At 34.4% G+C, this 276667-nt stretch overlaps 3 protein-coding genes across 6 annotated transcripts; 2 read left to right on the top strand and 1 right to left on the bottom strand.

Moving 5' to 3' along the window:
* Positions 1–1162: 1162 nt before the first annotated feature.
* Positions 1163–6457, top strand: LOC135835091 (speckle-type POZ protein-like). The gene is made up of 2 exons (XM_065349180.1): positions 1163–1294; positions 4747–6457. Exon 2 carries the CDS (start codon positions 4834–4836, stop codon positions 5974–5976), a length of 1143 nt encoding a protein of 380 aa, XP_065205252.1. The 5' UTR covers positions 1163–1294; positions 4747–4833; the 3' UTR covers positions 5977–6457.
* A 2932-nt stretch (positions 6458–9389) lies between these two features.
* LOC135835090 (uncharacterized) lies at positions 9390–30625 on the bottom strand. Of its 2 annotated transcripts, XM_065349178.1 has the most exons (8): positions 30305–30625; positions 29929–30136; positions 28346–28717; positions 24097–24251; positions 22993–23167; positions 22085–22251; positions 14145–14300; positions 9390–9842 (listed from the first exon to the last, which is right to left on the bottom strand). In XM_065349178.1, the coding sequence occupies exons 1-8, from the start codon at positions 30524–30526 to the stop codon at positions 9552–9554; spliced, it is 1746 nt and encodes a 581-aa protein (XP_065205250.1). In that variant the 5' UTR covers positions 30527–30625; the 3' UTR covers positions 9390–9551. The 2 variants fall into 2 exon arrangements, with proteins under 2 accessions (XP_065205250.1, XP_065205251.1); XM_065349179.1 differs by lacking the exon at positions 29929–30136 and having other exon boundaries at positions 30305–30437.
* Positions 30626–54342: 23717 nt separating this feature from the next.
* On the top strand, positions 54343–210646 carry eag (ether a go-go). Of its 3 annotated transcripts, none has more exons than XM_065349177.1 (14): positions 54343–54662; positions 136307–136399; positions 136480–137004; positions 146024–146124; positions 178309–178441; positions 179114–179245; positions 185093–185202; positions 190241–190636; positions 191477–191645; positions 201728–201982; positions 202089–202288; positions 202797–203049; positions 203159–203358; positions 208033–210646. In XM_065349177.1, exons 3-14 carry the CDS (start codon positions 136926–136928, stop codon positions 209173–209175), a joined length of 3171 nt encoding a protein of 1056 aa, XP_065205249.1. In that variant the 5' UTR covers positions 54343–54662; positions 136307–136399; positions 136480–136925; the 3' UTR covers positions 209176–210646. The 3 variants fall into 3 exon arrangements, with proteins under 3 accessions (XP_065205249.1, XP_065205248.1, XP_065205247.1); XM_065349176.1 differs by having other exon boundaries at positions 185090–185202; XM_065349175.1 differs by having other exon boundaries at positions 185075–185202.
* Positions 210647–276667: the final 66021 nt, after the last annotated feature.

Here is a 276667-nt window from a genome sequence, read left to right as displayed (position 1 = left end):
TTTTTATAGCTCTTTAATACCTAAACTAAGCATTATTTTTTACTTTTATTCCTTATTTTTTTATCCACTTACCTACATTGGTAATTACCTATATATATTAGATATTATGTAACATTGCATCTTGTGGACTCAAATTTCAGGTTCAATTTTTTTAATTTTTATTTTTGTATCCTACGTTTATGTATAAGTACCTATTTGTGTCTCATTCTCATCTATAATTTTTTCTTATCGGAAGTATTATATCCTTCCTTCTGAACGCCGAACATTGGATTAAGTATGAATTCATCATAATTTCGTATCCGTTTCATTTTCATTAGCTAGGTATGCTAAGTACATAGATGCTACTTTTACTTTTATGTGATTTTTTAAAATAAAAAATACAGTTTGTTTTTATACTTACCTTCGTTTTCAAGTACCTAAATATTTTACTATCGATTTGGTAAATATGCATTGCAGTAATTTTTCAACTTTTTAAACTCCGAACGGGGCCGAAACTGTTCTAAGGAAATCCTGAACTGGTATTATCTCCGATTAGAGCATAGGCATTGCGAATTTGAGACTAGATTAAAACAGCATTGATTTTTTTCATTTTTATCTGGAATTCATAAATTGGTCAAAAATTCAGTTTTGAACTGACACTCCTGCAACTTTGCGATAAGCTCTTAAAACAGTCGAGAGGATGCCAAATAAATTAGAAATTTCCGAAGAAATTTGAAACCTCGATGCAGGTAGGCTCCAAAAAGATCAAATTGAGATTGTTTTCACTTTTCAAGGTGATCGTGTTGATAATATCTTGCCGAAAAAATCGCTACCTTGTTACAAAAGTACCTCCTTTGAAAATTTTATTTTTTTCACTTTTTCTAAAATTAACATCATATATGTACTTACCTACGTCATATCTACGTTGTGTTGAAAAAACACGTGTGAGATGATAAAAAAAGGCACGCATCCTTTGCATTTCCACCATTCGATGTTCTGCAGCTCTCTCGTCCGTCTGCATATTCTTGGAACCTTTCAATTGTTTCCCAAGGCCTGTATTCTTCTTTCAATTGACTATACACTTGTCACAATGGCTCGAGTATAATATGTCTCTGTGATGCGACTGGTGACATGTTGGCGAATATCTGCCTTCTATATCTATCCCACTCCTTATTATCATGTGGTTTGTTAGTTTTTAAGGTACAAGGTACAGTTCTCTCCAGTTGTTAACGTAAGTCGGTTGTGTTGAATTGTGGAAATATTTTTCATTTGGTGCTCAGTTATAAAATTACAGTCCGTTTTATCGAAGAATAAGGTAAACACCATTATCATTAGTACCTACCTATTAGGTAAATAAGATTTTTCAACATTAAAAGGTACCTACCATTTCGAGTCTCAGAAATGAATCTTATTAGATTACTGACCGCTTTGAACATGGATAGATTTTATTCCTCCTTATTTTTAAAAATCTGCTAACAAAATCAACTTATACTTAGTTTCTTACTGTATTCTGGAAATGCTGAGAATTTTTTTTAGATCGCAAAATGGTTTGTTGCACATATTATTAGAGCGGATCTTTACAAAAATAATGATCAAATGTTGGAAATTGATTTAACGAGACAAAGTTTGATAATTTGTATTAAGAATGCGAGCGCTTTCAACAAAACAAAATGCAGTCGTTTTGATTTTTCCTTTCAAACGTATAAATTACTCATGAGTAGTAAGCTTTTACATTTCCGAAGGGAAATTCAGATGAAGAATAAAAAAAAATAAACTATAAGTACATATATTTATCTACATATTAAGTATTATCAAGTATAGTATTTTTTTCAATTTCCCAAAATTTCAATGCTGAAAATGAACAACTAAATAGTATTTAAGTAAGATTAATTACTTAGGTACCTACCTAATTATCGTATAATAAATTATGAAGTTGATGAAATTTTATACAACTTTTGTAATCTTCAACCTCAAATTGCAGAATGAAATGTTTTCAAAATGAAAAACACTCACCAGATCTTACTACTAGGTGGGTCATTCCACGTCAATTGGACCAAGAAGTGGTAGGTGGGTTCGGCGATTTTTTTGAAATTTTTCCTGTGGAAAGACCTTTTGAAGGGATGACCAATGGCGCAAATCGCAGCCCTCTAGCTCATTTTTAACGGCAGCCAGGGGGTGTCAAAGTTTTCAGTGAACCTAAAATATCATCCATTTCAGTAGTGGATTGCTCGATAACCGCGATACCTACAAAAATGGAACTTTTTCCCATAGTTAGAGGTTTTGAAAGGCTTTTTGGTGATATCATAAAAATCAGTGTTGCCACTTTTTTTCGTATAAAAAATTAGCTCAAAAAGTTTCAAAACGTAATTTCCATATCGTTCCGACCCTCAAAAATTCTGAAAAAAATATATTATGGACAACTGTTCATGCTGAACAACATATTAAAAAATTGGGATGGTAACTTGTAACAAAGTCGATTTAAAAAAATTTAAATTTTGCGAAAAAATGCGATTTTTTTATTTAAAACATGAAAAAAAGTTTTGATTGGTAAAGTTGACCCATTTGATCCCTATTTTTACGTAGGTATCTGTTGAGAAAGTTGAAAAAACCCCTTCACTCGGTGAAATTAACTCATCACAAAAAAATCAAAATTCAAAAAAATTCAAAAAAAAAGCAAATTTCATTTTTTTTGCTGTGAGTGAGATTTTTATCAACTTTTTCATGAAATACGTCAGAAAGTGGTCAAAATAAGACAACTGAATAAATTTAAGCTTTTTTTGATGTTTGAAATTGAAAATTGAATTTTTTCAAATTTTGATTTTTTTTGTCATGAGTTCATTTTATTGAGTGAAAGGGGTTTTTTCAACTTTTTCAACAGATACGTGAAAATAGGGGTCAAATGGGTCAACTTTACCAATCAAAACTTTTTTTCATGTTTTAAATAAAAAAATCGCATTTTTTCGCAAAATTTAAATTTTTTTAAATCGACTTTGTTACAAGTTACCATCCCAATTTTTTAGTATGTTGTACAGCATGAATAGTTGTCCATAATATATTTTTTTCAGAATTTTTGAGAGTCGGAACGATATGAAAATTACGTTTTGAAACTTTTTGAGCTAATTTTTTGTACGAAAAAAAGTGGCAACACTGATTTTTATGATATCACCAAAAAGTCTTTTAAAACCTCTAACTATGGGAAAAAGTTCCATTTTTGTAGGTATCGCAGTTATCGAGTAATCCACTGCTGAAATGGATGATATTTTGGGTTCACTGAAAACTTTGACACCCCCTGGCTGCCGTTAAAAATGAGCTAGAGGGCTGCGATTTGCGCCATTGGTCATCCCTTCGGAAGGTCTTTCCACAGGAGTAATGTCAAAAAAATCGCCGAACTCCTCTACCACTTCTTGGTCCAATTGACGTGGAATGACCCGGGTATAACTAGGTATTTTATTTCAAATTTATTGTACGAGACATTTTTTTTGCAAGCTGTCGAAGTTGTCAAGAAAGAAAATTAAACACCGTGTTTTGAGACATTAAATTCTCTGTTTGTGAGTTGAGTCCTAAAAAAAGCTGACGAGTTTGAATTTCACTCCAAATTCTGATCAATTTTGGTCTTTCGTTGCGGTTTGTACATTTAATAATTTAAAGAAATCCTCGTTTAAGTATCAAACTTTTTTCTGCTAGTAGGTATAGTTAACAACCTTTTTTTCAGTGCAACCTTTTGCATGAAGCAATCCTCCAGAGGCTTCCACCTCCGAGTTGAATAGAAACCATGATTTTTGAAAAGCATGGTCTGGTCTAAAACCTCCATGACCGAAATTTCAACTGCCGAAATTAGTTTTTCTATTTTAAGCGAATTTTTGAAAATTCAAAAATGGCGCGACCATGAGTCTTAAAACTATTTGATCTCTCCAGAATTTGAAACCCCAAACGATGCAGAAACTGATTTGGGCAGTTAAAAATCGAGTTTTGGCTTATTCGCGACCTACTTAAATAGTTTATGTTTGAATTGATTTGATTTCCTCGCGGATACCTCGAGGGTGTTTTTTGAACAGCATTTTCCATTTAGGTAGTTGTTCGCCTAGAAATCGATGCAAATGTGAATTAATTTGTTGAATGAGTCGCTCAATCAATTTCTACGTTTTTTGAAAAAATTTTAAAATCCCAGAGAAATTAAAAATTGCGCTAAAGGATTGTATGGCTTAATATGCTATATGATTAAGCTTTTAGAGAGTGGTTATTAGACGTGATTCATTTACGCAGCTCAAAAATTTTCTCATAAAACAGAAAATTTTTGATTTTCATTTTGAACTTTTCTCCTTAAGTATAACTTGAAACTATTCGTCAAAAATTTTTCCTCCAGGAGTCCGCCCGAACCTGGAAATCGGCCCATTTTTAGCTTTCTCAACCAATTTTTCAAGTCTTCTGGAGAAATTTTAAAATTCAGGATAAATAAAAATCGGTTCAGGACAAATCTTGTCAATCATTTTTATCGCGAATAGATACGTTCATTGTTCTAAAGAATAAACATAAATTGTTGAAAATGGTCAACTTTAAACTTTGAAAAATTCGTTTGAAGTTGAAAAATCAATTTGGGCAGCTGAAATTTCGGTTAGGGAAGTTTCATGCTGAAAATGCCATTTTCAAAAATCGCCGTCCCAATCGAATCAGAGACAAACAACTCGAGAGGTTCCTTGTTAGGCATTCATATGACAAAAATCGTCAACTTATGAATTTACTTACCTATGTGATTAATTTTTATTTCAGTTTATAAAACGTTGACACGAAAGGGAAGCGAAACAACTGCAGCAGGCAAGTACTCTCAACCTCCATAAACTGTGTTTGCTTCGGTCTATGTACCTAACTGAAACGATCAACATGTCATCGTGTCAATCCAGCCTTTCAACCTGTGCGCCCTTAGAAGAATGCTGGTGCAGTACAGTTCAATTTCATGAAACGGAGTATACTTGGAAAATAGATGATTTTAATGTTCAGCTGCAAAAAGGTGAAATTATTAAATCTCCCTTATTTTATGCTGCTTCAAATGATAATTTTAAATGGTATTTAGCACTTTATCCTGAACGCAAGAATCGTAACAAAGATACTATTGGTTTATTTTTATTTCTGAGCAGTACTAGTACTCGCAAAAGAGCATTTGCAAAATATGAGGTTTCAATTTTAATTAACGATAGTCGCCTACAGAATAATTTTACCAAGGATTCTGCGTTTTACGAATTCAACAACGACTCGGCGAAATCTGCAAATGGAGATGGTCGAGGCTGGGCTAATTTTCTCAATAAAGATGAAACTTCCGAGAATGAATTTTTACAAAATGACTCGTTAACGATTTCATTCCAGTTGGCGTTCTTTGAAATTGACTTTGAAAGTATACGAGATATTTTTCGTCGATGTAGTAGCGCTACTGCTCATTTCAATCATCTTTCAAAAAATTTTGTATCGTCGTTTGAGAATCATGATTTCACAGATTTCACCATTTCAGTGCAAGGCAAAGATTATCCAGTTCATAAGATTATTTTAGCTTCTGCTAGCGATTACTTCGCTAAAATGTTCAAAACTGGTATGAAAGAGAGTGCAGAAAATCGTGTAGAAATTACTGACGTAGATGAGGCTGTGATGGGTGAAGTATTGAGATTCGTTTACTCAGGTAAATGCGAAAACACGAGTACGGATAATTTAGCCTACGACTTAATAGCTGCTGCTGACAAGTATGATTTAGATCATCTGAAAAAAATTTGCGAAGATTCAGTTTGTAAATCTCTATCAGTAGATAATGCGTTGAATATTTTGTTATTGGCTGATCGGTATAATGCGAATAAATTGAAATCAAAGGCGATTGACTTCATCATTGATAAATATCCAGCAATCATGAATTCGACGACTTGGGACGAGATTACGTTGAAGCATCCTAAATTAGTGGGTGAAATGTTTAAGCTATCTTGTTCTCGTTTGTTCAAGAATAGGTCTACTTCCGGTTAGATATAGGTAACTGATACCTGTACCTGCTGGCTGCTTCTGTTCAGTGTCAGTTCCGATTAGGTTAATACTTACTTACTTATTTTTAGTTTTTTTTTATAGCTGTTTTAAATACCTAATCTAAGCATTATTTTTTACATTTATTCCTTGATTTTTTATTTTTTATTTATATTTATTTATTTACATAGGTACCTGTAATATTGCATTCCGTAGACTTAAAATTCAGTTTCAATTCAAGTTTTTTTTTAATTTTTGTATATTTTGTACCCATTTATAACTTTTTCTTATCAGAAGGATTTTATCCTCCCATTTGAATGTCGAACATTGGATTAAGTATGAATTCATCATTAATTTCGAATTCATTTCACTTTCATTAGCTATGGTACTTTTACTTTCAATTTCATATTATTGTTTATAAAAAATAAGTTACAGTTTGTTTTTAAATGTACTTACCTTCGTTTTCAAGTAAATATTTTACTATCGATTTAGTATGCACGTTATTTTTGACCTCGTAATCCACTGGAAACAGTTTTGAATTGTTTGGAGCAGTTCTGAAGCCTCCAGCCGATTTTTTAAATTTGAAATTTGCAAAAAATGTTCGTCAATGAAGTTATACAGGGTGTTAAATAAATCGTGGGAAATAATTTCACAATACATATGCAACTCGAGTAGACGAACAAAAAACGTTAGGTATTATGATAAGTTGCCTATCTTGTAAAATGAAGGCGCTACGTGCTCCGCAAAACTAGAAATTTACTAATTTTGAAAGTTCATCAAAAATAAGAAAACGTTTGAATCATTTAAGTGATGCCCCTAACCCATAGTATTCGAGTGGACGAACAAAACAGTTACTATGACCAATTGCCTATCTTCAAAATTGAAGGGGCAAACCTGATTAAAAATTTCCAAATTTCGAGTGCCCCAAATTTGAATTTTGAAATTGTGCTGGCCCCTTCAATTTTGAAGATAGGCAATTGGTCATAATAACTTTTTTTGTTCATCCACTCAAGTACTATTGGTTAGGGGCATCATTTAAATAATAAAAACATTTTTTTTACTGTCTGCAAATTGATGAAATTACCCCATTTTTGGACTAAAATTTACCAATTTTGAAAAATTCATCAAAAATAAGAAGATGTTTGAATCATTCAACCGATGTCTCTAACCCATAGTACTCGAGTGGGCGAACAAAAAATGCTATTATGACCAATTGCCTATCTTCAAAATTGAAGGGGCAAACACAATTTACCTAGAAATTTAAATTTGGGACACTAAAAATTTGGAAATTTTGAATCAAGTTTGCCCCTTCAATTTTGAAGATAGGCAATTGGTCATATTAACTTGTCTGTTCGTCCACTCGAGTACTATGGGTTAGAGACATCGGTTGAATGATTCAAACATCTTCTTATTTTTGAGGAATTTTTCAAATTCGTAAATTTACAGTTTTGTGGAGCACGTAGCGCCTTCATTTTACAAGATAGGCAACTTATCATAATAACGTTTTTTGTTCGATTACTCGAGTTGCATCTATTGCGAAATTATTGCCCACGATTCATTTAATATCCTGTATAAAAAGCTAAAAATTTACCTTATACCCTGATTTCATTATGCTGAATAGATTGGAGGTGACTTTAAGACGTTGGGAAGCCTCCAAACACATTTAGGAACTTCCAGATTTTCTAAAACTGTCGTGTAGTCGGGGAGCCCGCTTAAGGATCAATTTCACCCCCTGCCAATCCTCCGGGAAAACTTTTTTCTTAAAGGGGGAGTCCTAAGGAACATTTCTAGCCCTTGTCCTGAAAAAAAAAAGGTGGCCCTACTTACAAAATGGTGGCCATTTTGATTGACCGGTCAGCCGAAATCGCAGATTTTGCGTTCCAACAAAGGATTTGCACGAAAATTTTCAAACTGTACAAAGGTACTCGTAGATTGAAAGAGCAGGCAAGAATTCATTAACTGTCAGAATTTCAAGTGCTGAAGTGCCTTTTTCGATTTTTGGTCAATTTTCAAAAATCGAATTTTGTCCAAAAATCTGGGAAAAAATCAAAATCTTACCAAATTGACCTGGAAAGCTGAAATTTGGGATATACCGCATTTTGGACCTGTCAAATCGATTGGGAACAGTTTCAAATCGTTTTGAGCAGTTCTGGAGCCACCAGTAGATTTTTGAAACTTGAAATTTCCCAAAAATATCATCAAATGGAGTTGGAAAGACGAAATTTATTCTACAAACTAATTTCAATGCGCTAAGAAGTCGACTACAGGTGAATTCCAAGTTATTTCGGAGCCTCCAGCAATTTTTTGGAGATTACTGGAGCCTCCAGCAGATTTTTGAAACTTGAAATTTTCACAATACATGTATTTTCGTCAAATGGAGTTAGCAAGCCGAACTTTACTCTGCAAACTAATTTCAATACAATATGAAGTGGACTGCATGGTGCTTTCAAGTGGTTTTGAAGCTCGCAGCTACTTTTTGGAAATTTCAATTTTCCTAAAAGCGCCATGAAACCTTTCAAAAAGTCACTAGAGGCTCTCTAAAATGACTTTAACCCACCTGAAGTCGTCTTCAGAGGTTTGGAGGAAATTTCAAGTTTCAAAAATTTACTGGAGGCTCCAGTAATTTTCAAAAAGTTGCTGGAGGCTCCAAAACGGCTTGAAATTCACTTGCAGTCGACTTCTTAGCGTATTGAAATTAGTTTGCAGAATGAATGTCGGCTTTTCAACTCCATTTTGGTGAGATTTTGTGGCAATTTCTAGTTTTGAAAACCTGCTGAAGGCTTCAGAACTGCTCAAAGCGGTTTGAAACAGTTTCCAATCGATTTGGCATGTCGAAAATAGGGTATATCCCAAATTTCAGCTTTCTAGGTCAATTTGGTGAAATTTTGATTTTTCCCCACGTACATTTTTGGCCAATTCTTCCCCCCTCCCTCCCCAGAATAGTAAAAACCGTTTAAATACGCGATTGATGATTGTCAGTGACTTACTTGATCTATTACACTCCATTTTTCCGAAGTTGGTTTCTGTCAATTCGAAACCATCTATTTTTTTAGTGATTTCATAATTGAAAAGTTTAAAAACGAACTAAAAGAGATGGTATCAAATCGACTGATGAATAATTAACTTTGTGCATCTTTTAGATAGGTTCAAATCTATGAATAATAACAATAAAAAAACTAGGTGGGTATTCGCCTCCCATTTTTTAAACTTTTTGCACGAACGTCTTAATTCAAGTGTTACATAAAATGCGATAATTTGCATAAAAAAATTCGCCGAAAAGAGATAAACAAGAGTGAGAAAAAAAAACCGAGTGATAATGCTACATAATTTCATAAATCGAGGGAAACAATTTAGTAAGAGTTTTTCACGCTTACACGCAGACACACAGAAAGAAAAAGATAAATGCAAAATAATGTATATACAAGGCGATAATAAACTTTATATTAAAAACACGCGGAAAGAAAAATAATAATACACGCGAAAAAAAGAGGAGAAGAAAAGAAGCCATAAACAAACGCCATAAAACGACTTAATGGTGAAAAATATACGCGTATTTGAAAAATCGCACATAGCGAGCGCCTTCAGACTCGCGTCAAATTACCATAATTCTCCTTCAAAATTCGTCTTAAAATTTTACCAGACGGATTTCGCGGTATCGATTCAACAAATACTACGTCGGCTAGTTGTTTGTACGGGGCGACTTTGGTTGCAACGAAAGTTTTTAAATCGCTTTCGCTAAATTCTCGCAGCTTTTTTGGTACGACAAATGCTATGGGTTTTTCGCCGCATCTTTTATCTGGTACACCGATAACGCCGACGTCGTTCACTCCGTTATGACTTTTAAGTATCGATTCTAGTTCCGCCGGAGGGACCTGAAAATAATGGATTGTAATAGCCTCTCATATGATATCGATTAACATGCTGGGTACCGAAATAGAATTTTTTTCCCAGTGCAAAATGCATCGTGTTGTCCGATTTCTCTGTTTAAGGGTTAGATAATTCTAAAATCATTTTTGCGAAGTTGAGTTTTATTGCAAGGTTTCACCTTCGAATCTACGAGTACGTAAATGGGCCCTATGAAGCAGGTACGATGAAGTTTATGCACGACTAGTTGTTGTCGTCGCTACTGTTGCTGCTATTTTTTTAATCGAAAATATCAATTCAATGTCAGTATGGTAATTATGAACATGGTAATGCATGTAATGAAAAACTCTGCCAAAATATTTGCTTATATAATAACGATGGATTGAAAAGTCAATATCAATGTTGATGGCAATTCATATCGATACCTATAAGAGGAGCTACCCAGACAACATTTTGTCAAGAGAAAAGTTGAAAAAGTAGGTAGGTGCTTCAGACGATCATTTTCAACATGAGTGATGAGATGATGCACGTATACATATATCTATATTTTTTGGGCCGCAACTTTTCAAAAAAAATAGGCAGGTAAGTAGGTAGTTAGGTACCTTATCGTATAGAAAACCTTTTTTTTTCTCAGGTCTAAAATGAACCTCAAAACGCGACGATAAAAATAAAAGATTGTCAGAGTTACACAGACGCTTGATCACTTTTTTTTTGTTGGTATTTTTGCAGATTTTCGAAAAATTTGAACCCTCTTTCGTCATTTTTGTAGTCATTTTGAAAACTTTAGGCCCAAAAATAGGTATATTATTTCGAATGCGTAAACTCAAAATCGTTCTCAGGACGTTTTCCAGAGTTGTAACTGCCCAATCACATTTTTTAACTATACATGGACAATTTTTCAAAAATTTGGGACCCAAAAATACTCACCCTTTTGGATGTGCAGACTTAAAATTGCGCCTAAACCTCAGAAAACTTTACTTGTGACTTGAAATTTCGATTCCCAGAACTATATGTAACTGCCCAATCGCATTTTTGGACCATTTGTGGGCAATTTTTCAAAAATTTGGGGCCCAAAAAATACTCTTTTGAATGTGCAGACTTGAAATTGCGCCCAAACCTCAGAAAACTTTACTTGTGACTTAAAATTTCGACTCCCAGAACTGTATGTAGCTGCCCAATCGCATTTTTGGACCATTTGAGGACAATTTTTCAAAAACTTGGGGCCCAAAAAATACTCTTTTGAATGAGCAGATTCAAAATTGCGCCCAAACCTAAAAAAACTTGACTTGTGACTAAAAATAACAATTCGTAGAATTGTAGCTGCTCAATTGCATTTTTTAATCCAAATTTTTGCAAAAAATTGGGCTATTAGCGGTAGGCCAGTTTCAGCATGATGGTGATTTTTACATTTTATGACCTGGAATCTGTTATAATCTATCAAATGAGTTCAAACTTGGGGAATAGGGTTCTTTTGGAAGCCAGAGTTGACCCCTGCAGTTGGGAGGGTCAAAGTTGGAAATTACAGAAAGGTCATTTTTTTTGAGATTAATAATTTGGCCCCAAACTAATGAAAAGGGTCTCAATTGATGCCATTGGTAAGAACATCCATTGTAAACAACATATCCAAATTTCAGATTCCTAGGTCATCCCCACCCCATTTAAGATGGAAAAACCTGATTTTGACCCTATTTTTGACCCCACCCTACTCTTAAAATTGACCTAAGGAGCTCCAATGTCCAGCATACAATGGGACGGTGCCATTTGAGTGCCTTTGACAGGTTTCAATCTTCCAACCCCATTTGACTCCTTTCCAGAGACTCCAGAGTCAAAAAAGTGGATTTTTTTTGGCTATTTTACAAGTTTTTCGACGTGTAGGAAAACCCACAACCCCCTCCCAAATTGACCTAGAGGGTTAAAATTTTCACAGTACATTGGGAGGATGTACCCGAAGTATCTTCTGCAGGTTTCAACCTTGCAACCTCATTTGACCCTTCTCCCTCCAGAGTGAGCTACCTATTTTCAAGTTTTTTTCAAGATTTTTAGAACACCTTGTAGCTCCTCCAAAATGACTTAGAGGGTCCAAAGTTTCACAGTACATCGGGAGAATGTACCCGAAGTGCTTTTAGCAGGTTTCAACCTTCCAAACCCACTTGACTTCTTTCCAGAGTCAAAAAAAATGGATTTTCAGCCAAATTTTTAGCCAAATTGTAAAGAATGGGGCTATTTGAGGTAGGCCAGACATTTATTAAAATTTGGCGCACTAAAAATACCCTAATATGGACCTTATGACTTGTTGACGCTTGGTACAGTACATAGATACCTATATACTAGAAATCACTGATTTACACTTTCAAGCACATGCTTCGGTCTTTCCAGGCCATTGACCAGTCTTTTGAGGGGTCGCAAGGTCATTGATTCATCTGTCAAGCTTTCTATAAGGTCGTTTGTCTGTTTTTTTTTTGGTCGCTCTCGGTCGTCTGTCCTCCTGTTTGGCCTCTCAAGGTCGTTTTTTTTAATTTCCGGAGCCAGCATCGCCTTCAAATCATGAGCAATAAAATTAATTTTTGGAGTTTGTACGGTCTCAAAACTAATTGAAAATAGAAACAATTCGTGGAGCCAGCATGGTCTCCAAATTATGAAATTTTAAGTTGCATTTCGAAGCTTTAGGAAGCCTGGCAAGCGGACAAACGACCTTGAGAAGCCAGACAGACTGGTCAATGACCTCAAAAGACCACACAGGCAGACAGATGACCTTGGAAAGTCGGACAGTGTGGTTAATGGCCTCAAAAGGCAAGGCAGACAGACAAACGACCTTGAGAAATCAGACAGACAGGTCAATTACCTTAAGATACTAGACAGACAGACAGACAGACAGACCGACAGAGAGCAAAACGACCTTGGGAAGCCAAGAAGACAGTTCAATGACCTTAATTCACCAGACAGGCAGACAGATGACCTGGAGAGGGCAAACAGACGGGTCAATGACCTCAAAAGGCCAGAAAGGCAGACAAACGACCTTGAGAAATCAGATACACAGGTCAATGACCTTAAAACACTAGACAGACAGAGAGAGATACGACTTTGGGAAGCCAGGCAGACGGTTCAATGACCTTAAGTGACTAGACAGGCAGACAGATGACCTGGAGAGGGCAAACAGACGGGTCAATGATCTTAAAATGCTAGACAGGCACACAGACGACCTTGGAAAGGCAGACAGTGTGGTTAATGACCTTAAGAGGCAAGGCAGACAGTCAACCGACCTTGGGAAGCCAGACAGACGGTTCAATAACCTTAAGTGACTAGACAGGCAGACAGATGACCTGGAGAGGGCAAACAGACGGGTCAATGATCTTAAAATGCCAGACAGGCACACAGATGACCTTGGAAAGGCAGACAGTGTGGTTAATGACCTTAAGAGGCAAGGCAGACAGTCAACCGACCTTGGGAAGCCAGACAGACGGTTCAATAACCTTAAGTGACTAGACAGGCAGACAGATGACCGGGAGAGGGCAAACATACGGGTCAATGACCTTAAGTGACTAGACAGGCAGACAGATGATCTGGAGAGGGCAAATAGACGGGTCAATGACCTTAAAAGATGAGAAAAGTAGACAGATGACCTTCTAAAAAGTTAAATAATTCATGCTGCCCTCCTTTCACTTCTTAAATTTACCGAAAAAAAATAGAATTAAAAAAAAATTATCGTCATTCAGAAGTTGCTTATCGTGTATTTATCTCTATGAATTGCCTGAAAATTGCTAACAATTAAAAATCAATATAGCTGTTCCATTAAAAAAAATTTCAAAATAAGTTTTGTTTGGTTAGATGATTTCTGTGTTTCCAAAAATTTTTAGAAAACAGTGGTTAGATGAAATTATAATTTTTTTTGGCCCACGTTGTACAATTATGTATTTATTAGTTACGGTACTTATAAAGTTGTAATTAGTGTACCATACTCCTTTTTAATTCGTTAATAATTACTTTGGGCGCCATTACAAAATTTAAAAAAAATATATATATCATACAGACGGACAGACAGACAGACAAACCATTATATCCATGCTCAAACCTAAATAAGATAATGGATTAAATTAACCTCAATATCAAGATTTTGATAAGTTCCTAGTTAAGTCTTTCATTGCCCGATGCTAATTCATCTTGAAAATTCCAAATTATCTTTAAATTTCGAGTGCAGGTGTTGACGACAACACCTACACAGTCGAATTTCATCTACTTCTACCTATTATTTGAGCAAAACCTTCACGTGAGCGCAATAACGTAATGGAGAAAAATCGCACAAATTCACTTACTTGAAAACCTTTTACTTTTATCAACTCTTTCATTCGATCGACGTAGAAAAATCTGCCATCATCGTCGTAATAGCCGATATCACCTGTGTGGAAAAACTGGTCTTGATCGATAGCTTCTTCGGTAGCTTTCGCGTTGTTCAAATAACCTTTCATTACCTGTTTGAAAAACGATATAGCGTGTTAGTTTCGTATAATGAAAAAATTTGTTTTTTTTCTCCTTCTCACTCTCAGTCTCAGACCATCGCGTATAATACATAAATAAATTTGTGAGCAAAGAAAAAAATTATCTGCACATTGCAAAAAATTTCGAGTTATTTGGAAACTTGTCAACATTATATCGGAATACGTATATTTTGAAATCTAAACTAGGTTGCTTTGTTTTTGCTTGAAAACAATTATTTTGGCGTCACAATGTACTATGCTTGGAACGTGAGCAATTATAAAGAACATTAATGAATAGTTGAACCGATATAATGGCGGAATTTTCGACTTAACTGATAAGGTATTGCTGTTTTTTCCCCCTCGACTTTATATTTTCATGTCAAGAACATAATGCTTTATTCTTATTCTAAAAATACAATCTCGAGTTTGGTTAAAATTTCGTAAAAATTATTTGTCGGCAATATTCTTTTGTAAGAATAAAAGAACGCATTACCGAGACGGAAATGTTAACGATGTAGAAAAAAACACCACCGCTGCGTCGAGCATGAAAAACTTATAAAAAGTTATTCTCGCTTAGCTAAATCGACGAAAAATTTTTTTTTATACGTTGGATATTTGTTTATCTGGTCATTTGGGTCGGTTTTCATCTTAATCGGGAAGACAATGTTATAACAAAAGTTGCAGCTAGAAGGGGCGTACCCTTGAGATATATTTCTCGTTTTCGAGCGAATTTCGTTTACTCTGTCACACGAGTTCCAAATTCAATGAGAAATTGCCATCTAGCGGAGAAATTCCTGCGATACTGGGAGGCTTCTCGGGCTTTTTTTTTTCTCATCCAAGACGAAATTTATCTTGATTTGAAAAACATTTTGACCAAGGTAAATCGACAAAACTCGTCCTACATCGTCGAGTTTACACGAGAAAATGATTTCTGACCGAAGTACATGCTAGTCTGACTATATGTGCTACACGAGCACGAGCACATGTACCGTACCGAAAACTTGTTCATTTTTCTAACATTTGTATAAGTTGTCAAATAAATCAAAATTTTGCCAACGCGTGTTGAATTGAAAATAAAACGCGAAACGGCTACTTGAAAAGCCATTATTTTAGCTCGAAAAATTTTTATTAAAAATCGATACCTACGAATGTATTTAGACTGAATAAACCGCGTCTATGGAAATTGGAATTCAGACAATGGTAAAATTTACAAATTAAAGGGTATTTCGAAAAAAAAAGAAAAAAAAAACTTCGCAACTTGATGCTTATATTGTGGCGTTTTCAGCCAAATTTTCCAAAGATACTTTTTCAATAAGGAAAGACTTGGAGGATTTTAATGCATAAGATAAGTATCTTTCGCGTTTCCCAGTTATTTTTCAATTGAAAAGATAAATAATAGGTTGGTCGAAAAAATACTTTTGTGGAGAAGCAGACAGGAGGAAAGTTAGAAATGAACTTGAAAGTTGAAACCATTAAGAAGGATGCTTGACCGGCCATTAACTCTTATTCAAAACTTCAACTTTACAGGATATCTACGTCACGTGGTTTGTAAGCCCATTACGATACACAAGTACGAAATAGAGTAGAAAATGTGAACTAGAATGAGCAACATTTTTTAAAAACGTGGTATGATAGGTAGAGGTAAGTACCTAAATTTGTGTCATTTTCGATTTTCTTTTATTCTAGAAATTTCATCTCTTTTCAATTTAAATGTAGGTACCTCGCTTACCAAAATATTTAAAACAAAACTGATTAGTGATAAGCATTAAGAATCTCTTGAATACCAACCAATCAAACATTTTAATTAAAAAAATCGAAATCTGAATCTAGAAAGTACATGTTACAATCACATTTTCAAGTGGTACGAGTTTTCAAAGTTGAAAAAATATTGAAATAAACCGAAAAGTTTTTTACTACAGCAAATAAAATACAATAGAAATTTTTGGGAAAACATTCTACACATACCTAACTATAAGAGGATAGGATGAAACACAAAGGGTTAATTTTTTCTTGAAAATTTTTAGTTTAATTTGAATAATAAAAATTGACCAAAAAACTTGCATGAGATACCTACATACTTAGACTTACCTACATGATAACTTGGGTACTGGAAATTTCAAATTTTTTGCAAACGAGCCAAGCAAAGTAGTTCAATGAGCTTTGTGGTTTTTATTTTTGAAAAAAAAAAAAAAAAAAAAAAAAATAGTAGGAACTTCTCAAAATATTATCTTGATATCTTGAATAATATTCCAATCCAATGCAGAAATAATTAGTAGAATACATTAATTTTTATTAAAAAAATTTGATCGGAGTAAATTTTCACTCATGATTTTTTTTTTTTTTTTTTTAAATAAGACTCATAAGTATTCAGTATAGTGGAGTGGCAAATAATGAAAAAAAACCGCATTTGATGAAAGAAGCGTGAATTTTGGTGTGATGAATTGTTGAACCAAAATGAAGTTTTTAAAACCTGGAGCCACTCGAGCTCCCCCCTCCCTCGAGGGGAGTGGGGCTTACAATTTTGAAAATTTTCCTGTGGATAGAGTTTTAATCAGAAATCCAATATTATGGTGTCTGCTGTTAGATATTGATCAGCACTTTCTATTTTCACCATTGAAACCATTGTTCCCCCTCTCCCCCTTGCGTGGGTCTCAGCCCCCTAAATTGTGGATCTGGAAGACGTTGAGACCCGGAAATGTAATTTTGTGAAAATATACCTAATAAAGTGTACAAATAATTTTGGTGGTTCATTTTTTGGTTCCCTTCCCCCTCTGTCCCCTGTGGCACCTCGAAACTTGAAAAACGCGCAAAACTGCCACTTTAATGCCAAAACATGGTGGAAACGGTGAGCTAAATGCTAATTCTTCTTGAAACTGGTAAGAAATATTTATTGAAAGCAGTACGTAACGTGAAAAATGATGACTCCTCCCTTTACACGCCCCATCAACCCCTACTTGTAAAAAAAATATACTGGACAAAATTCCATCAGAATTGAAATATTAAGCCAGTTACTGTTCAATATTGATCTATATGTTCCGCTAAAAGTGTCGGTATCATCGCATACCTCCTACCTCCTCATGGGGGCAGACCCCTAAAACGTGGAGTCGATGAAAAACCCGCTTATGGAACTGAAATTCTGCAAATATGTACTTCTCTGGTCATGGGAATATATTTAATGGTCCATTTCATCGATTAAATTCCTCACCCTGCCCCACCCCTCCCCCTTTATATACCATTATCCAAAATTTGATCAAAAAGTAACCCCTCCTGCTTTGTAGCGCGCTCCATAGGAAGGGTACAGAAGTCGTTTTACACTCAATGGATAGAGAATTTCATTAGCTTTCCAACGGTATGCTTGTGATCAATGTGAGATGAAGGCAGGGGCGACCATTTGTCAAAAATTCAACGATTGCTTCTTGCTTGAACCAAACGCCCAAAGCTTCATTCACTTTAGGCATTATAAAGTGGCAGTTTTGCGCGTTTTTCAAGTTTTGAGGTGCCACAGGGGGCAGAGGGGGAAGGGAACCAAAAAATGAACCACCAAAATTATTTGTACACTTTACTTTGGTATATTTTCACAAAATCACATTTCCGAATCTCAACGTCTTCCAGATCCACAATTTAGGGGGCTGAGCCCCACGCAAGGGGGATAAGAGGGACGATGGTTTCAATGGTGAAAATAGAAAGTGCTGATCAACATCTAACAGCAGACACCATAATATTGGATTTCTGATTAAAACTCTATCCACAGGAAAATTTTCAAAATTGTAAGCCCCACCCCCTCGAGGGAGGGGGGAGCTCGAGTGGCTCCAGGTCTTGAAAACTTCGTTTTGGTTCACCAATTCATCACACCAAAATTCACGCTTCTTTCATCAAATGCAGTTTTCTCCTGTATTTCAGCTGTTTGCCATTCCACTAGTACATTATTAGGTTTGCTCCCTTAGGCTTCTTTTCAAATCTTGAAAAAATAGGGGTCTTACTGGCTGTTGAAAAGACTTGAAATCAATGAGTAAAAAATTGCGGATCTCCAACCCATAGGATGGCAATAAATTCATGACCTCAAAACTCTTAAAAATACGTTACATGATTTTAAACTTAAAAAAAAATTAAAAATCATATTTGAATTACAAATGAATGAACCTGAGCTCTTCTGATCTCAGAAAAATGAAAAAAAATCTTTAATATATAGAGAATCGACAGTTCTGTGTTTCTCAGAGGGAAGCGAAGTCATCCTGGCGGTGCTGCAGGGCTGGAGTACCACAGGGAGGCAACTTATCGCCCTATTTATACTTATTATACACAGCTGATGTTCCAGTCACTGAAGGCACTGTTCTGGCGATGTATGCAGATGATAAGGCAGTGCTAGCAGTAAGCAGAGACTACAACTCAGCCATTAATACCCTACAGGCCGCTGTAGATAGGATTATAGGCTGGATGACCACATGGAAAATAATGGCTAATGCTGAAAAGTCTGTGCATGTGGATTTTGCATTGCGCAGCCATGGCTATACTCCAATTATAATCGGAAATAGAGCCATCCCTCATGCAGAGTCAACCAAATACTTGGGCATGCATTTGGACCCGCGCCTCAATTGGAGCAGGCACATCAATGCAAAGAAGGCACAAATAAAAGAGAAAATGCGTAGCCTCTACTGGCTGATTGGCCCTCAGTCAGTGCTGAGCACTGATTCAAAAAGGCACCTGGCCATAATAAAGCCAATATGGATTTATGGGATCGCACTTTGGGGTTGTGCAAGCAAATCCAATGTAGCAATCATCCAAAGGTGCCAAAATGTAATACTTCGAAAAATGGTGAATGCTTATCGCTACGAGAAGAATGACGCCCTGCACCGCGACCTCCAGATTGAAACAATCGAGTCAGAGATTTGAAGATACGCCATGAGGCACGAGGATAGGCTGTCAAGGCACTCGAACCCAACTGCCATCGAGCTGCTGGATAATTCTGAAGATATCCGAAGATTGAAAAGGTTCAGACCCTCGGATCTGCCAATACGCAGGCTGTGAATAAATAGAAGGAAAAATACCAGACTTGCTGAGGGATATCGCATCAGTGGACGCGAATCCTCGTACCTAGTGAACTGATTGTGAATGGCGCAAATAGATGCCGCTCTGCTGGCAGTTGTTGTGTAAATTTAAAATGAAAAAAAAAAAAAAAAAAAAAAAATGTTAAAAACTACACTTCTTGATAATTTGTTGAATTTCTATAATTTTTTTTTACATTTTCGAAACAACCAAACATGACAAGTTTTTTGAGTTTTCAGACCTTCTCAATTTTATGAAGTTTAAAAAGTAAATTTTTTTTTTTTTTTTTTTAAATAATCAAGTCGGTATTATTTATTTATTTTTTGAATGAACGGGGGAGGGTAAGGAGATTGAAAAGCTAGCAAGAAGAATTCAGAGTCATAAATTATTGATGATGATTGGGAAGTACTAAAGAATTCAAAAGACTATTCAAACCCCCCCCCCTCCTCAAAAAAAATGAAAAAAATTGAAAATTGTTCAAACTTTAAGCTCTTGCTAGGAAGGATAAACATTGACCTAAAAGTGTGAAAGTTTTCCTACTTCTTATTGAGGTCATTTGGCAATAATTTTTATTATGCTTCATTAAATTTCTAAAAAAAAAATTGAAAAACCGCCCACTCTAGAAGACAGTCCACCGAAAGTAACGTCGAGAAAATGTAAAAAAAAATACACTTATGTAATTTCATGAAATGGAACACAGTTTAGTCTTTGTAATCCAGTGAGACTATCACATTTTCAGGGTCTCTAAAAATTTTCATTTTATATCGAACGTTCAACTTTTTTCAAAACTTTCAAGTTCGTAAAATGTGTGGCACTTGAGAGCAACATTAGAAAAAGGAAAACAATTGTGAATCTTACATAATAATTGTAAAAAAAAAATTCCAAAATTGACAGCACCATCACTTGATAAAAATAGCAGAAAAATTTATAACAAACGTAAAAAAAATTGTTTCCCTACGTTCTTATAGCGATGTTCACGACGATATAAAATTTAGTAAATAATATCAGAAAATGACCGAAGGGTATCACTTCATTTTAAAAGGGTGTGATTTAATACCACGACAAAAAAGGGCGTCAGCACGACAAGCATAGGCACTTTCACGCCAGAAAAATCATTACCACGACTCAATTGGAAATTCCCGACAATAAAGAGCTTACCCCGACATAAAAGGTACTCCAACCACAAAATAATGTATCAAACGACGAATTAAAAAATTCACGACATTTTATTACTTTCAACTACTATATAAGGCAATGCACGACAAAATTTTTCTATCAAAAACAGGCATTTCACCGACAGAAATTAATTTTTGAAAAATATAAAAATTACATTGAAAAATATACAAAGAAACGAAGTACCTATTAGAAAAATTTCTGTTCAGTGTTTATAAAAGTAAAGCTTTCGTTGACTTCGTTGGGTGACCCCTCTCCTCTTTTGACCTAAGGGGATAATTTCGCAACTGCCATATAAGGCCATGCACGACAAAGTCTTTCTGTCAAAAAGATATATTTACCGACATGAATAATTAAAAAATATTAAAATGATACCAAAAAAAACCGAAGTAGGTATGTAGAAAATTGCTGTTTATAGAAGTAATGTTTTATGGATTTTGATGGGCGACCCCTCTTCCTCTTTTGACCTCAGGGACGAAGCGAAAGGGGGCTAAGGGATGACAGTAAGCACCCCTCCGGTTCCTCAAAAGTAGGAAAAACTTGGGAAATTGTAAGAAATTCCAGAAAGTTTGGAAAATACAAAAATTCCAACAATATTTTAGTTTCAGTTTTCAAAAATTCAAATTTTTTACTATCATGTATTAAATTATCGTTCATTTGCCGACAAAATCACCGATCTTATCCTCAAAATTCTCATTTTTTTCCTAAGCTTTCGTCCTCGCTTCGCTTAGGCCAGTTTGGCTCTCTTTTACTAAGTTACAATTTCACTCAAATTTTTTTGAAAAAAACCCTCTGTTGATTATTTGTCAAAATGTGTACAAAATTATAACTGTAAAGTCGTTAATTTAACCATAATCGAACTGATAATGTTCTGTCGTGTATGAAATTATTTTGGCGTGAATACTGCTTATTCCGTTTTTAAATTGTAGTCGTTCAAAAATACTTTTTTGTCGGGCTTCATCTGGCGTGAAACCTCATCATTGTTTGTCGTTCATTCATATTTTATGAACGAAAAAATGCTTGTCGTGATGACGCCCTATTTCGTCGTGCAAAAAATATTTCCCCATTTTAAAATATTGTTTACAACATTTTTCTCCTTCGAGTACACTCAAAATTTTTAAATTCCAATTTCCAAAAATTTACTCCTCTTTCATTTGAAATTTTTTCACACTCGGCTCTCTCGAAAATTGCCCAGGCACTTCTATACAAGCTCGTCCACTGGAAAATGGTCTAGTCACAATTTCAAAAACCTTTCACGTTTATTTTAGCAATCGACAGAAAATTCGACTAAAGAAATAATAACAATCGACGTAATACTAAAAGAAACAAAGTGAAAATTTCCCGTTTTATTTCACCAGCATTTTGGACTCGCCGCGACTCGTTTAAAATAGAATTCGAAAGATATTCGTCCAAATCGTAAAAAGCACCAGGGTTGAATTGTTTTTCAATATTATGGTCGAAGTGGTTTTTTTTTCACAGTTCGAGCGTCTCTTATCCGGTATTACAAATTCGATATAAATAATTTATAAATATAATTTGCTAAATTGAAACAATATCCTTACTTGAGGACCTTTAACGCAAATTTCTCCTCGTTGATAGGAACTTAATATCGATCCATTCGGACTGACGATTTTAATAGCTGTGTTGGCTATTGGTTTACCAACGCTGCAATATGGATCGTTATCCAGAGACATGCATACGCAAGGTGATGTTTCTGTCAAACCGTAGGCTGCAAATTAAACACAGATTTGTTATAATTTCAACAATCTAATAATGATTGAGTAATCCGAAATGTTTATCGTATGTATTTTCTATCTCTAGAGAACTATTCAGCATTAGATTCAGTTTTAGAGGGTTTGAAATATTTACAAAATAATGCTATTCGAATCAGTTGCATCAAACATTCATGTTCCGGAGTTGTATAATTTGCATACAGATGCACTGGCAGGCAAATATACGAAAAATGACTCGATTCGAGCCACAAAATATAGGCAAATATTCAACTCGCAATGATGAGAAAATTGCATAGTAGGAAATTATTTATAAATTGCATAGGTACGTATAGATGAATCGAAGGCATCTAAAAATTAATACATACAGTAAATCGACTCGAAGATTTTTTTTTTCAATAAAGAATGTCCGCATCTGCGACGTTCTCTCGACGCCAGGGTGAAATATGAAATCAAATTCTATCTCATTTTCCACACGAATTACATTGTACAATAAATTTAAAATGATTGAAAAACTTGGAAATGAAATGGAATCCGAATATGGCGCATGGTTCGTGCTTTAACAGCGAGAAAAAGCAAATAATTTATGAACCAAAAGTATCGCGTCATTCAGAACGATGACGTAAAACGTCTACTAAGGTCGAGAATTTTCCACTGTAGATTGTCGTTCGTAGGTACCTACCTATTTTTTGCCTTCTGCGAAAAATTTGCATTTCTACGTCAACTGTTCAAATGCTTACCGTGTCTGACTTTCATTTTATTGCCACCGGTTCGAACCAATTTCTCCATTTCTCCAACTGGTGTGTTGCCTCCGGCGAAAAATGAGATTTTCACTGTGTTCAGATGTTGAGCTCCTACCGAAGGATGAGATGTTAAGAAGAAAGCCAAGGTGGGTACGAGGTAAAGGATGGTCGGCTGGAATGAAAAACACGTATGTATTACGAACCACTGATAGCTTTTGAGTAGAATGTTGTATTGTTATTAAATAGCAACACGACTGCAATGAGATTATAATCTTTTTACACATGAATATATATATGTATTATAGGGCTGCTGTTATGATTAATAGTCGCGTATGAATTCGGTGGCGCAGCCGGATGATTGTTCGACGGAGCTGAGGTGGTTTTGTATTCGGCATAAATCTGCCTGCCGTGTACACGCGGATGACTGCCAGAAGCGTTTCATTGAAGCATTATATGATTATTGTTAGACGTAAAATTATAATTATTCCGACACCGGCAGAATTTTGATTTCCGTTTTTCTTGCCATCTTGTACACGTATTATAACCGATGTTAAGAAGGGAAGCTTACAAGAGTATAATATTTATATACCTAAATACATTTACGAGATTATACGACATTATCTCGAGTATTTCTGCGACATTTCGAGATAAATTGAATTTCATCCTAGACACGACGAGATAGAATGAGAGAAAAAGTCAACTTTTCGTACTCACACACAGATATCGTATATATAAAGACCACTTACACGCCTTATATCATTACATGATTTAATTATTGATTTTTTTCCTCTCGAGAGAAAAAATTAAACTGCTGATGTTCTACGTAGGTACGAGTATTTTACTTTGTTGAACATTGACATAGGGTACCTATACAGCAGCATAGCTAAAGCTATAGCTGCTACATCTGTAGCAGCTCGATGAACGAGACGCTAGTTAATAAAATACCTTTTAAAGTCAGCTTGATATTATCACGAAGTACAGCATGACGATAAAGTTTGTTTCGTTTAAAAATACTTCATTTATGATGGCTTTTATTGTTGTGGTAACCATCAAGTTTTACAACACAGCACATGTTCTTTTAGCAGTAAAACAATACGATACCTTATCGTCGTGTAGCACATCGAGGTACTTTGCTGGATCGAATTTGCGCAATGTGATGATCTTTCCGCCGTGTAAGAATGACTGCAGCATTATTGACATTATTCCGAAAATGTGAAAGAATGGGATTACAGCTGGGATTACTTCTTGGTAGGTATCTGTGCATGAGATATGATGGATGGGTTACTTTTATTATGTAATTACTTATCTATGGTATATCTAGTTTGTATGTCAGTGTATGAATTATAAGAACCTACAAATTATCAAACCATGAATGCAGCTAACCAGATCTGATTAGATTCGGGAAACGTTTACATCTGATCAGATCTGATCAATTAGGTTTGATCACGACGACCTATTCAGTTCTGGTCAGATCCACTGATCTAATCAAGTCTGAAGATACACGTATCAAATCCGATCAAAGAACTTTGATCTAACCAAATCTGGTTAGATTGGTCTGGTCGAATTTGATCCATGGACTGTTCAGATTCGATCAAATATGTATAATCAAATCCAATCATTTTTTGCTAGTTTGGAAAATGGCTTAGTTCACATTTTCTCCTTAATTGAATCAAGTAGATACATAATTCATATTTTCAAAATTTGGATTCAAAGGCTACCTAAAAAATTGGAGCTGGGATTGAATTGACCCATTTACCTTTTCCCTACGGGATAAGATGTCTCACAACCAGAAAAATAATTACTGCTTCAAATATTTAAAAAAATAAAATATTACGTTTTCAAATTGAGAAGTCATCATTTTTACTTATAGCAAGCCACGTATTTTTTTAATCATGTAAGTACATACATACGAAAAATCTTGGATGGATAGATTTTTTTTTGGGGTCTCATTTTCTAAACAAGACAAATTTCCGACGTGAAATTATTCTGGGTCATGAATTTTTAGGTGAAAGCTCCGTGGTAATTCTTCAATAATCTTATCTTTTCATATTATTGTTCACGAATTTTGGATGGGTAATTTACCCATTTATCTTTTAACTTATTTTTTAATACGAAGACCTGTTGCCCACTTATTACCAAGACAAATTAAACCAGATCCGCCAATTTTGTTCCAAAATTTTTTACTATTCTTTCTCAATAATTTCTTAAAATAATTGCCATATTTTCCAAATTTGAGGCAATAATTTTGAAGAATTTAGAACCAATAATTTGTTCGTGATTTTCGGGGTTTTTGAAAAAATGTTTCAGGTGTGACTTATCAAAATGGCAGGCATCGTAGCGGGTCACTATTAAAGTGACTTAGTCACTTTTTTCACGAAAAGTCACTTTTGGTTACTTTTTTTATTAAAAAGTCACTATTGGTCACTTTTCTTCCAAAAAAAGTCACTTTTTTGAATTTTTTTTTCGTTTTTTAAACAAAAAAAATCGTTTTTCATCCAAATTATCTTTTTTTTTACTCATTTTCAAAGGATTTTATGCGAATTTTCTTTATTAAACAATTTCAGAATTTTAAAACACAAATTTTTACTTTTCGAAACATCAATTTTCGAAAGCTTTTGCCCTCGCTTCGCTCGGGCTTGTTTTCTTTTCTTTTTCGAAATAAAGATGGAAATTTATTTATTTTTAAATCAAGTTCTAAAACCAAAAAATAAACTTCTCACAAAAGAACATCGTTTTTATGTCTCTCAAAATACAAATTTTCAAGAGCTTTCGCGCTCGATTAGGCCTGTCTTTTTTCATTTTCAAAATTAACTTCTTTCAAAAAAACATCATTCAAATTCTAAAAATTGAAAAATAAAAAAATGAACTACCTAAATAGTCTTGTTCTCACATTTTAAAAAAAGATGGATTTTCCGGTGATGGGGCCAAGCGGGAGAATAAAGTAATAGGTTTTAGGTGAGATATTAAACGTTTTTTTGCTTTTGTTTTTCGATTTTTTGCTCTCCTGAACGCTGGAATTTAAAAAAAATTGGTCACTTTTTTGGTCACTTTTTTCACTGATAAAAGTCACTAAAGTCACTTTTTTTTAGAAAAATTTGGCTACGATGCCTAAAATGGGTTAAAACTTCGTGAGAAATGTAAATATTTCAAGAAAAATGATTTTCGAGCAGTTATGGAGAATATTCAGGTTTTGAGCCCAAATAAATTTGGTCATGGTTTTTGAAATTTTCGAAGAAGAGCCAGGCAACTTTATCAAAACGGATCAAAATTTCACGAGAATTTGAATATTTGACAAAAATGATTTTTGATTGATTTTGAAGCATTTTGAGCTCAAAATTGGGTCATAATTTTGAAACTTTTGAAAAAGCTACCACGTGACCAATAAAAACGAGTTAAACTTCTGCAAAAATTCAAATATTTTGAAAAATTTTTTTGAAAAGCAACTTTGAAGAATTTTGTTTTGTATTTTTCAAAAAAATTCTAATATTTTTAAACATCAGATCTTGAACAACTTAGATCAAGTCTTCTTCCATTCAAGATTTTTTTACATGCGTTTCTTAATGAACTTGTGAAATAATCGCCATGATTTCCGATCAAATCGTTTGGGATTAGAAGACCAACAAAATTTATACTCTTTTGTCTTTAAAGTAGTGTGTTGAAATTATGGCAGCAATTTTGAAGAATTTTGAGCCAAAAACTGGGTCATGATTTTCATAATTTTTGAAAAAAAAATGCAACACAACCTATAAACGTAGGCAAAACTTCGTGAAAAATTTAAATATTTCAACGGTATAATGATTTTTGAGCCATTCTGAAGAATTTTTAAATTTTGAGCACAAAATTCGCTCACAATTTGTGAGAGTAATGTTTTGACAAAAATGATTTCAGATTGATTTTAAAGAATTTCAAGCCCAAAATTGGGTCATGATTTTGAAAATTTTTGAAAAAGGTGCCATGCGATCTAATAAAGTTGATTATTTTGTGAGGAAATCAATTAAGTAATAACTCATGTTGATTGAAATGTTTTTTATTTTTTTTTTAATATTTAGAAATTTTAATGATTTCAGGCCCAAAATGAAGTCATATCAAAACATGGACTAAAATTTTGACACAACATCAAAAATGTTTATGAACTTGGGCTTTTTTGAGCATTTTGAAGGATGTAAAGCTCAAAATTTAGCCTGTTTTTAGATATAATAATGACAAATAATTATTCTAACTGCAATTTTTCAAATAAGTAAGTATATGCAAAATAAGTTTTTGATTTTCTTGAAAAAATGTTAACCCATTTTGGCAGGTTGCAAGATATTTTTTCGAAGAATTTCGAGAATTCTACATCCAATTTTGAGTCCAATTTTAGGCTCAAAATTCTTCAATAATGTCCAAAAAAATGTTCTCAAAAAATTTGAATTTCTCGTGAATTTTTATCCTACTTTGACAAATTGCATGTCATCTTTTTCAAAATTCCAGAAAATCATAACCTGAATTTTAAGCTCAAAATTGCTCTAAAATCCTCAAAAAAAATTTCGGAGCAGGTATTTGAATTTCTCTCGAAATTTTAACCCATTTTGTGGGGTTGCATGATACCTTTTCAAATACCTATTCCAAGAAAGATACCCAATCCAATTGGATTAAAAATTCTTCAAAACTTTTCATACCTACTTCCATCAAAATATTTAAATTTTTAGTTTAAAAAATATGCACGCATGAACTTTGGGATAGGTTTCTTTTTGCAAAAAACGAAAAGAAAGTTTCGAAAAACATGATTAAAAACAATCAGACTGAAGCAATTCCGAAAAAATAAATTATGTACCAACGTAAGTAAGTACATAATTTTATATCTGAATAAGATATGTAGTCAGAACTCGTGAAAAATATCGTTTTTGAGCATATTTTGATTCAAAAAGTCATAGATACATAGGTATGTAAGTCTTGAAATAAAAATCAAAAAATTTGCCATGCTGTTCAAAGAAATAAACGAATAAAATCACAATAATAAAATCACAAATATAACTAACAATGCCTCAAATTTTCCAAAGTCAATTTTCAAATTGTAGGTACATATTTTGTGTCTCAAATTTTTGCAAAAATCTAAAAACTATTTTTAAAATAGATACAAGTTGTCTTTTACGTACTATTTTCAAAATTGAATATTATGGAAATTTAACACAGCTATTATCGATAATTCCTTAACCTTATTTATCTCAGACCCTCCAGGAGAACCCAGGGAAGATGGCTTCTTTTGCCCTCTCTCTCTCTCTCTACAGCATTGGCATCTATTTTGACCCAACTTCTTCCTACTTACATGAAACCGTGCTCCTATTTGATATTCAGAATGCAAAATTTTTACCTGAAGCTTCTTCGAGATAATTCACACCATCAGCGCTAACCTGATGCAAATTATTCACGAGATTCGAATGCGTCAGCTGAACTCCTTTAGAAAATCCAGTCGTTCCACTGCTATAGGGTAGAATAGCTACGTCATCTTTGCACACTTCAACTTCAGGTACACTGACATTGTCATACGTCTCGTTGATCATTTCATCGAAATTAATTTCACATGTTGATTGAGGTTCATCTTTGATGGTAATTAAGGTTAATTCGTAAGGTTTATTGGTTCTAGCCTCGATAAGTTTTCTCGCTTCGGTAACTTTGCTCGAAAGTGAAGCCAAAGTAATGACCGCTTTAGTTTGAGAATTTTCCAACTGACGGGAAATTTCCTCTGTAAAAATAATACATAGAAAATTATTATTGGGTTTGTAAATTCGCGACGTTGTTGGTCGTTCAACGCTTTAAATCATAAAATGATAAAAAAAATTAAAAATGTAAGCACATTAAGAAAAACACTCGAAAAAAATTATTTTTAATCAATCGATTATTATTTAACAGAAGTGTAAACACTCGAAAAAAGAAATTAAATAACACCTATCATTTTTAGATAATATTATTTTTAATTTAATAACTAAGATAGAAAAAAAAATTCTTTATCAATCGTTTGCACAATAGATTTGAAAAAAAGATCACTGAAAATAATTCTATTCTGAGAAAATTCTCTTTTCACGTGATCACGTTTGATAAACGCGAAGGTCAATTGGACGAAAATGGGGCAATTTTGGCTGCCTAACGAATATATAACAAGGAATAGAGTGTTGTTAGATAGAGCTGTCTACCCACGTGTATAAATTTACCTACCTATAAAGAAATAAACTCGAAACGGTAATACCCTTTAATCTAACGAATTACGTATGGTTGAGTTGTTTCGAATTTTATCAAAAAAACGTGTAAAAAATTTTTTTTGTGTACACGACTGTGTAACTATAAAGTAAACACGTTTTTACAAATTTACAAAATGGGTATATGCAGATATGGAGGTGTACTCGTACTTGTACGTTACGTATAAAGCTATACACACTTTTTAGAAACGTTTTAAAAGTAAATTTTACATTCACAGACGAGAAGCTTAATAGAATACGCGAGCTTTTTTGTGCATAAAAAATGATACCAACGGATGTAAAAATTCCACCATGTTCACGTTTTCGACATTACCTCTTCTTATGTTTTTAAATCTTGAAAGATTGATCGCAACTACGATGAAATAAACGTGAACCTAGCTGATGGTAGGAAATTTTTCATAATAAGGCTTAAAAACTCCTACTTATATATGGTACTCGGTCCAGTGGTCGTTGGTCGCGTTGAATTATCCGCGTAATTTTATAGTTCCTTTTTGTTGGCCTTTTTTTTCTCTCTTTCTGTCTCTCTCTCTCTGCATGTCCCTCAAAGGGTATAGAATGCGCGGAATTATTTTGGTCTGCGAAAATTTCTCGTCGACGAAATTTGCATAAAAGGTTTTTCATTTTAGCGGCAATATTGATCTGGGTGAAATTTATATTTTTTACTTATATATTTTTTATGCTCGACGTTGAGTTAGCATACCTGCAGTAAAATTCGGATTGAAAGTAGTCACTATTAAACCAGCTTCAGCCGATCCCAATAAAACGATCGGGTATTCGGGCATATTTGGTAGAATTACCGATACAACTTGGCCTTTTTGAAAATTGTTTTTTCGTAATGATATCGAGAACCGGCGGCATAATTTACGTAATCTGTTGTACGTGTAGCTTTTCCCAGTTTCCGCGCAAATCTACAATACGAGGCATATAAATAAAAATACATTCGAATATATATGATTGATTTTGTTACTCTCTCGTACATATATACCTACTCGATGGAATATGACATCTTGGTAGGTTAGGTATAGGTACATATGTATACGAATGAGAGGTAAATTTTAATATAAGAATTTACTCACGATAGCTGTTCGATTCCCCCATCTGTGCACATCTTTCCATATAAACTCGCTAATAGTCGTATCAGGAAAGGTTAACGATGGAAAAGGAGATTCGACGACCACATTCGAAAGATATCTTCTGGTTGAAGTTGATAAACGCGGAAATTCGATATCACGAGATGAGAAACTTGTACGCAAAGCGAGCTTGTTAATTGCGAAAAAGTGACGCGATCTGCACGACATTATTGACTCACACACTGAGAGGCAAATTCAGTTTGCAAAATTAACCTATAACGTCGAGCCGAGAACATAACACTGTAAGCGAATAACGATAAACGCGTGTATCGTATGCATGCTTTTAATTATAATCTCTGATAACGTGTTTAACGTCGTAATGGCAGTGATAAGGCTCGAATTATTTTTTATTTTTACCTTAATATTATAGAAAATTAGCTTACGTTATCGTATGTTGATTCAACGATAATGAAACAAGTTTCCGAGTATTTTACATATATATTAATTGTCGCGCAAGAGAATAACCTGATCGTAAAAGATGCGCCATTTTAACGCGAAAAGTAGGTATATTTTTGAAATGGAAAATTTTACGTCTAATATCACTTAGGTAGACATAGTGAAACAATCGCCACACTTGTAACCTTCGAACCGACTACAATTGGATTCGAAATTTTCCATATTAGCTTTCCTTATGCGTACAAGTACCTTCGAATTGTAAGATGGGTAATTCTACTTACACGAAAATGTCAACCAGAATTTCATAAAGTTTTTGAAACATGCGGAAAATGCAGACAGAGAAAATATAAAAGACGTGAGCCAAGTTGCCAGCCTTTGTTATGGTATGAAATTTCCATACTGCAGACGTCAGACAGCTAGTCAACCTTTAATACGTCAACGTAAAAATACGTACGCCAAACGTCTTCGAATGAACTGTCGTTTGAATTCGTATGCATGTATGTATCCTATACATAAGTATCTATAAAATGGAAATAAAATTGATACGTATCTACGAAACGATAAGTATACATATAAGAAGTATAGATATAAATAAATGATACTTTTGGAACATTCGAATCGATAAAATTTTTAAATAGAATCGCTTTAATAAGTAAAAGTTCATTAAGGTTATTGTTGCACTTATCGGTCGCGTGTTTATTATGATACACATGCGGATTTCCTGGTTTGAGGGTTGGGTTGTGTTGTGGCTTTTTTTGCTGTTTCTAAAGTTATTACCTAATAAATGCACAGACGCGATCGTCTCAGATGGTCGATTTTACTAAATCGTTCATCTGTCTTTGTGATCTTGCCAAAATCGTATTGTTTGATTCATCTGAGAACTTGAATTCGTCACGTTTGTAAGCGAGAAATTTAGATATTTATAGATTTTCCGAATTGTCAAAAGTTGTAAAAAGAGTACTCTCCAAGGTAATGGATATTGAGAGGATTTTGTATCGAAATTATCAATGATGTGATTGATGGTCGACGATACTTAGGTTAGGTTAGGTTGGGTTATCTTCGATTATTGAATTCACATTATGAGTTGAAATTTTGAGAACCTCTCAACTCCAAAGAAAATGTTGAACAGCTTGACGTTAAAAACCATTCATTTCATTTCTTGAAGTTGAGCTCACAAGCAGGATCGTCGAGGGCCAATCCTGGCCCGGAGCGAATTGTAATTTGGTCCCATTTCTAGGGAATAAATTATATAGACATTTTTTGAGAGGGGGAGGGGAGAGGGGATTCGACTAAAAATTTCCCAACTCATATTGATAGAGTTAAGTTGTTAATAACTGGGTAATAGAGAAATTATTTCAATCATTCTGATAGGGGGAAAGGATATTCCTAGTGCCAGATAGGTTGTTTTAGTCGGAGAGCTGGGAAGTTACTCAAAATCACTCTATGCACAAAAATGTCAAATCAAACTATAGGTCAATCAATATTTTAATCATGTCAATAAGGTATGATTTATTATTATTTGATTTAACATGAAAATACACGTTAAAGGGGACTAAAAATATAAAATAATCTAATCATTTTGTATTATAAATAAGGGCACTAGCTTATACTATACAACTCGTGTTAATGAATTAAGCTATAACAATCATTCGATGTATTCAGATATCATTATTTTAATCGAAGGTGATGAATAAAAGGTAATTCACACAGATATAATTTGATCCCTATTTAAATAATATTTGTGAACAAAGGGCTTATGCTCAAGTATCCACGACTATTTACATCAATCAGATGGAGCAATGATTAATTTAATTAGGGTGACAAGGATATTCACCACTTACCCATACCTACTGTCCATATTTTCTGTCTCCTTTGCGGGTGTCCCTAATAATAAACACAACAATAGAAATGTAATACACGAAGCTCCTTTTTGATGAGAAGCATTATCGATGCTGCAGAAGATCGATTAAAATGCCCCAATGTACCAAGATGATTAAAACATTAATAAATATCACGTTATAAATATGAATTCACCATTGTAATAGTGGGCCAATCAGGGAAGAGGGGAAGAGGGGGACCTCTCCTGCTTATACATCTGTGTAATCTTACTCATATTTGACAAAGTACCGACTAGCTTGAGATATCAATGCTAAGTGAAAATCCTTTCTTACAGCTTACAGCAAGCACCGCGATGGTACATAGCTTGCCATAAAAAAGGGTCAATAGTTCCCACGTTACCTATACTTCCAGTACATACAGGGTGCCCAGAAATATTGAGCACCCCCAAGAAAGTTTTTCATTAATTAGTAATAAACCTCTCATCATCATCATCAAAAATATAGGTTGGCAACGTAAAATAGATGCATATGATTGGTGGAATGTTATCTCTCCAGTCCAACAACCAATCATGTGCTAGCATTATTATCATTCACTGTGACCAACCAAAGTATTTTAGTAGAAAACTTTTTTAGGGGTGCTCGATATTTCTGGGCACCCTGTATAATAAAAGTTCTACCCTATTGACAAAATTATGTTGAAAAGCATGCATAAGAGTGTGTGATTTTAGACTGGTGTAAAAGCGTGCATTATCGCGTTAAAAATGTACATTTTCACATGCTAAACAGAATCAATCTATCAACCAAGTATTTTCTAAAATGCACCAGTGAGTAAAAATTTTTCTAATTGTAAGTCCAAAAATTGATAACATTTATGCAAAAATAACCTCTAACCTATTAAGCTGTGAGGTGGCCAAGTGAGTTAAGCGGCTGCAAATCGCAGGAACCAGGGATTAATCCACACACTCGCCAGAAATTTTTAATTTTTTTTTCAACTTTTTTGAAAAAATTATCTACCTATTAGAATGTCTTAAAATTCACAATTAATCGGTAGATAGTAAATTTTTCTGCTAAAATTTCCGCACTTTTTGTACATACTTTTGGTTTACTTTTTGAAAAAGTCCAAATTCACGCATGCGTGTGATATCGTCACCCTAATACGTAAAATATCTAACTCAATTTTTGTAAATTGTTCAGGAAATGCGAAAAAAAAGCATTATCAACTATTGATGGGTGTTACATCCTTATATATTAAAAGATGTTTGAAGGAAAACCTTGATAGAGTCCGCCAGCCTTTTCTACTGAACCAATTTCAACAAATTTTTTTTCAAAACGTTCCTTTCGACGTGTAGATATGTCATCAAGAAAAAAAAATCGAAAATTTTGAAATTAAGGGCCGAAAAAATTGAAAAAACACGTTTTCTATTGTGTTCAAACAATAGAATTTCGAGTAGAAACCTTGATAGAGTTCGCCAGCCTTTTCTATCGAACCGATTTCGACAATTTTTTTTTTCAAACGTTCCTTTTGACGTGTAGATATGTCATCAAGAAAAAAAATCGGAATTTCTCAAATTAAGGGTCGAAAAAATTGAAAAAACACTTTCTCTATTGTGTAGAAATGCACATATTACAATGCACACGGACAACAATACACTCAAAACAACAATACACTCAGAACGTTGCTATGTGGGCGTGTTTACAGCGTAGGGGTGTTGAGGAGGGAATGATGTTGTTGTGGGCATAGATCGCAAGCGCTAATGACCTAACAAAAAACACATCGCAAGCGCAAATCGATTTACACATCGCAAGCGCAAATGCATTAAAAAAATGCATCCCAAGCGCAACAAAGAATGTCGCGAAGGGTAAAACGGTTTTTCATAAACAGTGGTTCCCAAAATAGGTTGCCTATAAAAATGAAAAGAAATCGACGAAACTAATAAGCATGTAAGATTGTATAAGTAAATTTGATATCACAGAGAAATCACATGGAAAGTTATTAAATAGATAAGGATAAACATAACTACATAGTACAGTCGGTAAAGCACTTTATGGGGGCAAACCCAAACAAAATTGCTAACAAACCTAAACAACATATCTGGACCCATCCCCGATCCACCTGGTGCGTCTTTGCACGGTGGATTTTAGCCCCTCGAAACACGTTTTTCGCCATTTTCTCCCCGGCATTGCATTTTAGCGAAAAATATGTAGGTAGACAAAAGAATCTATGTAAAATTTCCGATATAATGATGTATCAACTTTTTTTGTGTCTACAGGGGGGTGGAACTACAGTCATTCAAAAAAAAGGGGTTTTCTGAAAAATACATACAGATACAGCCTATAGGCGCATGAGAGGGGAGAAATGGCCCTCGAGAGCATTTGGGTTGATATTAGCATAGAAGGTGGGTACCACAGATAGAGAAACTTCCGCATTTATGGAAAGTTTCAGTACTCAAACTATGAGCTTGGAGGCATTTCTTTTGGAACACCCCTTGTATATGTACAGGGTGCCCAGAAATATCGAGCACCCCTAAGAAAGTTTTTCATTAAAAAATTAAAAATATAGGTTGGCAACGTGAAATAGATGCATATGATTGGTGGAATGTTATCTCTCCAGTCCAACAACCAATCGTGTGCTATCATTATATTATCATTCACTGTGACCAACCAAAGTATTTTAGTGGAAAACTTTTTTAGGGGTGCTCGATATTTCTGGGCACCCTGTACTTGTAATTTGTATTACATACCTACATAAGCTACGTTACTGACCAACAGTTTGAAACCCCCTACGTAAAGCAAACCGGGAAAGTGTATTGATAGTGGCGTTCTTTGTTGCGCTTGGGATGCATTTTTTTAATGCATTTGCGCTAATGATGTACAAATCGATTTGCGCTTGAGATGTGTTTTTTTTCATTCAATGTGCGCTTGGGATGTATGCCCATTGTTGTGTTGCGAGTTACATTCATTGCTATAGTTAGTATTTTATTTTTTCAAAACTGGAATATTGTGGTGTCTGTTCAAATAATAAGGAGAGGAAGTTCTACACTTGAGATCATTTTTGGGTTAGGATTTTATTTCAACAGCACAAATTTAAATGTTTAGTGGAACATTGTTTGTAAAAAAGTTGATGTGAAGATGGAGAAGGGTTCAGTACAGTGTAGCCAGAATTTTCTCAAAGAGAGAGCAAAACCAGATTTTTGGGTATGAAAAATCGAAATTAGAGGTAATGTAATGGAAACCCTTCGTAATGTATGATAATTTGTATGGAAATGAAGGTGCAATTACTGCTCAAGTGAATTGAGAGCGAAAATTTGTTGAAAAAAATGGGTCGAAAAAACGGTTCATTATTGCGTGCATTTTTTCTAATTTTCACTCTTGGGGGGGGGGGGTCGCTCAAGTCACGTCCCTCCCTTAGCTAAGCCACCACTGGTAGGGTTTCTATACTTGGGATACAAATTTGACTATCCTACCTCAGATTTTCATTTAATAGGATTGAATTACTCCAGCATATGTACTCACTACTTACCTATTCATTTTATGCCATCATTTTACAAGAATTTCAAACATTTTTTTACCCAATTTTACATATGTAGAATTTCAGAAATTTTACTCCTAAAAAATTATGATAATTATCAAGTCAGTAAGTATACCAGAGTAATTCAACACCCCAAGTAGGTATAAATCTGAAGTGAATAGATGTAAGTTTTTTGAGAAAAAAAAATATCGTTAATTCATTGTATAGAAATTGATAAAAATATTGTTCAAACTTGAATTTTTTTAAACATTGTACTTCAGAACCAGAGTAGAATTTGCTATTGACACATTTCAACTGATTTGCATTTAGGAGCAAGGGCATGAGTTGAGTTGTCAAAAAAGCGAGCCCCGAAGGGGCGAGAGGCCTGAGCGAAGCGAGGGCCAGGGCGAGCAGCACGAGCGAAGCGAGTGCGCGAGCTGGGGGTCGAGGTCGCGGAGCGACCTAGGGGGCAAAGCCCCCTAGTAGTTAAGGTTATTTATTATAGTAAAAAAAAAAAATTTTTCACTTGACACCTTTTAAGCCACTTTGAGTGGAGTTAGATAGTTTTCTCGAATTCAAACGTGGATGGTACACCAATGAATTCACCTGAAGTAACTTTCAACATCGGAAGTTCCATACGAAGTGTTCACCTTTCAAATGGTGTTCATAACTCATTTTCATGTAACGTAAAAATGAAACAGTTTCACGTAGCTAAATAAACAGTGCGTTATCCTTTAGTGGAGTTAGATAATTTTCCTGACTTTGAACGCGAATTGTACACCAATGAATTCGCCTAAAGTAGTTTTTAAGGTCGGAAGTTCCATATGAAGTGTTCACCATTCAGATGGTGTTCATAACTCATTTTTGAGAAAAAATGGAGCTAGATACTTTACGTATTAGGGTGACGATATGCAAAAAAGCATGCATTTCAGCATGTTGTACACACAATTTTTGTCATTTGGGTATTTATAACCACCAAGGTGGTTAAGGTATATCTCACTATATCAATATGACTTATAAAAATATTCATTACTTAGGTACTTATCTGTTTTGGATTTTTGGGGCCCCAAATGTGATTTCTTTATTCTAAAACAAAAAAAAAAAAAAAAACTGACCTGAGCAAAGCAAGGAGAAAAGCTTTGAAAATTTGATTTCGAGTGGCCTAAAAACTACGTTTTTTTATGCAAGGAGTTTATTTTTTGGATTTTAAAATTTCAGAATTTGAAAATTTTTTTTTAGGATGTTAATTTTGAAAAAGAAAAGAGAACAGGCTCAAGGGAGGACCAAAAGCATTTGAATATTTGTTGGAAAGAGAATGGTTTTAAAACTTCCAATAAAAATTTCAACTACCTAAATTGATTTTTAAAATTGTTGGAAAATTTTTGGAAATTCCAAAATAATATGCATCTTGTATTTAGTAAAAATATTCAAAATCTTTTCAAAATCAATTAGGTACAGTATAAGTAATCAACTTTCCTGAACCAAATTTCACCATTTTCAGTCATTCTGGAGTCTCCTTGTGCAATTTCCAATTACTCCAAAATTTGAAAATATCTTCAAATGGTGTGAAAATCAATTTGAGCACCAGGATTTATCAAGATTTTAACCAATTTCCAGGTGGACACCTGGAATGTTTTTTTTTTGTGACTAACGAGTTAACAGTGATAAGGAAAATGAATTCAAACAATATCAAACATTATTTTTCTATTCTCAAGGAAAATTTTAAAATTAGCATGAATGGCTGTATCTTGTCTGAAATCGCCTTCCCCCTCCATTATAAATATCATTATTTCGATATATTCTGAAGCCTCTATCTTACTATTTTGTCGCAAAAATCAATTTTTTTTGTCATTACGAGATTATAGAGTTGAGACTGAGAATTGATAAGATTTTACTAATTTGGCTTGGATAATCACTTAGGGCAAATTTGAATTTCATTTTTTTGGTCAAAATTGATTGAACTCAACCACTGATTTCTTGATGACTCGCCTTATTCACAAATCTCCAAATTCTAATAAAAAATGAGTGATGACTGAATGTCTGAGCTATTTTTTTGGTCATCATTGTTCTAAAAAAATATTCCCATAATCATTTTACTATAAGCCTTCGCAAAAAATTTCAATACCTAGGTAATCCAAAATCGGTCAGTTTCCATCAGGAATAAAAAGCCTCGAGAGAAAGAACATTTCATGTTTTGCCAGCCAGCGAGATACAAATAATTCAAGAATAAAATTACTACTATTCTCAATTACCTACTTTCAATTCCAAACCATCAATTTTCATTTCACCTCGCAAAAAAAATTCTCCAAAAACTCGTATTTCGCGCAACAAATTACGTAGGTAGGTAGGTAGGTAGGTACCTAAGTGAAAAATAGTATTTTTTTTCAAGGGTAATTTTAATTACTATAAACGATAATACTAACACTTTTATGCTATGGGTAGTTTTTTCCTCCAACAAAATGTTTCATTTTGTTCGCCTAAATACGTAAATAAATTTGTAAAAGCCGTTGAAAGAATAAAGGGAAATCTGTGTAAATTGGGGATTTCTCGAGGGTGCGAAAAAAAGCCGTCGTCGAAACGTAAAGATATCGCATAATGACAATTAAAAAAAAGAGAAGTTAAAAGGGGGAGAAAAACTGGAAACAAAAATTCATTTCGATGCAATTTGTACCTTTTGAATTTTTTATTCGCCGTGACGTATATTTAATGGAAGAGTTTGTAAATTTATATTCCCTTTAGTCTCGTTTTACTTTCGATATCCTTGCTTCGTTAAAATTAAGTTACATAATTAAAATTTCTATTAAATCGTAATTAAAACGGATTGCCAATATTACACGAAAACCAACATCGCAGAGTTAACATATTTGTGCCCAAAATAGTACGATGATACCAACCCTGGCTACATTATGTGCAAAAATTTATCAACTTGTAGTATTTCGCAATCTCAGCACAAAAAAAATACGTGTTACAGCCACACGAAAAGTAAATGAATACCGCAGTCGACATCGTGTCGTAGAGAAAATCTCCTGCTGGTGTTTTCGCCCGCCTTAAATAAATGATAACAACAACAAAAAAAGTTAACAATATATTTGTATTTTATTTTCGCTCTCTTCTCTCGCTAAAAACGTTGTAACTTTGTTTTAAAAAATGACTGCATCGTGGAGTGGAATATTTTTTCCGCATTTAGAAAAATATAATAAATAAAATTTATTAAATCAAGCTTTAATTATAAACGGGCAAAGTTTTATCTTCTTAGCGCACCGCAATAGTGTAAAAAACCCCTAAAACAATTACAGCGTGTATTTTTTTAAATCTGAAATTCCCTGGGTAAAAAATTTTTCAATCCGCTTAGTCTAAATTTATTACCAACATTTTGTAAGATTATCAATAAAGTCACGGCGTGGTGGTTTTTTTTGTCGTGTGTGTAAGAGGAAAACGAGGTATAAAAAATTTACAAAATTTAACATTCACACGCTATTTGGTTTAAAATCGATTTTAAGCCAATTTCCATGACCCGACTAATTCTAAATACTTTATTATAACCACCATAACGTAAACCGAGACCGACCGAGATTCGACATTATGCATTTCTTTCAACATATTAATCTCAAACAATCGAGTAGTTACCTACCTATTTTCGTTCGATTAGGTATCGCGTTCCTATATCATCTGGGTTATGGCGTGAGAAACACGTGTTAATAATCTCGCGTTGCGTTTCTGGTTTTATTTAAATCGCGTGTAATAATCAAAATACAGATGGATTTTTTTCTTACCCCTATAGCTATAGTCTTCCGGGTGATTATCGGGGTTGAAAACAATTTTATAACTTATTCGGAATACAGTTTGTTGAAAAAAAATATGAGCTTTTCGAGTTCTTTTTTCCCTATACAGGTTCCTTCACCTGTATTGAAAAACTTTTCACCTTTCTTACTTGACGTTGGTTCATCGTATTGGAATATTTTCTAAATGAAAACTGTGTGGTGAAAAAACACGAATATTTTTAGTTTATGTGAACATTTCGATGACTGAGTATTTTTTTTTAGAAAACAATCGCATTTTGACTTTTTTGGAGCCTCTAGCAAACTGGTCCCAATTAACTCAGCTCGACAAAAAACCCAACCAAGCCCAAAAAAACTTACAAAGGAATTTTCACGAGTGTGCAACAACCAATTTAACCCGATTTTTTTTCAAAAATAAGAGGACCCCTAAAATACTCCACCACAAACTTTCCCAAAAATAGTCGAAAAACACGATTGGGCAGCTACTACAACTTTATGGGAATCATTTCTTTTGGCCACAAATTGAGTTTTATGGAGTTTGGGCACGATTTCGAGTCTGTGCATTAGACAAAAGGGTATTTTTTGAGCCCAAAGTTTAAAAAAAAATGATCTAAAAATGCAATTAAGTAGCTGCAATGTTGGAAATTGTCTTTTCTAGCCACAAGTTGAGTTTCATGAAGTAATTTGAGCTCGATTTTGAGTCTGCGCATTCAAAAGATTATTTTTTAAATTCATTTTCAAAAAAAATGTACAAAAATACCTAGTCAAAAATGTGATCGGGCAGCTACAACTTTGGGATTGTCTGAAACTCAACTTTTGATATTTGGGGCCCCCAAAAAATACCTCATGGACCAATGAGGTTTGATGTATCCTGGTAATTGCTACTTTATCTGTTACCTCAACATGCCATATACTGCTACTAGGCTAGAGGCATGGGTCATTTTAAACTCCTACATTCGTGAAAGAAGGTTGGATTTTTGGAGAAAGGAGAGTAAGATTGAAGGGTTTTGAGCTATTTCAGGTTGAGTTTTAGGAAGGTTTAGTGACTTTCTTGAATTAATATGATCTTGACAGGTGAGTAAGATGTGGGAGATAGTGTGTCGGAGTTTATATGTATTTTAGAGCATATTGGAGGGGATCCTTTTTTGAACAGATGAGAGTGGGTGAGGAGGATATGGTCTGTATATACATGGCATAAGGCAACGGCGTGCTTCCTGGGCAAATCTTGAATGTTGGTGGGTTGGTGGTGTGACTTTGGCTGGAAATTAACCGCGAACATATGTATATGGCTTCCATCATATCAGACACAGGGGCAGGTGTTTCTGGTACAGGTGAAATCCTGAGTGACTGCTTTGCTGCCAGGCCTCCTGTTTCATTTCCCAAAATTCCCAAGTGGGCTGGAATCCAGGCTATGGTAACATCCATGACATATTAGAGAGATGAGATTTTTGAGGCAATTGGATGTTGCTTAGATTTAGATCTTAGTTGAGAGATGGAATTTAGTGAATCTGTGATGATCACAACTTTGTTGAGTCTGCTCTCAATTGCCATGTTAAGAGATTCAAGTAATGATGTATCAAAAGAGAGAATATTTTTCTTAGTTTTTGTTGGGTTTTCTAGATAGAATAGGGGAAGAGGAGCTGAATGGAGTTTAGAATGGAAGAGGCTTTATGGAGACATTATTTTAGGTACAGTAAAAGCTTGTTATAACACTTTTGGTTATAACACTGATTTCCTCTGGTCCCTAGACAACCCCATTTAAACCAATGTAAAATTGATTGCGATATAACGCTCATGAGCAATTATAAATGTCATTTTAACGCTCTAAAATTCCAGAGGAATCACATTTCGATGGCTTGGTTTGAAAAACACATAAGTCCAGGTTTTTCAAAAATGTGTCATTCTGTAGGTAAAGGGCCCATTTGGTCGCTTCTATTTATTGAGATAATCATGTTTTTATTGAAAAAGTTGAGAGAATCGATAATCAAGGCTTTGATGGATTTCGATGTAGACCATATTATCAGATTATCGCATGTTAAATTATCAAGGCCGCAGGTGCGCCCCAATCGGAGAAAAATGGAACTAAAGTTTTTCTAAGAAGAGCCCATTTGGTCGATTTTGCTTTTTTCGCGGTAAATTTGCTTCCAAAAAAATACCCTCCGAATTATACTGCACCTAGTCGCCAGTGGCAACATGTATACCACTCAAAAACACGATTCTGCTATCTGCCACAGTAGCTGCGTGGCATGTGTTATGGATTGGGGAACTGGAGATGTGGGTTCAAATCGCACCTCTGGAAGAAATTTTTGAATTTTTTTTTTTACGATTTTTATTTTTACAAGTTGAATTTTGACAGAAAATGTAATTTAATCATTTTGATCTGCTTTTGAACAGAGTAATGAATTTTTATGCAGAATTTTGATCAATTAAATCATTGTTTTTCAGGCTTAAAATGTTCTTAAACATGAAAAGATTGAGTAAAAAAAAATCGCTATTGCAGGTGGGTAGTAATACTTATTTGACATCAGAAACAATAATCTTCAATTTTAGGTATAAAGATTTTGGGATTATATGAAATTTCAGCTTCTTTCAGAAAAAAAACTTTGAAGGCGATTTTCTCAAAAGTTGAGGTTTTCAAATTTTTAGTTCTGGATTTTTTTTGGGAGGTTTTTTTTGCACTTTTTGGGCTTCTATCCAGCTCATACGATTGCTCCGGAGGTCTACTTCACCCCCCCCCCACCCATAACTCAATATCGACCAAATGGGCCCTTTACCTGCGGAATGACACAAATGCTTATTGGTTTTGTTCTGAAAGTGGAAAAATTCTTCGGAACAAAATAATGTTCTCTTAAATGGATGGGCCAATTTTTTTGAAATTTTTGTACATAGATGTGGTCTAACGTGAGGCATGGAATGCCGTAATTATAATTGCAATTACTCAATTAGCTTCTTGAGTAATTGCAATTAATTACAAAAATTTGTACCAAAAAAAGAATAAAAAGGGGAAAAGGGCCATATCAAAAGCGAAGCCAACAAAAGCGAAGCCGACGTCAGATAAATTTCGAAATTTATGTAACACCACAGGGGTTCTAAAATCTTTTCTACTGTTCAATTTTCGAATTTATTTTTTAAAATTGAACAATGGAAAAGATTTTATCAGAAGCTAAGCCGACCCGTGTGGTGTTATATTTATCAAAAGCAAAACCAACATCAGTTTTAAAATGTAACACCCAGGGGTCCTAAAATATTCTTATCTACAGTGTTATCTTTCCCATTGTTCAATTTCAAACATTTCAAATTTAGTTATTTTCTAAAAGTTATAAATCAAAGTGATTTGCCGCCTATTGTCTCGCTTATACCTAAATGTAATGTACCACAGGGGTTATAAAATTTTCTCTATTGTTCAATTTTGAGAAATGTTTTTAAGAACACCTGCAGGTGTTTCATTTACATCTAAGTTCATATCATCTTTCTCAATCACATAATTACCTGAGTTAAAAGATTTTTTTGGCATTATTTTTATTTTTTTTGTGATCATGAATTTTAGTTCAAATAATGCCAGTGTTCACAATTCTTTTTTGACCTTTATTCAACTCGGAATTTTCTGTTTTTTCCTTCTTTTTTAACACAATTTTTCAGCATTTAAAACAAAAAAACAAACAAAAAAATGTAACAGAATGATCTTCAGTTCAGTTGTTCGTGTTGAAATTTATTTTCCTGAAAGTTTACTGATTTTTTTTAAAACGTAGGTAGCTTGATTTTATTTTTATGTAAGCTTAAATTTAGAACCAGTAAATAATGGAAAAGTTATCAGATACCTCCCTACCAACTGGATTAGTATTTCTGGTCGTGACTACACGACTGATAGGTATGTTGAAAGCTGACAATAATCATGTCAATTTGTAGGTAGCTGGGATTTCTCTACAAAACGAGGCGTATATTTTTGTGATCACTGCTCGTTTAAAGTAAAATGTTACTACATAAAGATGTGGAATGGATTCAATATACATATTGTATTGTATATAATGACATCGTATACAACAAAGTGAAAAAGGTAGGTAACTTTTTGCATCGAGCCTTTGCGCATGAAAAACTTGTCCGACTATAAAAATCAACGTGGCGAAATTAGATGGCTATTCAAAGCGCGCGAATTTATGATTTAGACTTTTTTTTTCTCGCCTTCGTATAAAACGATTGGAAAAAGCAACCCTTTGAAGAAGACGGCGCGATAAATTTACCTAACAACCATACCCAGTAGGATCAATGCACTCGGCAGAGAAAAAAATACGACTGAGAGAGAGAAAAAGATTGGCAAAAAGTTAGATTTTGATTTTAATACAAAAGCGAAAAGTTTTTCTATCGGGTAAAAGCAGATAAATGTTGCCGTTCTTGTTCTGTCATAAGTTTAGTTCTCTTTGCAACAGACTTTCGGCGTCAGTTCCCAAAGCAAAACTTCAACACCCCTATATCGATACACGACTCGACGGATGCCATGTAGACGTACAAATAAAAGTTTACTCGTAAAAGATACTTCAGTGATTGTGGTTTCACCGAAACGTAAACGCTTCGTTTTCGTTTTCGCCATAGATCGAGCATTTAAAGCAAAGGTTATACCTACGCAGCTACCTGCGAAATTATGATGTTAATTGAAATTGGCGCAGTGAATTTTTAACGAAGATGGATTTTTTGAGGTGTTCATTTTGTGCGAAATTCTGTCATGAGTTTATAGTATAGAGCCGGCTGCGTGGCTTGTACTTTGTATGCTTGGCAGATACCGAAACTCGCTTAGCGGGGTACCTGCCCTTGGTTTTTGTTTTTCGTGTTTTCGCAGCCACGAAATGAAGTAAATTTTGCGAAAAGGTTAATTCGTATCGAGCTTTTACGTGGGTTTTTGAAATTTCACCTAAAATGCTTATAATATAGTTCCAAGTAATGAAAGTTTTTTAATTTATTTTAATTACGTCGTAATTATACCGTCTGATTAATTTTACATGGCGAAAATTTTCAAAAAAGGGTTGTTAATTCGTGTTAATTTTCCGCAATTGTTTTTTGACGAATTTTAGTAGGTACAATTTTTTCGATTTATATTTCAAAATAATATGTTTATCTTCGCGAAGATTAAATTTCGGCGAAATTTTATGTATCGCAGGTACTCGTAAGTACATTTTTGCGGATAAATCTACTTTTTTTTCTTATGCAAATTAACCTAGTGGGCTTAAAATTGGCATGGGTATCTCTTATAAGTTCTAAGTACCTAATTTATTTGCGTGTTCTTTTAAAATCCCATTTATGCTGATTCACACGGTATAAAGATGTTTCTTTAGGCTGCGAGCTGAATATGGAAGGCATGCTTAATCATTATACAAGGCGATACATACTGAATCTTTATTAAGATAGCATTATATTGTAGAGGCATAGTAGCTACTTTATTTTACAGACCCATTTACCTAAAGCCCTTAAAAGTTTACGAAAATCCTGCGTAAATTTCTCCCTCAATTGAAGATTTCATCTCTAAAATCTCGTATAGCTTTCACCACAAGCGTTTTAGGGTATAAGTATCGATTTTAGTTTCATGCATAAAAAATGAATGAAGTGCACAAAATAAGACGTGATCGTTATTTTGGTTGAATTTTTTTGTAAAATTTTCTTTCAGACAAATTATTTAGCATTTTTTAATTTATGAGAGGAGGAGACGTGATGTGAGGTTAAGTTAATAAATACTTATATCTTACCGCTATGCAGCAAAGGAAAATTTGGAGTAATGCCACAAATGCAGAGAACTCCTTCCTTTCCCCTTACTCACCCCCTAATAGATTTAGAAAGCAGGCAACTATGATTTCTAAAATGTCTGATTCCCCGACGCAATGTGCATTGCATTTTCTTTTCTCGTCCAGACAGATGCCCTTGTAAATTAGTATCTTTATGTTTCAGCGACAGCATTATTACTCGTTAGAAAAATATCATTGTCATTAAAATGAGAACTGCGGGATCAATTTGTACGAAAAAAAATTATTTTTTGAGAGGGAAAATCAATACCTATACCTAACTGAAAAAAAAATGAAAATAATTTGCAGAAAAATAATGAAAAGAAATTAAGTTTTAGTAAGTACCTAAGTGGTTTCAAGCAGGTTAATACGAAAAGAAAACAGCGACATAGGCAGGAATTTCTCTGATGAAAATACCAAACAAGATTTTTACTTGGACATGTCGAAATTTGAGAATGAGATCACTATACATGAATGAAATTTTTAATTTGTATCATATAATCGTTCTGCGAAATAAAGATTAGGTAAATGGTGAAAATAAAAAAAAAAAAAATGGTCTAAAAAAAGAAAAGTGGTCATGTTTGTGCATTTTATGCAGAATTTTCATTTCTTTCACGAGGAAATTTCGCCCTTCTCCCCTTTCTGCGAATATCCCACTGGGAAAAATGATCACAACACAAAACAAACAATCACCGGATTTTATAAGTACTAACTTTTGAAAAATTCAACTTTTTAAAGAATTTATTCAACTTGCTTTTGATTTTGTACAGCATTAGAAGGCTGCTTCTTTTCTTACATAGGTCCCTAGGGACGTATCTACATTTTCAATTTTCCATAAAATATTCAAGTTTATTGAAAAATCATAGTTTTTGACGGTTTTTTTACGGTATTTTAAAGTATTTTCTCTCTAAACAAAAAGTAGGCAGTAGTTATTTTTACAAAAATTTTTGAGCTTTTTTGAAGTTATATTTTTATATTAGAAAATCAGTACTCAAAATTTATCCAGATTTTTTTTTTGAAATTATTTCAGTCTGTTTACACAAGTGTTGAAAATTGAATAACATTCTCAAGTTCTCGGAGAAGCCTGGTTTCGTTTATTTATCATTTCAAATATTTCAATACCTTCTCTAATATGTACCTATTCTGTTATTTCAGTGCGAATATTTTTTGCTTTTTTAAAAAATCATTTTTTCGAAAACTTTCCAATTTTCCTATGAGTACCTAATAGTAAAAAAATCAATTTATGCGTTAGTGTTTTTTTTTGTTCAAAATAAATACCTAGATACTTACCAAAGTAAGATCAGAGTTGGAAGAATCACAAAAAATACGATTCAAAATGGCGTACTTACCCACGGTTCACGAATAATGTGCTCAAAAAAAGTTATTCGACTCATCTTCACAAATCAATGATGTGTGAGTGAAAACTAAAAATCACCAATCAGATCAAAATCATCAAATTTTTGAATTATTTTTCACTTGAAACTGCAAAATTTGCGTAGAAATCACTTGAAAGTTACTATAAGAAATTCATAGAATTTCAGTAAATTTACAAAAAAAACTTTGCTATACAGACTGTTGCATTGAATTGAAACATTGTTAGAAACTCGTTATGTGTAGAATGGTATAAAAGCATCAAAAAAATGACCATTTTTGATGATGCCTAAAAATTTGAGTAAAATCTTACAAAAGCCATCTAAATTATTGAAAATGTATAAAATATTCTCAAAATTGCATGGAAATTTATCAAAGTAGTATGCAATTGTATGCAATTGAATTCTCATTAGCAAAAGTTGCTAAAAAACTTGCCAAATGAAATGTCACGGAAATGGTTAAAAAGAAAAATGACCTTTGATGAAATTGGAAAGAAATACAGATTTCAAGAAAATACTCAATATTGAACAAATTGTAGAAAATTACTGAAAAATTGATCAAATATGGTAAAAAAAACAACAACATTGAAATTGAATGATTATTTTGCAAAAATTAGGTAGGTACAAGAAGTAAATACCTATCACAGAAAACCCAAATTGATAAAGTTTTGACAAAATTAGGAAAAAATTAATAAAAAGTAACATTAAACCTTGTTAAATCAACATGAAAATAATTTGAAGTGAGCAAAAATTATTTAATAGGATGTTAGCTATCTTGGAATTTGAGAAAAATTTTATGAAAGTTATGAATAAGGTAATGTATCTAGATGAAAAAATCAACTGCTAATAAATTTGATCAAATATCACCAAAATTGAATAAAATTTTGGAATTGCTAAAAATGAGTGAAATTTTTTCAAAGAATATTTTTTTCTCATTTTGAAATACTTACTTATTAAATTTTTGAGCTTCCATACTTGAATCGGCGAGAACAGAAAGGGGCAAAGTCCATTTTCGCACTTTTCAGGATTAACAAAAAACTGATTTATTTGAAAATCAAAAATTGTTGGTAAACATGCAGGTCATTGAAAGAGGACCCCAAGACACAATTTTTAGCACTGTTTAGAAAAAAAAATATTCACGTGCGCCGGCGCTGTTGCTGCCTAAACAAACAGGACTTAGACTTTTTCTGCACTCAATCGTCAAAATTTCTCTTGAAATTGCTCGGGCACGAATGGGGCTTGATTCTACATCTAAGTACACCCTTTTTTGCCGAAGTTGTTAATTTTTTCGTCTTTTTTCAGAACAGAGACGAATAACTTTCAAAAAATGGTCTTCTCAAAAATGTTAGTTATTTTTCAAAGAATACAAAAAATTTAGCAAAAAAGTCATAAATGCGGATCCGGCCCTTTTCTGCACCCAAATACCACTTTCCCAGCAGTTTTGGGGAAATTTGCATTAGAAAAAAGTGTCGAGTATTTTGTCTGTCGCATACCTATTACCTACCTACCAATATTAACAGTTTTTCACTTAAATTTTCAGTTTTTTCCTTGTCTTGATTTTTAAAAAATATTTTCATAAAATTTTTCCAGCTGTAATACAAATTTATTGTATGTTACATTAGAATAGATCACGAAAAAAAAAAAAAAAATGTTGGAAGATTTTGACCAATTTTATTAATGATTTTCATTTTGAGTTGAAAGTCTCTCGAAAAAACCTTAGCTTCAGAGGTGTTTGGGGGGGGGGATGGGTCCTCAAAGACGGAACATTTTTAACAACAAAAAAAAGGAAGCCTACCCATCCTGTTTTGGGAAAAGCGGTCAGTTTCAGGAGAAAATCGTGTTTTTGAACGACAGCGATTTAACGACAGTTTTGGTCATTAAAACGACAGCATTAAACGATAGACCTCGAACGACAAGCGTAGAAAATTCACGCCGCGAGAAAGGGAATGCCCGACGAAATTATTTCAATTGCCCAACAACGCAAATTTTTCACCTGGCATTTGAATTAGTGAACATGAACGGGGCAGCATTTGTGAATAATGTTGGAGAGAGTCTTTTTGCAGGGTTAGTGATTCGAAATTGGTGAGTATTTACCTGATTAAAAGCTACGATTTAAAAATTTGAAAAAAAATTGCAGCAAAAACAATTTTGAATCCCACTTTATACTTACAAGGTACCTATACTAATTATCAAATAGGAATTTTAATCAAAATTCAAAACAATTTCATATCGAAGTAGCACAATGTGACTGAACTAATTTTGAAGTTTCGAGTTTTTGCGCTACTTCCCCCCCCCCTATATGTTCAATTTTATCAAAAATTCTCAAGTGTGAATAAAAGCTACTTTAAGGACTCCTAGTGCCTCTCATCGTTGGAGAAAATTTTGGATTTGAACCGGCTCAAAAAGAATTTAAAGATATGGTCCTTGTACCTAATGTGCCTTTATAAGTGCTGAATTTCATTTTTACCTTTTTTTCAGCTTTAGGAAGTTTTTATTGGTAAATCCACTGGAGGCTTCAGATCGGTTCGAAATCAACACCAATCGTTTTTGGAAATTTTAATTTTGTGAATAAATTCGTTGCTTTTATCATTATGTAGTCGTTCATTTCCTAAAGTCGTCGATGCATTTCATTCAATTTGTCGGGCATACGCTGGCGTTCACTTGATATTCTTGGCGTGCACTTGAATTTTTGTTGTCGTGTAATGGTTCAAAACTGATTTCGTCGTTAAAAAAGTGGTTTTGGGACGTTAGCATCTGTCGTGCAAAACACTTTTTTTTGGGTCGTTCAAATCATTTAATTTGTTGTGCCGATAAATGGCACCCTTTGAGATTCTGCGTCGAATTGGCCATTGCCCTAAAAATCCCAGACCACTTTTAGGGTTCTAATACTGAGCGTTTAAAAATTTTCAAACTGCTCAGATGTTTATTTGGGTAAATTTGTCTCTTGAAAATGTAATCTTCTGAAGTTCTATTTCTCACTAATTAAGTCAAAGCATCAAAATATATGTAGAGTGATATTCCAAAACTCGCTTTGTCCATTTTCACAACTTTTCAGGAGAGAGGAAAAACAGTTTCCCTTTAAACGGGTAAATTGGCTTTTTAGGCGAGTTTAGCACTTTATTTGGGTGGATTTATGAGGTAGGAGTGTAGGTATACATTTCATCCACTAAATACTGCTGAAAAATTTCAATAAAAATGGACAAAGCGCGTTTTGGAACAGTATTTTTTTTTTAAATTTTTAGTGAATTGGCTATTTAGCTGAGTTTAACACCTCATTTTGGTAAGTTGATGATGTAGGAATGTGAGTTAATACTTCATCTACCAGGTACCATTGAAAACCCAACTTTGATAAAAATGAACAAAGCGAGTTTTGGAATAACACTCTTCATATGTACAATTTGTTTCTAGAACTGGCAAAATTATTTCAAATGCAGCAGTGCCAATTTTTTATTAAATAGGCACCTATTGCAAAAAAATTTCCAAGTTTTTGGCTTTTTTTTCTCGATTTATTTGAAGATCATATGGTCTCAACTTTTATCAAGATGAGAGAGGTACACTGAAAGAAATGATTTTCAAAACGCTTTATTCAGTGACTCAGTCCTGGAATTATTGATGCAATGGTTACTGCACAGTACAGTAATTTTCAAATTGCTTCATTTTGATGTAATGATTGCATAGGTTAAATTAGAGAATGCATCAAGTGATGGAATGAGTACATCGCCAGGATGGATTTATTGCATCACTTTTCAAAATTCATTTCTATGTTATCATTACATTTCTTTGAGGACTCAGTCCTGCAGACATGGTATTCAAAACATCATTTGGTAGGTAATAATTACATCGTATAGTAAGCAATGACTACATTCCTTAAACATGACTGAGAACCATGTAGTGATTTACTGAATACAGTAAACGATGTACTTAGTACATCGCCATACTGCAATGAAATCATTTTTTTCAAACAGTGAAAAACCTATAAATACTTCGAGGGCCTGATTCTAATATTCTACTTGCAGCCATGCCGTCAAGTGTAGGTAGTTAGGAAGGAGAGGTCGCCGGTTCGAATCCCAGTCAGGTAGGAAAATTTTCTTAGGGAAATTAGGTCTAGAAAAATTCGTTGCAGTGAGAATTATTTAGATTATTTAGATGTGCGGAGAAACGTGAAATTGATATCACCTATCCCCACTTTTTAAATTAATATTGTTGAATAAAAGCGATGTAATGGTTACTGCACTTCTGTGCAGTGTTGCAAGAGTGCTGGTTTTAGCACTACTCTCACTCCTTACTCACTCCAAAGGAAATGTCAACGCTCTTACTCCACTCCTACTCCACTCCTTACTCCCATTGTTTTTCATTATTTTTCAGGAATTTCGACTGTACAGATATTGAGTGATTGATTATATCCATAAATTAAAGGTGTAAGATGGTAAAAGTATATCAATAATTGATAAAATAATATCATTGATGATAACTAATGAGAAAAACAGTAAAATAAACAACTAAAAAAATTGAAAATACTGAAAAAACGTGAGTAACAGCAACATTTTGATGTAATTAGGGGAAAAACATGGGAAAAAAGAGGAGTAAGGAGTTTTGATTTGACAACACTCCAACTCCACTCCTACTCCTTTCAAAAATTCTCGCTCCTTGCACTCCTTACTCCTACTCTTACTCCACTCTTGCAACACTGCTTCTGTGTAATAGTTACTTCTCTAAATATGATGGTCTATTTCCAAAACCTCGTAACTCCAAGAGACACCTTGAGACTCCGTGTAAAACGGCCTTTTACACTGTAGCGCTCCCTATCGGACTTGAATGCTCAACACACAACAGATAGGTAATTTGTGTGTTTACCAGAGTCCTGCACGGTATAGTTAAAAGTTATCTGCGTTAGTTGCGCGTCGAGGGCGGATAGCTATAGTTAGTAGTCATCCTAACGGCAGGTTATAACCGCACCGGCCGGTGCGATTAATATTTGTAACTCAGATAACATAACCATTGACTAACTTGTAGTTAAGGGGATATTCCGAATACATGGTAGTATATCTGTTTGCCTGCCAAACTTCAAACACATAATTCAGAGCCATTTGTGCATGGAATGGCTTCAAATTTGATATATACATTTTTCAAGACATTTTGAACAATCCTGTACATGCATTTGTCGATACGTTGAGTAGTTTTCGAAAAAATACGATTTAATGAAATGTTGGACATTTTGAGAAAAAATCCAACATTTTTGAAACTGTATTTATTGAAAAACTATTCAACGTATTGACAAATGCATGCACAGGATTGTTCAAAATGTCTTGAAAAACATGTATTTCAAATTTGAGCCCATTCCATGCATCCGCGGCTCTAAATTGTAACATTGAAGTTGTCCCATAAGACCAATGTAAATTAAGGCATTTTGGTTATGCAATGGTGTATTCGGAATATCCCCTTAAAATAACTACACTACCTGCGATTATACTGCGTTCTTATCGGAAAAATAACGTTTGCTTCTTTCTTATCTGTTTGATGAGTCACCAAAATGTATTGATGAGACATCAACAGAACCGAAGCTAACTTACCGCTGCATCGGCAGGTAGTTATAGTTAGTTACTTGTCGGTTGCGCGCGCCGACAAAACTAACTACAGTTCGTAACCTGTAGTTGAATTAGCTGATAACTCCGGCGGTTATTCGGCTATTTTAACTATACCGTGCAGGACTCTGGTGTTTACCAATGTTACCTATCTTTTAGTTGAGCATTCAAGTCCGATAGGGAGCGCTACAGTGTATAAGGCCGTTTTACACGGAGTCTCAAGGTGCCTCTTGGAGTTACGAGGTTTTGGAAATAGGCCATCGGACTGATTAATGCGTTTCATTCCTATACCAAAATCACCGCGTTTTAATGCACTGAGTGCATCGTTTCAATGTAACTACCTATTACTGTTTATTTCTTTCAGTGTAAGTGAACTGCCCTCGCAGAGTGCACCTCTGATCGTTTGGCTTTTGATAATAAAAAAAATTCACGAACGTCACTCGTTCGTCTCAATTTTCAATTCTCGTCTCCATTCAGTATGACATTTGCATCTCAAAACGTGGAAACGATCTGACAATAATGCGATTCGATTAAAAAATCTGCGTATCTTGAAAACAATAAAGACATCCAAAAAGTCATTCGAAAGGATCACTGAAATAATAAAATCTACCATAATTGTATCCTCTGCACCATGTACTCGTACATCGTTATTAGCAAATCTTTTTTTATTCGTTTTGCAACCAACTGGATTGTTTTTTTATACGCTACCATCGACTTGGTCTTTTTTCAGATCCTGTAACACTATACCATATACGCATTACACACATACCATATAATCGTAGGGTACGTATAGAACGTAACGTTCTACTCTATAGTACATACGATGAGAAGCAAGCATCGAGTAAAAAAAAATCGTCTAGTCGGGCGTTATTGTACACGATGCCCGTTACCCGATAAGGGAAAATATTCGTCGAGACAATTACGCTTAAATGGAATACATGTGAAAAAGCAATACAATCGCGATGTATAGCTTTTCGAATAGGTTTTCGGACAATTTACGAGCATCGGATACGTATATCGACGACGAGCGCGGAGCGCGAATATCGCTCATGAAATCCGCTTTATGGTCGAAAGTTTACATGGAATTTGATATTTTACCGCTATATGAAAAATAAGGCAGGCGAGCTTTCTGAAATGAACGTCGTTCGGTCTGGTCTCGTCGTAATTCAAGCATCAACTCGACTAAAAAACTTTTCACTTTTTTGTCTTTTCTCATCCAAAATGCTGCAACGAACCATACTCGGCGTATACGATACGACGATGATGAGGATTGCGAAGGGGGGAGGGGGCATATATGAGAGTGACGTCGTCGGCGTCGGCGATTGTTGCTATTAGCGGCTTAAGGCGATACAATCTGCATCACGTGGCGCAGCAGCTGGAGAAGTTGGAGGTATGGGGGAAAAAATGCATTATTTCTACTATACGCTAACTCGGCGACTTTAATATTTAAAATATAGTTCACGTAGTTTTCAAATGTGCCTACCTACTTTTGCATTGTCACGCCATTATATACGTTATTTCGCCAACGATATTTAAATAATATACATACACGATGACCGGTCGATGTTTATTTGCCATTACAGTTTTACACTACAACTACGTCTACTACTACGACTACAACAACGCTTTTAAAAAAAGGAGGCCGCTGGTACGGGGCGCATGACCATAGTGAGCTTGTGTGCGTGCGTTACAGACGCGTACCGATGGTACTTGTGTGAGAATCGGTGAACTTACTACCCTACTTGAGTTAAAGCAAAGACTAACACAAAACAGTTGCTTTATGTCATGTATGTAATAATGTTCGTAATATATTTTCAACGTGTTAACACGACAATTCGTTTTTAGAAGAGAAAAAATTTCTCAAGTGTCGCGTATCGTGAATTTTTTTTTCAATTTAAAAGCTCGATGATTTTTTTTTATTTTTAAATTTTTTTTTTAAATCGTAAACTTGGTGTTTGGTTATCGTTGAAAAAAAAAGTGCTAGTGGCCATCCTAAGGATTTAACATCATCATTATTTGTACTTACGCTGGTCGTGGTTTTTAAAATGAAATCAGCTTTGTAATCGGTGAGTTACCAACTCGACTTTCTGTTCACTTGTTCAGTGCGTAGGTAGTAGGTACCTATCTAATTATATATGTTAAAAGTCACGTTGTAAGATGGTTTCAAAATGCCCAACTAAACTGAAAACTTAAGTACTTACACAAGTCGACAACGTATACACTTCACCATATAGTATGGGCTATGTGCCTGTGCACTTCTGAAAACATAATAATACCGACTTTGTTGTAAATTTCTAATGGATTATTATGGTCGTGCTCTATGTGTATCTACGTTCTTAGCGGTTATTTCGTCGGTCTGTGCAGTGTTAATTTTCACAGCGTGATTGTGTCGATTCTAAGGACACGATGGTGATGGTGCTGGTGGCGGTGACATGTGAAGTGAAAGGGTAGTTAGGTTGAAATGTCTACCAATATTTATTCGGCGGCTGCATGTCGCCACCAATTTTCGTATGGTTTCATACTGGAATTCTCTCTCTATTGTTTACCTGTTTGTTCTCGATGGAAATTTTTTTTTCCTAGGAGTAATGCGAGTAGGTTCCTGATTTTTATAGCTATAGTGGGTTTTTTGTATTTTGGAAAGTTTGGGAAATTTTCAGGTTTTTGGGGATTTTTCTGAAATTGAAGTGGTTTTTCGGTTTTGCGAGATTTTGAAAATTTTGAAGTCTGTTCTCAATATTCTGGCTTTTGGCGAGTACTTCGAACCATCACCATCAGAGATATTGGAGAAAAGATCTTTTTGTTTGAATCCTGTCTAAAGGAGGAGACAGACAGGGTGTCAGAAAAGTTCAAATCGTACCATTCATGGCTTGGGACATTGAAAAATTCCAATCATTCTGGACTCGTAAATTTCAAAAAGTCATTGAATTCAAATTTTGAAATGATTTCGAGTGATTGGGAAAATTTGAAGAAATTGGCATCCATGATAATTTGTGTATGAGTTCAAACGCAAGGAGTTGGATCGATTAGGTACCTTTACTTGCATAGAATTATGGGTGGGGAGAGGAACCCACCAGAGTCTGGAAGAAATCTAATGGATGAAATTTGAAAAAAGGGAAATTCGTTTTTTCTTCGTGAAAAACGAGATTCCACACAGACACCATGATATCACCATTAGGTAACATTTTCCTGTGCGATTTTTGCCCTCAATCTGATATAGATCAGAGAGAAATCTATAAAACTGTATATCGTCATCGAAACAAAGAAATTGGGGTGCAAAATTACAAGAAACAAGATTGAAAAATTCACTTAGATATATTTTGGAAAACAATTTTTTTCAATGAGAAAATTGCAGTCAAAATTTTCCTTTTGAATGGAAATCTTTGCAAAAAAAAAATGATTTTTAAGCAAAGCCGTACCAATTTTTTTTTTAGAAAATTCTTCAAACTTTCTAGTTGGTATTTCAAAAAGGGGGATAAAGTACTTATGCAACTAATGTTCCAAAATGAAGAGTGCAGGGAAAGAACCATGTCCCTATAAGTAAGTCAGAAATTCTGAAAAATGAGTTTCGGGGTCGAATTAAATTCACACTGAGGAGTAAACAAATGTAGTCTATTTAGATTTTGAAAAAAATTCGATTTTTTGTACTTGGTAAAAATTGCCTTCGAAAAATAGAGAATGGGAGAGAAATGAGCCGAGACCAAATCTGATGCAAAAGGAAGAAAATTTCAACATTGATAGTTAACTACCTGTTTTGAATGAAAAATGTTTTCATCATGTCATCTTAATACGAGTACCTAATAGTACAGGAATTTTAGATGATATGGGAAGATTTATTCGGACTAAATCCTACAAAAGGTTTTTTTGCGGGATACTGTAGTGGAAGGGGTCCTATTTAACATACTAAAAGTCCCACCCCGTACCCCGCGTGCGTCGCGTGCTAGAGCGTGAAAAGTGTCCCGCCGCGGCGTTTTTTGCGATTTTCTCGCGAGGGTTTGATTTTACGTCGAAAATGGCTTTATTTTTGTGTTCTACGTCAAATTTCCGATCTATTGATATATCAACTGCCCTTCTACCCCCAAGGGGGGTGGGACCAGAACCATTCAAATGAGAGGGGTTTTCTAAAAAAAACAAAAAAGCTATCGGCGCATATGGGGGATGAAATGGTCCCGGAGAGTGTTCGAGTTGATACCAGCATGGAAGGTGGGTACCATCGAGAAACTTCCGCGTGAAAAATTTCAGATCCACGCCCCCTCCCCTTTTTGGGGAGCCCCCCTTTTCTGTAATTTCAATAACACTTTTCTCAGCCCCATTTCGACCGATTTTGAAAATTTTTCAGTATGTTATGTATATCCTTAGTAAGTATCCCCACAAAAATTTTCAACCCCCTCCCCTCATATTTACCCCTCAAAATGGCGTTTTTTTATATTTTTTATGCCTATTAACAATCAATATTGCGAGGTAAAATTTTGGAAACACGTTTTTTGGATGTATTTTCGGCCCCCAAACATCATATACTGTTTTAGAAATTTTTGCTTTGGTGCGCCGGGGTGAAAAATTAGATGAATGTGTTTTAGGGGGGTAGGGGGTGAAATGGGAATTTTGAAAAAAATAACTATTAACGAGTAGGGTATCGTTTTCATATGATTCGATACCGCTGAGAACGAATATGACTTCAGATTTTCTGCTACGCTCACCTAGCCCCCTCCAGAGCCCCCCAGCCCCCCTCAATTTTCACTATTTTGGAAATAAAGTTATTTTGATGAAATTTGTGTCGTTTTCATATGATTCGATACCACCGAGCACGAATATGACTTCGAATTTTCTGCTACACTCTCCTAACCCACTCCAGAGTCCCTCAGCCCCCTCAATTTTCACTGTTTTGGAAATAAAGTTATTTTGGTGTCGTTTTCATATGATTCGATGTTTCTGAGCACGAATATGGCTTCACATTTTCTGCTGCACTCACCTAGCTCTCTCCACAGCCCTCAGCCCGACCTCAATTTTCACTATCTCTTGAAAAACGTCATCCAGACATGGAAATGACGAAATAAAAACGCAAATATGCATCATGTTGAGTGCAGCTATGTACCATGGAATAAGAAAATGAATGTGCACCGCGATAGAAACTGCCATATAAAAATTACGATTTTTGGGAGTTTAAATTGCGTTTTTTTCAAAAACATGATAAGAACCATTCTTATAGGAAATTATATGAGAACATTTTTTGAATAACAACTTTGTCGAAAAACGCGATATTTCGCGAGATAATCAAAATATGAAAATGACTTTATTTCCAAAATAATGAAAATTGAGGGGGCTGAGGGGCTCTGGAGTGGGCTAGGAGAGTGTAGCAGAAAATTCGAAGTCATATTCGTGCTCGGTGGTATCGAATCATATGAAAACGACACCAATTTCATCAAAATAACTTTATTTCCAAAATAGTGAAAATTGAGGGGGGCTGAGGGGCTCTGGAGGGGGCTAGGTGAGTGTAGCAGAAAATCTGAAGTCATATTCGTTCTCAGCGGTATCGAATCATATGAAAACGACACCCTACTCGTTAATAGTTATTTTTTTCAAAATTCCCATTTCACCCCCTACCCCCCTAAAACACATTCATCTAATTTTTCACCCCGGCGCACCAAAGCAAAAATTTCTAAAACAGTATATGATGTTTGGGGGCCGAAAATACATCCAAAAAACGTGTTTCCAAAATTTTACCTCGCAATATTGATTGTTAATAGGCATAAAAAATATTAAAAAAACGCCATTTTGAGGGGTAAATATGAGGGGAGGGGGTTGAAAATTGTTGTGGGGATACTTACTAAGGATATACATAACATACTGAAAAATTTTCAAAATCGGTTGAAATGGGGCTGAGAAAAGTGTTATTGAAATTTCAGAAAAGGGGGGCTCCCCAAAAAGGGGAGGGGGCGTGGATCTGAAATTTTCCACGCGGAAGTTTCTCGATGGTACCCACCTTCCATGCTGGTATCAACTCGAACACTCTCCGGGACCATTTCATCCCCCATATGCGCCGATAGCTTTTTTGTTTTTTTTAGAAAACCCCTCTCATTTGAATGGTTCTGGCCCCACCCCCCTTGGGGGTAGAAGGGCAGTTGATATATCAATAGATCGGAAATTTGACGTAGAACACAAAAATAAAGCCATTTTCGACGTAAAATCAAACCCTCGCGAGAAAATCGCAAAAAACGCCGCGGCGGGACACTTTTCACGCTCTAGCACGCGACGCACGCGGGGTACGGGGTGGGACTTTTAGTATGTTAAATAGGACCCCTTCCACTACAGTATCCCGCAAAAAAACCTTTTGTAGGATTTAGTCCGAATAAAAAATTTAAAATGACTGTACTATAATCGATTTTCATCAAATTGCAAGTTGTTGCAAAATATTAATTTTTTGGTTTTTTGCTCGTTTTTTCTCTCGAAAATAGTGACTTTTCAATTCGTAACAGTAACTTGATATCTTGATTTTGTTTCTAGTATGCCTTCAGTTGTGTTTGTGAGATATTGTGTGATATATGTATTGTCAGATTGCCAGTTATTACTGTTATGAAATTTAAATTCACTTCAAAATTGTAGGATTCTGATACTTTTCAGAGGAACAGGGAAAGTTTCTTTCTTATTCTTCCCTAAGGTTTCACCCTGTTTTCAGGGCTACTCAAATCATGTTAAGGTATTAATGGAGGATTTGGAAAAATAACTACATATTTCTGGTCGAGATTGAAAAACAAGTGAAAATTTTTGTTCTTATATGGCACTCTTTAGAAGTTTCTTACAAGCAATGGATAAATAAAACTCATTATTATAGTGCCTCAATTTATATATTTTTGACAAAAAAAAAAAAAACAAAAAAAAAACAAAAAATGACGAAAAGTTGATGTTGCAATGGTGTGAATTTATTCCTTTCAGAGTAGATAATGACTAATGAGTGAGAAGTTGAAGTGTACATACCTATAAACCACAAACAGTTGCTGAAATGTTTCCGTCTGCAGATTAATGCATTTTGGGTGTAAATAGTTTTTTTCTGACTGGGTAAATGCAACCAACTAATCCATCCACTCAACATTAACTTCCAATAGATTTTTTTATCATTTTCAAAAATGTCTTATATGTATAACTGTTCAGGATTTTATTTTGAATGGCGATTTAAAGATACGAATTCTCAGCTCACATTAATCAAGGATGAATTTGTTTTCCAATTTTTTTTTCTTTCTCTTTTTTTTTGAATTTAATGGAGTTTGGCAAAAAATGATTACCCAAATGTCTCAATAATGACGAAGGAGAAATTCAAAGCGTCCAGGTAAATGTTTAAGTATCTCCTTCGCCCTTATCGGCCAGAGCTCAAATTTTGAAAAAAGTGTTGCCTCAATAAAGTGGAAAAATTGTCATTAACTTGGATTTTGATTTTAATAATTTTCTTCGTAAACCCAATCATGATTTTTGAGCGCATGAGTGATTTTCTATCGTCTTCCTAGAAATGGATGTTACCTTTCAAAATCCGATTTTTAGACTTTCAAGTCATCTTCGGCTGTTTTAATTTAACCCAATTTACTAGAAACATGGTGTAAAAGTAAAAGTATTTGAGGGCAATGACCCTGAATTTTTTTCAAATTTTTTCTTCTGCTTGAATGACTTACTTTAAAAACAAATTTGAAAACGTCGAAACATTGCGGAAAGGATCTAAAATTTGGAGAAAATACAAAATAAATATTTTTTGAATTTTTTTGTGAATCTTCTTTTAGGTAAGTACTGAAAAGTTTTTAGAATTTTTCAATGTGTGATCACGTCTTCTCCATTGCCATAAAATCATTTTAAAAAGTGTTTTTCGCGGTTTGAATTCATGAAAAATATATTAAACCTGTTTTTGAGGAAATTTTAGAATCACCTCAACCGATACCTACCCACTTTCCGATTTCAACATAGCTATAATAGATTGAAAAGGTAGGTCTTAAACTCCCTGTTACCCAAAATTTTAAAAGCCAGCGTTGATGTTTTAAATTTTAGATGAAATTTTGAAAATTTGAAACAGGTTAAAAACCACTAAATTGTAGTGAATTTTAACGTTTTCATGAAGTATCATTTCTTCAATCAGAACAAACCAAACCGAGTTCGCTTTGTCCAAACGAAATAGTTGCTTCATCTTAACTCTTCAATAACAAAATAAAAACTTCTGAGCTATTCTGGAGCCTCCATCCAGCAAGTTTTCAATTTTCTTAAGGAATTTCAAATCACTATGGAAAGCCTAAAATGAAATCTCGCTGCACGTAATGTTGTGTGATGCTTACTTAGAACTCCCTTAATTCGTCATTCTATTCAGTTCAGTACCGGTGCCAGGATTTTTCCTTGGAGGGGGATAATCGGGTCAGAACCAAACAATTTTGCCGTCTCATTTTTTGGTTTGGGGGGGGGGGGGTAAAATTAAGCTTCTCGGACAGCAGAAATCAAATAAATACAGTGGCATAGTCAGAATTTCCTCAAGGAGGAGGCAAAACCAGATTTTTAGGCATGAAAAATCGAAATTAGGAGTCATTTTCTGGAAACCTATCGTGATGTGTGGTGATTATATTATGAAAATGAAGGTAAAATTACTGCTCGAGCGAAGCGAGAGCGAAGCGAGAGCGAAGCGAGAGCGAAACTTTTGAGAAAAAATGGGTCCGAAAAACAAAAAAAAAACGTTCACTTTTGCATGTTTTATTTCAAATTTTCGTTCGCAAGGGAGGACAATGGCCTCCTTCACTCCCTGTCCCTGAATAAATATGTCATTTATTTATTTAATTTTTAAAAAGGAGGGACCTCAGTGACTGAAATTTGCCTGCAAAGTATTATTCAAAGTAAATCGTGTACGAATATACCTATAATGTGGGCTTTGAGAAGGAAAAAAAGGCTTCTTCTTCTCAAAAAAGATGAAAAAAAATGAACATCGGTTTGTAATCGGCATCCATCTCAGTGAAACAAGAGCGCAAAAACGCTTGGAAAATTCCCACTTTATAGCATCAACATTTTTTCCAAAAAAACTGGCTTCTTGGGGGGGGGGGATTATCACCCAAATCCCCCCCTTAAAACCGGCACTGATTCAGTTATGTTATCATTGAAATTTAAAATTTTCGACGTGTCAGTTGTCAGTTCAAAATTAAAGTTTTAACGAACAAAAAAAATTCTAATCAAGTATTCAATTACGTACTTACCTACAAAACTTGAAATTTTGTAAAAGAGAGGTAGTGCAACCCATCGACTCAAAAAACAGCTATTTTTCTGCTTTTTTAGAGATTTTGGTCCATTTTTAATTTTTTTCATGAATGTAAAAACAAATTTTGGAAAAATTCAGTATCTAGTGTGTTTATACGTAGTACTCATTACTTGAAAAAAAATAATCTGAAGACTTTTGTGCTTTTTAGACAAAAGAATCTCATATTTCGTTATTTTGAAGATTTAAAAAAAAAATGTGTATTAAGTACAAGACTTTATATAAGACTTTTTAGACAGCCTGTTGGTGGAAAATTGCGAGTACCACGGCCTACAGTGAAAAAAATATCACACGAGTGGGATAAGGGTATAAGATGTCAAAGCCGCAGTCAAGGGACCCTGAGATAATACCCTTTAAATAACTAAACAGACATTCGTATCTCAATGGTTTTACTCTACTTCTACTAAAAATTTAAAATATAGACGATGTGATGCATTTGTAATCAGGATCGTGCAGGTATTTCGTTTCAGTATTGATTTTAAAATGTAAACAGCTTTCTGTAAGAATTTTTTATTCACTCATAATTTTTGAATAAATTTTGAAAATACATCAATAATTTTAAAATTTGTACCTAGGTACATGTTTTTTAAAGAGATGAAAAATGATAAAACTTTCCGAACCTCAAAAACGTGAGCTGATTTTCTCACCACATGAGGAAGGGGATATCTACGTTTTAAATATCGCCCTCATTATTCTATTTACATACGAGTATGATCACCCAAAATTCGATTTCGAAACAATGATGGAGTAAGCAAAGTAAGAGAGGAACATATTTTGAAATTACACTTTTTTCCCACCAATTCCATAAGGACGATCTTTAAAAAAATTTATTCCCAAATTTTCCAGTAAAATACAGCGTTCACCTAATGTATGGGTTGAAATTTTCACTCGAATAGGAAAGAGCGATTCGAGTCAATTACCGAACTAAAATTTTTATTCGGATAAAAAATAATGATTCGAATCCATTCAAACATGATTGATTACTAAAAATTTCCTTCCTCTCTTCGAGTTCCACCAACAAAAAAAAAAAAAATCAACGAGAAAAAATTCATTTCATAGATTTCAGTTTGTGATTTCAACTAAAGCAATCATTTTTTACATTTCATTAGACCAAAAGTGCATTATAAAATTTCGCTGAAAAAGTATATTTATCTTTCCGACGACCGACGACTATAGAAAGCAAAACCAAGCGTAAAAAACGACCCTGTATTAAAAAAATTTCTCAAAGAATTTTCTTTAGAATTTGCCGAGTTACTTACGTCCGTCCCTATTTTCTAAATATCTCGGTCGGTGGTCTTATTTTTTATTAGAAAAAAATCCACCCTCGCTTCGCTGTTCTGTTCGCTCGACCAGTATCCATTTTTCCGTCACTTTCCCAACCGAACCCTCGATAGTCATTAATTCTCGATAGACTTGCTCGATGAAGGTCAATGGCTGGGTTATTTAAGGTGATCAATGAACACAGCGGAAAGATTCAGGGGACAATTTTGATAATCTTTTTTTCCTGTTAGAGAAGGCTCGAAAATTTATACTTTATACGAACTAGCTGTAGCTTACTTAATTCTAATTTAGAAACACTTCATTCCCGCAAAGAATTCTTTTATAGAGCTGAACCAAAAAAAGGCTACCTAAACCCATTTTGGGACGATACCTTAGGTAGGTAGGTACCTATAAATTATGATTATTTTTTTTCGCGATGAATTCGGTTTCTGGAATACCTACTGGTCCAAACCAACGACCCTTTCAGTCGAATGCATCTCGGATAGATGAACGATTCTTTTTGAAAACGTATCGATAATAATTTTTTCCACCATAATAACGAGAACTTCATCTATCGTGCACTATAAATCGAAACGCGAAATACTTGGTCGAGTGGTGTTTTCATCAATGCAACACCGTTTAATTATTCCGTCCACATTGTTGGCGTTAGCGGATAAAAATTGTCACGTTGAATGAAAAAAAAAAAGCAGGATACCGAAACGCTGATTTGAATTGCAATGGTGTTTATAAGTGCGCACGATAACGGTGTGTAATGGTTTTGATCGTTCGTATTGGTCCATTACTCGTAACTACTTTTTGATGAATTTTCAACGAGGAAATAATTCTGGTCTGTACAACAGACGAGTGATGATGGTAAAGTTGAAAGTGTTCGGGTATCGTTAAATATTGTACGTAGAGGCTGACGTTGTTAAATTTCTTAACACAGTTTTGACATCTCTTTTTCCACCAAGTTGCAAAAACTTTATACGTACGGGATAAAAAGTTGCTTAAAAATTTACGAGTTGCGTTTCTGCTTGCGGTTATTTGTTCAACGAGGGATGTTCGCTTTTCTGATGCATATGGAAATACGTTGCTTGATTCGATTTCTTTTTATCTCTCTCTCACTCTTTCTTTCTGCTTCAAACTTGAGATGAGATACACATCGATGCGAGCTTGCAAAAATATTCGGCGAAAAAATATTTATTCGGAATATTATACCGAAGTCGAGCACGTTAGCGGGCTTATATCCAGTGGAAAATCAATTCGAAATTGTGGCGAATCGGTGTACCTACTTACTCGAAGAAAAACTTCGCAGCAATTTTTATTGTTCGGAGTATTGAAACAGTTCCAAACACGTGAATGGATTTTCAAATGCTATCTTCAAATTAGGTTCAAAGTTTTTCCTTAATAAACGATAATCATCCATCTCTAACCGTCTCCTACCAAATTGCAGTAGTCGATTTAAAAAGCCAGACGTACCTACTATAATTTGCCAGACAGGGGTGCATAACTTATACAACCTGTTAATACAAATACACCCTATTAACCTATCCAACTGTTACGATTCTCTATATACTTACCTACCTACTTTTACAAAGTGTATACAGTACCAAGAACCATGTACTTTAAACCATAGATGGGTACGTGAGAACAAATTGTATGTATAGTACATACATCGAGTTAGATATGTGGTTTTACAACCATTTTCCTCCTTATGGAATTGCTCACGAGGTATAGTCTGCGAATGCGTTTTTATTTTTGATTCCGGTACAAAATACAGATGCTATTCTCATTTGTTCTTATTTTAACCATGTAGTAATATCCTCTTAACTACTGTTATCGTAAATTTTCTGCCTAAAATGCGGTCTCGTTTACTCTACGCGATCTTTGTTCGAGCTTTTCGCCCTCGTCGCAACTCGATTCGCTGCAGGGAAAAGAAGTTGGAAATATTTCGCGGTATTTGCACAAAACTGAGACGTTGGTTGCCTATATCTACACGTTCGTCCGGTCCTGTATAGAGTTTAGGTAACCAAGATGTTTACGTTTCTTACGTGTGTACTTAATCTTTTATGAAAAGGTAGGAAACCGTTGTTACTCGTACGTTGCATTGTGTAGATGAAAATTTCGTTTCGTGAGATGTTCTCTATCTTTTTCCCTTTATCATCATATATATATAGAGAGAGTTACCTATACCTACTTATAAGTAGAGCATATTATAGTAGAGTTTTCAATGGTGTTTTTAATACTGTGCCGACGAGAATTATATATATAAGATGAGCGATTTGATGTATGATTCTCAAGATACTCAGGTAAGTACAACGGAAGAGAGGAGTTTTAAAATTTACTTTGAACTGGGATTGGGAATCATTAAATTGAGTTTTTTAGTCCACCTGGGTAGGTATAATAAGATGTGTTAGCAAGAAGATTTATGAAATTTTAGTATAAGTATATACTTACGATAGGTATACGGTTAATCTCGGTAGATATTTTGTAACCTACCTACCTTGTACATATATATGGCGAAGTCTGAGGGGAATTACCGAGAAAGGCCATAGGGTATCATTTTTTCCTTCCTTTTGCTTTTTGCTCTTTTGTTTAACTTGTAATTTCGAGAAAGTCATTTGTAGATTATTTAAATGATTATACCTAAATAATGTATGAGATGATGTCGTGTATTCTATTCCCTGTTGTGTTTCGAAAGTCGAAGTATTTTTTCCCCTTTGTTTTTAGAGAGAGGAAGAGGGAATGATGTGTCTCGTATTTTTTGTATTGTGTGATCTGTTGACATTTCATTCAGTTTGAAAACTATATTGAGGATTCCTGACTGGAATGTGCCCTTTGAAAACATTTATAATGAGGTGCTTGCTGTAGATAAGTTCGGAATGGGGTGGGCCGAATTGCATGGCCAACATTTCAAGACTGACATTTCTCATGCTGAGTTTCGATAAACCGTTTTCTCCAAGTGTTCTAAAGTACCTAGCTAGTACCTATTGTATTCAATGTTTTTTGAAATATTTTAAAAGTTGGACAAGTTGGTACTTTTGCCGGCCACGTGCCCCAAAACTTGCAAAAATTGTTCTTTTCCCAATATTTTTGATTAAGATGGATCGCGAAAAAAAATCGACGGATTTTGATCAAATTCAGCAAAGATTTTTATTTTTGAGTTGAAAGTTACACAGAAATTTTTTTAGCTTCGGAGGTACTTTTAGAGGAGAGAAATGAGCCCTCAAAGAGGAAACATTTTCGAAATAATCGTAGTTTTTTCGCTCCCGTAGCTACCCTATCTATTCTATACTTTTAGAGAAATAGCTCAGTCTCAAGTGCAAGTATTTGAGATTCGACGTAGATCTATGCAGATGTCGCCAAAATCCAAGATCACTTTTGAGGCTCTACCGAGAGTTGTTAAAAATTTGCAAAGGGCTCATTTTTGAATAAATTCGTGTTTTGAAAATTTTTTCTTGACAACTATTTCGCATCATATTATGCACTTTGCTGTTGAAATACAATATCTTTCCTGAAATTAGGGAAATATTTTGGAACACAGTGGTGTCAATTTTTTGACAATTTTTGCCAATTTCAAAAAATCGAAAAAATATCCAAAAAATTACGAAGTTTTTTCGATTTTTTGAAATTGGCAAAAATGATTAAAAACCTGACACCACCGCATTACAAACTATTTCTCCAGTTTCAGGAATGATATTTTCTCAATATTTTGGCTAAATAAATGCAAAATATTTGCGTGAAAATTTCTTTTTAAACAGAGATTTACCTACTCAAAAATAATCGATTTGCAAATTTTTAACCATTCAGTAGAACCCTAAAAGTGGTCTTGGATTTTGACGAAAATTGCATAAATCGGTGCAGAACCTCAAATACTTTCATTTGAGACTGGGTTATTTCCCCCAAACCCGGTTGAGTAGCGACAGGAGCGAAATAAAAAATCACGATTTTTTCAAAAATGTCTCCTCTTTGAGCTTTGAGGATCCATTTCGTCCTTTCAGGGGCCTCTCCGAAGCTAAAAATTTTTCTACGTAACTTTCCACTCAAAAATAATGAAGGTCTTTGCTGAATTTGGTCAAAATCTTAAGAAGTTTTTTTTATGCAGTCCACACTAACAATGGAACATTTTTGAACTGGCACTCTCCGTTTCAAATGAAACTAAGCTGAATCGAAAGATCATTTCTAGAAATCCCCACAGTCTAAAATTCAAGATGCCAAAGTTAATTTTTGAACTTTTAAAAAAATTTTTAAAATTTTTAAAATTGAAAAAAAAATTGTTTGAAGGGCAATTTTTCAAACTTTTTCATGAAGTAGGTATAATTATTTTGAACAAACTAAAGCAATGTGAATGATTTCTTCAATATTCAACTCTCGCACATCAACAACTCCTTTTTTTGAACCATTCTGAAACCTCCATCAGCGATTTTTCAATTTTCACCAGGCCTTTTAAGTAACTCTGGAATGGCCAAGATCGATGCTTATTGTGCACCTTCTCGACTGTTTTTAGGTTGTCTCCTTAACATTCCAGGAGTGTAAGTTCGAAGGTGAATATTCGACAAATTTGTAGGTATAAAAATTCTAGAAAATGTGATAATAATGAAATTTTCAAAGAAAGTCTATAACGAGTAGGTACATTTTTCAGCAAGATATCGTCTGGTGTGTCTACACGATCACCCGATTTGAATTCAATCCGAATCTGGATTTTTTGGAGTCTCTAGTATGTAAGTAATTTTTCATTTCTTCCACGAACTTCAAATCATTCTGAAAATGCCAAAAATGAACTTCAGCACCTATCATTTTGGTCGATGATCATTGCATGGACACCTTCTCGATCGTTTTCAGAGGTTACTACAAAATTTCAAGAGTAGATGTGAGTTCAAAATTTAATTTATGACCACTAAAAAATGTGAGAAAATCAAGTTTCCAAAGAAGGCTCGATCATCCGACTGGAAAACAATCTCAATTTGACGTTTTTAGTGCCTTCTATTTCGAATAGTTCATTCAGAACTTTTTTTAGAATTTACAAATAAGTAGTCGAAAATTCACTTTTGAATTTACACTCCTGGAACTTAGGGTAAGTAAGCACTTAAAATGCTAGGACGCCTATTGTCTAATAAGCACTGACTAAAATTGTACTTATGGGTGCTAAATGTTCATTTTTGGCTTCTTCAAATCGATTTAAAATTCTTGGGGAAAATTAAAAAGTTGCTGAAGGCTCCAAAATTGAAGGAATTATTTACACCAGTTCACTTTGCTTAAAATAACTTCATGTTTCATTAAAAACAGTGATGGATAAACTTTTGCATTTCAGCTTTAGTTTTCAGTTTTCAGTTTCTGTTTTTGGGTTTTATTTTACGTTAGTTTTCCTTTTTTCAGTTTTTAGCTTTAGTTTTGCTCATTTCAGTTCCAGTTTTAGTTTCACTGACCTCCCCCCAATCAAATTCATAATATTTTGGTTTATTGGAAGAAATCAACAAAGTACCAAGAATCATTTTTGATTTTTTTAGTTTCAGTTTTCAGTTATTATAGTTTTAGTTTTTTTTTTTCAGTATCAGTTCCAATTTTTCCCCATCAATGGAAAACATGAGTTTCATGATTTCAGTTTTCATCAGTTTCAGTTTTAGTTAAATTTACTCATTTCAGTTTCAGTTTTTACCTACTTTCAGCTTTAGTTCCACGTTTCAGTTTTCTATCACTAATTTAAAAGTTTGAAAATGACTCTTGAAATCACTTTTACAATTTTTCAGATTAAAAAAATTGCCTGAAATCCGGAAGTTGTGAAAGTTTTGAGATATGCTCTCCAGATCTGAGATATGGTTTCGTTCAGGTTTCCTCGTAAGTGTAGGTACCTGTATGGTCGTATTATCTTTAAATTTTTATAATTTATGATCATTTTTAATGATTTAAAAGCCCCAAGGATAAATTATAAATTTAATAAAATAATTCTACATAGGTAATGAAAATTTGAAGGAATCGCCACGTTTAACCTTAATTTCTCGCATTCAAAACACAAAATTAACGTACCCATTTCTCAAAGAATTATTTTTCGCACAATTCATTTTAAAGGATCCAATTATTGATACATCAGTGTCAGTAATTGGACTATAAATCTGTTTGTGAATGGGAATAAGTTTCGAAAACCGTGAACCTTAAACGAGAAAAAATTTACTCAATGTAGGTACTCGTACAGTTCTCCATGACACTTGAACGATTCCCTATACAGAGGACAGTTTAGAGATAAGGGTGAAATTATATGTATATGAACCAGCTTGGACAAGTGTAGTAGCCTAGGATAGGTCTCGGGTATATCTATATCATGTTGAAAAGGGTCAATACATATCAGCTTGCCATTTGCTTAATGTAAATACATACGTATACGAGTATAAAGCGAACCCATGCAACCACACAGTACGCTCGTACAATTTAATCAATGTATTACAGGTTGCCTAATTAGTAATGTGCGGTGATAAAAGACATACTACGAGTATCAATACCACAGGAATACCGTGATTGTGGCACAGATTGAGTCCTAATGACGTTACACGTATGTATAGTAATACGTTTCACAGTGTAATAGACGAACGTGACTTTCAAATCAAAACAGCAGCAGCACACACACACACGAAAGGCAAAGGCGTGCTGTACATGTTCTGACTGAATGAATGACGTACCTCTCTAAACACAACGATGCTCATACACACACTCTACACAGTATAACGAGTTAAATTTCTCGAAAATTTCCGACTTATTAACAATTTAGTATGTTTTATGTGTAAAGCGGAAAATGTTACATGTATAAGATATAGAAAGACTATAGAACGCTGCACGCTTCGAGCTGAAAAACTTTCGAGTAAAATTTCGACACTATTTAAGAAAGTTTTACGTGCCGCTGGAGCTGGATGGTGGCGGTGCTGCAGGTAGTAGATATCTCGAGAGTAAGGAAACTGTTTCCAAAACGTAGTGTATTCTGATAATTTATGCACGAATAAGAGTATTTGAATCCTTTAATGTGTAATAATACGTTTCGATAATAAATCAAAACGAGTATTTTTTTTTCACCCGCTTACAATATCTATACGCTATACAGAGCACGTGTTTTCCATTGAAAAGTTAAACTGCTAAAAATGAAGTATTCAAAAGGGAATTTACTCGTACCAAGCCAAAGCCCTGTGCAGCAGCGTAAATTCGTACACTGTATACGCAACAGTGTTTATTTATTGGCTTGCAAAGGTCCGCTCTTCGCGTTTATGCTGCGGCAGTGCTTTGTGGCGAATTTCATTTTAGGTACCTACTCTGCTGTAGCATATTCAATGAAAATTTTCAGTTTGCGACTTGTTATAAGTAATTAAGTTCAAAGCGATAACAGGTAAATTATACCGAAGTGAAACCACGGTACCAGTATTTAATTAAAATCTGTAATACTATCGATTTGCTATTATGCGTATTATACGTGCTCGGAACCTGTAAACTTTTACCCACTGAGCAGGCCCTAGAAGCTGCGAGAGGGGGGGGGGTTCCAAAATGTGGCCGAGATGTGTGGCGTCACGTCGAGTGGAAATTCTTTTTTAATACGTGTGATTTATAAAGCTCTCGAGTTTTGAATTTTTTTTTTTTTGCAACGTTTATTATACGTATAAAGATTAAACTTATGTAAATTACCTTAAGGTACCCAGTTGCGTTTGATAGTGGAACGATACGCTATGAGGATTATGGCGCGCAATTTTACGATGAGGGTGGTTTAAGTATTCGGTGTTCACCGCGCTATACAGCGAATTTATTGCAGGATAATTGTCGAGCAGTTTGTTTTACGCTTTGTTCTATCAATATTTACCTACTTACTTTTTTGATTGTCTGGTTAAATACCGACGTTTAAATTCAATTGAGCTATTTTTCCATCATTTTTATTCCCCTCAGTTTGCTCTCGTCGTTTGCTCCCGGGTGAGTTGTATGCGAGATTTCTTCGACATTACTACTACGTATTTTCTCATTATTCTGCGCTGCTTGCGTATTTGAATTTCTGTCTGAGGAATTCAACTGGTAAATGTTTGCGAAGAGGGAAGGAATTCCTTCAATTATATGCTATACATGATGATGGACATGATACTTGTCTCATGGGGTGAAACGTTACTGTCTTTGTCTCTTTAATTTTGCATAATTCGCTCGCTAGGATGAATTTCTGTTCCAATTCCTTCCTACAATTTTTTAAAAATTAAATGAAAAATGAAACGATTGATGTACTGATAGAACATCATATCACATCAAATTTAATCAAAATTCTGTTATTTTGGCACCAGTGTTATCACTGATATGTTAAACAAATCAATAAATCAAGGGAGATTTCCATGGTCTCTGAAAAAGGCCATTGTTGTCCCTGTTCATAAGAACAAGAGTAAATTTTAAATTTCCTGCATTCAAAAGATTTCTTTTCAAAACAGTAGTATGGATTTTTGTCTGGGAAGAGTACCAGTGATGCTCTGTTTGATCATATTACTGAGGTAGTCGATGGTCTAGATGCAGGTGATAGTGTTGCAGCGGCATACCTCGATCTCAGTAAGGCATTTGACACGGTTGATGTTGGGATTCTTTTACAGAAGCTCTGGAACTGTGGGATAAGGGGCGTGCACTCGTGCAGCATGACTGGTTCAGATCCTACTTGGAGGGAAGAACGCAAGCTGTAAAAGTTGGGAATAAAATTGAGAATTTCTTACCTGTAGTGCATGGGGTACCACAGGGCAGCATACTAGGACCGATCCTCTTTTTAATTTACATTAATGGCTTTTTTGAACTAAAATTAAATGGGACATTATATGGATTTGCAGATGGTACAACTTTAGTAAATAGGGCCAAAAATCAAGATGATCTTATTAAGTTTATTAATTAATGAAGATTTGAAATTATTGGGAGGCTGGTTCTGACAACATACATATAAATTAAACCAAATTCATCCAAATCAAAATTCTCAAGTTTTGGCTATATGGTTTCCCCTGACCTACCGTCTAGGTGCTACATGCATGAAAGCCCGGATTGTGGGTCTCCATGTGGCTGCATGCCCCTGTCACGAGTTTAGTCAATTTGGTACCTCGGAATAATGATTGATTCCAAATTGATCTGGAAAGAACAGAGTTTATTCTTACAAACCACACTTAGAATCTTAGAAAACTGAACTATTTGATTCACTTCCTAGCACAACATTTTGGCACTCAACACACGGTAAAAATGTATTATGCTCTCTATCAATCTGTGCTTCAGTATGGCTTGTTCATCTGTGGGGGGAGGGGAGTGGACTGTCACTTAGAACCTATCCATATTCTACAAAAATGGGCAGTTAGGAGCATTGTAGGTAAAAAAAAGGGGGGAAAGTCCAAAAAACGATTTTCAAAAACTAGAAATGCTGCCTACTCAAAAACTCTATCAAGTCCAGGCAATTGACTATATACAAAGGAATAGGTCCAAATTTAGAGTTTATGTGAATGAGAGGGGGAGGAAAATTGATAACACCGTTGCTCCCCTACCTGGGTGCCGACGAGACAGATCTGGTGCTCAGGTTCTGTGGTGTTTGCCAAAGCTGTTTAATGCAGTGATGAGTAGAGCTTTGGGCTCTCGGCTGGCACTAGTCCGGTGGTTACTGGAGAGAGAAAACACTTTACAGACTACTGGGTAGTATTATGTCACATGTCTGCCTTCTGTTTGCTTAAAGTATGTGAGGTCCTGTTATTCCGCTGTAGATGCACTCATTTTTATTCTGGGATGATAGATGAACTTGTCTTTAAACTTTCCTGTGTGTTCATTATTTTTAGCTTTTAGTTTTGTTTTATACTCTTTCAATTGCTTAATTACATATTTATTTTTTATTTTTTGGTTTATTGTTTTGTTTGTTTCTTTTTCTTTTCTTTTTTTCTCCTCCTTCAATCTGTTACATTTTTTTCCACATGAACAATGTTACCATGGAGGCCCCCTTGCTCGCGTAATTGCCCATTGGGGGGGGGGGATATTTTGTAATTTCGAAATATTTTTAGAAATAAATAAATATTGATTGATTGATTGATTGATTGAACTCAAAATAAAGTTCTCTTCTAAATTTTGCACGAACGACCCGCCAATTTTTTTTTTGGCAATCCGTCCTATTGAAAGTCTTTGAACATATTTTATAATTTTTTGTCTTGCTTTGCGAATGTTTTTAATTACTTGGTGAATCTAGTTTTTTAGCTCTTTCTTCGAGTTTTTTTTTTCTTAATTTACAAGTGACTAAAAGAATGCATTTGAAAAGACAATTTGTCCCGAGAAGGGTCAAAGAATCAATGATTTAGTGAAAAAGAAAATAATAATCTGGAGTAATTGGTGATGAATTTTTTAAAACTTTATGGAACTTTTCTTAAGAAATGCTCGTTTTTTTAAGGAGAGATAGGAGAGTGGGGCTAAATAGAGAGCAGGCTCAAACGAATTTTAAAAAATATTAAAATTGCAACTTCACTAAAAATCTATTTTTATTCTAAGATCATCACGTATACCTAAGTATTTTGATTTAAATTCGAAATATTCCACAAATGTCCTAAATTTTTACTCTGATCGTTTTAGCTTTTGTGGCTCTTTTATTTTTTCAATTAGATAGGGAGGGGGGTGATAAAACAACAATTTTTGATACCTTAATCATCAACTTAGAAATTTGATTTTGACCAAATTGGCAACAAAAGGAGACAAAAATGAATTTCCTGCTGGTTCGTTTCGGTTATCAACGGTCTAAGATTTGGAATTTTCCTTCAAATGTTGAAAATTTTAATTTTTCTTTCTGTCCGTATCTATTTTGGATTCTGATTTTGAATTTTTTTGCAATCTTACGAGCACTTCTGCGCCTGGATAGTAACTTGTGAAGGGGTCAAGATCGAGATAGCGATTCTATTGATCACATCTAAGAAAAAACACGAGTACATCCCTGTATCTTTATTACTTATTAGTTTTTTTTTTATTGTTTCAGTAAAAATAATTCATGTGCACTTCTGCGCCAGGAGCCATTTGTCAGGATTATAACATGAGTTTTATTAGCTTATGCAAATTTCAAATTGCTCAAGGTACATCTACATTAAACACAGCCAAAACGGAACTGAAAAATTAAAAAATCCACAGGAGGCTTCTGCACAGCTCAAGAAGATGATCAATCGATTTTGAAGGTTGAAAATAGGACAACTGCGTTGAAAAATCTATACAACGGAGATTTTTTCTACTATTCTCAAAAATTTGGATTTGGGTCCGACATTTTATCTTAGGTAAATTGACAAAAGAGGCCACGATAATGGTAAACGTGAGTTTATCTTCATAGGAGCTGAATTTCACTTTGACCCTTTTTATGGTCATTTTTCACACTCGAAATTCCAAAAAATCCCTCCAAATCAATAAAAGCAAATGAATCTAAAAATCAAAGTGAAGAATTGGAAAGTGTATTTTTTTGCTATTTGTAATTCCAAAACCGCCAGTAAAAAAATGCTCAAAACTTCGTCTACGCCCCAAAGTCGACTACCATCCTCCATTCCTCATCATTGCATGACTCAAGGACACACTTTTACAAAATCAAGAAAATGAACGTTGAGTGAAAGTGGATAGAATTACCTAACCTGTTGCTTTGAGGTCAGTAGGTATTGGGGAGCGATATGAAATTTCTGGAGAGAAGTCAACTTATGCTGGAGGCTCCAGACCTGCTTAAAAATAATTGCAACCGATTCGGGAGGGAGAGAGGGGTGTACAGTTGGTTCTGGAGGATAAGTAAGTATGCGAAGTTTTGGGTGATTTGTTTCAAAAATTGACGATTTTGGATTTTTTTTACATTTGAGATTCTTAAACTTGAAAAAAAATACCTACTTACCTACAATTTTCAACTCGTCACCTCGGATTTGTGATTCACTTGCCCTAATCGATTCAGAAGGTTGAACTTACAACAGGATTATATTATTTATAGCCACCCAAACCATCCAAGTGGATTATAATACGAGTACATCCTGGTGCGACTTGATGTTACTGGAAAAAAGTCAACTTTTGTTGGAGACTCCAGATCGGTTAGAAAATGATGACAATCAATACAGCGTAGAAATTGGTTCTGAGGTCAGGATGGGATGCTCTTTTAGTGAGCCAAATTTTAGCTCGATCAGAATAAAATTGACGACGAGTTGTTAATGTGCCCTTGTTAAAATGTATCTAAATATCTCTGAAATATTTCTTCTTTGTTATGTTCTGATTTTTAAATTTTCTAAATTTTGATAATTTTCTGGATTAGAAAAGATAAAGTATTCAATTTTTCGATTCTCTCAACTAATTTTGATGTTTTTGAGAGGAATCGCGGATGGGAAATGTTGGCATTTTTAATCAATTTTTGTCTACCAAAAATCAAAATTCAATATTACCTACTGACGTTTTCTTCAATTTCATGGGATTTTAATTTGTAAGAAATTGAAAAACACATTTTAGCTGTTATCTACCTGACCGTAAGAATGGCAGGAATGAGTTTTATGGCACGCTCTTTCTAAACATTAACAGTTGAGATGATTATCTCAATATTAGTGGTTTAATCATGGGGACGCTGAATCTAAAATTTTTATTGGAAAGGACGAAATATTTGTACATCCAGGAGACTTTTTTTTGTAGCTAAAAAAAAAATATATCAAAAGTTGATCTCGACTTGAAAAAACTCAAATAGGTATCACAAAATTTTCCACAATATCCCACCAGTCATTTGCACATTTTATCAAAATGCAACCAGAGTAACAACAACCTTGATGACGCAGTCAAGTTTCAGTTCGCTAGCATTCGCGTGCTTTTTCAATTAGCCAACCAATGAATGACATTACGCGGCGCGTGGCAAGCTTTACAGCGATATTAAAATACCGCCAGTGGTTAAACGAGAGAGGATATAAAGTTTTCACTGAGTAAATGTTGGTAATTATCCGATATTTTGTACATTGTTAATCTGAAATCTACAACACTCTAATTAGAAAAGTTAAAAACCACAATTTATAATTTGCAATTTACACAGCTCATCCATAATTCCTGTGATGATGCTGTTTTCCCTTTTTTTCTCTCTCGTTCCGTTCCGTTTTTTATTTATTGACTGTCTTTTTTTTCAAAAGCCTGCTTTTTAATTCCAATGAAATGTAGTCTGGCCTGAATTGATTACAAACCGAAGCTGCTTTTAAGGCACGTTGAAAAATCGAACCTGGTTATCGGGAGCAGATCCAATATAGGTCAGTCGACGACCAACAGAACGAATTATTTATAAATTTTTATGTGATGCGGATTAAAATGAATGGTTTTCCGTTTTCAACGTTTTCAGGGTGCACAGGTTTATTAAAACTGGCGACGACCTCCGCAATAATTTTGGCTTGGCCGAGTTCCCGTCGTAAAAGCAGGCCATTCATGGTGACGTTTTGGTTGACTAAGGAATATATTTTTTTCCCCTTTCTTAATTAATTGCATCGCAGTATCACGTACTCGTAGTACGTACGTGTACTGCGAATATGCCATCGAAGAATAAGTACACTTTATACAGGGTGTCCTTTTTTTAAATGCTTGCTGAATAATTTGAACGAAAAACAAAAAAGTCAAATGGACATGGGTATCGGTTTTCAGAGGATTTTTGAGAATTTGGCTACTCTGATCAAAACTTTCGTCTTATTGAGTGAGTATTTTTAATGAAAAAATTCAAAATTTAATCAAATTTACGCAGAAAGATCTTTATTAGTTCATAATTATGCCCTATTTTCAACTGTTTAAATTGACCGATAGCGTTTTCCAACCGCTCTGGAGTTTCCGAAAATTTTTTGGAATTTCGAGTGAAGAATAGAGTGGAAAATAATCACCATAAAAAGAGTCAAAGTGAAATTCAAATTCTATAAATTCAGGTTTACCATTTTCGTGAATGTCTTTCGTCGATTTAACCTTAATTTTTGAATATCTGTTTCTGTAGCTCTAAATTCAATTTTTTTTTGGCAATTTATGTTTAAAAAAAGTGAAAAAATTCCCCGAAAACTACAATTTAGTTGATATGCTTTATTTTTGACCTCTAAAGTCGATTGGTGACTTTTTTAAGATGTAAAATAGCCTCCTGCGAGTGACAAACTAAAGACAGTTGGAGAACGTATCCCTCCAATTTACATAAGTGGAATCAAAAATATTACTGAATTTACTGCAATGTTAGAACGCATGGAAGAGTGTGAGACCCCTATACTACAAACCTTCTCTAATGGAGATGTTAAAATATAGCATGCTCAAATGAGCAAAGCTTTAAAGCAGTGTATAGGTCACTGGAGGCTATAAGGAAGAATCCTAGTCACATAATGTATGGAATTAGGCACCATACATATCAGTTGAAACAAGATAAACTCTATCAGGTAGTTATAAGGGGGCTACACCCCTCTACTTCACCCAAGGATATCAAATTAGAATTGATTAAAATTGGATATCATGCCAATAATGTCACCAATGCAATTATTAAAAAAACAGAGGTGAAAAAATATGAATCTGGATAAATTGTTTATATACCTATATCTTAACCCAAAAGAAAACAACTAGACCATTTATGAAATGGGGTTCTTGTTGCACACCAAAGTGAAAGGTAGAACCTCCAGCAAAAAAGAGGGAGCTACCCCAATGTAAAAACTGCCAGCAAGTTGGATATACCAAAACATACTGTGCAAGGAAACCAAGTGTGGATTAGAGCATGCAACAAAGTAATGTAGGAAGAAGAAAGAAAACCCAGTCAAGTGTGCTAATTGTGATGGTGATCATACAGCTGACTGGAAAGGGTGTCCAGTATATCAAGCTAAAATTGTTGCTATATCTAAACCAAAGATGACAGTAACTGCAGGTGCAACAATGACCATACTAATTTTGATGCAAATTTTGACCCATCCCCATCTGTCACTTTACATGTTGATGTGAATTTCAACCCTATGTCGAACCAATTGTTGATGCAATTGTCGACCAATGCTGATCGGCATTTATGTCAACAATTGGCTCTACACAGGGTCAAAATTTACATTGACATGTAGGATCCAAATGTGACGGATGTGGATGTATCGACATTGGCATCAAAATTTACATCGACCTCCTGCTACATACATAAAATTATGAAATTTTAGTCTCAAAATTGAATTTTTTTTCAAAAAATGATTTCTCTTAGGTAGCTATTGCTCATGCTGAAAGCAGCATCAACGCAGTCGATGCAGAGGCCACCTCTGAGAAGTACAGATGGACAGTCTGTACAATCTAGAAGTTGATCATTGAAGTCTTCATATTGAGAAAGATGCAATACTTTATCTAAGAGTACTAAACTAATACATTTTCATGTCAATAACATGTTGATGTTAATGCTGATGTGAAATTTGACATCAAAAATTACATCCACAATATCAACACAATTTTCCAAATTTGAGAAATCTTTGAAAATTTGGTCGATATTGGTGTTGATGTAAGTATTTGTGGACAATCAACTTTCACATTGACATGACATTGAAAACTCCAAACTAGGGAAAAGTTTATCAATGCCATTAAAAATAATTGTTTTTGAAAATTTAGTCGATATTAGTGTCGATATGTTTGTGGACAATCAACTATCACATCGACATGACATTGAAAACTCCAAACTAGGGAAAAGTTTATCAATGCCATTGTAAATTTGTTTTCCTCTTTGAACAAGATGATATTTTTAAATGTTTACCAAACTCTTAAACACTAAAACAGAAAGTTCAATTCTGAAAAATTGGTTGACATAGTTGTAGATGCAAATTTCGAGCATCAAAATTTACATCTACACATCCAGATGGTATGTTGAGGTATCAGAAATAATGAAAAAATTTCGGAAATTTTCATTAACCCGACTTCTTTATGGACAGAAGATTCCTACTAAATAACTAATTGGTCACTTTTCCATCATTATGTTGGAAAAAATGTAGTAGATGCAAATGTCGACATCGACAATTGTTGTACAGGTGATTGTGTCAAGCAAAGGACCACTGAAAGCCAGGAGCATTCAACAACTCAGAAACCTGAATAAGCCAAAATTGTCAAAAGAAACCTTCCAAAGACTAAACACTAATGAATCAGATGAAGCAGTAGAACTAGAAGAGCAGCCAAGCTTACAAGACATTTGGGAACTGCTTTTCAAAAAATGGATAAAAGAATTTCTCAAGTTGAAAACTCACAAAACAAGCTCAAAGCAATGAAACATCCATCATTTAAAACCTCACGACTTAGTCATAGATATTATAAAAAATAAATAGAGTACTCTCACTGGAGAGATGCTTTATAAAATTGCAGAGTATACTCTCACTGGAGAGAACCCTGCACATGTCATGTAACTAACTTGATTAAAGTCAGATGGGTATATTACTTATTTTAAGGTCTCCTTAAGAGTGTAATAAACCTTGTTAAATGAAAAAAAATAAAATAAAAAAAATCTTCAATAATCTTCGTACTATGTTTCATACTGGGTTACAAATTTTTTTTAAAAAATTTAATGAGGCATTGCAAAGGACCACTTTGGACAAAAAGGCGCACATATCTTTTTTTAGGAAAACCATACGTAATCCGTATAAAGTTTGAAACGACGTAATCCGAATGGATTTTTATCGCAGAACTCAAATTTTAAGTCAATTTTCATGTTTAGTGCCCGAGGGAGGGGGACGGGGAGAGGGCACCTAATTGAAATTTAGCAAAACAGAGATAAAAGTCGAGCGTGGTGTAATTTTGGGTCTACATAAATTTCATTCAAATTTGTGAGGAACTTGCAAGAAGGTCGAGTGTGGTGTCAAAATCAAGAGTTTTCGGGGTGAAAAATATGTTTTTGAAAATGATCTGGGTATTCAACGCCCGGGGACCTCAAAGGTGCCCAATCAAGCCGGAATGTAAAATTTGGTGAAAAATAGAAAATTTGATAACGAGCTTTCTTCATGATTCAATTTTTTTTGTTTTTTGAGTCCCAAGTTTTAAAAATCTTGAAATACATTTTTTTCAGGTTCAATACGTAGATGGAAGCGGAGGGGGAGGGGGTGAGCATTGACCGAAGAACTTGAAATATTCCTTTTTTGCGTTGAGGTCACTCGTTCATTCAGAGATCTTTTTTGTTCATTTCCATTGGGTCAATAGGCACCTAGTTATTTCCAAATCCAAAACTTATTGGCAAAAGTTTTTTGGGACACCCTGTATACAGCCTTGCAATACGAGTAATATAGTCTGCGTCGTTTATGCATATGCAGTTTATTCGATGAAAAAGGTATAATAATACGCGAGAAGGATAGAATATAAAATGGAAATTATCCCAGTTTAGCGAGAAAAGTATAATTTTCGAATACCAGAGTAAAATTTAATTAACTCGCGAACAAAGAAAATTACAGACTGGCTTGAGTAAAATACGAAAAGAGAGTAAGTAAATTAAAGAATAATTTGGCGCTTATAACGCGAGCGACCGAAGTTTTCGGCATATTCGCCGCATATCAGTCATAGCATTTTGCAGTTGAATGAAAGGGTTTTAACATTAACAGTTGAACGAAGTTGATTATGAAAAGAAAAGTTGTTAATGGTTTACCATTTGAATATATCAAAATTTACTCTCGTAAACTTTACAACCAGCGCAGCGACCGTGTTCCGCGTAGAATAATCAAAAAAGTCCCTTCATTCCCTTCAATAAAAGTTGAAAGCTTTAAATGAAATGAGAGAGAGAGAGAAAGATAAAGAACGGTAAATTTCTTATATACCGAGAAAAAGACTAAATGGTTTCCCTTGATTTGTCAACACGGACGGATTTATTGTTTTTCCTCATCCCTTTCCACGATTCGCGATTGTTCTCTTTCAAGGCGTTTATGTAGGTTTTAATGTTATCGTATCGCCTTATTTTCCTTACATACCAAGTTGTATAGTGTGAGCTTTCTATGTACTTATGTCGGTACGTATATATTCTCGCGAAAATCCACGCGGTATTTCGTCTAGCAGGTAGATTTCATCTAAATATGAAAAAACATCCTAAAAATAACGCAATTGAAAGTCAATAACTTTGAAATGAAGCCAACGAATGTTTTACCGCGTGACGACAAAAGCCATCATTCACCCATCGAGCGTAAAAAATTCTCAAAGAATAATCGTTACAAGCTTTAAATAGGATATTCATCTTAATTTATTTTTAATCGATTCTCCCCCTCTCTTCTACCACTCATCGATGTGATTTTATTAGGCTTTCGTGTCAATGGCGTGTGAATACGTGGTAATGACGTGTGTTAGCGAATCATTATTCGTAATACCAAATACCTCGCATTCCTTTCAACTTTCCTCTTGTCTTATTGAAATTTCAATTATGTTAAGTGGTTTCCCAGACAAGCCCTGGGTATAAATTTTCCAGCTAAATTTCATTTAACTACCTAACTAAATTTAACTGCGAGCTTGACGAAAAAAATTAACTCTATTAGCATAGCGACAGTACAGTATTGCGAACAGAATAAAAGATTGGTTAGTATACGAATCAGTGTGTAGTGTGTACCGAGTACCGAGAACCAACGAAAGGAGCAGGGAAGAGAGGTAGACTTGGCACAGTACTTTCGTTCAATGCGTAGGTAATGTAGGTACTTTTTTTCTATATAGGTAATCTCTATATAGAGAAAGAGGTGTATGTACCTTACCTACCAAACCCAAAAATGTTATTCGTCTTTTATCGACATCGAATTTTATTATAAAATTATGCGAAATTCGACGAATAAAATAAATAAAAAAGTGTGTGCTCTGCTTTTAATCAATCTAACATTTTAATATATTTTTTTTCCTCCTGCGTTAAAAGCATCGAGATTCGGTATCTTGTGTTTCGTAGCTTGGGGCTGACTGGAATACCTTTCATCTTTTTATTTATACCTTGTTTTAATTTTTTTTTATCGTTTGTGTAAGGGTAAGTGTATGTCTAGAGGCAGCGATGGTATTTTTTTCTCATCAGGATTGCTCAAAAAATGAAATATCGTGTGGAGAAGAAGAAGAGAGAAACAATGATTTATTTCATAAAAAAAAAAAAAAAAAATACATGAAAAACATTGTTGAATTTTTACTTTGAAATTTCGAATTTTTTCAGCAGGTATTTATGTTTGCGGATCACGACAAAAATTCGACGAATTTTGACCAAATTTAGTGGAGACTGGAGAACTTCATTCTGAGTTGAAAGATGACCCAGAATTTGTTTCAGCTTCGAAGGTGTCCCTGAAGGAGAGATATGATGGATACTCCAAGAGACGACATCTTGAAAAAAACGTAGTTTTTTACTGTTGCCCTATACCAACCTGTTTTGAAAAAAAATAGCTCAGTTTTAAAAGATAATAATAATTTAGATTCTGCATCGATCCAGGCGGTTGCCATCGAAATTCAAGACTACTTTTAGAAATTTTACTCACCGTACCGAAATGATGACATTTTTGGGTAAACTCACATTTTGAATACATATATTTTTTTAAATACTCATCACCAATTACCTTATGCCAAAGCATTAAAAATTATAATTTTTTGGATCCGAAGAAAAAGTTTGAAGTACGGTGGTGCCATATTTTTTGTTTGGCACTGTTGCCAATTTCAAAAAATCAAAGAATAGCAAAAATGATGTCGAATTTTTTCGTGTTTTTGGCATTGGCAAAAATGATTAGAAGAAGGCTGGGTGAGGTGAAGTGAGAACAGATGAGAGTCCATATGAAAAGTCTTGAAAAATCATTCAATAAACTAAGATTTTTAAATTTTACTCGAAATACAATATTTAAAAACGTCTTTCAGTTATAGGGAATTTTTGAGTTTACTTACTGTGATTTGAACGACACAAAACTGGATTAAATAGGCATGTCCTAAAATCCCATAATCAAAATTTCAGTTGCAAAAGTTCATTTTTAGATTTGTAGCAGACTTTTTAAAATTTGAAGAATACAAAAAAACGGAGATTCTTCAACTTTTTTACAAATACATTTTTTTTTTCAAAACAAAACGAATCAATGTAAATGATTACTTAATTTAAATCCTTCAGTTGGAAAATTAGACGTTTTTCAAGTCATTTTGGAGCCTCCATCGAATTTTTCAATTTTTCCGAAAAAGGCAGCATTTTATAACTGTGATTGGTGTTTATTGAGCACACTCTCTCAATGGTTTTAGTTGATTACAGCAAAATTCCAGATGTATCAGTTCAAAAATAAATTTTTGATCAACTTGAACAATAAATAAAAAAAAAACTTTAAAATAGTTTAACTTGGGTGATTTTTTTTGCAGAGATATCACTTATCTGAAATTTCCGGAGGAAAATGAGAAATTCTGTGTTGAACTGGCACACCTGAAATTTTGCATTACCCATCCTAAAATGATCGAGAAATTGAGAAGATGTTGAATAATCACCAAAACTGAAGTTATAGCAGCTGTAAAGATTTTATTTTCGGTCTTTTTAGAACAATTTTCAATTCCTGAAAAAATCTGAAAACTCACTGGCGAGGCTCCGAAATGGCCTAGGATGGGTAATTTTGCAGTTGAAGGGTTCAAATAAAGCTATTACGTATATTTACATTAATTTGTTTCATTGGCGAAGAGGGCTTTATATGTAAAAAAAAATTCAAAAATTGTCACGATTAGGTACATAAGTAGGTATTAGGTAATCGTTTTTTAAAAACTATTTGAATTTTCAAAAAATTGTTCAAAAATAGAAAATTAAACTTCAGCACTGGAAATTTTGGTTATTGGGGTTTTTGGACATGACTTTTCGATTCGGTTCCCTTTAAATAATCCTTATTTACAGATTAAAAATTTCAAACTCCATGATTTTGTGTTTGTTTAATGTTTGTATTGAATGAATGAATAAATTTATTTATGTATTTAAAGACGCCCAGCAACGCAGGCTTTTTTTGAGTCTGCTGTGACACACATTATATATACATATTAATTCATTTTGCACAGATGATTACAAATAAGTTCAACAATATAACAAAATATAAGTAACAAGAAAAATAAACAAGAAATATATACCTAACATGAAAAAAGAAAAATAACATTGAAAAAAAATTGAGAAAAACACCAAGAAAAAATAATGTGTTTAAATATCATTGAATAAATTAGACACTTTTAAAAAAATGAACAATTTTTGGCACAGATTTTCATCATCAGCTTTCAGATGATCATATTTGAAGTCATTTCCTAGTATATTTCCTACATTTGGTTTGTATAGTATGCATGAATCCAGTATATGTTGAATTATTACAAATATATCACAAGTTGGACATTTTTTCAGAGATTTTTTCAAGAAAAGTGAGCTGTGTGTGAATGGGGTGTGGCCTATGCGGATCCTAGCATGAATTACTTCTTCTCGCCTGCTTAAGCGATATGAGGTGACTGGATTTGGCAGTATAATGTTTTTATAAGATTGAATTCTTCCTTTGATATCATTCAAGTTGGCAGGATCAATATTGTAGGAGGCAAGCAGTTCTCTATCTCTAGTGTGATTTCCAAAAGGTTTATATAGGTAGAGTACCTTTTTTTTTTTTTTGGTTTTCCTATCATACTGCACTTCAAAACTGCTCATTTCTCCTAAACACCAACCTCACCAGCCGCTCAGACCACCTCGCGCTCACTTCACCAGACATGGCCGAAAGTCCCAAGCCCAAAAACCTGAAACCCACAACTCATGTGGGGACAACTCGCACAAGGGATCCTCGGCCCTGGGAGAAGGTGCCGAGAATTTTAATTTATTTATTTTTTGTTTATTTCACTTCTGACCCTTGGTAGAGGCACCCAGCAGCGGGCCAAACTCGGTGGCTACCGACGAACGGTGTCTTGCCTCTGGACAGCAAGGTTTGCAGCAGAGTGTGGTTCTACCTGGAACAGTTCAACAGCAGATAGCATATAATTAAGTGCATAACACATAAACATAACGCATAAACATACAGTAAAAGCTCGTTATAACGCTCTTCAAGGGACCAAAAAAAAAGAGCGTTATAAGCAGAAACGCGTTATAAGCAAAAGTCTCATTTTAACGCTGATGAGCGTAATACCGCGAATTCTCATTTTAAAGTAAAAAGAGCGTAATAAAAGAAGTGGAAACGTTGACTTAATTTTAAATTTTGAACAACTGGGGTACATACCTAGACCAAAATCCTTCATGCAGAGAATTGATAAAAAAAAAACTTTTGGTGACATTAAAAAGTTCAATCAGTTACCTGCAGTTGTTTGAAACAATTCAATTTTCATTATTTCAATCATTACAATTTCTTCTTTTAAAAAAACACATTCCTCAGTCACTTACCTGCCTTTTTTGTTAGAATTGAAATCAAGTTTCTATTGAAGTTTGATAGGTAAGATTATCAAAAAATCTTACTTTTTTTTGGCCAAAATCGAAAATAATTTTACTGTAAGTTGAAAAACAGATTTTTTCACAAAATTTTGTAATAAAAGCTTTGTTTTACTTTTTAAAAAATCAAAACTGCAAAAATTGCAAAAAAAACTGTTGTTGCAGCCAAAGTTTTCAGAAACTGAGAATTTTTTACTTGAAAGTATGCTTTTTTGTCGCAAAAAATTGGTTTTTTGTTGTCAAAATTGTAAAAAAAGTGTGATTTTTTCTGTATTTTAGAGCGTTAAAACGCGATTTATAATCGCTCATGAGCGTTATATCGCGATTAATTTTACATTGGTTTAAATGGGGTTGTCTAGGGACCAGAGAAAATCAGCGTTATAACCGAAAGCGTTATAACGAGCTTTTACTGTATTTACAAATACAACGAGAGACTTTGTACATGGGAATGCTTCCCTAGGGTACCAGAGAAGAGACTCCGAAAAACAACAACATACTTCAGACAACGAGAGACTTCAAAATAAGAACAACTAGAGACTTAACAACGATGAGAGGCAGAGAGGCTTTAATAGGTAGAGTACCTATTGGTTTTCAAGGCTTAAATGAAAAATCTTGAAGTAATTCAGGTGGCATGGGTTCATTTCATGGCAATCTTGAGATAGTATTTCAGAGCAAGGCAGTTTCTCCTTTCTGGCAGAGTGGTGGTGCCTATTTCTGTGGTAAGTTTTGAGATGGGGCTTGTGTGGAAAGCTCCTATACAGAGACAAAGAGCGTGATTTCTAATTGAATTTAATTTATGTAGGTCTGATTTGGCAGCTGAATTATTGATAATCAATCAGTAGTCAGTAATGGATTGGAGGTGACTTGTATATATTCGTAATAATGCCCATCTGTCTGCACCCCATCTAGTATGACTGAGTTTTTTCAGAATATTGATAGCATTGTTTCCTCTCTGTTTACCATAGTTGAGGTGAGTCTTCCTTTTCATACATTCATCTAGATAAGAGTCCAAGAAATGAATGAACAGGACTACTTGTAATTTCAGTATTGTAGATTTGAAGGTTGATGCTCTGTGTGGACCCACGTTTGCGATGAAAGTTGATAATAACAGTTTATACTTTCTGTAGGATAGGTATGGAAAAAACAAATAGGTATAATAATTTTATCTTAGCAACAAAATACTTTTCAAAAAGCTCAACTTTCCATCATCAGGCTAGGAGGGCTTTTTTGTCTCCAATATTATTGGACTCCTTTGTTTAGATTAGGTTCACCTGTTAACAATTTCTGTAGTATTTTTGATCGCTCTCCAAAAATTGATTTGTTGCACAGTGAAAAAGATTGAAGGCAATTTTCAAATTTTCATTACAAGTAATTTATTTTTAGGAAGAAACCAGACTCCTAAAAAACAGTTGAAAAATAAGAAAATTGTACATCAAATACCAGGACGATTCATTTTTTGTTCTTGAGACTTCTCGGTTTTGAGATTGATTTTTTTCAAGCAGATGGTTTGAAATTTTCGAGGGAAATATTTTGTTTCGCATTCATAAAAAACTCAAGGGAGGGTGAACAACACATCGTTACTGTGGCTATTTCTGTAGAGAGGGGGCTAATCGCATAGCAGGGTTCATCACATCGTCCTCGAATGAAAAAAAAAACACACGTCAGGGAATAATTTTGATTTCATAGACGAGAGGCCCTTCATGAGATGAAAAAAATTAACATCTGGTGCATTAAAGTTTTGTCCTGTTTGTATTTTTTTTTTTTTTTTAGATCAAATTCTTGAAAGCCCATCTTTTCCCAATCTTACATTATACACCTACTCTCATTTTTACTTATCACTTCTTTTATAGGTAGGTAGTAAGTTGGCTATGAATTTTTTAAAAAGTAAAAAAGTTGATCGTAGTTCTCAATTTCCTCTTCTAGTACAAGTGCAAAAAAAAATCCTTCAAAGTATAATTTCCACTTAATTGACGCCTAATTGAATCATTTTTCTCGCCGAACACGCAAAAATTAATAATTAAAAAAACCACGTCGCGCGTCGGTTAAAAACAAAGACCGAAGAAATTCTCCGACAAAATTAGCGTGTGAAAAATATGCTGGCTGCAAAAACAAAAAAAAAAAAAACGAGAAAACTGAAAAGAACCTGCGTGATATTCAAAGTCACGCATCCGGTTAAATAATTACGACAATTTGGAAAATTAAACGAAGAAGAAAAAACAATTACGAAAACTCTTAGCTTTTTGTTTGAACCTCCTAAGCATCCGTTTAATATAAAAGACGAACAAAAAAGAGAAGCAGGTCGACTTCTGGGCAGAGTTTTTATAGGGTAATTTTTTTATATAAAAAATAATGGATTTGCCTGTAAGGAAGAAAACGTAGTAGGTATTTTTTAAAGGGAAGTTGTTGAAAAACCTAGCCTGTCACTCGATTCTCTCGGTCGGTCGAAAACGAAAACGTTATAATTTCAGTGAAAAAAAATTATTGTAGTTTTGCCAGCTATACAACGACGACGACTTGAATAATGGGTAATTTATGCCTATAGAATAAAAAGAAAATTCAACGACACATGGTACTATTATATGTACGAGTATCTTTCCATAGTCTTATGTACAAGAATAATGGTCTTGGTGAACTTTCTCCAAGTATTTATGTTCGAATGAAAACCAGATGAGGAGATTGGAAGGGGTTATAAGATCGTACAGTATCGTGCGGTTCTTCTCGCATGATTTTATCTCGGTGTTTTGGAAATTGCAATTTATGCTGATAAATCGAGTAAAATTGATTTTATTCACACATGCAACATTATTCGTGTTGAAGAAATGAAGAAACGATTTGCATGTATTAAAGCTCGTTTTTTTTTTACCCTTTAATAGTTTCAGCCTGTGTAGTGAGGATCGTTTGAATGGCTTCTTTTATTATGTAAACAGTTCAAGCAGGGGTCATAAAAATGTGATCTTAAATACGTGTCTGGTTATAGCAACACGAGTAGGTACTTTTATCCTTCGCAAATGCAGACTAATTACCCGAGGGTAGCTAGATACGGTTTCATTAGCGCGATGAAAAGAAGACAAAACTAATATGAAAAAGAGATTCGTTCTTGTTTGTTTGTTTGTATTAAAATATCTCTACGTAGTGTAGTTTAGCAGCGAGATGAGAATTGATTACGTGAGCTTATTTATTCTATCGCTGTCACTGGAATGATGAAAGAGAAAAGTCATTAGTTAATCTTTTTAGCAGACTTTTTTTTTCTCCATCTTTTCTTTTTATATAGGTAGCTTTTTCGGTATAGTTTTAAGTACTTCTTAGTTTTAAAAAGTTTTTCCCTTTTTTAAAGTGTAAATATAAGATGGGCAGAGTCGTTTAGAGGTATTTTAAAATTATCATCGTTTATACGTCTCTTTATAATACCTATACTAAAGCTTTCATCGTCGATATTTTCACATCGCGAATTAACCAAAGAGAAGAGTTATAACTGGATATTCGAAGAGGTCACTGGTAACAGCATTTAGTTGTTGAATTTTAGATGAACTATGATTATCACGCTATGCAGTGCACTATTGTAAGACTTCCATTGAACTCCGCATGCAAGCGTATTATTACACCAGATGTAGCGGTCTATAGCTATGTACTTTATGGTTTAGTTCGCAACGAGGACGTCGGACATCGAGTAACCTCATAAAAAATCGAACTTTTACCTGAAATCGTTCGCAGCATTGTACCTTTACTTTTAGCTTTACAACTACGGGGTATAAATTCATTCCTACGAGTACAATAACGAAAACGCATACGTAATTTTGTACTACTCTATCGCGCGTACAAATGTCTGGTTAAGTTGACCCTGTTTTTCGTTGCCTGTGTATTTTTCATAGAGGATGAAAGTTGATTTAAAAATTCCAATAAAGTACCTAGGTATTTTCTTATTTTACGCAAAGAAAAGAGAAAACTCCCCTCCTCATCGCTCGCGCCACAGTAACGAGAAATACGCTCCCTTCTTGTGTATAGCCGATGAAACGTTCGGCATAAAAACAACTGCTTCTTTGTGTTTGAAAATTTTATTACGTTTTGTGTAGCACTGTCGTGCTTTTCCAAGATGAAAAAAAGAAAAAGAGAAAAGGAAAAGAGAATATGGTTTTTGTATTATTTTGTTTCTTTTCTTGTTTCTGTGTGTAGACTTGTTTAACATCGCCGACATAATTCGGTAGGATAGAAAGTCGAATATTTGCCTAATCAGAAATTCAAAATGTAATCTAGTTGAGTAAGACGAAAAACTCGGCCGAGTGAAATGACATTTTTATTTAAACGTTTGCGACAATTTATCGGCACGGTTTTGTAAAAGGACAAAAAAACTGACGAAAAAAAAATTCAACTATGTGAGCAATTTTACCGCATCAAATACACTTTTTTTTTGCTGGTACGTAATTTTTATTTTTATTTTTTTTTTTGAGAGTAAAAAAAAAGGAAAACAACACGAATGCTTGGAAAGCTAAACTCATCGTAGGTCCTCATCGTGTGTTACATATAGGTACATATATACTACAAAATTACATAACGAGCTGGCAAAAGTATCTCGTGTAGTAGAAATGTTGGTATAGTTTTAATTGTACAGTTTTCCGGTAATTTTTTTAATTACGCTCCCCGGGTCGAAATTACGACAGCACAATTTACTGATGTGAAATTGCACCTCATTGTTGTGTTTAATTTGTATACGGTGTTCAAAAAGTCAACTTGGGTAAAAAGAAGTGGGCTCAGGGTGAAGGGGGAAAGATTTGATGGATCTGACGAACAAGTTGATGTTCCAAAAATTTGTTTTGAATTGATAAAAGAGCAGAGAGCGATTCTGATTGAATCAGGAATTTTTTGTTAGGGCTTATGGAGGTAGAGATCTTTTGTAGGTAATGGAGTATGGCAGAAAGTTCTAAATTGAAAATAGAAGAATATTTGTGAGCTGTGCAGTTGGTAATTCTACTATCAATAGAAAAAGCAAGGTCTGCATATTCAAACTCATTTTTATGTAGAACCATCTGTGAAGCATACAATGAATTCATGATATTCTACTATGGTCTCAGTATATTTTTCATTGATGAAAGCACATGGATACTCATTTTCTTTGTACCTACTGGGGTAAAGATAGATTGAATTCTGGTAAAATAAATTCCCAGGGAGGTAATTTATTATACTCGGAAGTGAGGTCTAATAAGTTTACATGGTAATTTCTTAAAGAATTTTGGAGAGTACAGGAGTGATTGTCAGAATGGTTTGAAATAATATTTTTAAGTTGTTTTTTGATTGAAGTTCCGACTGGGTTTGTTAGATTTGTTGTTGCTGATAAAATGAATTTATTAAGTACCTAATTATAGAGATTCCTGAAGTTTGGAGGGGGTTCACTAGCTTCACAGTAGATGTTATTGAAATTGCCAAAAAGTTAATAATTTCTAAAATGAGAACAATCAATGGGGCAAACTGAATGTGCATGAGATTAAAAAAAAACAAATTTGCTTGAATCATCATCAAATCTGATTCTCAAACTCAGTTGAGATTTGCCCAACAGAGATCCGTTAAATTTTAGCGCAAAAAAAATTGTATCTGACACAATCAGTAATATAACTTTGTTTCTTTTTGTTTCAGGTGAGTACAAGTCCATCATAAAAATTATAGAAGCTACAACTTGTAAGTTGAATATTTCATATTTAATCTAAGAACGTAGTCTCAAATATCAATCACTCAGCAGCCTAAATGTCACCATCATTCAGGTAGCTGTTGTCATCATGGTCGCAGCTCCTTCGCAGCAGATAGCGTACATCTGATTCTATCGGTTTACCTATATCAATCAATTTATAGCGTATTTGATAGTTTCTTTCAGGGTTTTGCAGGGAGAGTTAGCTGCATAGCTGGTGAGTTTGTTGTCAGTAGCTCTGATTGTCTTCTCCCTCTTGTCGTGTTCCCTTGAATCTTTCCCTGCACTGCTATCATGAAAATACTGTCTTCTCATATTTTGCGTGCAATATACATACTTACTTACTTCATTTTCATTTTCCTATGTATTTTTTTCTTCCCCTATTCTTGCTACCCTATTGACAAAATTATGCTTAACCCTTACAACAATGACCATGCTAATTTTGATGTGAATGTCGACCCATCCACATCCGTCACTTTTGGATGCCACATGTCGATGTGGATTTCGACTCTTGACCTCTATAGACGCTCAAACCAGTTTCAGCTTTTTGATTCTGCTAACAGATGGCATGCATTATCTGTTAGCTCGGCTAAACTGGTAGTCCCATGGTACTTGGCGTGTAATGTTGATAATTGCACAAAAGATTTTTTAATTACACGCACAAGCTTGCTTCTGTAGCTGGGTTTGAACCGGGTACCTCGTGAACGGAGGTCCACGGCTCCACTGGCGACGCCAGCCTGTGTGCCTGGTGTGCACGGGCACACCTGTTCATTTTCCAAAAAGAAAAAAAACGATACTTTTACTTGACTTTTACAAATTATTTACAAAAATTCCTTACCAAAAACTAATTTTCGTTAAACCAAAAGTTATTTTTGAATAATTTTCAGTTCATTTCTTGATCTTACTTCAATTTTTGAAACATTGTTGGGCCATAATGAGAATTTTGGAAGGAGGTGGGGGGGGGGGATTTCACAACTTGGTTTTAGAATTTTGAAAATTGGCACACCTGTTCAAATTGTCTGGCATCGCCACTGCACGGCTCTACCTACTACGCCACCGAGGGACTATAATTTTATAATAATCAAAAAATTCAAAATACCACAAAATACCAATAAGGTACCAAAATATACCATCAAAAATTATTTTGGTATTGGTATTTTGGTATTAATACCATTTCAAAACTTTATTTGTATTTTGTAAATCGGTACTTCGTCTGTCTGCTAATTGGTATTGGTAAAACGGTATTCGTAAATTTGTTAAAAATTTGCTGGTATTGCCGGTATTGGTATTTCGGTACTATATTGGTGAACAGCCCTGCCAAAACTTGATAATGCGTAAGTGGGAGGAGTTACACTTTGACACATGTGATTCATATGTGTGATTAACGTTTGACAGTGTTTGATGACAATGATGATGTCATGCCAGTACACCAATTCAACTCGCTACAAGTTATAATGTGAACCAGTGTGAAATTTTTTCAACTCTCTACAAGCTACTAGCTAGAAGTGAGATTTTACAGTATGGATACAGTAGTTATCCGCTGTCAGCGAGTACTATTTTCAGCTCTAATAGGTACATGCTACAGTTTCATAAAAATTGATCTGGAGGGGAAAGGAAGCATTCTACAAAAATTACAAGTTATCAAAGTTGTGGAGAATTAAATTTCCAATCGACATAATGTCGTTAGTTTTTTCCTAAAATGCTTAGTTTTTGATTTATATCACATAGAAGATGAATGTGAATAAAAATCAAAATCAGATTAATGGAAAAATGGATCTGGAGGTGAAAGGATCGAACCATTCTAAGAAAATTTCAAGGTACCAAGGTCGTAGAAGTAGAGAATTAAATTTTCAATCGACATAATTTCGTTAATTTTTTTCTAAAATGCTTAGTTTTTGATTCAATCACGTTAAAAGATGAAGTTAATGAAAATCAAAATCAACTTATGGAAGAAGGACCTCCGATGTGAGTTTTTAAATCTCATTTTTTTCGAAGATGTGGATAAATTATTTGGCAGGTTATGGTCAATACTTGTTGCTGACACTTCAAATAAAAAAAAACACCTACCTCAAATCAATCTGTTGAGTAGTTTTTAATTGGCAATAAAAGTAAAACTTTAAACGCGTTTTTCTCAAAACTATGTTTTTCCAAGGGAGCCCTTCTTCCATCAGGCCCTTCAATTACTGGCAAGAAAAAAGAGTTTTTCACATTTTTATCCAAAAGGAAAAAAATGAGATGATTTTGCAGCTTTATGGCAATAAATCAAGACTTTTTTGGAAAATTTTGATATTACAGTGAGAATGTTTAGTGATTACTGGCAGAAAAGCGAAATTTCAACAATTTATAAATTTCAGCATAACACAGAGCTCATTTGAAAATTTTTGAAAAAATTTGAAATTTTTCTATATTTTTTTGGGGAAAATTGAAATTTTGTGTAAAAGAGCAACATTTTTGACTTGGCAAAAAAGTAAAACTTTTTAGAAATTTTTAACAGAAAAATGAGACTTTTTGGTGATTTTTCATATACAATAAATTAGCCTTGAGAATTCCAAGTTTTAAAAATTTGACTCCATAAAAAAAACTGTAACCGTAACCCAAATTAACCGAAAAAATTCCATCAAAAATCTGTAACCATAACCGTAATCTTTATTCGTCTACCTCTACAGGGTGCCCAGAAATATCGGGTACCCCTAAAAAAGTTTTCTTTTAAATACTTCGGTTGGTCACAGTGAATGATAATAATGATAGCACATGATTGGTTGTTTTTGGAATAACTCAAATCATATGTACTCTCGAATCGTAACATTATTAAATAAAAACACCATCGGGGCTTAAAGCCTTTATTATGAATTAAAAACATCGCGTCTATACACACGTACATATAGCCAACTTCTATACGCACGCAACACAATACTACAACTGGTTCTACATAGCTAGCCAGCCAGCCGCGTACGTATACTCGTAGGTATACAGTCGATCATCTGGGAATACATAGGGCGTGGCTAGTATAGTATAGTACAGCCACGATCTAACACTCCCCCTATTCACAGATGATAAAAATACAAAATTTTGAAAAAGACAAATCGCACCACGCAGAAGCCCCGCCACAGTGAAAGCCAAAATACTGTGACTATTTATAAATCGCACCACATTATGAACAAATAAATCAATTTTGCATAACAACTAGGTAATAATTAAAATACATCAGAAATCATTTCAAATCCAATTCCATGTCCTCGTCATTGGCAAACAATTCAATTTCAAAATCATGTTCCATGGACTCATTATTTGGACACACATTATTTGATGACACATTCATTTCTGAAACTTACAAAAATGTATTAGAAAAATGCAATAGTTCTTTTTCATCATGCAAAAGTTCTATATCTCATCATGCAACAATTCTATATCTCATCATGCAACAATTCGTTTCTCAATTTCACGAATCTAGCCAGACTAAGTGGCTTTGTACAAATATCAGCAAGCTGATTTTCTGTGTCAATTTTCATAATTCGCACCTCGCCATATTTGACACATTCTCTAACCAATTGTTCCTCTTCCTCAATTACATGCTTGAGTTTAGGTTTACTAGTAACAGTAGTGCATTTGATAGCTGACTCACTATCACAAAATGCAACCACCAGATATATATAATCTCGCATCACACTTTTAATTGTGCTTTGAATGCACTTCATTTCTCTGATACCTTCGTTTAATACTCTAAATTCGGCTTCACAAGTCGAAGTTACGCGCCTCCTTCGTTTTCTTGCAGCCCAAGAAATCACATCTCCAAATACTTTGATAATAAAACCTTCAGTTGTTTTATTAGAGGGTTTCAGATCTTTATAACTGGCATCGGTATAAATTTCGACTTCATTTGTCAAACTAGAATATACTAATTTCAAATCTCTGGATCCTTTCAAATATCTAAGTACACGTTTGGCTCTCTGCCAGTCATAATTTGTAGGATTTGACATTTTAGTCGACAATTCATGCACCGCAAATGCAATGTCTGGTCTAGTACCATCTGTCAAATATCTTAAAGAACCAATCAACTTTCTATAAGGATACTCAGTTGGTTCCAAGAGTTTTCTCAATTCACTTCCCTCGTCACTTTCTTCAATGGCTTTTAGTTCTTTGGTCATCACACCTTTTTCCACCATAGGTGTCTTAACAATCTTACAATTACTCATTTCAAATCGATCCAAAATATTATCAATATATTTTATTTGATCGAGAGTAATAATGTTCTTACCTCTGTCTCTCACAATGTTAATGCCTAAATATTTTTGTGGCTCACCTAAATTACTCAATGAAAATGTGGCAGACAACTTTTCAACAATTTCATTCAATTCACTGGTATTATTACTCAACACTAACAAGTCATCTACATAGATCACTATTATCACTAATTTATTGCCAATGTATTTGAAGAAAATACACGGTTCGTTCAATTTATTTTCAAAACCTAATTCCTTGAGTACAGACTCCAATTTTTCATACCACTTCTTAGGACTTATCTTCAACCCATACAACGCCTTTTTCACTCTACAAACATAATTCTTTCTTTGAGTATTATCCATCGCACCTTCAGGAACTTCCATAAATACTGGCTCATCTAACTCTCCATATAAGAATGCCATCTTTACATCAAGATGGACAACATCCAGATTTAGCTTATTTATTAGGGAAAATATGACCCTAATATTAGGCAATCTTTCAACTGGTGAGTAGGTCTCATATAAACCATACTCAGTCGGATCTTCAAAACCACGTACCACAAGTCTTGCTCTATATCTCACCTCTCCAGTAACGCTAATCTTCTTTCGAAATACCCAAGTGTAAGTCATCACTTTCTCATGAGGTTCAACTTCGTCTCTCTGTATCAAGTCCCACACATCATTATTCTTCATCGATAAATTCTCATCATTCACTGCTTCACGCCATTTCTCACAATCGTTACGTGAAATTGCATCAGCGTAAGAAACTGGATCTTTATTTATTACAGCCTGAACATCTCCATGATCTTCAAGTAAGGCCAATGTAAGCAACTTCTGATGAATATCAGACTTAATTTCTTCCTTCTCAGAAAGTATCTTTTTCGCATCTAGTCTCGTGAACGGTTTATTCAAACTAGTCCTTTTCAACGCCTCCAATTCAGAAATCTCATCAGAAAACCATTCATAATAATTCAACTCATCATCAGGTAAAGGAATAGCATTCATTTTCAAAATTTTACTCACATCTTTATGGACAACACCTCTATTAAGTCTCACATCACGAGTCTTGACAATCTCACCTGTTTGAATGTCTAGCAACTTATAACAATTCGATTCATAACCAATCAGAAAATACCTTTTCAAGTTCTCTACAGGAGACTCTTTCTGAACATAAGTACGAGAATCAAATTTTCTCAGATCACTTCTTTTCAAAACCTTTCTATAAGCTAAACATCCAAAACGTGCCAAATGATTTATCTCATTTGTATCTCTAGGATCAAACTTGGACAATGGAATCTCAAAATTTATGCCTTTATGACAAGTTCTATTCAACACATAAGTAGCTGCTTCTACAGCCAAAGGCCATAGGTTTGCAGGAAAACGTGAATCAAGCATAAAACATCTCACTGTGTTTTGAAGTTTACGATTCCATCTCTCTGACTTTCCATTCAATTGTTGAGTATAGGGAGGTGACACGTCAATCTCAAATTTCTCCCTATCTTTGACCTTCAACATTTCACCTAAAGTATACTCTCTAGCACCATCACATCTCAAATAACAAATTTTCGCATCATGACCTAATTTATTTCGAGCACTCACCAAAAATTTCTCAAAATAGCCAACGACCTCATCTCTAGATTTCATACAATAAGTATAGGTGTACCTTGAATACTCATCAACGAATGAAACAATATAACTTTTTCTCTCTGGGAAGCTCACTGGCTTAATTGGTCCCATAATATCTGAGTTTACCATTTCTAACGGTTTCAAGGCTACTCTCCTATTATTCTTAAAAGGTAAACGAGCCATTTTGCTAGCAATACACACCTCACAATCCAGAATAGAATCATCAAAATTAATATTCTCGAGTTTCTCATGCACAGTTGCCATTTTCTTTAAATATAGGTTCGAGAAATATGACCTAAATTTTCATGAACTTTGAAACCTTCAGACTTTTTCAAGACCTCAGGTGTCTTATTATCAACCAATCTGACCTTTTTATTTTCTATCACATCAGGTTCATCATTATGATCATAATTTCTCTTTCTAGTGCACACACCACTCATTATAAACTTCGTTTCATTGCAAAATTCCAAAATTTGCTTCTCATCACACAATTCAAATTCAACGAACCATAAATTATTACGATAAACGCCATTGATTATAGTTTCATTTGTCTCAGGGTCAAATATACGCACCACTTTTGAATTCAGCAAAACTGAATAACCCAAATCAGTAAATTTTCTCAAGGATAGTAAATTTTCACTTCCTTTATCTGAATATAGCACATTGCTAAGTACAGATACTTTGTTTTTCTCATCACACACCAATACATCACCACATGTAGTAATGACCAAATTGCTATCATTACTTGCACCTATTAAGGACAGCCTATTGTTTGGCTTCCTAATATTAATCAACGCATCTCTATCTTTAATCAAATGTTCGCACGCACCACTATCTGCGATAAATGAGATCAACAACTTACTTTTACGTTGAAGCTGCAGAAACGCACCACCTATATTATTTTCTGCCACACCCGCTTCATTTCGGTCGTTTACTCTATCTGTAAAATTTATTTCTTTTTAGTTATAGCAGTCTCCCCCTTCTCCTGAGACCGCTTAAATTTTCTTTTCATACCTGTTCTCGGCGGATTATTTGAGTCAGAGGACGTTCCTTTACAGGACGACGAAATATGCGTTGCATACCTTTTACACTTATAGCAAAATTTTATACCGCTATTAGGATCTATAGGACACTCGTGAGATTTGTGTCTGTTTGCGCCACAATTATAGCAATGTTGCTTTGGATCATTAAAGAAAGTCCTAGGCTCATTTCTAGGTTCATTTCTTTGAAAACGTCCAAATCCACGTCCACGTCCTCCTCGTCCAGATTGTTGACCTCGACCTCGCCAAGAACTATGCCCACGACCTTGCCAATCAGTATTAAAATTTTGACCACCAGAATGGTATCCACGACCACCACGATTACGACCATGAAACACAAACGCACCCTGTTCACCTGAAACATTTGATTTCCAGGTTCCTTTATCCTTTTCGTTTGCTTCGAACCACAAAGCTAACTTGTAAAGTTCCTCATAATTTTTAGTCAGAAAGCGGTTTTCAGCGGTAAGTTCAAATTGATCAAATTCCTCACGCACAGCTATGATGAATCGATTACATTTTGCAGAATTATCGAGGGAGCTACTTAACATTTCATACTTTTCAACAGCTGCCTCAAACCAAGCTGCAAAAATAGCTACAGACTCTTTACGTTTGTTAAACCTAACATCTTCGAGTTGTTTAAGTAGAGTTGATGAAGTAGTGTTAATTTCTGCGATTCTAAATTCACGAATTTTGAGGAGAGCCTGGTATGGATCTTGAATGCTGATTATTTTATTGTGATAAGTTTCGTCAATACGATTGATCAAAATGTGTCTCACTTTTGCCTTTCTCCGTTGAGTCTCACCTTGAGTGAAAACTCTAGGAGGGGGTGTAGTAGGTTCAACAATATCCAATAAATTCAAGGCGGACAACTCACTCGTAAAATTATCGTACCACACATCGTACCTTACATGAGAGGTAAGCTTATAATCCGTTCTAATATTCAAATTAACGCTACGCTCACCGTCTGCTTCTCCGGGGTTTATGTTTCGTAATAATTCGCTATTCTGCTGTATCAGATTTGAAACCAAGTTAAATAATTGATCTCGAGATTGATCTTGAGGAGGTATTGAACCACCTCTTCCATCTTGACCATGATCTTCACCTTGGTCCTGACCTCGATTACGACCTCTACCAGATCTCAACATATCTGAAATATTCAACCAATCGTTTTATCCAATTTATTCAGATTCAAAATTTCACATATCAGACCTTAGCTTCTGTATATGGAACACTCATAAACATCAGCTACACGTATTCTCAACTCAGCCTCAGTATACGGAACACTCATATATGTCAGCCATACGTAAGTAATGTGCTCAAACTTTTCAACTGTTTCTCAAATTTGCTCATATGTCAAATTATTCGATATTTTCTCAGATTATTCAAATTTAGAAATCACATTTATGGTCACTCATAGATTGATCATCAAGGTATCAGTGAATACATAGAACCCACTCAAATTCGATAACCAATGATTTCAAACTGTAGGTAGGTATATGGAACGCTCATATGTCCGAACCAAACAGCCATCTATCAAAAACAAAATTCAAAAATCCTAATTACGTGAACTCGAAAAATTAAATTTATCAGCTAAAGATACGATATCAAACTAGACTCTTATGTTCTAGTCAGGGATGCGGAGCGGAATGAATTTCGTTCCGGGTTCAGGGTTCAGCTCCAGCATGAAAAATAATTCTGTTCCGGGTTCCTACATCGTTCCGCTCCGCTCAAAAATATCGTTCCGTTCCGGTTTAGCGTTCCGTTCCGCTCCGATTTTTCTTTTTTGTTTTTGAGAAGGTTGTATTCAAAGTACATCAGAATTTTCATGTTCTGAGCAAAAATTGAAGTTGAAAATGTTGAAATACCCGAAATTTTAAAAAAATGGTTGAATTAGGCGCGTTTTAATGAAATTTAAAGTCCACCTCACTGCTCACATGAGAAATTTGAATTTTGATTGCTGAAAATTGCAGCTTTGTTCCAAAAGTACATTGTATAAATGGTCTTTTTCATGTCATTTACCATGTCTTTTTACAATTTTCTAGTTTATTGAGGTAAAATTTCAGCAAAAACACCTTTTGTTCACACTGTAATCTTGAAAATCGTTCATTAAAGGTCAAAAAATTTTGTTAGGTCGGAGCTTTAAAAACCCAAATTTTTATTCCGGTTCGGTTCCAGTTTCGCTCCTGCATATTTTTTGAAAGTTGCTCCAGGTTCCGTTCCGCTCCGCCAAAATTCTCCCAAAAGTTAGGGGTTTAGCGTTCCGGTTCGTTCCGGTTCAGTTCCGCTCCGCATCCCTGGTTCTAGTTCAGTAAATTCATAGCAATCTACACAGCTCAAGATACGATATCAAACTAGACTCTTATGTTCTAGTTCATTAAATGCATAGCAATCTACACTCAAAATTTGCACCAGTAAATTCATCATCATAAATCCGAAATTCAAAGACATGCACATATTAAAAATTCAAAGACACATCAAAATATTCAAAGTCTAAATAATCAATATCGACTCACCCAACAGTTGATAAGAAACTTCGAGAAATGCGTACGTACGTCTTTTCCATATCACGAGAGCACAAGAGCACAATACAAGTTATCACCTTCACCAGGTAGCACAATATAAAAATCGTTTACGTATCTCAACTCTGTGCTGGTACCTTGCAGAGGTTGCAGCTGCAAGTTTCTTTCCACCCCTTTTTATCATCTCTAAAACTAGACGATATTTATTATTTTTCATTTCAAATAATTGTCAAAAATCGACATATTTATGGTTTGGTACCAAGTCTCGCATCTCACAACAAATATACAATATTTACTGCATCGTTACATTTATTCTAGAATAATAGGATTTTTATAAAATCAATTTCCGTTCTCATGATGCGTACTGCTCATTAACTAAAGGCAGTAAAAATCAATGCACCTTTCCCACGATGCGTACTGCTCATTAGGCAGTAAAAATCAAGACAGTAAAAGTCAACGCACCTGCACATACGCACCTTTCTCACGGTGCGTACTGCTCATTAGGCAGTAAAAATCAAAACAGTAGAACTCAACGCACCTGCACATGTGCTGCACCTCGCATCTCATTATTATCCTTCGCATCTCATATGGCCAAACAAAAATTAAGTCGTAAAAACGACTGCGCGCATCGCATCTCGTAGGTACTCGTATTTACATACTAGGACACTATCAAGGGCTGTGTCCATGCCAGGTACAAACAACACTGTTAAAAATAAAAGGCTGCGTCTCGCCATCTCACCAATGTACCTCTCGTACCTACTGGCCATCGCATCTAACGGGCAAGTTTATCTAATAAAAGATAACGTTGACAAAAGTAACTAAAACCCTGTACCTATCACAGGTAGTAACTTTGTCTACGGCTGCACCAAGGCCGCATGCCGCCACCACACCATATCGTTAACGTTTTTAAATATCATCCGCGGGTATGTCCATGGGGGTTCCCCTTCGTAACGCATCTTGGTGCCTACAGCTAGGGTTGAATACCTTACACTGCTCTATCTCATGTGTATAACATGCACACATTTACGTACCACATACTAACACACCAATATGGCCATATAAACACACCTAAGGTAGGTAGGTACCTATCATTCCCACGAATGTGCACCTTACGTAGGTAGGTACCTATCTACACGCATGCACACATACATATTATCTATACATCACGTATCTACAAGTAAATTGATTCATATTCTATGTACCTGCCTAAGTTGCGCAACTTTAAAGACTTCTAGTAGGTATCATAATATGCAATTCGTAATTTCGTAATTCGTAAATAATCAAGTAATAAATAAATGAAACAATCATACCCATGTACGAACTGATACAGTTTACCAAAAATGAAATGATCATACCCAATTTGTCCAATGTGCCAAGTACCATCTTCGTCTTCGTAGGTATCTGCTTTTTCATTTCCTCAGCATCTTGTCACTTCTCTGAATATTTGAATATTTCGTTCCGGGGGGATACTCCGGCTGCCTCCACCATGTTGGAATAACTCAAATCGTATGTACTCGCGAATCGTAACATTATTAAATAAAAACACCATCGGGGCTTAAAGCCTTTATTATGAATTAAAAACATCGTGTCTATACACACGTACATATAGCCAACTTCTATACGCACGCAACACAATACTACAACTGGTTCTACATAGCTAGCCAGCCAGCCGCGTACGTATACTCGTAGGTATACAGTCGATCATCTGGGAATACATAGGGCGTGGCTAGTATAGTATAGTACAGCCACGATCTAACAGTTGTTGCACTGCAGAGATAACATTCCACCAATCATATGCATCTATTTCACGTTGCCAACCTATATTTTTAATGAAAAACTTTCTTTGGGGTACCCGATATTTCTGGGCACCCTGTATCAATTTTTATCAAAACTGTCACTGAAATAATCAACATGGAAAAAAATGTAACCTTTAACCATAACCGAAATTTTTTTCATTAAAGTTAGGATCTTCCCTTCCCTGCCTCATAGGTGAGCACTTTTGAAAAAAAAAAAACAAACAAACAAACGAGCTTAACTGATAACTGTACACTGAAAATCAAAACTAAATTGGCGTTATCTTACTATTTTTCTGGAAAAAAAAATTGAAAAAATACTCGACTTTTTGTTCATCCTGTACTTAACTTGAAAGCTTTACTGTGTATCGATATATTTGAATTATTCGGCGCCCATTATTATAAACCTAACACCATTAGAATGACGTTTATCACTTTCATTTCCCCCTTAACATTGTTATTTCCATCATTAACGACTTTTCAGACACACTATACTTACATACAGATTAAACGTAAGCGAGAAAGTAAGCATTTTTCTGATACTTGAGTAGGCATATACTACAGTAACATTCGTAAGCAGCGTCATTATGTTGTTTTTTTTTCTCGTTACGAGAAAAAGGCTCAATGGTACTAATAGAAAGATACGAATCGAGGAAAAAAAAAGAGAACGTAATGAGCTTTACTGATGACTCAAAAGGGTCATTTCGTAAGGAAATATTTACTTACTTGGCCAATACGAAGCGGCGCGAGTATTTATAAAAGAAAATTTTTATGTGCGTTTTATTGGAAAAATAAAAATCTTTAATCGTTTCGATTGATCGAACGATATGTTTACACGTTTGGGTGTTATTGTTTATTGTGTCAATATTTGATACGAAAATGTACGTATTTTAGAGCTCCTTTCGTAACTCGTTCTGCGCTCGAAATTCGAAAAAATAGAAAAATATTAAACTTGATTAACAAGAGCGTGTCTTTAAAAGTATTTTTATTTGAAAAATGAAAGTGTGCTTCTAAAAATGAAAGCGGAGAAGTGGACTTTTTGGCGCGGCGTTAAATCGAAGATAAACGGAGCGTTGAACTTTGATGTCGAAAGGGGCATATTCGATATGGTAAAAGCGTGCTTCGAATTCCACAGAATACGGAATCGTTATAACAAGCGGCAGAAATATTACACGCGAATGAAAAAAAAAACATACCACCGCAACGTAGGTATAGCTGTAACACGAAATTCACGGGATAATTTGTTCGAACTGTACCAGAATCGTATTAAATTTTCGATTTAGCGTAAAAGTACCGTACGTACAAACGTGCGTGACTCTGGTGGAAAGAAAAACTTTTAATCAACTTTTAGCTTTTCGTTTTCCTTGACCTTGGACATTAAACGAAATAATTATTTCGCAGGTGAAAATTAAAACGATGTGATTTTTCGTGAACTTTATAAAGCGTTTTTACGGTTCACTAGGGTATTTTTTATTCGTATGGAAAAGATTTTTCAAATGCGGTTATGCAGCCTGTTTTAACACAATGAAAGCGAGTAAAAAAAAGGGAAAAAAGAGGGAACAGCGAGGTAATAGAGGTCGAATTGTTGCGTGACGCTGGATTCAAGAAACGTGCTCGTGTCAGGATCACAAAGCTTCGAATCAAAAGCTCAAAAAACAAAAATTGTAAGTTTCGTACGTTATTATCGGCGGTGATATGGAGGGGTTTCTTGTAGGTCTAGGTATTATTCTTTGCTCACGCGATATACCTGCTCATACTTTGTGTAGCGTACGTAGCAGGTACTGAAAATGACATAATATTTCCAGCGAATCGTTGATAAAACCTGGTAACTTTACCATAACGTGTGTCTGTGTTTGAATTATAATTATACGTTGTGTTTTCGAGGCGGTGTGATGGTATACCTACCTACGTAGATGTACCTACATACTACGATACGATGTGAACGAACCTTTTAATGTGACTGTTACAAAATGTCGTCGTGAATATTAATAACGCCTGTATAAAGTGAATACTTATAGTTATTCCTACGAGAAGGGATTTTGCTACGAATTGATGTCGTCGAGTCGACGAGAATGCAGATTTAGAATTTTTAATAACCGTCATTGTGTGATTATGCGAGTGTACTTCGTCAGAGGATGAATTGCTTAGACGTGTCTTGCGTTTTTTATTCATTAAAAAAAGTTATTGGTGTGATTCTTTAGCAATTTCTAAGTTAAAGGTTACATTTTTTTTTTCATGTTGATTATTTCGGTGACAGTTTTGGTAAAAATTGATAGGTATGTAGACAAATAAAGATTATGGTTACGGTTACAGATTTTTGATGGGATTTCTTCAGTTAATTTGGGTTATGGTTACCGTTTTTTTATGGAGTCAAATTTTTAAAACTTAGAATTTTCAAGGCTAATTGCATATGAAAAATCACCAAAAAGTCTCATTTTTCTGTTACAAATTTCTAAAAAGTTTTACTTTTTTGCTAAGTCTAAAATGTTGCTCTTTTACACAAGGTTTCAATTTTCTCCAAAAAAATACAGAAAAATTTCAATTTTTCAAAAATTTTCAAATGAGCTCTGTGTTATGCTGAAATTCATAAATTGAGGAGGTTGGTTACAAAGTTAGACAAACGCCACTTCTACAAAAATTGAGTTAGATATTGATTCTTATAGGATTTTCAACGTTCTTTTCATTGCCGAGGTCTGTTATTTTCAAGATAGTACATAAAAGGGTAAAAAACGCGTTCAAAGTTTTGCCTTAGTTTCAAACACATGGACATTGTGCAAATTGTCTTAGTTTAAAAAACGGACATATCCAGGATAATTATGTCTGTTTTTGAAACTAAGATGATAGGATATGTCTCATTTTGAAGCTAAGATAATGTTCACATGTCCGTGTTTGAAACTAAGGCAAAACTTTGATCGCGTTTTTTGACCTTTTATGTACTATTTTGAAACTAAAGGACCTCAGAAATGGAAAGAGGGTTAAAAATCCTGTACGTATCAAAAACCTAACTGATCTAGACAGCTTCACTTTCAAATTATCTTCATCTTGGTTTCAAAATCAGACAAGTGCATTTTCAGGTTCATTTTATTAGTGGTTGGAGGTGATGGTGGAAGGTAATTTTTTGTATTTTTGTTACTCAGTATCATCACTACAATTTGTCAAATATCCCCCGCCTCTTTACAATGCTGTATATTTTTGTAACAAAAAACATGGATTTTCTCAAAATCAACCCTGTGGCGTTTGTCTAACTTTGTAACCAAGCTCCTCAATTGTTGAAATCTCGCTTTTCTGCCAGTAATCACCAAACATTCTCACTCGAATGTCAAAATTTCCAAAAAAGTCTTAATTTATTGCCATAAAGCTGCAAAATCATCTCACGTTTTGCCTTTTGGATAAAAATGTGAAAAACTCTTTTTTCTTGCCAGTAATTGATGGGCCTGATGGAAGAAGGGCTTCTTCGGAAAAACATAGTTTTGAGAAAAACGCGTTTAAAGTTTTAAAAACTAGGTACTCAACGCATTGATCTGAGGTAGATGTTTTCTTTTTTATTTGAAGTGTCAGCAACAAGACGTATTGACCATCACCTGCCAAATAATTTATCCACATCTTCAAAAAAAATGAGAGTTAAAAACTCGCGTTGGAGGCCCTTCTTCCATAAGTTGATTTTGATTTTCATTAACTTCATCTTTTACCTAATGCGATTAAACGAAAACTAAGCATTTTAGAAAAAAACGAATGACATTACGTCGATTGAAAATTTAATTCTCTACAACCTTGGTAACATGAAATTTTCTTAGGATGCTTCCTTTCACCTCCAGATCAATTTTTCCATTAATCTGATTTTGATTTCTATTCACATTTATCTTCTATGTGATATAAATCAAAAACTAAGCATTTTAGGAAAAAACTAACGATATTAGGTCATTGGAAATTTAATTCTCTACAACTTTGTTAACTTAAAATTTTTGTAGGATGCTTCCTTTCACCTTCAGATCAATTTTTATGAAACTGTAACACATACCTACTAGAGCTGAAAATGGTACTCACTGACAGCGGATAACTACTGTACCCATACTGTAAATTCTCGCTTCTACCTAGTAGCTTGTAGAGAGTTGAAAAAATTTCACACTGGTTCACATTAGAACTTGTAGCGAGTTGAATGCATTGTTGCTGTACCGGCATGATGTCATCATTGTCATCAAACACTGTCTAACGTCAATCACACATATGAACCACATGTGTCAAAGTGTAACTCCACCCTATTACGCATTATCAAGTTTTGGGGTGTGGTGCGTGCGCAGACTAAGTTCAAAATCAATCGGGTTGTGCTCGCTATATGCTACTATCTACACCCGAATCAACTCGATACCCACCACTAGTGGTAGCAGGTTTAGCCAGTATTTTCACCAGATACCGGTTAGCGGGTAGCGTTACCATTTTCAGCTCCGGTACCTATACAGTATGGCGGAACGCCAATTGAGATAGTTTTATTCAAAGAGATATGAATAAAAGTATAAAACATCATGTAGCTTGCTCTAGGAACAAGATCATGAACTGAAACTCACACCTAAGGTAGCTAAGACTTCAAGGAACTCAAATCACCAAAGTGTGGAAAAAGGGCCTCCAGCCGAGGAAGCTCCTTTTCCATCAGGCCCTTCAATTGACAAAATTGAGCAAAACTTTGAAAAATTGCTCAAAATATCGTTGAAATGAAACAGAAACAACCAAAATGTGATGAAATATCTTGAAACATTAAAAAAAAACAGATCATTGATAATCGTTGCAAATTAATCTAAAAATTTTGCAAAACTGCACAAAATGTACAAATACAAAAAAACATCAAAATTGGTGTGAAAATCGTCAATGATTACTTAAAAGGTACAAAATTCAAGTAAAATTGATCAAATCTTTGTTCAAAAGTCAGAACTGTTAAAATTTGTAAAAATTAATAAAATTTTAAACAAAAACAAAACACTATTAACTGCTCTACAAAAACCAGAACGTGAAAAAAAACGGGAAAAAAATTTGTAAGTAATTAAAACCGGTTTTTAACCGAAATTTTTTGAGGGTAAAGTTACGGTTAAGGTAATCAAATATTGGAAAAAGGGTTAAGGTTGTTGGTTAAGGTTACTCAGATTTAAATAAGGGAATTTTTTTCGGTCAAGGTTAGGTACGTGATTTTTTACCATTTTTTCCGGTTATTTCCCGAATTAAGGTTAAGGTTAAAAACTGGTCAACATCTCTGCTAAGAGGATCCCTTTGGGTAGTTCACCATAAAATTTATAGCTGCCAAATCGCCAAACTTTGGGTCCCACCGCGGTCCAAAGGTATCAAAATATCCATTTTTGGATAATTTTGTCAACAAAAAACATGAAAAAATGTGCCAAAAAAAATACAAAATAGTGATTCCTGGTATATGAAGCGTCAAAATGTCAGAGGGCCCATAGGGTAATTTTTGGGACCCACATTTTCAAAAAATTGTTCAAAAATGTTCGAAAAATTTGATTGCGCCGCTTCATTTCTAAAAATCATCTTTCTTAGTCACAATTTGAGTTTCCTGTGATTTGGGCACGATTCCGAGTTTGCGCATCCGTACGGGTATTTTTTGGGCTCACAATTTTTAAGAAATTGCCCAAATATAACTAGTGAAAAAATACGATCGAGCAGCGCGCTAAAGGATACTTGTCTTTAAAATTGAAGGCGCTTTTGCAACTTCAAGTGATATTTTATTTTTCGAATTATTTTCGCACAACAAGTGAAACACGTGTGTGGATATGGAATTCTGGATGTGTAATTTTAATTTCATGATCAGATTTCAAAGCTTAAGAAAATAAAAATAATGCTAACAAAGGGATGAATTTTTGTTGAAAAAATCACGAATAAAAGCCTCTAAAAATGATAGTGATGAAGATGGATACGTATTATTAGTTAGTCTACGTATTATTTTTTTTAGTCTACTTCTAAAATTACTTAATTTTTGTCATCGTAATTTCAGTTTTTAGGTACAGGTAGGAACATTTCTATTGTATGTACAAATTCTGGCCTCGATTGAAATATATAAATAAATCTTGAATATTCTTCTGTTCATTGCGAAATGAAGTGAAAATTCAATCTTGGAGTGCAACGAACTCGAAAAGGTTTCCCTCTTAACGTGGTTAGATACACATTGTTTAATGTAATACAATACGTCTAGCAAAAATGATTGATACTTTAATTAAAAACACGCAGCAACGAGTGAATTTCATTTCATAATTTTCAAAAATAAATTCGAAAATTCATCATTGTGATTTATCATTTATGCTTTTTAATTAAAACATTTTCAAAATTTAATCAGTGTGTAGTCTTTTCTTCTTCATCTTATTATTGTGAGAAACTGTAAATTGAAATGGAAAAATACCATTAATGAAATTTTGCTTGAAATGTAATCCTATATCTTCTTTTCCTTGGGTGTAGTTATATTCTCTTAATGTTGTTATTGTCTTGATCTTTCTACAAGATGTTTATGAGAGTATCTTCGCATACGTATAATTTAATTTTTTTTTCTGAAAGTAAATCGATTCCACTTCATGAAAATTACAGGCCAACGACTTAAAAAAAATGCAGTTTATTTCAAAAAAAAAAAAAAAAAAAAAAAAATGGAGAGAAAAGAAACACGAAGGCAAAAATTCTACAACTTCACGAGGTGATTTTTTTTTCAATTTTATCCCGTAAGTATTTTCACTGTCGTATTTTCCACTAGAAAATGGTCAATATCGGACACAATATAAGGCGATAACGATAAAAAAGATTTCTTTTTCAAGTTCAATTGCAATTTTCTCGATGTTTCGTTTTATTGAAAATTTTCCCACTGTAAAGAATTAATCAATTACCCCTCTTCCACTTCTGTACAAGCAGTTCAAAAAACGAGCTGCAAACCGTACACTTAGGTAAATTATGGGTAGTCTACACGAGTATAAAATGAAATCAAAAGTAGGTACTCGATTGTATAAAAAGGAAAATTCCATGTGCTCAAATCGTACCCGTAATTCGTAATTGAGATGGAATTTATGGAAGCGGTTTATTTCGTTCACACCTAATAATGGCTAAAAAGGGATACACTGGCGTACAACAATAGGGCGAAACAAATCTAGACATATCGTTTCATCTCATTTAAACGATCATTTATATAAACACGGAGTCTCTAGCATGTCACATAAGTTCCTAAACACGAATGATGCATCGGATACTATTAATTAAACACCACGAATCGCGTACGCCAAGATATAATTCACGAAAACGCGAACATGACATAATATATCAGTGAAGATCTAAACCACCACAATACACATTTCCGTATTATGACGTTTAGCGGAGTCAAATTCTGAAAAAAAAAAAATAATAATCATTTCAACAGCGGTTACATGGTACCCCATGCGGGACGCTTATCGAGAACATATTCCACGATGAGTTTGCATTTACGCTACCGACGGTCAATTCCATTGGAAATAATTGAAAAAAGCGAAAGGGCCGAAAACGAAAACGACCGAACGGGAAAAAGTATCCGTTGCAAGTACTAAATCACGGTAATTAAATTTGGCTCTCGAATAGTACCTACAAGCCTGGTAACATTTTATCATTTGGTCGATAATTGGCGCCCTTAACTGAAACCTTAATAAAATGTTTGCAAAATCATGCCAAATTGGTTAATAAATATTTTACCATGCTTTTGTCATTTTCAATTTTGAAATAATGTTACGAATTAACATTTTTCTCTCGTTTATTTCGATGTGTATTAGAGGGCTTTTGCCGCCAACAAACCCTACAAATGTACGAATTTTTAGGTTTATTTTAACCTTTTTGGTGTAACTGTATGGAACACGTGCGATGTTGAATAACAAGTTGTTGTTGGCTGGGAGAAATTGATATATCGATGTGGTACTATTGTACTTACTAGGAATGTGTACTATGTTTATCGGTTAAAAAATGAAATGGAGAGGAGATTTATAGGAAACATAAAACCGCTTTTCGAACATTTGTTGATGGTCAGCCTGTCACATTTTTAATGCACAAAATACCTTTTAGGTAGACTAGACTGATAATGAACTTTCGTAATATTTCTGAATAGAAATTAGGCCAACTACCCGAAATTAGTTCTATTCTATCGACTTTTTTTCGGTCATTTCTTTAAAAAGGAAGCTCTGCGCCAGGAGGCCATTTTCATTTCAGAAAATTTATTATAATTATGTATTTTTATTCTGAAGATTTTTTATGAATTTTTTTTAACCTAATGCTTGTCAAAAAGTTTCGACCCCCCCCCCCAAATAAAAAAACAATGACAGGCTAGTAACTTTTAGACATGGAATGATTATTTGACCCGATTCGAATTTTTTCCAGCCTCCTCCCCATAATCGATCTTGTTAATATCGAATTTTTAGGAAATTGCTGGGCATTAATTTTTTCTTCTATTAATTTTTTTGAATTTGGTAAGTAAGTAACTACTTACAAGTGAACCTCTTGAGGTGTCGCATTCCGATTTGAACGGGACCGCGATTTTTGGAAAGAGCATAGTCTAAAACCCCCAAAACCAAGTTTTCAGCTGCCCAAGTTCATTTTTCGATTTTTTGAAAATTCAAAATTGACTGTTTTTGGCGATTAATGCTTTTTTTAAAAAAAAAGTAGGTACATTCTTGATTAATGAAAATGGTCAAAATAAGTCCCAAAAATAATATCAATCACCCAAATCCAAATTTCACCATTTCCAGCCATTCTGGAGTCTCCAGCGCGATTTTTCAATTTCTCCAGAATTTTAAATTTGCTCCAGAAGGCGTGAATATATGCAGTTGGGCAGCTAAAAGTCGAGTTGTGTATTATACTCGACCTGTTTAACGAGTTTATGTTCATTTGAGCCGATTTTGGGAGTGACACCTCAAGAGTGGTTCTTTGACCAGCTTTTTTCAAAATTAAAAAATCCAAAACATCAAAAGATAACCATTTGTGAGGAAATTTTTGAAATTTGTACGAATCGCTGTATTTTGTCCGTAACTAACCTCCCCAAATTAAAATTTCACAATTTCCAGCCATTCTGGAGCCTCCAGCGCGATTTTCAATTTCTCCAGAATTTTGAATGTGCTCCAGAAGGCGTGAATATGAAGTTGGGCAGCTAAAAATCGAGTTGTATATTTCACTCGACCTGTTTAACGGAGTTTATCCTCATTTGAGCCGATTTTGTGAGTGACACCTTAAGAGTGGTTTTTGAGGTGTCACTCTCGCTCAACCAAAACGGCTGGAAATGGTAGAATTTGCTCTCCGGGGGTTAGTTCTTGAAGAAATACAGTGATTCACGCAAATTAAAAAAAATTCCTCACAAACGGTTATCTTTTGATTTTTTGGATTTTTTAATTTTTGAAAAAAGCTGGTCAAAAAACCACTTTTGAGGTGTCACTCCCAAAATCGGCTCAAATGTAGGTAAACTCGTTAAACAGGTCGAGTATAATACACAACTCGATTTTTAGCTGCCCAACTGCATGTTCACGCCTTCTGGAGCAAATTCAAAATTCTGGAGAAATTGAAAAATCGCGCTAGAGGCTCCAGAATGGCTGGAAATGATGAAATTTGGATTTGGGTAATTAATATTAGTTTTGGGACTTATTTTGATCATTTTCATTAATCAAGTAGGTACGTATACTTTTAAAAAAAAGCATTAATCGCCAAAAACAGTCAATTTTGAATTTTCAAAAATTCGCCAAAAATCGAAAAATGAACTTGGGCAGCTGAGAATTTGGTTTTGGGGGTTTTAGACTATGCTCTTTCCAAAAATCGCGGTCCCGTTTAAATCGGAGTGTGACACCTCAAGATGTACCCTTGTTAGTTATCAGAAAAATGTATTAATTTGTTGACGTTTCATGAAGGTAAATTAGAAAATATATATTTATTATTTTGTACGAAGTTCAACAATTTTTATTTCTTATGCAATTTTCAAAACTATTACTTTTCTTTAAACATTATAATATTTTTAATAAGAAAAAAGAATGTGAGGGAGAGAGAGGAATACTCCGTCAGACGAATTTCTGTCGGGAATTCGGTAAACCGAGCTGAATTTGGCATATCTTCGGGAATAAAGATATAGATGCTATTTTGATTTCTCACATTCGAATGAAATGTTGAAAATGTTGGAATTCCCAGAAAACGTTATTTTACTAAGTAGATTTTAATGGAAAAATTCATTTTTGAGAAGTTCCAAAAATATGATCAAAATTATGTACCTATTCATCAAGAAAACCTCTCTTGCTTTTGTCTGTTTGACACTTTATGTATACGAGATGTATTTTTTTTCCATTTTCAACTTTAAACTTGAAAAGATGAACTGGCTATTTGCACGAAAAGCTAAATTACAAAACAAACTTCTACTTTACAAAACCATCATTAAACCTGTTTGGACATATGGTTGCCAATTATGGGGCACTGCAAAACCATCGAATATAGAAATAATTCAGCGAATGCAGAACAAATAATACCTTCGTCGGATCGCCAATGCACCATGGTACTGCAGAAACAAAGACCTCCATCGCGACTTACAAATGCGAACTATCTCTGAAATAATACAACGATTTGCAACTAATAGTAAGCATTCATATCTACCGCCTTCAAAATCATCCTAACGATGAAATTGAACCTCTCCTTATACCAGATGTAACGAGACGTCTAAAAAGAAAAAAATTCTTTGAATTAATTTAGAAATTTTATACCATTAATATTATGCTTTAGATGTTTTCTTTTTAACAGTAAAAGCATTAAATACTCGTATATGAAAAAAAATTTTCAACCATTGAAATTACCTTATTGATTCTCTCCTTCTGGAATTTTTATTTTGAAAAAAAATTTCTGGAGTGATATAAAATTGAAAGAAAAAGAGCAGAAAAATTGTGAGACCCCTATATCTTCCTCCAAAAACTGAAGTATCTACTATAGAAAAAAATGTCTGGGTTTTCCATTTTTCAATTTAAATTTTTTTAAATTTTCGTGTCTTCTACCTACTTTTAGGATTTTTGATTTTTTTTTTCATTGGTGATGTACTTACTGTATTTAAATACTTATTTGTACATTGTTGTACATTGGGAAACTGTCCTCGTATTTTCACATTCAACAAATCAAATTTTGAAATTTCCCACTTACTAGTTACCTACTACGTATTCTATTTCAATTTTAGAAATTGAATTCTTTTAAAAATTTTTTTCAAGTGGTAATAAACTGAAGAAAAATCTAAAAAGTTATTAATTTTGAATCACCTAAAAAAAAGTTTCGACTTTTTTAGCGTCTGAAGAAATGTTGCTCCCCTCTTCTTCCCTAATATTCAGAAAAATGGAAATAAATCACAAAATGAATTTTTTTGAACCATGCCCAATTTATTGACTTTGGTCAAAAACTCGAGAATAAACAAAGTTTGAGTTTTTGAACAAAAAATATCCAATATTTCAGTATACTTCGAGCCCATTTCTTGGATTTTTGGGAATTTCCAGTTCCAGAAATCAAAATTGGACTTTCTATTCATACTCATCCCCTCTCCTATATCCATTTCGAATCGCCCACTTCAATGGTTCAAATTGACTTCCTACGTAACAGAATATGCAATTCGCTAAATAATGCTCTCGGTAGCCCAACTTTCCAAACCATGCTTAAGTATTAGTCCTATTATGCTCGTTAAAGTTATTTCAAAGTTGAAAATTTATCCACAATGCCCACGTACTTTCCACGTAACTTATCACAATATAAAGAAAAAAATCATACGAAAAATCTTCCTACGATTGAAAATCCTCTCGACAGCATTTTAAGAGTACAGTACTACATTTCAAAAGTCTCATGGCGCCTTTAAAACAGTCAATAAAAGCGAAACGAAATAATAAATAATATTTTTTACAACGTTCCTAATGAGCGTTTTATTCATTAATTAAATTTTTCGTTGACGTTAAAGCTTGAAAAATTCGACTTTTCGTATATGGTGTGCGTTAATTTGCTTATGCAAAAATATGCGCGACTTCTACTTGGCTAGTTTTTCTAATTTAACAAATGTGAAACATTTTTAAAAATAGTTTCCGCTTCAAAGGAGCCAGATAGTTTTTTCCTTAATCTTCGAATCGCATTACACCGCAAAATAAAAAATATCCTAAATGACCTTGACTTATAGAGAGAAAAAACCCTCGTGTACCATTTCCCCCATTTCGCATCCTCTCCGCTGTTAAAATTTTCATGCACATTTATCATCGTGTAACTGTGAACCGTATAAACAAACCAATAAAATACCACATCGCATCGTCACTTCGGAGTTTATGAACATTACAATAAATAATTCACCTAAGTTTTGCGAAAATCTCTAAATTATTAGCGTATTTCCGTTATATGTATGCTTCAGAATTGGGTCATTTCAACAATTCTCAAGAGGAAGTGAAAAAAAAATTCAAGGGTAACAAACCGCTAATTGGTTCTTACCCGCATAACATTAAAATTCTGCGTCGATTCGAATATAGAAAAGCCACTGCTCGATGCTCGTGTTTCAATAAATGTTGAAAAAAAAGAAGGGTAGGTATAGGCCATAGGGTGTCTAAAAATGCCTACGATCGTACGCCTCCCTCCACGTCCCTCTTACTAGGACGACTTGTAAATATATTTTTGGCGCCCGAGTTCTATTGTTTTTTAAATTAACGGAACCATTCGCGTTGACACTATTTTTTAATTCTTTTGTCGATTTGCTGAATTGGAAACATTGTGGTATTTTGATAGGCAATAATTAAATTTCCAAGTATTGCGACGTTTGCGAATAAAAGTTGGACTTATTTAGTGATCGTTTATCGATGAAAAAATTGTTATTTTTTTCTCGAAGGAACGAGTCGAGTTTTTGAACGAAAAACGCCAGGAACAGTATAGCAGAAAAAGAGCATTCTCTCGAACTATACCGCCGTGAGATGAAAGTGTGAAATATGCGTCGCTGTGCAATAACATTTCAGCAAACTCGTTAGGTTTTTTCTCGAAGAATTCCTCCGGCGGCGGGTTGTTTAATTTTGCAAATTCATCCGTCGAAAGGTATAATAAAATTTGCGCCGGATTGCAAACGTAACAATTCGGGTAAATGACAGTCGACATGAATGGTACTGGCTTTTCAAGAATACGAGTATACCCAGTTTAACGATCATTGTAACGGGTATAACCGTGAATACCGAATACCGCCGTCGAAGTTAACATTTCCCAACAATATATAATATATTATTTACAAGCTTCACTTCCACTACATTAACCGCAGTGATGAATGAGTTAGCGCGCCAACAAATTCGAACCCTAATAGCTATAAAGAGTTCCGATAAGGCAAATTTCACCATTTTCTACTGGAATTCTTTTAATAGATTAACATCTGAAACGCGTTTAAATACGTTGTACGAATGCATTTCGTATTCGCGTAGCGATAAATTAAATTGCTTCGCGTTGTGGTCTTCTTGGTTGGGGAGGAAATGGTAGAGATTTCCAGTTCCACAGTCGCTGATAGCTTGTTATGATTTTACCGAGATTATTACGCGTATTTCGGTTTCCTATTTTCCTCGTCTCCTTTCGAGGTTGATTTTCCGTTGAAATTTCGTCTCGGTTTCCTTTTAAAAGTGACCTTTCGTGTAACTTTTGGTTTTCTGAATTTTTGAAATATATTTTGCGTACGCTCGTACAGGATGCGTCGAGTTGTGGTGCAACTGTGTCTGTGTACTTCGGTGAGATATAATGCTGCAATCTGAATCGCACAAGTGTTGAAATGTTTGCATACTCTAATATTAAAATGAGATTATTAGACGTGAATTTTCTCGCGAGTTGAGTTGTACGTTGTTGTGAATTATTAGAAGCATTTTTCAACTTTTTTTGACGAACTGAAATTTATGAAAAACTGCTGGAGGCTCCTAAAATAGCTCAAAAGCTCTTCAAGAATTTCAAATATACACCTTGAGGTGAACCGTGAAAAAAAAAGTTGAAAAAATTTTGACTTTGATCAAATTCATTGGAGACTTATTTTGAGTTGAAAATCACACAGATAAAGTCATTTTTTGGTCAGTATTGTTAATTTCAAAAAACCGAAAAAAATGGTGAATTTCTTGCTATGTTTTTCTTTTGATTTTTTCAAATTGCAATCAGAAATTAGATCTTTTCAAGTTTTAACAAAATTATAGCGAAATATTTAAAAAGAAAACAGTTTCAAAACACGAATTTATCCAAACATAAGCGATTTGCAAATTTTCAACTGCGTAGTAGAACTCTGAAAACGGTTTTGAATTTTTACATAAATAACCTTCATCGACGCAGAATCTCCAATAGTTCAGTGGCAAACTGTAAGTAAGCGGCAAATCATGATAAAGCTATGAAATTTGGTATAGTGAACAAGGACACCAAAAGGAAATTTTTGAGCCCGGGAGCCCATCGCCAAGTCCCATAGGAAGGGAAGGAGGGAGATTTGGGGGGTGGGTTCAACCCCCATTTTTCAAAATGGGGCTATCGGCGCGATATTGGTATCAATTCCATATGATTGAACCCCCCTGAGTTCGAAAATACCTATAATTTCAAAATCTGAGGAAGAGGCATGCCTCAAATTTGAGATTTTCTGAGTAAAGTTTTTGCATTTTTCTCAAAAATACCCCAAAATTACAGTTTTTCAACCCTAGACGGCACGCTGACCTTCCATCAGCATTTTTATGGTCATTTTCGGATTCTACAGATCAATTACGATGCGAATGGACCATCAATACTTTCGCATACCTCTACCGCGAGTGCACAGAGGGGTCAAAAGGGGTTAAAAATTGGCAGTTTTTCGGCATTTTCTTACAAAAATCACGGTTTTTGAACTGTGCACCGGATACAATTGGCGGAAGAAGGTTCTAATGGTGATTTTCGAATTCTACGATCAAATACTATTGAATAAGGCTCAGAGGCACTTTTTACACCCCTCCTGGAAGATAGTTGAGGGGGTCAAATTTGACTTTCATCTTGCTTATGTTGAATTAATTTTAGAAATGTAATTAATACAAGTATACATTTGCTTACCATCGTGATAATAATGTTTGTATCGATGTTTTTCGTACCGCCGAACCCAAATTTTCAATTATTTTTTCGATTCCAGTCACGGGAGGGGGGCACCATATGAGGGGTGGGTCCATTTTTCACGAAAAATCGACATGTACATATATCAAAATGTAGGTTTTTGTGGGCGCTGATTTCAAAAATGCTATCGATTTTTCATTTTGGTGCAACCCAAGGGGATGATACTGCGTTCAAGTGGTGGGGGATGAAATTTTTCACAAAAAATCGACTTGTATATCAAAATGTAGGTTTTCGAAGACGCTGATTTCAAAAATGCTATTGATTTTTTATTGGTTCCGAGCCAAAGAAGATTCTGAACAACCACCTTCAAAAACTTACTATAAAGATAAAAGTTTTGAGTGGTGAAGTTGACCTATTTGACCACTATTTTTACGTATCCGTTGAAAAAGTTGAAAATCCCCCTTCACTCCATGAAATAAACTCATCCCAAAAAAAATCAAAATTCTGAGTGAATTGAAAAAATAAACGAATTTTAATTTTTTGCTATGAGTGTGATTTTTATCAACTTTTTCATGGAATACGTAGAAATAGAGGTCAAATAGGTCAACTTCACCTGTCAAGACTTTTTTTATGTTTCAAAATAAAAAAATCACATTTTTCACAAACTTTCAATTTTTTTAAATCGACTTACGACATAATGCCATCTCAATTTTTTAATATTAATATGTTCGTTCTCGAAAACTTACATTTTGATATACAAGTCGATTTTTTGTGAAAAATTTCATCCCCCACCTCTTGAACGCAGTATCATCCCCTTGGATTGCACCAAAATGAAAAATCGATAGCATTTTTGAAATCAGCGCCCTCAAAAACCTACATTTTGATATACATGTCGATTCTTCGTGAGAAATGGACCCACCCCTCATATGGTGCCCCCCCCCGTGACTGGATTCGAAAAAATAATTGAAAACTTGGGTTCGGCGGTACGAAAAACATCGATACAAACATTGTTATCACGATGGTAAGCAAATGTATACTTATATTAATTATATTTCTAAAATTAATTCAACATAAGCAAGATGAGAGTCAAATTTGACCCCCTCTACTATCTTCCAGGAGGGGTGTAAAAAGTGCCTCTGAGCCTTATTCAATAGTATTTGATCTGTAGAATTCGAAAATCACCATTAGAACCTTCTTCCGCCAATTGTATCCGGTGCACAGTTCAAAAACCGTGATTTTTGTAAGAAAATGCCGAAAAACTGCCAATTTTTAACCCCTTTTGACCCCTCTGTGCACTCGCGGTAGAGGTATGCGAAAGTATTGATGGTCCATTCGCATCGTAATTGACCTGTGGAATCCGAAAATGACCATAAAAATGCTGATGGAAGGTCAGCGTGTCGTCTAGGGTCGAAAAACTGTAATTTTGGGGTATTTTTGAGAAAAATGCAAAAACTTTACTCAGAAAATCTCAAATTTGAGGCATGTCTCTTCCTCAGATTTTGAAAGTAATGGTATTTTCGAACTCAGCGGGGTTCAATCATATGGAATTGATACCAATATCACGCCGATAGCCCCATTTTGAAAAATGGGGGTTGAACCCACCCCCCCCAAATCACCCTCCTTCCCTTCCTATGGGACTTGGCGATGGGCTCCCGGGCTCAAAAATTTCCTTTTGGTGTCCTTGTTCACTATACCAAATTTTATAGCTTTATCATGATTTGCCGTTTATTGCTTAAAAAATACATTTTGCCACTGAACTACAATACCATGTTTTTTTTTGGAACTGGAACATTATTTCCAAAATAGGTTCGTCAGGGGCTAGGGCAAAAACACGCGATTTTTTCAAAAATGTCCTCTCTTTGAAAACTCTGAAGATATAATTTTATGAGTCAGTTTCAACTCAAAATGCAAAAATTCCTTATAGTGGGAGGGGCTTCATAAGGACCTATTACACCCTACCCCTTCCGGTCGATCCTCCGGAGCAACTTTTTTCTTGAAGAGGGAGTCATAAGGAACCTTTCTAGTCCTTGTCCTCAAAAAAAGTGGCACTACTTACAAAATGGCGATGGCGGCCCTTTTGATTGACATGGTCAGCCGAAATCGCAGATTTTGCGTTCCAACAAAGGACTTGCGCGAAATTTTTTAAACCTTACAAAAGTAGATCAAAAGAGCAGGCAAAAATTTGTCACCTGTCAGAATTTCAAGTGATAAAGTGTATTTTTCGATTTTTGGTGAATTTTTGAAAATCAAATTCAGGCCAAAAATTAGGGAAAAAATCAAAATTTTACCAAGTTGCCCTAGCTGACCTGCCAAATCGATTAGAAACTGTTTCAAATCGTTTTGAATAGTTCTGGAGCCTCCAGCAGACGAAACGGTGACTAACCCACAGGTAACAGGTAAAATTTTATCAAATGGGAATGGAAAGCCAAAATTTACTCTGCACTTCAATTTTAACACCCTCTGAAGATGACTTCTCAGATGCGTTCAAGACATTTTGAAGCCTCCAGCGACTTTTTGAAAATTTCTGGAGTCTCCAGCAGATTTTTGAAACTTGAAATTCCATCCGGAGGCATTTTTTCTAGAAGCATAGTTCAGTTGGGTATGCGAATAAAAAAGAACAAACACTCTTTTTTTTGAAATGCTCTTTTTCGAGGACCAAGATATGTTTCCTTTTTAAAGATACACCCGAGGCTAAAAAATTTTCTGGACGAATTTCAACCAGTGGAGAAAACACATTTACGAAATTTGGTCGAAATCTTCCAACTCTTTTTCATGTGATTTATCAAAAAAATTAGGTATCTCAAGATAAAATTTTCCAAAACATCAATATTTTATTTTTGCACATTTTATTTTCAAGTTAATCATCTCATACAACATCAAAAAAATTGTTTAAAAAATTCTTTTGAAAAAAGCAAAAAAAAAAAAAAAATAATCTCTGCATCTGACAAAATAAAAATGTAAAACAATTTTTTGGAAGAAGGGAAAGTCTAAAACAAAAAAATTGAAAAACACTGAAAGGCTGAAGAATTTTAAATTTTCAAAAACGTTGGTTTTATACAAAAAAATGTGTATATTTTACTTTTAATTCAAATGGTAGTGGTGGAGAGGGGAAAGGAGGGGTCATATTCGTAATTACCAAAAAAAAATATTTGGTACCAACTTTTATTCATTCAAAATTTTCAAGTTTTTAAATTTTTCACATAATTTACCTAATTTTAGAAAAAGTTAAAGCTTCTAAAAGAGGGAGAGAAATTATGGGAAATTTTCAAGTTTGAGTAATGCAGAACTTTCCCCCAAATATTCCTATATTTTTTTTGCAAAATATATTTTCCAATTTGACATCGCCAATCAAATTTTGATTGAAAAATGGAAACCGAAACGATATTTCCAGATATTCAAAATTTGAAGGAGAGAGAAGGAAGTATCATTTTTTTCAGATTTTTTTTCAATTCTACGTACTGTAAGTATATTATTCAAGAAAAATACTTTCGAAAATCAACATTGAAAGAGAGTAGATGAATGCAAAATTTTAAGGATAAAATATCGAGAAAAGAGTCAAACTAGCAGTATCACATGAAGAAGCAAAATAACAGTGAAACTTTTCAGGAGGGCTCTTTTCTAAACTATTCAATGTTTACAAAGTTTGTTAAGAAGGGAGGGGGAGTATCACGATTCTTTCAGAAAAATAATTTTAAGACTAAAATGCTTCAATTTTCAAGAAGAAAAGCCGTACTTACTTAAATAAATGAAAATTTTAAAGTTCAATTAAAAAATGGATCGAGCAAGATTTTTTGGAAATCGTTGCTCACTCTGCAATCCCAGTTCCACTAAAAAATGTTCAGCTTCTGAAAAAATGTTTTCTCAAGTGTTACCTACACAATTTCTGAAAGTTTTTCATTCATTTTTTTGAGACGTACAAAAAAAATCACAGAAAAGTTGGAAGTTGCATACCTATTTCAGTAGAATAGACTTTGGACAATCATTTAAGAAACAATTCCACTAAATTGAGTAAAAAAATCCAAAACATTTGGAAAAGTTTTAAAATTTTTTCACCTGAACTTTCATCGAGAAGGTTGAACATTTACTCAAAAAATTGCAAATTTTGCCAAGTCTTGTGGTGTTGTGGAGGTCATTATACTTACTACCTAAGTACATACCATGAAATTGAAAAAAAAGGAAATAAAAAATGATAAAAATGACCCAGTCTATTTTTTACTCAGTTCTTGGAATTTTTGAAGATGTTCTATTCATAAAAATGAATCCAAAATTGGGCCAAAATAATTACCCTTGAGAAAGTCCAACATTCTTCCTAATTTAAAATCGGTTGGTTGACAATCACAAAAAATTAAATTTTTCAACGGAAAATCAGTTTTTTACCCACTCTTGAAGGAGGTGGATATGTAAATCGGAGGGCCAACAATTTTTAAACAAAGGATACTTAGACCACAAGGATCAACTTCTATTTCATAAATTTGAAATATGAAATGGGGACCGATTCACCCCCTAATCACAGCCATGCTCCTTAATGTTACGAGGGACTTTTGCTACCAAAGCAAATTGCACCGAGTTCAGCTTGTATGCTTTTTACATGAGACCAAGTATTAAATATCGTATTATCCATTCTATGATCGAGTTGGAAATTATTGAAAACGAAATACATCTGGCAAAACTGAGTTTTCCAAGCGTAGATTTGTACAAAAAGCCTCGTTTCAGACCGTTGACGTCAAACAATACTTTAGAAAATTCCCAACCCTCCCACACAAAAAATCCTCAATGCGACAGGCGCCACTAAACTTCAACGAATATACTTAATAAAACACACTTTAGCTAACAGGTTACATAATTCAAAAGCGTTCTCAACAACAGAGGAAGAAAAGTAGGTATGTACCTAGCTAAAAATAAAACTCTTGTTTTTGATTTAATTGCTCTTATTACGAATTGAATTACTGAACAAACGGACTAAAATTACTCTTGAAAAATTCCACCTCATCCTTCTCCTCTTCAATACAAAAGTTGATCCTACAAGCAGCGGACAAAAAGTACTAACTTTATCGGCGTAATACTTGACTTTAAGTGAAACTTTTCAGTACAAGTACAACTCTCGAGTTTAAAACTCACTGCTGATGAAGAGGTTTAGATAAATTTCACCATCACCACCAACACCAGCATTCAGCAAAGATGCATCTTAATGTTTTAACGAAAATCTTTCGTTAAAAAAGACAACGTTCGTGTGGTAGGTAATTGGTTTTGAAAGAATAGAGGAAGAAAATACTATTCAGGTAGGAGTATTAACCGAGCATTTTATCGCGAGGTACTTTTCCGCACCCTTATTAAAATTCCAATCGGTTCCCATCGAACGTCTAAAATTACTTGCTTCTTTACGCTGGCCATTATTATAAAGTAAAAGTGTAAATTTAACGAGAACTGGTATCGCCAAGACTTGAATATCAATTTTTAAAGTAATCACAAAATTCTCACCGTGAAAGTTTTCAATTAAAGTTTATTTCTGTGTTTTCTAGCTAAATTTCTTCTAATGCTAAAGGTCAAAGGAATGAACGTGAATAAAAAATTAAATATACTTAATACGATACCTACGATCGTCTACGATGCGCGCTATTTTTACTCTATTAGTAGTAGGAATTTAGTTAGGTATAATTTTTATAAAAAGAGACTGATTTTTCTCATTTCTGTACCTATATTTCGCGAGGAAAAAAACTTCGATAATACGGTTAGCATAATATTTTGCAACGTATCTTTCGTGTAACTTAATACCTCAAAAGCTACGTGAATAGGCAACTTTTTCACATATAGGTACTCATCGTAAATTAGTTTCCAGCATCAAAAGCATACGCCTAACGTGAGCAGATTATGCAACTAAGTATTCATATATACGGATCTCTTTCTTATAAGCATTTTTCGTAAGGTGAAGAAGGGTGAGGAGTGTTGTTGTTCACTTCGTGTCGTTTTTTTCCTAAAGGGAAAAGTTTTTCTTTTGTTTTTATGTAAAAATATACCTACGTATCAGGAACTGAAGGTATTCATAATCTATGTAGTTATACGTATATGTTTCTTTCTTCCTTTGATTTGATCCTTTCTCATTCACAATTTTTTTATTTTGATTGGAACAACGGAACTTGCATGAAGCTTAAGTTATTTCCACTGATGAACTAGAAAAAAAATCTCGTTGAATAATGAGAATTCAAAATTTTCATACATAGGAAAGCAAATTTATGAAAATTTGTTGAATTTTTGCCAATTTTTGCCATGTTTGCGGATGATGTTTACATACTCTCTTGCCATTCTTCCCTGGATTCTGCAATAGATAATCTTCAATCATCAATAATCAAATGTTGTCATTGGTGTGAAAAATGGAAACTGAAACTAAATGCTGATAAAAGTGAAGCTGAAATATTCAGCTTCAAGAAAATCCATTTACAGTGAACCGTATCTGTACAGAATACAACTCTTATTTGGAAAGACGATGCTGTAAAGATATTTTTTTTCTAACAAAAAAGAGTGTAATCATGTGATTACCATAAATCAGTACTAGCTTTAAGGAGTAATTTAACGAGGGAAGGGGGTCACAGCCTATTGACCGGACCGGATCTCTATACAGGTGGTTCTAACTATAATCCAAAGGCTTGCTTCTCCATAGCCTCCGAGACCCATTGTTATTTTGGATACCAAATCGAACTTCACCAAGCATATTGATGCAAAGTTGCAGAGCTATGGGACTGAAACGATTTTGGGATTGGATTTCGGTTTTGGAATTGAAATTTATTCATTTCAGGATTGGATTTGTTTTGGGATTTGTTCTTCTAAATTTTCATTTTGGTTTCGGGATTTGTTTTGGGATTGAAAAAATTGTACTGGATCAAGGATGAATCAGTTTCAGTTTCGGGGTTTTCGTTTCCAATTGTAAGTCCAAATTGGCTAATGGACTCTGCAAGGGTCTAAAAAATGGGAGGTTTTGACGTGATGGTGTAATTAGTTTGAAGTTTTAAATGCATACTTATTTTGCTCAATTAGTCAACTTGACAATAGATTTTCCACTTACAGAGGAAACGCCAGTTGTTTTTTTCAGTGTTTTGTTAAACTGCCACTTAAAAAGCGCTCAAAAATGACAGTAAATTTGCTGGTGAAAAAACGCCGTCTAGAAGCGGCTACTTTTATAAAACCAGGCATTTAAACAGCCGCTTTTGACCGGCAAATAGCAACAATTTAAAAGTTGCTGGCTAGAATCAGCTACTTTTATAAAAAGCAGTTTTTTATTTGCTGATTCGCCGATTACAGGGCACATGCGCAAGGTGTCTTCACAACTTTTTTTTAAAAAAATTGAATGTTAGTAGGAAGTGCGGTACATGTAAGTATACCACTTGAAAACAGTGTTCATTAGGTTACTGTGATGGCTGAGTGCTGAGTGGTGAGAGCTCTGAATCACCATGCGGGAGTTGTGGGTTTGATCCCCACTTGGGCTAGAAATTTTTTGTAGTTTGGTGGAATTTTCAGTGATTTACTAAGTACTTCAACAGCTGGTTCAAACAGCCACTTTTGGCCGGCGTTTTTTTTACCAGCAAATTTACTGTCAATTTTGAGCTGGATTTTTCGCCGGTTTTTTCAGTGGCAAATCTATTGTCAAGTGGGTGAGAGACTGAATAATAAACAGAAATAATTATATTTTCATTTGAGTAGGTAAGGTCACTTAATTAAATGAAATTAACTCGATGAAACACAGTATTGTTGTCTAATTATTTCTTTATTAAATTTATTCTGGTCTTTTAGCAATTTGTGAAGGTTTCTTTTTTCATATGCCAAACTACATGATACAAAACTACGAGACAACAAAGTTGAAAACAAAAAATGTCCTTCTCACAGTTCTCGCTTATCGGCTTCTCAAATTGAAATTGAAAAGGAAAACAATTAAAAAAATATCGCTTTCACATTCCCTGCCTGAAGTATATTGAAAAATCACTTCTCTCATTTCTGAACAGCACTGTGGCAGTATTCATTTGAGTGATAATTCTACTTTACTCATAAAAAGAAACACAAAAGGCAAAAACTATCTCGAGATCAGCTACCTGCTGATCACTTGTTAGGCTAGTTGTTTTTATTGTAATCTGAATGAATGACAAAAAACAGGGCTGCATACTGATAAACATAAACAGTATTGGTTTCTGGTATTGGTATTTAGCATGTAGTACATCTACATACTCAAAATGGTATTGGTATTTTGTGTATTTTCCAATACAGATGTAGAATTTTGGTATTTTGGTATTTGGTATTAAATTATTTTAGGGGACCCTGCATAAAGATGGTGCAATTTTTTTTTTTCCAAAGCCTGGTACTCCTAAAGTATCCAACCAAAATGGACAAAAATTTGATGGAAAGGTCCCTCAGACTATCTACAACTTATCTATCACCAGAAAAACGTAAAACCTTTGGTTTCAAACTCTTGTCTCAATCGAATGAATTGTAAGTAAAGTCAAATAGGCCGACTGGGCAAATTCATTCCTAAGATGGCGCAAATCCAATTTTAAAAGTAGAACTGTAACTACGAGGTCTGGCAATTAAGTTCTGGGAAGTGCTTCTGAGAGGTAGAAGATACATACAACACTGGTGTGCTTGCAAACACGTTGTTGTGTAGTTTAGACCTTCCTTTAATACTGTTATAAGTTTCAAGTCAATCGGGTGAATTTTGCGGGATTTATGGCTGTTTAAAGTGCACAACTTTTAAGGTCGCGTCGTAAAACTTTAAGGAGTGACTTTAGGAGGATGCTTGAGTCAGGGAGATCAGACTTTGAGTTGGGGGGAGAGGTAAATGTCTCGAAAGGTCAAACGTGATGTTAAAAAAAATTAAGGAAATGTTTGAGGAAGATCAGGTGATCAAAATCTCACAAAAAGTAGGCCATGAGATTCTTGTTGCCAAGTGGCTGTGAGGAAATGTCCTCTGAGGTGAGTAAAAAATAATTTTCAAAGGAGATTGACCTCATAAGTTGTTATTGTAGTCTTCCTTCAACTCAAAGCATCATATTTTTACTCAATGCTCCCATTTAGAAAACTGTTTTGTGTCCCTCAGAAGTGAATTTTTCAAAATTTGAGTAGAGGTTTTTGAGTCCTCCTCAAAAATGCAATGGGTGTTGATTTTCAGGTAAAAACCAACTGAGAATGAAGTAGAGGTCCCAAGGAATCAAATCTGGTGTGTAGAAATAGTGAGGAGACACTAAGATGTCTTGAGGAGGTGACCATTCCTCCAAGAAGTAATTTGCAACCCTCGTTTTCACGATGTCGTACCTAAAGTTATGTTTGAAAAATACACACCAAAAAAAAAAAAAAAAAAAAAATGGAACAACCTACGGCATTGAAACTTTGAACATTACTAAAGGAAGGTCCAATCTACTGGACAACGTGTTCGCAAACACTCCGGTGTTGCATCTTCTACCTCTCAGAATGGCTTCCCGGAACTTACTTGCCAGACCTCGTATATCGTTTGAATTCGATTGAAATTATCATGTTGAATGCATTGGGATCCCTAATTTACCCCCACTTTATTTGTTTAAAGGCTGTTAGAGTTTTTTCAGTGAAGTTGGCTGACAATCCCACTTTTTTCAATCTTTTCGCAATAAGGTGCACCGGGGGAAGTTGGAATTCGGGGTAAGTTAGAAAACTTGCTCTAGCGCCTAGAGGTTTATATCCGACGAAGTGCCACTAAAGGTGACTTGAGGGTACTACCCCTACTTCATCACTGCATAAAAATTTTCGCGATTCAGTTTCATTTTAGATGTCTTTGGTTCAATTGTATTTTGTTGTTGTTTTGAACTTATTTTGAATTTGGTCTAAAATACAGACTTTCTATTTCTTAGTTTTTCGCATATAGCGGACGAACCGTGCGTCCTAGTGAAAATCTGATGAGAGTGATCTCAAAGAGAATTAAATTCTCTACAATTTTGTTTTTGTGCAATTTTTCTAGGACGCTTGGTTTGTGATCTACGCCTCTACAAAGTTTAGCCTGTTCTGACTTCCCCCAATTGGGGGTAAGTCAGGACAGTTTATATTTTATTCCACTGAGTGAAAGCTACTGTGTCAATCGCGCTCAAATTTTTACCATAGGTTAAGAACCCTTATGGGAACCTACATAATAAATTTGATCCATTTTGGTTCATTAGAAGGGGAGTAACAGCTGGTCAAAGTTGAAATTGCGAAAAATCATTCTGACTTGCCCCGGTGCACCTTAATACATTTTTATGAAATATTTTGAACAGAAACATGTAAAATTAGACACACTCTATACACTACTACACAATTCACCTAAATCTACCCATTTTTGTTGATGAAAAGCTCCTGCTTTTGCGGCTGAGCTGTCATAGGACTGGTTATACAAATTTAAATTTTAGTCAATTTTGAATGAACATAACCCCTAATGAAAAACCCGGGTAACGCATTAAAAAGTAGATGAAATTTTGCACATTATAAGATATTTTCAGTCACTTTTAGTAATGAAACCAATTTGGAAGAGCTTCTGGCAAAAATTGCAACGATCAAATTTTTAAACAAAAAGACAAAAATGTGTTCTCAAGAAAGCAAGGTAATTGTTCGAGCGGGTACAACTATGCTGAAAAGTCGAAGATGTGAAGCACAAAGACAGGGTGCAGTTGGTTTTTACATCAGCGTTGCCAGATGCCAGACATTTGAATTGCGCTGTCTTAGGAACTGTGCCGTCATAGGGCAGGGTCCCCTACTCAATACCAAATTAAAAAGTGTGTTTTTAGGCCAAAAAATTGATAATATGAGGAGTCAAAAATTAAAAATTGTGGCTTTTGTGTACATACAGTGAAATTTTTTTTTGTTTTTACACATAAAATCTATAACTACATGCAAAAAAGATCATGTTTGATGAGTTCCACTCCTACTGGTCTCAAATTCCTAACACAAATACATTAAAAAGTAGGTATTAAAAACACTGCATCATTCTGGAAAACATCTGAACAACCCAACCCTCATTCAGAAGTAATACTAACTCGCCTTTTAACTGGACACTCTTTACTCACCCATCAATACTTATTCCTAAAACAACCTCCTCCTATGTATTCCATTTTGCAATGTTCCTCTAAATGTTCCCCACATACTCATACACACTGTCCCATTTTCCAACATGCTTGCTCCTTCTTTCTAGATTCCAATCAAATAAGTACATACTATCCTATCAGATGATCCAATCACAATAAATAATGTACTGAATTATATAAATATTGCGGGATTAAGACAAAAACTATAGTTTAGTACTTGAATACCTATATTATAAATTTTTATTTCAAAAAATTACCTGCTATCTTACTCAGTTCAGTAATAATTTATAATTTGTAATGTAACTGTGCCAAATTTAAATGTTGTGGTGTCCCTAGCCTTAGTAGCTGTTTATGGCACCCATAAAATAAATAAATAAATAAATAATGACCATCAAGTAAATAAATAATGACCATCAAGTAAATAAATAATGAAATATTTTGTTGAGCCTTGATCGTAGCTCAATAGGAAGTACATTCAGAAGTGGATCTCTTCTTTTTAGACTCCTTGTTTTGACGAGGGTCACTTTATAGTTCACCCATTTATCAAACAATAATTTCACCTTCATTCATACCAACCCCTAAACTCGAAGAATTCTCATTTTAGGATTTCAAAAATCACTATATCAACCCTACCTATACATCTGTAGAACTGCAAGCATAAACTTCGATAAATTATCCAACTCGATAAACGAGTATGCTCCAAGCATAAAATTCAATAGGCAACTATTCTCACGTTAATTTACAAAATATCGCCGTAGTGGTTAATTTTGGCACATTCTTGCTCTATAAGTTGCCTATTCTGGTGTAAATTTCGCCTTATTAAATCAAGAACAGTCTATATACTCGCTGCATTTAGATCGAATTACTTGTCTAAATAGTCTTCGTGACTTGAAGGGTTAAAATTTAAACTTTACCAACCCATGTAGCTGGTTTAATGAGCATCATCACTCGAATTATAATCACAACGTTTCTATATTTTGGGCGAAAGTTGCTCTAAACTTGAAATAGGCGGAATCCTAAAGCATAGAGTATTCATATGGCTCATATTCGAGGTGAAATTATGATAGGAATTTGTACTACGTATGGTGAAAATATTGATACGTGTCATATTAAACGTGGTTTATTCGAGTTTGGGGGAATGTTTTAAAATGCTGGTAATTTTTCTTCTATTCTATGGTTGAAAGTTCTCTCCAAAATACTCGGTTAAATCTCTGATTTGCGGTATAATATAAATTCGTAATTGACGTGGTATGGTCTATAGAGAAGCACGACGATGTAAACTGCATAGTTTCGGTTCCCCTCAGGCCTCAAGCGTACGAATATGTGGCGTATAAAAATCGTTAGAAAAATATCTCGTTTCCGTTGGGGGGATTAAATTCACGTATCACGTATTTTGGCTGAAATATTTTAAGCTTTTTCACGTATTTCAGACATATTTTACAACTAAAAATAACTCTACGTGTGAATGTTTTTTAAATTTAAACGTGATTATCCTTATATACTCTCGCTATTAAAAAAAAAAAAATACCTACGATTTTTTTTTTACCCATACTATTTATAATGTTGCGTTTAATATAAAATTTCATTGGGGGTTGCATTTTCTGCAGAGTTATTGCCTCGATTAATATTTTTATTGTTTAGATTTTTATTTCATAAAGTAAATGATATTTTAGAATGTGGCAGATATGTATTTTTTATTGCGGTAGAGCGTTCATTGCAACGGCGAGTGCGAGATGTTTTCTAACTTGGTATATATAACGATACGGCCCAGATTACGTGCTTATATGGCGTGAAAATTACAACTGTAATGCTGCGAGTAAAATATAATTTTCAATTAAATTAACCTTCTTTGACAGTTTTTCCATTTGAAAAAGTATTTCTTTTTTTTTCGCCCGTTATTGCGTTTAACCGCTGGGTAATATAACGATGAAGATGAGTTATGGTTGAAAGTTTGCTAACATTTTTGGAGATATTTAAGGGGCTACCGGAAGAATGATGTTGATGAATTATGAAATGTGACGTTGGTTTCTTAATTTTACAAAGGTTTATACAGGGTGTCCTTTTTTTTGCCATGGACTGAAGCCTTTTTGTAGCGCTTGAGTATCCGGGTAACTCATTTCGAATAAGTACATGTATGTGTGTTTGCCCAGCTTTAGAGAGAAAGGTGCACAGCGATTTCAACCTGTAGCGTTTACCAACCATAATCATAATAATAGTAGATAGAAGGTTGCGCTATTGTGGTTCTAAATAGGTGGCTTTTGTCCAGAATTTTCTGTGTGGATGATCATTTGTGTTCGTTGAAATATTTTATCAAACGTGTCCATAATTTGGTATTCTTCCCTCAATTAAGTAAGGTAGGTACAATTTTAAAAAGAGATAGCGTAGAAAGTAGCGGTCAAACCAATTACGTGAGTTCCCGATGAAAAATATCCATAATTGTCAAAAGGCTAATGATAGGTATAGCTTACTGTGCTGAAAAGGTCTCTCGAAGAATGATAGAAATATGAGTTCAAAAATATAGATTATTCAGGAGACTGTGATGCAAAAAATAAGATTGTCTGATTTTCAAGTAAAAAAATTTCATTTTGTAGATTGCATGGAACTTGTATGTAATTTTTTTTCTTTCTTTTTTTTATTGAGACTAGCGTAATAATTTAATGGTTCATCTTTGAAATTGAAGAACTTGGAAGTAAGAAGTTATGGAAATTCTAAGGTACCTATCTTGAAACTTTATATGTGACCATAAAGGTTTAAATTTTAGAGATGGCCTACTTTGTGAAATAACATTTTTTTTTGCTCTTCATAAAAAGTTGTTTCAGGAAAATTGGTCCCCAGGAGAAAACTATTGGATTTGATCACGTGTGAATAGATCTAGTAATTTAATCAAAATTCTTTCTGGGATCAGATCTAATCTGGTCTTATCAGTCAGAGCTGATCAGATTAATTCAAATCAGATCAGATCTAATTAAGTCACCAATTCTCCATCTATTGTATGATCAATTAGGTTTGATCAGATCTAATTTACCCCATGAATGCAGTGTTTTAATCAGGTCAAATACTATGATCTATTGCTCTTCGATGATAACTACGTAGTAATATGCTTTTAAATTTGGATTAACACAAAATTTCTCATCTTTGGGAATTTTTAATGGGAAATATATATCGGCACGACAGAAAAAGTGATTTGAACGACAGGACATTTGAACGACAAAATAGGCTATTTCAACGACGATTTTCAACGACAGTTCAGCACGACAAGTTAGGTAATACGAACGACAATTCGATTTCATACAAACGACGAAAGAAATGTAATCCACATCCAAATAAATTATTCCCCGCCTAAAAAGTGATTGCCCGGAAAAATAAATTATTCCCCGCCAAAAAAAAAAAATCGAAAAATTTACTCTTTTTGAAAAAAAATGAAATTTGTAAACATGAATTTACGAGTATTAGAGAAAATTTGCGAAACTTTCCACCACGTCGCGCCCTTATCAGTAAAATTGGTAGTAAATTTAGGTAGGTACTTAATACTTATATAGGTAGAGGTAGTAAGGTACATACAGTTCTCTATGAGATTGATCTGAAACGCTTATCAGTGGGCCCTCCAAAATCACGCAATATTACAATCTAACGATGATGATAATGAATTTTTGACACCTTCTACACTGCATCATCTAATATTAAAACTTCAATCAGCAAGGAACTGCTGGCCGAATTTAAATCAAAAGGTGTATTTACGTCAGTTTATCCCTGCTCGAGCTATTCCAAATCAATGCTATGCAAGCATACCTACCTTAGGTAGGCCTATGCACATTCGCCTAAAACTCGTCGAAGTACCAGCTGAAGCAAAGTCCATCCCCTTAGGACAAAAGTGGAAGAGAGGAAGGCCAGTGAAATCGAAAAAAGCACCGCTGGTTCAGTAGACGAACTTTTTATTTTTAATTTTTTATGACGTGCTGTTTATAATTTTTCATGTCGTTCTTTTTCCCAGAAACTTGCATTTTTTTTGTCGTTCATTTCTACATTTTTTTGTCGTGCACATTTCGTCGTTGAATATATTATATAGACGTGCAATAAATTATTCTGTCGGGCAATATTTTACATCGTCGTTTAAATTCATTTACTGTCGTCTGAAAACTTTTTTCGTCGTGAAATGATTATTTTCCCGTGCAATGTCCTTTTTTGTCGTTAAAATGCCCTTTTCTCGTCGTGAAAACGCCTTTTTCTGTCGTGCCGATAAATCACACCCATTTTTAATTGCATTTATGTGTCGTTATAATAATGTAGGTAGGTACGTAATTTTCAAAGACACTTTATATTTTATGATTTTCACTAAGTAATGTTCATTTTTTTATTTTCCTCAATTCTCTGAAATTTCATCAATTTTTAGAAATTCGCAGTTTTTCCTTCAATTCTACAGTTTTTACAGTTTATGCAAACTTTAATTTTTCTTTGATTTTTTGATCAAGTTTTTAACAAATCCTATGATAATTTGGCCAATTTCAGAAAATTTTTGCCCAAGCTTTGAAACGTCATAACTCAACTTCTTTAATAATCACTGCAACATTTCATTGCATTGTGATCATGATTGATCACTTTTTTTTTGTAGGTAGGTAACTTTCAAGATTTCTTTCCTTTTTTTTTGGGGCAGTATTTGTCAATTTTTTGCTCGGTAATTTTTAAATGTTTTCGTGTCAAGTTAACAATTTTTTTCCTAATTATTTGCAATATTCTTCTTGTAGTCAATTTCCGAACTTTTGATGATGCTTTCTGAAGAAAATAGATCTCGTCTGATCCTGTCTGAATCAGATAATCAATCATACCTATAATCTGATTAAATTTGGTCAGATCTAAATTGGACGCAGTAAAATGATCGGATGCAAGTTCATCTGATCAGATACGTTATTGGTAATCCATTCAAAATTCTGATCTGATTTGATCTGGTCAGATCTGATTGAGCATGGCAAATGTCAGGATTTGATTAGATCTTATCAAATTTGGTCAGATCCAACCCAGTTACCCATATTGAGTCTGATTAGATCCGAACAGATGTACTTTGATCAGAACTTCAATCTGATTAGAAATGTCTGTATCTGATCAGGTGAAATGTGATCTGATCAATCAAGTCTGATCAGATCTGAAAGTTGCACAGATCTAATCAGACCAAAACTCTAATGATGATTTGATGTAGCCAGATCTATTTGGTTCTAGTCAGATCCAATCAGATTCCCCTATTGTATTTTTCGTCTTTTGGTCTTTTCATCTTTTCATCTTTTCGTCTTTCTCGTCTTTTCGTCTTTCTCATCTTTTTCGTATTTTTTGTCTTTTTCGTCTTTCTCATCTTTCTCGTCTTTTTGCCTTTCTCGTCTTTTTCGTCTTTCTTGTCTTTTTGCTTTTCTCATCTTTTTTGTGTTTTCATCTTTCTCAACTTTCTCATCTTTCTCGTCTTTTTGTCTTTCTCATCTTTTTCATATTTTTTGTCTTTTTCGTCTTTCTCATCTTTCTCGTCTTTTTGCATTTCTCGTCTTTTTCATCTTTCTTGTCTTTTCATCTTTCTCAACTTTCTCATCTTTCTCGTCTTTTTGTCTTTCTCATCTTGTTCATATTTTTTGTCTTTTTCGTCTTTCTCATCTTTTTCGTCTTTCTTGTCTTTTTGTCATTCTCATGTTTTCATCTTTCTCATCTTTTCATCTTTCTCATCTTTTTGTCTTTCTCATCTTCATCTTTTCATCTTTCTTTTTCATCTTTCTCATCTTTTCGTCTTTCTCATCTTTTTGTGATTCTCATCTTTTCATCTTCCTTGTCTTTTCGTCTTTCTCATCTTCTCATCTTTCCATCTTACTGTCTGTTCTTTCTTTCTTCCATTCTAATGAATATCAACAAACATGATAAAATGATGATACATTTGGGGCAAAATTGAGCAAAAATAGCATAAAATATTGTTAAAGTGAGTTAAAATTGAAAAACATTATCAGGTAAGTAAGTATAGAAACTTAATGTTGGCAACAAAATAACTGATTTTACAAGAAATTATTGATAAAAACTGCAAATTCCTCCATGAAATTGCAAGGAAACTAAGCGAAACTTTGTCAAAAATGGTTTAAAAATTTTATAAAATGTTACAAAAGCAATTGAATTGAAAATTGAAGAAATATTACAAATTTCTGAGCAAGCATGTTGTGAAAATTTCCTAGAATAATTTTTCAAAATGATAGTAAGTTGTAAAAAAAGTTCAAATAGTGTTAAGTATGGAATGATATTTTTTATAATAAATACATAATTGCATTAAAAATAGATAATTATTTAAAAATGCAAAATTTCAAATGATAATGTACCTACCTATTTTGAAAAACCGGACAAAAAAAATAGGTACTAAAACCGGTAAAATTTCAAAAAATTTTGAATTGTACTAAAACCGGTAAAATTTCAAAAAATTTTGAATTTTACTAAGTGAGGTCTGAGGTGCTATTTTTTTTTTGATAAATAGGTAGAACGTGTTCTTTCGTTTCTTTCAGTTGCCCTTCTGAAAATTGAGTTTTTGTAGGGCTTGAAAATTGAACAAAAAACTTTTGTCATCAAAGAATTTCTGATTCAATGATTTATCAAGGTAAAAAGTGGTACTGTAGCTTTATTAACCTTTCAGGAGAGCGGGATCGATTCACGAGTGTGTCTCCTGCATTTCATTTTTGCTTACATTTTTTCGATCAACTGACTAGAAATTATTAATATGAAAAAATGTTCCCTAATTTGCTACTCAAAGCTCCAAAAAGTTCATTATAAACATGGGGGAAACATATCATGTGAACATAATCCAGCTCCTTCATTTCCAGGATTAGGCAAATATAAATACATAAACTCGCGATAAGGTGCATACATTGTTACTCTTTAGAAAAATGAGGCCGGATAGGACACCCTGTATGTGCAGAAATTTAACATAGGGTACAATTTGTGACGCCGGAAACCTACACTTGAACATTTTGACTTGTTTTAATGAAAGCCAGTGTTCTTTATAACGACATCTATAGGAGTGATTTCCTAAAATCACGTTGTTTGTTATATTTCAAATAATTTAATGGAAAAGTAGATCAGTTTTTCTAGACGTTAGTCTGAAAAATTTGTAATGATAAGTATCGTATGTGAAAAGAAAAGTCATCTCTTTTCATAAAGCCTTCATCTTTTCCCTCTTTCTTTTTTTTCCTTCTCCGTTTGAACGACGATATGTACGTCTGCAGCCATTATATTTACTCTTACCTTTTAACGAAATGGTTTTAAAGATACTTGATATCTGTTGATCTCAATCATGCTGACGTGTCATTGTATTAATAGAGACAAGTCTCTTGAGACGTGGTATGTACCATTACAAAAGCCAGCAAACTCCTCAAGCAACAGGTTGTGATTGATGTTTGGTGTAAAGCTATTTATATACCGACTCGTACTTAGCTAAATAATTCCGTAGGTAATCTCGCGAACAAACGAAAACGTATATATCGATTTTTTTCCTCCTTCAGAGATAATCTGATATGATAAAGCCTCGTACTTCGTTATCAAAAGATACGAGTAGGGGCTTTGTACGTGGCAAAAAGACGGAAGATTACATAATATTCAAATGCACCGTAGTAGTATACCTAGTTATATAAAAGATGAAAGCAAAAAGGCTATAAAATGAAAAAGAGGCAGAAAAAAAACGCCATCGACGGTATTTGAATAATTTTTATTATTAATTTTAGGTACCAATTAACTGGGTGAATTTTTTGTCGGTAGTTAATTAAAAATACAAAATGATTTCGACGACGACTGTCGGTTGGAAAAATTATCTGACTTATTTTAGTTACTTAATGATGTGCTCAAAAAACATTAATTAACATTTTCATTAATAACGAATCTCATCTTGTGTTTCAGCAAAGGATACGGAGGTGGTTAAATGTAGTGGAGTAAAAAGCGTCGTCGTTCAAATAACCAACAGATTCCATCGTTGTATTATTAGTTCAACAGGTAATTAGAGACTAATTTAGCGTATACCAATTAAAAGGTGCAATATTGATTTTTTTTCTCTTCTCTGGTTCGAATTTCAGATATCAAAATATCTTTTGTGATGAAATAATCAAACGAACGTCGACCAATGAAGACCGAAAAATGTGACTTCATAATATTAGATTCGAATTCATCAAAAGTACACAAATTACGTAACAAAAATGAAATTTCAAGAAAAAATTCAACATTTTGATTGCGGTTGAATTTCACCTCTTTCCTCGAGACTCGCAGTAGTTAGAAAAAAACATAAATCGCATCGGAGGCTGCGATTAAAAAAAAAGAAAAGAAAAAAAATTGAAAAAAACCATACACACACACAAAGTATTATTTAGGTACTTCGGTGCATTAAAAGGGAAGCCCTCTATTTTCACCGTACCCCCAAAATATCTTACGTTAATGTGTTACGTGCAGCATCTAAGAAAACCGAAAATATCGACAGTCCCGCCACGTAGTGAAGCGTGACGTCACGGCAGGGGCGTACAACAGCATGCCAGGAGGACGAAGGGGTCTTGTGGCGCCACAGAATACATTCCTTGAAAATATTATCAGGCGTTCCAGTTCGCAACGTAAGTGTATATTCTCGGTATATATGTATAGTATTTTTATTCTTTCATTTTTGTTATACTACGTAACTATACGGTACGTCTATACGTAATACGTATGCGCTGCTACACTATATAATATGAGCTATACATTTTAGATATACCCTAATTCAAAGGCCAATTGTCGTCATAATTCGTATGGTATATTAGAACCGTGGCGAAACGATATATCGAGGTCTGAAAATAGCATCGAGTTTTTAGAGACTATTCGTCTGTATATACGTATCGTATATACCATACGCTTTCTCTAATAATCGAGTAATATATTGGCTTAAATGTCTATTCTGATGAAAATGTAGGCGCTATAATGACCCTCTAATTAGGAAAAATCGACAAATCCATTATTTACGGTTTTTTCTCACTCTCTCGTTCCCTCACTTTAATCCCATTCTGGTACATTGATACGTGTATATGTGACACTTTAATGTCATAAATTAAATGCGTAAAAGGCCGCGTCAAGTGTGCCTCGTCGCTATATTTATATAATTCCTGTGTTAATGAGATCCTAAGGGATTAGAAGCTTTGAAGTTGTAGGTTTCGCTTTTTTCTTTTTTTTCTTTCTCTTTTTTTTTTAAATTCATGAATGAATTATACATGCAAATGTGATCAACTGCATTAGAGTGGAATTATTATACATGTAAGTAGGTAGATAGGTAGGTAAGGTTTAAGTATATAAATTATACGTGTACCGTTACACGTACGTATTATGTAGGATGTCTCTTCGTGAAATTATGCTAAAACTGTGTAATTTGGGTAAGCTATTAATTACTTGTAGATGTGAAAGAGGAATGGGGAATTTTATTTTCAAAACATGCATATTTTGATGCTTAAAGAAAAAAGGTTTTAATTTTTTTTAAAATATGGAAAAATAACGCGTGAAATCGAAAGCCAAAATTTCAGACATTGAAGTTTGTAAACTTTTGAAGATCCAAAAATACGCCAGAGGCTCAAGAGCAGTTTGAAATTACCATTAAGTAATTGATTTAAGAGATGAAAGATTTTTATGATAACGCGTTGAGCCGTTGATGATACATAGTTAACAAATTTTCAATTTTTTTAAAAAATTATCACTAGAAAAGATTTCAGATTGGGACCAGCTGAAACGAATTTTGATGATTGGTGCCCTAAAATCAATCGAAAGAATCTTAAAGACGGTGAATCTAAGTTTGTTGGATCCTTAAGCCCAACGTGTAATCTAAAAAAGGAAGCGGCATGATGAAAACAAATTGACAGAAAATCAAGTCTTTTGTCGTTTTTCTCTTTTTCGGAGTTTTGAGGGTCAAGATGATATTTTGATCTGATTTTAATTTTGCGCGACTATAAAGAATTTTTTTATTTTCTAACGAAGGAATTTATTGGCGGTGCCCGCTTTCTATTTGAATGCGAAACTCTTGATTTTTGGAAAGAACATGGTCTGAAACCCTTATAACTGAAATTCCATCTGCTCAAAATCAAATTGATTTTTCAATTTTTCACAAATTTTGGAAAAATCAAAATGATAATTTTCAGTGATTTAAATTACAAAATGTACCTATTTATTAAATAAAAATGATGGAAGTGTGTCTTGAAACGAATATCAACTCGACCTATAGGAACCAAATTTCATCATTTTCGCTCATTCTGGAGCTTTTTGCGCGATTTTGACTTCTTCAGAATGTTCAGAAATTAGTTTATGAAAAGCTTAAAATTGATTCCCTTGTTTAACGAGTCAACTCACAATGTGTGTTTTTGACCGTCTCAGACTCTCAGCTTTCGGCTTGAGAAAAATCACGAAAAATATGATTTGATTTACTGATCATGAATCACAGCTGCTCAAAAAAATGCATTCGAATCGCACAATTTTTGAAAAATACAATTACAATGACATAAAAACACTTTTAAAGGCATTAAAATCACTACAAATCACTAGAAACTGATAAAATTTCAAGAAAGAAAATTTAAAAAAAAATTAAAATTCATCATTTTTCTGACCTCACAAAAATTTTAAGAGGTGTTATTGTTATTGAAAGAGTTAAAACGTTACTATAAAACTTGCAAATGGCATCAACATTCTTAAAAAGCGTTAAATCATCAAAAAAAAAACATTTAAAAAAAATTCTTCTTCCTCCTCACTTGCCCATATCCGGACCTTGCGACTACAAAATCCCCACAACCAGTTCCCTCCAGCTATCTCTGTCCTTGGCCTTTCTCGTGCATTCTCCCAGCGACATTTTGGCAGTTTTCTTGATAAAGTCTGTGTATCAGGTGGGTGATCTTTCCGCTTCCCCTCTTGCCTTCTATATGGCCTTGGACTGTCAATTTTTCCAGGTTGTTCTGTCTCATGATGTGTCTGAAGTAGCGTAATATTTGTCTCCTGATGACTGTGCTTAGCCTTTCCTTTACACCCAGTTGTTGAAGTATTGACACATTTGTTCTTTTCTGGACCCATGATATCCTTAGCATACGTCTGTAGCAGTACACTTCGAATGTGTCAATTTTATCTTGATCTGCCTTGCCTACTGTCCAGCAGTCTGATGCATACAGGAAGATGGAGAAGACTAGCGTTTTTACGATTCTCAAATTCTCAATTTAGTGGCCTTTGTGATGTTGTGGCTTTTCCATATCTGGTTGAGCTTTCCCATTGCTGTCTTTGCTATAGCCAACCTCCTCCTGATTTCTCCAGCCAAGCTTCCCTGATTCGTTATTAATGAACCAAGGTACACTAAGTCCTGTACAACCTCTATACCGTAAGCGGGTGATATTTGGCAGGTTTTTCTGGGGGTTTTCAACTTTGACGTGCTGTGTAGGTTCTATAATTGAAGATAACATAGGCAAATATATGCTTAAAATGATCGTCTATGTTAGTAGAGTAGAATGGGGATGCCAACTTACCCCCAGAGTTGACGGTATTAGCGTGCGGAGACCTCGCGCAAAAACTGCCCAATTAGCTGGCGATGGGGATATTTGGCACTACATGATAATCTGGTGGGTCACGGTGGGTAATTTGGCATTTTCAACACGAAAATCACACGAAAATCACACGTTTTCAACTAAAAAACCAACTACAGCGAGTGTTGGTACCAATATAATTCCAACTTCATGTATACCATTGGAAAGAGGATAAAATTCTGCGTATGGAAATGTAACGCTCGCCAATGTAATTTTTTACCAGCTCGGTCAGTAGAGGTAACTTTCCAAGGTGACTTTTTGAATAACAATTAACATCATTTCGTAATTTCACTCTCAATTTCCTTAAAATGCATCTCGAAAAGCGGTATTCGTTCTAAATTATTATTTGTGGACTTGGGAAGCCTAGACTGTGTGATAGCACTCTGCTGGGTGTTAATCAGTCCCACAGTATGCAATAATATTGCTCCATATGAGAGACTGCCAAATTACCCCCGGACTGCCAAATATCACCCGCTTACGGTACCATCAATCTCCAATATTTCAGGTCTGTTCTTTTGCTCCCTATTGATTATCATTATTTTTGTTTTTCCTTTGTTGACCCTCAGACCTACCTCATTGCTTGGCTTCTTCGATTTTTCTGAGCATTTCCTTCATCTCATCTGGTATCTCTGCAAGCAGGGTTGTGTCATCCTCACATTGTAAGTTTGACAATGTCTTTCCTCCAATTCTGACTCACTTTTCTCAATCCTCTATGGCAGTTCTCATTACCCATTCTCCATATGCATTGAATAGAATTGGGCTGAGTATGCATCCCTGTCTCACTCCTTTTGCTGTATGGAAATGATTGGTGAGCTCTCCTTCAACTCTCACATGTGCCACGTTGTCCTAATACAGACTCTCCATGAGTCTGACAAGGTGCTCTGGTACTCCAAGCTTTTTGAGGTTTTGCGAGAGGATCTTCCACTTCACATTGTCAAATGCCTTCTTGTAGTCAATGAAGCACATGTACACTGGCTTGTTGAATTTTCTTGTTTTTTCAATCACTGGGTGTAACTACCAACATTTAGGATTTGTTCTCTTATGCCTCTTCCTGGCACAATACCCACCTGCTCTGGTGATATCTGAGGCAGGATGTATGCTTTGATATGCTTGTGTATGATTGCCAGTAGTATCTTGCTTGCGTGTGATATCAATGATATAGTTCTATAGTTCAAGCATTCCACTTTTGAGCCTTTCTTGCGCAGAGGTACATGTACACAGATGTAGTCCAGTCTTTAGGCCATTTTCCCTCTTCCCAGACCTTAAATGCGTGCTAAATTCATCAAAACTAACCGATACATGATCAATTCTGGTAAGATAAGTATGTAAAAATTTTTCAAGTTGGTAATAAGTATGAAAATTCTAAAAAGAAAAAGAATGAATAAAATACTTGGTAAATGAAATTATTCAAAAGTATCTAAAGCTAACAATTTTTTGAGTAAAATTTGTCAAAAAACAAAATTTGCATAATCCATAAAAACATTTAAAAATGACATAAAATCTCTAGAAAAAAATCAAAATCAGTAAATGGTATCATTATCAAAAAATAATGAAATTGAAGACGTCATAGCAAAAAGGACATATGTGTGAAAGTTGTATTTTGAGAAAAAACTGTTTGAAAGTTTGAGTGCTTGTGAAGTTTAGAAATGTGCATATTTGAACATGGTGACGATTTTATCTTATTTTCCCACTATCTAACTATATGAAATGCTATGCACCATCAGTGTGGAGGAAACTGTGTGTTAGCGGTAAGCGCTCAAACATTTCGAATTATATGTGCTTTTTGAAGCGAAAAATTGGCCATTTTTTTTTGATTTAAAAATGTTTTTGAGCAAATTTTTGGATTTAAACCAGGTAAATAATGGTTAATAACACAAAATTGACCATGAGTAACCCATTATCTCTGAAAAAAGATCGCTATGTTGGGTAAAAAAAAAACAAAAAAGACAAGTTTTTTTGGCCAATTTTTTTTATTGATTTAAAAATGTTTTTGAGCAAATTTTTGGATTTAAACCAGGTAAATGATGGTTGACAACACAAAATCGACCATGAGTAACCCATTATCTCTGAAAAAGCAAATTTTTAATCAACTTTGCAGTTTTAAAATGGCGACACCTCACTGGTTTTTCGACTTTGTGAAGTGGGGGTGGTCTCATATGATAGAGGAAGGTCTGAAGAATAACAATATGGATTCGTCTTAAAAGGGACATATGTGTCATATATACCCCTTTTTGTTATGACGTCTTCAATTATTCAAATTTAACAAAAAAATTACTTGAAATATTGTTAAATTTTGTTTGGTTTCATTAAAAATCACCTAAGAAGTAAAAAGTTGCTAAAATGACATGAAAAAACTACTAATACTTACCTACCTAATATTTTTAATTAGTTAAATTCTCAGCATTTGGGCAGTTCTTGAACATTATTAAGTAATCATGAAAAATTATAGAATGGTCAGATTTGAAATACCTTGTCAAAAATTGGAGCAGCTGAAATTTTGGTTATGAGAGTTTCAAATCATGACCTATGCCCAGAAAGCATGCTGTCATTCAAAACAGTAGTGGGCACCTCGAGTAATGTATTTTCATTTTATCATTCTAGTCGTTGAAAAGTAGAAAGTAGACATTTTTTTATATTTTGATAAATTCTTTAAAAATTGAAAAATGAAATTCCGTGCCTGAAATTTGATATAGTGGTGTATTTTTAGGCACTCTTTTAATTTTTTTCCAGTTCGTCTCCGGTCTAAAAATTTTCTGTCAATTGATAGAGTCCTGTCTTGCTACGCTCACATTTAAATTTTGCATCAATTTTTTCGCATGTGGCAAATATGTACCTACCAATTTGATTCAAGTATAGACTATAAACAGATAGGTAAAGTAGGTAGTCCTTGAACAGAGCAAAGGCAAACATTTCATAAAACCTTTTTCCCGCCAAAAAATGTCATTATTTTCCATGTTGCATAAAATTAAAATGAGTTTTAACGCCGTTGTCGATCATCTTAAAACATAAGTCTTTCTTCCACTGACACGTCCTTTTCTCTTGTTAAGGAATGAGTACTTACCTATGTAAGTAAGTATACCTAGGTATAAATATTTTTTTTGTTGAAAATTTTGAAAACTACAAAGTATGATCAGCTTGTTTGCTCATGCAGTTTCAGAATTTGAAATTTTTTAAATAAGTACAGTGATTTTGTTCGTTAGTTGTGTTGATTTCATCTCTACCTATGTTTATCAAGCGGAAATAATTTTCTGAGTTCAATTAACAATAATCTCAGATATTATTTCCTTTTTAATTAAAACCCAATAATATTATCTCGTAAAATTGCACGAAAAATATGATTAAGAAGCTATTCTTCCAAGCAATTCTGTAGTAATTCTCGAAGGTACTCGAATATTAAAATTATCGATTGTTCTACTCGATGCTCTTGACACCTCCATTTCTCCAACGGTTTGGCTAATTCACATATATAACTCCATTTCACTCCAACTGCCATTCCAAAAAAAGCTCACATATACATATTTACGAAACACCCTGTACAAACTCGTTGATATGTAAAATTTTCTAGTTCAGGTATTCGCCTGTCAAAATGGAAATTACTATTTCGAAGTAATCGATTGAATCCTTATTGGAAAAAGAAAATAATACATCTAGCACAATGACAGCCAAATGTTTACCCTGAAGTTGAAAATTTTCCCCAAAATACGATGAAACTGGAATTTTCCAATGTTGTGTAAATAAAACGAAATTTCCAACTCGATCCATATAATATATATGTCGGATAACTTCACACTCGAGTGTAAAAATTACACTGGGATGTTGTCTTTTTTTTGTGGTCTCAGTGAGAATGTAGTTGGACATTGAAAAATAACCATTCGAATCGATACGTCCTTAGTCTTCGTGTGTTTGCCATTTGATAACCGAAATGATGTCATATCGCTGTTTGATAAAAGGAAAAATGAAAATAGGTGAGCAGGTCGTAAAGTACTACGATTTTTATAAACGTTCTTGGAAATCATTTATCTTATTTGATGATCAACAACAAAAAAAAAAGAAAGGCGAAAAAAACACGAAAAAGAAAAGAAAACGTAAAAAATTACTCGACTAACATCTTCATTTTTGTTTATATCGTTCCGTTAGAGGTTTTTTTTTCTACCGCGACGATTCGGAGAAATCAAAATCGTTCTTTTGAAACAGAAACGCGCTCGTTTCTCGTACGTTTGAGGAAAATATTTCAAAAACTGTCGAAAGTTTAACACTTTCGACACTTTGATAGATATAGAGAGCAACGTATATGACAGTCGTTCTGGTACACTGTCTGGTTTAAATAATAACGTAGGTACCGTGAACCCTGCTACGCTTTTCTCAAAGTAAAAAAAGGAAACCTTTCGAATAAAAAATGAGCCCGAAAGAAGAAAAAAGAAAAGAAAAATATACCCATTTGGGTCCCCGAACGCGATAATATTTGTTTCAATTTCAAAATAAATTAAAAGTCAGACAAATAGCGAAATTATTTGTTACGAAAATATTTAACGAGAATGGGGAAAAATAAACATCTTTTTGTAGTATAACGACGACGTCTGCGAAATAAAAAAAAATCCCTTTTTCTTCGCGAATTAAGTCTGTTCAAAGGTAGATAACGCCGAGATTCAGCTTTTCTCTTTTTCTGCCGCATTTCATATCGTCTCGGGAAAAAGAAAATACGTTTTACGATGATGGAAATTACTTCTCTTTTAAGATTACGGTCGTAGAAAAAAAATTGTACAGATTGTCTGGAGTCTCTAAGACTTCATCGCGATTGTTAAAGCATTTTCAATTTAAAGCATACGAAAAGTGTTTCGAGTACTTAAAACATAACATAATATGACGATAAGACGCGAGTAAGAAGGGTATAAAATTGATGCGAAAAAGCAAAAACAAGTAAAGTACACACATAAGAAGACGTATAAAACGTATCTAGAATGTGTAACGTTAGAGAGAAAATTTCGCCTCGTTTAACTGTTTATAAATGTGACCCTGTCTGTATTTTATTGTAACGAGCACCAGCCGGTTTATTAAAATTGGTCTTTATTTAGAGAAATCTTCAGCATAATTTCGAGCGTCTGGAAATTAAAGTAGATACGGTCAAAGAAAACAAACCGTGGAACTGAAATAATGGAATTTTAATTGAATAGAGAGTAAACCATGAAATGCTTTGGTGAAAATTGTTAACGAAAACTTTTCCCAAGTCTCTATGTTTAGCAGCATTGCTGGCTGGCAAAACTCAAACATTAAAAGGGTATAGAGAAGTGGGCGGTACATTTATTTAGACCCTTATTCAGGAAACAGAGTAACGTGAGAATACCAAATAGAATGAAAATCAAGGCCACATTGTAAATATACAACGAATATAAGAGTGTAAAGAATCATAATAGCAGGTACCTCTACCTACCCAAGTAGGTATATATAGGGGTACACTTTCTTTTTTAAACAAAGTATTATACTGACGAATTTACTCCTTTTTTTCCCTCTCAGCCTCCAGCTACACGTAGGCTAGGTAGGTTTAGTCGGTGAAAAAGATTTTTTTTCGCCAACTCGAGCAACAAATGTTAGACGCTTAAATACAAACAAAAGAAAATAAAAGTATTTCTCAACTCACTATTAAATCTTTACGATAAAAATACGACGTGAAATCTAATCCTCGAGAATCAAGCGTTGCTTTATTATCCTACTATAAGATCGTGTACTATGAAAAGAAAGTTCAGTAATTTACTCAAGCTTTTCAACATGTCAGTTGACAGGGTATTTTTACCAACATCAAGTGTTTCTTCTACTATAGAATCACATTTCTCTTGAACTTGTTGCGCTTGTTGTGCTCGAATACTCTTACACGTTGGTCTATTTTTTTCCCCCTTAACGAAGTTCGTATTGAAAGTTATTCCTTTAACAGTTTTCTTTTTTTTTTATCACACACCAGGGTTTTTTTTTAACTATCATTGAACATGTGTTACCTACCTGGGTATATTAATTATTTACGATTTCATTAATTTTTTTCTTTATTTTTTTGTTTACTTTACAGCTGACAGCAGTTTTTTATTGGCTAATGCTCAAATTGTCGATTATCCCATTGTATACTGCAGTGAAACGTTTTGCAAATTATCCGGATACAATAGAGCCGAAGTAAGTGGATTTTTTCTCGCTTTTGTTTTCAGTTAACTTGATGGAATGCCTATCGTTTCTCATTCTTTATTTTATTTGCCAAATAAATACGCTATCCATCAAACGGGATGTCTTTTGTATCAATATCAAGAAGTATTGGTACCGGTACTACCTTTTGGCTTTTCCACCTTGCAGAATTTCCATCTGTCAAAGGTGTCTTTTATATCAATGTCAATTTGTAAATTATAAAGGTCTACTACGAGTGTAGGTTATACGGTATTTTTGGGTATAATTTGGAGTTGAAATTAAGCGATTGATTAGATTTACCGGTGATAAAATTTGCAGAAAGAAGGAATTGTTCGAGGACTATTGAAAAAGGTTTAAAGTTCGAAAAAGTACCTAATCTATCTAAAATCACCTGACACCAAAACTGGTCCACGATATTCACGTGTCATTTAGAACCAATCCTTGAGGAAAAATTTAAATTAAATTAAGTATGTGAAAAATTTTGTGGGATGAGTTTTTGCCTGGTATAAATTACAGATACTTTGAATGCATATTTTTTGAAAAAATCGTAATTTGAAAATATAATTACGAAAATTGACCACTATGTAGGACGAAAAATTCGTATTGGCAAGAAAATTTTAACCGGACAAGGCTGAATTCAAATTGAATTTGAAGATATATCTTAAGCCAAAATTTCAGGCCTTAGAGGGCATTTTTCCATTTTTGGTCAATTTCAAAAAACAAACTGGGCCAAAAATGCGAGGAAAAATCAAAATTTCACCAAATGGTCCACTCTAATTTTAAACTCCTGCGCAAATCGATTGGATACGGTTTCAAATCGTTTTGACCAGTTCTAGAGCCTTCAGCAGATTTTTGAAAATTTGAATTTCCACAAAATTTTACTTAATGAAGTTGAAAAGCCGAAATTTACCTATACCCTAACTTCAACCTGCTGAGCCGAATGGAGGTGATTTGAGCTGTTTTGGGACCTGTAGTCATATTTTTAAAACTCGAGATTTTCAAAAAATGCCACAAAAACTGACCAAATTATCTTTAGCACGTGTAGAAGTGCGTTATGTGCATGTCAACAACTCGCACTTGTTTGATGGTTTCCTTCAGTTTGAAACCATATAATCACTCCAGCAATTTCATAATCGAAAATTCGAGAAATTATTTGTTCACCAAACCACACGACTACCTCTTGACAACAAATTTTTAAAGTTTTTAATTTTGAAACAGGTTTTTGAAAAATAAAGTTAAGATGACGTGGTCAGTTTTCAAGGCACTTTTTAAAAAAAATTTATATAATTTCTGTAATACACATTAATGTCTAGTGGCTCCAGAACGACTTGAATCCATCTCAAATCGGATCAGAATGTTGAAATTGAAATATATAGGTAATTATGAAGTAAGTTTTAGCTTTTAAACTTTACTAGGTAGAAGAAAATTCAACTTTAAAAATTCTAAGGAGCCTCTAGAACTGCTCAAAATAGCTCAAAACGGTTTCTAATCAATTTTTGCTGTCGATTTCAGGGTATATGCTAAATTTCAGTTTTTTAGATCACTTTGGTGAATTTCCCGTATTTTTTGACCCTTTGATGTTGAAATTTCAAAAATTCTCCAAAATCAAAAAATACTCTTTGGCACCTGAAATTTTGGATGATAATGCCTATTTTTCACAATATGCTTTCTTATTTACTCGTAACTTCTCTGTGTGAAATTTTTTCTACCGATTTGGATACCTTGTGGAATAAAAATTATAAATGTCATTAGAGCTCGAAATTTTCAAAACAAAATTTTTAAAAATGACAAAATATGTACAAAGTCTTCAAATTTGCTCTTAGGAAAAAAATTGTTTTTATAAAATTTGTTCACTTCGAAAAATTCACAGATTTGCAGCTTTAAATTTTACACTTTTTGGCGTTTTACGTGGTTTTTTAAAAAGGGTTCTCAGAATTATTTTCCAACTGGTATCAAAATATTTAAATTTTTTTTTTGTTGACATTTTTTTATACTGGGCGTGTATAATTTCCAGGATTTTTACGCCCAGCTTCGAGGGGTTAGTCTAGATTTGGTTTGAAAGATTGATTTCTTTGATGTATTTAATGAGTCTCGAAATGTGATTTCGGTTGAAATAATCTCTGTAGAACTATTAATGTTTTGATTACCTACGTAGCGAGAAATCAAAAAAATATAGCAAAAAAAAGTGTTCATGAAAACGTTTTTTATGAAAAAATTGCGAAGGCCAGTCAACCGCTACCTCCCCATAAATTTCTAAAAAATTGTCATATGAGGGATTTTTCGAAGGTTTTCTCAGATTTTATCCCCTTGCAGAATGATTTGAATTATTCAAAACGAATTTTAAAGGGGTGTGATTTAATACCACGACAAAAAAGGGCGTCAGCACGACAAGCATCGGCACTTTCACGCCAGAAAAATCATTATCACGACTAAATTGGAAATTCCCGACAATAAAGAGCTTACCACAACATAAAAGGTACTCCAACGACAAAATAATGTATCAAACGACGAATTAAAAAATTCACGACATTTTATTACTTTCAACTGCTATATAAGGCAATGCACGACAAAATTTTTCTATCAAAAACAGGCATTTCACCGACAGAAATGAACGTTTAAAAAATATTAAAATGATACCAAAAAAACGAAGTAGGTATGTAAAAAATTGCTGTTTATAGAAATAATGTTTTGTGGACTTTGATGGGCGACCCTCTTCCTCTTTTGACCTCAGGGACGAAGCGAAAGGGGGCTAAGGGGAGACAGTTTGCCCCCTCTGGTTCCGCGAAAGTAGGAAAAACTTGAGAAATTGTGAGAAATTCAAGAAAGTTAGGAAAATATACAAAAATTCCAACAATATTTTAGTTTCAGTTTTCAAAAATTCAAATTTTTTACAATCATGAATTTAATTATTGTTTATTTGCCGACAAAATCGCCAATCTATCCTCAAAGTTCTCATTTTTTCCTAAGCTTTTGCCCTCGCTTCGCTTAGACCAATTTGGTTCTCTTCTACTGAGTCACAATTTCACTCAAATTTTTTTGAAAGAAACCCTCAGTTGATTATTTGTCAAAATTTGTACAAAATGTAATTGTAATTGAACTGATGATGTTCTGTCATGTATGAAATTATTTTGTCGTGAATACTGCTTATCTCGTTATTAAATCGTAGTCGTTCATAAATATTTTACTGTGGGGCGTCATCTGGCGTGAAACTTCATCATTTTTCGGCGTTCATCAATCTTTTATGAACGAAAAAATGCTTGTCGTGATAACGCCCTTTTTCGTCGTGCAAAAAATATTTCCCCATTTTAAAGTCGTTATCGCTGAAGTGTTTCAAATCAATCGGTAGAAAACAGTCCAAGTGACATGACATAGGGCGAGTCGTTTTTGTTTGTCTACTTTTAGAAAATTAAAGCCAAAAAAAGTGAAAAAAGTGGTGGTGGGGGGGAATCACAGAAATGTAAGGAAAATTTTGAGATGTCGAACCATCAATTTCTAGTGAAATTTGAATTTTGAAATTTTCAGATAGGTAGTTATATAAATGACCTTCTGCTATTCTTGCTCATTCTAAAGCAAAATTGAAAGTAAAATTTTTTATTCTTGGCGCAGAACCCGCCTGCCTCTGAGGATGAAATTTCTCTTCTCAGACTTTCAGCCCCATGTAAACTGTAGGAAGTTTTGGTTTGGCAGGCAAGGGTGTTATCAGATAATTTGTTCAGGTATTTTTCAGTTACAGTTTTCAGAAAGTCGTCGATCGTTTCAATTTTGAGTTCGCGTTGTATTTGAGTATTCCGGCAAAACCATGGAGCATTAGTGGCGATTCGACAAAACTTATTTTGGAATATTTGAAGTTTTTTCTTGTTTGTTTTGGAGGTATCGTACCACACTGGAGCCGCATATGTAAAAGTAGGACAAAGAATAGTCTTGTAGATTAGTAATGCTGTTTTGATTTTCAAATGTGAAGTTCTGTTGATTAGTGCGAAAAGTGTTTTGAGTTTGAAGTAGGTAGCTTTCATTTTCTGTGAGATGTGATTTGTGAAAGTGAGTCGTTTGTCAAGGAATACGCCAAGATATTTAACGGCTTCATCACTCCATTCTATTGTAGCGTTTTCAATAATAATGTTTCTGGTAGGGTTGCAGTGGTGTCTCAGCGTGAAGATTTTTGTAACTGTTTTGTTTGGATTGAGTTCAAGTTTCCAGAATTGTAGCCAGGAGTTGGTGGTGTTGATACTTTGTTCGAGATTGTCGATTGCACTGGAGAGATCATTCTTTGGGTGCATAAGCAGGTATCATCTGCAAATTGAAGAATTTCAGCATTTGATGAAGTTGTGATGTCGTTGCAGTAGATGTTGAAAAGCGTAGGGCTTAGAACAGCTCCTTGAGGTATGCCTCTGAAGATAGGTTTAGGATCCAAAAGTGAGTCGTTTATGCAAATCTGGAAGTAGCGGTCTGATAAGAACGATTTGATGATACCAAATAAGTAACGAGGTACTTGAGTATTCTCCAATTTTTGTAGCAAACCGGAATGCCATAAAGAGTCGTAAGCTTGTTTAATGTTGAGAAACGCTGTGGCAGTGTATTGTTTATTTTCAAAACCGCGGTGGATAATTTTGGTAAGACGATGTAGTTGGTGTGTTGTTGCTGTATGTTTTCGAAAGCCAAACTGAAACTGTGGCAATATTTCATGTCTGTTGGTGTGATCGGCAGATTCAGAATTAGGTACACAAAATTTTCACACTGCACATCATGTCAGAAATGGGGGGGGGGGGGTGGCAAAAATTTCCAACCGATCATTACCACTTCAAATATATATATAGTAAAGAAGTGCTAAAATAACCTTCTGCTTTTCCTGCTCCTTCCTAAAGTGAAATTGAAAATCAAAATTTTTCATTCCTGGCGCAGAACCCGCCTACCTTTCAACACAAAATTTCTCATCACTGCCTTTTAGCCACTCGTCAATTGTGAAAATTTAGTAGAATTGTAGATGATTGAAAATTCGTAGTGTAATAGTGAAAGTGAGATAGACTAGTAATGGTAGTGATTGTGATATTTATCGAGTATGAGAGAAATTCCTATAATTTTGTGTTAGGCTAAATCTAAGAAATATTCGTTAAGAGAGAAAATCTTTCTTAGACGCCTGCTTAGCTCAAGATGGAGAGACTTTAGTCAATCTAACTACACTATTCACTTAAGAACAATCCTTTAGTTACCTTTTAGGGTTCAATGAAATGATAACGAAAGGAGCATTTATGTACAATTATTTTAATCATGAAATATATACAAAAATGAGCAGATTATACCGAATAATTTACAAAGGGTCAAAACGTAAATTATTCTGTTTTGCCATGACGATACAATGGCATGCCTAACCGGCCAAGATTAGGCGGCAAAGTACAACGCACGCGAGCTAGCAAGCTAGGCTCGGAAGATTGGTTTAGAGGATAAATTAAAGTACACATATAGGCGAATTACAACAGCTTCTTAGGTACAAATAGATCAATTGGTAAATGATTAACACATCGTCATCTACCAATTAATACAATTACGCTAGATATAATTTTAACGTAACTAGATAAATTAAGGGTGCACGTAACCCTGAATAAAAGGATACACGATTACCTAGGTTGGTCTGAGTACACTTCTGTTTTGCATGTTCACATTGCCTGCCTCTCCCTGGCGACCCCAATAATAGTCGCTTCGGCAGGTCTGGGTCGGAGATCCATTTTTGTAGAGACAAAGGTATGATTTCCGGATAAATCAATACCAGTGACTAAGAAAAAGTACCACAATCTTACGCGGGAAATTAACGAAGATCGCGTTATATAAAATAGTACCATGCCCGTACGCAGGAAATTAACGACGGACACGTTATAAGTACAAAATCACCATCCAGAGATGGGTACTTCAATGTTTGATTTCCAGAGAGCCTAGGCAGGGCTCCCTGGTCATCTATTTAGCTGGTTAGGTGAGCTGATGAGAAACTACCGCGGACTAAGTACTCGAACAGACCGATTTTTCTAGAGAATACAAAGCAGGAGCTAAGCCTCTGCTTCGACAGAATTGTCTCACGATAGCCTTGATCACGCCCCTACAGTAAGATTCGCATAATCTTGCCTAAGGCCGGCAAGATCATAAAACTGCGTTGAGGGGAAATTACATTAAGCAACGCGTAGGCGGTCAGGGCATATCCGCTCATCACAAATGCCCCTTCGTGGGTTTGACCAGAAGTAGGACAAATGTTCAAAGCACGGATCAAAAAGAAAAGATGACCCTAGGGATATGACCTTTGACCACCCCGCACCCCTCAACGTACCTGACCCTAGGGACAAGCCACTGCCCCTCCGTACTTGGTGCGTTTGTCCGCAGACTATCAGACCACTCTTAATATTCAAACTAGTACTATAAAAGAGTGCTACAAAAGAAATACGGAGGAGTAAAATTTAGAGGGTGACTTGGCTTTTGGCTAATTAAGTGTCATTTTAATAATAATAAAAGTAATAAGTAGTAATTAGCAGGTAAGGCGACGTGGATCCACGACTGAAACGTATGGATCCATAATCAAGAGGATGTATTCCTCGATAGTCTAGTGATAGGCAAGAAGCTACTAAGTGTTTTTTATACTCATTTCGTATATTTCGCAACAGCGCGAAATGAGTTGCATTATTTTTATATCAAGTCCTTTGGCTACAAAGGCTAGTAGCATGCAGAATATACCGCATGGAATCACCTACTCGATTACTATACAGAAGAAAAAGCCATAGTCTCCCAACAGGGCCAAAAAGGTGTGACTTTTGGATTGCGAATCTTAAGAGAAGTTAGCGTCATATATTTTTTTTTTATAATTTTTTAAGAAAATTCTAGGCATTTTTAATTTTTGCGATTTTTGGAATAAGAAATTTTTATTCATTACTAGATTTATCGCTCAAAGCGGGCTTAGAGACGAAATTGAAAGATGCAAAAGCATCAGAAGGAACCTACCTTAAGAGGAAGCATTTTTTAGTTTTTTTAATTTTTGAATGTGCTCCATAGAGGTGGAGATCTTCAAATTAATTCGCATTGCTTAATAACGTAATACATATTATTTGATTTAATTATTTAAAAAGAGGTAGTGAAACCTCATGCGAATTGGCGAAAGTATTCGAAAAAATCGTAGACGTAATATCATAAAAGCTTCCGATAACGCGATTCCTGGCTGTGTAAAATTTCTTGGCTGAGTAAGCAACCTAATTTTCTTATAAATTTTTGTTTTTTAATCTGTGTTAAGTAAAAAGCTGTAAGGGGCGTAGGCTACGGCGATTCTAGCAGGTTGGAACGAATACATCGATGTTGATAACGTATTCGTGTGCGATAGCTCATCTTTCACTCTAACAGCTTAATTTAGCCCAACAATTTAGAATTTTGACGATGGTAAAAATTTTCACTAGGGTATGACTGGCCACAATTCCGGATATTTTCGGTTTATGATGACGAGAAAAAAAAAGGCGTGCTTTATGACGTTTAAAATTTAGAAAGTCATACCACTTCAATTACGGGGATGTAAAAATAGTTGCAGGTGTGACAGTTTGCAGGGGATGGAAAAAAAAGAAAATTGAAAAATTCGTAATTTTAAATCTTAAAATAGTATATACAAAACCAAGTCGTTTAATGTCACACCTGGTGGCAAATTTAGCTTATTCTCTATGGGAAGAATTTAGAAAAAACGGTTATTGGTTATTGGAAAAGAGGGGGGAACATGTATTGACAATATGAATAATAATTGAATCATAAGTTTAACAGAAATTACACATATAACTTATAACATAGTATGAACCAGGTTGATACAAAATATACATTTACAAGAGTACATTTTACACGTTTCAAATGTTGTCAAATTTTTATACAAAATTTACGAACTCGGTGACGATATAATAATTGTCAATGTAGTTGACAAAATTTAACTCGATCAGGTGGGCGATATAATATCTCTAAGCTCCACAATAAGTATCGTATCTCATCGCCGATGTAACTGGCGTTATTGACAGGTAGGCAACAGTATGCACACATTAAACTACGTTGTCTTGAGGTCATAGAGTACTCGTACGAAAAACAAAAAGAGCATTAGAGAAATAATATTTACACAAATAAATGCATACGTTGTGGCCACTTACAGTGGTCATATGCACCTGAAAGAGAGGGTTTAGTAAGCGTAGCGTGTTAATGATGGTGAAATAACGACATGATTTTTGGCATGTCATGACCAGGATACGTTACTCTTTCTTTTCCGGTGGCTGTTGATCTTTTTTCGATTTCAAATCGTCCAGACGTTCGGCGCGTCGCAAAATTTCATTTTCGTTCTCAGCGAGTATCTCTCCAACCCAATTTCTGGGTGGTGCTACCGTGGTTGCCGATGTCGATGCCTGCGCTATATTAATATTAAAAAGGTTAAAAGAGCTCACTTGATGTTCCAAACGAGCAAGGTGCTCATTTTCAGTGGGCGTCTTGAACAATTGATTGAACCAATGTTCATGCTGTTCGCGTATACCGTTGTCATCAGCAGGTAAAGGCGCATTTTCTTTGTAACGGAGTACTTTGTCCAACTTTCCCATGCTTTTAGTTGGTTGGACGGACGAACAAGACGGCTCTATAGGCGCAGGTGGTATCGCGCTAGCGTTTTGGCTTGACAAGTCTACGATGGCCGGAGGAGGTGGTGCCGGAACCGGTAACGCTGGTGTATCTGGAACTAATCTAGGAGGAGGTACATCATCGTGATCGGATAATGATTGCTCAATATCCGATGATGGATTAGAAATACGACGACTGGCGATAATGGGGATGAATCGATCTTTTAGATTTAATACCACGTTTTTATACATACACGTGGGGTAATAGGGACCAAGTGGGTCGCGCCCAGCGAGTTGAGTATGCAGTACATCAAACACGTCTGGTATGCGAATAAAAGTGCCTCGAAGAACTGAGGACCAATCAAGGGATAAAATGTCGTTTATAATATCGAACGAATCTCTGCCTTCCTGATGGTATGGTATCAAAGGTAGTAAAAACACCTGTTGGACCAAATGTTCGCGAAATAATGCGATTAATCGTTTAAAATCACGATAGAAAAGTTCATATGATGTACGTTGGTGAACATCGAAATTACCTATCGAGAGCATTATGCGAGGTGGAAGGTTATCGAATTTAAAGAGGTACCCTAGTAATTCCGAAACGTGCAGGTCTCGGCAATAAAGTTCGCGGTCTAATTGCGATTCATATGGTTTCGTATTGCCAAGGTAGTGGGCTATGCCTTCCGCATGTCCGTCGCCCATTAACAAAACATTGTAAGCAAAATATGCTACAACGTATGTATCCTCATAGAGCTCGTATCCAGCCGCTGTGAAGTAATGTGGGTACGAGTCGATGGGATAGTATGGACGAAGAGCAGCAGAACTTGTACCGAAACGCCGAAAATAAGCTCGGTGGTACTTCCTCTGACTTGCAAGGGGGCTCGCTACTTTCTTCGGAGGACGACCTCGGGGGCGCTTCTGTGGCGTAACTTCACGAGGTGTCTTAGCAGTCTCTGGAATTACGACATTGGGTGTCGGAGGTGGAGGAGTTTCCGATGACGAAATACTAATAGGACGTTTGTTGGAATTGTCCATCTCTACCATGGTAGGAGCTGGAGTTGGGGGTGTTTGATCGATAGTTTGAGGTAAAGCATTTGCTTTGAGTAGCCAAGGTGCCGTGGTTGAGGTTGGAACTTGGGGCGAAGGTGACGCATTCGGTACCTGGCGGGATGTCGATGGCCCAGGTGCAATCATTCTGAGATTTGGAATATTAGGATTGGCGCGCGAACTAGTAGCGCCTGAATGATGCAACATTGGCCTAATATTATCAAAAAGTTTTCCGATCGAAGAGTCGAGCACTTTATTATATTTCATTAGGAGATTTGAATATTCCTGTTGAAATTCGCGTACTCGGCTGCGAAGTTCTAAATTTTCATTGATAAACGCAGTCTCCATGCGCGAGGTGTAGTCTCGCTGCGCGGATAGTTGCATAGTCAATTCGGAAATGTATTGATTCTCAGTCGGAAAATAGACAGGTCGTGTGGAATGATGTATGGCGAAGAATTCGGTTCCCCGAATTGCCTTTTTACAGTTATTGCCTTCGCAATAAGTGACTTTAATGTTGGACTGATCGATATAAGGAGAATCTTGGTGCATACGAAGGATGCATCGAAGGTGATAAAGGTGTCGGCAATGCGACATCGCCACAAAGTCGTCAGGATCTGCAGGTGTCGTTGCTGGTCCTGAGATGGCCAGGGGCAATCGACACCTTTCGCAAATCAATTCTACGTTAGACATAGGGTAGGGAAAGAACACGATGAGTTGAAATACAAAAAAAATCAGCAATTTAGGTATTGTTCTCTGCGTTTTAAAACAGAAAGACAATAGATGATCAACAGTACACAAATGAAGCAAAATTATAAAATTAATACACGTATCAGATATGATAAAGTACAACTCACCACAGCAAATAGTATCCTTCGGAGCAACGTTCACGAAATCGAGGTCTGCTTCTCTCAGGTCGCACAAAATAGAATGATTAGATAAAGAAACAGTGGAGTTGGAATCGTAATTTTCAGATTAGGATATGGACAAATTTTCAAGAGAGGAGTATGGAATAGGTAGTCGAAATAGGAAAAAATGTCCCTCCTTTTACGCATAAAATTGAACATTAACGGCGTAAACGAGGCTGGAAGGTTAGGTGGATATTTTGGAAAAATGGTTTTGACTTTTATGGAGTAACGGATGGATGGATGGACGTGAGAGAGAGCAAGAGTGTCGTTTTAAACCTATACCGCCTTGTTAGCCAGCATAGATTTTCGAGGATCTGGCAACATTTTAGTCGATTGAGAAATTGTCTGGGCTACTACAAATGTGCGTGTTTTAATGTCCAGGCATCAAAGTAAATGATGTGCGACTTTGTAATTTGAAGCCGCGGCTGTGTAAGTATGTAGCGGTCCTACGAGTTGGTGTGTAGATTTTTCGTCGATACAAGGAACAAGGAGACGTTCCAGATGCGTGTATTGCGTATTGGTACTGGTTACAGTATTGCGGTGACAATTATAAGTGTGACTATTGATCGGAGGTCGAATGAGTGTAATCTGGTCTGGATACTAAGTTGTTTCAAGTACCTTGCTAGAAAAACTAAAAATAAATACGCAAGGTATTTGGTTCATATTAATCTTAAGAATAAAATCTAAAACTAAAACACTTAAACACTAAGTCGTGCCATATGGGCACTATGGGTGATGCTGGTCAGTTGCTGGGTTTCATTTAAGAAGCTGGCGATTTCGCAATATAAATACGACGAAATCTTCTTCTTTCGAACTGACTGAGTGACACTACTGACGTAGTAATTTTATACTCACGAATTAGCTACTTTCGGGAGTCGTAATTTATTTTAGATGGTTGACCTGTGAAATATGTATACGAATCGCGTTTTTCTGGCATCCATTCTAGTTGGCTAGTCTAGAGGGTTTCAGTAAAGAATTTTTCAGGTAACCATTAAGTGTACTATAGTGATGTAGGGTAGCTTATTAGGGCATTATGGATGCAATTTGGAAGCTATTCTACAAAAGCGATATTTAAGTGTTGTGTGGTGGCCATAAGGCATTAGTGAAGAGATTCTTCTAATGACCACCAAATGTATAGGATGTAAAAAAGGTGTGAGGGGGGTCGATTCATTAGTGTTTTTAGCAAACAGAATCGATAAATTCCCCTCACAGGCGTGTTGAATAGATTGGGGTAGGTAATGTTAACACCTGCCCCACGAAAACATGGATAAAAAAGGGGTTATTGGAGCAACTATTCATGGGACATCTGTGAAAGAAATTTTGGAATAATCACTCCAATAACGGTAATGGTTACTTGGGGTAGATTATGATAACAACTGCCCCACAAAAACGTGGTTTTTTAGGAGTTCCTGGCTACCTATGGAGCATTAGTGTGAGATTTTTTTAAAAAAAAAATTTAGGTGACCAGGTTCCTCGAGGTAATATAATCAAGGTTATCTAAGCAATGTATTGTGTAAAGAGAAGTGCCAGACCATGGCAGGATTATGAAAGTGCATTTTTTCACACGATGCATCGAAATGCATTCCTGTGTTTTATTTTAGAAATTGTGTCTGGCTAATCGGACACTCTGTGTAAATAAGTAGATAACCGTTCCGAAATTTTAGAAATCATCGGAAAAGGAGTTTGTGTATTGTTTGTTTATAAAGTGCATAAGTCAATGGTCGCGTGGTTATTTCCTGGTGAACGAAGAGACGTGTCGGCAAAACGTTTGATGGAATTTTAGGCGGGGTCGTTCGTCGTATTCGTCACAACAGCAGTAGGTAACCAGTTCAAGGTTGTGAACCGCTACCCTAGTTGATCGAGGCTGTTTACCTACGCGGCCTTTAACGCAACATATGGTTCGTCTTATTATTACGACGAATTCATATAGATAACTTAGGGGTAAATAATGTACTGTGTCAATATTATTAAAGATCCGGATAAACCGATGATGTTTTATGTTGTCCAGGGAGTGTAAAATTCGGCGTTGGCGAAACTGATTCGATTATTAAATATGACGATCAAAGAATAGTTTCGCTGAAAATAAGCCGTCGATGCCAATATGACTGAAAAATGCAGCAAGAGGCTGCCGACAACACTGATGAAAAATCAACACTCGTAAGCACGAAAGTGTCTAAGGCAGTGTATAGTGGTGGCATTTACAGAAACCAAGGTGCATCGATGAGTACTTGATTCATATTTAGCCAGGCTGGATGAAGTTTGGATCAACGACTACGATACCAGTTCGATTAAAAAATGCACGGCTGATGTGATAACTGCACTGGTTAGTGATCAGTATCGTATGCACATTCAAATGACCAACATGAATTTGGTCGACAAAGGTGTGTCTAGTATCTCGACACCCATGCGCCAAAAGTCGAAATCGTGTGTAAAAGATGTACACAGGGCATTTGAGAATACGTTGCAACCCATGGTATGGAAGGATAGATGCGATCAAGTGAATGACCTTGTAAGTTTTCTTTATTATGCTCAAGTATGAGATAACATGGGTTGTTTAATTTGTTTAAATAACGATTTCGAAGCGAAATTAAAGCATTTTTTAAGGCATATTTATCGGTTAAATTAATTACCTGATTCGGATTGCTCCTCCTCAGTATCTGACTTTTCATCAGGGCTCATATCGTAAAAGCGAGCCACTGGTTCTTGGTCGTCGTCGGAGACATAATTTACAAGATTCGTGCCAAGAGCCTTTTTCCAGTGTTGGCGAGTACCCAGACGCATTTGCCTTTCTATAAGCCGCTCCGAACGCTTTCGAGTAGGGAGGGAGGTAGGTCGTTTAGCTTTTGACCCAGATCTCGGAGTGATGACAATTAGTTGCTGTGACTCGGGTAAAGAATCGGGTAAAAAGTCGTTAAACCCTGAATCCAATATATTTTGCGAAGTAGTAGAATTTTGAGAAAAATTCGTACTTTGAGAATCGTCCTCATTCACGTTCTGGGAGATGGATGGAGTGTCTAGGCAAATGACGTCACTGGGGGTTGGATTGATACTTTCTTCGAAAGTTTGAATTTCATCTTCGGGTCTTATTTTGCGAGGTCTGCCCCTTTTCTTCTTTTCGGTTTGAGGCGTAGCAGGTGCCCCTGAAGAAGTAGAGGGGGGAGGTTGAGATAAAGTTGCTCCTCCTGGTAGTCGGGTGTCAAGATTGGTGGTTTTTTCTCGTTCCTGTCTTGCAGCAATCCTGAGTTCTCGAGCGGTTTTATTCACTTCCTTGAGAACTGCTTCGGATGCGCGTTTGAAGTCTCTATTGCTTATAATGATCTCAGAGATGTCATCCTGATCTGAGTCAAAGCGAGGTTCGTCTTCGCTTTCATCGTCTGAGTCATTTTGGTAGTCAGTAAGGAACTCCTTTATTTGTTGTTCCAGGGAACGAGAGTCAAGTCCAGATTTGAGACAGGCTTCATTTCTCAGCTTTTGTAAGTTTTCTTTCGTCACAAACAGAGTCAGTTGACGAACATTTGCGACTCTATTGATATCAGAGTCGTCTGTAGGCTGTAACAAATAACAATTGTGTCCGTTTCGTTGGATCACGATAAATGGACCTGTCTTTTTCTGGTAAAGTTTTCCAGACGTACGCTTGCTAGAGGATGACTGTTTATGGTTTGCCATAAGCACCCAATCACCTGGTTGAAAGAAAGTAGGATCGGGATGACACTTGTTAAAAGCGTATTCATCTTCGATTCGTTTTAACCTTCGTTTTTCGCGAATAAAGGTCTCTACAATTTGACGATGAGTCATGTTCATAGTACGTATTTGGTATTGTTCAGTAGTATAAACTGCTTTCTTCGCTAGGGAGTCAGCAATGATATTGGTAAATTCATGTTTCCTTGCAAATACGTGTATGAACTCGACGTTATCAAAGTCCTTTTTTAGTTCCAAAATTTCCTTAAATAGGTGTTCGTGATGAACAGGCTTATTACGCGAATTTTTCCAGTTATTGGTTTGCCAGAAAGAACAGGTGTTATTGAGCGCTTTAATGGCATAATTCGAATCACTCAGTATTTTTGTCTTTTTTATTTCATTTTTTCTGAGGATTTCGAGAGCTGTGCGTATTGCGACGAGCTCAGCTAGGTTATTTGAGAGTGGGTATTGAGAATGTGTAATACGTTCAGAGATATTCATGACAGAATCAGGTGCAAAACAAATGCCTATACCAGCCACAGCATTTATATCTCCATTTTTAGAACAGGCACCGTCGGCTGTAACACGTACATAACCGTCGGTATCAAATACGAGATCTACATCTGGGTTTAATTCTTCTCGTAGGCATATTTCTGACGTGGTAGAGGGTAATTCACGTTTTGCTAACTTGTCATGAATTTTAGTGAGTTCTTTTTCAAAGTTGAACTTTGTAGTTTCGTGAGGAAATAGCAAACTGATTGGATCTGTCATGCCCCAGGCTTCGTTGGGTTTGAAGCCAAAGGATGTAGGCGTATTATTTAACTCATTTTCAATTTCGATGATTAAATCTTGCCAATCAGAATGCGAACGTAGCGGATCAAATGTTTTATTAATTTTCACTCTCAATTTGTCACCAATACAGCGCATAGTCCTCTCAACCGATGACGATTGAGGATTATAGGCGTTCGTATGAGCCACTTGGATGTTGAATGACTCAAGTAAATTATACCATGATTGAGAGATGAATTGGGAACCATTATCAGTGATGATTTTCCTGATTTTTACTTGATGTTGTTCGATGTCAAGAATAACGGTGGTCATTTGTTGACAAATCGATTTTTTCTTAATGTTGAAGAGTGTACGAAGCCACGTTCGATTTGTAAACACGTCCTTGACGACCAAAAGGTATTTTGGGTCGTTTTTCATGGCAGGTAGGGGGCCATATAAATCAACGGATAGTACATCGGCGAGACCATATGCTTCAATCTGCGCATATTTGATGGTCTTATGATTTGCGTAGTTTTTATTAACTTTGCAAATGATGCACATGTTGCATATGTCTCGGATGTAGGCGAGTGAATTAACATGATAGTATATTCGTCGAAATATAACATCGAGCTTGGCAGCCCCTATATGTCCATAGGCGCAGTGTAGATAATCGACCGTGTCGTAGAAGAGCTCATCTGGCAGACAGGGTACTAGAGAACCATATTCGAGTTTTCGGTGAAGAATTTTATCACCTGAAGCGTTTTTGCAAACTGCGAACTTAGAAAGTTTATTTTTCTGGATATCTCGTTGTTTTTTATTATTAGGTGGAATTTTCTCTTCAAGAATTTCCACAAGACGTTTGCACATCTGGCTGTTTTGTTGATAATGCGAGATATTCCTAAGGCGTTGATGTAGTTCAGGGATGTTTTCTGCCAAAAATTTGAGTTCGAATGGTTCAATGGCGGTTTCAAATTCAGGCTCCTCTGTCTCTCGAGCTTGCGATTGAACAGCGGAGTTTGGTTCAGAGGCGAACTCTTTATCGGATGATAATAGTACCTCGTCTGTTTCAAGTGAGCGGTCTTCAGAGTCGTAAATAATATCAGGATCACATATTACTTCGTCGGGTAGTACAGGTGTTTGAGTACTGATGTTATTGATTTCTAGCTCAGGTGCTTTAATCTTATATAGCGCGTTATTGGATAAGCTCATGTCATAAATAAGGTCATAGCAGTTCAGGACAGTAATCCAATGAGCTGCTTTGCGATGTGTTTGTGCAATCTCTCGAAAGCGATTGATAATGGGTAGTAAATTGGACCTTACATGAACTCTTCGACCATGAAGCCAAATTTGTAGTTTCTGGACGCATTTTACCAGGCACATGGTCTCACGGTCGAAAAGAGTGAAGTTTTTCTGGTGTTCTTTAAATGCAATGGACACGAATAAGATGATACGTTTTTTGTCATTTTCCATGTAAAATAGAACACCATTCATAGCGCTTTCTGATAGCTTTGTGTCCAAGTAGAGGTCGCCCGACTTCGGAGCTTGTCTTAATTTGAAGTCTTTTCGATATTCTTCTTTAAGTTTTTCAAAGGCATTTTGTTGGACTTCTGTCCACTCTACTGGCACATCACCTTTCGTTAGGCTGTATATTGGATTCACGATCTGGGAGTATTCTGGGATAAAATCACGATACAATCCAGTGTGTCCAATCAGAGCTAGAATATCATTTTTTGTCTTAATCGAGAATTTTCCGCGTTTTGTGTGCTTTTTTTCAAAGTCATCGAGCTTTTTGATTTTTTCGCTCTGTTTACCAATTCCTAGGTCGGAAATGATAAAACCTAGATGATCTGCACTGTCGCGGAAAAATTGAGTCTTAGTTGGGTTAAGTTTCAAACCATGTAATCGAATTAGGTTGAAAACTTTTTCGAGCCTTTCTAGAGTTTCTTCAAAAGTGGTGCCTGAGACTTTTATATCGTCGACGTATTTTGTAATTCCGTCTTCATTTTCAATAACTTGGTTTATCATATGGACGAATTCTCCCGAAGAAATCTTCAGTCCATATGGGAGTCTGGTAAACTCGTATACTTGGCCTTCAACTTGAAATGCAGTAAATTTTCGGGACTCTTTTTCAAGTACGAGTTGCCAAAATCCGGCAGTAAAGTCCAGGGTACAGAAAAATATATCACCAGCGTTATCGTATAACATGCTGGCAATTGTATTAGGCTCGGTGAGTACATTGATCAGGTATTTATTGAGTTCATCTGCGTCGAGACAGAGGCGTATATCTCCGTTCTTTTTCACAACAGGAGCGAGAGTATTTATGTAACACGAATGGGAGTGGCGAATTATTCCGAGAGCTAGCATTTTAATGATCGCTTTTCGTAACGCAGGTAATAGTTTTTTGCTCGGTCGGAATTTTTCACCTCTCCAGGGCTTAAGATGTTCATCGCCCTCAAAGTTAAATTTGACTTTTGCCCCAGAGTATTTACCAGGGTTTAGGTCAAAAATATCTTCGAATATCTGGAGTCTATCAAATGCTTCGTTAGCTTGTTCCTGTGTGATTCGATCTTTATTCGCTGCATTTCGAAGATCGTTGCGTAAATTTTCAATAAAGGTCTGTTGTGCAAGTTTTCTTTCATCGAAAATCTCCTGCTCGGCAATAGTATATTTTGTTTCTGACATGTCATCAGATATATCGTAGTCAGAACCATCTTCGTCTTCGAAAGTTGCTTCCAAAGCAAAGACAGTTAGAGCATTTTGAAATTCGTCTGGGTGCATAAATGAGATCGAAAATTTATCACAAAAAGACGGATTGCACTCTGCTACTCGATCGTGTACATTCAATGTCATTCTTAGGTAATCCATTGATATCCTACCTAGAATGAATGTCTGGCCAGGTGCGTCAATAATGTAGAAAGGTACCTTTAATTCTTTATCGCCCAAAATCATTTGAATTTCAACGATATGGGTAGCTGCACGAATTAACGAGTTATCAGCTAATTTAAGCTGCACTTTGCGTTTTAACTTGATGAATTTTATCCATCCAGGGGCCTCCTCAATGAATGTTTTTACGATTGCTCGAGTCATTACATTAGGAAGTGCCCCTGAGTCCAGTTGTAAGGCAACTTTTCTAGCACCGATGAGCACAGGGATGACGCAGGCAGGATCGTCGGTGTTTTCCGTAACCAGTTGAGAAGAGGTCGATGAATCAGGTTCTTCGAGTGCGACTGACGCGTTGTCTATGGCATCGATGTAATGAACATTTTTATTTGTTTTTTGTGTTTTCTTCCATTCTCGTTTTCTTTTATTTCCAACAGAAGGAAGTGTTTTTTGTTCATTTATTTTGGCGAGTAATAGGTCGCCTAGACTCTGATTCATTGGCGAATTAATATTATCGAATGCAGGTGTTTCTTTGCAGGATGTAATTTGCATAACTTCCACCTGTTCTTCGATTTCTTCACGTTTCTCGTTAGAGGTGGTAGGTACAACTTGATCCTCTTCTTCTTCTGGTATTATTTCAATGTTACGAAGATTCAGTTTTTTCATTTTTTCTACAAATTTGTCGAAATGACAAAGCGATGACATAATGCAATTACGTACATCGCGGTATTCCGTTATGGATGGAAAATATCGACGTAACGATGAAATATAATGGAATTTCTGTAGGTCGGGTAGGACTTCATTATTTCGTCCTATCTGTGGTCGTAGATAACATCTTTCCGCATTCTGCATTCTCTCAGTTTTCAGAAATTTCATCGATGGTGTTCTCCAAAAAATGACCCTAGGGTCAGCTGCTATATGTAAGAACATGTTCTTAAAATCCATGTAATGATGTAATTTAATGTCGAAGTCTCCTTCTCCTCTTGGTTTAACTAATGGAAATAGCAGTATTATGCTTTTCGCGCCAGTGGCGAGCAGGTAGTCAATTACATCGCTCAGTTGTTTCTGGATAACGTGATATGGTTTTCTTGAGTAATTTAACTCGAGTTGAGCAGCAGATAGTATAAATTCTGAGTTAACTGGGAATTTTGCTTTCGATAGTCTACGGAGCAGTTCTTCCAATGCAATTTGATCACGTAGGTAGTTTGGGAGGTCAGCAGCAAATGAGACTTCTCCTCTGGCCATGTAATGGGAAATTCCATCGCCGACCCAGATAAAGTTGTCTAAAGATGGTTCATTTGGGGCTCTCATAACACTAGGCGGTGCCCCACGGCTACCTAGTGATTCTCGTTTCCCGAAGCAGTTTTTTCTTCATAAAATTCATCCGATAAGGATTTTGCTGTCAACATTTGGACAGCAGCGGTGATAGTTTGGACATCTAGATCGTTAGTGTCGTCGGGAAACATGGTGTTTAGCATATTGCATATCGCTACTTGCTCGTGTAGATCTTCTTGCGGAGTTTGAATTACAACGTACTCGTTCTTCTCCTCATCAAATTGAACTGTTTGAACCGGAGCTACTTGGGTTTGAGGTGGAAATCTCGAATTAGGTCTTTTCATAATGAGATTTCCTTTATTATCGATATTGAATGGTTTCGGATAAGTAGTAGTATTTTGATTCAACGGAGTTTTAGTATGCGGAGAGGTGGTTTGATCCAGATCCCTTTTGTCTGACTTATCTTTTGAAGGATAAGTTGTTGAATTTTTCGGTCCATTTTGATGATTATCGGATTGGAGCGGTGTACGATCGTAATTCTGGTTGGTGTTAGACTTCGCTTTCTGGTAGAATAATTTGGCGAGAGTCTGCAATTGGTCTTCTTTAGGTGGTTGATTGGAGGTATAGCGTGGTTTTGAAGGAGTCAAGTTATTGCTATCGTCATATAATCTTTTATTACCTCGACGAAATTGAATGGGGACTTCATTATCAGGATCACGTTGGAGTTTAGTGAGCTGGTTCAATTTTCGAAGGAATCGTTCCAGGGATTGGCCATCTTCTTTTAGTTGTTGGTGGTATTCCCTAGGAGTTTTTCCAATTAGGATGTCTATAATCTCCGAATCATTGGCGTATTGGCGTTGCCTCAACGTCCTAGCCCATCTAGTCATTTGATTTACCATATCCTTTTCATCGTTGGTATAGATGAATTTATACCGACAGTATTTCATTGCTTCGTTCTGGGCTCTACGATCCCAGTAGTATTCAAGGAATCTGTCTTTTATTTCCTGGTATTTTTCAACACCACGAACGTTTTCTAAAAATGACGATTTATCGGATGTGGAAATGACTCCCTTGAATGCCAAAATTTTATGTCTTTCGGTAATGTTAGTTTCTTCAAAATATCCATCAAATTCCTCCAGGAATTCGTGGGGAAAGAATAGTTGATCGTCATCGAAACAGACACCTGAATTTTTGACTGATCCAGCATCGACAATAAATGGTTTTGGCTTCGAAGGTGGGCTAGAGAAAGGAGTTCTCCGAATCGTGTCCTTGATTAAATTGATTTCCTCGATAACTTTTGTACATCCTTCATCACGCATTCTCGTATCATTTTTCATCTGAGTAATTGCCTCAGAGATATTCTTGATTTCGGATTTATTTTCGAAGATCTTATTCTTGGTTTCGTTGATCGAGATATGGGTGGAATTCAATTTTTGAGTCAATTCTTCATACCATGCAGTTGTAGTTCGCATGGTATTCTCGGATCTTATAGCAATTTGCTCAACCTTGTTATTGGCCGATTTAGTGACATTTTCAATGGTGGTTATTAGTTGGTTGGTGTTTGCCAGTTCCGTTTTGATCTCATCATGATTGGCTCGAACTTCGGTTTGGATTTTTTGATTCCAGTCCCAGGTTTTTCTGAATATCTTGTACACTTCGGCATCAGTAGTATCTTTTAAATGGTCGTAATCAAATGGCGGGGTGAATTGAGTATCAATTCCCTCGTCTGACAAAGGCAAGGAGGTGTTTTCATCATCAGATGAACCATTCTTGTCGTTATCATGCGATTGAATACTGGTGAACGAAGAGTCATTGTCATGGACGTTTTTACCATTTTTGTCCATATTAGCGATTGATTTTTTGCAAGAGTTAATTCGATCAAAATCTAAAGCTTTGAAAAAATTATTGGATTTGCTTACCCTACTGCGAGTGTTTAGAGCTGGTGGAGTGAACATGTAAGTCAAGAAGAGAGTTCCACTGGTCACAGGAGCGTTGCACACACTAATCTCCAGATCAGATTCTGAGTTGAACTTGACCACGAAAATTAGAAGCATTGGTGGGGAATGGCCGTGGTATTGGCGCTATTTTCCATCTTCAGAGGTGGGGTTACCAAATCGGACCTTGAGGGGTCGGCATTGTCCTTTCATCTCCGAAAATATGGTCGTAAACTTAATCAATATTTCAGCATCACCTTTCGTACCTGTGGTCATCTAAACTTGACAAACAAAACTATTAATTTCTACATAAAAATTGCCTGGGAGGCGGTGGGGTAAGGGAGGTGTAATTCTCAGAGTATTCTCTTTGAATTTCGCCGCATGTATTCTGAAATTACGGCGATTTAGACCTTGGTCGATGATGTAAAATAATTTTGGACCTCGTAAAAATCAATGCAGATGGATTTATGGCCTGACAAACAGATTTTATTATATTCAGTTTAAATGGGAGAAATAATTTTATAGCTTCATTTCGCTAAAAACAAAGCTATAAAATTGGCGATTTAGATATATTTTATAACCAAAAGCGAGAAAAAAGACCTTGTCAAATTTTATAGAGTAGTTTCGGCATCTTTGATCGAAATATTTGGCGGATTTTATAACGATTTTGGCCTTGGCTGAAGGCTAAAAAATAAGATTTTATAACCGAATGCGAGTGAGAAAAGCCTTGGAATTTTAAGACGACATAGCGGCATCCTTTGAGCATGTTATTTCGGCGGATTTAATGGCGAATTTAAGATGGCTTTAGCCTTGGCGCAATGTTAAGATCATGGCCAAAATGACGAATTTAATAGTCCTAAGCGAGAGATTTTTGACAGCTTAAGATTTATGGCGTTGTTTTGCGAAATTTTATTACCCAAGGCGAGAGAAAAAATCCTTGGGGAATAATTAATTTTATAGCTCAAAGCGAGAAGAAAATCCTTGAAGTTGTTTTCGAGTTTAATTTGGCCTTGGCTACATCCGCTTCAAATGGATGTACCATAATGTTGAATTTTAGCTCTAAGAATGGAAAAAATACTCGAAAACGTGGTTCTTTTAGCCTAAAACGAATTCGCTTTGAAAAAATTTAGAAAAATCACAGACACTGAAAAATTTTGTCTCTCAGATTTTGCGTTTTCGGAAACGAATTTGGGAAATTTGCACCTGAAAGGTGCGAGATAATTTCGAAAAATAAATGAATTTAGAAGGTGGAATCCTGAAAAACAAATACATGCAGAGTATTACTTGATTTTCGTCTCGTAATTATTCAGAAACGAATTCCCAAATAGAAACGAATTCTTAAATAATACCTTGGTTCAATGCTTGTCATTTCTACATTTTCATATGCATGCTTTTTGAAAATACAAAAACGAAAAGCATTGCTTGAAAACTTATAAAATAACTAGCTTGAAAAGCTGACTAGATTATAGGGCTCGGTATATTGTTTAAAGGCATCATTTTTTCACTTTTTCGGAATTCAATAGCAAATATTCTGACTTCGAAGAGACGTGACATGTATGAATTTTTCCGAAAGGGGTTCATACCACGTCAGGCGCCAGACTACATGAAAATAGTCAATTTGGACATGTAACATCCCTTCCAAGTCTCTCATAAATGTATGAAAATGATCCTTAAACAATTTGTACAGGTTTTCATTGCCCTGGAATTTCATTTTTGATCACGAAATTTCAACACAACGAATGCCTGGTGGTACTTTAACTAAAGTTAAATAAATTATTTGGTATTATCAGGTTGCCTATCTCTCGTTTTTACGGAGAAATACGCTTATGATAATATCAATACCTTATGCTATGATATTTCAGCATTTTCCGAAGAAAGTCATGAAATAAAGAGCATTGGTTGAGAGCTATTAGGGGCAAATATTCTAACCTAGGCTAAGTAAAGACGAATCCGTCCTACTTGAGCAGATCAAATTCCACGTCTGAAAAATGACTATCAACTAGGATCTTTCAGTGGACAATATTTCGAAACTTTCCATTTTTCGAAGATACCATACACTGTATTGGGCGGGAATATTTTGGGTTGTTGTTTTATTGAGCAAAACGTGAACAATACCTCGATTTTGCAGATATTTTTTATGAGATTAAAATCGCTCATAGACCATATGCCATTTCGGCGAATGTGATCAAGATTGAAATTTCTCTCAGTCTGGTTTTCGAGTTTGAAATCACTCGTTAGCCTAATGCCATTTCGGCGAAAAGGGTCACAAATGAAATCTCACCCAATTACCATTATTATTTCCGAATCTTCGCTAGGATGTATTTCACGACAGATTCGAAAATATTACGATTCACTGTGGCTCAGATAAATTCCTCCTTGCCAGCAATGTGTCGAAATATTCTTCACAGAATTGCTCAAAAAAAAAAAAAAACAGTTTTTATAGTTTAGACCTAGCTCATATGAATTTAAACAGAACTTCGAAACGAACTAGTATAAAGAGTTAATTTCGTATTGAACTGTGCTCATTTTTCCGAGCTTTTTCCGTTCAAAAAATGATCAAACGTGTTGGAAAGAATAAATTTTGCGTGCCAAGAAATCTGAAAAATTCTTGGACTTGTTACAAGGATAGGAAATCGTCTCGAACGTGTTCTTAGGGAACTTTTTGGGTTCAGAGGCGATTAGGATTTCGGAAAGGAAAAATTTAGGATGGATTCGCGCATCTAGGCCTATGACTTTGGGTCTTACGCATTTCAGGTGAAGAGAAAAACCAAAGAATCTCACGAAGATAACTTCATGAGACTCAATGAAAGTGCGGCCTACACGAAAGACACACGTTAGCATCAATCGCTTAATGTAGGCCTCCCTATAGAGAAAAACCAAAGATTTTCACGTGTAAATTATTCACTTAGGAGACAACCTATCCAGGATAATGGGGAGTACCATCATTCTCTGTGAATAAAATAACTCGTGAAAATCAATGAAAGTGCGGCCTACACAAAAGACACACGTTAGCATCAATTGCTTAATGTAGGCCTCCCTAATTTCACAAGAATACGTAAGTCAAAGCATATGCCTCACGCTTTGGGCGCCAAAATGTAATAGTGAAAGTGAGATAGACTAGTAATGGTAGTGATTGTGATATTTATCGAGTATGAGAGAAATTCCTATAATTTTGTGTTAGGCTAAATCTAAGAAATATTCGTTAAGAGAGAAAATCTTTCTTAGACGCCTGCTTAGCTCAAGATGGAGAGACTTTAGTCAATCTAACTACACTATTCACTTAAGAACAATCCTTTAGTTACCTTTTAGGGTTCAATGAAATGATAACGAAAGGAGCATTTATGTACAATTATTTTAATCATGAAATATATACAAAAATGAGCAGATTATACCGAATAATTTACAAAGGGTCAAAACGTAAATTATTCTGTTTTGCCATGACGATACAATGGCATGCCTAACCGGCCAAGATTAGGGGGCAAAGTACAACGCACGCGAGCTAGCAAGCTAGGCTCGGAAGATTGGTTTAGAGGATAAATTAAAGTACACATATAGGCGAATTACAACAGCTTCTTAGGTACAAATAGATCAATTGGTAAATGATTAACACATCGTCATCTACCAATTAATACAATTACGCTAGATATAATTTTAACGTAACTAGATAAATTAAGGGTGCACGTAACCCTGAATAAAAGGATACACGATTACCTAGGTTGGTCTGAGTACACTTCTGTTTTGCATGTTCACATTGCCTGCCTCTCCCTGGCGACCCCAATAATAGTCGCTTCGGCAGGTCTGGGTCGGAGATCCATTTTTGTAGAGACAAAGGTATGATTTCCGGATAAATCAATACCAGTGACTAAGAAAAAGTACCACAATCTTACGCGGGAAATTAACGAAGATCGCGTTATATAAAATAGTACCATGCCCGTACGCAGGAAATTAACGACGGACACGTTATAAGTACAAAATCACCATCCAGAGATGGGTACTTCAATGTTTGATTTCCAGAGAGCCTAGGCAGGGCTCCCTGGTCATCTATTTAGCTGGTTAGGTGAGCTGATGAGAAACTACCGCGGACTAAGTACTCGAACAGACTGATTTTTCTAGAGAATACGAAGCAGGAGCTAAGCCTCTGCTTCGACAGAATTGTCGCACGATAGCCTTGATCACGCCCCTACAGTAAGATTCGCATAATCTTGCCTAAGGCCGGCAAGATCATAAAACTGCGTTGAGGGGAAATTACATTAAGCAACGCGTAGGCGGTCAGGGCATATCCGCTCATCACAGTAGGAGGATTCAGAATGGCGGAAAATATTTACACTGTTTCAATGTTGAATAATTGGTGGGAGGGCAAAAATTTTCCAAAGAAAGATTTACATTTTAAACATACTAAAGCACAGTTTCTAAAAATGTTGACTGTCCAAACGAAAAATCGAGGGTCCTATAGTGTTTTAAATTTCTCAAAATTGTCCAAAAATATTTGTAGCATAAGTTGATGAAAAAACAGACTGAATATGGCTGAATAGTCAGTTATTATCTCAGAAACAACCTCATTTCTACCACATTCAAAATTACATTATCGCATTCAGGCCCATTTTGAGAATTTAGTTTTTTTTAAAAATTATTTGAGACCCAAAAATTTAGTTTGACTCACCAATGTTGAAAGTGGTCCTCAAAACATTTTTCAATTGAGCCTGAAAACACGAATAAAAGTTGTAGATCCTAAAAACACAGGAGTCGGTCGAAAAAAAGTAGTCCACTACAAAAGTACCTACCTAAGTATTTCTGACTTCGATAACTTAATCCAAGGATTTTCTAAAAATACATTAACAACGTAAGTATAGGGTTGAACTCAAACAAAAGTTATGAGGAAAACTCCCACCAGAATTTCTAATTCTTTAAAAACTATATGACCAGATAATGAAACATTTTTTGCACGAGGGTAAAAAATACGTGGAATTATTAAACAACATGAAAGCGTCACTCTGGAATAAACAGTGCAGTAAAAAAGAAAAGTGAGAACTGACAATTATAAACAGCGAGTTAACATTATACAAAAACAAGAAACGATCCGGAGGACAAAATTTTTACGAAAATTAAGCACGTTCGTTATATTTTAATAGGCGAAATAAGGCATTTTTAAAATCACGATACCGGTACAAATTGTATTTTTTTTCTCTCAACCGTTCATTTATATTTTTACAACTTCTCGAATAAGATAAAAACTAAGTTTTCACAATGAACCCTGTTCTTATACTTTCACGAGTCGTATCTTCCCTGCTCTGCTTACTTATTCCAAAACGTCTCAGAAAAAGACGAATACTGTATAAGTTTTCGTTCCGTATACAAAAAAAATGTCTCGTTAGCATTTTTGAATTTCCAAATAGAGAAACGTGAGACGTGAAAACGGATCCGTGTAGTAAAATACGTATACTTACGTAATTATACGGTGTTGATTGCCTATTTATATCGCGTCTCGTTTCAATTCCAGCATATATGATAGGCAGCTTATTTGACAAAAATGTCAATTTACTGATCGTGTAACGCCTTATACCTTAAAGCACGTGCGTGCTTAATAAGAAGCAACTTAATAAGGAACTTATTCGACTCATAAGTAGCACAGATAGTGTGCTGATAAGGTTATACCTCCGGTGTAATAAGACGGCGGTCGATAGGCAGCTTATTCTACGCTTATGTACGTAGTACGTACAAAATGAACGTACTATACCTTTACTAGAATAAACGAGTAAATTCACGCGCAGCAAAGAGTGTTATCACTGCATAAAGCTTAGCAACAACGACGGAATAGTAGAGAGAAGTAAAGTACCAGTTATACGACTGTGTAAAAAGCCAACGGCAAAGGCCAAGTAAATTTTCAGTACCGTTGCCGATAAGAAGCTGCAAAAATTGTCTAAAAGTTAATTTAACATTATACGAGATCGTATATACACAACTAAACATACCTAAGCTCTTAGTTTAATTTATGCCTTTATCCTTATAACTTGGAAGGTATCCAAACATTGACTAGTAGTGCCGCAGCGTGTAACTTTATTAGATATTAGCAAAGGCGGTCATACATGATGAGTATTTTATTAAAATTATAATGGCGCATCCTTTTCCTTCGGTTATACGATCGGGTATGTTTTTAACGGCTTTGAAAAACTCTACGCAGATGTGTTTGAAGTTTGAATACAAAATTTATATACTCGACTAAAGGCTAAACGAGTGCCCGGTATGTTTTTCACGTTTGTACACAAAAATACTCATACCCTATACGAGTACGAGTACGTACTACACAAGAAGCATTGATTAGAAATCAGATCCATTCTAAAGTACTCGTACTACAAACAAAGTGTACGGTATGAGTAGGTACTTGTAGTTTGAGAGCATCGTAATTGTCGTTTTTCAGTCTCCATTGTACGCGTGTGTATCCTTTCTAGGTTAATCTATGTAAAAAAAAAAAGAAGAACACCGGGTCGAGTGTACTTTTAGTTGTTTTGATGATACTATTTGTGTTTTAAGAGGTGTGTCGTCGTGTCATTTTCGATTTTATAGTTGTGTGATGGAAAGAAATTGTTTTAGACGAATTTTCGGTGGGAGGAATAAAGCTGTGGTGGCGTGTGTCGAGTTGTGATAATGTTTATGAGGGAGAGAAGGTGAGGAGGCAAGAAAGAGCTATCAAAACTGTTCACTGTCGCATGTCACACGACTTTTATGTAAAGTTTTGATGAGATTTTTGCTGAGACATGATTCGGGCAAAATGTGCTGTAGGTAGTGTAGGTGTACGAATTAATAATTAAGGAGAGGGAGCTTATGCTTCTGTTGCATATTTTTCCAAAAAGAAAAATTTCGAATTAAATTTGTGGTAATTTTTAAAATGAGTTGAGCATTTTTTTTCAGTTTTTGAACAATTTATGAGAGAACGGTAATGGAACGAAAAATATAGTCGGATAATTCGAGTAACGAATTACGAAAGTTGAGAGATTATTTTTCCAGTATTATTTACATCTAAACATTAAGAAGACTATGTGCAGGTCTCAAAAAAATCTTGGAAAATGGAAGCGCAGATTGCGTCAAAAAATATGCTGTTTTTCAAAAAATTTGGCTTAGGAAAATTTTAAAATTTTAATGATATTTTCTTCGAACTTTTTCAAAAACGTATTGGAAAAGCACACTCGAAACGAGAGCAAAATTTGAAAAAATTACACGTTTAATTATCCAATTATTTTAGCATTTTTAAAAAAAAATTTTCAACTCTATAAGAAAACTTCTAGTTTTAACCTTAAAAATGGAAAAACTTTGAACGAACGACAGATTAAGTAAATAGCATGACAGGAAAATCCCACGACGAAATCATGGTTTTTGAATGACAGCAATTTAACGACAGTTTTGGTCATTAAAACGACAGCATTGAACGGCAGCATTGAACAGCAGACCCCAAATAGAAAATTCATGCCACGAGAAAGGAAATGCCCCACGAAATAAAAAAGACAAACTACCAACTTGGTGAATCTGCCACCAAGAAGTCACCAGAATTCACCAGAATTCACCAGAATTCACCAAAATTCACTTCACCAGAATTTACCAGAATTCATCAGAATTCACCAGAATTTATCAGAATTCACCAAGGAGTCATCAGAATTCACCAAGGAGTCATCAAAATTCACCAAGGAGTCATCAGGCTTTAAAAAAATTGCGGGGTCGTGACGACATTCTGGTGATTTCTTCACCAAAAATTCGCCATAAGAAAGACAATCAACCCACTTGGTAACTTCTGGCTTGTATATGTCACCAAGAAATCACCAGAATTCACCAAGGAGTCACCAGACATTCACAAAAATTTTAATGGGTCATGGGGACATTCTGCTGATGTCTTCACCAACAATTCGTCATAAAAAAGACAAACAACCCACTTGGTGAATTCTGGTGAATATGTCACCAAGAAGTCACCAGAAGTCACCAGAAGTCACCAAGGATTCTCATCAGATTCAAAAAAATGTTCACGAGTCATGAGAACATTCTGTTGATTTCTTCACTAAGAATTCGCCATAAAAAAGACAATCAACCCACTTGGTAACTTCTGGCGAATCTGCCACCAAGAAGTCACCAGAATTCACCAAGGGGTCATCAGACTTTTAAAAAAATTGTAGTGCCATGATGACATTCTGGTGATTTCTTCACCAACAATTCGCCATAAAAAAGACAATCAACCCACTTGGTAACTTCTGGCGAATACGTCACCAAGAAATCACCAGAATTCACCAAGGAGTCACCAGACATTCACAAAAATTTTAATGGGTCATGGGGACATTCTGGTGATGTCTTCACCAACAATTCGTATAAAAAAGACAAACAACCTACTTGGTGAATTCTGGTGAATATGTCTCCAAGAAGTCACCCGAATTCACCAAGGAGTCACCAGACATTCACAAAAATTTTAATGGGTCTTGGGGACATTCTGGTTATGTCTTCACCCACATTCGCCATAAAGGAGACAAAAATCCCACTTGATGGCTTCTGGCGAATCTGTCACCAAGAAGTCACCAGAATTCACCAAACATTCAGAAAAAAATTTCTAGAGCCATGAGGACATTCTGGTGTTTCCTTCACCAACAATTCCCCATAAAAAAGCAAAAAGCCCACTTGATGACTTCTGGTGAATCTGCCACCAAGTAGTCTCCAAACATTCAGAAAATTTTCAAGAGTCATGAGGACATTCTGGCGATTCCTTCACACACAATTCGCCATAAAGGAGACAAGAAACCCACTTGGTGACTTCTGGTGAATATGTCACCAAGAAATCACCAGAATTCACCAAGGATTCTCCTCACATTAAAAAAAAAATTCAAGAGCCACGAGGACATTCTGGTGATTTCTTCACCAACAATATTCTCCTTAAAAAAGACAAACAACCCACTTGGTGACTTCTGGTGAATCTGTCGCCAATTGTTTCGTGCAAAACATTTTTATTTTGTCGTTTAATTAAATCACTTAATCTGTCGTGTGTCGTGCCGATAAATGGCACCCCTCAAAAATTCCAAATGGATATTTCAGTTTCAAAAAAACAAAACAAAAAATGAAAAGAATCGAATTTTAGCAAAATTTTGTAATGAAAACTGGTACCATACATTGCTCTACTTTTAGAAAATTGAAAAGGTGCTGAAAATGTGTTACATAATTTGTTAACATTTTTCATGAGTATTTCGGAAATAAATACCTAATTTAAGTAAAAGTAGGTACTTACTATTAAGAAAAATTATTACATTTCTCATTCTGGAAGTCTAGGATGTTAGTCCTCAAGATCTTAAGACCCCGAAACCTTGGACCATTCTATTTGTCTCGGGCCCTAAACATAAAGGTTCAGAAAGAAAACCACCATTTTTTCTTAGTCTTTTCTGCTTTGAAGACTATGTGTGAGGCAAGGAGAATTATTTTTACAAAAAAAAAAAAAAAAAAAAATGAATGGGGTCTTCACAAATTAAGAAAAGAGCTTCTGAGCAATATAGTTATATAGAAATTAAAAAACAAAAATTCGTCCATCATTTTGACGTGGATGATGAAAAAGAATTTGAAAAATATAACGCTTCCTTTTCCCTTGAAATAGAACAACTGCGAAACGTTTTCTCAGATTTTTTTGAACCGAAAATAGTTCCCACATCAATAATTAGTAGCATTTATCTACCTATCATTTTATTAAAATTTGTTTTACACATGTATTTTCTAATGTTTTTTTTTTTTTTTTTTTTTTGAAACATGAAAATCACCTGTCAATTTTTTTCTTCTATAGCCCTGCTGAAGTTATTCTTGGTCTCCTCAATGAATACTGAAGGGAGGAAAATGGGAAGGGGTGATTTAAAAAAATTGAGGGGGCGGGCGGGGGGGGGGTAATGGGAGCATGGAAGGAAATCAGATCGAAAAAATAAGATCATATATATTTAGCCTCAGCATACTTGAAAACATCTTAATAAAATTCAATGCACAACTTCATCAGAATTTCCAGGTTTTGTTCCAAATAAAGGCGAGTGCCGAGAGCGTGAAAGAATATAAGAGATTGTGTTGAATGACTTTAAAAATTTTCCCCAAATTATTGATAAGGGGATGCCCATTCTATTAAGAGTGCTTATGTTGACAACACAATATTTCAAACTTACTTCGACAGTTCCATTTCTTCAGAATCGTCTGTTTTTCAACTTAAATTTTCAATTTAAAAAGCTCAATTTTCAACTTTTAAAAATTCTGTTGAAGTTTAGCCGTGTGAACTGATACTCTCCGATTTGGTCAACGAAATCAGGCCATGTCGAAAGAACATGTTCTCAAACCTCAGTAACCAAAATTTTTGTTGCCAAAAGTTCCTTTTCAGATTTTTGGTGAATTTTTGAAAAATCAAAATAGTTCAAAAAAGCTGTTTTACTTTTCTAAAAACATTTATACCTGTGTTTTTTTTTTAAATCAAAAGGAACCATTGAACCAGTGTGAATAGTAAACGAACTTAATTTCTCCCCTCCTCTCCCCTCTCTCTCTTCAAAAACTATCAGTTTTGTGCCATTCTGAAGCTACCAACGTGTTTTTAATTTTTGTCAAAAATTTAAAATTGCTGGAGGAGCTCCAAATATTTTGAAAACGATTGTTTTAAGTTGAGTGATCATATTAAACATATCATACGTATATCAGGCAATAACTCAACAAATTTTGAAAATTTGATTTTTTCATATTCAATATGCATAAGTAGGTAGGTACTAATTCAAGTTAGATAAAAAAGTTAATTTTTGCCCTTTCTTAGAACAATTTTAAATTTTTGGAGAAAATTGAAAAAGCCTCAGAGGTTTCAGAAGGGCAAAGAAAAATCGTTTTCAAGTCACGTAGGAGGTAGAAGGAGGCTGAAATCAAGTTTTTATTTATGCTGCCTAATTTTGTTTTCAAAAAAATCATAACAAAAATTGGTTTAGTTCAAATCGGAGAGTGTATCTTTTAAATAAATTAAATAAGTACCTACATGCGTAGGAAATCGATTTTTATGATAGCAGTAAAAATTTACGAAGCAATAATTTGTTCATCTACTGATTATCTCATCTTTATAAAATTTTCCAGGTGATGCAGAAATCTTGCAGATGCGCATTCATGTACGGGGAGCTGACCGATAAAGAAACGATGGGGAGAATAGACGAGTGTTTGGAGAAACAACTGCACGATCAGCTAGAAATATTATTATACAAGAAAAATAGTAAGTGCTCACGTACACATTTTACTCGTACTTCGTCGTCTCGTATCCTGCCTCAACTTATTTTCACCAAGTTGAAGAAGATTTAAGCGAAATGTCAAGCTCATTTATACACACAGGAGCAAAAAAAAAAAATTGAACGGAAGGGAAACGAAAATGAATGGGTACATGGAGCATTGGGAACATAAGTTTTTTTTCCACTTTTTTTTTTGTAACAATAAACAAGAAAGACTCATATATCTTTTTCAAATTCTCCATTAGGTACACTGGCGTTTCCTTATTTTTTAGTAAAATACGTCGCGAAATCAATTCTAAGATTTTTTTTCTTTGGTGTATCTACGCTTTGATGTGAATACAATCGAAGGGAATATTTCCTTAAATACATTATTCATCGATTCGACAACGTAATACTACAATATTTAAATTGAATAACGTTTAATTTTTTATTTTCTATTGCTATTCATTGAAATCTGACATGGTGAATCTATTTTCGTCACAGCTTAGATATAGTATTTTGTCAAATTGAATGATGTAGATTGAATTTTATCCGCACTCGAAAAGGATGAAAAATTTCACTCGAGCCATTTTTATAAACATGTTTACATAGAATATTCGATATCAGCCCGAGGGAATTTGTTATTTTAGTATAATGATGCAATTGTTATATGATTACAGAAACGCCAATATGGTTATTACTGCAAATCGCTCCGATTAAAAACGAACGAGATTTGGTTGTTTTATTTTTATTAACTTTCCGAGATATAACGGCTCTCAAGCAGCCTATTGAGACTGATGATACTAAAGGAGGTGAGTTCATTTTTGATTTATAATTTACTCCCTAGGTACTTAATAAAAATAAGCATACGATCTGTTTATCGTACAAATATCGTAATATTGTACCAGATCGAGTAAATATTCACCCCGGCATAATGTTAAAAGCGAGGTAGAGACAGAGGGAGCGAAAAAAAAGAGGAAATTGAATGTTTCACAATGATACATTTTCATTGTAATCTGATCCGAGTGTACCGGTATTTGAATACATACAAAATATGAACGATGCGTATTCTGAAATCGTATGCGAATAATTTGCATAAACATTTCAATAAATGAATAAATATAAAAAAAAGACAAGCCGGAGAATTACATACATAGAGATACCATATAAATACATGTTACAAACATATGTATACATTTAATGGTGAATGTTTTTGCACCATTGTGAATGTGAAATTTACATGTCGAAATGTGCCTTTTGCTGTGTCGTTTTTGTGTATAATTTGTCATTGATGATCTTCTCGCTGTTCTAACTTTTATTCTCTCTCTAAAAATAATTTTATATGCATGATTGCGTTTTAATAATAAAAACTATATTAACTTATAACGAATTTAAACCCTGACTTGCGGCACTCGGAACGTTTAAATAATAATATTTTCCGCGGCGCAGGTATCATTAATAATGTACCTAGACACAGGTATCGGTTGCATTAATCAATAATCGTCAAACCGCGATTGATAAAACCTTTACATGAAAAATCAGTCTAACGTCAAATTCAAGGCTACCTACTAAAATGATAATAGGGTTAAAAATTAGCGTGAAATTGTGCCTTATTCGAAGAAACTTTGTTGAGAAAAAAAATAACTTATAGTTTGAAACTATTTGAAAATTTCGTGTCTGTTTTTTGTCGAATGCTAAAGAACGCTGTTTTCTTTATGATGAGAGCAAAAAAAAAAAATGAGGAGTTTGACGTAAGAAAAAAATCCGCTCTCTTGTAATTTGAGATGAAACAGCTTATGATGAAAATTCGAAATAAGTATGAGAAAAAAATAATTATTATTATCATGAATATTCAATTTATTTTTCATTACTTGGTAACTTGATGATCTATAAGCTCAGTTTGATTAAAATTGTAATAAAATATGACCCATTTGAATTTCTGATTGAATTGAAACGCCTCCCTCTAACTTCATTAATATAAACGATGTTCCATTACTGAATGCAATCCTTTCAAGGACAGGTGTTACAACCCAGGCTATGTTCATGTAAAATTACTTGCCTAAACTTCGAATTTTGGAGATGAGTTATAATGTCACTTGCAGGCTTAGAGCCTAAAGCAACCCGTTAGATAGGTTGGTATAACTACTATAATATAACTATAGGTAGCTAGGTACTTACGTAAGTAGGTATTGTGTTTTACGTTTTGAAATCTTATTCTTATTTTAACGAAAAAAGAAATATCTATCTGGGTACCTACTTAACTGTTACAGTAGTTTTTCTTCAAAATAAAATAATACTTGTAGAAGTCATTACGATGGGACTATTTCAAATGTTCACAAAAATTATATTACGATGACATGAAAACTCGGCAAAAATGTCGTGCACGTGCATGAAATTAGGGTAGATCGTGAGAAAATAAATGTCGAAGGATTGTAACCAAATTGAGTAAAAACCTTCATTTCAAATTGTGTATTGCTCAGAACATTTTTTATAGGTTCGGAGATTCTCCTGAAAGGAAGATACATAATTATAACGTTTTCACGATTTCAACGAAGTAAAATTTCAGAATTTGACCCAAAAAAGCTCAATTACGAGTACGAAAGTTACAGGAAAAATCAAATGAAAAATCAAATGAAAAATCATCGAGCACTTGGTAGTGTGTTTTCAATGTAAATTCTTCAATTTATTTGAATTTTGGGGGGAGGGGGAGACTCCAAAAAAAAAGGGTTCAAAATTAAGAATAAATAGGAAGCATAATTAAACTTTTTCATCAATATAGTTCAATATATACCTCAAAACGTTACGTTTGGAGCAAATTGCAGGTTTATACTTTTCCAGGGGTTCCCAAAGTATCAAAATTACGAAAAATTGGATATAATTGGATTTTTGAGTACCAGCGGAAAATTTTATTGAGCTCAAAATTTGGTAGGATGTAGAGGTCTTTCCCGTCTTTCGGATACTAATAAACTGTAAAAAGCTTTTCAGCGGTGTTCAAAGGGGTAGGTTCAAAATAGTGGTTCCAAAAATTTCAAAAATCAATCCTATCCCCCCAATTTCTACCCCCGAGGGTCGAAAATAGAAAACTCATCTCACAAACCGTTTATCGGGTTCAAACAGATATTTTACACTAAACAATGTTTTGAAAATGATAATCAGTGGTTCCTAAATTTTTTTTTCACAATTTTGGGAACCCCCTGGAGCCCAAAAAAACGGCCATTTTGGGTTAGCTAACCACGGATTCGTATTTGGGACATTCATTACAACATTTCAAGAGTGGTCGAGTCGATAACGGTCTGGGCCCAAAAAATGGCCTTATATCGGACTCCTTCTTTGTTTTTGACAACTTTTTCAAAAATTGACGTTTTTTGACAACTTTTTCAAATATTGACACTTTTGACAATTTTTTCAAAAATTGCACTTTTTGAAAACTTTTTTAAAAATTGACGCTTTTTGACAACTTTAGATACCAAAAATTGACACTTTTTGACAACTTTACCAAAAAATAACACCTTTTTGACATTTTTTTTTCAAAAATTTGATGCTTTTTGACAACTTTTTGAAAAATTGACACTTTTTGACAATTATTTTTTCAAAATTTGCACTTTTTGACAACTTTTTTCAGAAATTGCACTTTTTGACAACTATTCCAAAAATTGGCGCTTTTTGACAACTTTTTGAAAAATTGATGTTTTTTGACAACTTTTTTGAAAAATTGACACTTTTTGACAATTATTTTTTCAAAATTTGCACTTTTTGACAACTTTTTTCAAAAATTGACACTTTTGACAATCTTTTTTCAGAAATTGCACTTTTTGACAACTTTTTTAAAAATTGACACTTTTGGACAACTTTTCCAAAAATTAACGCTTTTTGACAACTTTTTCAAAATTTGCACTGTTTGACAACTTTTTGGAAAATTGACACTTTTTGACAATTTTTTCAAGAGTTGACACTTTTCAACCTGGGAAAATTAAAAAAAAACGTAACCTTCTGAGCAAATTCGGTAAAAAAACAGGATTTTTGTTTCGGAATTTTGGAACAAAAAGAGACGTTTTTAAACGGTTATAAAATCAACTTTTCTGGATTTTCGGTGTGGGGTGGGGGTAGTCTCATTGGTGTCAATTTTCTAGGGTTCATTTCAAATATGTGAAAAAATTATCAATTTTTAAAAGTTTTTGAGTTATAATACGCCTTCAGATCTCGATTACACTCAAATCGTGGTATCTTTTCAAAGATGTAAATAGAATTGCATAACCAGTTTGCCGTAAATACGAGAGTTGATTTTTTAGTCTTTATCAATCTGGATCAAAACAAAATGAAAGCCTGATACTTATTCTAATTTTGCTCATTTTTTTTTATTTCGCTTTGATGATTTAGTAATTTTCTCATCTTCGGATGGTGGTGGAGAAGTCTTGTGTTGTGATTTTTTCTCATTTGCAATTTCTTACAAAACTGTCGACATTTGATGGCTTGTATATCTCAAAATAGGATGAATTTGTTACAAATCTGATTGCGGTATTTCAGAAAGAATTGTTGATTCGAAATCAATCATTAAAGTCTGAAAAATTTAGAATTCAACTTTCAAGTGAAACCTTTTATTTAAAAAAAACCCTGGAAAAATATGTAGTGATTTTTAATTGAGTCGCGATCTTATTTGTACAAAAAGTAAGTCACGGAATATTTCGAAAAGTGAGTAGACTTTCTTAAAGCTCATGGCCAAGTATTCTAAACACAATTATGTAGTTACAGTAGGGCATCATCAATTTTTTTGATTTCGTCAACAACCTGTTCAAAAAATGAATAATGAAAATTCCTGATAAGGCCCAGAATCTGAAATATGACTTTAAAAATGATATTCTTCAGTAATTTTCAATCAGAATGTATTGAAAGTGATTAAAAATTGGCCCAACTCTGATAAGGCTCAAACATTTTTTCTTGAAACGCTTGACTTCTTCACCTAGAGAGATCAAAAATGAGAAAAATATAATTTTGTAGATAAAACTTCAAAATTTCTTCTGGTGAATTTTTTTTTCTAATTCTCAATTTGGGTGAGAAAAACGCCCCAAAAAATTTTGGAGCCCGGTATTTCAATGAAAATCACATTTTTTTCAGAAAACCTATTTTCAAAGTGGGATATCAACGTTTTTGAAAAGCACGAGGGCCCTAATTTAACCTTAAAATAAGCATTGAAAAAGAAAGTACTTACTGATCTAAGGCACTCTCAGTTCAAAGATTGGCTTATTTTCTAGATCTGGTGACTGGTGAAAACATTTATCCCTCAGTCCCCCTTTTCTTTTGCAGGTCGTCTACTGAGTTTTCTAGAGTAATAAAAATGAAATAGTATTCACGTCAGCAATTTTTTTGGATTCAACTACGTACTCAGTGATGCAAACATATAACTCAGAATTCTCTACCTATACCAATCCTTGACAGGCTTGCATTCAGTTATGAACACTTAATTATCTACAGTCTATTAAGACAATAATTAAATATGTATAATGCTTATCTATAGTATTTCTATTATTGAGTGAAAGGAATTATCATCTTTTTTATATTACTTTGTATTATTATCAAATTCGTATTGTCTTGTTTTCTTGTTCTTGAATCTTGCTGTTAGATTTTTCAATTATTTCGCTATTTATATGCTACGAGTTGATTAATATTTCAGGGTTGGGAATTCATTTAGTTAATCGAACACGACTACTGCAGCGCGCATTCTCCCTTTATCGTTACCTTCCTTTCTTTTTGATGCGAAACAGCACCACGAGGTGAAAGAAAGATAACATCTCATTTTTTAAAACCTTCTGTATGGAAAAAAGGCAGATCGAAAAGCAATAATCCGAAAAGCTTCATTAATCCTAAACTACTCGTGTTACATAACAAAAAAAATTCATAAAAACAAAAAATATGATTTTTCACTCGAAAAAAAAATTATTCTCATGCACAAAAAAAATGATTTATTCGTCGAAAAAGTTTTTATATTCAAATATTCGCCAACTTGCGATTTTTTCCTCAACTTGAATTATGTTTTAAGAAACATGAGAAATGCTTTTTCCCGAATAAAGATTAAGTACCTATGCGATCGAAAAATAAATTTTACTCATGTTCCATTCATCTGTAAAAAAAAGAAAAAGGAGTAAATTCTTCTCTTTTCTTGTATTATTTTTACTTTCTTGTAAAGCGAAATCAAGTCGATACCTGTATAAACTTCCATTATAACGTAGTAGATTTCGAAGACGTGCAAATAAAATGCATGTTTCTGTTCGATGTTGGCATTTTTTTTCTCATTGAACGCTGCTTCTCTAACTATTAAATGTGACGCTTGATAAGATGGAAGGAAAAAAAATTGACTGAAAATTTCACTCTATACTGTCATCTGTGAACTACGCTTTTTCAGATTAGTACGTACATGTTTAGTATTTTTTTTTTCTTTTTTTGTTAGAAGAATGATGCTCGGCTTGTTCTATGTGTCTTTTACGAGTAGAAATAGTTACCACATCTGACACACGTTACCATCAATGTCAGAGATCATCCTTGTTTTGTTTCTTTTACTTATTCGTATTTTCGTTTTTCTGTTGTTTTTTTTTGTGGCGTTGCATGCTGAGTGTTCGTTTTTTTCTTTTGTTTTATGATACTGACAGCCGGAGATCTGTTAGCAGGATTAAGTAAATTTGCGAAGTTGGCGAGATCGGTGACGCGGAGCAGATCGGCGATTGTTTCACATGTGCCTACCATCAAAGATCCCATTAAACATTCGAATTTTGGGCATGTAAGTGTCGAATTGATGGAAATCAACGTTGAAGTATGGGTAAAAATGCTCGGATCAGAAGTCTTTTAATTAAATTTGAGTCCTCACTCATCTTGAAAACTAATACGCAGAAGTGAAAACAATTTCATCATTTGACAATTTTATTAAATTTTTTCTCTTCAATCGTCTCACTGATCCCGTGAAAGAATAAATCATCACCTCAAAACACAGAGTTTCTTACTCCATTTTTTTTTGACAACTTCGACAGCTCAAAAATAAAAATTTGCACATTAACAACGAAATTGAATTGGAAGAGGATCAAATGTCCTTGAGGTTTTCAATTTTGGAAAAATTTCATTTCGATATCTTTGAGATTTTGGCTTTGGACTTGGAGATTTTTCCAGGGTTGGGTTGTTTTTTTGTGTTGAAAGAGCTTGTTCAATGTTTAGAGGGACCAAAAAAGTTTTGCCATTTCTTAAGTGTGTTTTGGGTGAAGATACAAATAGATTTGAGGTCGTCAGCTGTGATAAATGTGAGAGGAGAAAGAGTAGTGGCGGATTTTGCATGTATATCTACAATTTCATTTCCTGTGATTCCAACGTGGCTGGGTACATACATAAACTGGATAGAGTAGTTTGAGTTTTGTAAGTCAAATATGTAGAGTTTTACAAATATTTTGAATTAGAAGGTGATCAAAAAATAGATTTTGGATAGCAGTTAGTGAGCTGAAGGAATCACTCTGAATTAAGAAAGATTTATTTTCAGATTCATAAGTGAGTATATCACAGAGGCAGTGGAAAATAGTTGTGAGTTCGGCAGTGTAGATTGAAGAGCAGTTATGGATTTTAAAATTTTTGAAATTTTAATTAATAGAGTAGGCATACCCTGAATGAAGTGTTGGTATTTTTGATCCATCTGTAAAGCAGGGATTGAATTTTTTTGTTTTCTGATAAGAGTTCAAGATAGTTTTGAGTAGTTAATAAGCTGTAGATTGACTTGAGGAGGCTTAAGGAGCCAAGGGGGATATAATATTGGTTTTTGGATGAGAGTTTTAGGATTGATTTGAAGATCATTCAACATTGTGATGAAGTTGGAAATGGGTCCTTCTATATGGTCAAAATGTTGAGGGTTTGGTGGGTTAATTGAGTTTTGGAGTGGATGGGAAGGGTTGGTGGATGCATTTGAGATGAATTTGTTTGTTATGAGAGTTCTTCTAAAATCTGGGGGTAATTCTGCTGCTTCACAATAAATGCTATCTATTGGAGAAGAATAGAGGGCTCCTATACAGATCCTTAGAGCTGAATTTTGAATTGTTTTTAGGATATTAGAAGTTTTATTTGAGATACAGTGGAACCTCAATAACTCGAAATCCCAGGGGAATGGTCATTCATTCGGCTTATAGAGGTTTTTGAGATAATCAGTTTCGAGTTATGCAGGTAAGATTTTGAGAGCGGTCGAGTTATAGAGATCTTACGAAATGAATGAATTGAGAGATAAGTGCATAAAGCTAAAAGATATGTAGAAGTATGAATTGTGATATTTGAGTTATACAGGTAAACGCCTGACAACTTACAGCTTTAGAGGCTTTCTCACCATTTTTAGCAAACGTTTAGCTAGAAGTATGAATTGAAATATTTGAGTTATAGAGGTAATCGCCCGACAACGTACCTACTAGAGCTGAAAACGGTTATGCTACCCGCTAACCGGTATCTGGTTAAAATACTGGCTAAACCCGCTAGTGGTTGTATCGGGTTGATTCGGATATAGATAGTAGCGTATAGCGAGTACAACCCCGAATGTTTTCGCACTTGGTCTGCGCATGCACCCCAAAATTTGATAATGAGTAAGTGGGAGGAGTTACGCTTTGACACCTGTCGTTTGTATGTGTGATTGACATTTGACATGATTGATGACAATGATGATGTCATGCTGGTACACCGGCTATGCATTCAATGTGCTACTAGTTATATCATGACCGGTGCGACATTTTTTCAACTCGCCGCCCACTACTAGCGAGTAGCGATAATTTACGATATGGATGCGATAGTTACCTGCTGTCAGCGAGTACCGTTTTCAGCTCTAGTACCTACCACTTATAGAGGCTTTCTCGCTATTTTTGGCAAAAGTTTAGCTTCGAGGTACAACTGGTTTGCGTAGTCAATTTCGACTTGAGTACATATATGAGTAAAGTTAACATTGAGTGTTATGGAGATTTCAAGGGGAATGGAGGTCGGTTCGGCTAATAGATGTTTTTGAGTTAAAGAGTTTCAAGTTATCAAGGTTCCGCTGTATTTGCAAAACATTGGCTTCCATACTCAATTTTACTGGAAATTAGAAATTTATACAAGTGGAGTAAAAGTTTGTGATATGGATTACCTATACTTAATATTTTTGATTATTTTCAACAGATTTGAGCGTTTCATGAAATCTGATTTTACTTTTAGGAAATGAGGAGTCCAATTGAGTTTTCTATCAAAAGTTAAGCCAAAGAAATTTAGTGGTGGCTTTGAATTCTAAAGATGTGACGCGGCCAGCGATACCATACCATAAGTCTAGAGATGTGCAGTGTGAAAAGTGAAAAGTGAAAAGTACTTTTCTTTCAATGAAAAGTTGAAAAGAAAAGTTCCTACTTTTCATTTCATTTTTCAAAAAAAGTGAGTGACCAATCAATTTACTCATCAGAGATCACTGACCTCATTGATGAAGTCAAATATCAAGTTTCACTCTCTCCACTCCTTCACCTTCGCAATTCAGCACCCATTTTTGATATTTTTCACAGCATTTTTTTGAAAACTGAAAACCCCAAAAATGTTAGAGGCTCTAGAAAGGCTAAAAACTACCACTATTCGATTAAGTAGGTGAAAAAAATGATTTTGTTTTTTTGTGTGTTTTAGATAGGCAAAAAATACATCAATTTGAAGCTCTTACGGAGAGCTTTAAAATGAGACTCACACGATTTACTGTTCACACTTTTCACAACTTTTCACACTTTTCAATGAACTTTTCACTTTTCATTTCACCAAAATTACTTTTCTGAAAAGTGCACATCTCTACATAAGTCGGAAAACTTTTTTTTGAGATAATCGCGTTTTCATGGAAAAAGTCAGAAAATATCAAAAAAAAATTTTTTGTCGATTCATATACTATGAAGCCTATACTTTGGAATGGGTGTACCCACCGATCTCAAACACGTCGTTTTAGTGGTGAAAAACCGGTTTTACAAAAGTGCTTTTCATAAAAAAATGTCAAAAAAAAATAAAAAATAATATGATGTAAAACCATTAAAAGATGAAGAAAATCAAAAAAAAAAAAAAAAAATTCAAAAATGTTACAAAAATAACCCACATTTTCAAACACGTTTTCCTCAGAATTTTGGTTTTTGAATTTCAAAAAATACGCAACTTTGAAATTTTGCAAATTTGTCAGATTTTAATATTTTGAAAATCTGTTTGCACCATTGAAAAGAGGAAGAAAAACACTACCAGAAACCACAATAAAGCGAAAAAATTTTTTGCCAACATATGGTATGGTATCGCTGGTCGCGTCACAGATATTCCTTTGAAGTTGAGAATGAGATTTGGAGGAATCTTATTATTATTATTTTTTTTTGTGAAAAGTTTATGATGGGTTTTTGACTCTGAGAAGGTTAGACCATTCTTTAATGTTGTAGTTTAGACAATGATTTAGCTCTTCAAGAGAAAAAAGCAAGTTGTATAATTTTAGGAATTTTGATTTTGAAAATTTGGTAATTTTTAAAATTTTTATCAAAATGAGATGTTGACATCTCATTTTTTCAAAATTCCAAAATAAAACTTCAATCACCAATTTTCAAAACTTTTGTACTTTTGCTCTCGACACAAATTTCCATTTTATTCAAAATGTAAATTTTCTCAAATTCAGAAATATCAACATTGTTTTTCAATTGTAAAATAATTTTTCAAAAATTTCAGTTTTTCACCAAAATTTTTTTCTAAATTTTAAAACGAAAAAATCAAATTTTTTCAAAATTGAAAACCCTTGCGTCATTTTACCCCTATTTCATTCCAATTCCATCGTGATTTAAAAATGTTCCTTTGTGAGCGGTCTAAGGTACCAGAAAAAAGAAATAATTAATGTTCTGTGTAAGTGGGTAAATTATTTTATCTTCGTAGGTCCTTAAAAAATTGAGAAGTATGGAAATCTGAAAAATTTTCAGGTGATAGAATGAATTTCCATAAACTTGGCCTTTTATTTCTATCTGCCTATTTAGTAAATCTGGCTTCGGAAATCAACATTACTTAATCAGTTCGAGAGAATTGTGAAAATTCTAAACCAAAGTTGATCATGACGTCGTATAAATCACCTTTTTTCCAAATACTTATCACAGGTAACCTGATTTTCTAGTGCAACTTCTTGCTTGAAAATTTTTGATGTCGACTTGTTGAATTTACATACCTGCTCTGTGGAGTTGAACTGTCACGGAGTTGAAATAATGAGTTGAAGAGAGTTTTACCAAACTGCTTGCAACTGCTTGCAAAACGACCGGATTCAACGTTCAACTAATTTTTGAAAAGAATCAAACGGAGAGTCAACTTTAAGTTGAGGTTTGAAAAAAAAAATACCATTTGGCAAATCCTGGACTAACTTAAAATCTGATTAGGATTTTGAGACTACCTTGAGATGTTATTTAGGTGAAAATCAATTTCCAGAAATATTTTTCGAAATCAGCAAATTACTAATGTTGTTGTCCAATTTGAAATACAATATTTTTTTCAGGACTATCAACAATTTGTTTTTTATTAGAAGTGAAAATTATTATACTGAAAAATTGATTCATTTTCACCTGAAAGAGCTTCAGTGACTTTCTGAATTGTTTTTTTTTGGGGGGGATAAGGAGGGACGCCCAAACATGTTGGAAACACTCATAAACTCATTCAGTTCATTTATTACTGGGAAGTTAATTTTTCTGACGAGCATTTTTATTCATTCATTTACGTATTATTTAATTCAATATAATTTTACATTTATATTCGTTGATGAAGGATATACCTAAAATAATTTTTTCAATTTTTTTTTGCAGATGATGAGTTTAAACGCTGATGTCTTACCACAGTATAGACAAGAAGCGCCAAAAACTCCTCCACATATCTTATTGCATTATTGTGCTTTCAAAGCGATATGGGATTGGGTGATATTATGTTTGACATTTTACACTGCCATCATGGTACCGTACAACGTTGCATTTAAAAATAAAACTCCCGAAGACGTTACTTTACTAGTGGCCGATTCCATTGTCGATGTCATATTTTTTATTGATATTGTGCTCAATTTTCATACGACGTTTGTGGGTCCAGGTGGTGAAGTCGTATCTGATCCAAAAGTCATACGAATGAATTATTTAAGATCTTGGTTTATCATCGATTTATTATCTTGTTTGCCTTACGATGTTTTCAACGCTTTCGATCACGACGAAGAAGTAAGTGAAATCGATATTCGTACAGCAAATTTGTTATATGTATAGCATAGAGTACACCGCGAGTAGTATATTATATCTATTGATAGGAAGAACTTTTATGACTTTTATTTTATCGCGTAATAAAAGCGGAACAGCAGAAAAAAAAAACTCCCTCAGTGAATTTGTAACAATAGCCCAAAGCGTGAAAATTTTGCACACTACGAGAAAAAAAAATAAAAGCAACTCGGTGGCCTTTTTTTTTGTAATCTTTTGAATAGAAAGGTTTTTTTTCTCGTTGAAGAAAAGACATATAAAAAAAGCGTATTCGGAAGAACGAAACTAAACCCTTTTTTGTATCAACGAATCAACACGTTGAAAGAAACTTTTTGTACGACTAATGAAATTTTATGCCAGGGGTCGCGTCTATGGTATGTGTGGTGGCTACATTGGCGGATACGTAACTCGGCCTAGACCTTTTTTGAGTAAATTTAGTCGTAAATTAACTGCGTATAAATTACGAAATAATTACTATACTGATTATAACGCCTTTAAGTGTTTGTATTCAGCGAAGAGACCCTCTCATCGCGCGGTGTCCGAAACTTGCCTCGGCATACTAAAACGGTTTCGTTGAAATAAATCGCATTGCTTATTTTCAATGGTTAGTTGAAGTTGTTTCTTTTGTAGACGCCGAGTGCGTATTACGTCAATCCCACGAGGCTATTTTGTTTTAGAATGCCATTTACACGACCGACTCGACGTCGAGTTTTGCGATTCTCGTTGCAAGCAACAGCGACTAATCTGTTATCGAGTTGATTATGGTAAGACTTTTAAAAATAATCTTTTTGGTTTGAATGTTATCAGGGTATCGGGAGTTTATTCAGCGCTTTGAAAGTTGTCAGGTTGTTGAGGCTGGGAAGAGTGGTGCGGAAGTTGGATCGTTACCTAGAATACGGCGCCGCGATGCTCATCCTTTTGTTGTGCTTTTACATGCTGGTGGCGCACTGGTTGGCGTGTATTTTCTACGTGATAGGTGAGTATTGAATAAATAGGTACTGAGGTATAGACGAAAGAAAGCACTCGGATGTGTCTTTGTTTACTCGAGATCAAAATACTTACTTTTTAAAATTTCTTGAACTTTGTGAATAGGTACCTATTAGTTTGATTTCGTCGGTTGAAATAATGCATTATTCTTAAAAATTCATAATTTATACTTCGATTTATCGAAGAGTTTACTTACTCAGTTCTTTTATCATCGTGAAACCACAAGGGTGATACATATTATTTTGTTTATTCCCAGATTTTCTCAATTTCCATAATGGGTCAATAGATACATATATTATGTAGGTATTGTATTTTTTCGAATTTAGGAGAATTGGTCTCAATAGAGGTTACATGGGCTGAAACGAACGTACAAACGAGCCAAAATTTTCAAATCGCAAATTCTCCTGGCTAGAATAATTATGGCTTCAAAATTCCAAAAATGGTCAATTCTTGATACTTTAATGACCTATTTGTAATATTTTTTAAATCAAAGGTACCTATATATGTGGATTGAAAATAAATAGAAATAGCCTAAGAAAATTAGCATTGAATAGGGAAACGCAAGAGGGCAAGCTGAATTTTGGTATACTGGCCTATTTTTATACCCTAAACACGAATCCTTGGTATCCCCACCTATCCCTAGTGAGCTTTGCTCCCAATTGTGGATTTTAGTCCCCCAAATGAGGGTTTTCGCCCCTACTTCCCGAAATTCTGGTCCTAGCCCAAAAATGGGGGTCTATAAAAGTTGTTCTAAATTAAATTTCCTATCAGATGAGCTATGAACCAAGTTCCTCCCCCTAAGGGGGATGGACCTTCAGTCAATTTCAAGTAAATTTGCGTTGAATAGAAAAATGCGGGGGTGAAATCTGAATTTTGGTATACTGGTCTATTTTTGTACCCATGAACACGAATCCGTGGAGTCGGCACCTGTCCGAATTGATTTTTCCCCAAAATGTGGATTTTAGCCCCCCAATGAAATTTTTCAGTGGTTTTTCACCCGTACCTCCCGAAATTGTGGTCCTACCCCAAGAACGGGTTCTATAAAAGTTGTTCTAAATCTAATTTCCTATCAGATGAGCTATGAATCAACTTCGTCCCCCCATGGGGGGTGGACCTTCAGTCAATTTCAAATTGATGTAAAGAACATATTTCATACCTATCTGGCTCAGATTCAAAAACCCGCCATATTTGATTGAGTCCAGCTCCACCCCCCTTAGGGGGACGAAGTTGGCACATAGCTCATCTGATGGGAAATTTGATTTAGAATAACTTTTATCAACCCCATTTTTGGGCTAGGACCACAATTTCGGGAGGTAGGGGTGAAAAACCTCATTTGGGGGAGGCTAAAATCCACATTTGGGGGGAAAATCACTCGGGACAGGTAGAGACTCACCGGATTCGTGTTCAGGGTACAAAAATAGGCCAGTATACCAAAATTCAGTTCCCCCCCCATTTTCATATTCGCTAAATTTTTGAAATTGACTGAAGGTCCACCCCTTATGGGGGAACGAAGTTGGTTCATAGCTCATCTGATAAGAAATTTGATTTAGAACAACTGTTATAGACCCCATTTTTGGGCTAGGACCACAATTTCGGGAGGTACTGGTGAAAAACCGCTGAAAATTTCATTGGGGGGCTAAAATCCACATTTTGGGGAAAAATCACTTGGGACAGGTGCGGACTCCACGGATTCGTGTTCAGGGTACAAAACCAAAATTCAGATTTCACCCCCGCATTTTTCTATTCAACGCAAATTTACTTGAAATTGACTGAAGGTCCACCCCCCCTTAGGGGGAGGAAGTTGGTTCATAGCTCATCTGATAAGAAATTTAATTTAGAAGAACTTTTATAGACCCCATTTTTGGGCTAGGACCACAATTTCGGGAAGTAGGGGCGAAAACCCTCATTTGGGGGGCTAAAATCCACAATTGGGGGGGGAAGCTCACTAGGGATAGGTGGGGACACCAAGGATTCATGTTTAGGGTATAAAAACAGGCCAGTATACTGTTATATACGAATGAATAATTAATAATCATTTTTAGAACTGTATTTACATTCTATAATAATACGTACCAATCTGTTGATAAACAGAGAGTAGAAAAAGATGATGAAATAGTTCGGCAGGGTTACCAACTCACTATTCTATCTAACTAATATATCTAGATACTACAATCTTCGCCACATAAAAATAATCGAATATAATAGTTAATTTTTTACACGAAATTTTGGAGCCATCCAGGCTTCTTCACCGAACGCCTGGGTCTGGCTGGAACTGGAGCTGGGGCCTGAGCAGGCTCAGGCTGAAGAACTGGTGGAGGAGTTGCCACTCTCTCCTCGGGTAGAATTTGATTATCGACACGTTCTGTAGGAATATTAAACGTAACCTTACGTTGTTGAACTGGAGAAACTGGCTCTGGACAAATTTTTTCTGGTATACAGGTAGATTTCAGTTGGTCGACGTGTTTTTTGATAATTTTCCCATTATCTAATCGAACTTGATAATGGAGTCGACCCAAACAGGATTGAACTGTACCGAATTTCCAAACTGGTTTTCCAAGTATGGTTTGAACTACGACATTGACACGATCACCCATGTTGAAACGGCGAATTTTCTCTGTAGAGACTGGATTACGTTTCAAGGTGATTGGTTTGATAGCATCAAGCCTAATTCGCAAACGTCGACCGAGGTATCGTTCTGCTGGACTTTTCCCATCCAATAAGGGAGTAGCACGAAAACGGAGTAGAATTTTATTAAGCAGCAGTTGAATCGATAAGTTTTCGTGGTCCATCTTGTTGAGTTTCGATTTCAGTATTTGAACGTACTGTTCGGCAAGACCATTTGTACTCGGATGCGCTGGAGCAGTGAACATTTGAAAAATACCACGTTCTTCGCAGTATTTCTGGAACTCGTCGCTTTTGAATATTGATGCATTGTCGCTCACTATAATTTTCGGATAACCGTGGACTGTGAATAATTCTTCGAGTGCGAGCATAGTTGACAACGACGTTGGATCTTTGTTGAAAATCTTGATTTCTGGCCATTTTGATTTTGCGTCGACTACAATCAAAAACTGATAGCCTTTTCTGGGACCGGCGAAATCGATATGAATTCGATCAAAATTATTTTCAGGAATTTCCCAGTGATGAACTTTGACCTTGGCTGGTTGTTTCTGGTATTCTGAACATTGAACACAGGATTTTACTAAACGTTCTAAATCAGCGTCAATTCCGGACCAATAGCAGTAATTTCGCGCCAACTGCTTCATTTTGACAATACCCAAGTGGGTCATATGCAATTCATTCATAATTGCAGATTGAAGTTTTTTCGGAATGACAACACGATCGCCACGTAAGATAATACCGTTTGAAATGGTGTATTTTTCGTCGACACATGCACCTGAACAAAGATCGGCTAATAATTTCGACAACTCTGGATCAGTACTGGTTTCTTGAGCAATCATAGCACTTGTAACTGCTGTTGAAGTGATATGATGTAGCGTTTCTTCGTGTAATTCGGCGATTTCCCATTCTAGCGCAGCGATAACGCCATCTGGTGCTTCGTTTAATGGAGCTCTGGATAGATAATCAGCATTTACGTTGTCTTCCTTCTTGCGGTACTTAATATCGTAATCGAACATGCTCAAATAAGCAGCGTAACGCAACAATCTGGCAGCTGTCATTGCAGGTAGGTTAGCGTGTTCGTGGAAAATTCTCGATAGGGGTTTATTATCGGTGTACAGCGTGAACTTTCTGCCATATAAGTAGACGAAAAACTTTTCTACGGCGAATATAATGGCAAGGGCTTCACGGTCCAATTGGCTGTAGTTTGATTCAGCTGTGGTCAGCGATCTGGAAGCGAACGTGACAGGCTTTTCTACACCGTTGATAATATGTGATAATACCGCTCCAATACCGGTAGGACTGGCATCACACGCTACTATGACTGGAAGATCTGGATCATATTGAACAAGTACCTGGTCACTGGCAATAATATTCTTCAGTTTTATGAAGGCGGCTTCACACGCAGCTGACCAATGGAAACGAACACCTTTGCACGTTAATTTACGTAGTGGGTATGTAATGGAACTGGCATTTGGAATGAAACGAGCATAATACGTAATCAGTCCAATAAATTGTTGAATTTCATCTGGATTTCTTGGACGCGGAGCATCGACGATCGCCTTTACTTTATTTGGGTTTTTCTGGATACTGTCGCCTTCGATGATGAAACCCAAATATTCGATTCGCTTTTTGAAAAATTGACATTTGGCCGCATTGATGTGGAGATCATTTTCTGCAAGTCGCTGTAACAACGCTAATAAGTTGGCTTGGCATTCAGCGTCGTCTTTTCCGAAAACCAAAATATCATCAAAATAAATGATAACGCCTTTTAAACCGGCTAGAATACGCTTCAAAATTCGATGAAACTTGGCAGGAGCGTTTTTAATGCCAAAACCGAGCCGCTTTGCTTTAAATGAACCTCGATGAGTTGACACTGTTTGAATTAGGGCACTTTCTTCATCCATTTCGACGTGTAGATAGGCTTTGTATAAATCGATTTTACAAAACGATCTGGCTCCTTTGATTTGATGAAAAAGTTCGTTTGTTTTCGGAATCGGAAAGTGATCGGATACGAGTTGTTTGTTGACAGCAACTTTGTAATCACCGCATAATCGAACTTTGTCCTCTGCTTTTTTGATTGGAACTAACGGTGAACCCCAATCCGATTTTTCGACTGGCTCTAAAACATCGTCACGTACAAGGTCATCCAATTCCTTGTCTACAGCTGGACGTAACGCATAGGGTACTTCGCGAGGACGGATGTATCTGGGACGAGCGTTTTTTCGAAGTTCTAACGAGCATTTTACGTTAGGAATTTTACCAACTCGTTGTTCGAAAATTGTAGGAAATTTAGCTTTTAACTCGTCTTCAGTAAGTATGTGATCTTGAACAGCATGAATATCGTGTACAGTTGATTTGTTTACTTCGTCGAGATCTTCTAAACGGATTTTCAGATGGCGAATCCACACACGACCCAACAACGCCACATAATTATCAGGCACGACGAAAACACGTTCCTCTGACTGGTTACCATTGAATTTGACTCGAACAGTAGATACTCCCAACGGTTTTACAATTTTCTTCGAATAATCACGAAACTGCAACGGTGACTTCTGGAGGGGTGGATTCGGCTTCATTCTTTTAAATTCGCTTTCAGGTAACAACGTATAACCGCAACCGGAATCGACTTCGAATTTAATTTCATTACCGTTAACGTGCACATTTGCGTAATATTTAGACGCGTCTTCGATATCAAATAAATCAACGGTTTCGACTTCACTATTTTCGAATAAATCAGCGATCTCTATTTTATTGACACTATTAAGATCACCAAAAAACGATAAATTACCGATTGTATCATCGTTATCACTCGATTGCTCGACATTTTTTACAGATCGATCAGAATTTTTATTTTTCATTAAAGTAGAAATACACACACGAGCTAGATGACCATTTTTTCTGCACGATTTACAAAACGCTTTTTGACTCGGAATACGACACTCTTTTAGCATATGATTATTGCCACCACAACGAACACATAGCCCATCGATACCAAGGCTTTTAAAATCAACACCTTTCCGACGCGATTTACTACGATAAGGGGTACGGTTACGCGACTGATAACGATTTCCTTGATCATTTCGATTTCTGGAATTTGATTTATCTCTGGCTCTGGATAATCGATTTACTGCTGCTGGAATACTTGGATTTTGCTGATTTTTATTTGACATCTCGGAACTGCCACTTTTCGAAGATTCCATTGCTAAAGCAGTATTGATAGCATCTTGCACAGTTAAACTTGACTCAGCTAATAATTTTTCTTGAATATTCGATTCGCGTAATCCTCGAATGAACTGTGCTCGTAATATCATATCCGCAACGGACTTCCCACATTCACATTTGAAATCACTGGTCAGGGTAAACTTTCGTAATGCAGTGAAGTAATCGGAGATTTTCTCATTTGGCAGTTGAATACGTGAGAAAAAACGATGTTGCTCCAAGATAACATTAGGTTTCGGACACAAATACGTTTCGATAGTTTCAGTTATTTTATCATAGGATAATTCCGAAAACGTTTTTGGAGCAATGATAGCTTCCGCTTCATTATACATTATCACGCCAACACTGTCAAGGAAATGCTTTTTAAATTCAGCTTTATCTTTGATACCTTTCATATCCATGTAATTTTCGAATCTGCGGCAATATTGGGTGAAAGTTTCCTTTGACTTATCAAACGGATCGAATTTTTGTACAAAAGTAGTATTTGACACTGGTGCTGGCGGTGGATTAAGTGCCGCTAATAATCTAGCGAATTGTTCTTCCGAAAACGTCGCCATGTTGAATTGTTGACTCTGTTGACTCACGACACAATAATATGTTGATAAATATATTCGCGGAAACGCGAATTTGACACTTGTAACGACTATAAACGGATACTTTACATTATAAAATTGTCTTTTACTTTATCCTCGTCGCCAAATTGTTATATACGAATGAATAATTAATAATCATTTTTAGAACTGTATTTACATTCTATAATAATACGTACCAATCTGTTGATAAACAGAGAGTAGAAAAAGATGATGAAATAGTTGGGCAGGGTTACCAACTCACTATTCTATCTAACTAATATATCTAGATACTACATATACCAAAATTCAGCTTGCTCTCTAGCGTTTCCCTATGACCCCCTTTTTTCGGCTAATTTACTTAGGCTAAAACTACTCTTCAACTTTCGAAAAGAAAAATAAAAAAAGTTGAAAAACTCCAAAGAACTGTATTTATTGATTTCCAAAAATGAGTACCTTAATTTGAGTTTATTTGGTTCACCTATATTTCATTTGATTTTTCTCGTAACTTTCATATTTGAGCCATTTTGTGCCGAATTCTGAGATTTTTGCTCTTCGAAAAAACGTTATAGTCACGTTTTCTCTATTTCAATGAAATAAAATCTCAGAATTTGGCCCAAAAAAGCTTAATTTTGAAAGTTACAGGAAAAATCAAATGAACAATTATCGAGCTCTTGCCAGTGTGGTTCAAATGTAAATTCTTCAATTCATTTGAAAAAATTTGCTTAAACACTTTTTTTAGGGGTGCCTAAAGTGGGGGGCTCTAAAAAAAAGGGTTCAAATTACGAATATACAGGGAGCTTAATTAAACTTTTTCATCAAGATAATTGAATGTATACTTCAAAACGTTACGTTTGGCGCAAATCGCAGGTTTCTAGTTTTCCAGGGGTTCCCAAAATTTCGAAATTGCGAAAAAATGGAAAACTGGATTTTTGAGTACCATCGGAAAATTTTATTGAGCTCAAAATTTGGTAGGATTAAGGTCTTTTAGATGCTAATAAACTGTAAAAAGATTTTTAGGGGGGATCAAAGGGGTAGGTTCAAAATGGTGGTTCCAAAATTTTCTCAAAAATCAAAACCCCCCAATTTCTGCCCACGAGGGTCGAAAATAGGAAAATCACCTCGCATAACGTTCATCAAGTTCAAACAGATATTTTACGCTAAAAAAGTTTTTGAAAATAATACTCAGTGGTTCCTAAAATTCTTTTTGTAATCACAACTTTGGGAACCCCTGGAACCCAAAAAATGGTCATTTTTGGTTAACCAACCACCGATTAGTATTTTGGATATTTATTACAATATTTTAAGAGTGATCCAGTCGATAACTGTCGTGGGGCCAAAAAATGGCCTTATCGTGACTCCTCCTTTGCAGTCTATTTTTTCGAAGGTTAGAATAAACGTCTACTGTTTACAAAATTGAGCTTTTGAATGATTGCTCCAAGTACTTACGTATCTCGAAAGCACGGCTTTGTACAAATAAACGATTCACCTATTCAAATATGAACGGTAAATTTTATGCCACAGCAGTTTTTGTTTCAGTTTTTAATTTTTTTTTAAAATAATAGATCAAAATAATCTAAGATATTAATTCAAGGTAAATGATTGGGAAATGAGAACTTTTGAGGTGGTTTTGTTACTGAATACAGCAGCTTTCAAGGCTTATAAACACAACTTTCTAAACTTTTTCAATTTTTTTTGTTACTTTGAAAAGTTGAAGGGTGGTTTATGAAATTTTTGCAAAATTATGATGAATTTTAGTTGACCTTTGGTGATTTCTACATTAATTTTGTATTTCTTCGTTGTGATTTTTACAATTCTTGTAAAATTTCATTGCAATTTGTCAACATTTTGATCAACCTTTTGTAAATGTTTGATAATCTTTTCCTCTTTTTTTTTTGAAAGTTTTTATCAATGTTTTTCTCAATTTTTAAATTTTTCATAAAATTCAATCCTATCAAATATTTTTATGGTATTTTAGCAAATTTCAAATCAATTTCTTATGATTTTTCTGGTATTCGTTGCAATCTCATCAATTTTTATGCCATCCAAATGATAATATTTCGTTAAATTTTAACAAACCCCAACAATTTGGGCAATTTTTGCAGGGATTCGCTCAATTTTTGAAATGTTTGATCAAATCTTAGCAGTTTTTAATTTTTTTTAAGTAGGTACATTGTTGTAATAATTTTGAACGACATTTTTATGCATTTCATGCCAAGTTTTATTTAGCTACCTACCAATATTTACTATTTTCTGAAAATTTTGCTGAATTTCCCTGCAATTTTATCAATTTTTTCCAATTTTCATTTATTAAGTCGATTTTAAAGTTTTACCAATTTTTAATATTCTACTTTGATCTTTGATCCAATTTTTTACATGTTTCAATTATTTAAGCAATTTTTGCAGGACTTTGTTCTAGTTTTGAAACTTCTTACTAACTTTTGGTCATTTTCATTCATTTTTCATCGTTTTAATAATTTTCAACAGTGCTTCATGCAACTTTTTCTGAGTTTTATTCATTCTTACCAACATTTTTTTTTCAATTTTTGGTCTCTTTGAGGAATTTCATACCCACTGATTTCAGTTTTTAATGATTTTTTTCTAAAAAGTACGTATAGCTACCTACCTATTGCTTAATTTGATATATTTTTTGTATGTTTCAAATGTTGTTTTTTTTTTGGGGGGGGGGGTTCCATGACAAAATGATTGGACCGGGTCAAATCTGACCGATGAAAACTCTTGATCAGATCAGATCTGGTCAGACGATCTCGCTAAATTTGAGGAATGTTTGCTTCTTATCAAGTCTGATCTAGTCTCATCAATAAGTTTCACTTAGATTGGGTAAGATTCAATCAGGTTTAGTCTCTCTTAATTGGATTTGATTAGGTCTGAACAGAGGTAATTTGGTTAAATTTTAGACCTGACCGAAAGACCTCAGATCTGGTCAGGACAAATTGTATCCATGGAGTAGCCGGATAACTGATCTGATACAATCATTTTTCAATAGGTTTTGTATTGTAGGATGTGCCACGTTTGTAGTAAAATCAGCAGCTTATCACAGCACGAAACAATTTTATTCCAAAAATATTTTAAAAATATATATATGTAGACCTTATCTAAATTTTTTTTCAAATCAATTGCTCTAATAGTAAATTAAAAATTCATCGAAGCGATCAAGTTCTATTCATCCAAGATGATCTCTGAACAATTTTTGAATTTGTGGAATTTTTTTTCTTATCAATAAAGATCAACTTGCTTCTAATAAGATCAGGTAGTAGATAGTGAATTGGTGATAAAATAAATATAAAATATGATAGGTAATAATGAGGAATAGTCTTTTGAGACAGATTCACCATGTCACAAAGTTGAAGAAAAGTTGCTGAAATCATCACAAAAATCATCAAAAATTTAAAATTAATTTTTTCAAAAATAAACTTGATTTAAAATACGTGTTTTCCTCTTCATCAGAAAATTTACTTCTTTCCTATACAGGAACCCATAATATGAGAATTACTTATTTGGAAGGAGGGAAAGGGAGATGAGAAAGATTTGGAAAATTATATTTCTCACAATTTATTCTTCTTGGGTACCTACTTAATGTAAAAGTATTTTATTGTAGAGTATTGATATTAAATAAGCATTTTTCAATATCGTATTACAGGTCGTTCAGATGCTGAAAATGCAATCCAGTACTCGTGGCTATGGAAATTAGCGAATTTAACTCAGATTCCGTATTCGTACTCGTGGATAAATAACGGAACAACTACTGAGCTTACAAATGGACCATCCAGACGAACCATGTATGTTACTGCTTTGTATTTCACTATGACATGTATGACAAGCGTGGGCTTTGGTAATGTCGCTCCGGATACTGATAACGAGAAGATATTCACTATTTGTATGATGATTATTGCCGGTAAGTTGAACACGTGCTATGGAAAAAGGCCAGCCGCGGAGATGGCGCGGCGGCGGTGGCGGAATAACGAGTGAAGGTAGAATTTTAATGAAGTATTTGTTTGAAGCTTTACTCTACGCTACCATTTTCGGTCACGTTACCACGATTATTCAACAAATGACCTCGGCTACCGCCAAGTATCACGATATGTTGAATAATGTCAGAGAATTCATGAAACTTCACGAGGTTCCGAAAGCTCTCTCGGAAAGGGTTATGGATTACGTTGTATCGACGTGGGCGATGAGCCGAGGATTGGATCCGGATAAGGTACCTACATATTTTACCGTAGATATGCCTTGATAGGTAGATATATATATACAAGAAAAAGATGTTATTCTAATATCAACTTTTGCCTTATTTTTTCTTCTTTTTAAAAACGTCATAAAGGGTTTAAAAAGGGATAATATATATTTTGGATTTATATATGTGGGCTAAGAGATGAAAATCTTTCGTTTAAATTCATCGTTTAGAATGACAAAAAGGTGTGTTGTTTTGACTCGTATCGTACGCTGTGTCAAAGATTTCGGGAAATTTGGCGACGTTTCGCGTGGTTGAAATTCTAGATGTCCACTTTTAATCCTTTGATTACCTATTAATCTCAGTTTCGAGTAAAATAATGTGTGGTGTATGGTCAATGGTCGTGTACCTTTTTGGCCGACGAGTCTTTAGTTCTCTCCCTTTATTAATTTGATTATACGGGTGCGTAAAGGGACATAAAGGGTTATACCTATTATCGTTTTAATACACTCGGACTGAAATTAATAAAATCTTACAGGTGTTGAATTACTGCCCGAAAGATATGAAAGCGGACATCTGCGTTCATCTGAACCGAAAAGTATTCAACGAACATCCGGCGTTTAGATTAGCCAGCGATGGATGTCTTCGAGCGTTAGCAATGCACTTTGCGATGAGCCATTCGGCGCCTGGAGATCTTCTATATCATACGGGAGAATCGATAGATTCTCTCTGTTTTATTGTTACCGGGTCTCTGGAGGTGATCCAGGATGACGAAGTAGTGGCAATTTTAGGTAAATAAATTATAGAAGTGTTTACTTAAGTAAAGTAGTTAACTAACTAGGAACTCAGATTGTAATTTTCAAGATTTTTTTTACAATGAAAACATTTCATTGTTTCCAGGGAAAGGAGACGTGTTCGGTGATTCGTTCTGGCTTCAGGGGCAGGATGTAGGTCAGTCAGCGGCAAATGTTCGAGCTTTAACATACTGTGATCTTCATACAATTAAGCGAGATAGATTACTCGAAGTACTCAACTTTTATGATGCGTTTTCCAAGTCTTTTGCTAGAAATTTAATCCTTACTTATAATTTAAGGCATAGGGTAAGTTGACTTGAAAAAAAAATACTTAATCTTTGCAATTAATTAGAGAAGTGAGCAAGAAGGAAACTATTCGAACTCTTACCTTACCTACCTATAATTTTAAAGTTCTGCTGAAAATATTTTAAAAAAATTGAAGGGAAAAAATTAACGTTACTGATCAAAATTGTTCACATAAGTACATTTAGGTATACTTTTACCTGATCAAAGGTACTTAACACCTTAAATTATGAAATGGGTAAGTCAGCTTTAGTTCTCAAAACCGGATTTTTAAAAAATGATTCAAAGAAGTTTTCACCAACTAATTAAGCTAACAAAATTTGCAATTGAATGCTGTGAATTATGAGATGAAATTTGTATTATAAAAATGGATTAGGTTACCAACAATTTTTCCGATCAGTAGTTTTTGAAAAAAAAATTGTAAGTACTAGTGGAGGGACAGAAGAACTAGATAATTGGCATAGAATGCATAATAGCCTATAGGTCATAAAAATGATGAATGTAAAATCCGATAAAAATGATACTTACTAGCAAAATTTGAATCAATTTTGTTAAAATCTGAGTCCCGAAATTCCACATTTCAGGAAAAAATGTAGATACTCATAAAAATTCAAGAACTCTGAAAAATGGAATTGAAGTCTTCTACTATGAAAGAAAAATTTTTAGTCAAGGGTATTTTGCTTGAAAGTTTGATAAAATGTCTGGAAAATCAGTGAGAAGTCACTTGAAAATCTGCCAATAAAATAATGAAAAGATGAGAAAAGAAACACTAAGAAATTGATATAAAGATCATCAGAAAATTAGTGAAAAAACGGTATAAAATCAATGCCTAATTAGAGAAGACTAGAAAAGCCAATGAAGAATGTGATGAATCACTAGAAAAGTGGTGAAAGAAATTGCTAAGAAAATTGAGAGGAAATTAGGTCTTGGAAAATTGATGAAAGAAATCATTGCACAATCTTTGGATGACTATCGAAAAAATTGTTTGAAAAATCTCTAGAAAATTCAAAATTGATTGAAAAAAATCATTGAAAAAAAAACTGAAAATAAGTAGAGAAAGTTTCATAAAATATTCATCAAACAAATCCATGAAAAATAATTGGTGAAAATATGGTGTAAATATGTACCTATTTGAAAAAAATAACTTGAAAATCAGCGAAAAATACATAGAAAATCAGTCAAAGAATTTTCTAGAAAATTGCGCATAAATCACTGGGAATTAAAATCATTAGAAAATCAATAAAAAATTAAAGAACAGGGTTGTTGCGGATCACGGAAATTCGATTCGAATCACGGATCACAAATCATTGAGAAATTGGTGATCCGGATCACGAATCACGAATCAATCCAAAAAAATGATCCGGATCAAGTTTCAGCACGGACGATTTTTCGGATCATTTTCAGAGAAACTGTACTATAGTGTACTAATTATTAGTTTTTTTAAATTGAAGATTGAACAATTAAGTACCAGACGTACTTTACTTTACGATTCCATTAGCCTAATTTTGTTTTGGTTTACATTCCTATTATCAAAAACATAAATTTTATTCGTTATCATTACATCACTATCCAACAAATTGAGTTTAACTCTACAGGGGTGGGCAAAAGTTAGCTTGCATCCTTGAAAATTGCGAATGCGTCAGTTTACCTCTTTGGGAGGCGAAACAAATCGTCCTACAAAAAAATTACACATGAACAAAATTGTAGAAAATTAAATTTTGAATCGACCTAATGTCATTAATTTTTTTTAAGATGCTTGGTTTTTGATTTTTGACAAAAAGCTAAAAATTTTTTAAATCAACTTTTTAAAAGTCATAAAAATCGATCTGGAGGCAAAACGAAGCGTCCAACAAAAAAATTACACATGACAAAAATTGTAGAAAATTGAATTTCTAAACGACATAACGACATTAGTTTTTCTCCAAGATGCTTAGTTTTTGATTTATTGACAAAAAACCAAAACTTTTTGAAATGGGAAAATTTCATTTTTCAATTCTTGCAAATTTGCAAGCTGACTTTTGCCCATCCCTGTATTAATTTTTAATTACTTAAATCAAATTTTCAAATCAAAAAATGGTGAAAAAAAATGATCCGTGAAAAAATGATCTGCGCAAAATTTTGAATTGGATCATAGATCATGAATCGTTGTGTATAATGATCCGGATCACAGATCACGATTCTTACTGCAGAAAATGATCTGGATCTCGGATACAGATCACTCATATTTGATCCGGATCATGATCCGGATCATGATCCGGATCACAACCACCCTGTTAAAGAAATTACATACTACATAATTATAGAGAGATCACTCGAAATTAGTTTAAAAGTATGAGGAAAAGATCACAAGAAAATCAGTCCAGAAATGACATTGAAAATTTGCAATACAATTATTAGGAAACCAGAGAAGAATCACTTAATAAAAAATGATGGAAAAATTACGAAATTTTTTGGAAAAGAATTATTAAAAAAATATCTTTAAAATTCATTAAAAAATTAGTGGAGAATTACTTCTAAAAAAATAGTGGAAAAAATAAAAAAATGAAAAATTATTGGAAAATCAGATTGAAATTGCTAGAAATTCAATTTGAAAATGAATAGAAAATTTAATAAATAATCTTTGGAAAATCAGTGAAAACTCACTAAAAATCAGTGAATAAAACACTAAAAAATTTGTGAGTACCTGTTTGAAACGAAATTACGGGCGGACGGGAAGTGATTGACGAAATGATGATGAATTTCTGAAAAATTTCTGAATGAAATTTCCATAAAATAGGGTGAAATTCCTAGAACAATAATTATAGTTTTTGAGAGGCCCCTGGAGAGGAATTATAATGACCCTCAAATGAGAACATTTTTCAAAAAAAATCACAGATTTTTGTTGAAACCACTACTACACAGCTATAAAAATGAAAAAAATAAAATAAAATAAAAAAATACTACTTACAAGGGAGGTGCCCCAGGTGACATGCACCGATTTAAATGGCTCTTGCACCATTGGATAGAGGACATCGAACATAGTCTACCACAAAATTTTCAGCTGCTGAAGTTGATATTTCGATTTTTCAGAGCAATTTTTCGATTTTCACATAGCAATTTTGAAAAATTGGCCGAATATAGTCGGCGCAGGTCGCATACCGAAACCTTCAATATTATTTAGGCATTTCAATACTTATGATAAGACTAGCCCACCGTGAAATTTTCAGCTGCTGAAGTTGATATTTGAGCCCTCCAGGGCGATTTTTTGATTTTCACATTGCAATTTTGAAAAATTGGCCAAAAATAGTCGGCGGAGGTCGCATACCGAAACCTCCCATATTATTTGGGCATTTCAATACTTATGATAAGACTAGCCCACCGTGAAATTTTCAGCTGCTGAAGTTGATTTTTGAGCCCTACAGGGCGATTTTTTGATTTTCACATTGTAATTTGGAAAAATTGGCCAAAAATAGTCGGCGGAGGTCGCATACCGAAACCTCCCATATTATTTGGGCATTTCAATACATATGATGAGACTAGCCCACGGTGAAATTTTCAGCTGCTGAAGTTGATATTTGAGCCCTCCAGGGCGATTTTTTGATTTTCACATTACAATTTGGAAAAATTGGCCAAAAGTAGTCGGCGGAGGTCGCATACCGAAACCTCCCGTATTATTTGGGTATTTCAATACTTATGATAAGACTAGCCCACCGTGAAATTTTCAGCTGCTGAAGTTGATATTTGACCCTTCCAGGGCGATTTTTCTATTTTCACAATTGCTACCTATATGAAAATCGAAAAATTGCTCTGAAAAATCGAAATATCAACTTCAGCAGCTGAAAATTTTGTGGTAGACTATGTTCGATGTCCTCTATCCAATGGTGCAAGAATCATTAAAATCGGTGCATGTCACCTGCGGCACCTCCCTTGTTAGTTGAAAATACATACCTAGATACCTAATATGTACAAAATTGTTTTAATTTTTAAAAAACTGACATTTATTATTTAATAGTGACCAAAAATAGGTTTTAAATTTTCGAAATCAACCACTCAGTAGAACTCTGAAATTTTTTCACATTTTTAATGGTAGTTTTCACCTTTTATGGATATCACGAAAAATTGAGCTTTCATTGTGAAAGCTCGAATTCAAACTTTTCAAATCTTAATTACTGACTTTGAATCCTCTGTTTGTGCTCTTCAAAGCTCCGCAAACAGAGTTCCATGTTCAATTGACTTCAGTGGTTGGAAGATGGGATACTTGGCTCAATAATACGTACATACCTACCTATTTGCGGCTAACTGCAGAGTAGGCAACTTATTTTACATCATTTTCTACGTATTAATAATTTTTCAATATGTAATACGACTAATACGAGTATTACATTATGGTTCTTTTTTAAAATTTTCTTTCGGAAGGTGATGCGCAGGTCATGAAAAAAACTTACCAAAAATTCAAAATTCATCTTGAGTAGCTAACATTTCTGTTGTGCGAATTTTTTGACTTGATCTGACTTGATCTTTTCGTAAATTAAGCTTCCGTTGTAGGTACTTCGAAGCCAGCAAATTAAAGAATTAGGATCCTAAATATTGCTTGAATAAATGACTTTGCTAGAGAACGACTGGTTTCCTTCCTCAAGTACCTATACTTACGTCTTAATGTCACCATTCATTAATTAATTTGTTGAATACTGTTTACAGCTGATTTTTCGTAAAGTGGCCGACGTAAGGAGAGAGAAAGAATTAGCTGAAAGGAGAAAAAACGAGCCGCAACTAGACTCGAATCAGGAACACGTAATGAGAAAAATATTTTCGAAATTTCGCCGAGACCGATCTCAACTACAGCCTTCGTACTCGGTATCGGATGTGGAAAAAGGGACCCAACAAGATATCAAATCCAGTACAACTCCTAAAGCGGAAACCGTTTCCGATCAGGCTCAATTAGGAAACAGTACCACGAGCGTAGCCACTCTAGCTAGCATGGCGATTAAACCAAGCCGACCATCGATAGCGAAAAGTAAATGGGGTAGATTTTCCAGCGGTAGCGTGAGTGATTCGGTGAAAAGCGATTCGGTTCTATCGAGACCTGCCTCGATACGTGATTCCTCGAGTAGTGCTCCAGGAGGTGGCAAAACTTTGAGTAAGGCTTCGTCGGAAACGCCTTCGGTGCAGACACGTACTATACATAGGCAAGACACTATCGAAGAAGGTATCGAGATATATACCAAACCTAGGACGCCAGAAATCGAGCAGTCAGAGAAACAAGAACAAAGCAGTGGGGCAGAATCAGGTCAGCGAAAATTAGAGATTCCGTTACCGAAACATTTAGTTCAATCGTCGTCGGGTGAAATAAAAGAAATTCTTTCCACTGTGATGGAGCTAAAAGCCGATGTCAAGTTGGAAGTTCAAAAGCTCAATCAAAGAATAGAGAAAATCGAAGATATGTTTCAAAAGATAATAACAACGTTGACCGAGACTCGTAGTGTTCCTTCGCAACCGATGATCAACACCGAGCAGCAAACCGATGCTATGTCAGCTCCGTCGTTCACCCAGCTCATTAGTCCAGTCAGTGATCGAGATAGTGCTTCCACGGCCACCGAAGGTGCTCACCAACTGCCCCCTATTGGTAATCTGATGCTACGAAAACGAAGGAGTAAAACTCGCACCAAAGCTACCGCTCCCGGAGTACCACACCGAATTACTTCTCAACGTCCTAGACCTTTGCTCAGGGATCCAGAAAGCGAAGAAACGCCACCGGTAGTCGTATCTTCGGTACCGAGTACGCAAGACGAAGATGTACCAAGTACCAGTGCTACCTTAAAACCGCTGTCTGAATTTTTGTAAAATTTCGCCAGGTTGTAATTTTTAATTCTAAAGAAAAATCCCACAAATGCTATTATAGTGATCTGAAGTCGTCGATATTATTAATGTAATTTTGTACTATAAAAAAATGCCAAGCTGAATCAAACATTTTTACTATAGGACTACTTTTTTTTTCGTTTTTTTTTTTTTCTAATTTATACGCTCAGTTTTTTTATATTCGCGTATTATTTCTAAGTGTACTGTACTTTCTTATGTTTGCACGCTTAGAAAATTCTACAAATTTTGTGATCTGATTTTCGCCGCGAACATTTTTTTTCAATTGTGTTTTTTTCTTTTTTTAATTTTTTTTACGCCTTTATTAGTTAAGTTAAAGCAATATTTATTTTCCACTATGTTACTCTCGAACTTTTTAGTGAGATATTTATTGTTGTAGGATATGATTTTGTTTATTTTTCGATCGTTATTTTCTATTTTTATTTGTTTACATTATTTTTACACACATCGCTGATGTAGAGGACTACTAAGCTTCTTTGTTCCCTCATGTCTCTTGTTATCGGTTCAGGCGAACTCGTTCTTTTCGCCGGTGCGAATGTGTACCTACCTACTACCTATACCTACTACCTATTCGTATATAATCGTGCCAAAATGCAGCATGGATATGTTCTTATAATTTTTAAGTATTTTACCAACAACATCGTTGCTTTTTCAAAACGAGCACCATTCAAAGTATTCTACCATTTCTTTTTTTTTCGTTCTCGATATCGTTTAAATATATATAGTGTTACTTTCTAAAAAAAAGTGATCGAAATAATAAAACGCCGAAAATGAAAGCACATTTTTAAAAAATGTACATACCTTTTTAATTTTTTTCGAAGTTAAACAAAAAAACGTGTAATTTTTTTAAACGCAATTTCACGAATTCATTTTTAAAATCAAAATTTTCATATGGACTTGTACCTATGTACTTATGTGTATTTTGTAGAGTTGGCTGCAGCTGTCGTTAAAATACTTACTTCTAATTTCAAATTTCATTCCGTCGTTGTACTATTTTACCTATTCGCGTAATAATGCCAGGCAGCATTTCCTAAACGTATCTGATAATCACACATATCTTTTGAAAAAAATGGGAGCAAAATATCAAAAAAAAAAAAAAGTTAACGAATTATGATATGTAATTTGAATTAATTGCGATTATTTAAATGTGTGTGAGTCTTCCATTATGTGTGCGTTATCGACTTATCGAGGATTTTTATTGATTCGAAATACCTACGAATATTACGATGTACAATAATTACGAATTTATAAATTATTAATTATTCGATGAAAAATTTAAAATTTAAAATAGGTTTGGGAAACGTTGGCGCATTATTGGTTGAAAAGTCTGGTATATTGGATTTATTTTCTATAGTCGTGTTCATTACAAATTATGACATGACTGGTATTTTTCAAAAATACTCACTAATGTTATTTTAAATAAATTGTTACGTTGATAGTTTCTTTATTCTTAGTGAATTACCTATCTATGTACTCATTTGTTTGGATAACATGGATCAAAAATTGGCGGTAAGTATTGCTATAAGATATCAAATAATTATCACTCTTAATAGGGTCGTCGAATTATCGAGAATTAGCGATAATTATCAATAATCGACGAGTAAAAGTATCAATGATGAATTGACCACTCAATAATCTGAGTTTATATTTTTCAGAAAAAATACAAGTGTACTTACCTGTTTGATTTTTTCAAATGGAAAACTGAGAAATAGGTACTATTTTTTTTCACATTCAAGTTTAAATTTGGAACAAATTTTTTCCAAAAATGAAAAAATTAAAATTGTTGTTTTTGAATTTGAATCTTGAGTTCATACTTAATGTAGTCTTCAATACGTTTTTGAAATTTTAGCAGTTCTCAAAAAAAAAAAATACCCACTGAATGACTTATAGGTAGTGCCTATGAACGCGAAAGTACATTTTTGAGACCTTCTCGACTGTTCACGTCATGTCATATTCCCAAAATTGATTTCTAAAAAAGTAAATTGAAAATCTTGGTCAAATCTCAGATTTTTTTACTCTGGCTATTTTATTTTTTAGAAGTGTCTCAGAAGCTCCAATACGATTCGAAACTGCTTTCAATTGATCACTGAAATGAAAACTGTAGTGCATCATTTTTCAGGCTTTAGGTAGGTAAATTGTGTAAAAATTTGTACGAGAATAATAACTTTTAAAAACTTTCCGGATGCTGGAGGAAACAAAATTACTCATGTATAATGCAACTTCCAATCAATTTGGAAAGTTCAAAATGAGGTAAATATGGGTACCAGTTTTCCACCATTGTTGATTTTTTCACTTTTGGCCATTTGATTAGGCACTGAAAATTACTCACGATTCCAGAAAAACATCGACTTAAGCACCTAAAATTTTAAAAATTAAAAAAAAAATTAAAACAGTAGGTAATTATTTATTAACAAATTTTAGTTGAATTAAGTAACTACATAGAATATTATTCGAAAATTTTTTTGCTCAGATAATGAGTAATAAGACCGTTTTCCAGTTATCGAGATGAAACTGGAATGCCTACATTTATCAGGTGTTCATAATTTATCTAATCTAAATCTTACTATAGCAAAACTAAACTGAAAGTCTTGAAACAAGAAGAAAGGTGAGTGATTATTATTATTATTTGAAAAAAAATTATATCATGATCCAACGTAGGTAATTTTTATTTTTTCTCCATCTGATCCACTTAAATAGGTAGTTAGGTACATCTCATCAACGCCTACTTACACATGGTTTTTAGTTTTTATAATATGTAGTTATTATAACTGAGCAGCATCTAGAGGCCAGCTTCAACACTATATCCTTTCAAATTGTGTACTCGTCAATTCCGTTCTAAAATACCTACCTATAGGTACAAGTGGAAATTGTGCGATTTCTTTTCAAAATAGTTCACAATTCATCCTCCAGATAACGCCAATGATGCTGTTTAACTTTAGGGTGGATTTTTCTCATACCTAACGAGCTCGAGCTGAATGAAAATCTCAACGAATAAAATTGTCGACATTTTTCAAATTATTCAGTACCTAATTATATTAATCCAATCAGTGAAAACATTTTTGAACTGAACAAATGAAAATAAAAAAAAACATCCAACAATTATTTTAGGTAGGTTTCTAATTAATTTTATTTTTCAATTTTCAATTTAAATTTGGTTAGGTGAGCTATATTTTCCAAAAAAAAAGAAAGAATAAAATTCTGAAATTTGGCTTCCCGTCAGTTATCAGCTGTGAGCTTTCTAATCAATTAACAGATTCTTCGTATTTGTAGATAGGTATTAGGTACGTACCTGTTTTCATGACTATAAGAAAAGGGGCTGTATCGTTGCATCCCTTCAGAGTACCAAGATCCCAGAACGAAACATTGACTATTTTAATGCAAAAGGACACACGTACTGATTTTTTTCTCGCTTTAGTAACTAGTCCCCGAATCCGTACATTCATGTAAAAATTGAGCACTTTCCGAAAATTCGACTTCAAACTTCCAAAATTTTTGAAGAAAGATTCATAATTTGATGCTATACCTGGTAGACGATACCCACCCAGCCGACTCTCCAACGAAAATAAATGAGGTTTTTTCGTGCCATGGTGTACTGATTTCTCAGTTCAGACATCAATTTACAAATTTTTAGCATCAAATGATTCACAAAAATTTAGCTTAAACGTTCAACACTTTGAGTTTAAGCGTGCAGATACAAAATACTTCAAAAAATACATTCTATAGGAATTCGACGGCATTTAGCTTACTTTATTCAAAACTTTTTATCAAATCGTACCTTTAGAGTCAGAATTGAAAATACATACTCAGAACTTCTTGATATTGAAAATGGAGTCCCTCAAGGATCTGTGCTTAACACCATCCTATTTATACTCCTAATTGATAATATCTGTAGTATTATTCCCCAACCTCTTTCCTTAAGAATTTTTGCAGATGATATACATATAACCATTTCAATACGCTCAAATAACATCAAACTAGCCTCAAAAATGATCCAGAAAAACTCTCAATTGTATTGAAAAATGGACTGAATCAAATGGACTAACATTTTCTGAATCTAAAACTCACTGTATGCTTTTTACTAAGAGAAATAAAACTTACCAAGAACCTATTCTTGAATTCAAAGAACATCCTTTATTTTTGTAACCAAGTACCAAATTCCTCAGACTTACTTTTGATAAAAAACTTACTTGGACTCCTCATTTTCTCAACATACTTAAAACTTCAACTTAACAAACGTCTAAATTTACTAAAAATGGTTAAAAATCCAAAGTATGTATAACCCATCATGCCAACTTTTACTCCACTTGTATACTTAAAGCTCTGATACGTAGTAAAATTGAATATGGAATTGGAAGTCCATATTTTACAAACCTCTCAAATAAAACTACTAACATTCTCAAAACTGTTCAAAATTCCTCCTTGATGAGTATCTGCATATGTGCTCTCTATTCTTTTCCAATTAATAGCATTTATTGTAAAGCTGCAGAGCTTCCTCCTGATCTTATAGGAAAATTCTCATGACAAACAAATCCATAACAACTGTTGCAAATAATCCATCTCACCCTCTTCAAAAATCACTCAATGCCTACAACTCTCAGCATTACCTCCATACTTCAGGTCCAATCCCAGAATTTATCAAAAATATGAACCACCTACAAATCGACCTAGAAAACCGTATCCATAAACCAATATCTTATCCCTCTGGGTCTCTCAAACATATACAGATGGAACTCTATTTAAGAAACTACCCAAAACATGATAACTCCCCATTATTTATCAATGAGTCATTACTTAGAACTGTTATCAAGCTATACAGAATAATAGATAACTTATGCTTCACAGATGGTTCAAAAATTTTCAACATTCATACTGGTTATGCTTACCCAATTAATGACAAAGTTCTCCATTTTAAAATTCACAACTGTGCCTCAATTTATACTGCTGAACTCGCTGTCATAAAACATTGCCTAACAATTCAATCAGAAAATAAAAAATTCTTAATCCAAAGCGACCCTCTCTATAAGTTCACTGCTATCCATTCAAAACATTTTTTCTGACCATCCCATAGTCCAAGACATCCATAAGTCCCTTTTTAACCTTCAAAATTATGATTACTCTATTAGCATTCATGTGTAATGAAACTGTTGATAGATTAGCAAAGACAGCTGCTGCCATCCTCTCTCTTACCTCTCACACTCCGGATGATAATAAATCTCTAATCACTCACAACACATTTACCAACTGACAGCACAATAAACTTCAAACAAACTCTTCCAACATAAAAAAACAACACTCCCCTGGAAAAATCTAGGCCACCTGAACAGAAAAGAAGAAATCTTCATTACTAGACTGAGAATAGACCACACAAAAATTACACAACCACCTGATACCAAAAAGAACCAAAACCCCCATGCCAATTTTGCAGAAACGAACCCACATCCAATCAACACATATAAGGGTAGAGGCATCAAATATAGACCACTTTTTTTTGGAGGATTGCCACTTGAAAACTATAGGGGGTAGAAACCTCCACAAAGGCTTAAAATGAAGTTCCATCCAGGGGTGAAGGTCAATTTTAAGTATGTTTTTTTTATTGTTGAGTGATGAGTGTCAAAATGACAGTTCAAAATTTTGGACGCCTAATATGGACCACCTATAAAATTTCAAAATAAACATACTTTCACATTTTTCAAAAGTTATATTTATTTGTAGAAATGAACAAAAAAACTTATTCTAAGCAGTTCAGGTTAATTTTGAATATTTTTTTAAAATTGTTGAATGACGAAAGTCAAAATGACAGTTCAAAATTGTGAACGCCTAATATGGACCACCTAAAGAATAATTTCAAAATAAACATATTTTTACGTTTCAAAAGATCATATTTATTAGTAGAAATGAACAAAAAAAGTATTTCAAGCATTCCCATTTTCAGCGGCTGTAAAAAAATGAGTAAAAAAATTCAATATTACAGGTGGTCCATATTAGTGCACCCCATAAAAAAAACTTTGCACCAAAAATTTCTGTACTTACCCACATTTTTAGCAAAAACTGATCACTCCCGCAGAAACTACATCCTTTTTTGATATTATAAACATCAATGACATTTAGAAAATTACACCACATATATATTTTAATAAAAGTTGAAAAACACACTAAAAAAATTTTTCAGTGTCTCAAAACAGTTTTTTGTAAATTTTTCAGCGAGTTTTGACTTTACAGTTGTAATTTTTGTCTCATTCGTTTTTTTGGTGAAAAATACATCAGAATACATTTTTTCCTGATAGATTGCGCTACTTACCAACGAGAACGGGTGCTGGTCCATATTGCGGACTGGTCCATAATTGGTGCCCTTCCCCTTATACTCGTATGTACAATAGTACATACATACTTTTCAACTATCATCAACTGAAACAAAACACTACGAGTACTATCCCTGACGAACGCTCTGAAATACAAAAATTCATCTCCCTAATAATAAAAAACACCAACCTCACAAACCAAATCTACCCCCCCCCCCCCCTCTTTAAGGGTGTAATAATCTTGTAGATAATTATAAACACCAAAAAATCTACTTTTGCGTTCCTTGAGCAGAGAAGAAGTCATTATAGTAAATTTGAGAGTACTTTTTAACAAATTTCCAAATTAAGAAGTAGGTATAAAAATCGAGAATTTTCCAAAAAATTCAAATGTCTGTATCTAAGCTCCCGAATTTGCCACACATGGAGGGAAATACGAAATATAGGCTACCCAAAAATAATACCCATGCAAACCGAATAATTTGTGTCTTCTACGCCAGTTTTAAACGTAATCTTCTCCAGTTTAAAAAATATATGATTTTTGTTGATGTGAAACCCCCACTATTTAACTAATCGATATAAATGCTCATAATAATAATAGTCAAAAATATTATTGTACCAACTGAATCATGTGGGTCATAACAAAAGTAGATATCTAAAGCATTACATTAATAATTCAAAATATCACTTTCATTAGGTTAATGACGATTTTAAAATCATCAGAGTTTTCGTATAAGTATATCTAAGTATGTTGATGTATAGGTATCGTATATTCCCAGCAGACGTTATAGTATAGCCATAAAACACCTTTAATATCACCATGACAACGTAAATAAAATTTTAATCGGCCAATTTTTTACCATAGGTGTGCGCAACTTGACAAAAGAAAATATAAAAACACCTACTCGAAGATTTCGCTCTCATCTCAAAATCCAATAATATAATACTCGTACCCTATCTTCGGCACGTGTATTTAGTCTACTCGTATTCAGTGCGGTTAAATTTCATCCAAATGTTGAAAATAATTCGAAATTTTGGGCAGTTAAAGTGATGGACAATACGGGTAAATAATTTATTAAGGTATCCCCGGAGAGTAATATTAACCGGCTCGTATACTTGTCAAAGTGTACATTTATCGCTTACATATGTACGCCGAGGTGGAAATTACCGAAAGAGAATACAATTTAAATTTGCATATCTTTCCTTTTACTCCCTTAGGTAAACATATTTACGCGGGTGACAGGTTTTAAGTAATGAACAACTTCCTGCGAAAGTGTTAACGGCGCTATTGTTATAAAAGATCTTTCTAGTACCCGAAGCCTAGCCATAAAAGCAACGTTTAATACTACTAACCCAACACTTTATAAGTTTTATCATTCTGTAACAAAGTTCTTATAGTACGTTTCGTCGTCATCGTCGTAGTCGAGAAGAGGGTTGCCAGAGAGAAAACGTCGTATTGATATATTTCAACGTAAAGCCAAGATTGCATTAATTAAAATTACACCGAATGCTCGACTTACTCAACGACTCGAACCAGCAACGACATTGTATACGTACGTATAATATCGGTCTTGATATTTGTATGGTTTTAATATCGCGTTGACAATTTAAACGAACCAACGTACGTAGTGTTATTTACGACTTGAGCCGTATTAATATAATAACACGAAGAAGAAAAAAAAACACAAAAAAATAAAGAAATAAAATAACCATAAAACAATTTACTCGTGAAAATGATATATTGTTAGAGTTATACTACAAGTAAATTAAAGAGTATTTTTCATTTTATACAGTTTATCGCGTAATCGTTATGGTTACCGTGTTTCTTATGTGTTTAGCACGATACATCATTACATGTCACATTTCGTAGACTTTTTTCCTCTTCACCAAAAAAAAAAAGAATCGATTTTTGTCCGCGATATTTAGAAAAAAAAGAAACAGACACAGATAGAGAGACTCGTTCAAAAAGATCAAAAGGTTTCGCCGTATATAATAATAACGTCGTTGATGCCGAGTGTATTCCTGCGTGTTAATAAAATTGCATAAGCGGTTTGCCGTAAATACGTGAAATGAAATCTCTCTACGAGATGTAAAAAAAACACACCGTAGGTTGCGGCGTGTTGAAAAAAAATAAAAACCATTAAGAGCCGATTAAAGCATATGTTTTTAATGAATAAAACCTCGACGCAGCGTTAATTACAATATTGTTATTCCTTTGTCGAGTTTTCCTTATTGGCACAACAGTATACACTTTTGAAACTTATAATTAACAATAATTGATTACGTCTTGCCGGAAAGTGGCGACAACTAGGCGGTTTTAGACTCAACTATACGTTGTATGTATTTGGTTCGAGGGCCACTAGATGGAAGCTGTGTTTTCGTAGCGTTTAATTTTCTTTTACGATATAATCTGATGGAAAATTGAAATGTAAGCGTGCTAAAAGGATTTCTTGTTATTCTATCGAATTTTTTTCCCGTTCATAATGTGCGAAGAAAGCGTCGAAGCACGAATCGTTAAATAGCTACGATTATATTTTAGAACCTTTTAGCTGAAACGTTATCTACGTCTTATCATCGATGCGAAATAAGTTCGACGTCGCTTATCATTTTTATAAATCTGGATTTCAAATTTCAGTTTACGATCAGTGTGTGATATGGTATACTCGTATAGTGAGAAGTGTGTATGTATTTCGATTTGTGAAGTATTTCTTTCACTTGTCATCTCTCGTTTTATTTTTTTCTTCTACGAGTATTTACAGGTGTTGCGCATTTGATCTTGTTTATACTTGAATATTGGTTTTAGAATGTGATATATTTATCGCGATGAGGCTTGTTGTTTTGTTGCGTTTGAGGTTTTGAGGATGGAAAAAAATCTGGTATATATTCGAGAGATCAGTGAACAATTTTTTTTCTAGAAATTACCTACTTGGCAGTGTCTTCTGATCAATAAGACAGCTATATAGGCAGTGTTTCTTATTCGCGTATGGTTTTGTGCTGAAACAACAAAAATAATTGAGCTAAATTTAGCAGAAATACAGTCGACTTAAAGTGTTTTGAATAATATACAGAATAACTTTTGAATTATCCAACAGGTTAATTTTATAAAGTTGGATTCATCGATTTCATTCAATTTTTATTACCAGGTTCCTTCGATGGTCTTGTAAAATAATTATGTACTTTAATTTTTATTTCAATCCTCCAGAAAAAGAAAAACTCGTAATTCTCAGGATAAGGTACCTACCTATATGATAAGTATTATGAAAGACTGCCGAATTTCGAAAGCTCATACCTCAAAACAGGTGAAACACAGAACAAATTTGATAACGAGGTTTCATACAAAATGAATATGTAGAAGTTTGCATCTGAAATAAAATTTTGAAAAGCTCGAACTAAAAATTCCAAAAAAGGTAGCGTAAGTTACATATTATTTTGTGACTAATGTGAAGGTGCTGAGTTCCAATATTGGCTCACTTTTCAATCTGACTTCTCTGAGCTCTTCACTAGTACTTATAAACATGGTCAAAGTACCTACCACAAAAATTAAAAATAACCTACGTAAGTGACATGTTCAGTTTTTTTTTTTTTTTTTGGTAAGTAACCAAACCTTTGTGTGGTGTTAACATTATGTGAAATCTTCAGAAGTTTGACAAACCAGACATCAAAGCCACATGTAATTTATTTTTATATGGAAATTGAAGTACCTATACATAATTAGGGCAATTTATTAATTTTTGATAATTTCATGTGTAGAATATACTGGTAATTTTTGATGAATTCTGGATAATTCTAGGTAAATTACTGGTAATTTTCATGTGCATTTCTTGCATGGTAATTTAATAAGTAAAAATTATAATTATTGGTGATTTGTATTTTGTTTAACAGATGACCAATTTATCATTAGTTTTTAGTAAATTCCTGCAGGTAATTTTTTGGTAAATTACTGGTAATTTTTTGATAAATTGGTGGTATTTTTTTGGTAAATTAGTGGTATTTTTTGGTAAATTACTGGTAATTTTTTTGGTAAATTACTGGCAATTTTTTGGTAAATTACTGGTAATTTTTTGGTAAATTACTGGTGATTTTTTGGTGAATTATTGGTACTTTTTTGGTAAGTTACTGGTGATTTTTTGGTAAATTATTGGTAATTTTTGGTGAATTTATGGAGGGGGGATTATCATTGTGAGCGGGAATTACTTTCATTATTCCTATACTGGAAATGGAAAATAATTATTCCCTAGGAGGGGAATACTTACCTCTTACCTGGATAGCTCAAAATGGGTAAATAGTGATAAAACCATCCTAACTACATATAACACAGATGTATCCTAATTGTAATATACTTAACTCATTTGTAGAGACTACTACATATGTGACCGTCCGCGATAGAACCGACCATCCGTCGCAAAAAATTGAAATTTTTTTTTCACGAATTTTTGTTCCCTAAACCATTTAAGGCCCACAAATAGGCGAAAAAACATTTTCGATTTTTTGCGACGGATGGTCGGTTTCATCGCGGACGGTCACATATAATGCTTTTATTATTGATTAGTTACATTAAAGAAAGTGCATAAGATACCTACACAATAATTATAAAGATTATTCTGCAGGTATTGAATAATATGATCAGGCAATTACCTGCCCTATCAGACTGGGTCAAAAGCTACCTGTCTGATGGAGTCCAAATTGTGAAAATTAACAATAGCACATTTTCTGATGCAGAACCTATTACACAAGGGGTACTTCAAGGATCTATCTTAGGTTCACTGTTCTTTATTATTTATATAAATGATTTATCAACCTATTTTGGATATAGTCTTACAGAATTTGCTGATGATACAACAGCTCTACTAGAAATTAATGAAGGTGTTGACAGTGATCACATTCAGGGCATTATAAATAAGTTGATAGCTTGGTTCTCAACAAACAAAATGATAGGTATTAAATTTAAATAAAACACATTTCTTGGGATTTGGGAAATTACCTTCCTCTATAACTGAAAATTATATGATACTTGAATCAACTAAATTCTTAGGAGTTATAATAGATTCTGACTTAGAATGGAATAACCAAGTTGAAAATTTAATCAGAAAACTCTCCACCTATACCTATTTGATAAGACAACTCCGAGATATTACACACTCTCATACCTTAAAAATCGCATACTTTGCCCTATTTCACTCTAATCTGAGCTATGGAATAGCACTCGGGGGTGGTAACCACAGCCTACTCCATTGTGTACTTCTAATACAAAAAAGAGTTCTAAGAATAATGTTTCGAAAACATCCAAGAGAATCCTGTAGACCAGTCTTTATTGAAAATAAAATACTGCCAGCTCCATGTGAGTACATTCTTCAATTATGTATTATGGTAAAGAATGGAATAATAAATTTTAAGGTACCTTCTCATACATATGAAATACGATTTAGAAATTTGGCCATAAGTAAAAATTTAAGAATGAGAAACATGCAAAATAACATTGATTTCATGGCCTCAAAAATTTATAACAAAATACCACAGGAGCTAAAAAATATAGTATCCAAAAAAATTTTTAAAAATAAACTCAAATATTGGCTACAGAGATATGCGTTCTACAGTGTTGAAGAAATGTTGCAGCTAGATTATTAAGTGTTTTCCTACTGTAATTTTTATAATCTCTTGTTATTTAAACTTTTTTTTTTGTGTGCTATTTTATTTTAAACTTTCTATTGTTCTCACAAAAGAGTATTTTACTGTTTTTTCATGAGCTGTATCTCATAATATGTTTTTTATTGGTTTTGTGTTAATTTTCCCGTTTTTTTTTCTCATTTTAAACTTATTTTCTCACAAAAGAGTATTTCTTAATATCTTGTATAATTTAATTACTTATCTGTATTCCCCCCCCCCCGGCAGTACCTACTGTGTTAATATTATTTGATTTGATTTGATTTGATTTGATTTGATTAGTTACAACCTGGAATATTATAATAATTTAGATCAATTCACTACTAAGTGACCACTTAGTAATTAATCTATTTAAATAACATTAATAATTGCGATGTGGTTACAATTACTCCATATTAACCTAATTCAGCTAAACTCCATTAATTAAGATAAAACTATAATTGATTGAGTGGACTTGCAAAGTCCAAATAAGTATTTCTCAATACTTACCAAAGACACTGTACACCTTTCCTATCCTTTCCAAGGTACTCACTCAAACTAGGTACGATGATAGGAACGTAATATGAGAAATCCGATGCATGCTGGAGAAATGCTTTTGATGCCCGGGTTGATCAAAATGCATCCAATTGAACCATGATGATTAAGCAGAATTAATCACCATGTTATAAATAGCACAAATTACTTACCACGCTAAAAATGGATAAAACAATAAAATCAGGACACTGGCTAATGCCAGTGCACTTACATTATACTTTTTGTGTTGAAAGGGTTAATCTACATTGTGACTTAGCTCCTGAGAGCTGGAGATTCTGATGCTAAGTGAAGAGCTTAGCTTGTGGTCTTTCAGTGGGTCACCTTTAGATCCATGAGCAAGAGATTCCCCCATGTTACCATACTTTCAGTAGAAGGAGACAGAGTGATGAACTTTAAAGAGAGCAAGTAACAAAGCTTCTCTCTAAGAATAGATCAAATAATATTTACTAAAAAGGGGAATTACATTATCAACCCCTAGGTGGTTAAGGCCATCCTGCTCATCACAAAATGACTGGCAATTTTTACTAAAAGTTTTGGTAAATTACCAACATGTAATTTTTGATGAATTACCTACCTACTGGTAATTTTTAGCAAATTACCTACCAATAATTTTTGGTAGATAACTTGTAATCTCTAGTAAATTACCGAGTAGTAATTTTTGGTAACTACTGCAGAGTGGTAAGTTTTGGTCAGTTTTCAAGTAAGTAGTAATTTTTGATGAATTACCAAGTGGTAATTTTTGGTGAATTTCCAAGTGGTAATTTTTGATGAATTACCAAGTGGTAATTTTTGATGAATTACCAAGTGGTAATTTTTAGTGAATTACCAAGTGGTAATTTTTAGTGAATTACCAAGTGGTAATTTTTGATGAATTATCGCAAGTGGTAATTTTAGTAAGTTCTTGATAATCATTTTTGGCAAAATATTTGTAGGCAATTTATACCTACTGATGAGTTTTACTTAATCAGAGAGGTAGGTACTGATAGTTTGTATTTTTTTGGTAAATTACTGATAATTAGGTAATTTTTGGTAAATGCTATAGCAATTTTCGATGAGTGATCGGTATCTTTTGGAAAATTAAGTCTGTGTGAGACTTTTGAAAACTTGAGGAAAATTCTATTCTGTTCCCTATGGCAGTACCTATTTCAAATTTTTATGATCGTGTTTTCATGCTTGATCCTATGACGATTCTTGTATTAAATTAAAAAGTTGTAGAAATGTACCTTTTTTTCCTATTTCTTTTCAAAAAATAAATTTTAATGAACTTAATACTTTGATTCTTACCCTTCGCTGGTAGCTGATATCTAATTCATAAACAATTCACGATACGCATAATATAGGTAGGTACCTACACATTGTGATTCTTCAATCGAGCACTTTTACCTCACATTCATCGAAATAAAGGCTACATATACCATATTTCGATCAGTTCAGTAGGTACCTATTTTTTTTCAATATTTATCCAATAATATTTAATTTTGAAAACTCGAACAAAGTCGACTTTTTTTACTCCTACACCGCCTACACGTAATATTGAATTTTTAATGTCGATTAAATATTCATCCTCATGCAATACTAATAAAGTACCTACTACCTACGGTCACTCGATAACGATAATTAGTGAATTTTAGGCACTTAAAAACATTATACTACGCGCATCAGAAGGTCATTTCCTAACAGCAACGTGCGCTGAGACCTAAATACGTAGGTATCTGAATTTTCCACATCTTTAAGAGAAACCGAGCTGAAAATATCTCTGGAAGTTTTATCGTCAATGGCGGAAAAAGGAAAATATTTTTCTAACGCTCGTTTTGGGAAAATTGCATCTCGCATTCTCGATAAAAAAAAAAGAAGAAAAAGAAAAATGACGCAGGAGCTGTTTTTACGCGGAAATAAATAAAACGAGCAATTGAACGCCTATCAATCATTGTAAGAGAGATTTTCCAAGTTGGTAAAACTTTGTTGTATGATATGGGGCGGTAATTTTCCAAAACTTATCCAACTTGTTTCTTTTAATGAAAAAAAAGGGGTGGAAAAATACACGTGGACTGGAGTAAACGTAAAAATAAAGAATGTCGATGCTTATAAAATGGGTTTCCGAGAGTCCAAGCATTTAGAAAAATTTTGTCCGTCTACTTCGTCGTCTTTGGTAAATAAATAAAACGATGGAAAAAAAATTTTCAAAAGCGAAAGAAAACCTCGGTTTAAACTGCAATGGCTGAAAATGATAAAGACGGGATAAACGAAGCAAAAAAACCTCGTTCGCTTGTAAAAATTAAACGATCGACGTTTGTTTTGGCATAAAAATCGCGTAACGCGTAACTCATTTTGCCAATTACCCGTCTCGTCTCGGGCGACCCTTCCCTGATTGAGAGGAACGATGTGCTTTTTCATTTGGCGTGTTTTTTCGCCACTATATCGCGTAAAGTGGTATAATGATGCGAAGAAATGGTGCAATAGGAAGTGCAAAGCGGGCAGGGATGGGTAAAGTTGGCGTTTTCATCAATCATTCATTCATACTGCGACGCTACTTGTCTAAGTAAATGGATTGGGGCCGTTCTTCACGCCCTTACCGCCAAAAATAACAACATGCTTTGCAATATCTTTACGCTTTCCACTTATCTCTTTCCTAATTCTATACCGTGACCTGAAAAAATAAATTGATTTTTTTCCGCTGCAAAAACCGACAGCTTTTTACTACATATGACGATAAATTTTTATTCAGTCATCTCTATCGTTTTGACCGTGTACATTTTGATGATTTTTATTTTGAATTTTATTACCAACATGTACGTAATATTTTCAACATCTTCGTTTCCCAAGTATTCTGCAGTATTTTTCGAGCGTGGTGTAGAGAAGTTTGAGTAGTTTGTTGATGCTATACCTACGTCTATCTATATATCTAATGAGTGTAGAGTGTAGTATATATGCGATTCCATTACCCAACTCGAGCAAAATAAGCTCTCTAATCAATGTAGGCGGACATTCGGCAATTTGTTTCGCAATCTTTATTTTTTACTCTCGCCCTCGCTCGTTAATCATCTGTGTAGTAATGTTCGTCTATTTATATGATATAAATGTCAAACAAGTTGCCTATATTTTCTTCCTACAGGTGGTGAAAGCGTGGGCGTTAATTGGGTTGTATTTCGTACGCTGACAGGCCTGTCTTCTCGTGCATTTTTAAGTAACGACTTTTTCAACTCGATGAAACAGAATTTTTTAGAATAAATCGCAGTATTTTTTCCTAAACGTATTTTCGTCTCGGGTTGTAAATTTTCGAATTAATTGGTCGTTAGATTTTTCTTTTACGACGCGCTTGCTGTTTCAAGTTTTTTCTCTCTCGTATACCTAAATATCGGTATCGAATTTTAGATCAACTTTGAGGGGGGGGGGGGTTGAACTTGAACAAATATGGGCTAATGCGCCGTGAAAGCTAGTCATATATGACAGCTGTCAATTTTAGTTCATTCACCAGCTCAGATTATTTATTTATATATTATTTGTAGGATTTTGAGAAATTATGTACCTATTGAGCGGACTAGGTACTGGAAGGGGAAATGTCAGCTTTAAAGTCAGTGGGAGTAATTGGGAACATAGGGTTATTGAGAACAAGTCGGGGATTTTGCGTGATTCGTGAAGTGATTAATAAACGTTTTAGATGTGTGGTGATAGGGAATACGATGTTTCTCGATTAACTACCTGATGTAAAATGAATATTTGACAATATGAAACTAACTTTCTGCCAGCTCTTCCTCCCACCTTCAAGAAGGACGTCTGTCCACCTGTCTGACTTCTTAAGGTTATTGACCTGTCAGCAGAGGTGTGACCAAGCGATGTGTCGTGGGGCTAAGGGGAAGTGGGTTTGAGATAGAAATTTTCCCAACTTTTTACCTCAGATTCCTTCTCCTCCCACATAGATTTTCCCAGTCAATTGACTAGATGTGGATCAAACAAACTTTGAAAGGGAAGTTGAAAACAAAAAATGTTAAATAACTTGTAAATTTTCAATAATTCTTACTTTATTATGGAAATTGAATAACTTGTAAATTTTCAATAATTTTTACTTTATTATGAAAAATTTGAATTTTTGTATTGAATTGGTTATGTTACCAAAATTTCTCAAGTTAGTTGATTTTTTCATGCTTGAAAGTTTTTGAAAAATTGTGCAGCAGAATGAATATTGTCCCTAGCTTTGTTCGGGCAAAAACTGGAAAACTTAATTATTTGAACCGCAAAATACTTAATACTTACCTACTTGTATCATTATCTAAATATCTATGGATACAAAGAGTTGATTTTTATTCGGTACTTCAACATTTTCAAATTTTAACAATAAAAACAACATTATTTTTGATGCGAGAAGTCAATTTTTCTACTCTCTACACTAACTTTGGTCAGAGATGGAAAAAGTAAAATGATCTAGCCCGAGCAAAGCGAAAGGTACAAGCTGTAAAAAATTAATACCTAATTCAAAATGTAAAACAACATCATTCTTGATGCAAAAAGTTGATTGACATGACTTCAACATTTTTCTTTTCTTCCTCGCTTGTCCACATCCGGACATTGCGACTACAAAATCCCCGCAACCAGCTCCCTCCAGCCATCTCTGTCCTCTGCCTTTCTCGTGCATTCTCCCAGCGACATTTTGGCAGTTTTCTTGATTAAGTCCGTGTATTGGGTGGGTGATATTCCCCTTCCCCTCTTGCCATCTATGTGGCTTTGGACTGTCGATTTTTCCAGGTTGTCCTGCCTCACGATGTGTCTGAAGTAGCGTAATATTTGTCTCCTGATGACTATGCTTAGCCTTTCCTTTACACCCAGTTGTTGAAGTATTGACGCATTTGTTCTTTTCTGGACCCATGATATCCTTAGCATGCATCTGTAGCAGTACATTTTGAATGCGTCAATTTTATCTTGATCTGCCTTGCATATTGTCCAGCACTCTGACGCATACAGGAAGATGGAGAAGACTAGTGTTTTTGCTATTCTCAAGTTTGTGGCCTTCGTAATGTTGTGGATTTTTCATATCCAGTTGAGCTTTCCCATTGCTGTCTTTGCTATAGCCGACCTCCTCCTGATTTCTCCAGCTGAGCTAATAAGGTGCACCGGGGGAAGTCCGAATTTGGGGTAAGTCAGAAAAACTGCTCTAGCTCTTAGAGGCTTATATCTGCCGAAGCGCTACCCAGGGGTAACTTGAGGGTACTACCCCTACTTCATCACAGCATAAAAAATTTTGCGACCCAGTTTCATTTTACAGGCTTTTGATTGGTTCTTTTTTAGTTGCTGTTTTGAATTTGATTTCAAATTGTAACCAGTGTTTTTCAAACTACTTTTTACCTTAGAAGAAATGATCAATAAAAGTGATATTACAGGTGAAAGTATTCCTAAAACAATAATGTAAAACCCCAAGTATTCAATTTTTTTAAATTTTCAATTATTCATTATTTATATCGCTTTTTCTGACTTACCCCCTAAATTAGTGCTATGGGGTAAGTCAGAAAAGTGAACATTGATAATTAAGATTCGACTTCATCGATGTGTAATACGTAGAATGATATGTTTTCGAGGTCGTAGAATCCGAATCTGCAGTTATTTTTTTTGTAGGAGTGGGGGGTGAGGCGTGGGGAGAGGGGAAATTTTAAAATTTTCCTACATTATCATGTAATATGTCGAATAATATGTTTTTGAGGTCGTAGAATTCGAATCTGGAGTCATTTTTTGTGGTGAAGGTGGAAGGTGAGTTGTAGGTTCGTGTGGGTGGGGGATTTCAAATTTTGCTTATATTTTGGTTGTGATACATCGATTGATGTTTTTGAGGTTGTAGAGTTTGAATCTGGAGTAGGTTTTTTGGTAGAATGAGGAAAATAAAAAATTCCAAAATTTGGTTTTTATTTACCTCAACGTTTTCTTATACCACTAATGTTCAAAGTTGACAGTTTTTTATATAAAATCAGAATTCAGAACATGTTTTGAAAAAAAAATGCCATACAATCAGGCAATATCAGGTGTTCTTTTCTGCAGGATGATGTCAGATGTGTATTTTGGAGTGGTGTTACTATGTTTTGGGGATTTTTTGCTTTGTTTTCTCAGATGATCATTATTTTTTCTCCTTGCATGAGTTTTTCAATTTTTTACAAATACATTTTTGTACTCTACAATAAATTGTCAGATGAATTGTTTTTCTGAAGTTACCACAAAGACAGCCAAAGTGCCAATATGGGGGAATTAATAGGTAGGAGGGGGAGATTTCTACAAATCGCCATTTTCATACACATCCGTGTTTTTGAGCAGAAGGTATTTCAAATAATCATTAGTTAGCACGTTTCATTACTGTTCCAACTTCCATGGGGCACAGTAGGCCACAACCCCCCTCTCCCCAAACAGTGATACTTGAATAGCATTCGACCCTAAAAACTAGCTCAAGATTCGAATTCTGCGACCTTGAACACATATCAATCAACATGTTACACAATATTATAGGCAAAATTTGAAATTTCTCCTCTCCCCTTGCCTCGCCTCCTACCCCTGCGAAAAAATAACCCCAGATTCGAATTATACGACCTCAAAAACATATCAATCGACATATTACACATTAATATAGACAAAATTTGTAATTACTCTCTCTCCCCTTGACTCACCTCCCATCCCTACAAAAAAAATATCTCCAGATTCGAATTCTACGACCTCGAGAACATATTATTCGATATATTACACAATAATGTAGGAGAAATTCGAAATTTTCTCTCTCCCCACGCCTCACCCCCCACTTCTACCAAAAAAAATAACTCCAGATTCGGATTCTACGACCTCGAAAACATATTATTCGACATATTGCGCATCGATGAGGGTCGAATCCTAATATCACCAATTAATTTTGTAGATTTTCTGACTTACCCCAAAACGGGGTAAGTCATGAACAAGTTACATTTTATTCGATTGTGCGAAAGCTACTGTGACAATCGCGCTGAAATTTTCACCATAGGTTAAGAACCCTTATGGGAACCTACATACCAAATTTCAGCCATATTGGTTCATTAGTGTGAGAGTAACAGCTGATCAAAGTTGAAATTGTGAAAAAACGTTCTGACTTCCCCCGGTGCACCTTAAATAATAATCGATAGCCCTATCTGAATCGTAAGTCAAGATCCAGACAGGGTTGAATGCTACGTAGCAACACCAAGTTCATAGCAATTGGGATTAACACAGAGAGCTGTTCACTTAATGAGTTCCCTATCACATAATTGAAATCAGCACTGCTAACTTAACAACACTTACCCTGGCTAGGGGTGTGATTAGAGTATCGTAACACGATTATTTATCATAGAAGAAGTTAGAAGAACAAATACGCGATTGAACTTACAACTTGTATTACACAAAATAAAATACAATGTAATTGGTGAATTACAATGCAAAAACCTGACACAACTAAAACTTAATCGAAGTAAATAACTAATATAAAACATAAGCCATTTTAACGGAGGGCCTGAGCTCTCCAATTTTTATGGGTACTTTTAACGTGTCAATTCGAGACTCTTGTCGTTGTAGAACTGCGACGAGTCTAGGTAAGTAGTTAATTTGGCTACTTAGCCAAAAGAATACCTTGACCACGCCTATTGTTACCTATTGGTAAAGGGTGACATTCGCGAACACATATATTTGCATATATTGGCAGTGGCTTTAAGGCATATAATTCCTACTCTTACAGAGCTTCCCTAAGAACCAAGGTACACAAAGTCCTATTCAACCTCTATACCATCAATCTCCAATATTTCAGGTCTGTTCTTTTGCTCCCTATCGATTATCATTATTTTCGTTTTTCTTTTGTTGACCCTCAGGCCTGCCTCATTGCTGGCTTCTTTGGTTTTCCTGAGCATTTCCTTCATCTCATCTGGTGTCTCTGCAAGCAGGGTTGTGTCATCGGCATATCATAAGTTTGGCAATGTCTTTCCTCCAATTCTGACTCCCTTTTCCCAATCCTCTAGGGCAGTTCTCATTACCCATTCTCCGTATGCATTGAAGAGAATTGGGCTTAGTATGAATCCCTGTCTTACTCACTTTGCTGTATGGAAATGATTGGTAAGCTCTCCTTCAACTCTCACCTGTGCCACATTGTCCTCATACAGACTCTCCATAAGACTGACGAGGTGCTCTGGTACTCCAAGCCTTTTGAGGTTTTGCCAGAGGATCTTCCACTTCACATTGTCGAATGCCTTCTTGTAGTCAATGAAGCACATGTACATACACTGGCTTGTTGAATGGAAATCAATACCTATACTTTCAAAAATTGGCCGAACAAAACAAGGACAAAAGCTCTCAAGAATTCACAATTCTACATTTTATCAGGACAAAATGTTGTTTTTAAAATTAACCAATTTTTTCGGCATAAGTTAGAAATTGTTGTTTACAAATTTTTGATGAAAAATTGAGCTTTTTTATAGTATTTGAGCAAAATTTGGGACTTTCTGGCAGTTTTTTAAAAAACCTTATTTTAGGAAATTTCAAGTAATATACCTAACATTATTTTTTATGTGAGCAGTTAATTTTTCTACTTTACAACTTGGTCAGAGAATTGAAAAGGAAAATGATCTGGCCAGAGATACCTATGCGAGGCTGAATAAATACGTTTGAAAAAACATAATTGAATAAGGAAAACAATCCATGGTTTTTGGTTATTTTTTGATTTTTCTTTTCTCAAACTTACAAAAATTCTTCCCAATTTGCTCTCAAGTTTCTCTTACTTTTTCTAATTCATCAAATTTATTGTCACCCCTCCCCCCTCGTTCGGCACATCTTTGCTTGCAAGTCTCTTAAAGTCATTGATCCTTTTCTCTGGCCTTTTAAGGACACTAACCTACGTCTCTAGCTCATCTATCTGTCTGTCTGCTGGTCTCTCCTCTTAAGGTCATTGACCCACCTCTCTGTCTTCCTGTCAGGCCCTTTACAGGTCACTGACCTACCTATCTAGCTTCTCAAGATCATCATATCTACCTGTCTGGTCTCCTAAAATCATTGACCTGTCAGTGGCTTCCCAAAGTCATCTCTGTCTCTCTGTCCTTATAAGGTCATTGACACGCTTGTCTTGTCTCTTAAGGTCACTGACCGACCTGTCCAGCTTCTCATAGTGGTCTGTCCACCCGCGAGGTTGTCTGCTTGCCTATCTATGGATTCTCAAGATCATCTGACATCCCCGCCCAGTCTCTAAAGATCATTTACCCGTTTGTATGGCGTTTCAAGATCGTCTGTCTTTCTATCTAACCTCTTGAGGTCATTGACCCGTCTGTCGGGCTTCTCAAGATCACCTGACTCTTTGTCTGGCTTCCCAAAGCTTCAAAACGCAAATTGAAATTTCATAATTTGGAGGCCTGCAGGCTCCAAAAATCAATTTTAAATTTCATAATTTGGAGATCATGCAAACTTTGAAAATTGATTCGATTTTTCACAGTTTAAATTGGAGGTCATACAAGGTGCATTAATTGGTTTTGCTTTTAGGTACTCAGTTTGGAACTTGTAAAAAAAAAAAAAAAAAAAATGGAGGAGAGTCGAAAAACTCCACTTCATTTTTGATTCGAGTGAATAAGTCGTTGATAAATATTTACGGCAAACTGAGTAGGCAACTTATTTTACATCAGTTTCATTTTAGAAATACTCGAACTTACGTACCTATCTATTTACAGCGAATGGGGTACTATGCAATTATTCATTTTTCACTGTGAGATGAACGATAAAAAGTCGATTTGTTTACAAATACTCAAGGTTTGTACCTAGAAAAAAAAAACAAGTAGGTACCTGGATAGGCCTACCACATATCTAAAAGCCTTTCAAAGATGTTTACAATTCACTTTTCAAAAACTGAAAGTTAAAAGAAAAGGATTTAATTGTGATACGTTCTACACTGACCTTATATCTATTTAAGTAAACGGTCCCAGGACGATATCTAAATCAATTTGAAACGCAATTAAACCTCTTAATGCAATTTCCTCACAAGTTCGGATAATTACAGATTCGGTAGAAAATCGTTTTATACGCGGGAATTTTCCATAGAGGTAAGAGACCAAGGTAAAAAGGTAATCGGATAAATTCGTTTGGAAAATTGACTTGTAAAATTACCCTTTTTGAATCCTCTTAAACGAATTAGATTCACATTCTGATCCGTTTTCCGTTCGTTCTTTGAATGGTTGCGAAAACGCAATCGGCCATGTTTTAATCCGTTTTTGTGTTCGCGTCGCACCCTGCTTTTACTTATGAGGTCGCAATGCGGTGTTACTTAATGAAAATATTTTATCAATGATTGTTTGTCATAAAGCTACCTATCTGGTTTGTCTGCGTTTCTATAAAAGGTTAAATTTTCAGCCAATGAAACGTGACAATAAAGATGATTATCAAACTGATACCTAGTGTAGTGTTTTTGGTGGGAAAAAATCAATTTAGAACCGTTTGAAGGTTTGAAAGTTGTGAATTGTTTTGAATGATAATTCGAGTAAAACAAATGCCAAAATGTTGGAGAAAAATCGACCGTGAAGTTAAAATTGGCGGATTCGATCGGTTTTGGTTTCCGAATAAAAATTAATTAACCGTATTTAGAGATAACAGGCAAATGCTTAGATCATTCTCGAGTATTTGGCAATAATGTACTAAAATATGGAATATTTCAATCCTTAATTCAAGTTCAAAAATGAATTTTTGGCCAAAAAAAAAATTATGAAATGACCCTGATGTGATATCATTTTTGATATGAAAAATTCACTTATAGAAAATATTTATTTTTTCACCAAAAAATTACACCTTCGCGTATTTATTCTCATTCCTCAATTATTTTCTGCACAAAAAATTCACCCATTTTTTATACTCTTTCAAAAAACCAATGAAAAATATCAGATTTGATTTTCAACAGCTTTACCACGTTCAAGTAGGTATTCGGATAAATTTATATCAACGCGACTCGAGCTCGACGAAAATTAAATTCGACTATGGTACGAAAATATTAAAATTCCGGCACTGTCAAAGGTATCGAGTTAATTTAGACATCCGTCAAAACGGCTCCTATAATGAAATAACATTTTTCACGTTGGCTGGCGAAGTGAAAAAACGCGAGTGTTTTTTTCTCCATATTGTCGACAACGTAGTGTAATTTGAACAGGAGGGGTTTGAGGGGCTAAAACCACTTCGATTTCTTAAACGTTTTCATTGTTCTCGACACTCGAATAAAATACGACGATGATGACGATTTCAAATATCGGATAATTTTTAAATCCACCAGCTCAGATTACATCGTATTAGATATACTTTAGCGCTCCGCAGGAAGCAAAAAGGGCGAAGAAAAAAGAAGCTCGAAGGCGTAGATATTTTGGTATTGAGAAATTTATATCTCTTTTCAAGCGCTCTATATGAAATAAATCTAAGCCTTGTCAACAATATTCTTAACGTAAAATTGTCGACTTTATCGTACGCGGTCGGCCTTTATCGTCGTTTAGTCGCAATCGAATATCAACAGGAAATAAGAACAGATTAAACCATCGTCGTCGTCATCTTTGTATGAAAATATACCAAACTTTAACGCACACACACGCGACTCGATGAAGAAAAAAAAATATCGTATTGAAAAATAATAAAACGAAAGCCAAAAAATAGCGCACGAGAAGGAAGAAAGAGAGAGAGAAAAAAAGGGTTATCACGTTTTTGGAATTGTTGGAAAATACGGTGATGATAAAATCCGAGAGCTGAGTCGTTATATAACAATTTTCTAGTTGCCTTACGGAGTTCTCCTATTTTACGTCCCTCCCTATGGCTGGCGTGCTTATTCTATCCAACTTTGTTACAATAAAACAAGCTTACTGGAACTTCTCTTTTCCTCACTACCGCTCATCCGCGAATAGATCAATATTACGCCACCCTTGCTAACACCACTAAACCGCCCCTTAAATATTGTTTTCATTATTTGCACTTCCTTTGTTTAGTTATTTATTTTATTAAACGTTGAAACGTAACTCATCGAGTTTTTTTTTTTTTACTTTTTCGCCTTTTTTTACTCCGGTTTGTAACGCTGAAAAAAAATGTAAATTACGTACTATTTCGTTTACGAATGATATTTTTTTAATTATATCGGTCGTTCGTGTAATTAACCCTTTCATGCCCGGTAGCAAAATGACAGTTTTTTCTTTTTTTATTTTAATTTCATGTAAACGTAATTTTTATGCTGGGTTTTTGTTACCTATATTAAGTATGGAGTTTTGAAGAATTTTTAAAGACTAGAAGTTTATCGTATTATCTGAACAGCTTTTACCCAGTTGCATGAAAAGTAATTTTGAATCCCATTAATAGGTAATTGGGCATATTCGGAACCTTTATGACCACATTTTAAAACAAAATTTCAAGTGTGTGAATTCAAAAGTGAGTTTTTTTGACCAACGATGAATAATCAAATTGTAATGTTTAGGTGCACCTATTTGTAAAAAATATTTTTTTGACCTGATTTTATCTGGATTTTCAAGACGATGCTCTTAAACGATCGAAACACACATTGATTCATTTGTGGTCCTTCCAGAGTAATTTGAAATTCCTCAAGAAAATTTAAACCCACCAGGAACTTCAGACAAGGAAGCCAAAGTTGTTGTTAAGTCAGGATGGGTGGAATGAGGTGATTATGATGATGTTGAGTACTTTCTAGAGTTCACCTATGAATATTATAATACATATAAGTTGAAAAAATGTCAGTATTGATCAGTCATTTGACAATTTTCTTTCATTTTTCATTTCCTAATAGACCTGCTGCCAGATACCAAGTAATAGCATACATTGAAAAATTCTACTCCTACAAGCATCTTTTTCAAAACGAAACTTCTGAAATTTTTTTTAGAACTAGGTAGCACAATTTTTTCAAGTCGAGGAACAAGTTTGGAAAAACACATTTTGAATGTTAAAGTACCTACCAACTCATCTGTTACAAAAGTTGAGAAAAAAATTTACATAGACAGGTCTAAGTAGGTGCTTATGAATTTAGACTTGTATGGAGAAAAAATTCACAGCTTTTAAAAAAATGAAACGAAAACTTACGAGGACGAGGAAATAATTTATATGGACGTGATAATCATTTATAACACGAATGAAGGAAAAATTCGTTTAGACGTGAGAGGATTAAAAAAATTCTATGAACGATGCAGGTGGCATGAAATTTTTCTAATAAAAATATGAAAATAATTTGAATCATTTTTTAAAAAGCGAGTAACTATACCTGTGGAAAATTTCCAAATGACATTACATACCTATAGCCAAATTTTCACGAACTTTTCAATCCATAAAAAGTAAATACATTTAACTGAACGTCTGAGAAACCTCTCGATCACTCAATCTTGGATTTTATCTGAGTGGAAAATTGAGGGGATCTTGCGTCTATATAGTTGCAAGTTTTCAAAGTTGTCCAAAAATTGCAAAACGCGATGAAAACATGGAACTTGAAGTCACTTGTATTATGTCATGTTTGACTATTGACTAAATTTTATTACAATTACCTTCTTTTGGAAGGTGAATTTTGACAGATGTAGATGTTCTGAAAATAGTTCATTTTTTGGAATGGGTGGTAGGGAAGAATGTGAGGTAATATGAAAAGTTGAAAAATGGGCACACTTTTTTTGCTCGTGCTGAAAGAGGTCGTCAAAACTTGGACTCAAAATAAACACCCAAATCTCATAGAAATAGAATTGAAAAAGTTGTCTGACTTTCCTTATGCTGTGTTAAGTTTCTAACTTTCTAGCATTCTGATTTTAAAAAATTTCGAATTTATTTTTCAGTTGATTCTGTGAAAAAAGTCAGCATTTGATAGTGTTTTTTTCTTTTTTGGAGACTTTCGTGAGAAGTTCTCGATTGAAGAAAAATGGACAAAGCAAAATCGAAGATTAAGAAAGCAAAAATACAAAAAAAGTAGGTACCCACTTACCTGTCTTAACAATAATTCTGAATGCAAATTTTCGGATTTTTGCGGATTTTTAAACTTGTTATCAGCTCATTATTTTTCTTTGTTGAAAAACTCAAAATGTCACCAATTTGAGGTATAGAAAGCTGAGTTTTGTTTTATTCGCCATTTTTGACCTCGCGAATCAATTTATGTTTGGATAGATTTACGTGTTGTGGAACATCCTGTAGATTTTTGGATTTTCGGATTGTCATGTCGGATCTCCCAGTCACTAGAAAATTTCTATCAAAAAGACCTAAATGAAACTCAGGAGATAAGATAAGTATAGGTACTTACTTAAATTCAGATTTATCATCTTTGGGACCCTTTTGATCAATTTGACAAAAAATTTTAATAATCGTTTCTGCTGGTTCAGATCCAATTTTTGATAATTTTTTTTATAGAACTGAGAGATTTTAAAATTTGCTAGAGGGTCTGGAATAAGTCAAAAATACCATCAATCGATTTAGAAAATCAAAAATAGAGCACGAATCAAAAATCTTGGCTTTTTATGATTGTTAGTACCCTCATAAGTCATAATTCATTTGGTATCTAGTGTTGCCAGCTTTTTACCTCGATCAGATGCAAAAAGTACTCTAAAAGATGCCATTTGAATGCCAAATTCTGAAAAAAAAAGGTGCAAAACTGAATGCTGAATGAAAAATCTGTTTTTTCTAGTCTCTAAGACGTTTAAAATTTTAAAGGTGCCAGATTCATTTTAAGGAAAACAAAGTGAATAAATAGGTACTACATTTATGTGTAACTCTTTATTTTGTGAACATAACTTGAATCACACATAAGAACTATTTAATCCTAGAAAATGAGAGTAAAGATTACTAGTGCATAGTATTCTAAATTACGAGGCAATTCGTCAATCACCGAATTCACAGCCAGCACCAAGGTGGACAAGTAAGGTACTAATGGGTGATTCCACATTTCTATCAATTATTGATGTACATACATCATTGTTTACACCAGTCATTACACTAGCATGATCTGTCCCATTACCGATGCAGTTATCAGCACTCAATCCAAACATACTTATACTTAGCTTTACTTATTGCTTTTGAAATACATTCCACATTACCTCCTTCAAGCTGCACTAAAGTCAAAAAAGTAGTAATAATTTTCTTATCTTTACAACTGAAGTATCTGATGACTAAGGTAAACCTGGGTAAGATGGCCAATGGGGTAAGATGGCCAGGGGGCCATTACTCGAATATGGGACGGCGGATCGCGCTGCAAAACATATATTTTATTCCTCATAACAAAAGAACATACCAGACATAAAAAAAATTTTCAGTACTTCATTTCTGTCTGTGTGAGAAGTGTTAATAACATTTTAAGGCTAATTTTTTTGCCAATAGAAGAATTTCGGATTTTTATTATCGTTGCCAAAACGTATTTAACGCAGTGATAAGTAAATATTTCATATATCATTCGAAACCTAGAACTCTCAGCTTCATTTTCATATAAAGTTTTAGTCATTTCAAGACTTCACAGAGTCACCAGAATCAAAAATACGTGACCGTGTCATTTGGGAAAGATGGCCAGGGGGAAGATGGCCATATGCTTTACGTGTTAAATTCACGCTGAAAATAAATTAATCGATCTAGTACATGTCTCTGTGATCGTAATACATGTCTCTGTGTTATTTTACAGCTATAAAAAAAGAAAATCCTATAAAAATAAGATAGATTATGATAAATAGTTGGAATCTGTACCCCATTTGGGGTAAAATTTCCACCTCGCTGTAAAAATGATTAAAAATTGCAAATAAATTAACAAAATGCAAGTTTCTCAAGTTATTAAATTTAAATATAGGTAATAAAAAACCCCGAAACTTGATTTTGTTAATTTATTTGCATTTTTAATCACTTTTATGGGTTGGCCATCTTTCCCGGGTACTTTTTTGAGAGCCCAAAAATCAACTTTTCGAATTTCTTTTTTTTTATATGAATAAGTTCACCAAACCACTTTTCAATTAAGGGAAGTTGTAGAGGGATAACTTGGTTTTATTAAAAAAAAAAAAAAAAGTAGAATCGGACAATTTCTGTTGACTCCAGAGCGGTTTTGGCAAAACATGGCCATCTTACCCGGGTTTACCTTATGCCAAGCATTTTATGCACTGAGATATCTGTACTTTCATCAATCATCAGACTGCTCATACTGTCTCCAATATCTGTACAAAGTGCATTTTTGAAGTGTGGAAACCATGACTTTACTATTATTCCAGTACATTTTGTGCGTTTTTAGTTTTATAATGCTGTCAGAATTTGGATAACGAATTACATCGATGCCGAGGTGATGAACACTGAGTACTGATGCATGTGCCGCAATGTAACTTATGTATAGTGCAATGCAAGATTCAGAAACACGTTTGTCTGTAAAACTCAAATGAAAATGACAACAAAAACTGAAGAATATTATTACATTTAGCTTGATCATCATGAGTCTTCTGAAGCCAGTCTTTCAAGCTTGCATATTTCATCCATTTTACCTGGAATTTTTGCTCTCAATTTTTTCTTTTTACTGTCTCAGAGCACTTTGAAACACATTTATTCTGAAGAGTACGAGAAACTTGTTTATTCCAACAAGTAGGAGGTAAGGTGCACCGGGGGAAGTTGGAATTCGGGGTAAGTTAGAAAACTTGCTCTAGCACCTAGAGGTTTATATCTGGCAAAGTGCCACTAAAGGTGACTTGAGGGTACTACCCCTACTTCATCACGGCATAAAAATTTTCGCGATTCAGTTTCATTTTAGATGTCTTTGGTTCAATTGTATTTTGTTGTTGTTTTGAACTTATTTTGAATTTGGTCTAAAATACAGACTTTCTTTTTCTTAGTTTTTCGCATATAGCGGACGAACCGTGCGTCCTAGTGAAAATCTGATGAGAGTGATCTCAAAGAGAATTAAATTCTCTACAGTTTTGTTTCTGTGCAATTTTTCTAGGACGCTCGGTTTGTGATCTACGCCTCTGCAAAGTTTAGCCTGTTCTGACTTCCCCCAATTGGGGTAAGTCAGGACAGTTTATATTTTATTCCACTGAGCGAAAGCTACTGTGTCAATCGCGCTCAAATTTTTACCATAGATTAAGAACCCTTATGGGAACCTACAAAATAAATTTGATCCATATTGGTTCATTAGAAGGGGAGTAACAGCTGGTCAAAGTTGAAATTGCGAAAAATCATTCTGACTTGCCCCGGTGCACCTTACACCTTTATTCTGATGAGTACGAGATACACAAGTATGTGTAGAATCTTCACAAGATGATATTTCTGTTCCAGAAACATCAGGTTCTTGTTCTGCATCAAGCTCTGGCTCATACTCATCCTCAGAGGTAAAACTCCAGAAAAATTCATAGTGGCCGATTCATCCTACAGAAAACAGATTTATGGAATAACCCAATCAAAATTCAAAACTATGATAGAAATTTATTGAATGATAGTAGCCCTATTGACAAAATTATGCATAAAAACAGGCATGTAGGTACGTAATGTGTGAATTTGGACTTTTTTCAAAAAAAAAACCACATGCGATTCAGCCTGCGAATAGCATGTGTAAAAGCAATGTTAACGCATGTAAAATAAAAGAAAAATTTAAAGTGTGTTGTGAACTTATTAAATTTTTAAATTTTTCTAACAAAGCTAAAAAGTGCAAACAATTATCGGGAAATAACTCCGCTCTTTGCAAGAACTGAAGTGGCCGAGTGGGTTAGGTAATGTGGAAAAATAAAAACTGTGGTTCCCGGGTTCGTTCCCCGCCCACGGCAAAAAATTTTTCAATTTTTATTTCATTTTACATGCTTTAACATTGCTTTTACGCATGATATTCGCAGGCTGAATCGCATGCTTTTTTTGAAAAAAGTCCAAATCCAAGCATGCTTGTGCTATGCATAAAAGCATGCGTTTTAGCATGCAATCTCATAATTTTTGTCAAAAGGGAGATAGTAATACAGCTCACTTCATCACTCATTTTTCCAAAATGAATGAAATTAGGTGGAAAAGGCGGTAAAAAACACTAAAAAGTCTGAAATTGACAATTCAATAATGTGGATTTTGATAACAAATTATTAACAATTCCATAGCATGCACAAAAGGTAAAGAAAGATAAAGACTTGCACTTTTTCAGATTGAGAAAATTACCTTAGTTAAAGCGCTATAGGTACTTGAGACCTAATGCATGTTCTTTTGTTTGTGTCAAGTCTCAGGTAGTGCTTTACTGCATATAAGGCACTTTTCAGTATGTTATGGCTACCTATGGTACCTACAGTGTTACCAGCCTGATATTTCATTTTTCACATTTTTTCCTCCATTATTGTCCCATGTGTATAGATATTTTAAAATTTATATAAATTTAAAAAAAAAAACAGAATGCTAAAAATTGAATAAAGAAGCTAAATTTTAAAAACAGGATGCTAAGGTAAGATGCCTGATTCCAGTTGCATTTTTTGGAAAGTAGAGGGAAAAAAATTATGCCAGATCTGGCATCCGGGATGCCAAAACAGCAAACACTGTTAGGTATGCATACACTTATTTTTTTATCCAAAACCCAAACTTTTGCAAAAAAAAGCTCAACTTTCAGATTCAAAATTTTTTAGAAATCAATCTGGAATCTCGCTTTAATCCAACTGCACAAACAGATTTACGTACTCAAATTTTAACCTACCTAGGTATTGCTTTTGATGAATTTGGGTAGGTACCTACCCACTAATACAAACAAATAAAGATAAACAAAGCATCAAGACTCTTTTTGTCAACCACAAAGAAAGGGACGAGGGCAACATCTCTATCAAGCAGAACATGGATTTTCCTCCGAGTTCAAGTCAAATGATCTATGCTAATGCTAAAACTAAGTAACTATAACCAAATGTACAAATTATTGTCACTTTTTTTTCAACAGCCGCTTTCATGCTGGAAAAAATATAGTAGGTAGGTATAATGTACCCATGTTTGTATCCACGCGCGTCGTCACCGATTAAAAAATATTTATCCAAACTTCTACCGTAGTGAAAACAAATTAGAAATGTAGGCAACATAAAACGTACCCCCGGAGCATACAAATAACCCTAAAAGTTTATTCGGAAGCCGCTCGCAAAATATTCTCGAGCTACCACTACGCCAATATTTGATTATAGTAAGTAGACCAGCATAGCATCGGTAAACGATACCCTGGAACGAGAGAAACCGCGCCCTTGCTTCGCTTCGTATAGAGAGAAAAAAAAACGAAAAAAGAAGTAGGTATAAAATTGCGGCGTGCTAAAACTCTAGGTATATGTATGTACTATCTATACGAGTAAATCTTACAGCAGATTCATTTTCATCGATCATTATAAAAACTTATACACCTACATATTCTCTATCGTTTAGAAAATTGGACGTGAAATAAAGAGAGAGAAAAAAAATATCAAGTTGAAAATTTTTCCGATATCGTTTCGGTTGAAAGAATAACGGTCCGGAAATCGACATACATACCACGTTATAGCGCAACGATAAAAAGCCCTGAAAATAAGCGAAAAGCATTGAAAAATGACAAACGTAAAAACGGCTTTTAAAAAGTTTTCACTTTTATCTGAAAACTTTTTTAAAAAGAATTTTATTGAAAAGTTGGCACGAGCGAAAGAAGACGGTTGAAATTTTTAGAAATTTTTTTAATAATAATTCTCAATTTATTTACGGCTAACAATTTACTATTACACAAAATGTGCTTTGTTTCTTTTACCACCGTAGATATTTGACAAAGAATGCGCGAAGGAAATTTTACGAAACACTGACGACTTTTCTTAATTCCACTTCACATCAAACTCAGCACTTGACTAATGATCGGCCGCATTCACCTGTTTTGCTGGAAAATAAATTATCCGCTAGACAGCTTTCGACCAGAGATATTCGCCTACCAAAACTTAGACAAATTTGTTCACGAATTTTCTCCATATATACCTACATTTTGGATAACTTAATGAAGATTTGGATACAGTAATACATTGGTGGTGTTCTCGTTGTTATGTTGTTGCTGCTGCTGTTGTTGATGGTGTGTCCTCGAAATATGATTATGTATTTTTTATTTTATTTTTCGGTGGCAGACATATTGGAAAATATCAACGCCAAGGATACACGTGAAATTAAAATTCCGTTGGCGTGATACGCTCGCAGAATGCTTGAAATATGTAGAACAGATTAACAAAAAAGAGATAACGTGAGAGCTTTTTCCTCGTCTAATATCAAACGACGAGAAATGAAGCATTTCATTATTTTATCCGACATCTTTTTTAATAGAAATTTTGATTATGGAATAGATAAAAGAATTTACCAAGGTACGCCGCGTATATTTCATATACTACTAGGTATGAAGTGAAGGTACATATCTACTGTGTACACGGCGGAAATGTCGTTGAGAAAAAATGAATAACACTCTCGAATTTCTTGGTATGCATATAAATAAAATTTTACTAAAATGTAAAGCTTTGAAGGTAAATTACTCCTCTGAGTTGGTTTTCCTTTGGTAGATCTCTCTTAAGTCATAGGGTGTTCCAGAAATGATATCTCGCCTTTGAAAGCTTGTGACAAAGTGCAGACGTTGAGTGAAAATAAGGACAAATGTATTCATATTTTTTGTGGGTTTCAGAAAGTAATGAATTCAACAAATTCTCAACTAGGAAGGCACCACAACTGAAAAATTGAGAAGGAATCCAAATTCAAAGGGTTGAATTTCATTTTTCGATTTTTGGTCTATAAATTCCCCCTATTTTAGTGCAAAAAATTAAGTGGAACAAATTATTAACCCATTTTCAATTACAATTTTGATCTTTCCTCGAAATAAAAATGAAAAATAGACCCCTAATCTCACGACCATAATTTTTTATTCGTATAATATAATCCCATTTCTCGTTTATAGAAATTTTGAAACACATAGCTCACTTATGAAACACCCTGTACACTCTCGTACAGTTTATGGCGGCGTGAGAAAAAAAAAGGTATAATATAAAACGTTAGGTATTGAACATTTTCGCGCATGCTCTATCCGCTACAATGGTTTATACGTTGGTAAAGTCATCAAAAGTACAATCACATTTATCGTCTGTTGGTTATGAAAGTTTGGCGTTAATTTTACGTATAAAATTTCGAAAAGAAAGACGACGACGAACGAAACGTGCAAAAGCAATGGACGCGAAGAACGCGAGAAAGAAAGGCAATTATTGAAACGATTTTGTAACGTTTCATAAACAGCGGAAGTGGCAGCGGTGGCGTCGGCGTCGTCATCGAACGTAGTACAAATTTTTCAATCTTATCGCAGCTGCGGTCAGGATAAAAGTACGCCTTTGTGCGTCGCAAAATGAGAACAATATTTGCCGTAAATATTCTGTGGCACAAAGTGGCGTCGGGACGCTATTTCCGTCGTCATGGTTACTCATTTTGCAGCATCTGTCTAAATCACTACTCTAAACGAAACGCTATCGTCTTTCTTTTCTTTTTAATGTACTTTTTAACCCTATTTTTTTCCTCTCATTCGTTTTAGCCTTTGTCGCTGCGTCGCGCTTTCATTTCAAAAGTGGCGAAAGCGTGGAAATATTTTTTCAGCGCAACAGATCTATCCGTGATGACTCCTCGACGACTCTATGAGCAAATAAACAGTTTAAAAATTGAATAAGTTTAGTCTATTCTATGGTGTGTGTGCGAGGTGTGTTAAATAAGACACTTGTCACGTATACTTGATGGATCGAATAAAGAGATCTCGTGTTTTTTTTTCTATACTAAAAATTGACTTTTTTTGATGAAATTTTATTTGTGCGCAGAGTTAGATATCTACGCCGAATGTTTACATATTTATAAATCGTATAAATGGTATTACTTACCATAGAACGAACGTGATGAATAAATTCTTTTTAGTTTTTACATTTTTAAACGAAATTTATCATTTTAACGATTTGTTTGCGAGGTTTGCATCATTAAAGGCGGATACGAGTGTAATTTGAATTTTTTTAAATGTCCAAAGGGTAGCTTTTTCTGATCCTATGCACTCTTAATTTGTATGAAATGAAGTAGATATACTGGAAAATATAGGTATTCACAGGATTATAGATGGATTACTATGTCTAGGCTAATCATGTTTTGAACGGTTTGGATGATTTTTCAATTTTATGGTTTAGCACATCCCCATAGGTAACTGTATCCCATATGTCCATACATGTTTGATTATCTTTTGATAAATTGGCCTATTACTCTCAATCTTCATTTTTGAATGATGTCCAATCAACCAGTACATTTGGCAGAGTTTCAGGTTGATTTGAGTTTTCTGCTGGTTAATATGGTGCCTCCAGGTAAGACTTGAGTCAAGATGAACACCCAGATATTTAGCATGGCTGGCAGCTGGAATTTCACTCTGTTTAATGTAGACTGAGTATTGAACATCACATTTTCTCTTAGTAAATGTAACATGAGTTGACTTTTGCTCATTTAGCTTGATTTTCCATTGATCTGCCCATCTTGAGATTCCATCAAGGGCTTTCTGTAGATTCTCTGTTGCTTGGGCTTGGGATGAATGAATTGATAGAATTGCAGTGTCATCAGCAAACGTTGCAATTTCAGTTTCTTCTGTTGTTGGTATATCAGCTATGTAGATTAAATACAGGAGAGGTCCCAGAACACTACCCAGAGGCGCTGCAGCATTAATTGGATGTTGAGTAGATATGGTCAGGATGTAACAAAGTGGTTTTGCTGAGGGGGGGGGGGCAAAAATTCTAAGATTCCCAACTAATTTGACTGAAAATTCCCAGATTGGATGAAAAAATAGGGCATTCAATGTAAGTTACGAGTGGTGAGGGGAATGTATCACGACATTTAAGAAGTGAAAAATTTGCATTTTTTATACCTATGCTTTGAATGTTAGGAAGATTTTCAAATAGAATCTTGAATGGCCCAAGCGAAGCGAGGGCAAAAGTTTTGGAAATTTTATGATTTGAAAAAATAACATCATTTTTAATGAAAGAATTTGGTTTTTGAAGCAAGGGCAAAAGCTTTGAAAAGTTCGTAGTTTGCAAAGTACATCAAGAATTTGGGTTTTCTGATCTCAACATTTTTCAATTTCGATCATAGATTTTTTAAAATTGTAGATAAGTAATCCTGTAAAAGAGAACCAAGTTGGCCTGAGTGAAGCGAGGGCAAAAGCTTTGAAAAGTTTGTATGTAGTTTTCAAAAAAGGACAAAATCAATTTTTAGCTCGAAAAAAGAAACAAATTGGCCCAAGTGAAGCGAGGGTAAAAATCTTCAGAAAATTTGTGCATAGTTCAAAAAGTAGAACAACATCAAATTTAATGTTACAAATTCGGTTTTTCTGATCTCAACTTTTCAAAAATTCTATCAATAGCTTCTTGAAATTTTCAAGTTTGAAAAAAAAAACAAACAAATTGGCACGAGTGAAGCAAGGGCAAACGATTTTCAAAATTTATAATTTCAAGAAACAAAACAGCTGTAATTTTGATGCAAAAAGTCACAACAATTTGGCCAAAGAAAAGCAAGGGCAAACGTTTTTGAAAAAAATTTGTGAATTTTAGTTAGGAAAATCATAGATTTAGAACCAGATTTGGCTTCAAAAGTTGGGAAAATTGTTAATATGTAGTGATTGCCCGGATAAATAAACTTTGATGGTTGTAAAAAATTTTAATTTTTGACAACTCTAAACCTAAAATATTGTCAGAATTTTTGTATTTTCCCAACTTTCTTGAATTGCTCACAATTTCCCAACTTTATGAAACACTGGGGAGGCAAGCTGCCCCCCAAGCCCGCCTTTGCTTCTTCCCTGGATATGGCATCTCCATGGAACACCCTGAATGCTCTTCATTCTGTGATATGGGATTTCAGTAGACTGACATAATTTTCTGGTATAGGATTTCTGCAAGTTTTGATTGTGCTATGTCAAGAAATGCTGCACTACAGTATTTCTTTTCCTCAAATAGCTGCAACCCTGTAGACCTGATCTATCGTTGAGTGTTGATTACGAAACCCAAACTGATGACTTGGTATTTTGGCTAGAGGTATGAGGTGTTTCAGAAGTAGCTTTTCAAATAATTTTGATATTCGTCGTAGTCATGGTTCTATGTCCTTTATAGGGCATTGGAAATCGCATTTTAGTGGTACCCTAACAGGGTGAGGCGAATGCCTATGCCACAGCGACTATTCTGGGGAAGGGACGTTATTCTGAGCTTTCACGTAGTAGTTTCCCATTGCTTTCTACACTATCTACAAAGTAGCTCATACATTGCTAGCTAGGTTTTTACAACTCTGAGTTCAGTAATCACTGCTACCTATATATTGCAAGTAAGTACCTAATACGTATGTATTGAAATTGGTCCATATGGTTCCACTTTTTCTTCAGGCTTGTCTGGTTTTTTTCAGCATGATGATCTTTGCAATTTTGAAGCACTGTGGCACATCTAGCCAAAAGCATGCATTATACCTTTTTTTGATAACTCCTTTAGTATTCTTGGTGAGATTTTATCAACACACGCAGATTTCTTTCAATTTCTTTTGCAACTTCAATTGGAGTAACTTCTAAGTGAATTGAAAAAATAAACAAATTTCAATTTTTTTGCTGCTTGTGAGTGTAATTTTTATCAACTTTTTCATGAAATACGTCAGAAATATGTCAAAATAATACAACTTGATCAATTTAAACTTTTTTTGAAGTTTGGAATTGAAATTTTTTTGTGATGACTTCATTTCATTGAGTGAAAGGGATTTTTCAAATTTTTCAACGGGGCCAACTTCGCCAATCAAAACTTTTTTTCATGTTTTAAATCAAAAAACGTAACTATTTTTTCCGCAAACTTTCAATTTTTTTAAATCGACTTCACGAAATAACGCCATCCCAATTTTTTAATAATTACTTACGTTGTTCAGCATGAAAAGTTGTCCATAATATATTTTTTTCAGAATTTTTGAGAGTCGGAACAGTATAAAAACTACGTTTTGAAACTTTTCGAGCTCATTTTTGTACGAAAAAAGTGGCAACACTGATTTTTATGATATCACCTAAAGCTCTAATATCACCAAAAAGCTTTTCAAAGCCCCTAACTATTGGAAAAAGTTTCATTTTGATAGGTATCGCGGTTATTGAGTCATCCACTGCTAAAATGGATGATATTTTAAGTTCACTGAAAACTTTGACACCCCCTAGCAGCCTTTAAAAAAAGGCTATAGAGTGCTGCTAGTTGTGCCATTGGTCGTCCCCTTGGAAGGTCATTCCGCAGGAAAAATTTCAAAAAATTTGAATTATAAAGGCATGTACATATTATAAACATTTTTGCGCTGAGTAAAAATATTCAATTTTTTCACTTGGAAAATCACTATTTTCAGTGAAATACATATGTAGGTACAGTAAAATCTTCATAACTTTAAAATTCAAGAGGAATGGAAGTGTTGTTCACCACTCCCTTCAATTTTACCATCGAAATTACACGATATGTTTCCAAACAGATCAAGATAATTTTGTACCTAAGTAAGAATTCAGTCTACTGACGTCTACGTTTCGTATCTATTGCCCCAGAACAACTTTCATTAACAAAAAAACGACACCTTTTGCGCATAGCAATCCAGCATTAAGCGTTAATGACATCGCAAAAGCTGAAAAACTTTTCTATACAATGGCTTAAAATTTCTCGCATGTTTCTTCGTAAGTATAGCAGCTACCAGTAGAATTCAGCCCTTGTAACCTTCCCCCTTTTCATTTGACTCGTCTTTATAAAAAATTATAATATCTTAATTACGATGAAGTCTCATCAGAATAGAAAGCGGGGTGGAATAACAGCTGAGAAGAGAAATATCTCAACAGAAGTTTTTTTTTCTTTATAGTATTGTTAGCGAACGAAAGAAGAGAAAAATTTTCACAGCAGTCATTAAATGTTGGAATCTATTCATTCGTTTTTTTCCTGGAGCAATGTTTAAATAACGGTTGATCTCTTATAAGAAGTAAAATTAAATTTACATGAGACACTGCTAGACTCATTTATATAAGGAATAGGTATATTGTTGAGAAATTGTAGGATGGTGACGACGGAGTTTGGAATCGACCACAAAGATTCCTGCAAGTGTAATTACGTTTAAAATGAAATAAAATGAACAAGTCGCACACAAATAGGCAAAGATAACTTGGGTAGGTAATGTATTTGTATTTGCAACATAGGTAAGTACATAATACGTACAACGTTCTAGTACAAAATTAATGATAGCGCGATAAAAACGTATATAAAATTGTACTCGATATTTCATTTAATAATTACTAGAAGGTACTCGATGAAAAGACGCGGTTAGCGAACAAATTCCCTTTTGCGAAATGATTTCTAAAGATTTTTACATTACGGTGAAATGTTGAAACAGCGCAATTTTTTTACCCGCTAGAGAGCTTCCACTTGCAGTTGCAAAGCAGCAATTCTGAATGAGTATATTGTAGACGTCGGTCGGTTGAAAAATCTTGTATAGAAAGCTTGTAGGAAGGTAAAGTATCTATAGTAAGTATAAGTAAGTAGAGCTAGTGAAACAATCAAATGAAGAAGCACTCAAACACCCTGCGTACGTGCGGTAAATGAACTCGCCTGGTTATTCTGTGTGTGTAACATTTTCTCCATAAATTGGTTTTCTTAATGTTTAGTGTCTGTTTTCTTGAAGCTTACGATTTTTTATTACTTTTAAACTTGTGGTACGCTTATTTATAACATTTCTTTTTTAATAGCATCGCAAAATACTTCTTATATGTATCTCGATGTAATAATTCGTTAAATCGGCTACCTTTTCTATGCTCCGCGGTTTATGTATAAAAAGCTTTCCGGAGTGCGCCACCATCGCGGTAGCGCGAAATCGAGATTCAAATTAACTATTTTTCAACCATCGCCTAACGTTATATGTTTTCCCATAAGAGATTTAAATGAAGCATTGGGGATTATATTAGCGTTTTAAGTAGAATTTATTATTCATGATGTACTCTGCTTGGCGAGTTATTTGCCATGTTTGTTACCGTACTTTTACATATTTTTAATTGAGTGTAAACTTTTTGTCATTTGCATGCTTACTTTACTTACCTTGCGTGTATTAATCATAAGAGATTTCTTTATTATTATTTTGGTAAAACAGGGCTGTTTCGAGAATATAAATACCTATATCAAAATTCGATTCAACTTGCTCTTTTTACGAATCAATTCGGTAAATTGTACTCGAGTTGATGATATCGTCGACGTAAAAAGGGTGACTTCGATGCAAAACGCGACGCTCTGTGATACTGAGCGAGGGAAATGACCTATGAGGGATGGTGTTTGTATACACGAAGCTCAAGCTAAGGTACGAAGTTTACGTACAACTTGAACGTTATAAACTCGCCGGTGTAAAAATTTAAGACGTATTTTATTTTACTACGAGAGCGTCGTTTCTCGCAGGGATTTTTTTCCATGACGCAACGCTATGTACGAGTATTAGAGAGAGAAAGATGGGATTTCGTTATTCGCAGCAATCACGTTCTCGATGAAATTCGAATCAGATAGAGGTTCCTATATTTAAGTACTCGCGTATATATAGTGTGCGTAATAATTAATCAACCAAAAACGACTTTTGAAAGCAGCGACGTAATTAATATCGGGGAATTGGATTATCAAACGAGAAGCCTTGAAATTTTTTCCCTCTTAGGCTTGCTGCATCCGAGTTGTTGATTACCTTCTGGTAGACCTTTTTGTGTTTTGCAATTTAACTTTCCTTCAGGCTTACGAAGTTTTTGTAGAAATTTCAGAGAGAATAAATTTTTTAAGTGAGTACCTATAGCTAACGTAGGAAAAGTTGTTATTTCAAAGGGGCGAAAAATAGACGATGAGAAAGTGAGAAAAAAATTGGAAAAACTTTCCGAATGCTCGTAGAAAAAATAATTGAAATTGTACGAGAACTTTCAGAGTAAAAAGATTAAGGGAAATATTTTCAATTTTCACCTCATTGGAATGTCTTTTTCTTTATTTCAAATTTCAATGTTTCTTTGGAATGCCAGAGATCAGTACGCGGCAATTTGTTATAGAAGTTCATTATTTTCTCTCTCTGTCTCATTTCGTTAGCATGTTCTTGCTTTGTATGATGTTTCAGATAGGTAGGTACCTATTTATTTTATTAGAGGGATGGATGACCTTGAGAGACCGTGTTGGTGACTTTGAGAGTCCAGATACATGGGTCAATGACCTTAAAAGGCTATACACAGGAATACATACGACCTTGCGAGAAGCCATACTAACATATCAATGACCTTAAAAGACCAGATAGGAATATGAACGACCTTGAGAGACTGGGTCGGTAGGTCAGTGACCTTAATCGTTATGATACATGGGTCAATGACCTTAAGTGACTAGATGTGAAGACAAATGACCTTGGGAAGCCAGGCATGCAAACAGATGACCATGTGAAAGGCTGATCACATGGGTCAGTGACCTTAAGTGAGCAGACAGACGACCTTGGCAGAATAAACAGGCAGGTTAGTGACCTTTAAAGTTCAGAAACACGGGTCAATGACCTTAAGATGTCTGACAGGAATACAGATGACTTTCAGAAGCTAGACAGACAGATGAATTAATCACTTCGAGAGGACAGATGGTCAGACAAACGACCTTGGGAAGCCAGACAGGCAAGCAGGCATACCATGAGACCAGACAGCAAGACAGATGACCATGTGAGGCTAGGCAGGTAGGTCAGTGACCTTAAGAGGCAAGTAATTCTCAAAAATCTGGTGAACATTGATTAAATGACCTCAGGGGGGGGGGGTCATTGTCTGTCCCCAACTTTAGCATCCATCACTGTGGTCATTTGTCAATTTTTTTTGTCATGTTCAAGAATACAGTCAAAATATTTTTTGATGGAGATGAGTGACTACATTGCTCTGAGTGATTGATAAAAATGTAATTTGCATTTCAAATGTGAAATAACTATTGATTTAGTGAGTCTAAAATTGAAAGTGGAGTGAAATTATATCATGTCTCACGTTCAATATCCATCACCGTGGCGCATTATTTTTGTGATTAGGCCTGATCTTTTTACCTGAAAACAAATTAAATATGTATATGTATTCTATGGCCAAGTACCTACCTTTGGTGCAGGTCATGCAACATAAGTACGTGGGGGTTCATGTGGATGCAAGTTTATCTTTGAGGGTACATTGTGTCAACCTGAGAGATAAACTTGGCACAATTGTTCACTTATTGAAATACCTCTCTGGTATGGTGTCTCAACCTCATTTGCGGAGGTTCTACAGGACTGTCTTTGAGGGGGCATTAAGGTATTGTGTCATAGTGTGGGGAGGAGCAGCTAAATGCTGGATCTGGCCTATGCTGATGCTGCAAAAATGAGCCATTAGGATTGTGGCTGGAGAGTGCTGGGATACCCCATCGCTGCCCGTGGTTCCAGTCGCTCCATTTGCTCAATATTCATCAGCTATATATGTGCACCATGTTAATTTTTTTCCATCGGCACAAACACACATTTGGTTTTGTAGTGGTAGAGACCAGCACCAAAAGGGCAGCATCAGGGGTTGCCTTGCTGCCAAATTGGTGAAGGTCAACTTCCCAGTCTCAATTTTGTTTCTATTCTGCTTACATGTACATAATTATACAGACCTACCGACGGAACTTAAGAACATGGGCTTGAGTGAATTAATATAGAAAATTGGCATGCATGTGACCTCTAATATGAAGAAATGAATGAATGAATGAATGAATGAATGAATGAATGAATGAATGAATGAAGAATCCCGGGAAAAAAAGTTTTATAGAATTTTATAAAAAATACCCACTTATTTTCTATACAAAATTTGTCTCTATCAAACTGTATACAACTGTATAAAATTTTATGCAGTTGTATACAGTTTGATAGAGACAAATTTTGTATAAAAAATAATTGGGTATTTTTGATAAATTTTTATGTATTTGCTATGAAGACAAATTTTAACATTGATTCAAAATTATTCATGAATTAATGCAAGATCATTTGATGAATAATACATCAAAGGCCCAAAGCATCCACTTTTTATCAAAAATTAAGTCCCACGCTCGTACCCCCCAGGTCATCACTTCACTACACAGTACACATGACACTTTGAGTGGAATAATTAGAAGAGACCAATAAAATCGATATAATAGAGAATGATGCAGTACTTTATCTAAGAGTACTAACTATACCATTTCATTTGATACAATTGTATCATTTTTGATAAACTTATATAAAAATGTATACAATATTGTCTATTTGATAAAACTACATACATAAATTTTGATAAAAATTTTTTTTTTAAACTAACACCATATTTGATCAATTTTATCAAATTTTATACAGCTGAATCAAATTCTATACAAATGTACACAGTTTTAAACAATTTTATGAACGTTTATACAATTCATGCAAAATATCCATTCTACTGAAAAAATTTTTATACAATTTTATCAAAGCAATTACTCTTCTTTTTATCAAAATCTATACGAATGTATAAAACTGTATACAAATTATATTATGCATTTGATACACCTTTATAAAAAGCTATTTCAATTTTGATGAAATTTTATAAAATTTTATGCAATTTTATCAAAGCAATTATTTTTCTTTTTATCAAAATGTATAGGAATGTATAAAACTGCATACAATTGTATCATATTTTATACACCTTTATAAAAAGCTATTTCAATTTTGATGAAATTCTATAAAATTTTATGCATTTTTTATAGAACTCTATACAAGTTTATGCAATTTTTATAGAATTCTATATAAGTTTATAAAACTTTTTTTCCTGGGATGATTAAGAGTCTGTCTCTGTTTGATTGTAGGTATGTTTGTTTACCTGTCTAACTGTCTGACTGCCTATTTGCTGTCCATACCGTGTACCCTACACACCAAAAGTTGAAAATTGGTATTATCTTGATGCTTTTCAGTTTTATTATTGTGGTTGCCCTCTTTTTATATTTTTGTATTTGTATTTATTTTATTTTTATTTTTGTTTTTCTCTTTCTTTACTTGCGCTGCTAATTTGTGATATTTTATTCTTGTTTTGGCTTTGTTTGTTTTTCTCTTTCTTTATTTGTGTGCTGCAATGGTTTTTGTTTGTAAAGTCTCCTCACACACATTTTTGGTACAGAGGGGCTATTGCCTTCTGATTAATTTGTACAGAAAAAAGAATCCGAAATATATATTCTATTCTATTCTATTCTATTCTATAATATCAATGAGAAAACGTTTTCCAATTCCATATTTTAAAGATTTCCACAATTTTTTTCTACGCTGGTGTTGTCCTTGTCGTGGGCAATTTATAGCCACGACAAGGACAATAAAAGTGTAGAAAATTTTAAAAATACCCACATATGATGATGAGAAATATTTTCTGATGAATTTTCATGTACCTATATAATTTACTATACCTACTTACTTAGTCATCAAATGTATTTTCTTTGCTATCAAGTCAAAATATCAGTTCTAACATCAAAAACATGCACCACGACAATGGAAATTTTTACGCCGTGGTCCTAAAATCTTTGAACCCCCTCCCCTTCCCTGGTGGAGATTAATTGAGGACAATATCAAAAATGGGGTCAGGGGCATGTATATTTATAATTTCAATTTGAAAATTTTGAAAAAAATGTTTTTTTTTTAGTATTGAAATAATATGCTTCTTTTTTGAGAATTACCCAAGCCAGACAGGCTAGTCAATAGGGTCAAAACTTGGTCCGGATAATCAGACCAGATCAGACCGGCTCACATCAAATTTTGGTTGCATGACTAGCGTCTGTACAGACGCATTTGACCGGAACCGAACGTCAGGCTACGGAAGATCTCAGCATAAAGTTCACACTTGGTCCGAGTTCAAGCTGATGACCTGGTCTGTATAATCATGTCTGATAGAGCATTGAGTCAACTTGACCAAAAAACGTGTCCATGATTTAAAACTCTCCTCGGAGATGAAATTTTATACTTAATACCCATTCTTATTCACAATAAATGGGAACCCAAATTTTTTTTGAGCCAAGTCTCCACGTCAAGAAAAAATTGGAATTTAAAAAATAGGTACCTACTGCTTTTTGAAATGAAATTGTACCTAATTGAAATCGACTCGGACAATTTCTCAACATTTTATACCAATCTGTTTGGGCAAGTACCTTTCCATTTTGTTTCTCAAGTTATTCATTAAGTACCTACTTACTTACTGAATTTTGTTTTTTATTTTATTTTTTGTATCATAAAATTTGAAAAAAATCATTTGTGAACCAATCTACAATATGCACTGTCCTTCAAATTTTACAATTTTATCCTAAGCCTTTAATGAGTTATTTCTGTCTCATAATAGAGAAAACTTACGAGTACAATGTATTTAACATCCGCTCCTTGGGTTCACATTATGAGAATATTTCAATAATGAGTGAGTAGGTACTTTTTCATCTCAATCTCATTTCTTCCCTCTTCAGTCTACCAATTACGATTTGATTTTTTATTCAACGTTCACGAGATTTATCAGGTATTTTGTCTGGTACACACTTTTCAAGAAAAAGAAGTTACCTTTCTTTCCCACATAAAGGCGAAGTTTCGTTGGTACAGTGGAGTGCCTATGATTATATGTGGATCACTCTAAAATCAGTACATATTCACACTTAGATAGCTATTAAAAAAAAAAAAAAACATTAAGTAAAAATAACTTCAAAATAAAAAAAAATAAAAAAAAAACATTGAAAAGCAAAAAAAATAAATTTAAAATAAAAATCAAGTCAAGTAGGTAGGTACTCGTACTTGAGAAAACCAACGAAAATCTCGCATAAAATTTTATTTCAATCAAATGCCTCTGTTTTACCTGTTGTTTTTTCATTACTTTAATACGCGCAACAAAAATGTCTTTTTTCCTGCCAGATTTGTCACATTCGGATAAATTATTCGCTGGTTTTTTGGTCCACGTATCCCAAAGGTGAAGATCACGGAAATTCTGCACAATCCCGAGACAACGCACAGCACATTTTATTAATCGTCCTCAAATCCTACAACGATGAATTTTTCATAACAAACATTCACTCGAGGGAGTTTAAATTCACGTGTTTTACTGAATTCGATATAGTTTTAAAAGCATTAAAGTTTACGTTTTTGCCTTTTTTTTGGCCCTTCTTATTGCAAGAAAATTCCAATTTGCTACGTCTAACTACTTAAATCTCGATGAATTATTTATTTACGAGAAATGTATTTTGCAAAAAAATTTGTCTTATGTTGGTGGAAAGGAATATAAGTGATTCTTTGAATGATTTTAAACGTATTATCAATTTTTTTAAATTCTAATTTGTGTCGACCCTCAGATACAGACACGTAGGAACGCCATACATAGAAAGTATACGCTTCAAGTATTTTTTTTTTGACCCATTTACAATAGATGTTCACTGATGCATACGAAGACAAGGTTTTTTGGGCGAATTTTTTCCTATTAAACGAACAAAGTATTAGTTTTATTGTTGAAAAACTCACAAAATACGAACAAGATTGCTTGCTACAGACAGTTTTCGATGTTTTCACTTGTTTAGCTTTCTTTTAAATAAAATCCTTTCGCCGTTGAAATGAAAAAAAATCCGAAACGTGGAACAGAAAATATTGATTTTTTTGGTAGAGATTTTTCCACATTTGTAATCCTTATAAAAAATATGAGTTTACTAATTTCTCTCGTGAACCTTTCAGACCTTCTCTAACACTATTCATCATCTCATAATGCTACGTTCTCTGGTAAAATTACTCCACAAATTGACGACATCTGAGCTCCTGTAAAATATGTATACGAAAACATCACTAATACTCGTGTCGTTAAAGTTGCATTTCTACTCGAGCAGGAGCTCGATTGCCTTAAATTAGTACTTTTCGCCGACTAACGTTAGCCATCTCGTTGCTACGTAACTTGCGCATCTACATGGTTGAAAAAACACCCAATTTAGTTATTTAGAAAACTTGATAAACACGACTTTGGTATTTTCTTAAATAAGACGTACGTAGACGAAGGTATAGCTGACTCGACTCTCGTACATAGTAAACGTCACCGTGAAAACTTTTCTATTACAGAGAATATGGCGGTCATAAAACAGCATCCACAAGCTCATTACCAAGCGTTGATTAATACTTTGGGAAGTACTTGGTAAAACAAATTAAGTAAATAAGGAGTAATTTTCTTTAACTAACAAAACGTATGAAGAAAACAACGAAACACGTTTTACAAAAGTTTAGCTTCAACTTTGTATAGTGTGTATGCAACAACGAGTTAATCTGCTAGCCAAAGAGCAGCTTCGCAGATGCTATTATTAGCAAGTTTAAAATCCGTTAATTTGTTTTAAAATCTCATACTCGTAAATGTAGGCAGGATTGAAAGTTGATGTATGCAGATTTGAAAGTTGCGAGGATGAAAAAAAGCTCGTAAGTTGACGTAAAATAATTTTTTTATTTATTATTTAAAAAAAAGAAAGAAAAAAGAAAAGAAAAACGTGTTTGTAGATACAATGAATTTCGGTCATTATCGAATGATTAGTGTTGATGTTATTAAGTGGTCAAACTGGTTTAGCGCGGAATTAATTTACTCGTGCGATGGTGATACTTTAATGGTATCTGTATTAAGTAATTGCTTTAGAACGTACACTACACATATATGGCTCATAAAATATTCGCATTGAAATACACACTGTATACGTATAAGTTGAAACAAGAGAGTAGGTACGTCTAATATAATTAATATTTGATCGTCGCAGCTAGAAAAAAAAATTGTACCCGGTGAGAAATTTGCCGGACGAGTTAAGTTTAAGGTTGAATTAAATTATGTGGGTGAACATATGATGCAGCGATATAAATGTTGAGGCACGAATCTGGCCTTTCTTTATTACTATACAAAGGGTTAAGCAGGCGAAAGGTTGGTACTGCACTGAAACCATTTTTGAGCCTTTGTGTAACTACATTTTTTCTTTTAAACAGACTGCTACGCCCTATTCTTTCTTATTTTTGTTTAGACTTTTATTATTCTCTGGTGGTTTTTCTGTATTTTTACCGTATAGGAATCTGTAATACCTTACTTTCTCTTATTTTTCCTTCTTCCGCTTTGTCCTACTTTCTTATTGTACATTCATTTTTATAATAACAAAGACGCATGTTACTATAAGAAGAGAGAGAATATCCTGCAAAAAGCTTACAAAATTTTTACGCAGTGAAAAAAAATTTTCTTTCGTTGGCCGATTGCGCTTTCTCCAATCACATCGTCGCGTTCTCGAACGTGGAGAAAATTTGCCAACCTTGAATACGGCGTAAGAAACCTTTATCATAGAGTTTCCAAATCCGACACCGAATTAGAATGGAAAGGCTTACGCGATATTGTACCAAAGAAAACCTCTGAATGTTAATAAATGAAATGTGAAAATGGCTCTGTAATTTAAATAATGTTTTCAAATCACGTAAACTTCGCACTTATATTCGTCAAAAATATTCCCAATGTTGGGTTCCTTCTACATAAATGGCATTATGCTGTGGTGTTTTATCGCGTGAAAATTAAACCATTTATGTAATTAGGTACCTACTTGTTTTACTTATATATCTGTTACTATTTTAAAGGATTTATTATTGTATGTGTTTATGCGAGTGATTTGTTTGCTTTTTTTTTTGCATAAATAAATTAATTGAATAAGTGGCGTATAAGTTGTAGTTGAATTTGGCTGACTTTTCAGGCTATTTTTTGGAGCATCCGAACATGAAAAATTTCAGTCTTTAAATTTGAAAACAAACAGCCTTTCTGGAACAGGAAGTTGGCAAGAATATCAGCAAGAGATGGACAAATGCCAATCCAAAGCCATTTTGATGAACAAATTTTCCAATATTGGGTTCTAAAATTTATTCAAAATATGAAAAAAAAATTGAAAAAAGTTTGAGTTTGTTTGAAATTTTAGAAGTTTTGAATCTTGAAAGCAAAATCGAGAGCAAGCGATCATTTTAAGATCAAGTTTGAGGTCATTGTTTTCATTCAATATTTCTGACTTTGTTCCATTAGATTTCTGCAAAACGTATTCTCTTTGTTAATCTTATGACCATAAAAACAAAAAACTAAAATGAAAAAAAAACAACAAAAAAAACGAACAAACGAACAAATAAATCTGACCACTCCAAAAAAGAAAATATTACACCTGGTTTCTAAAAATTTAAAAATTCGTGAATAAATTTACACGGAGTTGAATTTTTTATATCCCATGCCCACCTAGTTATATACTTAGGTAATGAGGTACCACATCGCGACGTAATTACGATGAGTGAAGAATTTAGAATTATCACACTTTAGCCACAAAACCCAGAATTTCAGTAGATAGAGTAAACATAACCTTGAATAGAAATACCTAACCTAAGGTCAAGGGTGATTTGAAAGACAATCATTTATGACTTTATGAGACTAGAGACAATGAAAGAAATTTTTTAATTAAAAAGGGAACTTCAATTTTTCAAAGAAAATTCGAGTCTGTGTGACTCTGCACTTTTTTTCAACGTGACTGTTTGTTAAAATACCCAGCTCCGACTACATAGAATTCAACATTCGCAACTTGAAAATCAATTCAACCAAATTTGGAAGAGAGTGAGCTGATTTCTAATAATATCAACTATTCACAAGGAAACCTCTCCGTTTCTCGGCCAATAATTTTTTTATTTGTTCTACTTTTTTTTTTTTTTTTTTTTTTGATGTCAAGTATGCAGATTTGCATTTTTGGAATTTGAAAAAAAAATTCAATTTAGGAATTCTCAAAATACCTACCTTACAAGGGAACCTCTTGAGGTGTCACACACCGATTTGAACTGGGCTGCAATTTTTGGAAAGAGCATAGTCTAAAATCCCCAAAACCAAATTTTCAGCTACCCAAGTTCATTTTTCGATTTTTGGCGAATTTTTGAAAATTCAAAATTGACTGTTTTTGGCGATTTATGTTTTTTTTAAAAAAAGTACGCACTTGATCAATAAAAATGGTCAAAATAAGTCCCAAAACTAATATTAACTACCCAAAACCAAATTTCACCATTTCCAGCCATTCTGGAGCCTCCAGCACGATTTTTCAATTTCTCCAGAATTTTGAATTTGCTCCAGAAGGCGTGAATATGAAGTTGGGCAGCTAAAAATCGAGTTGTATATTACACTCGACCTGTTTAAGGAGTTTATCCACATTTGAGCCAATTTTGGGAGTGACATCTCAAAAGTGGTTTCTTGAGGTATCACTCTCGCTCCAGAACGGCTGGAAATGGTAGAATTTGCGGTCCGGGGGTTAGTTCTTGAAGAAATACAACGATTTGCACAAATTTTATGAATTTCCTCATAAACGGGTTTCTTTTGATTTTTTTGATTTTTTAATTTTGAAAAAACCTGGTCAAAAAACCACTCTTGAGGTGTCACTCCCAAAATTGGCTTAAATGTGGATAAACTCGTTAAACAGGTCGAGTATAATACACAACTCGATTTTTAGCTGCCCAACTTCATATTCACGCCTTCTGGAGCAAATTCAAAATTCTGGAGAAATTGAAAAATCGCGCTGGAGGCTCCAGAATGGCTGGAAATAGTAAAATTTGGATTTGGGTGATTAATATTAGTTTTGGGACTTATTTTGACCATTTTTACTGATCAAGTACATACTTTTTAAAAAAAAGCATAAATCGCGAAAAACAGTCAATTTTGAATTTTCAAAAATTCGCCAAAAATCGAAAAATGAACTTATTGGGCAGCTGAAAATTTGGTTTTGGGGGTTTTAGACTATGCTATTTCCTAAAATCGCGGTCTCGTTCAAATCGGAGTGTGACACCTCAAGAGGTTCCCTTGTTAGAATAAAAAAATTCTAAAAATTCCGATTTGCCTAATTTCATGAATTTTGGAATTTTTTTTTGTTTTTTGAGTGGACCCCGAGAAATAACTTTGACAGCAAAATTTCAAAAAACAGATGTTCAAATTTTAGCAATTACCTAGGTACAGATTTTTTTGAAAAAAAAACAAATAAACATCAAAGTGGATACCTAGTTTTTAATTTTTTTTTTCAATTTGATGGACCGTTGCAATAAAGTCACCTCAACAAGACGTAGAAAAATTTTCAAATTTTCTGATCAATGTCCAATTCTTCTCCTCAGTCCTCCTGATGATATCTTTATTAAAGCTTGAAACATAAGAAGGCTAGGTACTTTTGGATTTAAAAAAAAAAAAAACATGAAAAATTTTAAATTTTTTATAACTAGGTAGGTACCTACATACCTAATAGATAAATTTTGAGCTCTCTTTGGGAAAGTTAAATATCGACCAAAGAATTATAAATTTTTTCTGTGTCTTGTTGGGGACATTTGGTGGCAATTTTTTCGCTGAGCTCTGTCAAATTTAAAAAAAAAATTAATTAAAAATGAAAAACAGCCCAATCTACTGAATACTTCTTTCATTTTTCAGAGGAGGCGATCTCGAAAGGAGCTGGTGAAATGAAGGTTTTTGAAAATTAATTAAAAAAAAAAAAACAGTTCTGTTGTTGAAACTTGAAACGTTTTTATTAAGCTGAAAATACAGCACAAGGAATTTTCAAAACTGAACAAAAATCATCAAAATATCAAACATTTTCTTTCCTTCGCCCTTTTTTTTCAAAAAGCTTGCAAAAAATTGTTGTCTTTTCAAAAGAAAAATCGGAAATCACACAGAAAGTTCTAGAACATTTTTCTTCGTTTTTGTCTTTATTCATCTACTAGGTACTACTGGGTACCTACTTATAAATAAGTCAATACTCACGTGGGTGGCTTAAGTACAGTAAATATACGTACCGTAAAACATTGAGTGAATAAAAGAAAACAAGTTGACTAAAATTTAAATTAACAATAATCTATTCAACTGAACTTTAATGTCTCAACATACAACGCAATTACCCAAAATGGATGTAGGTTGTAGCCTATTTGCAAACAAAACCTTTTGGTTTCGTATAAAACGAAAAAGTACAATACGCAGACTAAATAAGTTCGTGAAAATCAAAAGAAACTGATTTCGTACAAGTAATTTCAGTCGATGTAGAAAACCAAGCGTGTAAAATTATACAAGGTTTTTCATTTGGCGATTTCTCAGCATTTCTAGAATATTCTATCTACCTCCATAAATTAATTTCTTAATTAAAAGAATGTCGAGATGATATTATGTACGAATAAAATAGAACATTTTATTCTACTGTGTTTAAAATAATAACCAAAATTTGTTTGAATTTTCCAAAATATAACTAACTTTCGTGGATAACTTATAATAATTATTTGTTTACGTTTATACGTATAAGTAAAGTTCAACAAAACACGTTATATTTTCTTTTTATTAACGCGTACCTATTGTCGCGAATAAATTCGCTAGAATAGAAACAACGTAATTTCAACGTCGCGTTACGCTGTATAACGATTAATTAAAATTTTTGAATACACAATCAAAGCGTTTCACGTATAGTAGCAAAGTGTAATAAAATTTATAATTCATGCGGTAAATGTAGTAGAGGTAATATAGGTAGGTATATATCTAAGTAGGTAGAATTAAATAAGTAAAAATTTTCAATTGCATTTTTTTCCCTCTGCCATTCGCGAAAGAATTAGATTATTTGGCAGACGTTTTAAAATAACGTTTCGTTAGAATGGAACTTGATTTATTACATTTTACTATGTTGTTGGCTCTTAAAACGTATTTGGAAAAGAAATTACAAGAATTAATAGGTAACGATTTCCAACTTCTAATACGACCGAATTGCTTTAACAAGTGAACTACATATAAACTGAGAGATTTCAACGAAACAGGGAAATTATTTTCGGATCATTGAACATAATACCGAGCCATACAGGCAATATAAAACAAATTTATTTTTAGTTCGGTTTAGAATGCGGTATTAAAGATGCATTTGAAAAACTGGCACCTCGTTTCTTCAACAGATACGTGTATTTGTGCAGTACTCGTATTTAATTTAAGCTAATGCGATTTTTTGTTTGATTTTTATTTGTTGTGGTTATTGTTGACAATGTTGCAAGGTTGGGATAAATGGGTGGGATTTTGATTAAGTAGTTTTAAATTATATACAAATTATGAAATTTGTAAGCTGATTTAACTTGATGATAATAATTCATTTTGAAGGAACAATATGAAAGGAATGATTTGGCAGCCACTCAACTAAGTAGTCTTTATGTAAATTCAAATTATAAGTCTTACAAGAGAACCTCTAGAGCTCACACTCTTCGATTTGAACGAAACTGAGCTAGATCGAAAAAGCAGGTCCTAAAATCTTCGTAACCAAAATTTCAAAAGGTAAAAGTTCATTTTTGAATTTTTAGCCAACTTTTGAAAATTTTAAAAATTCAAGATTGCAGCAGTTTCAAGAGTAATTTTGAATTTTTTTCTAGTCAGGTGAACCGATATGAATAATTCTTTCAATGCAACGTACAAACATAAACAACTAAGTATACTTAATATATAGGTAGGTACCTAGTTTTGGACCATTCTGGAGCCTCCGGAAATTTTTTGGTTTACTACAGGAACTTCGAATCGCTCTGGAAGGCCCAAAAATATATTTTGGTAGGTACCTTTAATATATTATTTAGCTTCCTAGCCCAACTATCTCACGTTGGCCACGTCCATTCTTACGCTGAGGCTGATTGTGAGTCTGGATGCATTCTTTTAAATGCGTGGGTTAGGTAAGGTACATACATACAATTGATGCAGTTGATTCTACATCCTAGCAATCTGATATGTATAAAATGAAGTGAACAACGAACACCCGGTATGCCATGATCCGGTTTTCGATATACTGATTAAGGTTAAACTACAGATCACCTTATAATAATGTTACTCAATGTACAAGTTCAACACGACGACGATATAATATCGTGCTAAATCCATCGACCGATTTCTGTTCTGAATGAAATATCGTGTAGGACTGGGTACCTTACGTTACCAGAAATCGTGAAATTTTTGTAGAACGTATTGATGGTTATAATATTACTTACTTATTCACGAGACATTTTTATTTTAGCAAGTATTGAATTTGACAATTAACCAGTGGCGATTTTCGGGGGGAAGTTAGGGAAGTCAGACTTCCCCTAAAATTTCTCCAAAATTCTGTTTTTTATCTCAATTTTACCATTAAAAAAAAAATAAAAAACGCTCAAATTATCTGTAATTCTAAGTTTTTTCCCCCAAAAATTTTTTATTTGAAAATACGAACGTTCTAAGCCTCACAAATAAATGAAAGAAACTCCCATGGTCAAGCGCGTGAGTTAGAATTTTACCACGACAGCGCCGTGGCAAAAACGTAAGTGACGCGCTAGACCAGATGAATTATTTCATGTTTGGAAGTCAGACCAGTTCTGACTGCCCTTACAACCAACGTTGTCATGGTAACATGCGTAAGAACGCGCATTTACATGCTTGGTGTGTGTGTAGTAGTACACGTAATATACCTTCTAGGGAAGTCAGGGTCCTAGTGACTTCCAGTGGATTCTCTTTTCTATTTTCTCAGATTATTTTTGCATTAACGCGATGTAAAGGAAGGCAATTTGATGAGTTATGATACGATATCGTTACCTACGGATACCTATCTTATGCCCATTGTGGGCTGATTTTTTTCAACTGTAAAAAATCATGAAAAATGCTCATTTTGTTCAAAATAGCTGACTTCCCTACATTTTCCCCTCCAGAATCGCCACTGCAATTAACCCTGTTAAATTCTTAGAAGCCTTAAGCATGAAATTTTTCATTTTGTAAAGGGGAACTCGAGAAAAAAATTTGCATCAAAAATAATTTATTTCTATCAAATTTGATCCAAATTTTGACCAGATCAAAACTGATAGAAATCATATTTCATCAATTTTATCAACTTTATATACAATTTATCCAAAATTTGTTACTAATGAGCTCTCATAAACTCATAAAAATGCTGAAATAGCTGACTAGCATAATTTTTTTGAACAATTGGCGTTGCAAGAAAATTTTTTTTCCAAAAAAAACTGAAAAAAATTTGCAATTTTTGCCCCAGGAAGGGTTTAAACTTGCATCTCTCTACTTTGTAGTTACTTTGTCCAACTGCTTTACCTACTCAGCCAACCTACTTGTTGAATGAAGTGGTATTAAAAGCACACATATGCACTTCTCAACGTTCTGGACTTGGAATTTTTTCAAGAGATTGTATCAAATTTGATCTGAAAATTTTTTTTTTCAACATTTTCAAAATAATTTGCTCTTGTGAGGAGAACAGGGAGAGGGAGAATGAAAGGTGAGTATTGCCTTGAAAAGCACAGGAAGAGATTGTATCAAATTTGATCAAACTCTATATCTATGATTTGATCGAATTATTCCAGACCACTTAATAAACACCCCATAAAATTCTATACAACCTGATACAATCTTATCAAATTGTGATCAAATTGATCCAATTTTATAAAACAATTTTCATAAAAAGTTGATAAAGTTTGATACAATCTTATCAAATTATGATAAAATTGATCCAATTTTGTAAAATTACTTTCATCAAAATTGATATAGTTTGACACAATTCTATCAAACTATGATGAAATTGATACAATTGTATAGAATTGCTTTCATCAAATTGATACAGTTTGACATAATTTTATCAAACCGTAAGTATATAGTTTGATAAAATTATATCACTTTTTTTGATCAAATTTGATACAAATTGTATCAGAGTTTATCAAGCTTGATACAACTTTTTTCCCCGGGAACTAATTAGTCTAAACGTAGGGAGGGCAAACGTCAGCGTTCAAAAATTCGTATTATGATAAGTGAAAACACAAATGTTTTTTATGTGAAAATGAGTTTGATTTTTTTCGGTTTCCAAATTTTAGAATTTTAGTTAATGATGGTTTTTTTTTAGAAATTCCAATTTCGAAGAAGAAAAGTAAATAGGCCCGACCGAAGTGAGAACCAAATCTTTCGAAAATTCGTATTTTGTTAATTGTTAGGTGAAAAAAAAAACTTTGTTTTTTTATGTGAAAAGTTTGATCTTTTTGGATTCAAAATTTAAGAATTTGGATGATGGTGTTTTTGCAAATTCCAACTTAAAAAAAGAAAAGTAAACAGCTGCTTCAACGAACTGAGGACAAAAGTTTTCGAAAATTCGTATGATTTATTTTTCGGTTTAAAAATTTTAGAATTTGAATAATATGTAGGTAGGTAGTTTTTTTTTTATTTTTATTAATTCCAACTTTGAAAAAGAAAAGCAAACAGGCTTTAACGAACTGAGAACAAAAGCTTTCGAAAATTTGAGTTATTCGAGAAGTAAAAAAACGTGTTTATTTTTTATACGAATTCACTTTTTAATTTAAGCATTTTTTGAGTGTGAATACCTAATAGATTTTTAGAAAGTTTGATTTTGAAAAAGAAAAGCTAACAGCTCTGAGCGAAGCGATGGCAAAGTTTTCAAAAATTTATGATACAAGAAGTAAATTAAGTATTGGGTATTTTTTTTACAAGAAATCGATTTCTCCACATTTTGGCATTTTTGAAAGTTGAGTAACTTAGAATAGATATTTTCCATGAGCAGAAAATATGCAGAAATGGCAAATAAAGCTTTCAAAAAAGTGTTAAAGTTCCAAAAAATTCGGTGATATAGCTTCTTTATTAAGTCTAAAATGTCTTAAATTTATTGACCAACTTTATCGAAATTTGCTGACCTTTTCCGAAATTGGCCGACTTTCTCAAAATTTGACAACGAGGGGGGGGGTGATCTACCCTCCACCCTACCCCCTTAATTTCGTCCTTGACTGAATATGACAACTTGCTAGGAACATCTATTTATTTTTTCATTTTTCTGTGGCTCTGAAGTTTGATTTGATTCTGAAAGTTGTCAACCTGAATGGTGATGAGTGAAAGCAATTCTTGTAAGATGTTCGAGAAACTCAAGTGCATTGAGCTACATAAGTAGGTGCAGTGCTTATACTGAATTGCAATTATTCTTGAAGACGAATTTGGTGGTTTATCCATCTGGATACCCTGTTTACGTAGGTTTGCAGATTAGATAAGATAACCGGTAGTTAGATCTTGAGGGGTGTTGTACGATGCATTTTGTTCGATGAATGATAAAGGGACTCTACGACGTACAATAGATACAATACAATAACATCCTGCCAAATTCAAACGCATACTCGTATTTATAGTTTTTCTTATCGCGTTCTTATCTATATACTTATTTCGTGAGTCAGCCACCTGAATTTACTTTGCGTACGAAAAAAAAAATGCGTAACTCTGCCGACTGCCTTTCCGATTAATCCTGAGTCCAGTGCAGATAAAGTTATAGTTAAATGTCATGTCTCTCAAGTATACCAAAGGATACTTATAGATTCGCGAGTTATTTTTATAATGTGATTTATTGTGCCGCGTATTTAAGTTGACTCGTTCTCTTTCGGAAAAGAAAACAGAAAAATTTCCAAGCCTGTGAACGAATTGCCGAGATTAGTAATTTGTAAGTAGTATATCGGTATCGTATACTTATTTATGTGTATTTTCTTGTAACGAGTTCTCGTTTGGTATGCGGTATTCGTGCATTTTGTATAAATATTTATTTTTACCGTTCCGGACGAGTGTGTAGTGTTGTTCAAGTAGTTAGCTCGCTTTTTATTTGAAGAGAGATTTGATTAAGTAAGTACGGTATGTGAGTGAACTAATCGTAAAATTTTTTTGTCACGTGAACGTTGAATGTTTGCAGTGTTTTCGGTTTTTGACGAATTAAGTAACTCTGGTCTGGTAATATTGCCGTGAACTTGGTGCGGTAATGAAAAGCTCGACAAGGTACGAGGGAAAAACCATAGAAGGTCGAATTTAATACCCCCTCTTTGTCTTACACTTTCTATTAAACTTGACCCAATGAAATTTAATCATGGATTGTGTAATTGTGTAGGTATAGGTACTTACATATTATGAAGTTTATGTGGTCAAGATTTTTTCGAGCATATTGAACTCCCCGTCCTCCCTTCTGTTGAATACAAGGTAGGTAGTAGGTACTTACGTAGGTAAGGTATTTATGATCTCAATTCGATATTACCTCATTTTCACACACTTGGCGGATTTTTTTTGCAATTTCATGACACATCCGCTTCAAATTTGGTCATGAAGATCGAACAATTTCATAATTTTAAGTGGTTTACTTTGTACGCGATTTTACGTAGATATAGTTAATGCAGATTTTCCGATAATTTTAATAGAAAAATAGAAAAATAAGAGTAGTAGGTACCTGTTGATTAACATTTTTGAATTTATATGAATTTCAAAAAAGTTGAAATATTTTCCTCCCTTTTGATGTGAAGTCGGTTGGTTCGTTATTTTCATATACAAATAGGTTGGTGAAGTACTCATAGGTAAGTATAGCGTCTATAGTATGTCTATGTAGTAGCGTAAAAATGAACTGAACGAATTAAGCCATGCTTTAATACCTTATGTATACCGCTACCGAAGTACTGACGCTACATTTCCCACCAAAACTTTCGAGAAAAATTTCACTGTGAACATTCCTAATGTGATACATGCCTTATTTTGTAACTTTTAGATACAGCCTTTTTTCAAGAGAATAATTTTTTTTGAACGAAAGTTTCTTATTTAGCTATTGATAAGGGGCTCGAATAGAAATTATCTCTAAATGAGGCCCTTCAGTCTGTTCCGTAGCCATATTTCATCCAGAGGGGTAGAGTGGTGATGAATAAGTCTTAAGTTGCCAAATAAAATTCTTGAACATGAATAAATCAAAATTTGACAAAATTTGAGGTAAGTACCTATTTGTAGTTTTTAAAATTGGAAAAAATAAAAAAATAGAATGAGTGTAAAGTTTCTTCCTCTTTGGGGAAAGTTTTGAATCGTGGATATGTTTTTTTTCCTAAATTATACGTAACTCAATGTTTAGAATTCTACGAATCTTTCAAAAGCCAGACAGAATATAGGAAAAATCATTTGTGAAGTTTTATCAGTGTAATTTTAGTGAGCAAATTCTGACCCAAATTTTAGAAAGTTGACAAGATTCCCCCCCCCCATTTTTAAAGGTCTGGCACGTTGTCTTCCAAATTCTTTAAATTCTGGCATAATGTCAGAAAGTCAACAATTAGTGTATTTTTTCCAAGTTTTCAAATGTCAGCGTCTCTGAAAGTCGATCAGTATTATTCTTCCGAATTTTTCAAAGTCCAACATAATGTCGGAAAGTCAGTTCATTTTTTCTCCGTTTTCAAAAGTCAGCGTTCAGAGTCAGACGGATTTTATGGTCTTCAAAATGTGGGTCAAATCTTCTCTTCAATGAAAGTTTCAAATCATGGATGTGATTTTTGCATTTATGTCAATTGGAATACTCGGAATTCAAAAAGTCATTTTGCAAAGTTAGACATGACTGTAGCAATTTTTTCAATTTCAATCATGATTGGCGCCAAAACACACCCCAAAGAATCTTTTTAAAAATTTAACAAAAATTAAAAAATTAATTTCTGTACCTAAAATTTCTGTAGTGGCGTGCTTTGGGGTTCTGTTTCCATTCTCTTTATTACTTTTTTCAGCTCTATTGGAACCCCATTTTGAAGTTTATTCCTGAGATTTTATATTAAGTAGGTAAAATCAATATCTTCACTATCTGCCCCTCTCCCTTTCGTAAACTGTCTAGAGTTGATTTAAAATTTCAAAATCAATCCGAATAAATAAATACCTCAACTTGAAAAAATCGATGAAAACCAAAGATGAAAATACACTAAAAAACGGTAACATCTTTCTCTCTAGTTTCCATCATGTTGTATATTCGTAACAGATTTAAAAATACGATGTTAATAACAGAATAAAAGTGTTACAATACTGCCGGGCAATATGTACGTATACCGTCAGTACAGCTATATGCTATGTATATATACCATACTAAAGAACAAACGTCAAATGCAGTCCTATTTATTCGCAATTCGCAGTCCGTAAAATTACTTTTAAAAATGGGACATTTAACGACCCCCGGGTATAAATTAAATTCTCTTTATTAACTTTCATTGTTTTCCTCCCTATAGTTCGCCCTTTTACGTTATTTTCCAAGTTTTTAATACTTTTCGAGTGTTGCGGAGTTATCACTCCGAAGTCGAGAAATGTATTTGCGCGATAACCGAGTGCGAGTATCCAAAAGTTGTTTAATTATCGAAATTTTTTACCAGGGGTTGTTTCTCTGTCTGTTTTTCGGATTTAATGAGCGCGTATTTCTTTCTTTTTCATTCTTTTTTTGTTTTTTACCCGACAACGAAAACGAAACGTTACGAATGAGTTGAAGTTTTTGGTAGCTTAATTAAACGCAGTTTGCTCGAGTTTGGTGAGATGGGTAATTTTTTAGCTCTCGCGCCACAAAACGTGGAAAATTCAAATTGCGTGTAAGACAATTCGCGTCTCTGTGAGGCAAATACGTACAACACTTTTTAGCAACTTGGTCTCCTGGAGAGAAAAAAAATTGAGGATTGATAATATTAAAAGATACACGAGGTCGAGTGGAGTCTTTTTTCATGCCACGTTTGACGGATGTGGCGCCATAAATTCGTCATAAAGTTTTGGTGTACCAAATACACACTGGCAGAAGAGAACGAATAATTAACGAAAAAGCCAACAGCTAAACCGATAAATCGAAACAATTTGTAGTCGTAGGTCTACACAAAGTAGTATAAGAAAGCAAAATGTAACACCAACGTCCGACCTTAATTGAAGATCGCAAGATTTAGTCGCCCAAATTTTACCACAATCACTGTAACCTCACAACTCCAAAAGTTTAGCGGACGCGTAAACTTTGGTTTTAGATTTAAATTTCGACTCGAATTTCGAATATACGAAACTGCATTTTGCGGTGGAGTTCGGAGATTGGGCTTTTTGCACTTCCACTTTTGTTATTAAAAGTCGGAAGGCTTATTAGCTGATGAAAATCTTTCTCGAATGTTTGTATGGGCTTTTTTTCTCGATGATTTTAATTCAATTTGCAATTTTGCGAAATGAGAGGGAAATTTATAAAAGGAACGAATAATACTGGAATTGGATGCATGATTGCTCGAATAACTAAATGAATATCAAAAGTTCATCGATCAATATTTAAATCAATCTCGAAGAAAAAAAAAGGAAGCAAGAAGCTGTGAAAAGACCTTTCGACATGAATTTCGCAGTTATCAACCTTCCACGGTGAATTTTATTTTTTCGTTTTCGAATTTAAAATCCATAATTCGACCAAACCACTTAACCATTTACGAGACTTACTCGTCGATATAAAATTGAACGACCGCGTCAAACAGGTCGATAAGCTAGAAAATTTCTCGACAATTTCATCGCCCACTTGGAGGCAATTTTCCGATAAACCAGGGTAAAAATTTAATCGTTTTTTTGGTCCACACGATTCGCAATAAAACAACAAATTTGCGGTATAGCCTACCTCGGAAAAAACCGGCGCAATGGAGAGACAAATCGATACAATAAAAACACGAATCGTACCCACTGTTAGATAACTTCAACACGATTACGGTTCTTTTTTTATTATTTTCTTTCTCGCTCTTTTCTCTCTTTTTTTTTCTTCTTTATTAATAAATTACCGCACGACTGGTTAGAAATATGCTGTAACCTTGACCATAAAATACCACACGCCAGTGTCAGCCGATAAGACTGAAATGGCAACGCATGTTGTTCAACTCCAAGTTTTAAAACGGTTATTGCCAAATGTACTAGATAATATTATGTGTTCGATATTAATGCCGTTATAATTAAAAAGCACTTATTGCGAAAAAAAATTCGATTTTAGCGCGTCCTTGACTTTTTTCAAGTACGTTATACGGCTCGGTGTATGTTTTTCTACGGTAAATAGCGTACGTAATGATAAATTTACCGTATTAAATAAACAATATAAATTGTGTAGATGTAATACGACCGACAACGACTACTACGACGACGACGACGAAAATTCGCCTTAATTTATGGAATATTAAATTTTCAACTATAAGGTATATAGTATAGTATATACCTACCTACGTATGTTATGTGTACGATACGCGGCAGTGGTAGGCAAAACTATATACTTACACCTACACGATTCGTCAACCTGTGCGTGGTATTTTTATACTCGAAAAACAGCCTATAATATGAAATGTTGACCAATTTTATGCTATACGTGTTGTCATGTTTAGGTTTCCTAAAATAAACGAATGAAAAATTAATCGGGGGTGACGACTACGTTGACCATGTACTCGGATAAATTGACCTTTTTTTTGTTTACAGGGTGCAGGCAAAGGAATAAAGCAGTGTTTCCGGCTCGACAGTTGACTTGGTGATGAATTTTCGAGCCTAAATTTACGAGGTTTTGTTCTAAACAGTCAGCACCATTTGATTGAAAATTCCTTCATTATTTTTTATACGTAGAGGAGAAGGTACAAATATGGACCCCCTCTAGCTTTTTGGCTTTAAAGGGAAGAAAAAATTATCAAAAATTTTTTTCGAATATACCATTCGAATTAAAGGCCAAAGACTCTAGTATATTGTGTAAAAAAATTTTTTGTTGAAAACTCACGGAGACATTTGAAATTTAGAAAAGTGACATAAAGTGGTACAAATATGGACCCCCTCAAAAAATGAATAAATATTTCAGAAAATTGTACAAAAATTTATTTAAAGATGTTTTTCAATGCTTTGGACTTGTCTTCTTTTCTCTGTATTCTAAAAACCATTGAATCAACATTGGATGAAAAAAAAATTTAGTGGTCCATATTTATACTCATGCAAAAAATTGGTTGAGTTTGTGAAAAATGAAAAAATCATAGTCCCATTTTCGACATTTTGGACTTGTCTTCTTTGTTAATAACACTTTTCTCGACATTCTAAAAAATATTGAATCAAAATTAGGTAACAAAATTTAGGGGTCCATATTTACTTCCTTACCCATGCAAAAAATCGGCTCAGTTTATGAAAAATGAAAAAAATTATGAAAATCAGTTAAAGTAAAGACAAATGTGACGCGGCCAGCGATACCATACCATATGTCGGCAAAAATTTTTTTCGTTTTATTGTGGTTTCTGGTAGTGTTTTTCTTCCTCTTTTCAATGGTGCAAACAGATTTTCAAAATATTAAAATCTGACAAATTTTCAAAATTTCAAAGTTGCGTATTTTTTGAAATTCAAAAACCAAAATTCTGAGAAAAACGTGTTTGAAAGTTTGGGTTATTTTTGTAACATTTTAAAATTTTTTTTTTTTTTTTTTTTGATTTTCTTCATCTTTTAATGGTTTTACATCATAATATATATATATTTTTTTTTTGACATTTTTTTATGAAAAGCACTTTTGTAAAACCGGTTTTTCACCACTAAAACGACGTGTTTGAGATCGGTGGGTACACCCATTCCAAAGTATAGGCTTCATAGTATATGAATCGACAAAAAAATTTTTTTTGATATTTTCTGACTTTTTCCATGAAAACGCGGTTATCTCAAAAAAAAGTTTTCCGACATATGGTATGGTATCGCTGGCCGCGTCACAAATATGAAAGTATATTTTGAAAGTACACATTGCAAGCTATATACTTACTTCGCTAATAATTTTTTTTCCTAACTTTATTTGAAGTTGATGAATTACCGAATGAAAAACTTGTAAAATTTTCCATTGGGAAGAAAATGATGCGCAAAAAAAAACAATTGCTGATGAGAGACACCCAAGTTTGCATGGATCCGAAATAGGTAAGTACTTGGATCATCGATACTACACTACCTAGTATAATTTTTAGTACCCAGCATGACCGTAGCACTAGTAGTTGTACACTAAACCATGGGGGGGGGGTCCATATTTGTACCTGGGTCCATAATTGTACCTTCTCCTCTATCTATTGATATATGTACTTAATTCAATAGTTTCTACAAAATGTAAAAAAATTGACATTTGATGATTTGACCCGTTTCCTTTCAAAGGGAAAGGGTCTTACAGGGTTTCAAATGTTCGAAAATGGTCCACAAATTGCATAAACCTTGTGAAAAAACTGAATGATCAATTATTATATGTAATAGGCATGCGTATATGAAAAACCTCGTTGCATAATTTTGGACAATAAGTATCTTTTTTCTTCTTTTTTTTTAAAAAAAAGGTGAAAATTATGAGATGTACTTACTCGTAACTAAAAAACATTCTCTAGCCAATCGGAGCTCAAGTAAAAATGTTTAAAATGAGGGGAAAAAATATTTTCAATGAAAGAGCCTTTTAGGATAAGATGGTGAAATCCGCCCTTTCTCCAATTTTGACGAAACTCCCCCAACCCCACCCCAACCCGAGAAATGTCCCCATATGTGTTCAAAATTCAAAATTCTCGTTCTCCGGAGGGGGACAGTCCAAAAATTTTGAAACTTTCACAAGAAAATTTTATTTTGGAGTCCTTGTGCATCAAGCAAAATTCCATGCTGATATCATAAAAAATGCAGTTCACTTGTTGTTTGCCACTTGTTTTTACCTACGTACGTTTATTGAGGCTCAAAAACGAAAAAATGTAATTTTCGTGTATTTTTACGTATTTTGCTTGAAATTTCATTTTTTCCAAAAATTTTGACCTTCACAGACCAAACACGACAATTTCTTCTTTTCAAAAAACACATTCCTCAGCCACTTACCTGCCAGTTTCTGCTAAAGTTTGATAAGATTATCAAAAAATCTTACTTTTTTTGGCCAAAATTGAAAATAATTTTACCATAAACTGGGGGAACATTGAAATCGCGGGGTAACATTGAAGGGTGCGGTTTTTCATCTCATTATATGCTCCATGGCAGTGGAACTATGAAGAATGGAGCAATTCTGACACCAGGAATGGGATCGAGTACACTTTTGGCAGTTATTTTTCCTATTTTATCAGTTTCAACTAGTTGTTCCAACACCAATAAAAAAGCAAGTGAAAAAAAGAGGCATTTTAATTGATGTGAAAAGCTTGGGGTCTGGAATTTTGAATTCTCAAATAATCAGTCAAGTGACATTATAGATGTGTTGGTACACCTCCTGACTACAAATGAGCGCATTTGTTCATGTGCTAAAGTTCTTCCCTGAGGAGTAAGTAAGAAAATAATATTCAAACTGGGGTAAGTAACTTAGAAGGCTATAAAAAAATCATGAAGTTTCAGTAAAATTGGCCAAAAATGTGTGAAAATGCTTGAAAACTTGTTAAAAATGATGTGAAAACTTGAAAAACAGCTCTAAAATCATTGAAAAATCATGAAATTCAGTCCAATTGGCCAAAATGCATGAAAAACGCCTGAAAACTAGAAAATTTTCAAATTATAATTTTGGTGCTCTCTTTCATAAATTCAATTGTGAATATGGATCATTTTGTAGGTGCTTGACACGTATCAAGTGACCAAGAAGTGAATATTCATGTTTTTGATAATTTTTGACCTTGAGCTAAGCACATTTCAAGGGGCCTTCAAAGTTACCCCAAACGCTGGGTAACATTGAAGGGCACTTCTTTTGGCTTTTGCACCTGACAGGAAAAATGTAGACAACTTCTGTAAATGCCAAAACGTAGTGCTGACATAGCTTTATCAAAATCACCAGACACATTCCCCCTACCTCCGCCATTCATACCTCCAGACATGAAAAATTCTGAAAAATCCTTCAATGTTACCCCAGTTTACAGTACTTGTTTGTATGAACTGAAACAGTTGAAAGTTGAAAAACAGATTTTTTGGCAAAATTTTGCCATAAAAGTTTTTTTTTTACTTTTTTAAAAATCAAAACTGCAAAAATTGCAAAAAAACTGTTGTTGTAGCCAAAGTTTTCAAAAATTGAGAATCTTTACATGGAAGTGCTTTTTTGTCGCAAAAAATTGGGTTTTTGTTGTCAAAATTTTCAAAAAATGTGATTTTTCCTGAATTGTAGAGCTTTAAAACGTGATTTATAATCCACTCATGAGCGTTATATCGAGATTAATTTTACATCGGTTTAAATGGGGTTGTCTCGGGAGTCGGGACCAGAGGAAATCAGCGTTATAACAAAATAAGGGTTATAACCGAAAGCGTTATAACGAGCTTTTACTGTATTATGTATGATGAAAATGAAATCCAGCACCCATAAACAAAATCTTTGTGTGCCGATTAGTTAAATCCAAAATAATTTCTCCCATTTATCAATTTCGGAAAAAGGAAAATATTGAAATTCACTTCTCCGGAGGCTGCAAAAATAGGTATCAAACAAAATATAAGCGTTTTTCACTAGGTACCTACTTTGGAAAGCATTTCAATTTTTTTTCCCAATTCAAAATTTTCAGATGTTTAGATATTTTGTCCCAAATTCATTATCACTTGAGAGAAAATTTTTGACAAAACAGACCAGTGAAAAAATTGCCTGAGCAAAGCGAAGGTGAATTTCATTATGAGAAATGGAAAAATCTGTTTGAAATAACCGTTCACAAAATTCCCTGACTTTTCCAGACCGACCAAATTCTTTGACTTTTCCAGGTTTTACAAGCGGACACCCTGGACTGTAATCGAAATCAAAAAAATTGGAACACCTCCGAACAAGAATCCAAATTTGAAATTTGTATTTAACCCTTAACACCCGTAACCTTGAAAAAATTTCAGTTGATTAAGGTTCTTAGGTAGGTAGTAGGTACTTTATCATTTTTTTCAAGTATTTTGAGTCCTAAATGAAAGGTTCTGTCAACTTCGAATTATTGCACTTTGCCAACTTTTTAAGCAAAAAAACTATAAGTAAAAATGTCACGTTTTGTATCCATAACTACAAGAAAAAGGCTATCAGGTATCTACGCAGTGCGTATCACAATTTTGAAAATGATTTTGATTTCGAGAGGAACAATTGAAGAATATGAGTATTGAGTATGCAATTGCCTAGCTACATTTGTGAGCTATAGGTATGTTGAATGATTTTTCAATTTTAATTCACACACAAACAAAAACTTCATAGGACTAACGTACAAAAATAGCTTTTGCTTCGTCGTATAATCGAGCAAAACATTTTGGAAAAAAATCATTCACTTACTCTCAGCGTTGTGAAACGATTTAAAAAGCTCTATGAAATTTTAGTAGGTAAAGTATTTGAACAAAATAAATCCTCTACTCGGGGTTACCTACAAACAGCATTTTCTCTCTAAAAATACCATCTTGTCGTAGTTTCTTTTCATATCGAGTATTTTTTTATTGCTTGACGACGAAGACCCTTGTTGAAAAACGCGGTTAGCGTGCTTTTCAAAAGATTTTCTCCCTGATAATATTTCTATAGTGTACCTCCGACTGACTCGTCGGTTCAATAATGTTATACGTTTGTAAGGATTCTTTCTTCATGACAGCATTTTCCTTCTTACTTTCAAGACTTCATCAATATTTTCCTTATTACTTAAAATAAACTAATCGAGGTTTATATTGGCGCGGCTTAGCAATATATTAACGACTTTATCGTCGAATTCTCGAAAAAAAGAAAAATTTTCGATCGTGTATAATCGGGTCCTATATTATACGTCTTCGAAAGATGTTATTTTGTCTGCTTCATCTGTAAGTATAGGTAGAAAAAAAGACGAATGAAAAACCCCATTAGGATCATGCGTCGTTATCGTAGTACGTATCTACTACGTAGAGTACACCCAAGTACAAACGTAAAATTTCATAGACTGTTTTACATAGGTCAGTAACATGACACGTGTTTTACGCGCAACGCGCGGCTCGAATAAATTTCATTAACGTAGACACGAGCGATGGAAAATTTCTTCGATTCCCCTCGTGCCAAATACATACAAGCAGACGTTACCGTTCAACAATCTGTTTTCTTTGTATATTACAATATCAAATACAACGACGACAGTTATTTTTTTTTTCATCTTGGAAATCGAATACTTTTTGAAAAGTGAAAACACAAATTTTATTGATTTACGCCGCCGTTACTGTCGCCTTCATCGTCATCGTCATCGCCTGCGCCTATTTCTGACGTACATTTTGGAATTACTTTTCAACACGTATTCTACTAATTTCAAGTAGATATACAAGTATACGAATCAAGAGATGCTGAAGACTGAAC

This window comes from Planococcus citri, chromosome 2 (assembly GCF_950023065.1).
Source record: "Planococcus citri chromosome 2, ihPlaCitr1.1, whole genome shotgun sequence".
Classification (NCBI taxonomy): domain Eukaryota; kingdom Metazoa; phylum Arthropoda; class Insecta; order Hemiptera; family Pseudococcidae; genus Planococcus; species Planococcus citri.
The sequence above is the reverse complement of the archived record's forward strand: the minus strand, read 5'-3'. Positions and strand labels throughout refer to the sequence as shown.

Coding starts and splice junctions, on each gene's coding strand:
- LOC135835091 (XM_065349180.1), top strand. CDS start 4,834: ATGTACCTAACTGAAACGATCAACATGTCATCGTGTCAATCCAGCCTT.
- LOC135835090 (XM_065349178.1), bottom strand. CDS start 30,526: ATGTCGTGCAGATCGCGTCACTTTTTCGCAATTAACAAGCTCGCTTTG. Junction 30,137..30,304: donor GGGGGAATCGAACAGCTATC/GTGAGTAAATTC, acceptor CTCGTATTGTAG/ATTTGCGCGGAAACTGGGAA. Junction 28,718..29,928: donor CAATCCGAATTTTACTGCAG/GTATGCTAACTC, acceptor TTATTTTTACAG/AGGAAATTTCCCGTCAGTTG.
- eag (XM_065349175.1), top strand. CDS start 136,926: ATGCCAGGAGGACGAAGGGGTCTTGTGGCGCCACAGAATACATTCCTT. Junction 178,442..179,113: donor ATTATTATACAAGAAAAATA/GTAAGTGCTCAC, acceptor ATATGATTACAG/AAACGCCAATATGGTTATTA. Junction 203,050..203,158: donor CGAAGTAGTGGCAATTTTAG/GTAAATAAATTA, acceptor CATTGTTTCCAG/GGAAAGGAGACGTGTTCGGT.